Source organism: Dermacentor variabilis, chromosome 7 (genome assembly GCF_050947875.1).
Source record: "Dermacentor variabilis isolate Ectoservices chromosome 7, ASM5094787v1, whole genome shotgun sequence".
Lineage (NCBI taxonomy): Eukaryota > Metazoa > Arthropoda > Arachnida > Ixodida > Ixodidae > Dermacentor > Dermacentor variabilis.
The window spans coordinates 121,662,615-121,950,972 of NC_134574.1; the positions used below are offsets into that span (position 1 = coordinate 121,662,615).

The following is a 288,358-nucleotide window of genomic DNA, read 5'->3' on the forward strand; positions in this document are numbered from 1 at the left end:
AGGGGAAAATGTATTGTTCTTTTTGGCCTAGTGCGTCTTGGCAGTTGCAAGCGTTGTGCACTTGGTCTTGTACATAGCGTGACTACACTGAAGGCTTTCATAAAATCCATGTGTTACTGTGTATATTCAACCTTCTTTTTGTCTTCACCCTTGTCTTGCATCACTCTTTCTTGTTCCTTTACCCTCTTCCTCTCTGGGTAGTAGCGGGCGAGAGTATGCCTGATCGCTCCGACGTCGCTGCCTTTCTATTATCTGTCCCTTTCGTGAGAAAGGCTGAATAAAAAGATATTTTTGTAGCCTCCATATGTTAGTGAAACCTGATACAGGGCACGAAGACTACAATGTGTTCTGCAAATAAATATGAAGTTTTGCTCACAGCTGTGTGATTGTGTTGGCAATGCCCTAAGTTAGCGTTCGAAGTGAATTTCTTACAATCAACCTTGAGAGGCTCTTTTCTTAAAGAAGTATGGCATAGCTGGTTGTAAATGATCGTGCACATATTTGCTGATCTGCTGCCCAGTAAATCTCACCTGAGTCAGTGGAATGTTTCATTTAATTTAAATTTTTGTGAAAAGACTAAAAATAGTTATTTCGTTACAACAGATCAGCAAGCATAATCATTCCAATTCTGCTAAGGAAACACACTCTGAAACAGAGGAAAGCGCAGCCTACATGAGACCTAGAGATCTAAAACGTACATCGAAGAGGAAAATATTTGGTACGGTTATCATTCTTCGGGAACTATCCGCGATTTTGTGCTACTGCGTAACTGTTTTAATTGTTTTGTGGGGTGATTCCGATGATAGTGCCGCCTATTATTATTATTGTTTTTTGAGCACATATACAATTAACAGAAAAGGGAAAACCAGGAGCAGGCTTGAAACTGCCGCAGCAAGGGGCACAATACCTGCCTACTCTTCAGAAGGGAGATAACAGCAACACATAAATGGAAGATAGGGAAGAGGGAAGGAAAGAGGAAAAGAAGAGCGACAGGACAAATATAAAGACTAAACTAGAACACACAGTACAGATCACACACAGTATGGCCGGTCACTGAATGTCACGCTACTATAGAATGTTGAATAGAATAGTTTCGACTCTGGAAACGTGAACCTAAGTTAGGTAGCTCTAGAAAAGTAAGTAGAGCGCGATGAGCCTGATCACGTTTAGACGCACAACCACTGGGACACAAAATTCGGCGAGTGTCGTACGCCGCATGCCAAGGAAAGCCGGACACTCAAATATAAGGTACTGAAGTGTGTCATAGCAGCCACAAGACGTACACGATGGACTGGCTTCATGTCCCTGTCTCTATAAACGTTCGTGCACGTTCACGCAGCCTACCCTCAGCTTGAGTAGTTACGCTCTATCCCGAAGAGGCAAGCCTCGACCACGAACATGGGGCGGGCACATTCCGTTGGTGACGCGCTGGTCTGGATGCTGCTTGAGCAGATGGCGACGAGTCAGCAGACAGGCTTCATCAAGCTTGCACTACATTTCTGGGCAGCCATAGTTGTTATGGACGCAAGTGGAAGCAAGTCGGTCAGCCTCTTCATTTGCGGCGATTCCTACGTATGAAGGTATCCTTTGAACAATGAGAGATACACCACATGATGAAATTTTGCTTGCAGAGTCAGTAATGCTAACAAAGCGGTACAAACCACCCAGTGATACAATACCACCGTGTGATGAATCCGATAGTCACGGTGTTAAGGAGAGCTGTCTTGGAATCTCCTCTCGTCAGCGCAAGCGTATCGTGAAGGCGTCGTTTAGACGCGGCGTGTATTGAAGGCGATACCGTCGTGGTCGATTAAGTTGGCCAGCGTTTATAATTTATTTATTTTTATTTATTTTCAAATACTGTTGGCCGTCTTGGCCGTAACAGGGTGGGTACCGCAGGTTTGCACATAGCGTAAAAAATGTAAATACTTTACAAACGTAAATAGGACATGAAGCAATGAATGTTGTAAATACAATGCAAAACAAATAACAAAATACAAATACAATAGTTTGGCTAAGAAATACATGTTTGTAACATTGTTACGGTGATATTGGAAGCAGCATAAAAGAAAGACTATTGTATGTATTTCTATAATAGTGTGAGAATGTTTGCACGGCGCAACTAAGATTCAATTTCATAAAAGGTTTTTAATGCGTTCCTCAAAGATTTTAATGCTACTCGACTGCAAACTGTTCCATTCCTTAATCGTTCGCGGAAAAAATGAATAAGAGTACATGTCCAGATATGCTTTTGGAATTGAGAGCATGTAATGATTGCTTGATCTGACGTTTCTAGCCTGCCTGGGAGCAAGATAGGGCGTGGTTTCAATATTGAACCGGCCTTTTAATATCAAAAAAAGAAATTTAAGTGTAGCCAACTTCCGTCGTTGAGCCAGTGGAGGCAAATCAAGCAACCGAAGCATTTCGGAAACAGAGTCAGTACAATAATACCGGGAAAGAATGAACCTTGCAGATTTTCTCTGTATCTTCTCAATGCGGTTTATTAATGCTGATTGAAACGGATGCCAAATGACACTGGCATACTCTAACGTTGGCCTAATGTAAGTTAAATATGCAAATACTTTGACGGGTGTCATTGCTAGCTTTAATTTTCGGCGAAGGAACCATAACTTTTTTTCTCGAGCTCCACAAATTCTGTCCATGTGTGATTTCCAAGTTAAATCTTTCGAAATTGTTAAACCTAGGTATTTTATCGTTTCCGCTTCGGTTAGAATTGTTGAGTTCACTTCATAATTACACTCAATAACATGCTTTGTTTTGTTTGTACCTCTGAGCATGACCGATTTAGATTCGTTAATTTTCAATTTACTTTCTTCGGCCCAGACTTCTACAGCTTTAAGGGCTTGACTAAGTGACGCCTGATCGTTTTGGTTATTGATTTCGCGATATAATAAACAATCGTCAGCAATCGTCTGCAATAAACAATCGTCTGCAATCGTCTGCAAATTAGTCTCAAGCTATTCAGTCGCAGCCTCTGTGACTAAGGGCAATCGAAGGCGCTCTAAACGATTGCGAACTGGTGAGGAACTAGCGCAAAATGTATAGGTTCGCTTTCGCGAACGGGTAAGGCACGGTAAAAAATTGGGCGCCAGTTTCTTCATAGTGCGATGACTGTGATATCTGAATGGAGTGCAGACCACCAGCCAATCCACGCTCAGCAAACCGCTTCGTCAGCCGTCGCCTAGCATGATCGAGCGCGACGATTCGCGAGCCCGCTCGACCAGCAACAGGAGCCGTGCACTGCGTCGCAAAAATATGCAATTTAGCCCTAAATAAACCAAGACAGATGTATTGATGCGTAAGCACTGAATCCGTGATGGAGCGAGAAAGTCGGTGTCTGCAGCAGCGAAACGGCATCTAAATTTCCATTGGCTGCGAGACCACGTGACGCGCGCCTTGACGGAGTAAACCTGGCGAAAGGGGCAACCAGCTGCCGCGCTGGCGCGTCACGTGTTGCGTGATAGGAGAGGGCATCGCCGCGACATCACGTCACCTTTGCTCTCGGAAGCCAGTGTAATCCGCGCCTTTCTTGTCCGCGCAAACTGGCGCCTGCGTTCTACCTTTGACTCACCAAACGCTATAAAAATTAATGCGTACCAAAGAAAAAACAATAAAAGATGTAACATGTCGGCGGTAGTGAGTTTTGAATCTATGGCTCTACGAACCCGCCTTTAGAAGCCGAGTGTTTTACCCACTGGCCTAAACCAGCGGCCGCTAATTAGCAAGCCTAGGCACTTTGCGTTATGACATCGTAATACTTGGGCCAAAATTTTCCTTGCCAAGCCCGGCGCCACAGAAATGGTGACATCAAAATCACCGCGGCGTACTAGGTATCGTCTCCATTAGATTCTACGGCAGTCTGGCAAAGTAGCATAACGTCATGGATTGAAACGCGCTGACGTTGCGGCATATAGGAAGTGTTGTCGAAGCGTCTCAATGCGCTCGCTTATCCGCGAGTAGTTCCAACACGAAGGACAGCTCAGCGGCGTTCAATTGAACAGGAATGCTTCCGCTTTCACAACTCATAGGAAGTGCGTAGGTGTTCTCGGCATCTTATTTTGCATCCGCGTTGCAAGGCGGATCCAGAAGGAAATTCAGTAGCGCGAATTTCGCACCACTCACAGTCCGAAGCACAATAGGACGAGAAATAGGAATCTCTGTATCTGTCAAGCAATAAAAGTTTTGCAGGGGCAGCAACCATAGAAATCTAATAAACAATAAGTGGTAATCATAGTGGATACAAAACTATTCGCAAATACATTTATTTGTTGTACACTTACCGGCACCACAACTAGAATATATACCATTGTTATTCTGTGTGAAATTTTGTTATAAATATTTGCATCCTGACTTTTCGGACATACTCAAAATAAACTTCGCTGACTGACAATTCGTGCACGCCATATTTTCCATTTCACCGCAGGCATGGACCAGTTATACAGGGTGCCTCACATAACTTGAGCCAAGAATGTAAAAATGAAAGGCGCGTTGGAAACGAATTGAACCGAACAAATACTATTCGCAATAGCGTATAGTAACTCAGATAATATATTTTTTCTTTTCCCATAACTCACTAATTAATTAAGTTTAATTGCCCAACTTTTTATTATTGGCTGAGGAGACCAAGTATGATAGCAGATCTGTAGAGCACCTTCAGAAACCACCGATTGATTTGTTTCTATTACGATACGTCTGACGTAGTCCTCTTTCCCAGTTTGCAAAGAAAGCCTGCGAAATATGGAAAAAAAAAACCAAGGGACGAAGTGCTTGCGCAGCAGTATCGTTCTGCTCTCAAGCGTGCGTTCGGTGAACATGGTCGGCTCCCGTTGGATGACGTTGAAAATGCATTCTGCTGGCCGAGCGCTGCCGATGTGATAAACAACGCCCCGCCGCTTCTTGGTCGCCAGTCTCGATGCAACCAACCTTTTTCACCGTACGCACGCTTTAGAGCAGAAAAATACCACTGCGCTAACGCTCCATCATGTTGCTTCTTTTATATTTCGCGGACTTTCTTTGCAACCAGAGAAAGAAAGGACTACGTAAGATGTGTCGTAAAGGATACAACTCGATCGGTAGTTTATGAAGGTGCTCTAGAAATCTGCGTATCATACTTTGGGTCATCAGACAATAATGAAAAGAATTGTTCAATTAAACTTCATTAATGAGGGAGTTACGGGAAAAACGAAAGACTGTCTGAATTACTATAGGTTATTTCGAATAGTATGCGTTCGGTTCAATTCCCTTCTGACGCGCCTTTCAAATTTAAATTCTAAGCTGAAGTTATGTGGGGCACCCTGTATATTGTGCACAGCGACTTCGCTTGCCTACTCAACTGAAATACTTCCATTTATTTAGCAATGTAACGTATGCTTCATTGTCCTGTCACTGTCAGAAATGCACATTGCTTAGTTTTTTGGCAAAAGGGAAAATGCACATGTTAGCCATTTTCTGACTCCTCCTTTGTTCGCCACGTATACAATCGTCCAAAAAGCAACACCTTATTTCTGGCGCTAAGAAGGTCGTGATAAGACATTATAAACTCGTGCATGGCGATAGCATTACCTTTACAGCAATATCGCGGACATCATTATTGCGCTACTTGTCGTGCAGCCCCAGCAACCATTCTCTCCGAACCAAGTAAGCACTGATGGCCTCAACTGATTGAATAACCACTGCGATGTCAATGTGAAGAAAAAAGCAAGTTCAAACATTTGAGACTCTCTCCTGATAACTAGATGAAAATTAGACAACTTTCAATATTTTTCTACTATAATTAGCATTCCTCGCGCAACAATCTAAGCGTGCCACCGACGGCCTGATAGTGAAATGTATTTGAATTTTATTCACTCCAAACGTATGAATTAATGCTATGTCTGCAGTTTGTAACACGATGGCGAGCTGCTTGGATGCGTAAATGGTGGATTGTTACGCCAGAATGAGCACATTTGCTTTTCTTGCATAGATTCAGTTTGTAAATATAGAGTGCAGAACATTGCTTATATTATATGTACTGAGAAGAAAGGGACATAGATGTTGGATTTCTGCCTACAGATAAATTGTCTCCATTATTGTTTCCTGCTTTATACGCTTAGCGGAACCGCCTGAAGCGTGCATGCGTTTTATTTGTTGCGAAAAGGTGCATATTAAGGGCTTTTTCCAGGTACACATGGCGGCAAAATACCGTGTAATTTCTTTGCTCATGATTACAATTTTACTTCTGGCAAATTCCGGTAAGTAATTCACCACCCTATGTCAAGAATATTCATGTTAATTATTAGTGCCACCAAATAACCAACATGCAGTAAGCAGTAATGTATATATCATTACCACAACAGGTAGGTTTATTGCTTGTTAGTCTTGCAGTGGGCATATACTCTTGCCGAGTAGAAATGAGTGGTGCATCTAATTGTATGTGGTATGTGCAGCGAAGAGTTGTAATGAACTCGCCGATGAGGCACAAACCCTACGAGGCGCATCATAAATGATAAAAACTCGCACCTCTCAACGAAAACATGTTAGGAAGTAACATGAAGAAGCTAAGTTATTTGAAGTTGCTGAATAATTGAAAAAAAAAAGGTAAGCACAAAATGAAAACTCAGAATGTATGCGAGTGTCAACAGGAATTGCGATTGCAATTAAAATTGATGAGTGTGGCTTCCTCTCATATGGACCTTCCAGACCCACATCCCCGAAAGGCACCTGGTTCTCATACGACAGGTGTAATTTTCATTATGGAAAACTGCAGTCACTATGAGACATAGTTTAGCGTACCAATCAAAACAACAAATCGTTATAGGCTGAGTAGCATGCAAAGTCACATGTCTGCCATGTATCGGTAAATCTTTTCAAGCAGCTGTGTGCTATCTAAAGAACACGTAGCCGTACCTCATCCCTAAAGCGACCCCTTACATTGTACCGCCGTTTTGTGACAGTCTCATTTTGTTTCCTGCTGCGTTTGTAACACTGCACACCTATTCGGCCTATGCTAAAGAAAGCTTTCTAATGAAACAGTGCTCGTGTTCTAGCTGTGTTTTTTTTTCCTTTCGTGCCACCATCTTTTATAGCGTTCCGATTCTCGAGCTACTTCATGCGCTTTCCGTGGGCTAAGTATATATCTGATCATATATCTGTCATGTACATCTAACCGTTTTACCGTCTACCTGTGTCACTCGGAAGTACATGGTCGAAGGGGTGTGAGCGCATGGGGCTGATGTGCTGAGAGAACAGATTTCGAAACCAACCACCGCACCAACTTAGGTCACTGAGTATGTGGCCGGTGTACAAGTGTGCCAGTCTTCAACGAACACCTTTCACCTTTTGGAACACGGTAGTCGAGTGACTACGATGGTACACTCTTTGACGCAAACATAGGTAGATAGGTATCTGTCACTGTATTCTGCCGCTCGGCAACGATGCAAAGCATATCCTGCATTTCTTCGATGCCGAGCAAAATCAGAACTACGTCACAGGGGTTCCCGAAGGAGAGCAAGCCGACGCAATCAGCAGACGACGCTACAATTACACTGGGTGTCCTTTAGCGAACTTCGCTACGAATGCTGTGAGAATGCTCTTAGGATGTTCTTAGACACCGGTGCCCCATGCCTGTCGTCTCCGAGGCCACACTCAGACTGCTCAGCAAAGCCATGAGATGGCGCAGCGTGTCCATAAAAAAAATATCGCGAGAGGGGAGCCTTGTTAACACATGACGACTTCCTCGGCGTTTGCAAGCAGACGCGTGTCGTGCTTTTTTGAAAACTGCGCATGGGCTCCGCGGCGCCGGAGCTAAGTGGTGCCGAGTGTTCTTAAAAAAGTCTGAAAAAGAAGCGCTGCTGCAGTACTCACCCCTTACATAGATGATTTCGTTGGTGGCAATGCGTTTTGTCACTATATTGATTCTATGCTAAACGCATTGCTGTCGACCGTCATCATGAGTTGTGTATAAATCGAATCGGCTCTTTAAACCCGGCTCATTTTGGGGTGTAAAGGATATCAATGTAAAATTATCATACAAATCTGCAAGGCTATTTCAGTGGAGGCAAACGTCAACGAGGTATCGCCACCCACTTCTCAACAAATACGCTGAGGTACAACTAGTAAACGTTATGTAGCAGCTCAAGCTAATGTGTCCTAGCCCAAGCTAAATCAGTGTAATGGGATAACCACTGCGTAACTGGAGCTTTTCAGAGAATCAGGAACGCTTATCAGGACTCGGACAGTAGTGATCGGTGCCCTAAATGGCGATGTCCTTTTCCTTGTAATTTCAGTATTTCATGTTTATATTACTTCCAAAGTTCGTTCTTCATCCCCCATAGCCACTATGTTGCTGCCACAGTTGTACACATTAACCGAAAATATGACGGTAAGCCACAGCACCTTTAGAAATCTGTGTGAAGCTACGCTTTCGCGAAGCGGTTAAGGAAATGCTATAATTGACTGATATTGCAGCGGTGGCGTAGAGGTAGAACACCCGCCTCGCGTGCAAGAGGTCCGTGGTTCGAATCCCGGTGCCGGAAATTTTGCACCGGATTAAAAAAATCCACGTGTTGATAAAATTGCACAAACAGGCCTGGAGTGTGGCCTGATCCCGGTGACCAGAACCGGTAACGCACTCCCTCACCAGAGCAGGATTGGCCACCCTGGTGCAGTACTTGGCCACAACCTCCTATGAACACAACAATCAAACCCCGGCCCTCAGTCCCCAGCAGCTGCGAAGCAACTGACCACGGCGGCGGTCAGACCTGCGACGCAGCCGAGGGTGCTAAGAATCACTGGCTCTGGACAGGCCGCCATTGGAATATGAACCTGGCAACGTTTAACGCTAGAACGTTATCTAGTGAGGCGAGTCTAGCAGTGCTATTGGAGGAATTAGACGGCAGTAAATGGGATATAATAGGGCTCAGTGAAGTTAGGAGGCCAAAAGAAGCATATACAGTGCTAAATAGCGGGCACGTCCTGTGCTACCGGGGCTTAGCGGAGAGAAGAGAACTAGGAGTCGGATTCCTGGTTAATAAGAATATAGCTGGTAATATACAGGAATTCTATAGCATTAACGAGAGGGTGGCAGGTCTTGTTGTGAAACTTAATAAGAGGTACAAAATGAAGATAGTACAGGTCTACGCCCCTACATCCAGTCATGATGACCAGGAAGTCGAAAGCTTCTATGAAGACGTGGAATCGGCGATGGGCAGAGTGAAAACTAAATACACTATACTAATGGGCGACTTTAATGCCAAGGTAGGCAAGAAGCAGGCTGGAGACAAGGCAGTGGGTGAATATGGCATAGGCACTAGGAATAGCAGGGGGGAGTTATTAGTAGAGTTTGCGGAACAGAATAATATGAGGATAATGAATACCTTCTTCCGCAAGCGGGATAGTCGAAAGTGGACGTGGAGGAGCCCGAACGGCGAGACTAGAAATGAAATAGACTTCATACTCTGCGCTAACCCTGGCATCATACAAGATGTGGACGTGCTCGGCAAGGTGCGCTGCAGTGACCACAGGATGGTAAGAACTCGAATTAGCCTAGACCTGAGGAGGGAACGGATGAACCTGGTACATAAGAAGCCGATCAATGAGTTAGCGGTAAGAGGGAAAATAGAGGAATTCCAGATCAAGCTACAGAACAGGTATTCAGCTTTCACTCAGGAAGAGGACCTTAGTGTTGAAGCAATAAACGACAATCTTGTGGGCATCATTAAGGAGTGTGCAATGGAAGTCGGTGGTAACTCCGTTAGGCAGGATACCAGCAAACTATCGCAGGAGACGAAAGATCTGATCAAGAAACGCCAATGTATGAAAGCATCTAACCCTACAGCTAGAATAGAACTTGCAGAACTTTCGAAGTTAATCAACAAGCGTAAGACAGCTGACATAAGGAGGTATAATATGGATAGAATTGAACATGCTCTCAGGAACGGAGGAAGCCTAAAAACAGTGAAGAAGAAACTAGGAATTGGCAAGAATCAGATGTATGCGTTAAGAGACAAAGCCGGCAATATCATTACTAATATGGATGAGATAGTTCAAGTGGCTGAGGAGTTCTATAGAGATTTATACAGTACCAGTTGCACCCTCGACGATAATGGAAGAGAAAATAGTCTAGAGGAATTCGAAATCCCGAAGGTAACGCCGGAAGAAGTAAAGAAAGCCTTAGGAGATATGCAAAGGGGGAAGGCAGCTGGGGAGGATCAGGTAACAGCAGATTTGTTGAAGGATGGTGGACAGATTGTTCTACAGAAACTGGCCACCCTGTATACGCAATGCCTCATGACCTCGAGCGTACCGGAATCTTGGAAGAACGCTAACATAATCCTAATCCATAAGAAAAGGGACGCCAAAGACTTGAAAAATTATAGACCGATCAGCTTACTGTCCGTTGCCTACAAAGTATTTACTAAGGTAATTGCAAATAGAATCAGGAACACCTTAGACTTCTGTCAACCAAAGGACCAGGCAGGATTCCGTAAAGGCTACTCAACAATAGACCATATTCACACTATCAATCAAGTGATAGAGAAATGTGCAGAATATAACCAACCCTTATATATAGCTTTCATTGATTACGAGAAAGCGTTTGATTCAGTCGAAACCTCAGCAGTCATGGAGGCATTACGGAATCAGGGTGTAGATGAGCCATATGTAAAAATGCTGGAAGATATCTATAGCGGCTCCACAGCCACCGTAGTCCTCCATAAAGCAAGCAACAAAATCCCAATAAAGAAAGGCGTCAGGCAGGGAGATACGATATCTCCAATGCTATTCACAGCGTGTTTACAGGAGGTATTCAGAGAACTGGATTGGGAAGAATTGGGGATAAAAGTTAAAGGAGAATACCTTAGTAACTTGCGATTCGCTGATGATATTGCCTTGCTTAGTAACTCAGGGGACCAATTGCAATGCATGCTCACTGACCTGGAGAGGCAAAGCAGAAGAGTGGGTCTAAAAATTAGTCTGCAGAAAACTAAAGTAATGCTTAACAGTATCGGGAGAGAACAGCAATTTACAATAGGCAGCGAGGCACTGGAAGTCGTAAGGGAATACATCTACTTAGGGCAGGTAGTGACCACGGATCCGGATCATGAGACTGAAATAACCAGAAGAATAAGAATGGGCTGGGGTGCGTTTGGCAGGCATTCCCAAATCATGAACAGCAGGTTGCCATTATCCCTCAAGAGAAAAGTATATAATAGCTGTGTCTTACCAGTACTCACCTACGGGGCAGAAACCTGGAGGCTTACTAAAAGGGTTCTACTCAAATTGAGGACGACACAACGAGCTATGGAAAGAAGAATGATAGGTGTAACGTTAAGGGATAAGAAAAGAGCAGATTGGGTGAGGGAACAAACGCGAGTTAATGACATCTTAGTTGAAATCAAGAAAAAGAAATGGGCATGGGCAGGACATGTAATGAGGAGGGAAGATAACCGATGGTCATTAAGGGTTACGGACTGGATCCCAAGGGAAGGGAAGCGTAGCAGGGGGCGGCAGAAAGTTAGGTGGGCGGATGAGATTAAGAAGTTTGCAGGGACGACATGGCCACAATTAGTACATGACCGGGGTTGTTGGAGAAGTATGGGAGAGGCCTTTGCCCTGCAGTGGGCGTAACCAGGCTGATGATGATGATGATGATGATGATGACTGATAGAAAACTAGGGCGCCGCGCCTCTTCCCGAACGCACCTGCGCTACGCAGTGTGACAAGTCGTATATTGTGTTGTATGTATTGGTTTCTTCTAACTTATTTTTAAATTGACCTATTGCTTGCGGCTAAGTGCCATAGTAATGAAATTATAATTATCATGAGTGTTCAGCCATCATTTTAAAGTGCTAGTGGCGTTGGTCTGCGAGAAGCATAAGTTTGATTTTGGCATTTTTGGCAATAGCACTGTGTTTTGTCGTGTGAAAGTGATTGTGAAAAAAGTTATTTAGGCCTAATTGGAGCATGACGCGTCTCTACTGGGCGGCCGACGTTCGAATTGTAATGCGAGTAACGCCGACTAAACGACCTAGGCGAGCGCACGGTGCGGTAGGCACCGAACGCTCCACCTTAAAGAAAAAAAAAGTACTAACAAATAAAGCAGCGCAAGCAATAAACAATACTTACTGTTGTGGTCGGTGGTGTTTTAAAAAAATGTGTTTACATCTGAAAGCATTCCTGTTATTTCGTACACTCGAGATGCATTTTTGCAGGATGGGTAATTTTCCCTTTATTAATAAATAAAAAGTAACTTTTAATATTAAGCCGTACTGAGCCTGAGTAAATCTCGAAACTATATTTTGCCTGTTCATAACATTTGCTATATTAGTTCGAGAGACGCGGGGTCAGTTGACTGAAACATTTAATACTCTGAAAAGAACGAAACGCCTAATGTTGTCAGAAAGCAGTCCAAGTCAAATTACAGCGATCCATGCATCTGGACATTACACAATAGAATTAGTATCCCAGAGAAAGAACCTAAATTTGGCATTTTATTATTATTTTTTTTATTCATATGATATAAGGAGATGTTGGCGCGCAATTTAAGGCGCCGGCTACTCCTTATCTCTTGGGTGGTTCCGTCATACATCATTCAGGGTGCACGGTTACATATCAAATAGTCTTTTCACACAAGCACACCAATGGCTCCACACCTGAAGTATAGATAAATTGCAGCAATCACTCCACGGAGATGTTCCTGGATCGAGACGTCTTTTTTATGAGGTCTTGCGTTAGTGCTTGTCGTTATTTTACGATTTTCCTATAACAAATAATCGACAGAGGACTCAGGTCACAAGACGATGCCCTGCTAAACACGCCAGGGAAAGAGCTATACCTATCCTGTCATATGTGGTATAGATGGAACCTCTAAAATATATAAGTTTCAGCGAATATGAAGAATGAGCTCCACTTCGTTAGAGATTGCAGAAACTTAGACGCCATATAAGGCATAATGAGTATGCAGGACAAGCAATTAGTGCACTGTATCTGAGAATACACTGCCAAATCTTGAAGCGTACAACTCATATAAGCAACGTTTTGAACAAGGAATGAGCCATATAAAGAACTATATACAGTCATACATGGCAGATGATACGTCTTTGATAGGTAATGTCCCATCTCCAGTCACCTATATTCTTGTAGGTTACACTATGTCGAGTTTATGAGTCAGGTATGTACCTACTTGAACATTCGGCATTCGGCAAGACGCTGAAAAAAAATAGGATGTGTTAGTAGAGAACATTTCAAGGGAACAAGATCGGTGGTCTTGAGACCCAAAATTTCCAAGTATACATCTGCAGTCTTGCGATGGTCCTTTGGTGGGAATATAATGAAAAAACTAGCTAATCTATCGAAGTAACTTAAGATACAGATGACAAGTATCACATCGGATAGAATTAGCTCGCTAGTACCTTGTACGTGCATCATTATACACTTGCACATTGTCTTTGCCCAGCACTGGCTCCAATATAACATTGGTATACTGGCTCCTGACTGGAAATGCATTCGGGAAGTGTACTCGTCCCGCATACTAATCTCTGATGCCCTTCAGTGAGACTCGTGTCGGTTTGAATAAAATATTGGACACCTCCTGTGCGTTTCTGCTCCTTATTGCGTCCCATTTGTCCTCCTCATCCCGGTGGCACCGTAAAAAGCGTGACTCATTGCGCTTTTTGAATGAAAAGATGTGTAAGCCGTGGCCATGTATGCTGCTTGTGCAGAAAGCGACGGCGGTGTGGTTGCAGTATTTGAAGCCGACAGATTTCTGCTCCCTTATTCTTTCGCCGTGTGCAGGGTAGCAAACCGGATGAGCTCTTTGTTAACCTCTCTGGCTCAACTTGCCTCTCTCTCTCTCCCTATCTATACGTGCACAGCTGAGAAATATGAATTGTAACTGATGAATCCTGTCTCCCACCCAAATGAGCTGATTGCGTGCCTGCCTGTAAATTTGTTCAACTCACATGGCATTTCTTTGAATATGCCCTCGTATCACAGGTTCAATGTGGAAAATAAGTCCGACTGAAGAACGGTCTCGAAAAATACCAGATATGTATCCAGTAAAGGGTGAGTGTTCTAAGTAAAAATGACCCGGTCTCATTCGCAGTTCATTGCTGCACGCACCTCACAAGAACAAGTAGACTTGCTCTTTGAAAATGAAAACAGAGAAACGCCGACCAAAAATCAAATTATTTAAATAGGTGCACCCGATCTTCACAAGCTACTGAAGTTCTGCCTGGAAAACACACGCATGGTGTTTAGGGTTATGGTCCACAAACAAATGCATGGAACCGCGAGCGGTGCTTGATGGATTCAGCGGACATGACTTCTATGACTTCTTACTGTATGTGTATTATTTAGTTCATTATAATTTATGTCAAGTGTACACTTGCTTGTGTTCCCTATTTATTATAATACCTCTGTTTTGTTGTACTTATTTGGTACTTCATTAAACACTGTATCTGATTCAGTGAAAATGCTGTATGATGTGTACTCCCAAGGGGAAGGCCCTGTCAGGAAATACACGTGTTTCCTTTTGCCACACCTCGTGGACATACCTACAACATTGTATTTATGTCCGAAATAAAGAAAGATTGATTGATTGGAATATCACTTACGGCGGCGAACCTTGTCATGGAGTCAGAGGAGACAGGGCCTTTGACTTTTTTCTAGTGCCCCCCAATGACCTACACTATAATGATGAGCGCTTTTGCATAATCAAGAAGGAAGCTGTAGAGGCATTCTCGGCACATTTGAACAGCACATAAACATTCATTCAGTTAACAACTGAACTAGCTGGACTCTAGACCATTTTCCATAATGAAGATCCTTGGTACTTGGCCTTTCGCATCGATGGCCGAGAAGGCCACTAAAGCGCTCTTGAACTACCTCAAGTAGACAGATCTAGGGTATCGTGTGTAGCCTCGGTGTGGATCTTCCACTGTGCGCGACACTGTGCTCTCTCTCTCTCTCTCTCTTCAACCCCATACCTATTCCCCCAGTGCAGGGTAGCAAAGAGGACGTGCTTCTGGTCAACCTCCCTGCTTTTCTGTCTTCAAATTCTCTGTCTCTCTCTCTCTCTCACACACAACTGAAACGGAGGTCACTGGTCGCCTTCCTTTTCTTAAAGAGCTGGTAGAGAGAAAGAAATAAAAATGGCCACCTTTCTCCTGGTGTCTTCAGGAAGCAGAGGCACACCGATCGCTACTTGCATTACGAGCCTAGTCACCAGGCCTTCCACAAACGCTAAGTTCTCTCTCCTGTGGCAAAATTAGCGCATAGGATTTGCTACAGAGGAGACGATCATGCCTCTGGCCAGTTCAAGGTGTGCTGCAAACTTTTCGGTTGCGGGTACACTGCTGGTTTTACTCATTCCGTAGAACGGCGCCCACGCAACGACGCTTCGTCGCGCATGGTGCGACCCCGAGCCCACGCATCCCTCCCCAGGGATGCGTGGGCCAGGGGGCGGCGAGGCCTTGGCACCGGTTCTGCGGACATTTGATGCACACGCTGCGCATGTTCCTGCCCATAACCTGAAGCATAAATTGGTGCACGTGAAAGAGCGGCTCAAGAAAGAAAAATTTCCAGGCATCTATGCAAGTTGTCTCAGCTAACTTGAGTGAAAGTTTCAAAATATGTCGATGCACTCTAAGACGACGTGACCAAATGCATTTTGCTGACTATTGCATGGAGTAAGTTACACTAAATTTTGTACTCTGCTTCATTGGATAATTAGTTAACATTACTTAACCAACTTCTGAAGCAACAAACTTAGGGAAAATTCCAAATATAAAGTTGTAGACCGCTTTGCAGAACGCCAGATTAATCGGTTCTTAACATGTTATCCATTAGGCATTAATGTTTTTCCGCTTACTGCACAGGCCCGCGAAATGCAACAACATACCACGTGACATGTCCGCTTATGCGCCGTGATTTCAGCGCTCCCAAACGATTCGCATAGGAACAAACATGGTTCCTATGAACCTGGGTGTGCTGCGGCTGCGCCTGCTTATCGCTAACATGAACCGCCGCGAGAGAAGCGAATCGGTGGCGTAAACCGCACAGCGAACGTCTGTGTCACTGCCCTGTCGCCTTATAAGCGGCAGCAGATCCTGCTAGATGCTATGTTCGTTTATAATACAAATGTTTCCGGGCGCTGCAATCTCTACGGGCAAGCGGGCAAGTCACGTGATATTTTAACGCGAAATCGTTAAGGAGCCCGTGCGGCAGAAAATTCAGAGTGCCGCGTCAGACAACGCGTAGTCTAAATTTTCGAACCACGTATACCCAGGCATTCCACATAATGCAAGGAATTTACTGAACTAATTGAATTCCTCAAGCTAAATTACGTAGAAAATTCGTAAACTGCGACTTCCACACAGCCTGCAGACATGATAGCTCTCGGATTGTAACATGACTGTAGGAGAAAACATAATTCTGTTACACGAAAAGTCAAAGAAGCGGCTTCACACACACAAACCGGCCGCGGCGTCCGCCATTTTGCGCGTGCCGGCCCGATGGGTGTCTTGGGGGCCATGGACCGGCGCGCCTGGTTCCTTGCATTAATTCCAGCTGCCGCTCGCCTCCGCCGCATCGCGGCCCACGCAATAGGCCGTGGTTCTACCACAAAGCTCGCCTTCGTGCATTGAGTTCGTGGCAAGCGTTTCCAGGTGAACATCATGGTTACATACGCCCCAGTTGCCGGGAAGCGTGAGAAGCAGTCAGGGATCTTTGAATGCTATCGCGTTCCATTCTTAAAGGCGAAGCTTAATCGCTCTCCGAGCTTCTTTTCTTTTTATTTCGCGAGCTCTAGAAGTAAGCAAGAAAACACTAATAACTAATAGATAGAAAGTTAGGAACTGTTTAATCGGAGATCGCAAAGCGCTCTGCAATTTCCTAATTGATTTTTTTGCCTAACTTTGTGCTTCAGAAGTTGGTTAATTATTCTTGACTAATTATGCAATAACGCACAATACAAAAAATACAGTGTGGCTTATTCCATACAATAGTCCGCAAAATGCATTTGGCCACGACGTCTTACAATGCCTCGGCATCTTTTTAAACTCTGGCTAAAGTTAGCTGGGACACCTTGTCGAATCCCTTGTACAAACTTTGACTATGTTTATATTGGCACGAGCGGAAATTTTGAAGGACGGGTTAACGATCACGTGAATTACGTTAGAACAACGTTGTCTCCAACGTACTGGCATAACACGTGTCAAATTGTATTCATCAGCTTAACTTGGCCAAGGCGAACATAATCGCGGAAGGAAGCAACTGCTGTTTCCGTCAGTATCTCGAATCAGGACTAAATTAAATATTAAAAAGAGAAACACTTAACAAGAATGATGTCAATCTTGAAGCTGCGCGCGCTAGTGGCCTCGGTCACGTACCAAAACGGACATAAGCTGGCCTTATCGAGCCATTTTTCTGTGTACAAGGCTACCGTACTGAAGCCGAAATGTCTTGAAGTCTTTTAGACCGCTTCAGATTTGTTCGATGCTTCTCTGTTCTCTGCGCGGTCTTGTATTTTGTGTCAAGTAATGCACCATTTAACGTAGTGAAACAAGAAAAACACGCTTCAAGACTTCCGGCAGGTTGGAATCAAGGTTTGGACCCCAAATGTGGGATAAACGTGAAAGTTTGCTGTTTTTTGAAACAGGGAAGTACAGCTGCTTATATATTAAACGCATCTTGAAAGAACATTAACTCTTTAGATGTGTAGTAACAAACGAATCATCCGCGATTTGGCGGTTCGCCAAATCAAGTGACATCAATAAAACTTTTTACTCGGGACGGTTTTACACACTATGTTTTACAACACAATCACATAAACGAACATTCAACTTTCACGTGATTTTATTTCCAGTGGCATGACTAGAACCGCTGCCGAAGCTCCCTATGTTAAAAAACTTGCGTACCAGCCGCTCTCTTGAAAGCAAACTAAATCCGAAGCCTTCTTCGTTCCCGTCTTCGTCTAGATTTTAATAGGCTATAATATGGAGACTGGCTTACATTGACTGCTTTGCAGTTGTCTGCTTTCAGATAGGTAACACATTAATTTTCTGGAATACTGATTGCGCGCATATTACTGTTCTTCGACGCATCAACGATTCGCTCGCAACACAGTGCTCCCGTGAAACGTTTTCATCATGCAGATCGGGTTGAACTGGTATTTGACATTTTGAATAGTGATATATTATCCGGCACTACGTAATTTTATGTCCGTAGACTGTTGGGCAGTGCTCTGTTCTCGCATCCTAATTTTAATTTTTGATGTAACACAGCCTTAAACTATTTTTCGCATAGGAAATTGCAGGGACACTGCGGGGGCTGTAATATGATTTCCAGCGGTTTAAATACTATTTTACCTGACTTCTAAATGTTCGGAGTTCTTGTATAGTGTACTTATATTTTGAAGCTTACAACAACATGATGTGTATTCTTATTTAATGTCATGCATATTCCCGCAGTTATCAGTGTGTACCGACCTAGTCTTCGCTACTATAAAATATAACTGCCTCGATAATAAAACCAGAGCCTCGTAATGCGTCTTCTAGCGTTAGTTCTTAATGACGAGCAGTTAAATGTGCCTTCGCCATGTAGTGTCAGTGTTTCCATTTTGTAAACATAAGCGTGTGGTTACGCAAATTTCTGTGTTGAGGGCTCTTACAACAGATTGCGCGGTTGGCTTCTTTTTTCATTACCAGGAGCACCTTCTTGTTCGACGAAATGTAGCACTGGCTTAAAGTTTTCCTGCATGGCTAATTGCAGAACATGCGTTCCTTGCAGCCATTGCCGTCAATGCAACTGTACATGCGGTAAGTGCTTTTTATTCTAGGCACCTGTGATGTACTGTTTTGAAATTCTGTTTCGGTGTCATAATGGATATAACCGCAAGCGCAACTCCGCGACCAACGCTGTAAGCTCACCCTGCCGTGTTTCCTTTCCCCTAACTAGAATAAACTGATTCCTTGTCTGACCCCCGACTTCAGCAGTACAGTTCCAATTCTGTGGCGCCTCGTGCCCCAGCCATTAGGCCTCACGTCATAGGTTCCACGTCCAGCACCCCCCTCGAAATGTACTACAAACAGGAGACGAGGTAAACCTCTTATTCTGCTTGCTGCTTGCCTCTGCCATTCTACTACTGCTTCTACACGGCTTCCGACATGGAAGACGCTACGACTACTTCTACTTCTGCTCCGTCAGCCTCAACTTCCTCACCTTTGTTTTCGGTGCCCAGCATGGCCATGCCACCTCCCGTGCCGCCTTTCCTTGCATTACCCGGTACTCATGCGGTACCGTGGTCCACTTGGAAAAGTTCCTTTTGTACGTTTCTCCAGGCGACCAGATGCGAGCCTTAACAAGACCAGAGGAAGAAGAAATTTTACTCAGTAGTATGAGCGTTGAGGGGCAGCGTCTCGACTACGACCTGGCGTAGCAAATGGACCTGACAGCTGCAACATTCGAAGATGTTGGTCGCGTCTCCGATTAACATTATGAAGAAACCAGAAATCTCCTGGCACATCGTGTTATCTTCAGGGACAGAAAACAACGACCCGGGGAAACCTTACAGGGCTTCGTCACCGCATTACAAAGGCCTGCCTGCTTGTGCATTCGGCGCTTGGCCCGACGAGTCCCTTTGTGATCAAATCCTGTAGGGTGTCGCATCAGCAAGAACACGAGAAAGGGTTATCTACGAAGGATATCGGACGAAGCGTGGAGCAACTTCACAAGGAGCTCAATGTTTTCAACGGCTCACTTGTCCATCACGTCTCGACGCAACGCCAAGATGGCGTCAGTAACCACCACCTTGCTCGCCTAGGTGTGCAAGATAACGGTTCCCACCACCCGTGTTCCTCCACCCGGTGAGTTCAAGATGGCGTCCAACAGCATGGCCGAAAGTTGCGATCTGGGCAGGCCGGCCAACATGGCGGCCAGCCCGAACTCCGTGAAGACAGTCGAAACATCGCAGTCTATTTCTACCGATGTGGTCCACGTCACCACATAGCACCCGATACAGGTTGTCCGGCCCTGCATGTTACATGCCGTGCATGCGAGAAGTGGGACATTACGCTACACTTTGCCATTCGAGGAACCGAACGCATCGACAGTCCCCTGCTCGAGCTCAGCTTGTTTCCTCCACAGCTTAAACAGAATCAGCCACTAAAGTCTCATCTGTGCTTACAATTCAGGCATCGAATTCCCGTGCAGCAATAATTCACGCCGATGTCCTCATTGCGAATACTTCTCTCAAAATGTTCGTGAACACAGGAGCTACAGCGTGTCTGATGAACAGCTCCAGATACGAAGAACATCTCAAGATTTTTTTCCTTGTCTCTTTCGAGTCTCCGACTCAAGAATTATTCGCAGCAAGAAAGATTAAATTCAGGACATTTTCTGTGGTCGTCAAGCACCGCAACAAGGCTGTAGGAGTGACTTCTCACGTCACTGAAATGATGAAAGTCTGGTCCTAAGTACTCCGGTTCATTCAATATTTACCGTAGGACCAGTCGCAATACTTTCAAGCTTCAAAATGGTAAACGCTGGAATGCGTCCCAGCTTGTAAAATGACCTGCACGAGAAGGTTTTCTTGAAAGATTAACTAAAAAGAGCCATTCCAGTGACTACCCATCGTTTCATGATGGTTTCCCACCTTTTCTACCAGTTCCTGCTGGTATAAGGGATACCTCACATTTCTTGCAGCGTAAACATGCAGTAGGCACAAGGCAAAGTTGACTACAGTAAAGGCCGTGATACCAATTCGTTTCTTTATGCCAAAAGATTTTTTCATGTCTCTTAGGTCCTTTAGTATCCTCATACGACTATTTTGGACAGCGATGCAGAATCTCAGCTCAACACTTAGTGAAATAATTTGCGTTAATTAGTTTCCATAAGAACGTTAGTTACCCCTAAAACAACACCCCTTGAAAGGCTACCGGCATATGACCCAGTAATAATGAGGTAGTAGTCTGAGAAAGTCGTAATTACTGATGAATAGTAATTCTAAGCCGATAAAGTCCTAGGAGCAAAAAAGAAATGACTAGAGCGGAGCGCTGCTTTCGAAACCGTGATTTAGTACATGGATGACATTGCTTTTTCCACTCCAAACATTTAGAACCCCTTAACGCGCATCTCGGTAGGTATGTCCATCACCGCGAGCACAGGCGGTGATGAGAGGTGCGACTAGGTGAACGCTGTGTAGTGTATCCCTGTAGTAACATGCAATCTCTTTAGCCTGAGTACTCTTTTGCCTTGCTACTGTCAAGTGTTCGTTTGCTATCTTCTTCCTAAGCCTAATCATTCTCTTCTCTTTGATTTTGAAAGCGAGAGAAATGAATGGCTCTTTGAAGTGGCTCATACCCGAAAAACGCTGGCCATTGAAACAAAAATGATCACCATCAGCAGTGGCTCATACCCTCCTAACCAGAAAAAATGCAACGGCTGAACATGATTCAAGAAACAAAGAAAGAACGAAAGCACGAAAGGAAGAACATAATTTTTATTTATTTATTTATTTACATTACCCCTAAGGGCCCTCACATGAGGGTATTACATAGGGGGGGGGGGGTACAAACATGAAATATACACAAGAAATAAAACTACATAAAATAAACATACACACAAGGAACATAAAATATATAGATATGAACAAGGGGTAAATGCACTTAGTCATGAAAACACAAGAACATTTTACATATGTTAATATGTGCATATAGGCATAAGTAATATCTAATCTGCTACCACTAACCGTTTTCTTGCAACAAAGTTTGGAAAGATGGTAGGCTAACTTCAGTAGCTATGTGTGATGGTAGGTTATTCCATTCTATTATTGTGCGAGGAATAAAAGATTTTGCGTAGAGCGACGAGCGGCACATTATGCGTTTTACTTTGTTAGCGTGGTCACGGCGCGGGAAAACTGCAGGGGGTGGTGAAAAGAAGTCTTCGTGAAGCGTGGAATGGTGATAAAGCTTATGAAATAAGGTTAGGCGAGCAAACTGGCGTCGACGTGATAGTGATTCCAACTCGGCACGTTGTTTTAACGATGTGACGCTGGTGAAGCGTGAATAATCGGAAAAGATGAAGCGAACAGCACGGTTTTGCAAAGATTCAATGTTGTTGATTATGTATGCTTGATCGGGATCCCATATGGCAGAAGCATATTCAATTTTTGGGCGGATCAGCGTGATATAAGCAAGTTTTTTTTTAAGTGAGAAGGTGCGTGCTTGAGGTTACGTTTAAGAAGACCGAGTGCTCGGTTAGCTGATGCTAAGACGGTGTTAATATGGTAATGCCAAGTTAAGTCAGACTGAAGATGAAGGCCAAGATACTTGTAAGTTGGCGCAAGTTCTACTCTAGCATTATTGAGAAAGTAGGTGGTAGGAAGTCGAGTGGAATGGTTGGTAAATGACATTAGCTTGGTTTTAGATGTATTTAAAGACATTAACCACGAACAGCACCAAGCGGTCACAGCATCAAGATCAGTTTGTAAGGAAAGTCGGTCAGCGTCATTACTAATATTACGATATACAACACAATCATCTGCGAATAATCGAATTCGAGATGAGACACATTTGGGTAGATCATTAATGAAAATTAAGAAAAGTAGGGGACCGAGGACGCTGCCCTGGGGGACTCCAGATGTTAAAGGAGCAGAAGAAGAGTTACAGCCATTAGCACAGGTAAACTGTTGTCTGTCGGAGAGAAAATCTTTAATCCATGCAAGAACGTTTGGGTGAATGTTTAAGTGTGTTAATTTGATTAGAAGCCTGTGATGAGGAACGCGATCAAAAGCTTTAGAGAAGTCAAGAAACACTGCGTCAACTTGGAATCCTTCGTTAAATGCGGAAAATATATCGTTAGTAAATCCGGCGAGAAAGAAAGAACAAAAGAACGTTTAGTTAGTGCAAAAGCTGCTCGCATGCGTCGTTGGGGAGGTCGGCCTACAGTTCCACACGTGCACTTCACTCTGCAGCTCGTTATACCTTGCAAGAAATCTGAGCCCTCCGATCGCACAATTTAATGCCTTACCACGTCTTCAGCAGGCTTTCGCTTTTACGTGTTAGAAGAGGGAAACAGGCTGCCAAAATTTTTCCGATTATCCGTTTTCGCAACTGCATACTAAGGACCTGTGTCGCAAAAGTTAGCTGCCGTCTGTAGAGAATGTCCTTCTGTCGACCTAACTTGTTGGGAAAAACGCAAAGCCCTGGAAAAACTGAAGCTTTCCCCTAATGCAAACCGAATCAAAGTCAAACTATAGAGCGAAAGACCACGCACCGAACCCGAAAAACTCTGAGCGACCCGATGCTACGCATATGTCAATTTATTCCTTGTTTAGAATTGTATCTTTTGAACATAGAATTCGATGAAGACACATTTCGTTAAGTTATATAGCCTTTATTTTAGGTGATGCAGCCGTTCATTACACGCACCCACTCACTATTTCACGGAAGAGAGTAGACTTGCACATTATTCCCTTGTGATCGCTATGGAAGACGGTCAGAGGCTGTGCCATCATAACTTGACAACGCCTGCTTGAAAACATGAGATCAATGCGGGAGCGGTGTTGCGTCGTGGAACCCTGTAGTGTATTAAGTTTAAACGAGTAGCGATCTAGCATGAAACTCTCGATCTATTTGTCACGCTTTTATTGCCATATCGATGTTGAAGTCACTGCACCAGAATTTCGGCGTAGTATTTGGCTTTAAGGTCTTCATGATTTCCGCCAGGAAGGTTCCGCGTCACGACGAGACATGTTTGGTCTAATGTACAGGCTGGCAATCACAAGACCAGTAAGCATCTCGACTGCACTAGCGTATCGCACATGGCTTCTCCATGCCTTTGCCAATACATGCCAACGGCGTTACGCGCACCATGGCGCTCGCACTTATGTTCGCTTATGGCAGCCTCTTCGTCTGCCGTGCGCTGCACTCGCGGCATACCCATGGTGACCGCCGGGAATTCATGGCATGACGCGCGTAATGCAATGCACACACACACACACACACACACACACACACACACACACACACACACACACACACACACACACACACACACACACACACACACGCACGCACACACACACGTATATATATATATATATATATATATATATATATATATATATATATATATGTATATATATATATATATATATATATATATATATATATATATATATATATCTGCGTGTATGTCTGGGTGGTGTGGCGTTGTATCATATTAAGAAAGGGGCTTCGATTTCTTTTCCACACCCTAAGAAGGGTCTGTGTCCACGCGCACTTGCTATCTCTGATAACCAAAGACGCTCAGTTAATCACGACAATTGGGTAGCGTCATTCCTAGCAGACGCAACTTAGGCTTCCAGTCAACTTCGTGTGCATGCGCTAGTCTTGCTGAGCTCGTCATTTCGCCCCGTTATCAGGCACTGACTGGCCAGCCAGTATACGCTGGCGCGGTACTGCGAATGTAAACTGACGTGTTATACGTAGATGTGTATGTTGGCTTTCCTGCAATGCATTTTCAGGACTCACGGACGAAGCAGTATCACATAGAAAACTTCGGTTTAATAAATTTGAAGTTACCGCAATGTTGTTCTCCTCGCTCTACCTTTGCACCAGTGCGAAAGTATTCTATATATATATATATATATATATATATATATATATATATATATATATATATATATATATATATATATATATATATATATATATATAATATGCTTGTTTGTGTGTGTGTGTGTGTGTGTGTGTGTGTGTGTGTTGTTACAAGCGTGAGAATTTTGTATGATTTGCGTATGTTCCACGAGGAGCTGTAATGGGAGACGCGGTAATAGAGGGCAGAATAAGGAGGCCCTCGACGAAACGCCACTCTAAGCCCTCAGCCGGTGGAGGTCGTAGAAATTGGTACAGCCCATCAGTACGCTGAACCAGGCCCATCTCCTATTATTTACCACGGCTGCGTTCAAAGCTTTGCCCATATCACTGTTCTGACCAAACTTCTCCGGATCTGGCCACGTGGTCCCAGCCACATCGACGTCCGTTACACAAACAGACGGTGGAAAAGTAACGCAAGGTGCTGCGGGCGCTGAGTGATATACTGGTTACATAGCCGGCGGTTGAACTGTGTTGCACACTCATTCATTGTGTCTCGGCAGTTCTTCACGTACTACTTCCCGCATGGTCGAAGCAAGGTGGGTGGCCGGACTCATAACGACGCTAGAAACAGTTTTCATGTTTGCCAGTCTGGCTCGGTCTTCCTGAGGCATCCGCGGGTGTAAGAATTTGCACAGTTCAAGTACTTCCTCAATTCATCTTGGCTACTAGGCGCGAAAACACACACGACACAAGGCAGGAGACGGGACAGAGCGCCACTTACAACTGCTTTTATTCGGAGGCACACCACACACTTATATACCCGTCTTAGACGCAAGGACACATTCACATCAAGATTGATATGGAAGCGCACACGTCACTTTCTGCATCCATTTGTGAGAGAAAAATATTACACAATACTGGCGCCACACACAATACTGGCGCCACACAAATGCCTGCAGAAAGCCGGCATTTGTATAGGATCCTGTGTGGCGCCAGTATTGTGTAATATTTTTCTCTCACAAATGGATCAAGTTTTACATCAGGTTTTACCGGCTAGACACGTTTTAAAAGTTTTTAGATACGTGGATGATTTTTTGATATTTTTAGTAAGGACGGAAGTTTGAACTTCGAAGAGAATATGCATGATATTTTATCCATATTCCGACAACGTGGAAATGGCTTGCAATTCACCATTGAAGTGCCTGAGGGGAACCACCTACAGTTTCTAGACATAAATATTGAGTTTTGTGCGGATCGCGTTTGTTGGGCATATGCACCTCGTGCAAAGAAAGGGCTTCTCCCATACGACTCCGCCCATTCGAAATTAATAAAACGGGGGATAGCTTCACTTTGCCTGCAATCCGCCGTCGGAAAATCGTGCCCTCACAAGATGCAGCTTAGCTTCCAGTCCCAATTGACCAGGCTGTCTTCAGCTAGATTCCCTGACTCGATTGTGATGGCAGTCGCTGAAAGCCTGCTACAAAAAATGAAGAGTGCGGCTGTGAGAGCTGGGGAAGATCCCCATCGAGATGAGGTGGTGAGGCCTGTGGTGGTGCCCTATGTACACAAAATGACCCACAATTTAAAGAAGGTTGCTAGCAGGCATGGGGTGCCGCTTGTGTTTTCAGCCCCCCGAAAGATAAGAAGCCTTTGTTCTCGTATCGAAAAAATACGAGACGATAAAAATGGATGCGGCACCAAGCATGCGCGACCGTTCATGAAGTGCAACGAAGGCGTCGTGTACGAAATCTCCCTCTCATGCGGGCGCTCCTACATACGGCAAACGGGGCGCTGCATTAACGACCGAATTAGGGAACATGAGAGAAATGTAGAACAAGATAAAGAAGGGCCAAACATTCCGAAGCACATTAAGTCCTGCCCATCACGCTCTTGTGAGCCATGTTTTGCAGGGGCGCGAATTCTGGCAAAAAGTAAAGATCAAAAAGCTCGGGAAGTGATTGAAGCTTTCTTTATCGGAAAGAAAGGAAGCATGTGCGTCAGCGACCCGTCAATATCTTTATATATGGCTGAAAAGAAATATTTAACCAGTGCGCTTCCATATCAATCTTGATGTGAATGTGTCCTTGCGTCTAAGACGGGTATATAAGTGTGTGGTGTGCCTCCGAATAAAAGCAGTTGTAAGTGGCGCTCTGTCCCGTCTCCTGCCTTGTGTCGTGTGTGTTTTCGCGCCTAGTAGCCAAGATGAATTGTGACCAACTCGCCCAACAAGACGTCCTTTTATTCCTCAATATAGGTAGTGCATGTCACTCCCGGAGTTTGAGCTCTATGGGAAAGTGTTCGCTCTGCACATTTCTTTTTGGCCACCAGAGTCGCCAAAACATTTTCTTATTCTTCAACCAAATTTGCCCGCGTAGTTAAGGATGGTTCGTGATTCTCAAGCTACATCAGTACTGTTTCTCACTAAAATAAGACGACATTGTTAAGCTTCGTGGCCGAGTTCCAGTAATGTGTGCTCATTCGATTGTTGTGCGTAAGCCTCTCGTCCATGTCTCCTGCCGGTCTTACCGCGAACTAGCCTGGTTTCATGTACTGGTGAGGGGATGCAGCTGGCGTTGACCTTTGCGCGGTTGTAACTGACGCTGGGTCTGACCCGCCGTTCTGGGTCATTGGTTCTGGTTCTGGGAACGTTGTCGGCGAGAGACCGGAAAGTTCACGTGGTTCGTCGATGTTATGTACCCGGCGCTTTCACCATTCTGCTACGAACTACACTCTGTGAAAAGACGGTTTATTGGAACACGACGTAACCAACCTTGAGCGCCAGCCGAGGTTCCGCTATCTCTAGGCGAACGTCCTCTTCCTCTACCCTCTATTATCCAGTGTCCCACTATAGCTTGCAGCACGTACGTGTAACTAACTAACTAACTAACTAACTAACTAACTAACTAACTAACTAACTAACTAACTAACTAACTAACTAACTAACTAACTAACTAACTAACTAACTAACTTAAGTTTAAACTTACCAATTTAAATATATAAATAAGTAAATAAATGCATACACCTCTTTCAGTGTGTGCGCTTGTAATATGTTTTTGATATAGCAAGATACACTCACCCCGGGGTCAGCGAAGTTGAAGGAAGCCGGTAGTGCCACTGCCACAAGCGCACCTTTGTTGTGCATATTCAAACAATAAATCACATTTGTGCATATAATTTCGCCTCTTTCATATCTCCAATGTACACACACTTGCTTATAAAGAATGCATAATTTTTACCAGCTTTTAAATGTCCTATATTTCACCGGACCTCATTTTAAGGCAAATGCATATGCGTATTTTTCTGGCCAACAGCCTACAGCTGGTATGTGCCAATGTGGCACGCAAGGTATGAAATATTTTAACCTATACTTACATTTGGCTGCTCTAAGAGAAGGGAAATTTTACAAGCGTGTTTTTTTTTGCACAAATGGTGCTTTTGTCGTCGTGATATCGTCGACGTTTGACATTATTTGACCACCTAATGGTCGTTTGTATATCGACAATGCCGTCGCAATAGCGTAGGGCCATAAAGATAAACATTGAGTGACCTTGAACTTGCCATCTGTGCTAGGCAGAAAGAATTACTAACCGAACCGGCTGCATGAAAAACCGGCTGCAAAAAAAAATCTTTCCGCTCAACGCAATGGTCCTTGGGATATTTAATTATCTACCTCGGGATAACTACGCTTTACATAGGGTCGCACTTGTGCATAAGGTCTGCAGAAGCTCTTTCTTTTATGGTAACGCAAACTTGTTCACGAGGTCCCTGGTCGAGCGAGGGACCACAAGGTCACATGGCACAGCGCAAAATAGAAGGTACTTTGCTGTGCTTGTGTTCTCCTAATGTCAATTTTTTCTGTTTTCTTCTAGTTAAAAACGAGGAACCCTGCACTAACATGAGATCACATATTTGCGGAAATATGCTTAAACTGAAGTGCCAATCATATTCTAATGGATGTTTCTGCTATTGTGGTGAGGACACTGTCGCTACCCTTCATAGAAATGACGCCGTTTTCGCAAAAGTAACAACCAGTTGAGACTGCTGAAATCATCCTCAAGTTAGGATTTCTCGGTTAAACCCTTAGAGGAGCTACACAAGAGCATCTTATTCAAGTGCTGCAAGAACCTGTCATTTTATTGGCTGCATTATTGTAAGAACCATGTTGAATGCCCAAGTCATTGTTCAGCCTTACAAATTGTGAAAGCGTGAAAGTCCGGTTATACTTAACCGGATGGATTTGTTTAGCATGGATCCGTTTTTATAGAAAAGGGCGAGGGAGAGTACTATGACGGTTGGAGCAGAAAGGCCACTCAAACGTCTTAGACACCGCAACAGCTACGCAGTTGATGAAACTCGCCCCAGAAAATGCTTCCATACATGACCGCTTCGTCGTGTATGGAAGTGTGGCTGAACACAAATTGCCTTTTTCGACAGCAAAACCTGAGTAATCAGTGGTCCAGTAGGTACAACCCAAAGCCAAAGCAATAAGGCAGATGTGCCGATGTAAAATAAAATTTAGAGCGAGAATCCCTGAAGTTCTTGCTGCCACATTTATCAAGCACTGTTTCGCACAAAAAGTGTTTTTTCGCTGTCATATGAAATGGGAGGAATGGAGCAGAGCAATCGAGGTAGAAGGGCGACGGTGACCCATACCTATATAACTGCGACGTAGGATTTTGTCGTTGTTTTGATTACAAATGTGCTCTTAATGTTTGAATATTCCATTCCTATTCTATTCTATTCTATTTGAATATTTGGAAGTCCTCGTGGCGAATCGATCCATGGAAGAGAAACGACGTTGTTCATGATGCTTCATGCAGATGAGTATCTAGGCTTAGACCTTGACGATAGAGGAAACAGAGCTGCGTACTGAATCGCTGGGCCTGCGAGCAATAAAATTTCAAGGGGCGCCAGTAAATGCCAAAATATCGGGCATATGGTATCACGGACTCACCTACAAGGGATCCGTAAAGCGCACTGTATGTGCTGCATGGAACTAAATAGAGAAAATGGGGTTACACGTGGTGCCCGAATTTTATTAGTCATATCTGACACCGAGGACACTGACACCGAGGACAACATAACGGAAACTACTGGGTGCTTAATTGAAATAAAGAAATGATAAAGTAATGGAAATAAAAGTGAATGAAAAGAAAAACTAGCCACACGTGAGAAACGATGCCACAGCCTTCGCATTTCGCGGGCGATGCTCTACCAATTGAGCTACCGCTGCGCCGATTCCGCGTGCAGTTTCTTGGCTATTTATGTGTCCTAGTAGAACCTTGGGAGTGTTAGCCCGCACCACCACTCACAAACCTTGGCGACGGCGCCACCAGCTTTCATTTCCATGAAATTACCGTTTCTTTATTTCATTTATTAGGGACAAGTAATTTCCCCTCTGTTGTCCTTGATGTCAGTGTTTGTTGCCATCTTAAGTAATGACATTTGGTTACAGAGATGACACAACAAAATACACAAGTTCTATTCATTCAAGCTTTAGATAGCTGGTGTGCCTAACCCACTTTGCAGCTCGTGGATGTCTTACGGTCTAAGGCTCAAATCGTGGTCACTGCCAAATATTTACCGTTGGCCGTTTAGATTTGCCGGGGAGGTTTACGCTCTAGGGTAAAGAAATGACTCCTCCTTTTGTGAGGCCCGGGAATGCCCTGCACAACGTGAACTCGCCACACTCGTAAATAGTTAAGGAGCTCCCGCGCATCTATCAATACCATGGGCTTGAACGCCCTGTAAAGACGAACGCATTGCGCGCCTATGCTTGGGATATTTCTCTATCAGGCGTTGGATATGCCTTTGTCATGTTGGCAGTTTCTCGACACTGCATGTCGAACGCCGGAGAACCATAGCCGGGCAAACGTCAAAATTTTGCAACAAATTGCTTACTTTCAGGCATTTTAAGTGCTAATGAGCACCAGAATGAGCTTGATAAATTACACTACTAGATCTGGTGAACCGGGGAAAGTACGAAGGAGCGCGAGTGCGCGGTGAACGCCACCTATAGGAAAGTGTAACCCCAGTATTCAGCAATGCAACTTAAGTCAAAGCATATGCTTGACTTGATTTAGATGACACCTGGTGTTAACGTGTCCAAAGACGCTCACTGCGTTTCCTTCGGCGTATTCACAATAGGCGTCACTTAGATCAAGTCAATCATGGGCTTCAACTGAAGTTGCATTTCTGAATACGGGGGTAAGTAACGTTGTGCGGAGGCAGGAAAGATAAACGTAGCGAAGTGTCGCGGAGGACGAACGCAGGCAGAGGCGCGCCCAGTTCACCTCCTTTGGCACTTGCTGCAGGTATTGTTTGCGATACAGACGTACTGGGATAACATCGTCCTCGCGCGCCGTAGTCTATGTGTGCGACGGTGAGCCCACCGCACTCCGGCGCGCGCGTGACACCTTGGGAGGGAAGAGAGGCTGCGTTTTGTATTTAGGCCGCGCGCGGTCATACTTCCTTTATCTTTAAAGCGACCTGCTTTGGGGCGACAGTCTCGGTGGGCCGACGGCTCCTAGCTTTGAGTGTGCTGTGTTCTCGGCCGTCAGTTTGAAATGTCACTTCGCTCGCTTCTGCTGTCAAGATTTCTAAACCCGGAGTTTTGAGAGCGAGTGTCCGCGGTCATCGAATGTGGGGTGTTCATGTTCGCCTCGGCGCTCTGACACTATGTTAGGTAATTTAGTAAGCGAATATTTATAAGGGGGCGTTCTACTCCGACTGCTGCTGCGTATGGCACGGCTGCGCGATCTCTATGTTGAAGACGATCTGCGATGCGGACACTGTGTACTTACAAACACTGTATATGACTGTGACTCAGCAGGCTAGTGCACATGCTTCTTTACCAGAACCATCCGTTCAAGGTTAACGTCAGTTTTCACCCTTCAAAGCGGGAACTAACATTCAGGCTCGCGTTTAAAGAATCAGCATTAGTGTCATTGATATTCCTGAGGCAGGCTGACCATGCACATTTTTGATGTTTGTTAACTCGAAGTAAATAGCCGGATGAACTATAACATTGGCGGGTCTTTGTGTATCTGAAGACCAATTAAGCTTGCTTGTCTTTCGTATGTGTTTATTATTGCATGCGAAAAAGGGTAGCCTCTATTTTACATCTCTCTTTTGAGATACAAGGATTATAACAAGAAATTTTTTCTTTTTTTCAGCGATCGCACCACTGATGATGTTTACAAGTCTTTAAGTTCAGGTGTAGTAGACTCTTTCGGGAGCTCCTAACAGTAGTCTGTACGGGCGCTTCTAGATACCTGCCTATACACTCCTTCAAAAAAATTTACTGATATACGAGAAGTACTTGATCCTACGTACAAAATTTGAATGTCTCGTTAGGTAGAAACGAAGTTTGTTCGACGGTCGGAAAAATATCAGCCGCACCAGCATCAACGACGGCAGCGGCAGCCAAGCGACTCCAGCTCGAGAAAAAGCAAGTGATTCGGCCTGAATAGTCGACTAACCGTTAAGGCAACATGAGAGTGGACCCTACGAATGCACTGTAGGATAAGCACTTCCACGGCGGCCGCCTGCGCGGCGCCTGTATATGATGTAAAATTCAACTGCTGTGCTATTCATTCCATTTGTGGAACTCACTTGTCTCAGCAATAGTACGTTCTTTTATATAAAAAAGTATCTCATCTTAAGTACAAATTGCTTTCTTCAAGTTTCTTCAGCTGTTGTTCCTAAACCCAATTCCTCTCTAATATAAACAATCCTAAGTGTTTCTCTTGTAGACCGTACATGTGAAAGAGGAGCCTAGATTATTATGTCACAAAACAGAGTATGCGAGAATGAAATGTTTTCATGTTGTGATTACAGTGTGTGATAGTTCCTCTGTTTTAATTTATTTCGAACACGTCTGTTACAGAATGAGAAACTGACACAAATGGCGTCGTTGCGAATTAATTATCTGCCAAGACTGACATCATTTGCAAGATAAAGGGAATCGAAACTATTCAGATAGCAATGAAACTAGTTGCAGCAATATTTCAGTTACAAGCTTTACAGCGCATGAATTCGCTGGAATATTCGAAAGTTAAACACATTTAAGGTCTCGTTCTTCTCTAAGTAACGACTCCTCGCCTCACTGGAGTATCTCTCCGATCTGCTGGTATGCAAGGATGTTACAGCCCAATGCCAGAAAGTAATCCTCGCCTTTCAGCTGGTCAGGAAATGGCGAAAGGTAATACTGATGCGGGCCTGTGACCTAGCTTTAAAGGTTGTCCACCTTTTTATGATTATGGACCGAATCTCTGCGACAAGGTTGCTCGTGAACACAGAAGTAGAAGTAAGCGTGCTCCCGCCTACAAACGCGGATCACCATTCCAGGCCCACAGAACAAACGCTATGCGGCGCTAACTCTTCGTCGATAACCACGCATCAATTCAGTCAATTGACTGCTGAGTTGGACCTGCGTCGAAAGTTTAGGTGGGTTTTCATATCAGCCGAAGCTGTACATCCCATTATTCAATTGGACTTCCTGTCATACTGTGACTTGGGCGTTAGCATCCGACGTCATCACCTTATCGACAGGCTGACCAGCCTCTCCATTTCAGGCATGTTCTGCGACGATGCACCTACCAGCATACACACGCTGATCCCGAGTTCTCTGTTTGAGAACCTGCTGGCAGACTTTCTGAATCTAGCGAAGCCCTGCAACCTTCTCAGCCACCTCAGCGTGCTGTCACTTATTTATTTATTTATTTATTTATTTATTTATTTATTTATTTATTTATTTAATATACAAGTGGTCCACCTGTCGCTGCTTATGTGCATCGCCTATGTAACGAGTGATTGGAAATGGCCAAGCAAAACAGAGACCACATCTGCCGTGTCGGAATACTGTGCCCGTTATCCGGCTCTTAGGCCTTACCACTGCAAGTAGTGCCAAAAAAAAAGTCCCGGCAGACTCGCACCAGTGCAGGTTTTATCGCGCTGCACACTGTCCATGACAGCTGCCGGCTACCTCACATTCAGGATGTTACGTGTTATATGGTGAGTTCCACAAGCATTTCTAAAGCGCACCTTGGTATACATACCGTCAAAAACCGTTGAGACAGCAGGCATTCCTACGATCCGCACACAACTCCGGTTGACGGAGTTGAATAGTTTTGGATCCGATTTAGCTTCTGCAGTTAGCTCGATATCTCCAACGGTTCGTTGCAGAGGTGATGCGCGGCCTCTCAACTGTAATCATTTAGATCGGTCACATTCTTGTCGCGAGCGCTACTCCAGAACATCTCGAATGCCAAATCCGTGCATTATTCCAACGCCTGCAAAAATATGGTATCCTCATGAATGCACAGAAATTGGTGTTTGGGGCTTAAGAGCTAGAATTCATAGACCATCACATGTTTTCTTTGGGACCTGTCCTCTTTCGTCTCAAATTCCTGCAGTGATGATTTTCTGCAGCTGAGAACACTTTGCAGGTAGCGAGCGTTCTTGGCAGTTGTAAATTTCTCTAAGCATTTCACGCCTCACCGACCTGCTACACAAAACTAGCTGCCCGTCTCTGGCCACTTACTGGCCTTCGGATGCCGCGGCCTGCTTTATGACAGAGAGACAAGCCACCGTCGACGCGGTGCTTCTCACGCGTTGAAGATCTGATGCTTTGACTCGAATCACAGCGCATGCTTCAAGCGTGGCCATGGACGCTGTACTTCAGAAACTTACTGAGACTCACCCCCTTGGATATTTTTCTCGAATACTTCAACTTGCTGAGACATGCTACAACGTCTTCGGCAGCGACATTCTGCCATCTATGCTACCGTTGAACACTGCCGATATGTATTGGAAGGTCAGAAGTTTGATGTTCCAGCGGACCATGCACAAGTCAAGATTTTGTAATACTATTCATTGTGTAATCTTTAAAGCGAAGCTGTTGATGCCTATGGCTCCACGGAAGTTTCAACTCCGTAAGCAAAAATACTGGCCGATCTCGGTAAAAGTACACGAGGGCCCTAGGGCAATGGCACATACTCCTGTCGACTCCAGCTGAGGAGCTAAGGGACGTGTAACGCACCCTTGAGCTACTCTTGTCAAACCTGGGACCCAAAGAAGTCCAAGGCAGAGTATTCAGAACAGAAACGTCAATCAAATTTTAGCTCAGACGGCCGACCCGCGTCGGCCATGTATACGTCCGCACCACCCTCTATATGTCGGTGTTCCAAGCGCTGGCGTATCTAGTTTCCTTCCGCTCTCCCGTGGTGGCGTCACACGTGCCTAATTTACTCTATCTCCTCAGTGGGGCGGTTGCATTCTCGTCTTTGTTCCTGCCGTCGCTCTTCGTAGGAGCGCTGCTCTTTGGGAGTCGGGATTATACGCTCAATATGATGGAATTAACATAATAGTAATACAGATGATATGAGTGTGTGTATGCGTACGTACTGTCACGATGACAATCAATTAGGACAATACATGTGTTTCTACCTTCGTTCAAAATTCTCTGTCGCCTCTGTGTCATACGCTAAGCAGCTTCGCTGGTCATCGACCTTCACAGAGTGGAATGGTTCACGGTTTTTGTCATGGAAAAAGGCACGCGTTTTAATATGAGTCGTAGAAAGAACAGTGTAATAATAATAATAATAATAATAATAATAATAATAATAATAATAATAATAATAATAATAATAATAATAATAATAATAATAATAATAATAATAATAATAATAATAATAATAATAATAATAATAATAATAATGACAACGCCTTTATTTGTGTCACATGTAGGATACACGACGCTGGATGCGGTGCGCCCGTTAGAAACATAGATATTCCAGTTGCTTGGGGAGTGTCAAAGGGGGAAATAAGTCTACGTGTGGGCGCGTATGAAGCGAGTGTCGCGGTAGAAATGGAAATGATATAGGAGAGCTTACAAGAGCTTACGAATGGGATAGCTTAAGAGAGCGTGGGCGTTGTAGAAGCCAGTCAGACTTAGGAAGGAGTCATGAACAGCAGTGCAACACCGGTCCAAATGCTGTTATTTTATAGAGAACAGATGATTATCCTCAGTGTCCCCTATGAAGCTGGGTGCTGCTTTTTAAACGCCAAAGCAAGCACACCGAAAAAAAAATGTACGTTTCTTTTTCTGCACGTCCAAAAATCAGAGTAGGCAGTTTCTTTCTTAAATTCTATTGCTAAAGCAGTACACAATTGCCGATGCAACTACAAACTGAAGAGCAGTGGAGCCAAGCGGCTTTTTGAAATCGGAAAAAAGAAGATACTGCTAACGAGAATCCACCGATTACATATGTATGGCTTTACTGATGATACTTTAGGACTCTCGTACATATAGTAAAAACTCACTCCATTCGAGTGAATTCCTTCAGGACTGATTCTTTGTCTCTCCTCTTACAATGGCAGCAAGCTTCTATACAGCAAATCTAGCTGTGCGCACTTATACGAAATATATGGTCTTCCCTGGCAAAGTTTTGCCTTTAGGTGTCCTCACGCCTCTGTTCTTTCTTTGTACTTTTTCTTAACTTATATTAATTATACTGACGCTTGATGATGAAAAAAATTCTACTTGCATATTTCTTGTTGAACCCAATTGGCTTTACCAAGTCAAGATGGATGTGATAGTTCACATAAGCTTTTCAATAAACAGAGTCGCTGAAGGCACCACTTTCGCATTGTTGATCAGCTTCTGCTATATTTAATTGGCCTGCTGATATCGTGTAGTCTGGTATTTCGTATGATAATATGTGTGGAAGTTATACTCCGGTGTGAATGCATTAGAAAGAGCAGTATTTCCCTTTCGTCACTTTTGTTTGCGACAGATCTCCTAGCAGTGAATGTGACACAAAGACAATTCCTTCAGCTAAAGGTGCGCTAGGCAGTAACCAAGCGAATACTGAACCTGGTAGGGGGGGGGGAGGTATCCAGTAGGTTCTGTCACAATTGCTTACGACACTGATCAGAAGAGTTGGAAAGCGACGGAGAAAGGACATATTGAAGATTGAGAACTCAGGTTCAAAATACTTTAAAATAGCAGTTTAAGAGGCGGTGGTGTTCCGCAAACACTAGAGCGGCGAATTACCGCTCGGCACCCTGTACCACGCCGCCTATTCCACGTACTAGAACTACAACTGTACTTTGTAACAAGCACCTAATGCACTCTACGACATGATACTGGAGTGTGGAGGCCACCCGTCTTTACCACCAATCAACCGACAAACAATAAGCAGTGGCAGGCCTAATTGATAAGCTCCAGCCCTGCCGACCAGCAATGTTTGGTGACCTGAACCAAGCTATCCGCTCAGGGCAGCGGAATCATTGACTGGGCACGCCGCCCCCACATCGGATGATTCCACTGCCAACGCAATTCCATATTTAAAGTTTATTCCTCCTCGTCACCTTGAAAGGAGGCACTAAACCAAACAGCAATACAGCGAGACGGCGGCGGCAGCACCTACAGCTTCAGCTAACCTCTTCTGTCCGTGTATTGGCTATCTTAGAACGTAAAAAAAAACGTTCGTCAACAATATGAAAGGCACAAAATTTAGTTATTTACAGCTTTCTGGAGACTCCTTCTGGAACTCCTTTTTTAGGAACGGAAAGAGGCAATCCGCATCCAACACAAGAATGATCAAGCTTACGAATCTGGTTGTGGCCGACCAAATTCATAGTAGAAAGTACGAGCGTGGCTGGTCAGAACATGTGGCCAGTAAACTGATGTCTAGTTTTATGGACATCAAAGTCAGGCGTCAAAAATTGTCAGCGCCCGCGATGCAAACCGCACGGACGCAACGATTTACAGAACCATGAGGCTAAATGCTCGGTGCCTGGCAACAACAGCAGCCGCACTTGCAAGACACAAAACTTGTACAATATTTGATCTATGACAGTATGCGGCATTGGAGTGCCTTTCAGTAGAATAGGGGTAAACCAACCAATAACAGAGTTTGAGGTTGTCCATTATAGTATTAGAGTCTGTGGACTAGTGGTTCACTTGGGATACATGTGGTAGCATTGGCGCTGGTAGCAATATCTGGGTCCCTATAACGTAAATCTCTTCCAATCTCTTTTCATTCTAATCTCCAGACGTCAAACTTACGTGACCACTGAAACAAATATCGGGCGGCTACCCGCAGCGCTATTTGATCTGCCCTAGAAAAACCGTACTAATATTTGGGAGGTAATTTTTTTTGCTTTTAAAGGACTAGCATCGCCTACGCTGACAGGCTATTTTTTCTTAATTGGCTCCCAATAGGCGAGTAACAGCAGCAGTGGAGAGGAATTCTATGGGGCCGTGCTTGCATGTCAAAGTAGATGACCAGACCAGCAAGGTGGTGCCGGCGTCAGCGATTGGGCCACTTCAGCCCTTGCTTGGTTGCGGTAGCTGATCGAAAATGGACGGAATGCAAAATGGAAGGAAGGTTAAAAATACTGCTAAAACGGATCTTAAGCAAAAAATAGTTGGCTGAGCGATGCTCTATACGATGGCGAATAAGAAAGTATCCACCCCTAATTTTGATTAGCCAAAGTAGGATACGTACTGATAAGTACAAAAATGCGTACTATTCTAAATACCTTACACTATTTTTTCACGTTGTCCCCACATCGGTTCAGACATTTGTTCCATCCCAGAACCAAATATGAGATGCTCCTGCCGACAGTCAGCGACGCACGCGGTCTTCCCAAACGCTTTTTCTCATGCAAGTCTTCACGGCATTTTGCAAACTCACAATGCCACCTCGTCACACTAATCGAAGTGACACACCTATCCTCATTTGTGGGATGCATTTCCCTGTGAATTCGGATGGGAATTGTTCCCTTTCTCCATAGAAAACGAATCACACTTGGTTGCTCGCAGCCGTGGATGTGGAAAGCACAACCACCATCTTCGGATGGATGGATGGATGTTGTGAAAGTCCCCTTTGGAACGGGGCGGCGGGTTGCGCCATCAAGCTATTGCTAATATACTGCCTAATGTCTACCTAGGTTAAACAATAGAAAAGGAAAAAACGCGATGAACTCCCACAACCAACAACCAACAGCAGCACCGAGCGGCGGCCCTACCGGCAGATAAGCCCAGGCCAGCTCAGGAAGATCCATAGCTGGGAATGAATATGTTGACTCCGCTTCTTACAGCCCTAACTTGGGTAAAAAAATGAATGCAAAGATTTTCTTATTCATGCTCGTACGTGCCCAAAGGCCTCAACAACGTAGTACTGCCACGTGCACGTACTTATAATAGGTAATTAAACTCGTTCTCGCCTGCAGCTCCATGTAGAGAGAGCCTAAATGGTCGGTGGGCAGCTACCTTTTATTCCTTTCGGATTTATTCAGTCTTGGGCTATAGCGAAAGAAATAAAAGTTTTCTTTGGCGTGGTATCGCATCTCTTATGCGTACACGTCACGTTCCCGTAGCGATTTTCTTTTCGGTTTTGTAACGACGTGTGACAGATCGGTGAAGTTGGCGCAACCCGGAATCCTTGGACCTTAAGCGAAGCGCTAATGGAAAAAAAGACAACTCAATGCCCTTTCACTCAGTAACGACGCATAACCAGCATAGATATATATGAATGAATGAATCAATCAATCAGTCAACTTTATTTCTCGTCTGAGCGAGAGGAAACCGGGACTCAAGGCACGAAGGCCTGACAGGTCCCAGATCCGACACTTACAACAACGGCTATAATCAGTATAAATGAATACGTTCAAAAGGTACATACATCTCGCGCTAATGAACAGAATTTCAGTGACAAAAATGATTGAAACATTTGTAGTCATTCGCAGTATGTGGGCCTCTTAATGGCGAACTGCACCTCCGCCGTGGGTCGGCCCGGCAAGGCACTATATTCGAGTTCGACTCACGTATAAGGAGTGTTTATTGCCTGCTTCCCCTTTGGCAGAGATCCGCCCGGCATTTCACTATCTTAGGAATCGGCCGACGTGTGAGCAGAGATTAGTGCCTGGGTAACCTCTGCCGCCTGTCCAACCGGCATTACACTATCTTCGAGATTGGCTCACGTAAGGGAAGTGCTTAACGCATGCGTCATCCCCGCCACGGGTTGGCCTGGTATTGCACTATCTTAGAGATTTTTTTCTACACGTGGACGCGATAGTAGGCAAAATAGACCTTAACAGCGTCGCTGTAAAAAAAAGGCATCTAGGATCGAAAATTACTTTTTCCTTGTTTGGTCGAATCAAGCATCATCAGTGTGTGCACGTCATGGCAGATGGGAAGTTCTCGGAGTTTTCATGACACAGCCTAACCGATACGCGAAGAGAGGGTAGCCCGAAAATATTAAAATAATTTTGGAGGGGTCACTGCAGAAATGTAAAAGAAACCGTTTAAGATATATGGCCGATTGGTAGCTATGAGCGTCCCCATAGAAACGGGGGTTGCGTTGCGCCACCAAGCTCGTTTTATAATTTTGCGAATGCCCTACCTACCTTTATACTTAAACAGACAAACAGTTCCCAGCATGAAACTTTCGCATTTTCTTAGTCTTTGTTTTTGTGTGCCGCAAATGTTTAATGCCTCCATTTTATCTGCAACATTGAGCCTCCATTCTGTATCGCGGACATATTTACTTTCCTCCTACTATTACTGAAACCAAAAACTTCACAGTGGGCAGCGGAACCTAAAGAGACAACTAGTGTCGATATCTGCACATTCTAATCGGTTTAGATTACATTTCCCCTCGTGACACAGAATCTAACATGACAACACCATAATTTGGACACTACACTTACCATAATCATATTAACTGCTAGTGTGGGGGGTGAGTAGCGATATTATCATTTAACACTCAGTATTTTTATTAATTTTGATTGATAAGGGCAATAAAGCAATGCTAGAATTTTGCAACCGCAATGTAGTTGGGAAATAGCGTTAAAAGATGCCACGAGCTCTGTTCCACCGACTATGATTTTGGCAAACCGGTACACGCAAAACTGGCGAACGTAAACTGAAAGAAACCCACGGAGAAGATAAAGAGCTCTTGTCGCGGGCATATACACAAAGTTCGGCCCTTACCTGAAAAAGATCGCTTCTAGGAAGTGCTCTCCTCACTCAATGACAGCCGTTCCCGCCTCCGTAAAAGTAGAGATTTTCATTGCACATTTTCTCACTATGCTTTTTGAGTTGGAGTCCTTGGGGAGCTAATAACGCAAGTTGGCCACAAATCGGACGGTGCGAAAAGTAAAGTGAAGGAAGAGGGCCTCAGTCTTAAGTTTCGTTAATGGAACAATGAACCTCTAAATGGAGCTTCCAAGACAACTGTCACCGCGGTGGTGAAGCGGAATAGGGAGTAGCGGCACCCTTAGTGTCAAATATTGATGTAAAAAAAATTACGCAAACACCATCAGCATCATAGCCTCGAAATTGCTTTAGAAAGCAATTATCAAGGGCCACTGAGTGAATGCAAGGTTGCGTATTATCACTCAAATCGGCAACCTAATTACTGTGTCACCTTAGCCAATGATCGACGTCAAGTTTAACTATCCTCACTTCGAAGATCATCAAGATGTAGCCGAAATCGAGAAACATTCTGCGTGAATTATGTCTCACCGTTCTGAGCGGCCTCAATTTTTTCTTTCAGCATAGGAATAGAAGAGTCTCCTGGATTACCTTTGGAAGTACACAAGGAATATTCAGCTATGATAGATAGTGTCGGGCGCACGTAATATTGAAGGCTTTTAAATTTCACTCCCCCCACACCTGTGTGTGTGTTTTGTACTTTTCATTTATATTCATGTGAAGATGAATCCCATGGCCTCCAGCTCCACTGCTATTGATCCGCTGGGAGCGCATGTCACGCATCTTTGGCCTAGATCGCATTTGTGAAAACGATTCGGCCGCCGCTGAGCCCAGTTAATCACTAGCCCTAAATTTTGGGGGTCATTGCTGTGTTTTTCGCCCACGCTGTAAATGTGCAGCCAGACTACATCGCCGGTTTCGTCAATCCTTCTTTATGCTGGTGCCCTGCGACAGCGAAATTGTTTCATCTTCAGTGGCACCTACGACAAAGGGACCGAACATTTACTGTCATTGTACGAAGAAGCGAGCACCCACGAAAAATGTGACGACATCAGAAAGCTCAACCACCTGCAAGCGAGTTTTCGCGCTAATCGAGCGAGATGTATTCATTTTTACCGGTGTGCTTGTGGCACTGTGCTTATTAATTTAGTTAGTAAACGAATGCTTGCAAGTTTATACGGCCGATAAAACTAACAGGCTTGCTTCGTATAGCCGTCTCCTAATTCGCTCTTGCAATCGATGCTTCTCTTTTCGGGCGAAATGGCAAAACATCCCTGTTCACTGTTTTATGTTCTGCTTGTATCTGTCCTTGATATTTTTGGGACGGAATGGCTAGTTGTGTGCGAGCGCTTGTCGTGTAATCGCGCCGTCTCATTGTTGCCTTTGCGCCGTCTTCGAGACACGTCTTCACGCGTGTATTTGGACCTGAAAGGTGGCTCTCAAACTAATATAGCTGTCGAGAAGTTCTTCTTGTGAAAATTTACTTTATAATCTGACCATCTATATTCATATTATAATCGCAGTTGTCTTACAATCGAGGCAAAGTGACCACCGAAGGAATCGCTAAAACGTGCAGCAATGCTCCTTCGGCGACCGTTTAACACGTTAAGCTAGGTACCACTTAGATGTAGATACCAGGACCTGTGATGTAGTCGTAATATAGCCCAAAACACTACTGAGAAATTAAACATGGCAAGATAACGAACACACATCAGGCCTCCGCCACCGCTAGAGGCGCCTCTGCCAGCACCTAGTATAACGCGCAAAATGCCTTGTGCACTGTCACGAGCTTTAGCTCACAACGTATGAGCACCTGAGAGGATAAAATGACTCATTGTTTTGCAAGCGCTTGCACAGCTGTTCGAGCGTTCACCATGCCACTATATTGACGCCTACGGCGACACGCAGTAAATAATCATTCGCTTCCTTTCTTTCTGTTTATATTGTAAATTATTTTGCCTTCTGCATATTTATCATGGTTGACATGCGAAGAAAAGCGGACTGAAAGCGTTTCCGGCGTTTGTAAAATTTTCGCGCTCCGCACGCTCAGAGTTTCCGAACGCTGCTGACGTGGCGACTGCGCTGACATGACCCTCGTGGTAAATCACACCGACTGGAGTGCCAGGCTTTGCCTTTGCAGTAGTGACACTAGCCCCCAATACGAAGGACTAATTAGTTCAATTGTGTTTATTTTCGTGCTAGATAAAGTGTGACCTCGTACAGTTGTCAGGGTAGCACCGATACCAGGAAAGCTTTTGTTAACCAAATTTTTTACGAGGGTGGAACAAAACTTTTCTTTGTCAGCAGGGGCTTAGAAAAGCATGCCGTGCCACTTGTATTGATGCCAAATTTTACGTTTATTGAATAAATATTTTGAAGCGACATTTATTAGGCGAAAATTTCGACACAATAATGAACAGAACGTTTGGAAACATATTTTAATTACTTGCGGAGCGATCTCTCTTGTGTGGCTGTTTTCGGCGTACTAAAGACAAGTTTTTTTTTCGCTTTGCAGAATGGGTCGGAGCAATGCAGTAATTCAAAGCACACGTTTGTTCTATGATGGTCAACTGGCCGATGTAGCGACGCGGAATATCGTCGCAGAGGTGACGGGGGGTGCTAAAGGAACTGCGTCTCCTGGGCGACACGATACCCCACATTGTTTGTCGTCCCTGCGTCGGCGGCTTCCGCGTTGGCACAGGAGTCACAATTGCAACAAACTCTCGTGCAACAAACTCTTACCGTAGGGACGCCGTGGCACACAAGACATCATAGAAAAAAAATGGATGTCATACACTGATGTAGGAATTTCAAGAAAATTTCCGCCTACAAAATATCTAACTCCGTCTTTATGGAATAAAAAAAGACCATGTTAAAAATCGTTCAATGGCACCAAACAACACATCTAAAGCGGACAAAACAAATATAATATACAGTGCTTTCAAGCATACTACCAAGTTATGAGCAGATTACTTCGAAATCTTCCTTAGCACTTTAGCACCTTCACGTTAACTCATAATTAATTTATGCGCATTTCGACGTCCACGGGATCAGACTAGGAGGGCAAGGTGTAGCAATTTTCAGGGAATCTTTTCTTTCCGCTTGCCGTTTGCCGATTGCGCATTTCAAGCGCAAGTTGTCTTCAGTCTGAAGACCAAGGCACTGGATGTTCTTGCTCTGAGACAGGTTGCGTCAAGGGAAACTACGGTATGTGTAAATCTAGAAAGTGTGAATATGGGTTTGCATGAAAAAAAATATCTTTTTCTTTTATACGTGAACATATTTAAGGCCTTTGCAGCAGGGGCACGAACAATGAGTTTTAAGATCCAGCTTCTATATACAATGATAAGCGCATCATACTCTGTGGCTGCACGAATATATTCATCTAGCACAATAAGACATTTTAAATAATGAGAACTTGTTGCAGGGAGCCAAAGCGAAATTTTGTTCAATTTTTATAGCTTACCTGGTGCGCAGCACCGCGCACCTGTGATTGTAGGTAGTCGGGAATCTGTTTGGATGGATAAATAGTTCTGCTGGGAAAGTTCGTGCTACGTACCGCAAGTAAACAACGCAAAAAGACAGACGCAGCAGTGACACGTACGCATAAATCAGCGCTCCATCTTTATATACCTATGTCGTTTGTTGCTTTTGCCTTTCTACGCCGTTTATCTTGCAGTGGCTGCTGATTCTTGCAGGAAGCACCAGGTCGCAAATAAAGGGGCCTTACCTTGTATAACTTCACATCTTGGGGTGGTTCGCTTTCGAAGAAATTATTTTTGTCTTTTACCTGGTGATGATGCCGAGGATCATTTACCAATTAGGTCGAATATGAGCCTCAGTATGTCTTCCGAGCCAAAACGAAAAGTAGCATTCCGCTCGCTTCCTGTAAATCTTACTTCGTAGAGGTCAAACACATATGCTGCGCGCCAAATTTCATCTCTTTAAAGGCATTCCTTTGTTCCCACGCTTTATGTTCACATTGCGCAACGAATAATGAGTGTCTAAAAAACAATGCATACTACAATTCCTGAGTAATCGACGAATGCCGTGTAGAGGTGCAAGTAGTAAATAAAATATTCAGTCCGGAATTTTCGATAACATTTATTTAGGAATGGTAATGCTTATTTATGCTGCGAATATCTGGTACGAGAATGCTATGGTCCGATTTCAGTCCGAAGATAGTGCCCGCCTGTGGCGTTCTACATGGATGCAGGCGGTGTGGGTAATTTTCACGGGTGTAACAACGTGTTGTGAGCAGAGCCTGTCGGATAAAGTGACTCAATATTTATTAAACTAAGAATTTTATGCGTAAGCAGATCAATGATCAAAGCAGTCGACTGACCTCTTTTGAAAAATAGCTATCTTTACGGTTTAGTCATTTATTTTCGGTACTCATACGCAGTCACCTATATCTTCTGATGTACATGGTTCCTCTCGCTATTGCAAATTTGGTGCACCTACAAAATTTCGCATATATATGCATATGTGTACATGTATAGTAAAAATAAAAATTCAAAATTGGATTGAATTCCGTGGCCTCAAATGTACAGTGACCGAATTCATGGGAACCCGCGACCTAGATTATGTTTGCTATATCACCGCACAACAGACTTAGGAGAATAAATTATGCACAGTTAATTATACAGGATGAAACAACGCCGATCAAAAATTGCGAGTGCGGCTTGATAGCTTTTAATCGCGGAGTACCCCGGAAAAATATGTTAAACACTCAGCTATTCCAACGCAGATGTTATTTTTTGCGGTGCGAATTAAGTGAGGAGGTAGACATAGACACGCTGACGATACAAGTGTATTCTCGTTCAAGCTAATGCGTGAAAGAGCATACTACCTATTTCAAGAACACCAATATGCATGCAGAAGAGGGGCTCCGTTTTTATTGAATTGAGAATTATTATTGACATTCAAACAATATATCTTGTATTTCGATCATGAAACACATTTGTGTCCCCGTGTGCGAGCGTATTATTGAACTCGCACGAAGCTAAACTTCATGATATAATTTGCGAATGATCTTTTTCTCTCTAGTGTATTCTGGATAATTATATATTAATTATATATAATGTAATAACATATATTATATAATAATTATATATGTATTGAGTGGCCGGTGCACAGCGATCTTTTATTCCTTTCGAAATCAAGCTCTGTTTGGCTATAGCGAACGAAATTAAAGTTTTGTTTGGCGCATTATTGCATGTTTTATTCACACACATCACGTTCGCGTAGGGATTTTTCGGGGGGTTCGGCCACGACGTGTGGCAGGTAGGTGAAGTGGGCGCCGCTAGAAAACCTTGAACCAATTGCGATGAAAGAGAAAACTCGGTGTCCTTCTACTCCGCCAAGAAGTATGACCAGCGAAGCTATGTACGTGGACCCCTTCATGGCGAATTACACGTCCGCCGCACGTTCGCCCAGCCTGGCACAATCTTCCTGATCGGCGCAGGTATAGGGAGTGCTTTAAGCCTACTTCACCTCTGTCGCAGGTCGGTCACGTATTGCACTACCTTTGGGATCGGCCCACATGTGCGGAGTGCTAACGCCTGCTTCACCTCCGCCGCGGCTCGGTTCTGTATTGCACTAGCTTCGGGATCGGCCCACGTATGGGAAGTGCTTAACGCCTGCGTCCCCTCCGCCCTGGGTCAGCCCGGCATTGCACTGTCTTTGGTATCGGCAAACGCATGGGATGTGCTTAACGCCTGCGTCACCTCCACCGCTGGTCGGCGCGCAATTGCACCATCTTCGGTATCGGCCCACGTATGGGGTGTGCTAACGCCTTCTTCACCTTCGCCGCGGCTCAGCTCGGCATAGCTCTATCTCGCGATTGGTGCACGTATGGGAAGTGCTTAACGCCTACGTCGCCTCCGCCGCTGGCCTCTACCGGTGTTGCACTGTCTTCGGGATACGCCCAAGTGTAGGAAGTGTTTAACGCCTGCTTCACCTCCGCCGTGGGCCGGCCCAGCATTGCACAATCATCGGTATCAGCCACCGTATGGGGAGTTTCGTGTCGACACATGGACAGGATCCTTGAGAGCTCGTCCTTAACAGCTTTGTTGTGAAAATGTTTACGTCTTTTTGCTGCGTAAATGTTAATTAATTAATTAATGTCGACGACGAACGCGGCAGCAGTGACAGAAGTGCGTGTGCGCGGTAGCGTCGAAGGGAGCCAACGAGTCAGCTGTGGAAGAAGACGCCGACGCTGCAACAATTCCTGATTATTATGGTTATCTGTCTACACATGGACGCGGTCCTTGGGAACTAGCCCTTAATAGCTTCGGTGTAAAAGTATAGTGAGAATTATTGTTACATTTGGTTGCATGAGGCATCCGCATTCTACAAAAGTAAAATTGCTATCTCTATACTATCCTATTAACTACACAATGCTGTTTTCTTTTTTATTAAGAATGCCCGTTAAGCTTTTCAAACTATGGATTTAGTTTGTAGTGCATATACGGCTAGGCAGGTATGTGGTTGATATTACTTTATGTTTAAGGAATTCGCGGTAGTAGTGAGATGCCATATGCCAGCTTCCTGGCCACTTTCTAACGCAGTCCGAATGCAGCTACAGTTGCGTTTGTATGTTTATTTTCATTTACAATCTCATTAGAAGGATGCTAGTGCGAGTCGAACGTGGGTTATGGCGCTCTGCAATGAAATGCCAGAGTAATGAAATTACCACGGAACGTGCATAGAGAGACAAATACATAAGAGATAATGGAGAACACGAGTGGCCTTAAATATCTTGTACGAGTATTACCTTTTAGTGTTTTGGGTCTTGAGGCACTACGTGAATTGTATCCTTGTTACCTAGACGTACACCTGGGCTTATGCTTCACGAACTGCATTGTTCAAAATATTCAATCTATTCCTTCAAACGTTGCCTTCAAGATGAGCTGTTTCTGATATGACTAAATTTTCGGAATACCCTGGAATGTTTCCCCCGGATACATTCATTAATTTTGATGTGCTAATCCACAGGTGACCATGAAACTTAACCTGGCTGCCTTCAGGAACTTTGCAGTTGTTGCGATTATCTTTTCTCCAACATGCAAGTATATTTCATCTGACACTATTGCTTAAAGTTATATATAAGTATTTAGCATTCGACATGCACATACAAATAGGACGCAGAATGAGTAAATAAATAAAATCCCGTATAATACCACAACTTTGACTCGATGTTCACATGTATCTTGTAATTCCTACTTTTTTATAGACGGCATAGTTTAAGCGCAATTTTCGGTATTCGAAAATTCCATTTTTATCTTTTATTCGGCGGCTGAGTGGAAAACTAGTTTCGTTGTTGAAAGATGGTGGAGACTGCACCTCACCGACCAGTGGGCTTTTTCTTCGCACGGCTTTTTGCATTGCTTTACTTTGAGCTCAGGGTATTGGGATTGTACTTTCTTGGCTGGAATAATGCATTGCGTTGTTAACGCACGCGCACATTGCCCTGTTCAAAAGTATTACTGAATTTTTTTTAAGGAAGCTGTTCATTTGTGCATTTCGTTGGCCTAATTTTGTGATGCTTTCAACGTATGTTTGACGAAGAAACGTTATAGAGTTCAATGCTGAGGGCCGGGGGCCCATGCGAGCATAAATTCCTTTAGTCTTACAAGACTGTCCGAAACGCCTTTCTGGAGTTGTGGCATCTCAGTAAAATAAACCATTAGAAGAGTTTGGCTAGACAAATCTAATTTGTCTAGCCTAATCTGCCATATAAGCAATGCGTTTTGGTAAACGACGCTTCCTAAAGCGAAACAGAAGATGACGCAAGGCAAGCTTCCTCAAGAGGACCTCTGCCATATCGACAGAACCTACCCCTATTGATAGATCAAACCGCAGAAACTCTTACCGCTTTTATTGTAACTATATACATGCGCAATTACTGTACTTAATCTGCTTACATTGGGGTGCCGTAGTGCAATTTAACATACTCTAAATGGCCAAAAAACACCTAAACTGGTACTTGTTAGTACGTGGTGCCCACTTGCTGTCAGCACACTGGTCAGCTCATACAGAGGAATTCGGAGAGAAATCGCTCCCTGGCGCAGAGAGGGTTAAGATACGACAAAAGAAAGTAGGATTTGCACTGGTGCACGATCCCGTCGTACACACCCGGCGGAGAAGCCTTTCAGGTTGACAAGCATGACCATTAGGCACGCCGAGCCTCAGGCGCTTGGCATCCGTTCAATTCATTGCCGCACACAGTGAACTGTAACAGTGTCAAATCAGTTTTTAAGGTGAAATCCTTTCTAAGCTAATGCTGAAGTTTGCGTCAGCAGAGCCGCCTGCCGGAGTGTCCGCCGAAGCATCATCAGCATATGAAGACAGATTAATAACAGATTAAAGAACGAAAAATGATTGATAGTGAAAGTTAGGGAATGATAACGTTAAAATAGAGATTGGTGGAGGTTAATAATGACTAGTATTGACTAATAATGACTAGTTGACTTGACATGATTAGTTATCACTCCGAAATGACCAGTGATGTCTAACGACGGCTTGTAATAACCAAAATTGATTAGAAAGGACTGGAAATATCTATTAACGTGTAGTAATCACTGAAATGACTACCAATGATTTGTAATGACTACTAATGACTACGAAATGACCAACTTGACTAACGATGACTTGTAATGAGCGTAATTGATTACAAATGACTAAATATACTTATTAGTTAGTAAATTAAACAAGAAAAAGAGAAAATGCAAAGAGAAAGAACGGAATGATGAGAGGAAGAAGAATAGGCTTTCGGCTTTCACCATTAAGAGAGATCTTAAGAGACCCTGTAATATTTTGGTCCATGTTGGGCGCCTTAATAATGCTGGCCGCCCACAGTCGATGATCCCTTCAGCCATCGTTAGACATATTGGTCATGTCGTAGTTATTAATAGTCATTTTAGTCATTATAACTTAATAAATGGATATTTCTATTTAATTCTAATCAATTGGGGTCATTACAAGCCGTTGTTAGACATATTGGTCACTTCGGAGTCATTAGTAGTCATTACAAGTGATCAGTAGTCATCATTTGTCATTACTAGTACTATTAACCTCTACTAATCTCTATTATAACGTTATCCTTCCCTAACTGTTACTATGAATCATTTTTATTTCTTTAATCTGTCTTCATATGGTCTGATGAAGCTTTGGCGGACCCTACGGCGTTCAGGTCTGCTGACACATACTTCACCCTAAGACTAGAAAGGTATTCGTCATAAAAATGGGCAGTGGCACCAAGAACAAAGCCTGCATGCCACTAGTACATAAAGAAGCGATATACTACGGTCTTGTCAAGAGCATTTTTATGGCACTCAAAATTAGTTAGGGTTTACTTTTTAGGAAACAGGCGGCTGCCAAACAAGGATTTTACGATATCAATGCGGGTTCGGCTCAATTCAGTTGACTGAAACAATCGGCCTCACACGCACTGAGGGCAACCACGTTGGAACCCGGGGGACAAATGCCTGACGCTCACGCAGGTTGTTTTCTTTCGCAGCCGACGCTCGATTGTGTTCTGAGTACAGCGCCATTCTTCGAGACAGGGCCGCTGCGGATGACACGTTGCTCGTGCGGTGCCCAAGATATATGGGCACTTTACGTCCAAGCGCATGTAACCAGAAGTGCCGTGCCGCCTCGCCGCGAGCACTTATCTCAACGGCATATAGGCGCATACTTGTGGGCCAACGCATACCCAGGCACTGCCAGGTGTTGCGGCGTTCCTATTGCGGCGCGAGAGATACACAGTGTTTAGGCCGTTGAGTATACGTATGCAACGGGAGAACGGGCGGCCAAGTCGCGCGTATAGGTATGATGCAGCGGTATGTCCGGAATTAGTGGCTGGCGGAGCGATTGGTGTATTCGCGGGACATACATTTGCACCGGGCCGGTTGCACTGAGGGGTGTTCACGTCGAGCAAGAAGTGCATGGAGCGTTCGTTTAGGTGATGTTTGTCTGCGTGTTCCACAAACAGACTACAAAAGAGGGGGCGGGTCACATCTTGTTGTTGATAGTCCCGCCCACTTTAAAAGAACACTGATTGGTAGAATGTGATCGAGGGACCCAAAATAACAGTATCATCCAAATTCGCAGCAGTACATAAAAGAGTGTGCCGACGTGAAAACGGGAGGGGGGGGAAGCAAGCTAGCCGATGTATGCGACTTTTTCCTGAGAAATCTATGTATTTGTAAGTTCGCCTCCCTCGGTGCAAAGTGTCGCCGGATTATTGCGGTGAGGACTCCTTGAAGCGTCGTCTGCCTGGAAGAGATGGAGGAGAACAGCCATAACTTGTTTTTCGAAAAAAAATTACTGAGGGCTCTGAAATTAAGACACGCAAGCGCGCGCTTGCAGGAACCCATTTTCCTTGTTTAGCTGGCTTTCCTGAACGCCCGGGCAAAAAGCACTTCATACGAGATAACGTCCAGAAAACATCTTATATGTTGGTTTACAAGTCTGTTCTACAACTTTTCAAATACGACCCATGGCGTAAAACTGTTGTTTCTCATTTTGTAGAGTTAAAGGTAACTAATAAGTAAGCTGACCATACTTTACCAAATGGACTCGGTAATTTAAGACGTCTCGAAAACAAATCCTATTTCTGTCATTCAATTAAGATGCGCTCTCAAAGTTTGGTTCAGGTTACGTTCAACACCTTGTATCCTTTTATAAACACCATGTTTGCGTTACTTATACAAAATATGCACAGCTTTTGAATAGAATATTGTATTTTGAGCAGAGGTCCCATCGTTCCTAAATAATATATGCGGATAGAAACTTAGCTAGCTGCATGAGTAGTGACAGCACTGGCACTGACTGATATGTTTTAAATTGAGAGGTCTGTTTGACTTTCGTGAGGTATGTTTATTCACGAGGTACACATTCAATTTCAGGTCAACCTGCACCATACCATTCACCATGTACCTTTGGAACAGCCATGAGTAAGTCATTCAGTAAAGTTACCCTACTCGGTTATTTGACGATAAAGTCCTCAGTTTCAGTAAACCGTTGTTAAAGTGTCTAATGACACACAAAAAAACAGTGCTGTGACAAAGAAAATGAGGCTCTATCAGAAAAGTAGGAATCAATATTTGTCAATGTGTGAAAACTAAGAAGCCCACCGAAAACTATTAGGTTCACTACACTTTCTTTAAAAACAACTCAGATGGTATTACCCTGTATTACGGGGAATTTGCAGATACATCTGATAAAGAAAGACGCAATATCCGCCTTTTGTACATTCAAAAGAACTTAGCCATGTCCTATTTTTTGTCCCCGGGAAAACATTGAGAACCCAGAGATTTGCCTAAAGAGGGCAAGCAGTGCTGTTGAATGCAATTGTATTGATTCCTTAAAACGAGCAGTCTTGGAGCTACCTCTAATGATACTGTTCTTTTTACCCCAGGTTACCAAGATGAATCAACTAATGAAGAATTCCCGGGTGAGTCATACACGTCCCAAGGTGTCCTACAAGGGTTTTCGAGACAATGAATATGAAACACACAAGTGCACTTGGGAAACCTCTGGCATGGAGTTCAGCGCCTACTAGTACGATGCTGTATTTTTTGTCCACATTAGAGGTTCTCTTTAATCACACCAAACGTTACAGGTCAACCACACATCATCATGTTACCGAACATTGCTACGCATAAGTGATCGAGTGGAAAAAAGAAGCCATAGGTTAAGAGCCCTGTGACATCATGAGAACCAGGCGATCATGTGCACAGCGTACTGACCTGTGGGTTTAAATTATGGAACGTAGCCCGTGAAAAAATACCAAAGAAGCAAGAGCACGCGTCCTCTTTGTTCACCTTTTGCCCGTTATAATGCAGAAACAACTTACTCAAAGTGCCAGGTACTGAATTGGGACTAAGGTATTGAAGCTACTGTATACCATACTAGAGGGACGCCGTATTAGAGTTCTACAGAATTTATGAATACGTGGGTTGGTGTGGGGATCACTCAAAACAAGACACAAGCATTTTTTTTGTTTTTATGGTTCTGTAGGGGTTCAAATGTATTTAGTAAGTAGTTAGAAGATGAAGAAAACCATAATGGGGGCAGCAGGCAGAGCATAGAGGAAATGAGCGAAAACGTCAACAAAGTAATTGTACTGGCGAAATTGGAGAGAGAAGTATGTTCATTCAAGGTGGAGAGACATAATGTTGTTGCTAGGTATTCTTAGCGAACTTCAGGCGCTTCCAGTGTGTCTACTAGGTAGCTAGGCTCTTAAGTTGTAGTGTGGCCATAATCACTTCTTCCAGTAGGTATGTGTCAAAATATACAGGAGAGTGTGACCTCTGTGGATACTTAGCATAAATGACATCAATGACATGACATATTTGCCACGGCATGAGTGTCGTGACATAATTACCATGAGATACATGTTACCATGGTGCTCGTTTCTTTCGAATTGCGTATATGTGGGTATTAATGACGTGATTTGCGTGAATGCTTTGATTTGAATGCCTTGCCACAGATGCCATCACATGACTGGCATGCGTATTATGACACGAACACCATGAGTTGAATAAAACCTGACATACGTAATAACGTCAAAATAAAGAAAAGAAATGCATGAGTACCTCATGTCATGCAATTCTTCTCATTTGATACAAGCATGGCTTTTCACACATATACTGATACATATCCTGTGAAAGAAGCCACCAAGACACCTCCACCGCACGCCAGTTATCTAATTCGCGACATTCGCGTGATGACATTCATTTTCATCATTCATGTTATGCATGCCTTGCGATTTGAATCATGTCGTAGATATTCTGACACATATCCTCTCCAACAATGAACATGACATGACGCACAATCTGGCATAACATATATAACATGGCATGCATGTAAGGACATGAATGTCGTGCATAAGCTGACATAACTTTGTTGAATTCAATAAATAGGCACGCATTTCTTTACCTGAATATATTCGAAATTTGGGTATCATGAGAGGCATGCGTTGCAGGAATAGAATATCCGGACGTGCATGTCAGAACATGATCACCATGATTGCAATCAATCGATATCATGGCATGCCTTTATGTCAAGCCATGACATGCATAAGAAAAATTACACGAATATCTAACATGGGTGCATGCATTCACTGCACCTCATTATTACCCTGGTAGGAATTTATGCCGACCCAGCGGCTAAGTTGCCCAGTAACTTGGAGTGATTGTTCATATGGCTGTGCTGCTCATGTCATGATGGTCGCCGCATCGCCTTGACATCTTGACGCCTTGGTAGCGAAACCCCGGACGGTGGTTGCATCTGTTCAAACAGGGACTGAAAAGCAAGTTTCCCACGAGCGTTGGTTTCCGAAAACCGTACAGCAAGGCGCTGCCTACTCGTTCCTCCCGAAGTTTGTGTGAGGCTTTCACGGCGCTTCTCGTCATTGTCGGGCCACTTAATAAAACATTGAGGCCTGTTATTTCTCGGTGCACGCAGTGTCCAACTACCACAACACTGCTTCGACTTTCACTATATATAGAAGCGTCATCGCGGCCTGGCCGAAGCAAGCAGTGCACCACGCTACTTGTCCAAATTGCTATAAAAGAACACATCCTTAATGTTGTGCGATAGTTTTGCGGTTAGGTCACCCGCTTGATTCGTCAATCTAATACCACGTGCTGCCTTCAGCGAGCATTTATTTCACTCGTTTCTTGCCCACCTCGCACTTCCCTGCAGCTCGTTCACAGAAGTTTGATCGCTGGAACAAATCGTGCAACGTTTGCTGTTATTGTCGTCATCTTGCTGCCGTGGTCATACACATGCACTTATGCGTTAATTCTAGTTCACGCTACTGCCATCACACACACACAAATGCTTAATTCACAGAAACACTTTCGTGAACTTGGTAACGTATTGCGGTACCCCAAGGAGTGTTTTCATAACCAGCTGCCTGCAAAATCTTTCGCGTGACAAAGATTTCCACAGTACGTGGAATCTCCACAAGTTTTCTGTTAGCAACTAACTTCTAAACCACCCAAAAAAGCACGAAAACTGTGAAACAAAAACACCGGGTCAAGTGACCGTTACTGATAAAGTCATTCAGCAAACATAATATAACATATATCACATTTATTATAACTCAATATTGAATCAATAGAGAATGAAGACATCATGAAATCAGCCAGGAGACCAGGTATAGACATGACGATGTGGCGTACATTGTAACAATTTGCTTTTAAAAATACATCATATGACGCTACTTAGCTGTTCGATTGGAGTTTACATGAAAAGTGGAGAACGTATCTATGCAACACAGCGGCTCAATCGACTGCTCACAGTTGAAGCCTGCTCATTCAGTTATAATCATTAAAACCCGTAACAATACGTTGAATCCAGCAAGTTTATAAAATGTTCTGTAGGTGGCGCGTCATGTTTACGGTTTCCTAATGTGTTTCGCAAACTTATTAGCTTGTGAAATGTTTATGCACGTGGTAAACAAGTATAAACACTTGTCTTCTGATGAAAAAAAAAACAGCTAATTCAAAAGCAATGCTGGCGTCTGTAGAAGCGAAACGGTACCTAAATTTTAATTGGCTGCGACGCCACATCACGTACGCGCCTTGATGGAGCAGCGCTGACGTAAGGAAGCACATGCTGCCGTGCCAGCCCAGGTGCGGCGTACGGGCAGAGAACATCGACGCGACGTCACGTTCAGAAGCCTCTCTTATCCGCGCATTCCTTGTCCGCGCAAGCTCTCACCTGCGTTATAACCTCGCCTACGGAACCGCACTACAGAAATAATGTGTAAAAAAAGAATAAATTCCAAAGGAAGCAAGTTGGCGGTTGTGAGTTTCGAACCTACCACCACACGTTCAAACGCCGAGTGCATTAGCCAGTGCGATAAACCAGTGCAACTTTCCCAACGTGCTTGCTGGCCCCCGAGAGTTTCATAACTGGAGAGAGCGCTCAGCGGCGTTCAATATATGTAATTGTGGGCTTTTACGTGCAAGCACAACGATGTGATTATGACGCATGGTGTTGTGGGGCACTCCGAAAATTCGGGCCACCTGGGCTACTATAACGTGCACGTCAATCTAAGTACATGGGCGCTGTCGCATTTCGCCCCTATTGAAATGCGGCCGCCGTGGCCGGGATTCGTTGCCGCCACCTCGTGCTTAGAAGCCCAAGGCGTTTAATTTGACACTGCCACTTTTGCATCAACTACTCATAAGAAGTGCGTAGGTGTGCTCGAATATTTTTTTCTCTTCTTTTTTCATCGTTGTCCCTCGTTTTGTTAATTTACCTAATCAAGAATTCACGACCAACTACTCCACCGAAGAATTCCTGTAAACATGTACAGCCGCGAAGATAGGTAGCAGCGTCAGGCTCTAGACGCTCTGCTTTGGCGATCGACAGTTGACACTGTAATACGTCACTATAAACTGTAAAAAGTCAACTAGTGTTCTCACCGGGTACCTGGCAGCAGTGGGTTCCTGACAATCTACTTTCTTACTAAGGCTCTTAGGCACTGGCAAAAGGCCAACGCCGACTCATACCTGTACCTTAATTGCAGGGAATACATCTGGGAAGCGATCTAGTAATGCCCACTGTTGACTACAAAAATAAAAGTTGAACGTGCTATTTGTTCCACTTTTGCAACACACTATAGCACGTTTCGTATTTGGGTCTGACGTGCGCGCGAAATTTTCCTAAAAAGGTGAGCATTTCAGAAGTGTAAACAACTTTCATGCAAAACAATGAACAGAAAGCTTTTAGCTCTAAATAGATTAATGTTCATTTTCCCCCTCCTTTTAGGAATGATCCCGTGTCCGCAACTGAGTTGCGCCTGCGGAGAAAAAGCCACGTGTTTAAATAAGGGAAGTTCGTGTGCTTGCACATGCGGTAAGTGCTACAATAATTTACCATTCGCATTTCTTTCCTTCAAAAAGTATAGCTTCGCCTTAGCGAGCTAGTGATTTATTTATAGTTGTCTGCTTACTGCAAGTGAGTAGATTGAGCGCGGTGGCTGTGCTAGACTTTTTTTCCAAGCGAGACACTAACTACAAGAGACTGTCATGACGAATTTACGGGTTTTAAGGTTGCAATATTCTGTGTTTTCAAGGTGCATATATATTTTAACGACACTATCTAAGCTTGCTCTGGGCTTCCAAAAATCAAGAATTATAAACGGCGGCTTGTGTCATTAGCTTTATTGTGGACAAATAACATTATAATCATTATCCAATAATATGCATACACTGCTACAAATACAAGTACGCCTCCATTTAGTGCGCCATTCAAATACCCCTTCATTATACCGTCGTTGTAGGTGCATTCAAGAGCTGTCATTGAAGAGGTTTTGTACTAAGGAATTCCATCGCAGCAATGATCGAGGTAGTCGAACTTCAAGCGATCCGGTAGACTTATTTCGGCTAAATGCAACGAAATTTCAATTAGCCTCAGCAGGTAATGAGCGAGTCTTATATACAATGTAATTAATACTGGCAAAGCAGCGTGGCTGGTAATCGCCCAAGTTTTTCATTAGCGGCAATTGTGCAGCACCTAACCAGAGGACACGTTCACCTGGCAGTTGGTGTGAGTAGCATTCGTCGGCTCGGAGCTTTCTCAACGCTCCGTGGGCAGTCACCGCTGCTCCGTCCTTTAAGAGGTCATGCCGTCGAGCCATACTGAGTACCGCGCCACTTCCGGCGAAGGTTAATTGCGGCAATTTTTCGTTTTGTACTTTCGGCATAAAAAAAACAACTATTTTTTGTAGCTTCTTGTTAAACACCACCTCCCCTTTCAAACGTAAATTCGGAGGTGGTTGTTTATGCGCGGTCAACAATTTCGTTGCAATTGGCTGTTTAAGCAAATGCCACAATTGAATCTTTTCGTCCACATCGGCTTGCGACACAACATTGTATTCTTCAGCTATCGGTGGTCGTCGATACATAAATGCAGCAGCGAAAGGTGAAGTACGTAAAGTCTTTGTGGGACCGTTACAGGCCCGTTTTGGTTATTACCTCAGACTTAAGAGTACTGGCCGCAGAAAGTGTGTTACGCAGGCCCACGCCAAGGTATCCTAAAATTCCTTGTAGCTTCTACTCATTGTAGCATAAAGGAAAGTGCAGCATCACTTTAAGTAAGAGTTAAGTAATAACAGGAAGCTGCAGACCCTTGCAATTATTCATACGTTCTAGCTTGGTCGGGACAATGTGGTGTTGTTGATATGCGATTTCCAAAAGACAAGTTGCAGCGTTATTAAAAAAAAAACATTATATAACGGTTTTGCATACCAAATACACAGTTCGTTTAGAAGGACTTCGTATTGCAAGGCTCCGGATTACTTAAGAGCACTTGGAATTACTTGCCTTGCTCCTAAATGAATAGAAGAGGATTATTTTCGCATGTCGCCAGTATGCTAATGCACCCGCCAGGGCAAGAATCACACCCGTGACCTCGAACTCAGTAGCAGAACTATATATCTACTACGCTGCAGCATTCTGTAGTTGCTGCCTAGGTACACAGGGAAGATGAAATTGTAGTCGAGAATGAGGATTCTGTCGGTATGTCTGGGCTATTGTTTTTCTTCGCCGTGTACAAGAGCTAAGATCTCGTAGCTTTTGATTTAGGTTGTTGCAACAATACTAATGTATTTCATTCATTTAGTCGACAAAAAAGAGAAACTTGGAGGACGCCTAAACGTCGTCCTTAAGACTAGAGCGCGATAGCATTAAAATATCTCTGACAGCGTCTCACACTTTCCAGCAGCTGCAGCTGATGGATAACTTTGTCAGGAATGTAAGAAAATGCATGAACAATTTTAGGGATAGAATGGCGTGGTAATTGTAACGCGCATGTTCCGCATGTCATGTAGCAAGGCGTGGCATATACATAAACCTAAATTTATACGCAAATGGTCAGCCACGGACAACACCCCCGACGCCGACACCGGATTTTCCGCGACACGCTGCCCTTAGTGCTATCGCGTGAATATTGTGTTTACTTTAGATAAGCAGCACATAATGCTTAAGAGAGATCAAAGTGGACAGTGCGGCACGTCACTTTAGCATGTACTGCTTCGTCTATCGCACTGTAATGGTTTATTTATTACCTGCTGATATGAACGATACCTCAAGGGTATTGTTTCTTCAATACAAACCTGATATTTGCATTCAATTATATTTTGCGCACAGAAATGCTTGAAGCTGTGTCTACTCAGGCAAAAAATTTATGAAATGAACTTATGAAGCGTGCGTGGTTATGCGCCATAAGACTCATGCTGGTTCAGTTCGTGTAAATGCTCATATGAACTGTTCTGAAAAAATACCCACTCCAGTGCCACTGAAAAGCATGGCTCTCTGGTGACCTCCGATGTAGGTGATCTGTGCTATTATTTAATTCGCACCTCTACATCTTTAACACGCCCGCCTACAACGTTACTTGGTCTTAACTCGCTGTCGGTCTTCAGTGCCTCCAAATATTCCAGTCTCCTTATGGCTACACTTAATTTTTGCGGTGTGTTTCCACGAGCGAAGAACAATAGTGTCTGAAAAAAAATTAGGCCGCATAGTTAGAAAAACGACGTGGGCAATTCCTGTAATATTAGAATATTTCATGAAATGCGTTTTCTTTATGATAATGCCGCCATGAAAGCTGCATATGTCCTGCAAGCGGTGATTAAATTTTTGTTCCCATAGGCCTTTGCTTCCTCTCTTCTTACATATTTTGTGAGCCTTAACTGCGAAGCCGAATTCGTTCATAATCTACGGGCCATAACTGTGTCCCTCATTCTCATTGTCTCGTATTCTTTAAATGTGTATTGCATCCTGACGGGAAGCAATACAACCTATTCGATACGCGAAAGGCCAGTGCGAGATTCCTGCACTTTCAATGTTATTATCGTTTTGAAGCTGAAGAAATGTGCTCAGAAATGTTAAGATTGGGACAGTTAGCAGCATTTGGCCTTTAGGCTTGCTGTTTGCGAATACCTGTGCAGACACTAATTTTAAAAGAACAAATGCAATTAACTCGCAGATCCGCAATATTGATATGAGAATTCAAAACATTTGCGTTTGGCAGTTTTACGTTTACATTTTACGTAATAGTTTCAATATTGGTCTTTTTTGCTGGTGCTACTGTATTCGTTTACTGCAGTGAAACAATTTATTAAAGTTCTTTTATTATTTATAACGCAATATTATCTTAGAAATGATGCGTTTGGAAAGTGAAAAAGCCGCATAGTTCTCACTGTATATACTACGATCAAGGTCACGTTTCCGTACGCTATATCTCTTACAAACTTCCGATATCGTTCACACTACGATGTGCTGTGACTGTGACGCACATCCAGTTTTCGATTAAATATCTTTAAACTAGGTGAAGTCTGATTATGTCCTGAAAGGAAATGCCTTACCAATGGTGGGATTGAACCTCTGTCGTCAAGCACAGCTGCCCGTTTATATAACCATTCGACAACGATTGCACGCTTCCTTCAGCCGTGTCAAAGTGGATCTTTAAAAGGCATGGTGTGTGTGTGTCGCATGGTGCTTTCTGGCACAATTCCATTGTCACAGCTAGCGCTTTGAAATTATGTCTTAGACCGCACAGCCATCGTGACCGTCGCATATTCTCTGTTTCATAATTTCTGAGGGAATAAAGACGGCATGTAATGGCATCACACGAAAAAAAAAAACGGGCACAAAAATACACGGAAATATTTCCGCTGTCAGTCCCCATATACCCCCAGAGAACCGGCAACAGAAGCAATTACCACTCAGCCTAGATCTGACGGCGCCACTTCGCGATAGATTTCCGCCACCCGACCGCGTCCCTGCGTGCGCTCGGCGTGTTTCTTCATGGTAGGTTGGAAGAAGTTTCAAAGAAACGCGAGGGAAGCCAAGCTGGGAAACGCTAAGTTCCTGGGGCGATAACAGTACCGCATGCTGTGCAAGCTTACAATTATACACATGTGACTAAGGTCACACATGGCCACAGCTTATGAAACAGGAGGCGGCTATCCTGAACAAGATTGACGCTGATTTCCGAGTTTCGTAGGTTCCGTTACTGTTGCAGTTCAGAGCTCATTCAAGCTTTCGACTCGCTTTAGTTTTGTAAAGTGCGCGCTGCACATATTGAGCTACAGCGCTGCTGCTTTCGTACGCGATGCAATGTTGGCTTCTGTTCAGCGAGACTGAAAAAAATGTCTATGTGGGGGTTGTTTACTGGTGATGCTTCACATCTACGTGTACGGCGATCTGTACCAGTGATACTCTTGGAGCTACAGCAGAACAACTGAACCATGTCCAGCGCTTTCTTCGAGATCTGTAAGGTGCGTCTGACATACATCAGTGCTCTGAGAATCGTAGTTTGGTTAGCCGACCTGCTGTTCGAGGCTTCATACGCATAATTAGGCCGGTATCTTAATTTACTTACGAAGCAATCTTTGTATGCATACAACACAACGCGAGCAAAAAAATAAATGGTGCAATTATGAAAAGAGCGACAATTTTATTATATTTCTTCTATTTGTTACAGTTGTTATTCCTATAGAATAAATTCTGTTCATCTGCGAGGTTTTCTTCAGTGGTGAACTTGCTGGTAGCGCTGCATCCTCTGTATGCTAAATTTTTAATCGATTTAAAACAATGTATTCGCCAGCAGTTTACGTAATGTTATCGCAATATCAGTTCCCTTTAATTCATTTTCATGTGATCACATTAGCCATTAAATATGTCGTTATAATGTTTGGATGTATTCAGAACAAAGTTTACTTAATACCTTTTATTGTTCTTAGATAGTACATCCCTTTAATTAGATGTGAAATTTATATAGAAGCCTTATGATTTGGCTGTCACCAAAAGCATGTGCTTGCAAATATCTCAATGTACGCGCCTATAAGTCTCCTAACTTACTGGTTGCGGTATCCAGGAATACACAGCTTTTTTACAATAAATATTATGAATGAAAGCCAGAGCAGCGTGCAGGTGTCGAGATGGCGCTCACTTTTTAATGGCGGAACTGTCAAAAATGGCACTCTCTGTCTAGGTACTTCATGCATCTGCACACAATTACGCTTCGTCAATCCATTTCAATTCAAGTAGCATTCTCTGGGAACTTTAGGAACTTTCAGGTGTACCTATGTAAAATCTCGTTCACCCAGTGACCCAAGTTGTCTACAGCTTGAACTATTAGGTATGCGCTGTCTGCGGTCCTGCCGATCAGATAACATTGTATGTGGCCGAATAGGCAAGTGACGGCCGGCTTCTGTTGGGCCAGTAACCAACTTGGGTCATTTAATACATGTCATTGAGGATATGTAAAATTAAGAAATTGGATACGGCATGTGTGGACACGGTACGTGCGAATACTCGGTCCATAGTGCGGAATTGAGGCGTCAAGGAAACAGAAGCGGTCGCAAGTGACAACGGCTAATTTCACGTCGATTGCAAACGTTCGATGGAGAGCCATTGCAACGAAGTTGCCGAGAGGAGAGTAAGAATACTATGGAGTTTTAACCAGGGTGCAGTTATTAGACACTTATGGTGTCGTGGTTTCATTTGGCGTTGTTCTCGAAAGCCGGACGGCTGCTTCGTGTGCGCGGAGTTGCAATAATGTGCCACTGCATTGATCTAAAGCCAAACACGCTATTGTCCATATTCACGGTGGGATGGGTACTGTGGGATCTTTTATGTGAAAACTTAAGTCGCCCTCTCCCGTGTTCCTTCGCGCTCTCACCTGTTCTTCTACCTGATAAGAGGTCCGCATGTTCACAGCTCGCAGGCACCGTGGAAGGTGTCGCCAAGCGGGAGTTTAAGGTGTACTATAATGAACCGGTTCGCTCACCCATTTGCTGTAGCGACCCATCCCGCCAACCGTTATAATTTTGTTTCTGCGAACCGGAACTGAACTTGAACAAAACTATACCGTGTTGTACCCAAACCGAAACGAATTTCTATTTTGTTCCGGTTGGCACCCTTGCTGGATGTTCCCGCAAGTGCGTCCAATGCCCCTGGCGACAGTGAAAGATGATGACTCTGGAGCTTCAGGGCTATAGAATATTATTTTAGTTGGACGGTAAGATACGACCTCATGGCCACAATCTGTAAGCGCTCGTTTCCGAGAAAAAAAAAAGGCTGGTGAAGGCAACGTGCCCTCATATGGAGAAAATTAATTCTTGCCCTTTCACGGAGAAAATATCGCCGTGGTCTTCTCGTCGTCCAGCAATGATACATATAGGCAGATGCGGCTACAAATTCCAGATACTGATCCATAGGTACAGCAAGAAAGAACACGTTTAAGTATTAACTGGCATCAGCAGAGTAGAAACTGTAGTGGAGATATACAGGGACTTCAAATGTTATTGCCTGAGTGGAAAGCGGCAAATCAAGTGCCTAATTGGGAAATAACCCCTAAGATTTCATTGGTTCTAGAGAGCAAAGTGCATATTATTTACGAAGTTACGATGCGCCTACTGTGTACTGTTGCATCAAATAAGCTGCGCATGAACAATTGAAGCTTCCGCTGATCGAATTTGTTTGACATTACCATTCTGAAAAAGTCGTAAATTTGTTGCGCTTTTCAACATAGCTTAGGAAATGGCAGGCGAAGCCCAAGCAGGTTGACGCCAGCCCACTAAGCATAATAACTGCTTAGTCGCGACATATATCACCAATCGCGCGCCACAGAACAAGTATAATATTTGACGCCTGTAAATCAGGGCTAGCGCTGTCGTACACGTGTGTATCGTCGTTCTCCCAGCACGGCGTTTGCTAACTCGGTTGTCTACAATCACTTTGAAACAACCTTAATAAATCTTCATGCGTAATATTTTGGGTTACTGCAAGTCATGAAAGCAACATTTATTTTATTTAGTGTCGTTTGGTTCGCATTTAGGTTGGGCTCAAGTAAAACACAATGTAAAAATGAAATATACGTGGCGTTCAGATAAACAGCATCGCAAAAATAACGGTTGTCCTTGCAAGTTATATTACTTTAAGTGCACCTGAAAGGCATTCGCCAATTGAAATAAATAATTGAGTGACAGGGCACTATGTCTTCTTCGCAACAGTGAAAATGCACCAAGATTGCTCCTATCCTTGGCGAACGACTTGCCTTACCAGCTGCAGAAGTAGCCATAGGTGCCTATGCACATGCGGTAAGTGCGTTTTTGAATGTATAATTCATGAAAAAATTTTCCAGTGTAAGGTCGCCAAAAGATGCTACAGGTTTGACATCATCTGAACGAATCTTTTAGAATACAGCATTACACCGGAGACTAAAGACCGATACTTCTTATTGTTCGTAGGCGGCATGCATTTATCAGACCTTATCTTGAAGTGCGAATGATTAGCTTGATTTTGATGTTTTAAGCAGGATATTGAATATTTCTTGTAGGGGATATGTAGAGTACATGAAGCAATCCTAAAGCCTCAAGAGAAAAATAAAATACCGCAATAATATACGCGGTTTGAAAGCGCACGATATCTAACATGGATAGAAAAATCACTCGCAAGCCGCAAAGTGTGGATAAGAGCCAATTAAAGCTATCGTTTAAAAAATGCAGTGTCTGCTCTTGTCGCAAACATGTACCTTCATTTACACTTTTCTTTCTACAACAGCGGGCCCAATCCCCGAATACACCCCAAGCCAGCCCTGCTGTCCTGACAATATTACCAACGCCAAGCCGGCTCCAACTGAACCCTGCTGTCCCAACGGACAACAGGGTACGGTTGCCCTTCCAGCTCAAAGCCCACCGTGCTGCCAGCAATTTACGGGGAGACGTTGAAGTATTCACGATGGCATTAAACGGTTTGTCAGGACTGACAGATCAATGAAGACTCGAGCCCGGTACTTTTAAAATAGTCAACATATAGCGGCGTTTCACATTGCGTTCGCTCAGTTAATGATGGACGGTTTTCAGTGTTTAGTTTAATACACAGTGGCACTCCAACAATTCTCGGGAGCTTTACATTCTTTTCCGTTCCCGAAATTATTTGTGATCTGCGTTATGCGATATCAAGCGCCAAAAACGCTTGCCCTCTGAAACAATGCAGGTTATTTTCTCAGAGAAGCTGACAAACACCGAAAAATGCAACTTGCTCAAGAAGCTTAAGCTCTTCCGAGTAATGAACAATATCGACATTATTTCCCTTTTTAAAGATTCTTTTCATGTGTATAGTTGACATCCGTGAAATTTTTTTAAATTCTAGAAAGAGGTCCTCTCGCCTTCATCATAGTACCTTGGCTGCTGTCTACCTACAATGAGTGAATGAGTCATCAGGGAGATAGCGGCTGAATACTGCACCAGGGCGGCCAATTTCTGTTCTGGGGAGGGAGTGTCTCTTGTTGTAGCTTAATGGGCCTTCCTAATTTTGTTGTACCTGGATAAGTATAGCCCCACTGGCTCTCAGCAATCTTTTGCCGGTGTCAAGCGCCACTCCAAGCCGGCAGGTAGATGTATTGTACTGGAAGTGAGTTCGAGCTTACTACCTTCAGATAAAACAAAAACCCATTGATTTGACCTCCTGACAATGACAGCCGAGCAAACAAGATAGCTCAGTCAGATAGCCCTGTAGGCGACGAGGCCCCTTTATAGAATAGAAGCCTGCCATAGAGGATATTGCATGCCTAAAAACTATCTTTATTTATCCGCGATAGACGAGTTTGCTATGTTTGTTTTGCTCGCAAATTTTACATTATGTAAGCAAGCACGTTTCGGTAGCAAGAAAAGAAAGGCCTATACTTTACAAACACAGAATATGGAAGCAAATGTGTGTATATATTTGTTATGTAATATATGCAAGCTATGTCAATATAGTGTCAGTCCATGCCCATTTCGTAAGGTTTTCATACTTGGAAACTCCCTTGATTTATCCGCGACTGACGGGTTTTCCTGATGGCGATAGCTAGAAGAATATAGCAGTATTTATAAATGACTCTAGCATCGTGGTTCCGGAATCTCAGGTACGCAGACGACCGTGAACGTTGCTAGGTATATGATACGTATATGAACGGGCCGCCTGAAAATTTAGGCGCCGGTAAAACATGCGACCTTGTCAGCGGCTAGGTGCTTTCGTCCTTTCTGCAGGTTTGGACATCACTCATACGAGAGCTTATGAGGAAAAAAAAATATTGGCCGAACGGGCCGCTTACCTTACCTGAAAAGCCAAGAGTTATGCACGCACGGGATACCTTCGATTGCTTTCAGGCGTGCCTCGCTGCCGCAGGCCTCAAAGAATTATTTTGGGACCCAGACGCTAGCAAGTCACGAATTTTATAACGACAGAAAGCTGAGCTATTTGGTAAGGGTTCATTATTAAAAAAAAGGGGTAAGGCGCGCAGACACGGACACAAGAGGAGAGAAGTGGACACCGCGAACACCGACTATCAACTGAAGGAAGCACTGGTACACGTAACCGGCACGTGTACCGGATTCACACGCGGTGCTACTTTTCCAGAGCATCCGCAGGTGAATTTTTTGTCTTCTTTCTTTTTTTCGCATCAGTACTTCCTTCATTTGATAGTAGGCGTTCGTGGTGTCCACTTCTCTCCTATTGTGTCAGTGTCTGCACGCCTTACCCCTTTTTTGCTTTGTGAATCAGGAGTTTTGTGCCTCCTTGAAGGCACAGCAAGCGCGTCTGCAATCAATCAGACGTGGTTTGCACACTTCACGCGGGGGAGAAATGGACGACCCTGTTTCCGCCGTACCCGAAATACAGCAGTCGCGAATACACGCTCGAGACCCACGGGAACACAACAGGAAGTAAGCGAAAGCAAATGTTTGTGCAAATGTAAAAGAAAGGAGGGGACGGAAAGACGAGCGTTTTGACGACATGAAATTCTGTATGCGAACTTCACAACTTCTGTCCCTACGTCATTTTTCGTTATCCTTTGATTGAATACAACAGAATAAGCTGCGAATAATGAACCAGGAAGCGTAGAAACAGAGAGTGAACCTGGTAAAGCCCTGATGGTGATACAATAAATTAAACACTTTTCAGACTTTCTGCCAATCCCAGGGCAGTGGAGGATGTAGAAGTGTTAGTCTGGGTAAAATGTTGTGATCACAGGTTAGTGAGGTCAAGGATTCACCTCAGCATGACGAGAGAAAGAGTCAAATTGGTCAAGAAGAAACCGATCAACCTAGACGCAGTAAGGATAAAAGCAGACCAGTTTAAGCTGGTGCTTGCAAACAAATATCAGCCTTAGAATAGAGGGATGAAGATGACATAGCATTCAAAGTAGGAGGTAAGGCACCACGGCCACCAGTAGGTAAGCTCTGCCAAGTAACGAAAGCCCTAATAAATAATTGACAAAGATTGAAAGTGTCCAACTGAAGAGATCAGATAGAATTCGCGGAACTGTCAAAACTGATCAACAAGAAGAAAGTACGGGACATTCTAAATAATAACGTAAGAAAGCCTGAGGACACAGTAAAAAATGGACGCAGCATGAAATCAGTGAGAAAAAAAAATTGTTATTTGAAAAGCCAGGATGTATGCGCGGAAAGATAAGCAGAATAATATCGTCAGCAATAGCGGATGTATAAAAAGAGCAGTGGAAGAATTCTATACACACCTGTTCAGTACGCAGACTAGAGACGATACTTTCAATCGAAGTAGTTAAAGCGGCTCCTCCTATACCTTGGGGCGAAAATAAAAGGGAATAAGAATACATGAAACAAGGAAAGGTGGCAGGAAAAGATAGAATAAGAGTCGGTTTAATGAAATGTGGAAGAAGCATCAAGCTTAAAAAGCTTGCGACGCTTTATACGAACTGTCTATCGACGTCAAGTGTCCCATAGAACCGGAAGAATGCCAACATCATACGAATCCACAAAAAGGGAGATGTTAAAGAAGTGAACAATTATAGACCCATTAGCTTACTTCCGGTATTGTAAAAGATATTCACTAAGATAATTTCCAATAGAATAAGGGCGGCCCTCGATTTCAGTCAACCAAGTGAACAGGCTGGCTTCAGGAAGGAATATTCTAGAAGGGATCACATTCATATAATCAATCAGGTAATCGAGAAATCTGCAGAGTACAATCAGCCTCTCTATATGGCTTTTATACATTACGAAAATACGTTTGGTTCAATAGAGATAGAAGCAGTAAGGATGGCAATATGAAATCAAGGAATACAGGATGCTTACCTGAGTACCTTCGAAAATAGCTAAAAAGATTCCACAGCTAACATTGCTCTCAGCACGAAAAGTAGAAAGGTACCTATAATGAAAGGGGTCCGGCAAGGAGACACAGCCTCTCCAATGCTATTCACTACATGCTTTGAAGAAATATTCAAGCTGATAAATTGAGAATGCTTTGGAGCGAGCATCAACGGCAATATCCTAGCAACCTTAGATTTGCAGATGACATTGTCTTGTTCAGGCAACACTAGGGACAAGTTACAACAAATGATTGACGACCTGAACAGACAGATTATAACAGTGGGGTTGGAGATTATTATGCAGAAAACAAAGATAATGATCAATAGCCGAGCAAGGAACTATAGTCCAGAATCGCCAGTTAGCCTGTAGAATCTGGGAAGAAGGACGTATATCTTGGGCTACTACTCGCAAGGGACCGTGATCATGAGAAAAAAACCTACAGAAGAATAAGAATGGGCTGGAGTGCATGCGGCAGACATTGTCGGATCCTGGCTGGAAGCTTACCACTGTCATAGAAAAGAAAGGCGTACAATCGATGCCTTCTACGGGTGCTAACATATGGCGCAGAACTTGGTGTTCGAGAAGAAGCTCGAGAACAAGTTAATGACCACGCATAGAGTGATGGAACGAAGAATGATAGCCGCAACGGTGAGAGACAGTAAGAGGGCAGTGTGGATCAGAGAGCAGACGGGGTAGCCCTGCAGTGGATATTATTGGCTGAGGATCGTGATGATGATGATGATGATGATGATGATGGTGATGATGATGATGATGATGATGATGATGATGATGATGGTGATGATGGTGACCAAAGTGCTGCAGCAAACAATTGGCATTTCGCAGACTAGTGCGACGATAATTTCCTTACAAACGCAGATGGGACACATTTTTCGTGAATCCATGGATTCCTTTGAGCCTAGGAAAATCGCAATCGGTTCAGGGTTTAGTATAGTGTGCATGTAGTCGCATTTACGACCCAAATATTTACACATTATAATACGCCTAAGCCAGCAAAACTTGCAAGACGTGTTGCACAGAAACGAAGTCACCGAATACATCAAAACATCTGTTTTTTAACATAATAAATTCTCACCTAACACTTTACCAAAAATTTTATTTATTTGGTTTATTTACGTTTGGAATTTATCTAATAGAATAATATTCAACTGTCCCTGTCAGCCGCCCTCTCACCGCCGATTATACGGCCTACACGTAAGCTCTTTCTTTTGCCGTTCGTGCAAGGAAGATGTCAGCTTCCACCGAGTAAAATAATAAAAAAAAAGATCAGTGCGATGCCAAATACATCAATCTGTTCTGCTATTTCTACGTATGTTACCATTTTATGCAGGTATTTCTGTGCCACAGAAGCTTGATGTCACTTACGTTCTCGCATTTCTTTGCAGCTACTCGTTTTTTTTTCGAATTTCGCTTAGTGGGGGGGGGGGGGGAGTGAAGAATGCTTAAGTGAGAAAACTGCACTACATGAAGTAGACATGGTACTCCCGCATGCTTTCTCCAGCAAAGTATGGTGTGGTAAGGATGTGGTGTTGCGTGCTAAAACTGCATGAAACAAATTCTAATCCCAATGTGTACCACTGATACCGACTATACCTTTGCAACCTGCTACTCCACGCAAGCGCTTTACTGTGATATTGTTGTGTCTCGGAAAGAAGTTTATCAGGCATGTAGGGCGTTCGCAGTTTGCATGACGTAAATGAAGCTTAACTTAGCCTCCTACTCACCTTTCAGGAACTCGTAGCTCGGCAATACGTTGGGTAATATGGGCTAGAGGGTCGGGATCTTAGGGTTGTCAAACTCGGACATTACGAAGATTTAAAGAAGTGTCAGCCAATCATCATAAAACGCGAATAATTCCTATGCGAATAGGACTTAGGGGTTAGTTCCGAAGACTTAATTTGCCTTCACCCTTAATTAACAGTTCATCAGCACGTGGTTTGTAGCAAAATCGGCAAATCATAATCCTGAATATCACATTTCATGGACGAAGTTTTTAGGTTGTCGATGCAATCAGAATCACAGGAAACGATATTGTTCAATGAAATATGTGACGGCGAAATCAAACTTCAGACTAAAAAATGTACTTTTTTAGTAATTTTCCTGCTACTTTTTTTAACCTTGGATTACAGCAAACTAAATCTAGGGCACGCTGCTTTCTGCTTGAATGTTTCGAAATAAAGTTCTCAAAGTTGCAAGTTACAGTGCTCTTACGCAACGGTACTTCTGGATGAAATATGCAATTCGAATTAACACTATTCAGTCATTAAGAACTTCATCTGTTGATGTACATTGTTTCCATTTACTAATCATGTGCTTAAATAAAGCTCTTCATACGCTACCGTACATTTTCTCATCCACATATACCAGGTGGCTCAGCGAAGACTTACAATTATATTTTAAATTCTAGTCCATGAGCGGGTCTAGCTGAAAAGGCAGACATCACTTGTAAAAAAATTTAGATGCGAATCGACAAAAACATTCACTAATTAAGTTTTTGATTAATCACCTTATACCTTATGGCCCAAATTGCACTATACAAGTTCTAGCGGGAGAGTTCGCAAGGCGGATCCACTTACTAGATAATATATGTGCACACGCACAAGCTGTCTCTATCTGTAATAACATTGGCCTATATAACAAGAAAATGTAATTAACAGGCATCAGGCTCGGGCATGTCAGAACAAACACCGCCAGTCGATAAGAAACAATTGAACATTTATTTCTCTAACGAGGTCGAATGATTGCTACTTATCGGAATCGTATAGATAAGGCTTTGTAGAGAGCAGAGGGAAGGAAGAAATATCTGTCCTCTGTACGTGCTATGTCATATATATAAGTGTCTGTGTCGCCACTGACAAGAGCATTTTACGTGGCAGTAGCCGTCATCGAATTCCGCAGACCGGTGAGTACAACCACTTAAGTTTACGTCAAACTATCCACTGTCTGCTTTTGATGCTCGTTTCACGAATTCGTGTATTGTTGCTGTTTTTGTCGACTCCCGTTTAGTAACTTTTGTGGAGCAGACCAAAAGTACATTATAAACTTTATTCTAAACTAATAGCGTATATATTTCGAATGGACTGTACAATAATAAAATTTTGACGTTTTGCTCAAATCAAGGGAGAGCGTTCTGTAGGAAGAACGCGTGGAGGGCGGAAATACTTTATAATTCAGCAACTTGTGCGGTAACTGTGTCATTATCAGCTCCTTTACTTGAAGCATTGAATCAATGGCAACAAATTCACAATGAAAAGGAAGTGTACAAATATTTTTGTGCCTTTTCAGACAACCATGAAGGGGACACTGCTTGCTTACAGTTTCCTTCTGCTTGCGCTCCTTATCAGTACACCTTCAGGCAAGTGCTCGAAGTCGAGAGCAGGGTCAGATAGTAAATAGGCTTGTATGACTTTCCAGTCTGCGTACAGCTCCTCCCAAACAATCCTGATCCACTTCGTCATAAAAAAAATACCGCAAATATCCCAAGTATAGCCTAGGACATTCCACAACGCCGTATATTTCGCCTCGCTTGAACCACAAGGAACAGTAAATTTTTGTTCGCTTGGCTTCCTAAAAGCAGTCATATGCACAGCACCACACTATACACCACAATAACTTCGACATATAGTGAGAACATATTTCGTTCTTTTTTAGAGCATTAGTGCTAGTATTTTCGATTAGTTCGGTGATTTACATTTCGGTACCACTAAGACTGTAGGAATGAATATTGGGTAGCCGCCGATACACTTGCACCAGAGTGTCCTTACTACACTTATTATCACCAGACTGCATGTAATTGCATATGCTTCAATATCGAGCAACGTATGTTTATAGCTGCAGCTGTTTACACGATGACATAACACTAGCATGTCATCCTTTGACGTCTCAATTTCCTCAAATCATTATATTAAGTAGAAGTAGGACGCATAAATTGAATAGTATTTTCATGTGAACTACAGGACGCTGCTTATATTCTGACTGTTGATACAAGTAGAAAAAATTGAGAAATAGTGCACCAACACTACGAACGAAGGAAATTTACTAACGCTTCCTGGGACTCAGTTTTGATCAGAATTATATAAAAAAGGAACTCTCATGAGGTGCATTAGATGGTTTTAGATTAATAAAATCTCATTGAATTTTGTAGAGGTCGATAGACGCTTCCTACCTATGTATTGTGGCATAAGGTGTGCCAACAAATCTGGATGCAATATGCCCAGTCATAAATTCTTGCGACTGTAAGAAAAAAAATATTTTGAACATAAGCAAACTAAGTCGCGAAATAACAAATAAAGTTTCAGCCTTCATTAGCTGTATGTATTTTATTGTTTCTTGGTCGAGCATTTTTCAAAGTTTAGCGTAATCGTCCTTAAAAGCTTGTAGTGACTACTTTGGCTCCATGGATTGATGGACGGAAATATTTTATTGTGGTCGATCGGAACATAGCCGGCCACGCCCACGAGGGTCAGAAAGGCCTAGCCTCTCCGCGACGTCGCAGGCCCGTTGCACTGCCCGTAGTTCAGCTTCAAAATAGGGACTGCGTAAGGCAGCCTCAATGTCAAATGAAAATTGAATCTGTACGTTATACGGAAATAAAAAGGTTTATTCAAAATACAGGCAGTAGTGAAGCTCGTAGATAACAGCAGTTGAGATGTGACCGTATTTTTCTGGAAATAATACACAAATTTTACAGCTATCGTCATGACTAGGCTACTTGTTGCAACACCTTTGAAGTGAAACAGCTGCACAAACTAGAGCATCTACTTCAAGTCTATGGATTTTAAATAGGCTTACTTTGCACAGCAATTCGCACAAATGCAAAAATTTTTACCTCTGTGTTACTCCGAAAGAAATGCCAAACATCTAATACGTGCTCACTTTTTAATAAAACTGAGTGAAAATTGAGCAACCATGGCGCTTCAGCGTGCAGAATGCCGTTTTTCTGTCTTACTCAGTATTCTAGTGGTGCGCAAAGCATAAATATTATATATAAGCTTGTACAAATCATCCAAACTATGTAATATCCTTTAACAAGCAATGTGGGCTTAGTATATGTTAGCCGAAGCACCACAAAGTAAATACCCATTTGAAATGGTTCTAACACATAAAAAGGATAACTTTTCCATGTTCGTTGCATAGCTCTAGGAAAACTTATCGGCTGCGTGTGGTTTGCTCGCTTTCAGTAAATTTAATGAGGCAAACACGCTTGTTTCACTGAAGGGTACTATCACTAACGATTCCTATGTTTTCAACTGCAGGCGCTTCTGAGTGTTCCACAGAGTGCCCAAGCGGACAACAGTTTTCCTGCTTCAGCTTCCAAGGAACTTGCTCGTGTACTTGCTGTAAGACCTTTCATACAAAATGTATTTTTCTTCACGAAATTTGAATGCCATTCAAGACTTTGCATTTGCCACATTCGATCTATAATGTGGACCCATATGACTTGAAATACTGCTTTTATACCCATCAGAAATACTAGTGGTCTAGTATTTGAAAAATGTTTGTCATGCCTGTAAAAGATGCGTGCACAAAATTACATGTCACGCCTGTGACTCATGAGCTTTCACAAAGCCCGTTCGCTTGCACAATTGTGCGCCAGACATGTAATTATACTCATTTTTTTTTCTGTTGTGTCGTGTGTTTTCTCACGGTGTTTCTCATCTATGTGACCGTAATAACTAAAACAATTCCGCCGGCATTAATATTCATTAAATCCCTGTCACAATGTTACGATATGCTTGTTCTAGAACAGTTGAGTGGGAGTCCATTTGTCGCAGCAGGGCCATGGTAGTTTTAAAAAGCATGTTTGATATTTAGCTGACATAACTTTCTTGAAACCACAAAATAAAATTACATACTAGATAGACGCGTCGTAAAAATGCGGAAACTACTGCAACAAATTATCATATCAGACCCGAATTTGCATCACTAGAAATTTCGGGCTATGCAGAGGTTATGCCACACACAGAGAGAAGGGAAGGAAAGCTATTTATGAAGATAGCATAACGGTTAAAGAAAAAGGTCGTTCGCCATCAAGACAGCACGTTTATCAAATTGGCAGACTCTAGTAGATAGGATATCGGACACTGTATTCGCACGCACAGTAGACATCGCCATTGTGACAAAAGGGGAGCAGGGGTGATACGTTCGGGAGGCAGAAACAAGTAAAGATAACGCTCTATAGCATAGCAAGTGGTACTGCTTGTATACGTTAAAAAATGTGTAGTTTTTGCATTATATGTGAGACATTTTTACTGGCTAAGGGCTGATTTAGAGGCAATAGTCGCTTTTCTTCAAACACGTTATCAGATTCGTATTTTTACAGAATATGACAAATTAGGAAAAAATGCTCTGAAATTTTCCATGCTGTTGCGATGCTGAATTTACTTAATTTAGTTGCATTTGCGTTATCACTTGCTTTAATTGGAGCAGTCTTCAAGACAAAGCATTGCCAGCATGTCTCTATATGAGTCTGCAAGAAAACTAATATACTATTTCAGAGCTAATTGCGAATTCCATGTGTGTGCTAAAATTACGATGATAAATATTATTAGATTTGTGCTCTTGAGATTTTCGTTTTGATTTAAGAATTGAGGCGAGCCACACTGACTCACACTTTATATAAATTTCGTTGTGTGGCTATGAGTGTACTCTGAAAGACGAAAGTGGCATTCCTAACTAAGATTTAACACTGTCATCATCAATAATCATCGCCTTTACAAACTCTGTCCCTTAAAAGCGCAATAATTATTTATTATCTATGCTTGTAATTCGTTGCAGTGGAAACCTCCCACCCCTGCGAATATCTTCGGGGCAACTCTTGTCCCGAAGGCTATTTCCGCAGGTGCGTCAGTGACTCTCACGGATGTACTTGCAGATGCGGTAAGTTTTCGTTTGACACCCGTGATAAGAATTTCAGGTTCAGTCATGTGATCTAGGTGGCTTAAAATAGGTATAAATTGTCCCCCCCCCCATATGGGAATACCGTACTGGAATCTCTAAACAGAGTACAGTTGCTAATGCTGAAACAAGGTCTCTTTATTATTCTGCTGCGTATAGGTTGAGATACACCTAGCGTAACATCGAGAGCACTTGTTCATTAGTACTCATCAGTGTTCCTTGTCATTATTCAGTCGCTGTTGCTGACTTACCTTCGGATGTTACCACGGATATAGACGCGGTATATGCACACCCGCAAACAATTATTGTATGAAAGCCATGACAGATTTTGGCAACATTTTAGATCTACCCTTCTATATTCACAATATAAATGTGTTCACTACGTTATTTGTTTAATTCTTATGAGCATTTTCTTCTTGCTGTAATTACTTCATCAGCGACTTCTATACAATAAGTGTAGTCGTCTTGCTGACATTCTTTTTCAGATCATTTATAGGTTTAACAATTTCATGCTACATGCTTGGCTTAACTCACACAGATAGCGAGCAGGACTTAAGAGGACTCTTTAGCTCGGGCCCTACTAAGACGCAGCTTATTCAAATACATGCAAAACGCGAACACGTTTTTCTTAGATAACCGCTGGACTGATTTTGATAATATTTGCTGCATACAAATGAGAAAGTTAAATTATAGTGACTGTTGGAAGTGTAATTTTGATTTAGGTCCTGAATGTTATTGAAGGAATTCTAAAATTACAAAGTTCGCAAAAAATAGAAGAACGATGTTTACACGTTAATAGCTCTGCATCAAGAACAGTTATCGCGATTTTGGCATCCATTTATTCAAACAGATAACGGCAGCCATCATATCATTCAAAGCGGACAAATTCGATATGTGAATTTATATATTACGTGAACTTGTTACGTTGGATACAAGGGTTTTGCAAAATCTGTATTTACACACTACTAGATTTTTTTACATTCATCCGTAACATATCAATTGTGTCCGTTTTAGATGTACTATGAGATGCAACTCACAGAATTGTTTAATCGGTTTTATTGCTGAGTTACGGAGTTGTAATCTTGTTGGTTTCATTTTCAGAAAATGTGCAATTTTTGCCAATTTTCTGTAAAAAATTGACATGCTTAATCAAAATTCGAAACCAACAGTAACTAGATTTCATGTTTTCTTTTTAAATGCAACAAACTTCATTAAGTTTGGTACAGTGGTTGCCGAGAAAAACGAAGCCTCCTTTTAGATCTATTTAGATAGGAGCACCCGCTCTAAACCTTCCTCTTACTGGTGAGATCAAGGCCCAGATAAAAGATTAAACAGGAACAACAAAAAAATGCAGAGGTAAATTATTGTATAAATTCAAGAATATTATCGTCTTGGGCCACCTGGTGGTTTGCATACATGTTAAAAGAAAGTAGTTCGACCTGAAGGATAAGCATAGCAATGCAGAGCAAGGATTTAGCGACATACTCATCTGATGACACCCTGTTCTAATGATAGATGTATGTGACATGGAGCCGTGCAACGGGCGATAAAACCGCTACTGCGCAAATCGGGCACTGTACTGGCAGATAACGCAATTGTCTCAATGATTTCGTCGTTCGAAACGCCTGCAGCGGTTTACTTTATTCTTGCACGAGGTGAGACCAACGGAAAGCCGCTATTCTTTATCGGGGCTCAATGCAAGAAATCGTCAAACCTCGCTTGACATTTAATGCGTTCTCCGCTCTCGCGAGCGTTCGTCACCGTCCGGTTTAGGCACGTCTGCTCAGGAGCAACGTCAATGTTTGCATGCGCGTTATCGATGCCAGCCGTGGAAGACGGAAGGGTGACTTGACCGCGATAGAGCTCGTTGAGAGGAGCCTGACAGTCTGTACACTCTGCAGTGGAGTGTTTTCAGCCGAAATCACTGTGCGTCGATGAACACCTTCCATCTATCTACGCGGGGGCCGCACATCCACCGGTGACATCACGATGACGTCGATGCCGAGGGGGCAAACGCGCCCCCACTGTCCATATAAATCCACTGCGATAATAGCGCCCAAAGCAAAGGAAACTGCAGAATGGTGCACACGGGTGCCATGCTGCCCCCCGGTGGACCATGGGACAGGTATAAGGGCGCTGCAAATACTGCGAATCCCGTACAGGGTCACGTTCGTAACTCACTATAGGCGCAAATGTCAATGTAACGAAAATGAAGAAAAAGAAATTATTACAAAAGTCTAACATGTAAGATAAACAGATAGCACACAACTTGTACATCAATAATTACCACAGGGTCCTACCTGTGTTTCAAGCAAACGATTTAATATTTTTTTGGCGTGTGTATGTTTTTCAATAAAACAATCGGTAATCCATCGCATTCGTTCAAAGAGCCATTTAGGGCTTGTGTGTCCCGTTCATTTTATTTATTACTGTGTCCTTTCCGGCATTTAAACTTTTTGAAGTCTGCAGTGGTGACTTACTGGCTATGGGGTCACGCTGCTAAGCACGAGGTAATGCGTTTGAACTCGGGCCACATACTCATGGGCGCGAAATGCAAAAAAAAAACGCTTTTATACACAAATTTAGCTGCACGTTAAGAACCCTAGGAAGTTATTTATTTCGGAATCGCATCCCTCCCCCCCACACGTGTTTCGGTACTGCCACATAAAACCGCGGTGTAAGAAAAGTTTTTATAACGAGCGTTAGAATACGTTGCAGTAGGCTTGGCTGTTTCGTATCTTATGACTCTACAAATCCGTTCTTTATGGACTGAATCAATGAAAAGAACCATCACACAAAGAAACCACGAATAAAACTACAAATAGATAATTACACTGCAATTAGCAAATTGAAATTAGTGAGCCAACGTTAGCTACCTCGGACCAAAAGAAACACTGGTGCTTCGCAATAGCTATGGATCACGTGCATTGTCAAGTTTTCGTGAATCTGGACAATCGAGACACACCATGTGTTTTAATAATACGTGGTAAGTGACAAACGTTTTTTGTATATTTTTTTTTTCAGATCTTTAGTAAACACATTGGTCGAGATGTCCGTCGGTCATCTGCTGCATGGTGTCGCTGCTTGAAGAGACAAGACTCTTCGACAATCAAACTTAGGAGAGAAACAAAGAAAATAAATCACGCATCGTTGCTCATTCCATCGATGTCAATTTTGCTTCGTCAGTCTGTTCAAAATATATCTTCGCCATCCAGTCTTGATTATGACACCGTTGTCATGTCATCATTGTCAGATAGACACTACCGGCAACCATTGTAAGAGGTCGTGGTCGTGCCATCACCGCCAATCCGGTTCCGTGATTTTGCTTTGGCCATGTCGTTTCATACAGCTTTGATGACATAGTCATCATGATACCGTTGTCATACCATCATCGGCAATTCAACGTCGTCAAACAATTGTCCTTATGGATTCGTTGTGATACATGCGTGGTGTCATCAAGACCGTTGCATCAACGTTATCCTGACTTCGACGTCAGACTTCGACGTCAGTCTTCGTAACGTTATCCTTTTATCATCGCTGTCTTACTGTCATTATGGCATAACATAACAAAACAGAACGCCTGAGCAAGTAATTTGAAAGAAATTCTGTAACTGCCTTACAAGGAATAAACGTCTATCATACGTTACCCGTAACCTGTTTTAACGCTCTAAATTTAAACGATGGGCCCAGCAAAGTTCATGGCGGAGAGCAAAACAAGAAACAGGCCCCGTATAACAACAAAATGAAAAAAATATCCAGCATTAGGACTTTGTTTCCAAAGCAGATACGAAATTTAAACTCTACGTACATGTCACTAGAAGAAACTCTCCCATCTTCAATAAATATGACAGCGTTGCCGCTATTCGTCTTCCTGAAGCAGCGAAAAAACTATGAGCACTTCAAGTTACGCATCTAAACTGTCCGGAATAGATGTTGTGTAATATTCATTTACCACTCATATTCTTATACAACACTATTATGTTACCCCTCAGATCACACACATTTCCATTGAATATATATTTCATGATTGACATTGCTTCGCTTGTAAAACGTGGTAGCAGGTATTTAACATTTATAAACGCTTCTAGACGCGTTCTTAGTTTTGGCGTAAAATTCAGATATTTATGTGAGACATCATCACATTTATACTTAAGATTGAACGCATATAAGCGAACTGTTCAAGACGAATGCACTCATAGCATATGTAAGTATATTCTGTGGTGACGCTATTCAAAAACATGTTCTCATTAAGCAGTGTGGCTTAATGTGAGACTTTCAATTATCCGCAATTAAAGTCCCCACCATGAGCTCACCAGCGTAACGCGATATATACTGAGCAACAGCCGTAGGTACCACAGATGTTCAACAAAATGTATGCCTGTTTGGAAGCTGTACCAAACGTGTGTTCCTTTTTTTATTGCTTAAGTCACGCATCTGCATCAAGAGCCAATCTTTTAGGGGATAATATTTTTGGGGCGGTATGCATACATGTTCAGCCAGCTAAAACGAAATAAAGCTGCAAGTGCCGTACATAGTGTCTGTTTTTCTTGATAGCGAACACGTAGTCCTTTTTATATCTCTTCATGCTTGCGTCGGCAGCCTTGCCACGAGAGAAAACAATCGAGTGACAATATGAACTATGAGGACGTCCATGCTCGCAACCTTAGAACAAACACGGACAGCTGCGCGTGCATTATTCACAGCAGACGACGGCATTTCCTTTGTACGAAGAATAGAATTTTCTTCCGTTGCTCGTGTTTGCGCAGATTGTGCGCCTCCTGGGCACAAGCTGCGCACAATCAAGGAGGAACATTTGTGCATGTACGAGGGCAAAATACCAGGCACCGGAATTCTTTCGCTGACTCACTGACGACGTGGCCCACTGCCGTTATTGAATTCAGATAGTTCGGGCGGCCCATATCTTTAATTGTCGCCATGTTGCCGATTGCTGTGTAGATTCACTAAAGGATAGATTGTCGACTGTGAAGAAGCACGTTATTCATAAATTACTGAAGTTTATCGGTAATGTTAGAAAAATAGCGGCACGAAGTCGCAGGATCAAATCACGGTCGCGGCAGCCACGTTTCAATGGGGGTGAAATGGAGGAACTCCCGCGTACTGTGCATTGGAGTTACTTCAGAGATCCGCTGATGGTCAAAGTCAATCCGCACTCTCCCACTACGGCGTATCTCATAATCAAGCAGTGGTGTTGCCACGTAAAACCCCAGAATTTACTCCATTGAAATAGCGTAACCCTTCTAGAAAGGTATTCACTTTATCAAGAGAATAACGCGTGTAAAGGCGCATACTTGTTGAAGTTAGACAATTGAACTGCCGTTTGTTATGCCATTGCATATTTCCACAGAGTAATCAGTTGTTAATCAGCATCTCTGGGGCTACAATACAGGTGGTTGTATTCATACAAAAGTATTCGTCATATTTGTGCTGTCTTCAGCGGTGCCAAGTGCCTTCTTCATCTCCTGCCACCGGAACCATCCTTCAGAGCAGCTACAGAGAAAGAAAGTCGCGGGATGGGAGAAGCAGGGGCCTTCCCACTCAGTATGTAAACATTGGGACTCATCAAGAATATCGCGCTCCTAAATTAATGTTATATTTGCAGGCAATGCGGAGACGAACCCGCTCCGAAACTCCGCCGTGTGAGAACACCCCTCCGTTGCATCGCACCTTTGTATCGGCGTTGAAACTCGAATCATCAATGACCTCAATGTAGCCAAGGGAACATTTACGCTTGAATAGGTACCGAATAGTAGTAAATTAGAGGGGCCAACTGATGTCAGCTTTATCGTAAAACTGTGTCGGTGGCAGCTCATACTGCTAGGCCGTCGATTATACAAGCCACAACTGGAGAATGACACATTCAAGAGCCAAAGCTAGATATTTAAATTGTCACTGAAGATATTTCGTTAGCTAACGTTTGTGCTTTCTTGGCAAACTGACAATCACTCAGTACCATGTCTCGCTGGGCGAGCTGGTACATAATAAGAGGGTAGTAAACACCCTAATACAAAACAGCCAGCTTACTGTATAGACAGGCACTATTAATACAGCTATTGATATAAATGAAGGGTCTGTGTAAATGTTTAGATGCCCAGTTACGAAGATAGCAATAGTTAGAAAGCAGAATGGACTGTCGCACAGACATACTATATATATAACCTTAAAATTGGCCTTCTCAATTAAAAAGTAATCTGCAGGCATTGATGCATGTGTCACCACTCTATAGTAAATATACTTCTGTTAACACTGGTCCCATTGAATTTCGTTTTCTTCCGAAGATGTGAAAGCATAGTGTTCTTGTAACAAAACACCCCAGGCCATCAGGAAAGATCAGTGCCTGATAGTTCCTTAAGTATTCATTACAGGAAGCGCCAGCTGTGACACGTACAAGGCCTTCAGGAGAACGGCTTGTTTCTTAGGCAGGGGCGATGATGCACATAGCGATACTTGGCTTTAGTACGGTGAAACTCTAACCACCTGTAAATAATTCGTCTAAACTGCGATAGCCTCCCATAATACTGTACAAGAGGCCTAAAACAGAATTTCTGACCGTCAGACCTAACTGTAGCCTAGAAAGAAAACATTACTCTGGACACAAAGAGGACGGTATCTTAGCAGGGGTTCATAAATATTATTTAAACCGTGTAGCAAGCATTTCTTACGTACACACACACACATATATATATATATATATATATATATATATATATATATATATATATATATATATATATATATATATATGTCATTTGCTTACAATAAATCGTATGACTTCCTCAGCGACATGTAGAGCAAGCATGCCTGAATGCTACAAACAAAAATAATACCTAATGTAATCATTGCACCGCCACAGTTCTTAAAGTAAAGTAATGCATACGTGAATACACGCCTTCTTATCGTGCGTCCGCTTCTGCAGCACAGCGTACCTAACGGTACTGTCAAGCAAAATCTTCCAAATATGTATTAGAAAACAACCTTAATAAAGAATTGAAGCTTATTTAGTCACCAGACTGCAACGTTCATAACTTTCAGCTGATGCAATACCGCCGGAAGTTCCTTTCCTGGACATGCGATATGCGCCTATCCAAGGCCATGTCTACTTTTTTCTTCAAATCTGCACTTAATCCCATGTTTGATAAAGAGTACTTTTTTCTTAAAAGTGGACGCCATGGCGGCCAGACACTTTTTCCAACCACTCAGTTTCGAATCGTGCAGATTCCACGCACTTCAGAAGTCGCTTTGAGCAAAGCTGTCGCTTCCCGGCGATACGGAAGTGACGCATCTCTCGAAAAGAGACGTGTAGCGGAGTTCAGTGAAGAATGCGCCACGCAACTGTTAGCCCAGGCAGCGGCGACAGGCCATACCAAGCCAGCACTGGCCAGATCATTTAAGTCTTCAGAAGCCGCGGAGCTATCGCGTGGCAGCTCATGCGACCTAAGCAGCTCGTTGGCATTCGGTAATAAAAATTCCAGGAAGCTCAGTTTTGCGAAAGTAAGCGCCCTCCGTGATGAATGTCCACCGACCAGAGAAACGGCCGTAAGAGCCAATGAAAACCATTCACTTTTAAAATAAAGCTATGTGCGCACGACCACACGTCTTTGTTCTGTGTCAGTGCTCACGGGGCGCAATGTTCCCTTGTGCGCTCCTGATAAACAAATTCCACATGTGCATTGAAATACAATGGAACAAAAGAAACGAAGGAGATTTCGACGCCAGACTGTCGCATTCATCTATTTGAATCAAAACAATACTACCAGCGCCGTCTTTTCTTTTCAGGCGCTGCTTGAGCTTTTCCAACGACAAGGCTCACCTACATTTTATGGGGAAAAGTACAGGTGATTCGCGCTGCGTTGAATAGGGTAATGACAAAAAGAAGCTTTTCTCAGAGATTCGGTGCTTTGTTATTCATTAGTTTTTATTGTAATATAAAATGAAGTAAGAGAGAGCATAAGAAAAGTATACTAGATTGTGTGAAGGAATGCCCTCTGGTCAGGTCAGATTAACCTTAGGAACAGAACAGAACACATAAAAAACGGAGTTTCGACATCTGTACCGATCTCTTCTTCACAAAGGGTATCTAACTAGCTAGAAAGTTCATGGCGAAATACTTGAAAAGTGTGCTCGGAGGACGCTACTGTAGTTGTTCACAACCAAACGCAAAAATTACCCTTGAGACGCCATAAAATACCTGAACTTGCCTTTATTCAAGAAAAACAAGTGGAAAGGCTGTGGAGCAGTACGCGTAATAGATAATATCTTCATACGACTGAATACGGTCAGGGCATTATCCAAGGTATAAGCGAGGCATCTGATTCTAATGTGCCTAAGAATGTCCTCTGCTGTGCCCTGCGTGATCCAGAGCACATTGTCACCCTTACAAAATCTTGTTCAGTGTGGTGTGTCGTCATACGGAAGAATGTATGCTGCCAGGCAACGACACCTCAGCAGCATGATTCGCCGATTAGTGTTACTCGGAAATCGGTACCAGTGGGCAGCTTTCTGCACCTGCGCCCCACGTTTTTGACCCTGCGAGACGGGGTAATTGTAGGTGTTTCGTTATTATTTAAAATAAATACTAATATCACAACGCAAGCTATTACAACCTCAGATTTCTTGGCGTGGCTTTCGCCCTTAGATGAGAGATGGTCGTCGCAACGGTCCAGGGCTGGTAGTGAGACGAGTGACAGTGCTGCGTCGGACAGCAGGGCGAAGTGCATTACTTGACGCAGAATGGCGGGAAATGTGAATTGCCGAGAACATAGATATCAAGGAGTCGCAACAAAATGACAAAGAATTGCGTTGATTTTTCTTTGTGTAATGGGCACCATAACAAAGTACAGAAGACAAGGAGATGGACAATGCCGATAGGCAGGTATTTTCTTGGAAGAATTGAGTTACATATTTTTTTACTGTGGCGACTGTGGAAAGACCACAAGCCTGATTGACTAGTGGAAGACTCAAAGAAAAAATTCCCTACAGTGCCCTACCTTACCCAGGGTGCTCCTTGTAATTGCAGTCAGAGGCGAAAATTACGAAATAAATATGAGTGTGTGTGGTTACATTCTTCAAGAACAGAAGACGTGCTTAAAGTAGAGTCGTTGGACAAACTGAATGAAATGGTTTGTGCATCTGGCCACTTTAAATAATGTGCTTCTTTGCAGTGTGTTGCCTGGAGACATTGAATGCAAGTACAAAAATTAAACTTGAATGCAAGTACAAAAATGAAACTCATATGAAACTAAAACTTAGAGCAACGAACTATTTCCTGAGCAACATAGAAAATAATTTATAGATCATACGCTCCCAAATTATGTTTAGTGCGAAGCTTTAACTCTTACGTTACCGCGAGAAAATGGTCGTTTTTTATAGATCTACCATTACAAATAATAACCTAGCTCACATTATTGCCTAGCATGCTGTGCGTAATGAAATGCTCTTTTCGAAAACATACGTTGCGAAACAAAAACCTTAATAGGGAAAACATAAAAATTATAGAAAGCGCCCCTTTAGCGGTGAGTTGATAAAAATAACAATAAACAACATGATATCTACAAAAAACAACTAATATCAAAGGAAATTCCGAATGTGTATTTCATATGTAAATAACCAAGGAGTAGTGTCTGAAATAAAATGCTGAGTACACCGCCGCTCTTCGTTCTTCGGATACAAAAAGAAACTAAGACCAGTTTATCGCCCCTGCCATGCGGTGAAACAGCTCCTGGATTCTGTGAAACATAATTGCACGCCGCACTTTGCTCACAAAATGTATGTTTTTTGTTCAGCTTTGCGCTCCTCGTAACACATATTTCAGTTCCGCCTTTTCGGCAACTGCTGAGAATAGTCCAATGAGAAGTCTCAGGAACGTACTTTACCAGTTTGTCTAGTCACGCACCTGTTCCATGACCGATGGCTCTCAGCGTAGCTGGGCCACTATGAGATTATGCATCCAGTCATGTCTGTTTGCATTTTGGAAGATTGTCTTTAACACCGCTGAAGAGCAGAAGAGTTCGAAGAAATCCGGCGCTGCTTCGCAGTGCAGGGGCGAGATGTGATACCAGCGGCCTTCTTGGGGTGAAAGGAACTTTCTTTGCTGCCGATGGCAGTACATCATCACCAAGCGAAGTATGCACCCTGAATATAATCATTAGAGCTCTCAGGTGTGCAGAAAAATCGGCAGATAAGAGCGCACAAGGAACCATACCGCTCAAGTCCGTGAAGAAATCTCGCCGGTGAACAGCTGCGGATGTCCGATGCTGACTCAAAACGTACTCGCCGTCAGAGCTTGAGTCTGCGTTGCTGTAATCTTCGGAATGATAGCTTGAGTCCTCATCCCTATATTGAAGTGCGGGTGCGGCATTGTTCTGAGCAGGACGCTTTTCTCGCGGCGCAGCCGCGCGGGACGAGGAAATGGGAACGACTTTCGTTAACTGCAGAGTGACAGCGGCGGCGCCTTTTGCAGGGATTTTACGAGAGAAGCGAATCCTAAACTCCTGGAAACTGGTTGAAAATGCCAGGTCCACAGGTAGGACATGCGGCAGACCTTTATAATTACACTTTGGCGGCATAGAACGACTCGGACTCTAAATTGAAGCTCACTAGTTAACAGCTGGCATCATTTTCGGTTAATTATCGCCGCTCAGCACTGTCGGATGGCAAAGCCGGCGATACACTTTAATTCTTGGTTTGCTGAGAGTTATGTTATTGCAAAATTTCAGTGCTAGTGGGGCGTAATTGTGAGCGGCATACTTTCTTCTCGAGCGCGGCAGAAGCTTACAACCAAACTTTTCGCTACAACATATACACATTAGTTCGCAAGAAAGTGCGTGAAAAATCGCAACATTGCCGGACCGGAAAAATTTTAACTGATTATAAAAGTTCAGTGACTGTACTAACTACTGGAAGGCCATAAGCGGATAAGAAAAGGCTCCAACATGTGGAAATTGGCGATTTGACGCATCAGTCACCGGTGATAAATCTGAATAGGCGTGGGTAAGGAAAGAGTTAATTCAACGAGCTGCTGGCGTTCATTTTTTTTATTCGCTCCTTCCTAGAGGGAGTGGCATAGTGTGATGTAATTTATTGCTGATTTATTCTAAAATATATAAATTCAAACTTGGCAGAGTTCATAAATAATCCAAACCTACACGCTTGCTGGAAAATATTTTAACGTTGCTGTAGGGAATGTAGTAAATCATTCAGAATACGTTTTTATTTGAGTGAGAATATCGTGCGAGGTGCCCCAGTCGTGGCTACGAAAGTATTTGTACAGGAAGAATATTGACTCACAGTGGTGGAAAAGAACGAGGAAGCTTACCAGCAAGTGTTCGACTGGTATAGTAAGCAACGTGGCTAAAAGAACGTCAAACAATAAATCGAAGAGGCGGCGACCATGCCGTGGAAAACAAACCTGCTCTAAGTTCCTAAGAGGCAAGCACGAATCAAGAAACAATTTGTGATAACTCAAAGAGGAACTCTTTACTTTTCAAAGACAAATCTTGATGCCTGAAAACACGCAGTTATAAAGCGAGATACACAAAGGAAGAAGCACATGCTTCTTGCGGTAACGCTAAGGTAGCGATGATACAGGTTTTATTAGAATGTAAAGATATCTACCGAGCTGTCGCTTAAGGCTCCAGTGGCCTCCTTGAAGCGTTTGCCTTCAAAGAGGTGGAGTAAAAGTGAACAAGTCTACAATAGAGATTAGTAAAAAGTGATTGTAGGTTTGGTTGCAGAAAACTAGAGACTAGAAGTAATGGAGACGGACAAAAGTGGTGTTTTCTATAGTAGTTCAGAAACTTCAATGCTGCTAATTCAGTGTGTTTTTAAAAAACATAGGTAACACATTAAGCAAGCTAGGAAGCGAGCTTGGTGATGGAACCTACCGCCCCGTTTCACACGGGATCGCTCATAGTATCGATCCATCCATCCATCCATCCATCCATCCATCCATCCATCCATCCATCCATCCACCCGCCCACCCACCCAACCAATGAGTGCATCATTGCTTGCGAGGGCGAAGTTGAAAGACACGCGTCGAGGAGAATAAAACAGAAAGTCTGGCATTTTTCTCCCTTGCGCAGCGCGTTGTTCGCCCTCGTTATAACTATCGGTACCTTCCCATCAAATGTCTTAACAAAGTAGATCCACGCGTTATAATTGTAATTTTGCGTCTTTGTTTGTATGAACTGTACCCTCCATGCTGTAATGCCTCATGGCGAAGCAGGTGCTCAATAATAAAATAAAATAGCACACTCATCCAACCACAATGTGTGCCTTACGGATGACGCCTCGCGACCATAATGGTATATGCTAGACGGGGCGTCACTCAGATAAGCAGACACGTGCCTTTTCCGGAGGACAATGCTACAACCATTCACAGGTTGGCAGTACAGGCAGAGATACTGGCACAAGAAGGCTCTGGTGTTCCAAAGCCTTGCTTCACCTGTCCGATGATTACTTCGATGAATCTATTAATTTGCGGTTTCACTTGCGTGAACAACATTCTTTGCTCTTCGACGACGATTGCGTGGATTCTTTCTCGCAGGTCTTGGGTGCTAACGGGTCTTATGTCGAAGTAGTTTGGCATGGCAACCTGCAGAGTGTCTTCCCGATGGTCGCTTCTTTAACGAGAAACTCGGTCACTTTATTCGAAGAATCGTGGACGTGACCGGCAATATTTTATTCATCCACACCTCAGATAAATTGCGATAACTTTCATTTTCTTAGGTCCCACTCGCGCGTATATGGCAGGCCGTTTATCAATTTTTTTTTCATGAAACTAATAACAAGTATGGTAGAAAGTTGGCATGTTTACAGTAGGACACAAGACTGTATATTTTAGAGAATGCTGTTAAACGCTGCGGATGCCTACTCTTGGAGGTGCCGCATGACGGGCAAGTTATTGTCTGCTTTCTATAACAGGTTATCGGGCAGTCCCCCAAGGTAGTGAATACATTCCGCAGACTCTCGACAGTTATTTTGAGGTGTTCAAGCCGTGTATCGGCGCCCACGGATATGGTGTCCCAAAAGAGGCGGACGAACTGATGGCTGCTTGAGATTACTGAAGGTGTTGTAGCGATGCTGTTGATAGCTGTCAACACGCTGGTTTGGACGCTTCGGGTTCTATTAAGCACTGGTCCAAATCGGGTGGACAGTTTTCGTAGTCGTCACTATCGTGAATTCCAATGGCTTCTGCACTGTAGGTTGCTGTGGCGGCTTCTTCTGCATCGACGGCAGGAATGTTACTTCAGATGAGACCTTGATTCACTTGGGGCATTCTGAACTTTAGCCCCTACGCAAGGCGTGATGTGGCTATGACGGCACATATACAAGCAGGATGTGCCGGAATAAACTGTAATCTTTATTTTTGTTTGGCGAGCATGGACCCTTCAGATATGAGCGCTAGGTGGAGACACAACAATGTATGCCTAGATGTTACTTCCTGCAGAAGTCTGACATCACATTTTTTTGTTATGCATGCGCTAAGCTTACCATGCCGTTATTAAACAAGCGACACCTTTCTCGCATGACTAAGCTGCCCAGTCGATACTAGTAGCACATTATTCATGGAGAAAGTGAGTGTACACTTAAGGAAACGTAGTCGACGGGGTCTTATTTGCTACTAAATCTCGATTACAAGATAAGCAAAATTAGGCAGTAGTCGTGAAGGAGAGGGCTATGTTTATATCTGGAAGATACCTCAGTCTTCTACAACACACAAACATCGTCGACGACCAGCATCTTCCTTGGTAAGTAGGATAAGGATCTTCCTTGATAGTCATGTTTTAGACACTTCGAAAACGGGACCTTTAAATGCTGTTACGCATGAGTGACATCGCAATTTCCTCAATTTTGGTCTAAAAAATAATACGTTTGTTTGTTCATATAAAAATATCAACACTGTTGGGAAGAGCGAGAAACCAATAGTGCGCTGTTTACCATAACAGCCCTGAAATAGCGAAAGAGTTAATGTAGCACTGCGGCATGCTAATGAAAGCAGCCTTCACCATCGCATCATTCTTGATATCACTCGTTATTTGCCGTTACGCCGGAACTTACGATTACTAAGTAGTGGCTGAGCAGCGAATTTTCTGAAACAGTAAGCAAAAACATTGCGCGGTGCATCCAGCAATTAGGACGCGAACCTCAAATACAGGAGCTTGTTTACAAATTTGCAAGCGAAAGGCTCGTGCTGATAATATTTAGTCTGCCTCACACATGGTGTGCGTCTTTGATGATTCGCTGTTTGAGTTCTTCGTATCATCATCATCATCATCATCATCATCATCATCATCATCATCATCATCATCATCCTCCTAGTTATGCCCACTGCAGGGCAAAGGCTTCTCCCATACTTCTCCAACTACCCCGGTCATGTGCTAATTGTGGCCATGTTGTCCCTGCAAACTTCTTAATCTCATCCGCCCACCTAACTTTCTGCCGCCCTCTGCTACGCTTTCCTTCCCTTGGAATCCATTCCGTAACTCTTAATGACCATCGGTTATCTTCCCTCCTCATTACGTGTCCTGCCCACGTCCATTTCTTTTTCTTGATTTCAACTCAGATATCATTAACTCGCGTTTGTTCCCTCACCCAATCTGCTCATTTCTTATCGCTTAACGTTACACCTATCATTCTTCTTTCCGTAGCTCGTCGCGTCGTCCTCAATTTAAATAGAACCCTTTTCGTAAGCCTCCCGGTTTCTGCCCCATACGTGAGTACTGGTAAGACACAGCTGTTATAAACTTTTCTCTTCAGGGATAATGGCAACCTGCTGTTCATGATCTGAGAATGCCTGCCAAACGCACCCCAGCCCTTTCTTATTCTTCTGATTATTTCAGTCTCATGATCCGGATCCGCAGTCACTACCTGTCGTAAGTAGATGTATTCCCTTACCACTTCCAGTGCCTCACTACCTATTGTAAACTGCTGTTCCCTTCCGAGACTGTTAAACATTACTTGAGTTCTCTGCAGATTAATTTTTAGACCCACCCTTCGGCTTTGTCTCTCCGGGTCAGTGAGCATGCATTGCAGTTGCTCCCCTGAGTTCTTGGTATATAGATTTGCAAGCGTATTGCTGGTTTAATACATACTCTTCTGCTATCTTGACAGAACTACCGAGTATATAATAATAAGCTGGCATTTCGTACTTTTCTCATCATGTACTGTACGACCAACCGTAGCAGCACTTGATTAAGTTTCAAAACTGTATTTTTTCCATTTGCCGAAGAAAGAACAACAGTACTTAAATTTGTAGCTTTTCTCTGACTATTTGTACAATTTGTTGAAGACGGACTGAGTGGCGGACTGACGTCTCAGGGTCACTTGGCTGTTTGCTATGGACAAAAGCGACCTAAAAATAAGAGAAAATTTCCAAAGTATATAGAAGCAGGGCGACAGTCTAACGAATTGCAGTGAGCTATTGTGGAGCAGCGGCAAATAGCTGGTCCTACTGAATAAGTGAGTACTGCAGAAGGCAACAAACCGGCGTTGTTTTGCATAACCACAACATTTTCTAAATTGTTAATAAGATTTCTCTCTTAATATATTATACTTTTCTGATTGCCTAACAATTAGAACCCACTTTGAGAGCAAATATTGTCCTTCGGCGCATACAGAAAACGATCACCTTTTCTATTATTGCTTTTATGTCTGACTTTAGTTGACTAGTAATGTCTTCATGTTTTTTTCGCTATGATTTCTAGAAAAAGTTTCCAGAAAAATGCAGCAGTCATCTCTATCAAAAACTTATTGAGAAGTAGTCTACAAGCATCCAGAATTTGGATGTTCTCGAGAACAGAAGGACTAATATTGAGCCACAAATATGTTTTGCAATCAAGAACCGATAACCATTACTATGTGTCACCAACTCAGGTGCAGCGGCCACTACGACACTTGGAAATCTGGTGTGTCGAAAACAAGCACAAAGTGATGCCCGTCACAGTACATTAGGCACTCGTAGTACTTGTACTAAGCGCTCAGGAGTCTCTTGCGTTTGGAAAAAATTGTATTAAAATAATATTTCGTTACTAAAAGCATGTAAACTGTTTCTATTTTTGTGTATCCAGACGTGATATCAACAAAGTTAACGTGCAGAAGTAACATTGCCATAACGCTAAATAATTATTCAAAGTAACCGAGAGATTTCTACACAGTATGGATAACACACAATTTAAAACAGAATGCAAAAATGAGAAAGTGCTGAGTAAAGAAGATCTCTAATATCTTAAGCCATTGCACTTGTTTTGTCGCGCGTTTTGCCATGTTTGAATCCAAATCAACTCCCTGAACTTGTCGTCGCTTATTTGGTACACTGTTTATGTGATTCGGGACCGTTCTCATTCAATACCTATAATTTCACGAGGTACTTTTTTTACTAAAAATTGAAGTGCAATTAATCATTTTTTCTGAGACCTTGTTTAGCAACGCAGTGCCATTTTAGTGATAAAAATTTCTTTGAAATTTCGATTATCGTACACGCATAAGGAAACTAGGGAGTGGTTTAATGTCCACTCTTGAATGTCAGCCTCAGTGCTTGGAATGTTTGCTAAAGTGAATGGCAAGAATTGAGAAATGGAGCAGATTACGCCTATAAACGACGCACTTGGTGATAAGTTGATCCATATAGCTGAGCAAGAACCATTGGAACGCATTTGCTGTAGATCGACTTCTTTTTCATCTACGCAGAGAGTTATGTTGAGCAGCAACCATGCCTTGGCCTTTGTTCTGCTTATCTTGGTCGTCCACATGTCAAAAAGCAAGTATCTTCATGGCATTCTGATAGGAGAGAGTCATGTGGCATATTTTTTTCTACAACAAAATAAGCGATCTTTCTCAAGTTGTTCCCAATAGCAGTAGTACCATAAAAATAAAAGCACGTCGTGAGCCTTTCAGCTCAATTGCTGCCATTTTTTTCCTCCGTGATTACATACTAGACTACTAACTTCAAGGTTCCTTCAAGTTAACAAACTTCTTGTCAATACAAGAAAATTTATGCATCTAGTTTCACAAAACCACGCTAATCTTTAGCACGTGGATGATTTCTAGGTGAGATATTTTTTTCATACAAGCCAATTGCTACAGGAATTGCTCCCCATATAATGGTGAGCAGAATCGGCAGTTGACTTCGAATGGCGGGATAAAAGTACGATATAAGAATATCAATGTGTCATCACTACTGCTGTCACCAAATGTACTAAGAACTAGCTATTTAGGTGCGATGCACTAATATTGAAGTCGCAGCCAATAGACAGTTTTGTTACTGGAGTTGAAACTTGAAACAACCGAGTTGACATACCTTAAGAAAATATGATATGAAATAACTTGTATGCGAGTATCTGTTTTAGGTTTTCCATCTCTGTCTTTTTAGTTCGATTTCCTAAAGGCATCATGTGCTTGTTAATAATAGGGTGCTGCAGCGAGACCGTTAGTGCAACTTTTGTAGCATTTGAAAACGTCCGATATGGTATTTTTCGCACTAGAAGAAATATGATTACAGCACGAGTATTATTTGCAGGTATTTGTATGCGATGCGCTTACTCTCAGCCTCTTTTACTTCAATATTGCTTGTCGAGCGTCCGAAATACCCGCACTGACGACATCACTCAAAGTCTAGGTGAAACGAAAAAAAAATTTTACTACGCCCATAGCGTTTCGGTTAAAGGGACACTAAAGGCAAATAATAAGCCGACGTGGACTGTCTGAATATAATGCCAGAATCCTCGCAACGCTTGTTTCGTGCCAAGAAAGGACTTAGTTCACGAGAAAATTGCATCTGAGGGGTCCGAGTACCTTTTTCAAAATTCAAATCGCTCGCCACCCAACCGGGGGAGTGGTGACGTTTGATAGGCCATCACCACCCTTTGCTGCCGTCGGTGACTACAACGGCACCTGACAGACGGCGGCACTGAGCCAAGACAGAACGGTGGATTCGCCGCTGCCGCTGCTTTTTCGGTCAGCTGGCGTTGACCGTTCGGGCATCCCGCGGCGTAACATGGAAGTTCGATTCGCTGCTACTTGGACTTTGTGCGAGTTTTGCGAGACAGCAAAACCAGCGCATCGTTATTCGATAACGAAACTACTGGAACGCGAAAGGGCAAGGAGCGTGGAGTCGAGCTAAAAGAAAACCTTTGGATTGCCCGCGTCGTTCTCAAGAGTACTTTCATTGAGTTCTTCTTTCTGAAAATGAATTAGAACTGAATAAGTAGCACATTGTTTCGTCTTTTAATACAATACAATGATGTTTTTTGCAACTAGTGGTTGCGTTCTAGGGACAGAATTTCACTGAGGAGTGCTTTCGTCATCAGGCAAGTGCTTGAATGTCCCGGGGGAGTCTCTTATCATGTCCTGCATTTACCTCAGTTTCTCCATTATTGAGGCTCTGTTCGCTATAATATTGTCACCTTAGAGATCCTATAGCACTAATCTATCATTTTAGCTTGACCTAATAGTTGCCTTTAGTGTCCCTTTAAGTGATAGCGTGGCAGTAAAAGTGCGGCCTCCTTTTGAATGCACTTGTTTCCAGTAACATCAGTTTGAATCTTAGTGGTGATGGTGGCGGATAATTTTTCTTCGCCCTGTGGTAATGGTGTTGGCACAGTTTACGCAGCGGCCTGATGATGTCAAAAATTGTTAGGAGTCATCGATAACATCAGGAGTCACGTCTGCATACCGCAATAAACAGAGGGTTGAGATGAACAAGGCAAGCAGGATTTTAACAGCGTAATTGCTGTCGCACTAAAACGAGCCAATTTAGGCGTCACACCCCACGGGTAGAGTCCTCCTCGCGCTGTAGGTGGCAAAATATGAACTGGTAGCGAATAACATTATGAACAAGTGACTTTTTATAAACTGCGCGTTTTCTAGCTCGAATGGTGTCGTCTGCAATACTGTCGCAAAGCATGAACGTTAAAACCAGTATACAAAACTTCAGCGAAAATTCTAGCTCCGTGCCTAATAAGATGCCACGGTTCAAATACAACCTAAAATATAAATGCTCGAATGAAGCGAACCCTACACCCATTGAAATGAAACTTGCTGCATATCATGGAAAAAAGCAGTGACATTCTTGTGACCATTGGGAGCAAACTTTTCTTTTGGGAGAAGGCTGTAACCTTTTATTTAGAAAGTTCTGTTTTGGTTTTAAAGTATTGATAAAAAAATTTATAGGAATCAGGTCAATCTGCCAGAACCAGACATGCAGTCCAATGCTTTACACGTGCGCTTTCTAAACCATATAAAACGTGTATCTGTTCTAGAAAATATGGCTACAACCTTGCAGAGAGAAGAGGGGCCGCGGTTAATGCACAAGTACGGCCGATGTGCGACCAAATGTGGGCGAGCTTTTTAAGCATCTTCCAGTTGTTTCACGCATATTCTTGCGGTGTCTCGGAGGAACAGAATGTATTACCGAATTTAAATTTGATAGAAAGATGATCAATATCTTCGATGAGGTGTCGCCGGTGCTTGCAATGGTGTTGGTGTGGTTTAATCGAAGTTATTCTCTACACTTGGGAACGGGCTGTGCGTTGGCAAGCTAGCAATACTTGGCTGGGTTTTGTAGCACGGACTCATTTTACTTTCTCTGCAGACACCACTCCGGTTGATGGCACAGATTTCCGTCCCGACTTCATTATTAAGATCCCGATCATGAGCCTGCATTATGTCCACTGCAGGCTGAAGGCGACGCCCAGTATTCACCAAATGGCTCTAACTGCATCACCAACTCAACAAACATGCTGCTAATCACGCGATATCATCGTGTCCTCCACGACCTTCATTGTCTTTTTCTTTCTTTGGTGCCAAATTGTCTTTGTTCTAATTTAGCCGCTATCAACGTTACTTATCGTATAGCGTGTCTCACCCCATTGCTTGACCTGCTTCACATAGTTGTGCAGAACACATAATGCTTCTTGGGTTTTTCGAGATCGGTAATGCCGACACAACCCGTTAACCACTGAAATTATATTGTGTGTCTATTTTTCGACAGAACGATGGTGTGATTCTCTGATTTCGCTTGCCAGTTATTTATGGTGTCATTCAAGGAAGTTTGATGGTGGAGTTTTGGTAGCCGCCTTAGAATGACAAAATATGGCCTACAGGTTAGAATGGCGGTTGATGTATATAAACAACGACGGTTCTAAGAACTGCAAGTTACGAACCATTGATATCCGCTGCAGCGTTGCGTTGTCACAGCCAAATGTTATGTAGGACCAGGTCCGATGGACCTTACTTGCGGTAAAACAATACAGTGAAGTTATCAAATTGATGTAGTTATTTGCAATGAGTAATTTATTGTTGTTTGCAGGTAGGATTGTCCAAAAAAACGGCGTTTTATACAGTAAGTATACATTGTTGTCCGTCCAAAACTTTTCGTGTAGTTATCCTTTAGAAAGATCATGTTACCAGAAAGATCTGCTTCTTACATAATCATTAAACAAATTTCATGCGAGAGGTAATGGCGACAGCCAAATGCATTTATCTCTAATAATTACGATCATGTTATCAATAATTTCATACAGAACAACCACAGAAGCAGTAAAACAAACGACGAAGGCATCAGGCCTGCCTCAATATAGGTGCATGGTCTCATACCTCTATCAATGCTTTGAGCCTCTATATCACAAACAAATGTATTATCTGTTAGTCGTCTAGCTTTATTGATCTAGTAACCACGTTTTTCCAAGGTGCTTTATTTGCGGGTAAGCACGAGTGACAAAAACTGGAACTGTGCTGATGGCTGCAATGGAATCAAATTCTCCATATGACTACTTTACTGTTTCTTTAGTTTTAATAATTAAGATTTACCATCATAAAAAATACAGCGCCGGGAAGTGAAAATTTCGACAAAAATAAAGCGGCAGCAGTTACTTATAGGTAAAATATTCACAAATAAAAACAAAGCACATGCAGTAAAAAAACCTTTCCGCAACGTCATAATCACCTATAGAAAACATGTGCAAGAATATAAGAACGTAGGAAGTATTACCTATATGTTTATGAGCCAAGATAAGCACAGGACCTTCAATGTGAAGAATCAGAAATCTTATTAGTTTTTATCATGGTTTGTGCGACCGATTGGATTTATGGGTGAGTTCTTATATTCATCGCAAGAAGAGCAAGTGTCACTTTGCAGTTTCAGGCAGTTAGCAAAATTTATTAGTGCTACAACAGACTAGCTAAACTAATTGAACTTGAGCGTCAGTTCAAAGAATGAAGTGTGAATAAATAAAGAGTTTCAGCTACTCCACGGGAAAGCTCCATTAGCTAATAAAAAAGAAAGAGTTGAGTGCGCTTAACTGTCGAGACGTTCTGGTAAGTGAAATGTAATGAAAAGTGGGCAGTTTCTCTTGCTCGAGTAGCTCTGGAAAATGAACTGCACTTGAAACGTGGGCAGATTTAATCTTTTATTCTTTGAGAATGGATCGTAATGCTATGAATGTGTGAAGCTATAATATCCCCGATAGAAGCAGCTGTCATAACTAGCACCTATTTTTATTGTCCTACATATCATCTTTATGGTGAAGTGGCACCTTCCTTATGGGAGAAAAGTAGGCAACTAACAAAGCTTTGCCTATTAACGCGATAGCGTTAAGGAGCTCGTGTCGCAGAAAAGCCGGTGTCGTCGGCGTCGGTGTCGGTGTCGGCGTCCGCGGCGTTGGCCGTGAGCGATAAATCACGGCAGGCACTTCATAAATAAAAAGCAACTTCCAAGATGGGCTGGGTGGGAATCGAACCAGGGTCTCCGGAGTGTGAGACGGAGGCGTTACCACTGAGCCACGAGTTCGATGCTTCAAAGCGGTACAAAAGCGCCTCTAGTGAACGCGGTGTTGCCTTAGAAACTAGCTGTTTCTAAGGCTCAGGCGTGCGTCGCTTGCTCAGGCGCACATTTCGTTGTCGCGCCGAACACTGCGTTGCTCGACGCTCACCGCGTCCGATGCGGGGCGCGTAGTCGCTGCGCCGTAGCCCATTGTCTTACACCCCTTGGCGGGTCGACGGGAACGCTGTCGCGTTCAACTCTTGAAGGCGAAGCTTAAGCGCCCTCCAATTTTTGTTTCGCGTTTAAAAGTCGGCTCTTCCCAAGTGTAAATCTTGAGTAACAGGCTGCTTGCGTTTCACGTGTTGCAGTTGCGAGTCTCTAAAGCAGTATAGTCAAGCGCACAGTTGACTTGAAATGTAGCGACGACTCGTTACAAAACAATTGTTGCGAAAAAAGAATAGAAATTTCTTATCTTTGTTTCTGTTCAATAAGTTAATGTTACCCTGAACACGGGCCTGCTGTCAGTAGTTCTTTCAGCAGAGGAAATAGCTGCTCTGCCGATGTAAGTTGCAAAGTATATAGACACATGGTGTTCCCGACAAGAAAATCATACGTTTCGGCTCAATTAGCATATAAGCGTGCGGACTACAAAATTATATTATTTGTTTTCTACCATCAAGGATGGGAAATGTAACTAAAGAAATTTTATCTTCTTGTGCCACTGTTGCTGACATCAATCAAGAAAAAAGTTGACAGCCGTAATTTACCGTCACGTATTTATTGCGAATTTTAGAGCTTGTGCAAGCGTATCGAGTAGTAGCCACGCTGAAAGTTGAGTACAATATGGTGAGTTACCTGTCACATGTGACATTTGCGTGGTATATAACTTGGAACGCTCGTGATAGCTTTTGTTAGATTCTGCTGCCTAAAACACTTGGCACGTCATGTAACAAAAATGTATTTTATTTGCTTTCTTGTTGCAGCGGATCAGGACTGTCCGAGACCCAGATGCCCAAGACCACAACGACTAGTCTGTCCGAATCCTAGAGACACGTGTAGTTGCTACTGTCGTGAGAACTTTACATCTCGTTCATGCATTTGCACGTTTAAGCCTACACGCACTTTCAGTTTTGGTCGAGTTATCCCCTACAAGAGCTTTTCACTAGATGGGCGCAAATCATGTGGTTTACAGGCTTCATTCGGAGCTTTTATATACTTGTACAGGGAACACAATTATGTGTTAATTTTTCAAAAAAAATTTTCTTTCTCCTTTGTCGAGGAAGGTATAATATCTAGCAAGGGACTATAAGCAAATTGCTTTCCGCTCCACAGCAGACATCACAGCCGGTTTAATTATTTTATAAGACCTACTAAAATGAACGACCACGTCATAGATGTGTACATAGGATATTTAATTTTTTGGTAAATAATACCTGCAGCAGTGATGCCCTGCATTTATGTACCCATTTTCTCTCTGCATCACAGCAAACCATGTCTTAACATGGCAAATGGCAGAGTTTGAGCCTACAGAGCTAAAGCGGTATGGATCGATGGATGCAAAAATTTAATAAACGTCCTGAGGTACGCGACTCAGCGCGCTGCAGGCCGCTCCCACGTTGGACAGTCAGGCCGTGCCCGACCGCCGCATCGTGGGCCCTCTGGACAGCCCATAGTTGCGCTCCGGCATCGGGGCTGTTGATAGCGGGGAGCCACTTGTCTTCATTGATTTGTTCTGTGCTCCGTAACGAGGGGCAACGCCAGAGCATGTGATCTAGGCTAGCGATGCCATTGCAGTGCGGGCAAGAACTAGTGGCATAGGTGTCGGGATAAAGCTTGTGGAATGCAGCCGGGCTGGGATACGAGCCTGTTTGCAATAATCTGAGGGTCAATGCCTGCGCTCTATTTAACTTCTTGTGTGGAAGGGGAAAGTCTCTCCTGCCGAGATAGAAGCGCTGCGCAATTTCGTTGTGTGTGGTCGGTTGATCTCCGCTCTCCACCACTGCGGGCCGATGTTGGAGTTCTCCATCGTCGCAGAAAGCGAGACCTCGCGCCCTGGAGTGGGCCAGCTCGTTGAGGTTTGTGGGGCCTCCCATGATGGATCCCATGTGAGCGGGGAACCACGTGAGAGTGTGGGTGGCGATGGTTTTGCCGTCGAGGATGCGACAGGCTTCCTTACACACAGCGCCAACACTGAAGGCGCGGATGGCTGCTCTGGAGTCGCTGAAGATATTGGCATGTTTGTCGTCTATAGCATAAAAAAATGGAAAATTCAGAAAATGTAGTCGCACTGCAATTCAGTATCCCGCGAGAACGTCTCGTGTACACTTTATTGCAAGCATCACAAGGGGCAATGTTGTCCCCACAAACGAAACTTAGAGTGATAAAATGGACGACTTTGTTCACTTGAAGATTAGTTGCAAATCCTTAGCTATGTCAATGTACCTGCATGAAATAGGCAAAAATAATGCTAAAAAGCGTTGAAGCCGACTGTCGCGGCAAAAATAGAAGTGCGAACAATCAATTTAGCTTTGATTGCCTCGAATATATATATATATATATATATATATATATATATATATACGGCAGTTAAGTCACATCAAATGTTTCACTACGACTGGCAGAGGAATTCCTTTAGTATCGGGTTCATGAAAGTACAGATTTGACCAGACGTTTCTAGTAGAACAATACACGTTTTGCGGACTTTCATTTTTTGTTATTTCAGAGGATGTCCCTTGTTACATGCCGAGATGCGGCAGCGACTGCCAGGTCAGCTGCTTGAGAAGGACTGGCTGGTGTGAGTGCAAATGCGGTAAGTATGAAGTCGTACGCCTAAATTGCATCGTCAATATAGAGGGAATACTTTGGTCTTTCTACGTCATCTTCAACTAGGAAATAAGACCGCCAGCTATGACAATCACGAGACGGAGAACGACACAGGACAAGCGTCGTTGTCCCGCTCGTGATTGTCTTAGTTGATGTTGTTGATTTCTAATTCAAGTCCCAAATGAATGTTGTTCTGTTCCATGTCATCGTTCAAAAGAAATGGAATGTTGGTGTGTTTCCATGGCCATTTCAGAGCACCCCGCAGCACTACAAAGCAAGTCGGCAGCTTTAAACATTACAGAGACAAACAAGAAGTAAATAAATTATCAGCACGGAGTTACGTATCCGAAAGAACTAGTTATTGTAGAAACATCATCTTTTGAAGCGCACTTCCTTGTGCATTTTTCTTCCTGTTTTGTTTTCAAATGTCTTGGGCTTTCCCGTAAAATGCCTCAGTAGGAATTTTACACCGACGTATTCTTTCTACATACATCAGTACTTCCACGCACCGAGTGTATAGTCATTTACAATCGCCCAGTTGAATATAGACAGTTAGTCTGTTCATAATTTTGTGTACTTGTAGACAAAGAAACGAAAGTCCGTCTCTACCTCATGACGCCTTCCGATCTATTGCATCATAATTCAAGTTAGATGATGTTAGCTTTTCTAATCCATACCCCACCCTTCCGCCAACACTTCACAGCATCGAAACCTTAAAGGAGGTATGCCATGGTCACCCAATATTTTGCGGTTTTCCGTGAGACATTCTAGTAGGTGTCTATATAGCTATGCACGTTTAACAAATGAGCGACAACGCCCATTTCTGTCCAAAATATGAGCTAGAACTCGCCGGCTCTAAGTACCGCCCTCAGCTGCCCACTGCCATATTGCCAAGTCATGTGTGACGTCATGTGGTGCATGCAACGGACCCTTCGTCTGCTATAAAATCAGCCACCGCACCACGTGCGGTCGGAGCATAGCTGTCGTTTGTTGCCGTATTCGCTCCAGATATCACGTGCCATGTCTTCCACAACGTCGAATTCGCCTGATGAAGCAAGCGATCAGTCTTTGAGCAACTTTGACTTCGACAACACCGCCACGAGCTCAGTGACGAAATATGGCCTCGGAGATATGCGCACGCCAGCCATGGGCAAAGCTTGGCGCACATAACTTGGAGGCCATAGATTAAAACAGCGTAGTAAACGCGATAAACATAAGATGGTGACAGTGGTGTTGCGCGAAATGCTACGGATGCATTTACGCACTGCTGTTATTTCATGCGTACAGCGCTGCTTAGCCAGCCGTTCACGGAAGACGAAGTCTGATGCTTCTTCGCACAATGCAAATTGTTAGGCCCTTAGATTGTTTCCTGGCATCCATTCCATACATGCACTCCTCTCGGATGAGCATTCAACAATAACACAATTTTCTTAAGCTTCTGTCCGTTCCCCCCTGTTCTTGTTTTTTCCCTATGTAGTTGCGCGCGGCATATGGAAATAAATGCCTGCGCACATATATCCTAGACGCAAGGATTTAGCGTGATGTACGCTTTGGCTGAACCTTCACTTGAACTTATTTTATTACACCCAGTATCGGTAAACGAAATAGCAAGGCAAGCGTTTGGCCAAGGCACTGCCTGCCGCATGGGTCGGTGTTCGAACACGCTCGGCGTCGCGCCTGTCCTAGGCCTCGGCTTTTTCGCGAGCGTCGCAAACTCGGCGAGCAGGCGCAAATCGTCGCTGTAGCTGTCTAGCGTGAAGTGTTCAGAAAACAAAGGAAAAGCGTCAGATGAGCGCCGGTTCTTGCTGCCGGCGTTCGTCTCCCAAGCGTTACGCTTGGCGGGCACCTTGGGTAACCTGAAGGGCGATGCGGAGGAATCCTGGCTCCGTTCGCGCTCGCACCACATGGCGCTAGAATAGGCGCTGCGGTGGCATTGTTTGAGCTGCTGCAAGTTGAACAATTCCAATGGCAAGCTGAGCAACACAGAAGTTTGCCGCGTGCGCGAACATCTGAAACACCGATTCTTCATCTGAATACTCATGTTCGCTCGGCAATCATGCAGCGTGGGACGTCAAAGCTCGCGAGCGTGCCAGTGTTGCTAGACTGTTTTGCCGTTCGAGTGTAAAATAAAAAAAAATTAATTACAAATCACGTGGTGGCTCAGATGCGCTAAATCTTCGCCAATGTATTCATAAAGGCACAAGGATTACCTCAAAGAATGCTGATTATGAGCAAAAATTGAGCGCCATGCCCCCTTTAGAGTTTGTGCACACATTTTTAACTGGTAACGCTGAGCCCGCTTACATAAGTAAATTGTATTCACTAGAACACTCAGGGCTCGTAGCTCTCACAGCCGAAACCTCTCAATGTTTTCTTCAGAAAGTGATGTGCAATAACATGCTCACTCTCGCAATAACGGCAACGGAGTTCCAGAACATATTTGGATAAAAAGATTACGTGCTAACACTTCGGCATTTCTAGTTGAATCAACAACCACGTGAGCTTGTTTGCACAAATGAACATAGAGGATAATGACGTCATCATCATCATCATCATAAGCCTCGTTACGCCCACTGCAGGGCAAGGGCGTTTCCCATACTTCTCCAACTATCCCGGCCATGTGCTAATTGTGGTCCTGTCGTCCCTGCAAACTTCTTAATCTCATCCGCCCACCTAACCTTCTGCCGCGCCTTGCTGCGCTTCCCGTCCATTGGAATCCAATCCTTAACCCTTAATGACCATCGGTTATCTTCCCTCCTCATTACACGTCCTACCCATGCACCCTATTTCTTTTTCTTGATTTCAACTAAGATGTCATCAGCTTGAGTTCGTTCCCTCACCCAAACTGCTCTTTTCTTATCCCTCAACGTTACAGCTATCATTCTTTCCACAGCTCGTTGCGTCGTCCTCAACATAAGTAGAACCCTTTTTGTAAGAATCCAGGTTTCTGCCCCATACGCGAGTAGTGGTAAGGCACAGCTGTTATGCACTTTTCTTTTGAGGGATGATGGCAACATGCTTTTCAATATCTGAGAATGCCTACCAAATGCACCAAAGCCGATTCTTATTCTTTTGATTATTTCAGGCTCACTATCCGGATTCGCGGTCACTACCTACCCTAAATAGATGTATTCCCTTATCATTTCCAGTGCCTCGCTACCAATCGTAAACTGCTGTTCTCTTCCGAGACTGTTAAACATTACTTTAGTTTTCTGCAGATTAATTTTTAAACCCACTCTTCTGCTTTGCCTCTCCAGGTCAGTGAGCATGCATTGCAATTGGTCTCCTGAGTTACTAAGCGAGACAATATCAGCAGTGAATCGCAAGTTGCTAAGGTATTCTCCATCAACTTTTATCCCCAATTCTTCCCACTCCAGGCCTCTGAATACCTCCTGTAAACATGCTGTGAATAGCATTGGAGATATCGTATCTCCCTGTCTGACGCCTTTCTTTCAAGGGATTTTGTTGCTTTCTTTGTGGAGGACTAGGGTGGCTGTGGAGCCGCTATAGTTATCGTTCAGTATTTTTACATACGGCTCGTCTACATCTTCATTCCGTAATGCCTCCATGACTGCTGAGGTTTCGACAGAGTCAAACGATTTCTCGTAATCAATGAAAGCTATATATAGGTGTTGGTTATATTCCGCACGTTTCTCGATCACCAGATAGATCGTGTGAATATGGTCTATTGTTGAGTAGCCTTTACTAATCCTGCGTGGTCCTTTGCTTGACAGAAGTCTAAGGTGTTCCTGATTCTATTTGAGATTGCCTTAGTAAATAGTTTGTAGGCAATGGACAGTAAGCTGATCGGTCTATAATTTTTCAAGTCCTTGGCGTCCCCTTTCTTATGGATTAGAATAACGTTAGCGTTCTTCCAAAATTTCGGTACGCTAGAGGTGATGAAAGATTGCGTGTACAGGGTGGCCAGTTTTTCTAGACCAATCTGCCCACCATCCTTCAGCAAACCTGGTGTTACCTGATTCTTCCCAGCTGCGTTCCCACATTGCATAGCTCCCAAGGCTTTCCTTACTTCCTCCCGCGTTACTTGTGGGATTTCAAATTCCTCTAGACTATTCTCTCTTCCACTATCCTCGTGGGTACCACTGGTACTGTATAAATCTCTATAGGCAGCCACTTGAACTGTCTCATCCATGTTAGTCATGATATTGCCGGATTTGTCTCTTAACGCATACATCTGATTCTTGCCAATTCCTAATTTCTTCACTGCTTTTAGGCTTCCTCCGTTCCCGAGAGCATGTTCAATTCTATCCATAATATACTTCCCTATGTAAGCTGTCTTACGCTTGTTGATTACCTTGGAAAGTTCTGCCAGTTCTAGTCTAGCTGTAGGGTTAGAGTCTTTCATACATTGGCATTTCTTGATCAGATCTTTCGTCTCCTGCGATAGCTTACTGGTATCTTGTCTAACAGAGTTACCACCGACTTCTATTGCACACTCCTTAATGACGCCCATAATAATGTCGTTCATTGCTTCAACATTAAGGTCCTCTTCCTGAGTCAAAGCCGAATACCAGTTTTGTAGCTAGATCCGGAATTCCACTTTTTTCCCTGTTACCGCTAACTCGTTGAACGGCTTCTGTTGCACCAGTTTCTTCCGTTCCCTCCTCAAGTCAAGGCTAATTCGAGTTCTTACCATGCTATGGTCACTGCAGCGCACCTTACCGAGCACGTCTACATCTTGTATGATGCCGAGGTTCGCGCAGAGTATGAAGTCGATTTCATCTCTAGTCTCCCCATTCGGGCTGATCCACGTCCACTTTCGCCTATCCCGCTTGCGGAAGAAGGTATACAGGATAATTACGCGCGATGCAGTAATTGTTCATCATTCTCAGTTACAGCTACTTAGCGGTTGTAGCTAAGCATTGCATAATAAGGATCTGTGCATGTGCCCAAAACATTTTAAAAAAGTTCTCGTATTGATTTTCGTGCGCATAGGGACAATACAGAAAGTTTTTTATACATTCTTTCATTCTTGACCTTGAATAAATATATTCTACTGCAGGTCATAATAGAGTGCCAGTCATGGATGTATCTATGTTTCTCATAAAAGAAAGGTGTACGCTGCTGCACAATTTCTTAAATTTTATGCATTTTTAAACAAAACTGCATATTGCAGTGGAAAATCTTTGAAAGGCGTTGCGCAATTTTTATGCAGTGGTCGTGACTGGCAGGATCTAGCCATTCACTATTGTCTTAATTTGTTTAGGATCATTAGCAACATCAATGCTCGCCCCTGGTTTGTCATATATATATATATATATATATATATATATATATATATATATATATATATATATATATATATATATATATATATATATATATATATGCATGTGTATGGGGTAACGGGTAACAAGAATAATTCGTAAATGAGGTTTTCAAATTACGATAAACAAAACTGGCGAACAGCCAAATCTCAGATGCGTATTTTTACAGTTGAAAGATCAAGTGCAGAGAGCACGCTAACATAGGAGGAAAACCACACACACACTTAACGCTCAAAGTAGGGCAACGTACATCTGGCAAGCCAAAATTGCTCCACTACTCGACTTGAAACATGCTGTAGCACCATGCGCATTAAAGAGAGTAAGAAAATAATATTTCAGGAATGTCATAAGGTAGCAGCCGCCACATAAAAATTTATCGCACAAGGATTGCTCGTCTCTTCCGTAAACCCACATTTAAAAAGCCTGAACGGCTGGCTACGTCATAGCCGATTTCTAAGAAAAAGAAGTTGTAATATGAAAGAGACCGTTGTACACACGTTACTATTGCGGTGAGTTTATTTCCACGAATTGAGCTAAGAAACAACTGATGGTTGAAGCCAGATAGATATAACTCCGGCAAACAGTTAAGTGAATGCTTCCCCCTTCCCATCATTTGATCTATACATCCACTAGTCCTCAAATTGCTTTTATACTCCATTTTCCTATCAAATTTTACAAACTAAAGAGCGGAGAATTGAATAGTAGAAAACAACGAAATCTTAAATAAATATATGAAGCCAACAGGTCTAAAGAATCTGAATATGCACCTTTCCTTCTATGTTTTTACAATCCAATCAATTACATTGAGGTGCAAACGTAACAATAATTTTGATGTTCTTTGAGAATTGTACGCTGGAACGCAATTCCTAACCCGAATGAACGTAATTTCAGGTGTTATCGAAATTTTCAATAAGTTCTAGCAAAAATTCTTGAAGCGCAATGTGTTCACCTATGTTGACGTAAACGGCTCTCCCGTGCCGTGGTGAATGGCTGTTTCGGAGGCGCCACGAAATCTCGTTCAGAGCAGTCTTGTCGCTTACAAAAGCGGCTAATTTTTGAGCTTGTAATGCGGGAAACTGATGAACATGCGGAGACCTGGCAAAACTGAAATAGCGTTTGAGGTGGTTCCTTGAGAGGGCTCACAACGTACGTGAAAAGAAGAGCATGAAGCTGATGCAATCAGAATAGCTCTCAGAAATACTGAGTGGCCATTTTCCAGAAAGAAATTGCTTAACTTTTGCATCTGGACTAAGCACGATGCACTCATTATGTGACATTCGCATTGATGCTGTGCTTATTGATTGTTAAATATTATACGAATGCAGTATATTACTAATCATTTAATGCGTCTGAACAAATTCACATCATCGATGTTGTATAGCAAATCTGTGATCCATAAAGGTAACTGAATCTTTGAGGCAAGAACTTACCTCACAACTTCCTTTAAACACACGTGAGGTTGTGCCAATTCGATTATAATGTGGAGTGTAGACTAAAGTGATCACAGGCTTCAAACGCTGCATGTTGGTCCCTGCGCCGTTGGGATGGACTTTCTGGAAACCTGCAATATTAAAATACATTTAAATACTCGAAAATGAATAAACTTTTTTTTATAGGTGTGGGGCCAGACCCATCATGCGGATCTATTTAAGAAATCACAGTTTTTAAAGGGGATCCCAAGAAAGCCAGACATACCTTAGGAGCAATTTCTAATTATATTTATTTGAGACGAAGTAGGTAGTTTCAAGGCTTTCCTTTGGACTATATCTTCTTTCCTGCAGTACCAAGAAGTCAGCGGTGTGCGGATACCTGGTCTAGTACATGCCTCGCTGTGTGTACTGGGTGTAATCCTTGCAAGTGCAATTGTGGTAAGCATGTTCCTGCCTATTAGATGCAGCGCAAATATTAAGCCTAACGTATGGATAGATGATATCGCAATGCCAAAATGACCATATCTGTAGTGACAATTAATAGAGAAGCTTGCTGTACTTAAGATTGCGCTATCAAAGTAAATACCTTAGGCGCTGTGTGAGCGCCATTTTGAATGAATAAGTTCCTTCTGGTGGTTAGTAAAAACATGTTGACGAAAAAAAATCCCCCTCTATTCCACAGTGTAAAAGTGGAAATGCAGTGAAACTGTTGCCGACATTACAAAAGCACAACCACCGCAAGCGACGCGAGTCATGTGCGCACGCGCGCGTGTGGAAGTGCAGCACAGATCCTTATTCTTGGAGGCCCTCCTTCTAGCAAAGGAAACTTGTTGAACTTAATGAATGTTTCATGGCACATTCCGTCGGAAATTGTGTAAAGTACGAATTACACACAAACTGAAGACATGATAGCTTCAGATTGTTGTCCGATTATAGGAGAAAACTTAAGTTTGTTACGAAGAAACTGAACGACAAAGCCCAATTCCAGGTGCCATTTCAGGTCTCCCTAAATGGCGGCGCCATTAGCGCAACACATACTCTCCGTCTTGTCGGCCCTCCGCCTAGCGCAAATGTGTTGCTGGACAAATTGAATTTCTTAAAGTAACCTGCATCAAAAACGCGAAATATTTCGACTGCTGAACTGAAATATGATAGAAATATGAGAGGCAGGGAAGAACTATGCAATCTGTTTCGGCAAGACAATTCAATGACGAACCTTGCGATTGCACGAATATTGCTTGATTCTCGAATAAGTTTCTGTACAGAATCCACTCAGAAAGTTGTAATTCAGGGTTTTTAAACGAAGCATTGAGGACGCGTTAAGAAGGCTGGTGTATCACGGGATAGCACTGCCGGCGAAGGTTAAAGGAGCTTTTTCGACGGCGCGACTAGACCTATAATTCGTTTATTTTTTACATCAACCGGCCACAGTTAAGCAGCATTGTATTTGAAGAAGGATTTCGAGAGAGCTTGCATGTCCATTTGAGCCAAAGGCCACTAACGTTATACAAACCCTTTAAGGAAGAACCTTTTTTTTATGCGAAATGTGCATATATATGCACATTTTTATGAAATGCGCATATATGTGCAAATAAGCATATTCAACGGGAAGAAAAATATGTCACGGAAACTTTTTAAGCAATATAGCTTGCTGCTTATCAGCAACACCACGCAGAATAGTGCAACCTAGCTTACCGCCAGGCCCACCAACGGCCTCGTCTTGAACTTCTACCACCAGTTCCCATCGCGTATGAAACTGAGGTGTAAATTTATTTCTCACCTCATCACATATCTCATAGCACTGCGACGGGGGGGCTTTTCATCAACCTTCCTTGTTTGTAGATGTAGATTAGGATGTAGAGCTTAGATTGCTTTGACCGTGTTTTCAAAAGAAAGGGACTTGCGTGCCTAATTTCTTTCTCATCCGCTGCTCTTTTGTCCACGTGTCACAGTGTTGACCAAAAGCAATTAGACAACCACTCCTTACGCAAAACAAAATTTAAAGAAGAAAACAAAGTTATACGACCTTGAACACGAACTGCCCAACATATGTGCACAATTATATGGATGTCGTCGTGGTGTGGAAGCTGTTACGCGTGGTAATGATATGTGTGGTTGTGTTGTGCTCATGAAGTATGCGTTATTTGTTTATAGGCTCTTGATCAGAACAAGCAGAAAGACGGGCATATTTTAATTGCCGAACAGATACATTCTTGGCCACGTTGACCGCCATATAATGCTACGCATATCCTCAACAGTTCTGGTTCACGGTGCTTCCGCGTCATTTGCTGGCGTGATGATCGGTACAGCATAATCCATGGGTTAATGCTGTCATAGGCCGCGGAAGGGTGATGGCTGCGCGTGTGTGCGTTATTACTGCACGAGTGGAGTATCCGCTCGCTTTGCTCCCCTTTGGTCCATTTCCCTCCTCAAAGGTCGTGTTTTTACAATTACATCCCATGCTGCTTAGCATTCTCCTTTTAGTTAAGGCTTAGACATTTCTAGCCTAGGTTTAGAGCCTCCGTTCTACGCATGGTCTATGGGGAATGGCGAAAGCGGACGCACTCGCAGAACGTTTTGTGACGGCGCGCCTATTGCTATCGCAAACAATGGGTCGTTTGTCACTCTGCTCCAGATGGCAGCTACCAACCACGCACACAGTAGACTTAAACTTCACAATCTCGCACTGCGTTAGGAAAGTGGTTTTCTGGCCCAACAAGAAATTTTTAACCGACACGCCATATAATACCACAAATTAAAAAATATATATATGTCTTGTGCGTTGCCTGTAGACATTTGCTTGCAAATGACTCAAGCAATATATCAGCTTTAGCACTGCAGCTGACATATGCTTGAAAATTAGTGCCCGTATCTTATCAGCTTTGCTTCCTTTGGCCAATGTACCTTGATAAACAGACATGAATACTTGAATTATTAGTTTTTATTAGTCTAGATTTGTTACGTTTATTAGTTTCTGGCGAATTCTGCCAGAATTTTTTAATACCCAGCCGTTTTTACATCTAGATGGGAGCGATTGCCGCGCTATCGGCAAGCGTTTGAGTGTTCTTTAGATTACAAGCTTGGAGTTGACGAGAAGTGATCTATAGATTTTCAGCGCAAGCTTAGGTAAAAGATGCTTTGTTTGGTTTTGACAGTAGTGAATGGCTTTCGCTATATTTTGCATTTCACCTTTTTCCAGTTGGCGAATACCAACAGCACCAACGCAACGAATACAAATCCATTGGATGATCCTCTTTTGTCAACTTCCCAGTGTCCTATGGAACACGCACCATGGTGGCTTCTCTGGAATAACGAGCAATAAAGATATTCTGCGTGGTTTGTGCGATGCATATCCAGGGATTGATGGGAGGTACACATTTATCTTGTGTATTGTGAACAGCTGCGCCTCATGATAACTGCAGAGAAAGTTTTATATTGTGGAAATTAAGTTTTTGAATTTGTTCCTCATGCAAGGAATTCAATGATAACAGGGATGTTTAGAATCTTGATTACAGTAAAAAATAAACGTATATTTGTTTTCTCTTTCTTGCACGGCGGGAGAAAGAAGTAAGGTCCTTGTTAGACTTTGATTGCAGGCATTTTAGAAATTGCAGGAAAGACTCCCTCGCAACAGCAAGTGTCACATGTAAGGCTGTCGGCTATTTTCATTCTAAAAGAGTATGACTTCATAAACGCTTCACCAAGCCACATTCGGTACAACACAGTTCCCTGATCTTATGGTAGCCGAGATGATTGGAATGTGTTCAAGTTAGGAGGCAGTGAACCTCTGCAATTGCTTGTGGAAGTCGACGAGTTCCATAAGTACAATCGAGTATCATCGAAGGAACGGTAGCTGCTGCGCAAATTCCTGCCAAATAAATATGAGCTGATCTACCACTGCCCAGCGTACAATTAGCGGATTCATCTGCACGATGATTTGTATTCATACCGCAATGTGGCGGCAGCCACTTATAAAATATATTGGGTCACTGTTCGGTTGCTCGATCGTGTAGCTTCCTATTCTATGAAACAAGTTGTTTATGAGGTGCGTGGTTCATTGAACTTTAAATGCTTTGGAAGGCTGCCTTCAAATAACAAAATGGTCCAGCGATGAAGCAATCACAAATCAGTGTATTTACCCCAGCTAGACATGGAGAGTAGGAAAAGGCAGGGTAGGTTAATACCGAAAAATCGGGGAGAGTTATTCAGGTAGAAGAATAAAGAGAAAGGGACAAGAAAGGGCCTATGTTACAATGCACGTATGCAGGTTTTGCGTACTGCATCAGAGAAACTGGGCACCTGAGCACTTTCAGAGCAAAGGGTATTTAAGCAGTGGTCTCAATGGACATGCGCACTAAGCTTGTGGCTGTGATAGTGTCGTGTGCTACCTCAGATTACTTTGCGCCAATTTATGTTTCGCGACACATATATTATATTTAAATAGTGTTATCCTTCCGTCTTTGCGCAAGGAAACAAGCCGGACCTATTTTTGATCGTTAACTTCCCTATGGACATTTAATTTGTTTCACTATTTATCTCGAGGAGGAACATCGCTTTGACCCACTGATGAACACATATTTGTACTGCAGATGAGTGCTATGGAAGGCTGCAAGGGGAAGGCAAGCTTAGAGCAGAAAAAAATTAAAATCGTTCTTCTGTATTACAAAACTACAACCAAAATTCATGATTTTTATCTGGAGAAAGCGTCGCAGTTAATGAAAGATTCGTTCTTATCCGTGGGCAGGACCTCGAAATCGCCAAGGGAATATTTTCGCTTCAACAGGTACCCAATAGTTGTAACTTAGATGAACCAAATGATGTCAGCTTTATTGTAAAAACGCATCGGTAGCATGTAATACTGCTACGCCGTCGATTACAAGTGCGACAACTGGAGAAGGACACGTTAATTATTACGCCAAAGCTAGATTTGTGAATGTCCACTGAAAAATTGTTTCTTTATCGAAAGCTCGTGTTTTCGTGTCAAACTGATAATTAGTCCACATCATGTGTTGCTGGGAAAGCTGGCACATAATAAGGGGATAGGGAACAGCGAAAAATTTCACAGATATATCCTCGCATTCCAACCAGAGCGGCAGCTCAGTGTTTATAGAGGCTCTATTTGTACACCTATTTCTCTAAATCAACGCTTTGTATGAATGTTTAGATGCACAGTTACGAACATAGCAAAACAAATTAGCTGACCGAAGTGACTGCCGCACAGATATACTACATATAGAACCTTAAACTCGGCCTTCTCAATTAAAAAGTAATATGCAGACAATGATGTACGTATCACCGTTCTTGTTAAAGTATTTATCTTAGCTCTGATCTTATAGAGTCTCCTTTTCTTCCGAACATGTGAAAACATGGTGTTCCTGTAACGAAACACCATAGGCCACCAGCAAAAATGAGTGGCTAATAGTCGCTTAAGTTTTAATTGCAGGAAGCTCCAACTATGTCACCTACAAGGAGCTAAGAAGAGCTAAGAAGAATGTGAAATACAAAGTGCATCGTTTGATTCGACGGTGTTATCGGTGAACTAAGCAAGGCGCCTTGATTATATTTGAGTTTCTAAACGGCTTGCCACGGAAAATACGTAGAGAAAGTTTAATTGTATAAAAGTATATTCGCTTCTGATAACAATTTCGTATGCAAACGCTCTTAAGTGGTATATGCGTTCTTGACGAACGGCGAACAATTGAGCGCTATTCTGAGAGAACTGTAGAAAAAACCAGTATCAACACTGTGAAAACGAGGGCATCAGTATGGCTGATGTGCATCCTAAGTTAAATGTGTGTGTATAAAAAAAGCCCTTCTCCAAGAAAGAATTTTTAATACTTTCCCAAAAGCGTTAAGCGACCGCTATTTCCTGTAACCTTGTGCCCGGTAGGAAATATGCTCTAGGAAAGATAGCTGGGCCAGTTAGTATTACAATATTGGGAGAAAGAACAATTTACAGCTCATGACGACGAGACGTGAAAAAGATTGCACAAGCAAGCTCCAGCAAACCAGCGCATCTCTCTGCCTTCTTGAATGTGTAAGGTTCTTCTTGCGCACCAGTTTTTCTTTCTTTTCCTTTCGTCTCTTTTCTTTTAAAAATGACTATTTGTCTACATCACACCGACCTCAAAATTCGAGAACATTTGAGGCACTTTATGCGTCATGTGTGGAAAATTTTGTTGTTTTGTAGAGAATTTCTTTGTAGGAATTCCTGAGCAGTCGTTTTCTGCTAGTTTTTATAACTGCGTGAGGCATCCACTTTTTCATTGATGACGTAAATGAGGAACTCCGTTTATACTTAGCAAAAATTCCAGACAGATAATGAGAGATTTGTAGATGAAATCTAAAATGTGTTTGCTAGCAACCATTTGGTAAGTTATGTAAGCAAGTGCTTCGAGCCGTATACGTATGCTTTTCGAAAGCCGCGGAATTCAGCCCGTTGTTTTTACGAGAACTATAGAAACAACCCAGATAAAATTGGGTGCAAATGAGGGCAAGGCTATGGCCGACACGAATACAAAGATTAACGATCGTGAAACAATAGCATTTCTAAAATATTCCCTAAGCGATTGCTTTTAAGGGTGTGAAATCACTATTTCCATGTTTTTCCATTGGCCCTTGAAATGAATATATCACACCTAGTTCAAGATTGGTTCAAATGCGCGGCATGTTAAATCCTTAGTTTGTTCAATAAAAACAGAAACTCATTCTATAAACTGTTTGTTTTTTGAAAATCATGGTTGGGCAGTTATTTTAAGTTTTAAAAAAGAATCTAATATTACATAATGTGGGTGTTTGGATTCAGTACTCGTTTTATAAAATAGACACAGCCATAGTAAGCAAACCGACAATAGTAGGGAACAGGGTACAAGCCTCTAGATTCTCATTCGTAACCATCTTCTTGCATGTTCTTCACTACATTCACTTCCCCTCTGGGAAAGAGCCCTCCTGGCAACCTAGGAATAGTACATGAAAGCGGCGTCATAGTAGGGCTTTAACCAGTCTATATACACGATCTCACACCTTCGACGTCGTTGATCGGAAGCCGGCTCAAACAACTCGATGACAAAATTTAATGGCGAAATTTGCTTGACAACACGGTAGAGGTCGTGGTACTTCAGACCAAGTTTCTTTGACTGACCTTGTTGATGGGATTTAGAGCCATACAAGTGAGTCGGGGGTATAAGACGTGAGATTCTTCGAGGCATCGTGATGGTATTTCGGACGTTGCTGATCAGCCATGGTGATAGAGCGAGATATCTGGCGACAGCATACAGGGTTGTTAGTCGCTCAAGAGACTGTCGTCGACTCATTCACGTGAGGGTGGTACGGCAGGATGGTGTCTAGCGTGCACGATGGCTCGCGCCCGTAAAGTAAGAAGTATGCAGAATATCCAGTGGCGGTCTGCGTTGCGGTATTATGGGCGTACGTCACAAAAGGAGGAACATGGTCCCAATTTGAGTGGTTGGAAGCGAGGTACATTGCAAGCATGTCACCTACTGTTCGATTAAATATTCCTGTCAAACTCTTCGTTTCAGGATGGCAGGCAGTGGCAGTTCAGTGAACAATGTGGCACTACTTTAGAACCGCTTCGACATCGTCCTCGGTGGTTAAGCAGCTCATGTAAGACCAAGCCAGCGAATGATGTGTCCTAAAATGAAGGAGGCAACGTTACTTGCCGATGCAGATGGCAAAGGCGAAGTCTCTGCGTATTGCGTGAGATGATCAATGGAAACTATTATTCAGTGGTTGCCAACGAAAGTGATAGGAAGAGGTCCGTACAAGTCAAAGCCAACGCGGTCAAAAGGGTGTACAGGACAAGAAAACGGCTATAGTGGAGCGGTTGAATGGTAAGGAGGCTTCTTAAGGCGCTGTAAGCGACATGAACAAATGTAGCGGTGAACGAAGCGGTACATTCCACGCCAATAGAGGCGGTGGCGAAGGCGGGCGTATGTTTTCAACACTCCGGTATATGTGCACTGTGGGTCAGCGTGGAGGAGCATTAAAGAAAGCGCGTCGATCAAGAAATCTACGCAAAGCAATGACTGAATTAGTTTTCATGTAATGCACGGAGAAAAGACAAACCTAACTTACCTGAACTTGAAATTTTGTTCAGTTTACCTTTGCACCATTGAGCCGAATTGTATATATTTCATTAAAGCTACATTTAATTAGGCAATCAAACAATGTAATGGGATGGTACACTAGAAAATTAACAGATCAATAATAGTCATCGTTCACATTTTCTTGATGACAGCTTGCTCCGATAGCTGCATATAGGGAAGCATCTGCTTTCTGGACAACTGTCCAGGGTAAGGGGGTGACCAAATGTTTTAGAGCAGCTCATGGCGTTAGCATTAATTCACACAAATCGCAGATTAGAAAGTCAGAGACGTCTGAATGATTCGATGATCATCTGGTGTCTTGGTCCTGCTTCAGAGAAATTTTCGTAAATATAGAGCAGCCTGAAGTGAAGTTGTGAAGCCTCAACTCTGCGCCTAATTTGGGAACACTGACCTTGTCCAACTTCGCTCCTGTATTCCAGCGCTCACATTACTTTCTTTTTGTTTTCTTGGAGGTGTGTGGTGGGAACCGGACTGGTGTCGCTAGGGACAGCATGGAGTGAACAGACGTGTTTTCTTCTCTGTGGCTTACCTTGCCACTATTAGGCTGTATTTCTCTCAGTAAATCTACATTACGAAAGTTTTCCTGTGACTATCGATAAGGGGTCAAAGAGCAACAGCATAAACATTTGTTCGGAGCAAAGTTGGCGAAGTAGTGCAAGGGAACTGAAGACAACTCCAGTGAAGCACCTACAAGCAAAAACCTCGGAACCCACGCCGCGCTTCACATCGTAGTGAGAAGTTCATGGCGTTCCAGACATTCGGTGCCATTACCCTACAACAGCCGGACCATATCGTGGAAATCGAAGACGCGTTGGAGCTCTGATCAAAGCCTTCAAGCTTCATGTCTTGATTATTAAACCGCCCGTTCGTGACGAGGTAATTAGCGAGGAGTACACCACCAGTTCGTCAATAAACAAAAATTTCCCACTTTCAGCGAATGATACCACCACAAGCAATAGCTGGTATTGAGGAAACTGAAATTTCTACTGCGGACACGCGAAACCTGCACGTGACAGATCAGTTGAAAGTACCGTAATTAGAACTTCAGAAATTCAGCGCAAGCAAGCTGGAATGGCAAACATTTTGGGAACTGTTCCGGCAGGTTGTCCATAAATACAAAGCTCTTGTACATTCGCAAAGCATCGACTGGCAAAACCACAGCCGCACTACGCTGCACTAATATAAGCTACGAAGGCAACCTGCGCCTATGCCGCAGACATTCTCAAAAAGCACTTCGATCGAGATGTGCTCCTGCACGAACGCTTGACGGAACTGATCAACTTGCCCCGGGTAAGAGTGATTATATGTATTAACTTGCTCCCACGACTTTATGACCATGTTCTAACGACCTTTGCCTGTCTGAAGGCACTGAATGTCGGACCGGAAAGACACAGATTTATGTAGCCTGCTACGCTGTTTTGTATGCTACCCGCAGAATAGTCAGTTGACTTTCGCAAAGACCACAACATAATCAAGGACACCTTCAACGCCTCCGCCCTTGAAGTTATCTTGCGTCTCTTCACATCGAGCGCAAAAGCTGAGAAAAGGTCTATGGCGTAGGCTGAAAAATCATGCAGCAGCCACTAGAGCACCAGTCATCAACCCGCATGGATCTCAGAGTGTAGAGTTACAGTTCCAAGCGCAGGAAGCCCGGAACACCACCATCTGTATATTGAGTGCACGTGTTCACCGCAGTCCGAGTGCATTTGTATGTCATTATGGGGAGTTTTAGTAGACGCGACTTCGACCTCGCAAGGGTGTGCTAAATGGAGCGGGGTTAGAGATGCTACGGAGAATGGAGAACGAGTACGTGTTTTTCCTATGTGGCCTACCTCGCCACGGCTACGTTGTGTTTCTCCTAATAAAAGCAGTTACCACAAGTTCCCCAGCGATTGTCAACAATTGATCAGTGAGCTAAATGTGAATTTATTGTGATTGTAAGGGCTGAGAGGAGAGGCCAAGTTCATTCAGAGAGCCGGCCTGGTCTTGAATGCGGGTCCATTGAACACGGCATAGCAATTCAAGATCGCGACCGTCAACCCTGGTGACCAGCGCGTTTTTCCACGCGTACCGAAACAACTTCCTCTGCGTGTCCACCCCATAAGTTATAGTGCTACTTGCTACTGTTTTCACAGATTTTGCTCTTATTTGTCGAGATGCCTTGTCGTCAGTATTTGCCGAATGCCGAAAATTTAGGGAAATACGACGCATTTAAGTCTTCAACGACCAGCCCTAGGTAAAGTATAGAAAAAAAACCAGTGAGAAACATTTTAAAGTAATAGCTTTCTTTAGCAACTTTGGCCACTTTGGATAAACATCGACCAATCTCGCCCAATAAAGATCGCGGCAAGAGAGAACTTGGGCGCTAGTTATGTAATCGGTGCTGTCTAGTTGACCAGGCAACACGAGCCACTGCGTCTGTGGTATTCGCGCGTGCGATTCCTGGCTGATCCTTCTAGAGAGAAGAGCAGCTCAATAGTGGACACATGCTCAGGTGACGTCACGCACGTGTGGAAGACCGGTGTACAGAACCCACGCCAGCTGCGAGCTCTCCATCTTCCGCAACAGACGATTATGTGTTTTTTGCCGCTGCTTGATGGTTAGCGATTCCAAGGAAGAAGCTGCCGCGATCGTAAAGCTACTGGCGATTGCTACTGAATTTGAAGTAGGGTGTGATTTTAGCAAGATTAACTGTATTGTGTTAACATTGTGTCCAGTAGCGGGTTTTCAACTTCTCGTGTCTGCTAATATGCTGAGACGCTTTAGAGATTCACGAATATCCAGTGAATACGTGGCAAGATACAGAAGAAAGCTATAGTTGACTTGGTCAATTATCGTTTATGGCTTCTTCCAAACGTTTTCATGAGTGTTCATTCTTTATTCTCCCTGCTCGAATAGTGTGACCTGTTTTTTTAGGATCATTTGCTACAATGCCACAAGAGCTGTATAAAGTATTTTCTAGCAGCAATTTTACGACCACTAGCTCTTGGTTGTAATCTGGAGTGACGTTTTAGCTTCTTTTTCCGTTTCGATGGACGGGATGGAATAGATTATTTTGTAAACCAGAGTATTTGCTCCCAATGAAGCGTTACAGCTTCGGAAGTAGCTCCAACTCATTTGCGAAAATTCCAATAATACGATGCATGCCCACAAGGAAGCCCCCGGAAGGCTGACTAGTAAAAAGTGTATTGCAGCCTCCTATATTTTATAGATGCATTTACAGCCCTTGCAAAATGCAGTCCCATTGTGGACAGTAAGTCAATTAAATGACATTCATTACGCGCATGGAATGGTAATAGGCGGGGAGCCTAAATGCCCGAAGTATATTTTTTATTCTGGTACGTCGGCTATAAAACAGTGTGGCTTTGCATGTGTTGTAGACTTTTGTCTCTCACACCACTTCAAACACCACTTGTAAACAAGTAGCGGTCAGCTAGCATGGTAATTGATAACAATAGTAACGGCACAGCTCTCTAGATTGTCACAGTTATGAAATCTATCACCACCACATATTTCTATAGAGTAACTTAACAGAATGCGTTGGTTGGGCAAGTTGGTTCATTGTATTTGGAAAGATTGGATGCGCTTTGTAGACAATCACAAGGAACAAGACGGGACAGGCGCAACTGAATAAACTTCAGTTGTTAGTTTGCACCTGTCCCGTCTTCTTCCTTGTGATCGTCTACAAAGTGCATTCATTCTTTCCAAAAAGAGCAACTGTTGCTTGGACAGTTTACGGTTGATTTCTATCATTATAAATCAGTTAATTTCTATCACTTAATTTCTGTGAGAGTTCCAGTTTGGAAATACTAATTCAAGAATGTTCAGCCACAAAACAACTTAGTGCAACATTGGGCTGGGTGTTTGTGCCTACAAATTTACACCGAATACCTACGAATGTATACAGTCAAATAGAGAAAAATTATTTGCCATCTTTTTTTTTGTGATCCAGCTTCCAGCGTTATTTGCATGGTAGGCAACGCCCATATTAGAAGGATATGTGCGATGCTTGGTAACGTATTTATTTACTGCTCAAACAAGCAAATTTTTTACACCCATGCGTAGATTAGTTGACGGCTAACCGGTGATGGGCTGGCATGGCTTCGATGGTGGTGCCTTGAAAGGTGGGTCAGCCACTGCAACAGCAAGGGATACACATATATGATCGGAAAGGAGGTGAAGGAAAATAAAGGCTGTTGTAGAAGCTGTTCTCTGCGGTCAGGTACCGAATAAAATGACTGAGTGTATGCAGCAGTGCATGCAAGATGCAGCACTTTCAAGGCCTCCAGGCTCACTATGCTTAGATGATGGACATTCTACAATTTTCGCTAAGCTGCACTCCGCGTATTTAGTTTGTTAAAAGCCGTCCGTACTCATTTCAGTGTATTGCTCACTGTGGGTAATCTAATAACAAATTTTATTTTGTCATATATATAGACACCGCTATTTCTCTTTTGAAAGAAAGCTAATTAAAAATCATGGTGATTCATTAGAAAGCCGTTTTGGTTGGTTAGTGCACTGTGGGGAATTCAATGACCGAGCGTACACCAACTCGTTCTGCCGGAAAATATAGGCCCCCCACGGAAAGAAGATAACACTGCATCCTGCTTTTGAACCCCTTACGTCATAAGTAGCGTACGAGAGCCGTGTATTTCCATGCAATTCGTTGCGTTTCTTGCTTCGATATACCGTTCTATACACTCAGGGCTACATATCTGTTGGATACGTAGTGTGACAATAAAATTACATTGTTTGAGTGAAATCTGCAGTGGATGCAACAGACCAAGCTACAGTTTTTATTGAAATGAGGTCTGTTTACTCCCTCAAATGCTTAACTGTGAACTGCTCTCTGGAATCCCTCGCTCCCCTCTCCCTGTTCTGGTGCAGTCCATAAAGTACCTATTCACAGCATGTCGAACTCATAAGATATATATTCTATGTTTATGTAGGATTTGGCAAAAAACGTTACTGTGACATTTCATTTTGTAAACGCTGGTGAAGCGCAAGCATAAAGCATATGAGTGCTATAGCGGACACGATGCTGCCGGTCCTCGGCGCGCCTAAATGCCTAGACGGTCCACATCGCAGATCACATTGTAGACATGGCAGCCGCCGCAATATAACACCCCTTCGTAAAGATTCCCTTACTAACTAAATTCACCAGTATGGTGTCAGCGTGCACAGGCAAACATGAACACTTCGCACTCGATGACCGTGGACACTCGCTGTAAAAACGCTGCCGTTAGGAATCGCGGCAGCAGCAGCGAGCGAATTGACTTTCGTGCTGTTTATCATTTCAATGAAAGCTAAGCGATGAGGACACAGCGCACGCAAAACTAAGAGCTGTCTGGCCCACCTAGACTGTGCTCCCAAAGCGCATCACTTTCAAGATAAAGGCCACACGAACGCGCGCTACCGAAATACATCGCCGCCATCCTTCTCCGCCCTCGGTGCCATGCGCGCGACAGAATACGGCACGCTTCTACCCTTACGTACGTAAGATTGAGGTGCCATCATTGGCTTATCGCGGCATGCTTTCACTCGCACGCAGAGCGCATGGCGTGTGAGGAGGACATTATCAGTAGACGGACCCGATACGTCCGTACCGCATACAAAACCTGTAGCAACTGCCATAGGAGGTTCACCCGGCGTGCCTGTACCTACCTCCGTCCACCACCACGCATCGTTTCTCCTACCCCCCTTGGCTCAATATTACGTACATTTTTCTCTAGTTGTCGCTACTTTGCCGTGCGCCGGCGCTTTTTTCGTAGTTTCCCCAGAGCGCGATTTTTTTTCACCTTCAGATGCCTTACTTGTTCGCTTATTTTGCTGTTTCAAAGAGCCACCGTTGATGGCGCTGGCTTGCGAGTTACGCTTGTGCGTAATTAGTTCTACGGAATTGCAAAAGGTGGATGAGGTATAATGAAACAGAAAAATAGTCATCCACCCGAATGCAGCATGAAGCTAGAAAGGAAAACTATACGGCGTTTTCAGAAGTAACTGTTCACAGTCGTGGGGGAACTCGTCCTGTCCCAGGATTCGAACCCGTAACCCACGCCTTTCCGAGGTGGTCACTCACAGAATATGGCAAATTATTTCTGCGGAATCACGGAACCGCCGACGCAAAAATTGGGTGGAAACCTGATTCAATGTTTGAATAGCCCAGTCAATCACTTTTCTTTTTAGAAAAAGTTAAGTTTGCTTAATTTGAAACCAAATAGCATTGCGATATTGACTGATTTTTCTTGTACGATTAGCCGACAAAAGGCGAGGAGCGTACAGAAGTGAACAGAGTTCCGTTGGGTCGAAGCTAGTACAGTGAAAGTAGATAACTGGAGGAAGAGGCCGGTTCAAGCGTCTGCAATGGATCTGCTTCCATTAGCATACTTTAGGGTGGCCGTTCTAAAGTCGCGACAACGTACAACAGAAGCTTCAAATTGCCGCTCAAAGTTATCATCAGGGAAGAAGAGTCCGCTGAGTGATGTGATAAGCGTGCCCATAGGGCTTGACAACGTCATACCTCAACGTAAAAAACCATTTTGTACACAGAGAAATCCCGCCTCGCCAGCTTCGAGTAGACAGTACTAGAGCGAGTGGAGGGCCGTCATTTTTTTTATTTCTTTCAGAACGGGGCAGTCTTTGGCAATTCGAAAAGAGATTTCGTTTTGTTCAGCCTATTTATTAAGCCTTCTGTGTGGTAATTCTTTCAAGTGCCACATTTTCTTGTTGCTGCTGCCATGTAAGATAGTTCATTGGCCTTTGTGAAGCTGCTGAATGCCGCTTTTAGCCCAGGCATTCATCCAGGCGTTTCTCTTAAATCAAAGCGGATTCGAGGAGATTTGATATTTTAGCATCTTATAGCCTCACTTTGACGAGGTCAGTTCTCTCTGTTTGTGAGGTCGCTTAATATATACGTGGGCAGGACGCAGCATGAACGTTTGTTACCTACAGCAAGGGCTGAAGAGAAAAGAGTGCAGCATTGGGAAGAAATATGTTTTTCATGTTCATCCTGATCATGCATAATTAGTGTGTATACGTCATACCAGCGTATAAGTTTCAGAGGTTATCGTAATATCGTGTGACATAGACACAAAGTGGGTGTGGGTAAAAAAAAGACAAATTATAGAGGTCTAGGGGCAGAAACAGAATACAAACAAATTGATATAGCTTTGCCTTTTAGCGCGCCTGATTACGTAAAAACAAACACTATCCGCTGGAGGCGCTCATCGTGACAACTCTAACACAGCATCCTGCTGTTGCGGACTTTCCTAAACAATTTGTTTCGAACTGCTCCCAAGAAACAAGGAACTAGCTCAGTGTATTATTTAGAATTATGGGTGCACCCGTCTAGAGTTGTGCTACCAAGTGTGGCTAAGTCAGTGGAATGACACATCGACCTCAGATTTCACGCCGACAACGACTGCCTGCTCGACGTTCCAGACTTAGTGCTGTTACAAAAATGTTGAACGGCTCACTACAGCAACCGTGTTCGACATGAACGTATGCATTATTTTCTGCCGTCTTACAAAAGCTCAAAGATAAGGCCTTAGTACGAAGTAAGTCTTCGAATAACACGTTCGCACAATTGAGGAACTCCTTGAAGGCACAGTTTTTCGAAGAATGTAAAATCTAACATGCCGTTTCATGTACGCAGGCTTTACTTGCTTTTGTTTCGCACACACACACACACACACCTCTCTCTCTCTCTCTCTCTCTCTCTCTCTCTATATATATATATATATATATATATATATATATATATATATATATATATATATATATATATATATATATATATATATATCATCAGCCTGGTTACGCCCGTTGTAGGGCAAAGGCCTCTCTCATACTTCTCCAACTACCACGGTCATGTACCAGCTGTGGCCGTGTTGTCCCTGCAAACTTCTTAATCTCATCCGCCCACCTGACTTTCTGCCGCCCCCGGCTACGCTTCCCTTCCCTTGCAATTCAGTCCGTAACCCTTAATGTCAATCGGTTATCTTCCATCCTCATTACATGTCCTGCCCATGCCCATTTCTTTTTCTTGATTTCAACTACGATGTCATTAACTCGCGTTTGTTCCTTGACCCAATCTGCTCTTTTCTTATCCCTTAGCGTTACACCCATCATTCTTCTTTCCATACCTCATTGCGTCGTCCTCAATTTAAGTAGAACCCTTTTCGTAAACCTCCAGATTTCTGCCTCGTACGTGAGTGCAGGTAAGACACAGCTGTTATACAATTTTTTCTTGAGGGATAATGGCAACCTGCTGTACATGATCTGAGAGCGCCTGCCAAACGCAACCCAGCTCATTCATATTCTTCTGAATATTTCAGTCTCATGATCCGGATCCGCGGACACTACCTGTCCTAAGTACATGTATTCTCTTACTACATCCAGTGCCTCACTACCTATCGTAAATTTCTGTCCTCTTCCGAGACTGTTAAACATTACTTTAGTTTCCTGCAGATTAATTTTTAGACCCACACTTCTAGATTGCCTCTCCTGGTCAGTGTGCATGTATTGCAATTGGTCCTCTGAGTTACTAAGCAAGGCAATATCATCGGCGAATCGCAAGTTCGTAAGATATTCTCTATAAACTCTTATACCGAATTATTCCCAATCCAGATCTTTCAATAACTCCTGTAAACACGCTGTGAATAGCATTGGAGAGATTGTATCTCCCTGCCTGACACCTTTGTTTATTGGGAATTTACTGCTTTCTTTATGCAGGACTACGGTGGCTGTGGAGCCGCTGTAGATATCTTTCAGTACTTTTACATACGGCTTCTCTACACCCTGATTCCATAATGCCTCCATCAGTGCTGAGGTTTAGACTGAATCAAACGCTTTCTAATGATCAATGAAAGCTATTCTAATATGAATACGGTCCAAGAGAGCAGCAGGCAGCGCGTCCTAAGTATAGCAGCTCAGGCAATCTCGAGCTCGCGCCCCCCGGACGAGTGGCTATGTGTCTGCAGCGCCAGGCATTCCTCTTCCCTACACAATATATACGTGTTTATTATATTCCGCACATTTCTCTATCACCTGATTGATAGTGTGAATATGGTCTATTGTTGAGTGGCCTTTACGCAATCCTGCCTGGTCCTTTGGTTGACGGAAGTCTACGGTGTTCCTTATTCTATTTGCGATTACCTTACTAAATAGTTTGGAGGCAACGGACAGTAAGCTGATCGGTCTACAGTTTTTCAAGTCTTTGGCGTCCCCTTTCTTATGGATTAGGACTAGGTTAGCGTTCTTCCAAGATTCCGGTACGCACGAAGTCATGAGGCATTGCGTATACAGCGTGGCCAGTTTTTCTAGAACAATCTGCCCATCATCCTTCAACAAATCTGCTGTGAACTGATCCTCCCCAGCTGCCTTCCCCCTTTGCATAGCTTCCAAGGCTTTCTTTAATTCTTCCGGCTTTACTTGTGGGATTTCCAATTCCTTAGAGTATTCTCTCTTCAATCTTCAATTAACGTCGGGGGTGCCACTGGTACTGTATAAATATCTATAGAACTCCTCAGCAACTTGAACTGTCTCCTCTATATTAGTAATGATATTACTGGCTTTGGTCTCATAACACATATAGCAGATTCTTGCCTATTCCTAGTTTATTCTTCACTGCTTTTAGGCTTCCTCCGTTCCCGAGACCATCTTCAATTCTATTCATATTACACTTCCTTATGTCAGCTGTCTTACGCTTGTTAAGTTGGAAAGTTTTGCCAGTTCTATTCTAGGTGTACAGTTAGAGGCTTACATACATTGGCATTTCTTCATCAGATCTCTAGCCTTCTGCGATAGCTTACTGGCATCATGTCCAGCAGAGTTACCAGCGACTTCTATTGCACGCTCCTTAATGAAGCCCATAAGATTGTCGTTCATATCTTCAACACAAAGGTCCTCTTCCAGAGTTAAGGCCGAGTGCCTGTTCTGCAGCGCGATCCGGAATTCCTCTAGTTTCCCTCGTACGGCTAAGTCATTGTTCGGATTCTTATGTAACAGCTTCTCCCGTTTTCCCCTCAAGTCTAGGCTAATTCGAGTTCATATCATCCTGTGGCTACTGCAGCGCACCTTGCCGAGCCCGTCCACATCTTGCAATATGTCAGGGTTAGCACAGAGTATAAAGTCTATTTCATTTCTAGTCTCGCCATTCGGGCTCTTCCACGTACACTTTCACCTATCCCGCTTGCGGAAGAAGGTATTCATTATCGGCATATTATTCTGTTCGGCAAACTCTACTAATAACTCTCCCCTTCTATTCGTAGAGCCTTTGCCATATTCCCCTACTGACTTGTCTCCAGCCGGCTTCTTGCCTACCATGGCAATGAATTCGGCCATCAGTACAGTGTATTTTGTTTCGACTTTACCCATCGCCGATTCCAAGTCTTCATAGAAGCTTTCGACTTCCTGGTCATCATGACTGGATGTAGGGGCGTAGACCTGTACGACCTTCAATTTGTGCCTCTTATTCAGCTTCACAAGACCTGCCACCCTCTCGTTAATGCTATAGAATTCCCGTATGTTACCAGCTATGTCCTTATTAATCAGGAACCTGACTCCTAGTTCTCCTCTCTCCGTTAAGCCCCGGTAGCACAGGATGTGCCCACTTTTCAGCACTGTACATAGTGCTCTTGTCCTCCTAACTTCACTGAGCCCTATTATATGCCATGTACTGCCCCCTAATTCCCCCAATAGCACTGCTAGACGCGCCTCACTAGATGGCGTTCTAGCGTTCAACGTTGCCAGGTTCAGATTCCTCTGTCGGCCTATGCATGTATATATATATATATATATATATATATATATATATATATATATATATATATATATATATATATATATATATATATACATATATATATATATATATATATATGTATATGTATATATATATATATAAGTTAGCTGGGCGTCCCAGCTAACTTTGGCCAGGGTAGAAAAATATGCGAATGCCGCTAGCAGGACCTAATTACATAATCTGATTTAATTATTAGTTCAGCTTCTCAAGCTTTATATTTGCATGAAAAATGTGACTGAGAATATTGTAGAGCGACATGAAAAACTCCCTGTAAAGCTCACTGTTGCTCAATACGTGCTACGTAAAGGTGTTTTCCCGAGTGTGACAGAAGCCCGAAAATGCATGCAAGACTAGCGCGCGACTGGTCGTTCGAGGCATTTTGCCTGTGTTTGCGGCCTTCATTAACGGACACACGCTATATATATATATATATATATATATATATATATATATATATATATATATATATATATATACATATATACACATATATATGTAAACGAGAAGAAAGGGGTTAACCGAGGGGCCCAATTTTTATGTCCGATCAGAAGAAGCCAACAAACACTGACACCAAGGACAACATATGGGAAATTACTTGTGCTTAATAAAAATTACTTGGCTTGATTTATAAAAATTGGGCCCCTCGGTTAACCCCCTTTCTTCTCGTTTATCACGTAACGAGGGTCTCGAATCCGGGAACATTGATGCCTTCAGGTCGCATATGTGGGTTTATTGACCAGTCGCCTTCACCCTAAAAGATCACGTTCTCGTGACGCCTGCGGCAAAAAAGACGTTCCACGTCCGCCACCAAGGTCTGTGAGTGGTGACGCTGGCTAACGCTCCCAGGGTTCTACTAGGACACATAAACACTCAAGAAAGTGCATGGGAAAACGACGCCGCGGTAGCTCAATTGGTAGAGCATCGCACGCGAAATGCGAAGGTTGTGGGTTCGGTTCCCACTTGCGGCAACTTGTTTTTTCATCCCCTTTAATTTCCATTAATTCATTGTTTCATAACTTCATTTCTTAAGCACAAGTAATTTCCCCTATGTTGTCCTTGGTGTCAGTGTTTGGTGGCTTCTTATGATATATATATATATATATATATATATATATATATATATAGATATATATATATATATATATGCTACCCCATTGCTTGTCAGAAGTAATGCGCAGAAATAAAACAAATGCATGGGACAATGATTGAAGCCCTTGCGTTGTATGGCATTTATTTCATCGCTTCACAAAAGGCTCACAGGGAATAAATTTCAACGTGTGTTTTGTGTACATATTTTTATGACGATCAAAAATGCGTTCTGATATACCGGACGGGTAAAACAGGCCAAGACACTAACTCAGTAAAACAAATAAAAAATATCTCAGAAGAACTTCTGCCCATATTGCCCAAAAGACGCTTCAGACACTCAGCATGTCGGATGCATGGACCACTGTCAGGTAACTAGCGTCCGTGTTCTGTTACACTGCGAGTGTCTCTCATGTTTGTTTTATGATAACATCGAAAGCATGTGCATAATCTTTCGTGTGCGTAGCGTATAAATCACGAATATAGTCGAGGAGCACAAAACAGTAAAGCATAGTTGTTACCACATATCAAACATAATTTTTATGAACATAGTGGCATACTTCATATATATTGCGGAGAATGAAAAGTACACACCCTAAAAGTATTGACTGCAATGGGATACGCTTAATAATCTGTAATCCGAATGCAGAATAATATAGACACATAAACACACGGGATGATCAAATTACCAAGTAATTCTCTAACAAGTAAAGTGGCCGTCGTATAAGGACAAGAATTGAATTTTGCTATGTTAGGTTCATTAAGAAAATGAGGAGCGGTTCGATCTGAGAACGCAAACAGACAAACAAATTGGCTTCGTCCAAGATTAGGCACGCTAATAATGTTTGTTTCACTGTCGTTAAAGCGACAGTCGTGTTAAAATAAAATGGGATGTTCACAAACGGCTTCATTTGGTTTTTTAGGCTATTTTTTATTTCCAAAAATAAATACTTGGTCACCTAGTGATCTAGGGGTCTCACCCGACTGCTCATATCCGCAAGTATATGTGTTCACTTGTTCTAGGTTGCTCTCAAAGAACTTCAAAGAACTATAGTGTACGCCTTCGCAAGAACAAAACAGCAATCTTGCAAGTAAGCCAGACTGTTATAGTCAATAATGCCTTGAAGAGCTTTATTCTCCGGGTTTACTAGCTGCCTTCAGAAGTTAACTGGTCAAGGCCAGTGTAGCCGATAACCACGAAAACAGTAGGAAATGGCACTTGGCGACCTTAACAGGAAAACTAATTGAACGTGATAGATAGAATTTTTGTGCCTAATATTTCAAGCTTATTGTATTTGAGGCATATATAATGGCTTACTACTACAATGAAAGTTTATTATGTTGCCAATGTTCTCGAATTATCTGTGTTTGTCCGTCATCACTCCTTAAAATAAAATTACCCTAGTTTCAGTGTGAGCCATCTTTCTGGAATTGCAAATACAAAAATACAAATATTTAAAAATGTTGTGAAGAGTAAGTGTTGCCTAGAAGTGTTCCATGTCTTTTATTTATTGATACCGGCAGCCCATGACGAGGCAATACAGCAGTGGATGTAACATACATAAACAGATAAGTGCATTAGTGCGATTGAACAATGCACTAAAAAGAAGAAAAAAAATAAAATAAAGTAGCACTGCTGATATGAAACACATTACCTATATAATAACACAGCACATTTTGACTTATTATATCACAATATAAGTACGGAACATCGGGGTGCATCAGGGTACATAAGGCAATGTATTGCTTCCAAGAATGCATTACCTGATTTTCTTTGACAATTTATTTAGACAGTAAGAACATTCGTTTAGACATTTTAAAGTCATACAAGAGGCAGCCTTTAAGCTTTGCTGCAATTTCCATGGCAAGAAGATTAAGCTAGCACTGCCGTCATTAGGAAAAAAGAAATCCGTACTTACCACACTTGCATATGCACGCTGTGCCTTCCATGGCGCACGTGTGCATGCAAACATAAACTCCGAAAGGACTATTATTGCCACAACTCATCCAGCTTGTTGCTGTAACGAAATGTACGTCTATCAAAAAGCTGAACTCTTGGTTATCTGAATTCTTTACGGCTCACTTTTCTTCTTTTCATGGGGCTTTATTTGCCAAAACCACTTTCTCATTTTGAGGCATGCAGTAGTGGATGACTCCGGAAAATTGGACCACTTGATGTTCTTTAACGTGCACCTAAATCTGAGTGCACGGGTGTTCTCGCATTTCGCCCCCATCGAAATGTGGCCGCTGTGGCCGAGATTCAATCCCGTGACCTCGTGCTCAGCAGTCCAACACCATAGCCACTGAGCAAACACGGCAGGTATTTATGGCTCACGAAAGCCTGCGGCACTCAGGGATAATAATTTAGTCTTGCGCAGGGTCCAGCAGCAAACCTTACCAATGTTTTCGAATATTCTAAACTACTAAAAACTACTAACGGAAAACATGAACAAATGCATCTTTGTTTGTTACTGTATGAAGCATTCATGCTAATGTTTAGTATTTCGCTTTATTTGATAAATAGAAAAAATAAAATCCCGACGTCGCAAGGTCGTTTTTAAAAAGAATTTTCTAAAAGGGGAAGTTCTTAAATCTTCTAGGAAACATATCATGCAGAAGGTTCGCACTTCCTACTTTTTACGTAGCAAACTTTAGGGCATACTATAGGATGTCCGCGAAGTATGAATGAAAAGCGAATGTCATACCCACTTGCGCATTGCGAATGTCGTGGACTCAAATGGGTGGCGTATGAAACAACCAGGTATTTAGCATAGTGTGCAGGCCCACTTGCTTATCATTGTCTTGAATAACGGTAAAAAGTGCGCACTAAATACGAAGGATAAAGGCACACACGCATGCACACGCGCTCTACTGCAATGTATTATTGCGATCATGTTGATACTTTAAACACAACTGAAAACGTATTCTGCGCGAATCAGCGAACGAAACAAAAAGAATACAAACCGTTTTGACAACCCATCCCCCTATCCTGTGTGTGCGTGCGTGTGTGGGAGGGGGATCACTGCTGGAGTAAATTGCGCGTTGAACGATTGCATGGCTACATCCCGTGTTATGCATTTAAGGCTGTATTCTTCAGTGTTTATGAAGCAACATGAGTAAAGTAATTACATGCCACAAACAGTCTGCATTTTCTAAATGGCGACTGCAGAATAAAAGCTGAAGGATGTAGTGCTTCTGCTTATGCTCCCACACGTCATCTTTCTCTAACTCGGCAACAGAACCGCTCGCAGCAGAACATTGTTCTCGGGCCACCTTCACTGCTCTCTGGGCTACACCTAGTAGTTTCTATTCAAATATTTGGAATATTTGGAAGCCCTACGTTTCTACGTGGCTCCACATACAGCAGCTGTCTTGACTTTGCTTTTGTCTCACGACGCCTTGTCAGACGTGTTGGGTGGTTTGCGGACATAGAGACGCACGGGCGTGACCATGTCTCCACGTACGTCAAGATCAGAGGATTGTCCCCTTCCAAAATACGAGATACGATCGAAAGTGAGGACTGGTCTCAATTTAAGTCTCTGGTGGAAGGTTACTGCGACGGCAATCCATCTTTCGACTTGGAAGAGGCAATCAAGAGCGCAGAAGAAGACACTATGCGCACTCTGACATGCACTTCGAAACTCACGCAATTTGATGTGGAACTAGAACAACTTCAAGTAATCTGATGACGTGCTGAGCAAAGATACCTACGTACGAAGACAATGGACGATCTACGGACTGCCAGACGCACACAAAAGAAGATCCAGCGCCGCTTAGACAAGCTCGACTCGCAACGTTGGACTGCCTTCCACGCAAGCCTTGATCGCAACTACGCAGAACGGTGCGGGGTATCCGGACACTCCCCGTACACCCGTTCGCATTCAAGGCTCTTGCCCTCTCTCAAAAGAGAGCGGAGATTGACGTGGCAGAGGATTTTTGCGCCAGATTATCCGGCCAACTCACAGCTCCCAACATTCCAACGCCTTCGAGTCCGCCACCAGGTTATCACCGTATGAGTCTACCATTCTCAATTCATGATCTCAAGGCAGCATTCGCTTTGTGTGGCGGGGCATCAGCGCCAGGACCTGAGGAAATTTCCTACCGAGCTCTGTGTCATCTGGATGAGCGAGCGAGAGGTGCTCTGCTTGAGCTGTACAATAAATCTTGGAGAGATGGTGCACTACTAACAAGCTGGAAGACAAGTCGCCTTGTTCCATTGCTGAAGCCTGGCAAGTCGCCGTTGGAACTCTCGTCATATCGCCCGATCGCTTTGGCAAGATGCGTGGGCAAAGTAATGGAGAGGATAGCCCTAGGACGCCTGGATTGGTACTTGGAGTTCCACAACACCTACCCGGATGCCATGACGGGCTTTCGACGTGGTCGATCATCGATTGATTACTTCGCCGACCTGGTCACCTACATTCAGCATGAGGAATGCCGTAAGCGTCTCTGCGCTTCTTTGTTCATCGACGTCAAAGGAACATATGACATTGTTACGCATGAAGCCATCCTCTCTGCTCTCGCAGACGTAGGATTGGGTGGTCGGATGTTTCGATGGATACGCAGCTATCTCTGCATGCGATCCTATTTTGCAAGCATCGAAGAAGGCCATACTTCTCTACATAATAGCTGCCGCGGCGTCCCCCAAGGCGGTGTACTTAGCCCTGTGTTATTTATTCTAACTCTAATTGCTCTCCATGAGAACGTGCCGAGTACAGTCACGTTATCAATGTACGCAGATGACATCTTTATATATATGTCTGCAGTAACACGCGTACAGGTACGAGCGAGAATTAAGAGCCGCCACCCAAACTGCTATCTACCTCCGTAATCGAGGCCTGGAAATTTCCTCCGAGAAATGCGCACTAGTGCCATTTACGCGCAAACCCATGACTAACTACGGCGCAATGATAAATGGCCAAATAATACCACATGTCCGATCGCACAAGTTTCTAGGCGTCATAATCCACAGGGACTTATCATGGAGCCCTCATGCATAATACGTGAAAAACGGTTGACAGGCATCTGCCAGCCGTTGAAGTTTTTCACGGGCAAGACTTGGGGAATGTCGACAAGTGCCATCTTACAACTGTACAGGGTGTTTTTTCTAGGATTTCTGCGATAGAGCATGCCATCAATAACCAACACAGGTAAAACGAATCTACGTAGAATACAAAGTGTTCAAGCTCAAGCGCTCCGGATCTGTCTAGGCCTGCCTCAGAGTGCATTAACAGCGGCTGCGATAGCAATGGCTAGAGACAACTTTGTGAAGATTCACATTGAAATTGAAGTGCTCAGGACCCATATAAGGCATCTAACCAGGTCTCCTCGTCACTACTTTGCCTCTCTACCCGCGGACAGACCTCGCACATCTTTCAGCCAAACAATTACCTTACATGATGAATCATTGCCAACTTCTTTCACTCCGGCTGCGAGACCTTCAGTTCCTCCATGGTGCCTCGCTCAGCCAAAAATCAATCTCACAGCACTGGCAATCACGAAAAAACTGATCTATCATCCCCAGCCCTTAAACAGCTCACGCTACTATTTCTGCACGAGAACTACCATGATTCTACACATGTCTACACTGATGGATCTGTCTTGCCAAACAGCTCCATGTGGCAATCGTGATACCAGCGACAGTCACAACAATCAAATTTAAGGCGACTCACGCGACAACGCCCACGGCAGCAGAGCTCGCAGCGATCTTTAGTGCCCTTCACTACATTGGCAATGAACAGCCACACAAGTGGACGATATTCTGTGATTCTAAGGCGGCACTACAGTCTCTACTGTCACCTTTACCACGCGGACCGCACGAACAGCAAATATTTCACATTACGGAGACGTTACACCATATAAGTGATGCGGGCCACAAAATAACTTTCCAATGGCTTCCAAGTCACTGCGAGATTATCGGCAATGAACGGGCCAATAAAGCTGCCCGTTAAGCCCATACTGAGGAGCACCACGTACCAATTCCACTTTCCAAAACTGACGCAGCACGGAAGCTCCGCCTGCTTGCTCGGCAGTACACCATGTCACAATGGAACGACCCCCTCTTAAGAAATACGCGACTGTACTCACTTGATCAAACATTAAGTCTTCGAGCGCAATCACAGCTTCGCCGTGGAGACGCCGCGCTTTTGCATCTACTGTGGTTGGGCGTTGTCTTTACGAAAGCCTATGCGTTCGGCATAGGGATCACCGACACCCCAACCAGTGACCCCTGCGGCCATGGAGAATCAATTGGCCATATTTTGTGCGCCTGCCCGCAGTACGGTCCACAGTGGGAGTGCCTTCGACACGAACTTCACCAACTGGATAACCAACCGCTATACGAAAAAAAAATTCTACAACATCGAAGGGAGCTAACGTCACAGAAGAAGGCCGTGCAAGCACTATTACGCTTTTTGCGATCTACCGGCCTTTGCGAACGCCTTTAACTGGAACGCCTTTTTGTGTGTGTGTGTGTCTCCATGTGTGCATGTTTTTTTTTCTTTTTTTAGCGTTTTCCTCTCTGCCATCTTTCTAACCCCTATCCCCCTTCCCAGTGTAAGGCAGCAAACCTACATAAAGTTTAGTAAATCGTGGTGGTATTTGGCCTCTGTATATTCAAGTGTCCTGAAAATCTATGCACTAATATAGTTGGGAGAAAACATAGATATTGTGCAGCAGTACTTTATGGCTAGAATCACAAGTAAAGTATTACCGCATTTGCAGTCGCACCCTTTTCCAAATCGGTCGTATCTTAAACAAACAGCTGGGAATCCAGAGGAGCATAATGGAATTTGGCAAATGCTTGAATCTAGAAAGAAAAGAACAATAATATGTGCGTTAGGAAAGTGTGTTGTACAAGTAAAGACTATATAAAATAACTGAACATAACATATACTTTTCTTTGCATTAGCGCACCAGCTAAGAAATACGCAGCGCCAAATGTCTCACTCAATAACGCGGCATTTAGTTACAACGACCAGGACGTAAAGGGAAACATCAACGGCAATGAAGACAAAGGCTCGTATTTTGTAGACGTGGATGTAATGGAGCGCTTACGTCTCCCGTTAAGCGCAGGTTCTAAAAACGCAAAATCAACCAGAAGAAATTCGCACCTAGCCCTTTTTGATCCTCGTCTTTCAGTTGGGCAGGTGCGCATAAGCTAAATGATCAGACATTTTCATAACGTATTTGCGGCCACTGTCACTAATACCGACCACATTCCGGCATTCTCAGAATGAGTTACGTGGTGCAAAAGCCCAGCACAAGCTACAAGTCGTAAATTGACAGCTTAGAGATTTTCTACTTGCGAACCTCCAAAAAGTGATAGCCAAACTGACCCTGTACAATGTGTCCTTCTGCAAATATTTTACAGGTCATACAGTGTAGTGTGAGATTGACCTTACACGGAAGAATGAAAGAAGAGAGGAAGAAGGAGATCGCGGGATGCTGGTTGCTGCATGTTGTTGGGGGTCAGCCTTCTTAATTACTCTGACTCATATTGCGTATACATATAACGTCAATACAATCTTATATACTCCCAACATCCCCGTAACATATTGGTGGAGCTGCGGGGTACCACGGCTGGAAACGGAGCTCTACAGTGGACGTCGCATCACCATCCGCACCATGCATCACGGTGAACACTCGGCATCGACTTCGTTGCCACCTGCTACGTCACCATCGCATGCTACGTCTTTGTCACATTCGGTAGTCGTTGCGCAAATCAAGGATCTTGAAACTTTCTGCGGGACCGATGGCGCCGCCGTTGTAGAGCGGATGGTCATGTACGAATGTGTGAGTGGAATCAACAGATGGGACCCTAGACTTATGCTAGCTAACCTGTTGTTCTACCTAAGAAGCACAGCGAAGGTGTGGTACGAAAACCACGAAGAGGACCTAGCCAGCTGGGACCAATGCAAAGAAAAATTGAAAGAGTTGTGTGGCAAACAAGGCGGCCGTAAAACTGCCGCAAAGCAGGAACTGGCCTCCCGTTAGCAATCCCCCACAGAGTCCTATGTCTCGTGCATCCTGGACGTGCTGGCACTTTGTCGTAAAGCCGATCACGACATGACAAAAGGTGAAAAGGTCAGGTACTTGGTTAAGGGCATTACTGACGATGCTTTTAATCTGCTCATGTGCAAGAGCAGCTCTACAGTTGATGCAATCATTAAAGAGTGCCGACAATTGGAGTAGGCCAAAAGCCGATGCGTCTTGCATCCATTCGCCAGACTCCCCAATACTGCTGCACCGTAGACGTGTGAAGATCAACCCGCACAGCAGCATGCGTCGCCATCTGAGGACTTGGTGTGAATCGTTAGACGTGAACTGGATGCGATGGCGCCTGCAGCATTCTGTTCGCGTAGCCCTGATGCTACCACATTTTCAGTTTCGCTCGCACAAGCCATCGTTCGCCAGGAACTTGAAAACATTGTATTACAGTCTGTGCGTGCAGATGCCAATCCCAGAGCTAACGAACGCCCATCTACTATTTTCGCTTCACCCCGATGCTTCTCTCAGCGTCTATCTGATTTCTAGTCTCGTCATTCGGGTATTCTCCACCTGCACTTTCGTTTACCCCGCTTGCGGAAGAAAATATTCATTATCGGCATAACATGAATAATGAATATGGATATGGATATATGGATATGAATATGGATGAACATGGATAATGCATTTCAAAAGAATGGTACAATATACAAGAAATTTAAGGCTCAAAATTAGCAAGAAGCACGAGTGCCTGAACAAAGCCCTTAAAACACAAGGGCGTAGAGGTACGTGCTATCACAGCGACATCCTCAGGAGAGAGATGCGCTGAGTATTTCTTGTGTTTATAACAAGTAGAACAACATCATTCATGAATGCGAGCACTGCTTTCATGTTAAAAATGCTGGTATGTTTCTTTACCACGAAACATACCAGGATTAAGAAAGACACAATAGCGGTGTGCGTGAGAAAAATGTTTGTTCCGTTCTCTTTAGGTTTTGGAAACGTTTTTGTACGTTAGCGGCCGCCCCTTCTCGCTACATCTACCACAGGTTGGAGGCTCGTTACCAGTAAACAGAACGTTGTGAGTGCCATAGGTGTGTGCTTTTCTGAGACGACAAAGTAGGAGGTTTCTTCATTGTGTTTTCGTAGTTGACGGCTAGAAACCTAAATTCGGCTTTACGTGAAGCCTATTGCTCGTTTCAGCATCCCACAAGCGTCGCCAGTGGTTTCGCAGTCGGTTTCGTAGCAAAGGCTTCATGTCTTCATGTCAACGAATACCTTGCGATGCTTTTGATTTGGCTATTTCGTCGGCAAGTACATTAGGCTCTATTCCTCTATAGCCAGGAACCCAGAATATTACTACATGTCTGTGAGAGAAATGAATGCTGCACAACAGTGGGTAAAGGGCCATAAAAACACGATTTTTATGCTTTTGTGATGACATTGACGCTCTTGCGAGACTTAGCGAGTCTGTGAATATTGCTACATTTTCAAGCTTCAATTTTATTTTATCTTTTATCACAGGCAGTTTAGCATAGGCTTCTGCAGTGAACATGCTTGTTAAGGGGGATAAATAAGTCAGATTTGCAAAAAGAGAGACCAGAAACCGCGTAAGATAGAGCAGCATGTTACTTTGACATGTTGGTGGAGAATGTAGAGCAAAAGTACTTCGATTGAAGTTCACGGAAATGAATTGCGATTTCGACTTCTGGAGAATGCTTTGTGACATCTACAAATGATACGTCACGTTCTATGGCATGCCACTACCAGGGCGGTAACAGATTAGCTGGAAACGTTAGGCCATGTTGGAGAAGTGAGAAATCCATTTCTTCGCTAAGTTATCTCCCACGCAGTAAGAAAGGTAGTCTCATAGAGGCTTGATTACGAAAAAGTGCTGCCCACATCAAGTCGTTAAGGGTTACATAGCATGGTAGTTCCTAATTAGAGGCAACTGATAAAATATGTGAAGATGATAATGTTCTCTGCAAATGGAGTGTCCACTCATGTGATTCTACCTATAAACTTTCGATAAGGTTTGTTCTGAATGTGCCAGTGGCCAGGTGGATACCTAGGCGGTTGACGGGTTCTGGCATCGTTAGCGCGCATGGGCAGCAAAGTGGTATACCACCGCACCATAGCCCAATCGTGATCAAATCCGGCTTTTCTGAAGATTCACAAACACTTCCTATCGCTGCCCCAGGATGCGTGGGATAAAATTTGGAGTAAGTTCATTATTTTTCGGCCTTTCACTTGGAAATTTCTTGTTTGTGAAATGACAGTAAGTTGAGAATCAAGTATGGTGCCTACAAACTTATCTTCTTTGTTCACAGATATTTGTTGCCCACACATTTCGATAGTAGGATCTGGAAAAAGCACGTTCTTCCTCGTGAAAAAAAGAAGATATTTTTTGGAGTCAGTATGAACCCGTTTTCGTCTGGCCGCTTAAACACTTTGTTCAAGCACTGTTGCGCTTCTCTCTCACACACTGTAAGGTTACAGAATTCGAAACTTGTTTGTACGTAGCTAACGTAGATAGAATGAAAAATTGTTGGTGGCAATGATGCACGAAGCGTGTTCATCATAACGACAAAGAGCGTGCAACTGAGCACGCCTCCCTGAAGTGCCCTAACTTCTTGTAATAACTGACGCGACAGTGAATTACATATTTTCAACCGGAATGTACGGTAGTGTAGGTAGCTTTTTAGAATCTTTAACGTATTGCCGCGGATACCCAGTGCGGACAGGGCGTGCAGGATTCCGTAGCGCTAAATTGTATCGTACGCCTTTTACGTATCAAGAAACAAGAATAAGAAGGATACTTTATGTAAGGAGGCGTCATGAATATTTGCTTCGATGCACAGGAGATGGTCAGTTGTAGAGTGTCCTTCCTTAAAAACGCACTGATATGGAACAAGAAGTTTGTTTGTCTGAAGGAAATGTAAAGTAAAAAGGTGACCATTTATCATTTTTTTCCAAACATTTTGCAGATATACGTTTTGAGGGCAATGCTACTGGTGTGTTACTAATGTGACTAATGTGGGGTCTTCGATTGTTGCAGAATCGAAAGAAGACATTCTTTCCATGTAGTAGGAAAATACCCGGTAGCCCATATAGCAATGAAACGTTAGAGTAGAGTTATTGGAATATAGCTGTGGAGTTGTTTATTCATGTCTTACATGATCCTGTCAGGTCCATGTGCAGAAATCCGACATGCATTCATGGAGGCACTTGGCTTTTCAATGTTAAACGGCAGGTTATAGTATTCGTTTTGTCTGGATTTGCAGTCGATGGCCTTGCGTTTTGCTGTTTGTATGTGCTTTAGGAATGCCTAGGAATATTGATTATAACTGGAAACGCGCTCAACACGTTGGCCAAGAGCACCAGCTTCGTCTTCCAAGCTGTTCGCTTCATGGTTCACTATGGGCAACGGGTGAATTTCTTGTCCATTTAGCCTCCTTAGCACGTCCCATGCTTTATCCCCTTCAATTTGTCAATTTGTACCTGAGAGAAACCCCTGGCATTTCGCACTGTTTGCCTGTCGTCACGTTCTTCCTCCCTGGAATTTATTATATCTAAGTTCAATTAGAGTTTCAGCCATAGGACATTCACGTAGTTCGTCCCAAGCTTTAGTTTGTCTCATTCGTACCTGTCGGCAATCATCAGTTTAACATTACGATAAATAAAGGGCTGGGCGTGGTGGATCACTCAGTCTAGCAAGCCCAGTTACGCCATTTTATTCTGAGAAAGCCGTTAAGCACTCGATCATCAGAGAGGAGCGTAGCAATTTAACAACAACAATAAAAAAGACATCAATGTATTGTACAAGGCAGGGCCATAGTACTCGCAAGCGATTCGACTAGCTCAATTTAAGAGTTAATACCCATAGCCCGGACCGCATCTCACGATTAGACATTCGCCTTGCACATTCGCTTGTTTCTTGTGTGTTCTTCACCTCTTTCTCCAACATGGAGCTCTACGACAGCTGCTGTTTGATAGGTGCTTTCTCAAGCTGACAGCTTCTTTCTAAAGTTGTCCGGAATATTAGGCCAAACGTCGCATATTACACGACGACAAATCGTCTTGCGATACCCCTTAATGAAACGATTGATGCGATGCTGTCGATGTACGCTTCAGGATATAACTGTTATTGGGAAATCAGCTTATGACATTCGCCAACAGCTAACCCGCCGTGGCATTGCCGTCTTTACTTCCTCTTATCTACTGTTTGTTCGCTACGCTTCGTTGCGGTTTGAGACAATAATTCTAATGGCTCTGGACGTTCTTACATAAGATACCAGCGACACAGCGGCTTCGGCTTAAACGGCTCGCCACATGGCACAGGACCATTTCCTTGCGTCGCAGCTGATTTATAGGGTCCCTAACAACAGCCAGCACTAAGTGTTTACTTATCTCCAAGTTTTTATCATTTCTTGGGTGCCATTGCAGGTCGTCGCAATTTCTTCAAAACTTTCGCGGTATGCAGAACCTTAAAATGTTTAAGGCCAGGTTATCGAGGTCACATACGAGACTGTCCAGTTGGATGGCACCTTCTTTTTTCCCAAGTGAATATATTAAAATATTTTAAGCCCTCATACTACCATTACGTAGCTGCTACTTCACTGGCATAGACATGCCGACTGCTGGCGCGCCCGGGCTCACCGTCCCTTAAGATTCTCCCCATGAACATATGCACAAAGAAGGTCCCAATACCAAAAGATTATGCTGCAGTTGACGGAGAATATGAACACCTAAGAGCCATCCGACGCCGATCCGAACGAGCTTACCGACGGAGCGGAAGTTTGGAAGCATACAGAAACGCTCAGAAAATACACAATGTAATGCGCAGACGAATGGAAAGCTTAGGCAAACGGCGCTGGCGCGATTTCTGCGGCACGCTGTCTCCTCACACGTCTGTCCCACGAATTTTTCTTGTAATTCGTTCTTTAAGCGGACCTGTAACACAAAGCTTCCCATTTCGTGCTCTCGCTGTAGCCCGGGACACGTGTGAAATAATAGTTGCAGATGAATTTTGTGAGCTTATTTCGAGATCTGCTTTTTCATCCCAATGTGCAGAATTTGATATTTCAGTAGAGTTGGCTAAGCGAAAAATTACTGCTTGCTACTGGGCCCAACATCCTCAATTAGATCACACTTTCACATTAAGCGAGCTCCAATGTGCAATTGCATCATGTCGCCAAAGGTCCGCTGCTGGGCCGGATGGCATTACGTACAATATGCTAAGAAACCTCGGACCGACAGGTACAAATGCGCTCTTAGACATCTATAATAACTTACGGATAGAGGAAACTGTACCTGACTCTTGGAAAGTCGCTCGGATCATACCAATTTTAAAACCTGGTAAGACGCCCTTGTGCCTTGAATCCTTCCGCGCCATTAGTTTGACAAGTTGTTTATGCAAAGTAATGGAGAAAATGATTGACGCGCGACTTCAATGGTGGTGTAATGAGACGAATGTGTTGTCCAACTACTTAGTAGGTTTTAGAAAACATAGATGCACAATGGATGCAATATTAGATATAGTAACCTGTGTGGAGCACGAGCGTGCATGTGGAAACATGACTATAGCAGTATTCCTAGACATCAAGAGGGCATTTGACACTGTTAGTCACGTTCATGTTTTGCTAAGCATGTTGGAACTTGGTCTGTCTGGCAGGTCCTTGCGATGGATTTCTGAATTTCTATCAAGTCGCAAAATATTTGTTCAGACGGGTGAAGGAAAGAGTGCTGAACATCTCGTCAAACAGGGAGTACCACAGGGAAGCGTACTCAGCCCCTTCCTTTTTAACTGCGTCATGGCTGATTTAACACGAAAACTGCCATCACAGTTAAAGTTTTCTCTGTATGCAGATGATGTGTGTATTTGGACATCTGGATCTAATGCTCAACTACTCCAGATGGCATTGCAAGACGGCATAAATATCATCAACCAATTTTTGAGGGAAAGAGGAATGGTACTATCACACGCAAAGACTGCTGTATTGCCCTTCACTCGGAGGCAGTTAAAAAATTTCACTCTTAATCTGGAAGGACACCCTCTAATGATTGTCACACAGCATCGATTTCTTGGCGTAATTCTTGATAGGCAGCTATCCTGGGCACCCCACTTAAAAAAACTCGAAAACGAGGTCAATGCCACAGTGACTGTACTTCGCAGACTTGCAGGCACATCATGGGGCGGATCAGTATCGTCCATGCTGACTGTTTACAATGCATTAATACGAAAAAAAATTGCATATTCCGCGCCCATCCTACACGGACTTTCCCACACGTCAGAAGAGAGACTTCAAAGACTTTTAGCTAGAGGACTACGCCTATGTCTAGGAGTTCCACGAGCGACTTCGAGTTCTCTTGTAATAGCTGAGGCTCGCCAATCACCATTTCCAGTTATGCGAACTACAGAAACCTGCCGGCATTATTTCCGTCTTCAAACCCAGCATAAAAACCACCCATTGGCTCTAGACATAATGAAACGAGATAGAAGTTATGTTCATATAGAAATTCAAAGAAATCTTCACATATTGCCAGGAAATGAATTTTGGAACTCCGACATCGAATATCCTCCATGGCTGCTTACAGTTCCAAAAATCGAATTGTCAGTAGAAGGAATATTCAGCAAAAGAGACATGTTCATTCAAGCTGCTCAACAACTCGCACTATACCAGATATATATGCGGTATTCAGGATACACACACGTCTATACAGACGGCTCCAGTACAGCAACCTCTTCCACTTCATCATTCATTATACCGCACCTCAACAAACAAGAATCATTTAAGTTATCTCGTGCGACTTCGTCCACAACGGCTGAACTGTTCGCAATCCTATGTGCGGTAAAATTTATATTGTCAGTAACAGAAGCGCAAAAATGGGTAATTTTCAGCGATTCACAGGCGGCTCTAACATCACTCTGCAGCACAAAGGGGAAAGCATTCAGCGACAGTATAATTTATGAAACACTTAAAAACCTCACAAAGGCAAGCGAAGCGAAACATGCAATAGCACTCCAGTGGATACCAGGGCATTGCAACATTCCTGGCAACACAGCAGCCGATGAAGCAGCACGACAAGCGCACCTGAAAGATGATACGGCTCCGCTCCCAATATCAAAAAATGAATTACGCTGCATTATAAGGACAACGTCTGTCAACATGTCTAGAAACACTTGGTTTGACCAGAATTCTAAGAGCTCTGACTTATATCATATTGATCCATTTATTGAATTCAAATTTTCATTGTCATTAGATAGAACTATGGAAACGCTTATTCATCGATTACGGCTAGGCACTGCCTACACAAAGCATTTCTTACACAGAATTGGCCGAGCGGAAACCCCCGAATGTGATTGTGGATTTGTAGATGAAGATATATATCACCTCCTTCTAGATTGCCCACATCACGACACACCAAGACGCCGACTTAAATCAGCGCTAAGTAAATTAGACCGCAGACCTTTCAGTTTAAGGAAACTTTTGGGCCCTTGGCCAACAACGGCCTTGCAGAAGAGCGCTTTAAAAGCACTAAAGACTTTTTTTAAAGACAGTGGCATCGTTGGACGTTATTAGTGCTTTCATTGTTCTGTTCATTTGAATGTCACTCTATATATCCATCTGTTTGGGAATTATGTTATGTTGACTGCTTTGTTGTGACTGTATGTGCTAATATTTTAACACGATGTATATACCACCCGCTCACTACACAACGTGTTATTAGGAGACAGTATCGTTTGTACTTTTGAGACTTTCGGCTACATAAGTGTGAAGACATTTGCCATGTATATTGTATGTACCCGCTGACCCGCTGACTAGAAAATGTGCTATTAGGCGACAGTATCGTTTGTACTATTGAGACTTTCGACTACATAGGTGTGGAGACATAGTGTGCTAAGTGTTATTAGGCGACAGTGTTATTAGGCGACAGTATCGTTTGTACTTTTGAGACTTTCGACTACGTAGATGTGGAGCCATAGGTGTGCTTGTGTGAAAAGACTACTTGATATGTAACCGTGCACCCTGAATGATGTATGACAGAACCACCCAAGAGATAAGGAGTAGCCGGCGCCTTAAATTGCGCGCCAACATCTCCTTATATCATATGAATAAAAAAAAAAGATTCTCCCCGTATTTGCAACCACATTGTCTGTATAAGTAGCTGAAAGTCTAAAACAAGTGTTTAAAAATAACGTTTTTATTATTTTCAAGAATCTGTACTGCTTTCCTCGCTACTAAGCAGACGGTACGTGCATTCTTTATTCATGGCTGTTGTGATCAAAGCCATAATATGGTTTAACATGCTTTGTCGAAATACTTACCTGTGTGTGTAAGAGCACCGCTAATTGTTGGACCTTGACCGGGAGCATAAGCTGTAATGCAAACATCAGACGTGTTAAAGTACGCTACCTTGCAGAAATCCATGTTTTTTAGACTTCGCAGGAATGTCGGAATATAATTTTCTGAATTTTATACAAATGACTACAAATCTCTGTTCAGCGTAAGGACCTCTAGGCTTTGTGAAGAGCTAGCTTAAAAACCTGAAAACGATATTTCTCCTTTGTATACTTTTTACGGTTGCAAATGTGTGGTAGCGCCTTCAATCATTCTTGCAATTATTTATGATACATATGCGGCTTCATCGACATAAAAGTTGAAGACGAGGATGTCGGCAAGCCTGCTATCATATCATGGTGGTCGCACACTCAGCGCCTGCATATTTCAATTCGCCAAAATAAATAAATTAAACGAAGCTATTATGTTATTTTTATTCATATTTGACAAAGATTCTTTGCACTATAATCGGCATGCTTCAGCTAATGCGGAAAGAAAACTCTTCAAGTCGCCTTTCAAATAACCAAACAGAAAGCAACCTATAGTTTCTCACTATATAACTTAAATCAGTTGAACGGGTTCCCAAACAAGTATTCCTTAATATCAATAAAATCAAAATTCTCATCTGAGCATTTCTGAAATCATTATTTTTTTCTAGGCAGAGATCCGTTCATAATGCTTCGCTGAGTGGCTCTCCCGCTCACAGGGTTCTACTAAGAAACATAAATACCCAAGAAAGTGGATGGGCAAATGGCGCCGTGGTAGCTCAATTGGTAGAACATCGCACGCGCAGTGTGAAGACGTGGGATCGTTCCCCACCTGCGGCAAGTTTTTTTCATCCTCTTTAATTTCCATTAGTTTATCGTTTATTTATTTCATTTATCAGGCACAAATAATTTCCCCTATGTTGTCCTTGGTGTCAGTGTTTGTTGGCTTCTCATGATATGCCTAAACAGAAAGAGGGGCACTATGCTTGGACGCGTCAAGCCGCGCATTTATTCTCAATTCAGCGTGTCATCTTTTACCGATATCAAGCATTTTAGTGCAGTATTTATACAAGCTGCCTAAACGATATTCAGGTTTGTTCTTTCTAGCTTAGCATATATACTTCAAACGTCTGAAGGCGGCAAGAAAAGAACAGATACGGCGCTGTTGTCTGTATCTCTTTCCTTGTGTGGCTGTTTAGTGATATTTACTGCTCGTAATCATGAACCAACGAGCCCAAATGCGTACTATACTGCAGGTTAGGTTATGTTTAAATTAACATATCGCTGTATTACGTATTTTAGCCACGCAGAGATAAATATAATTGTGTTTTGTTTTGCTATGCTTGACGCTGTTCTAAGTAAAGATGTTAAACTTCAAATTCTTATCGCTATCGATTGGCAATGAAACAGGTACAAATTAAGTTTTCTATTACGTACGATACATGGTTGCAATGGCTGTGGAATATGACTGTACTAAAGACTTTACATATACGCTGCGCGAATTCCGTATCCCATTGACATGTACATCATTCGCAGCATCAATGTGCTTGTGAAGGCAACGTTCTGATCTGACATATACTTCGCCAGCTGTATTAATGCAGCAGTGAAATACAAAACAGCTCCTACCTAGTGCTTTTCTTGCATCTAAAGATAGCCCAACCGTTCTGTCCTATTACAGAATCCTCCACGTCTCATTAGTGTTTTGTATCTTTGCGTCGTATTGCAAGTTTCGTATTTAAACTAAATAATATTACATTACTCAAAAGAGGAGCTCTTCCTCTGCCGGTTCTTAAACACTTTAGGGATGACAAAAAAGAGAGCTTGCTAAAAAGACGAGTATTTTTTTGTGCGCGGACGGTTCCTATGAGAATTAAAGGTAAGACCAGGTAAATATGTTTGTCTGGAAGGTGAAGTTTACGACAAACAAGATCGTTCACGCTGTAGCTAGGCGTACTTCACTGCACGCAATCAGTCTATGCCCCCAATATCACGTCACTTTCAACAGCTCCCTGAACCATCTCTTGCTACTTACACCAAGCTAAAGATGAACGCGTGCTATATGGAAGAAGTAATGATAAACAAAAGAGCCGAAATCGCTTTCAGGCCTGCGTGAAAAAAAGATGCCGGATTAACACGTGCTGTGGTTCGTATAATTTTTAATACATGCTTGAAGAGCAAAGTTCTTCTACCGCTCCTCAAGGGTTAACAACAAGATGAGTGATTATCCATCCACATCACCTTTAACTTTTAGTCAGCGTATTTAGTGGCAGCGTCAAGTTTTCATATAACCGTGTGACGGTTTTTCGCTCAGTCAAGCATACCTAGCGCCATTGTAATCAGGAAGACAGCGCGGTAAGATTTCAATAAACAATGTCTCTAACAGTTACGCAGAAGCACTTGCGTTAGTGCTAAGGACATTGTTTATTCAAGTAGGCGTTAGTAGGGTGAACGCACGGCCATGGGCGACTGCACAAATGATAATTCGACAGCCTTCGGTTATTAGAATCATGGTAACCATGTAATTAACCAGAATAAATGACACTGTCATATCCCTGTATGCTTGATGGTGTAAGATATATATATTGGACACAGGTGTATATGCACACCTACATATGCTGTAGTGTGCTTGCAGCTTGCGTCATCTATTCATAGGCATGTATAACAAATACAGTTAAGGGTGTGCGCACACTCACTCACATACAGAATGCTGTATAAATGAAAGGCTGTTAAATACATGACTCTTCAAGTTAAAACGCTGTATCATTCGTGCTCAAACTTTACACGTGGATTCCATTGCACGTTCAATGCACTTCGATGCTAGGCTTTCCCGAATTATTTGCGTATTCCATGAAATAAACATAAATAAAATGTGCAGTCTGCAGAAAGCGTAGAGCTTGCGGGAGCGGAATGGTGGTGCCCAGTGATATCGTCGCAGCTAAGCCATGCTATGTTCAATTTAGGGTGTGCGGCTCGTTACGGAGAGGGCATTCGTTCAAACATTCCCTTGAAGGAAGAAAGAACTGTTTGCCTATAACCATATTATCGTTGTTAAGAAAAAAACTCACTTAGCAACCACATCGTGTTCTTGCTGTTCTTGCGATTTTGCATTTTTTATTATTTTTACTCAAGTGCGTACGGGTCACTTTTCCCATTTGAATAATTATTCTTAAACATGCTGGTTGTTAGCTTATTTATATCAAATATTTGGTTACCACAATGCTCTATTTGTTGACGCATTCAAAGTTTACATTAGGTCAGGGTGTGTATTCTATACTTTAGAACACCATGGAGCGACTGAAGCGTGCTCTTCGAATTCGAGCAGCAGCTTTAGCCATGCTGAAAACGCAATTTTTATATAGGTTGAATTCTGACGAAAGCATTAATATATATCCCTGGTTATGGGCTATTCTATCGCAACCGTCCACCTGCGGGTAAGACATGCCTGAATCCTAAACAGTTCTATTCAGTTTGTCCATTTCTTGGGAAAACTGAAATAACACCTTGCAAGATTCCTTTTGCTCCATCGGAATAGCAGTCGCTCTAGTTAAAACCATTCTTGCTTGATCGTGATATAGTGAACACGCATTGATAGCGTATTGACAGTGAAAGCGCAACAACAGGTACGAAATTTTCTTTCCACGCGGAACACCAATGAGCATTTAATTATTGCGTCATTGCGGAAATATTGTTTTTAATCAATTTAAGTTGCACATGGGGGTCGCAAGTTGTTGGACACTATCAGCTTTGTCTACATATAGAGACCATTGTTCCTATTTTGAGGCTTCGCCTGTTTAGAAATGAACTACAAAACAATGACAATTCCTACTTGTTCCTTTAGAGGGTAAAAATGCAGTCACCGTGTAGAGCACCAAGCATACGCAATGAACGGACGGCGACACAATCAGCGCTTCTTGAAATTATTGTATTTGTCTTTTCCGATGAGCTGCCACTTCGTTTAGTTAGGCCGTGCACTAAATTGGCACAAATTCCATAGATAAAATTTTGTATCATAGATGAAGTTAATTAGTTGTTGGTGTTGAACTTTGAGCTTTATTTTTGTATCCATACTGTGTACAGATGACACGGGCGCAGACAAAAAGCCCCAACATCGACTTGACTAGGTTTGTTTCCCTTAATTGGGTTTTGGCTACAGGTAACAATGCGTGCATACATACAATACATGAACACATATAATAATAAAACAATATAAATATAGACAGTGGGTGAAAAAAAATAGTACAATTTACACAAAGTTACATTTGCACAGCAACAAAAGCGGCAATGTGAATGTAGAAATTCTATATGTCATACAGGTTAGAAAAAAAAAACTGAACAAAAGCCAAATGCGTGCAATACAATAAACATCAATTTCAATTTATGGGGGACAGTCACACAAATACAAAATTGGGTAAATCAATGTGCCGTTCCAGCTTAAAATGCATGTTTGTTTGAAAAAAAGTACACGCAAACAAAAGCAATAACTCAGGCACGTGAATAACAGTATAGATGGCAAGGTGTTTAGCATTTAATTGAAATTGTAGTAAGTCTGCCGATTAATGAAGTGAGGTAAGGTAATACGGCAGTGCACGGCGCAGCATTTAATTGCCGTATTTAGTTCTTGAATGCGGTATATGTTAAGTTTCTCTAATACGTGTATTGCAACAACTTGTGTTTAATGTTAGTCTTGGCATGGTACTCCAGAAAATAAGTGCCGCTTTTTCTTTCCGTTAAAAACACTTTAGTCAAGTTGCATTATAGAATAATTTTACCTGCATTACATTTCATTTACAAAAAAAAGAGGATCAGTATGTGCGTCGAATGAATAGTGAAATTGCACCGAATGGCTTTCTCCTGTAATAAATATAGAAGGTTGATGTTATTTCTGGTTTTTTTTCCTATACGAAGTAACAACGTTTAGTGGGAGATAAAGATATAATGTTGCAGCCTCGCTCTTAATGCTCAAAGGAAGCGTAATTTTATTATTATTCCAAAAACTTGTGGAAGTTTGTTAGCAATTATGTTACCATGGTAATTTCATCAGCATATTCTCATGGAAAATAACATCTAAGCTTTAGCTGATGGAAATATGTCTATGAAGGTCATTTTTTGATGACCTCCATAGCTGATCTTCATTTTTAGATGACGTTCTGCTTTTTCTACTTTAAAGGAAAAGCACGCGTTTCGTTTTGGCAGCATTATTACGTAATGAGTTTGATAAGGTCCAATTGTTTATCTGTTGTAGTGTAGCATTAGCAACACTTGTCAATTATTTCACGTCTTTATAAGTTTTAAACAAACTAGTGTCGTCGGCATATATAGCCAACTGAGCCGTGGTATTGATATTAGTTATGTTGTTTATATACAGGGTGAACAATACTTGTTGTAGTGTGCTTCCTTGAAGAACGCCAGCGAATACAGGCAAACATTTGGACAGTGGTTACCTAGAACAACCATCTGATACCTATGCTGCAAATACCCTCTAAATAAGTTCAGAAATGTTCCCAGAAAGCCATAACTATCAAGTTTTGTTAGTAGGGTATTGTGAATAATAGTGTCAGAAGCTTTTGAAAAATCTATAAACAGGCCGAGAGTAATTAAATTGGCTTCAAAGCCTAGTAAACTTATCTCTTTTTGCATCACTAAAGCTGTTCCCGTTGAAGGCCTTTTCTAAACCCAATGTGGCAATATGTAACAACATTGTGTTTTGTACAGAATGAGTTTATTTGAGTATTAATCAATATCTTGACACATTTAGAAAAAAAATGGGCAGGATCGACATTGGCCTGTAATTTGAGAGCTCGTTTCTGTTACTAGGTTTGATAAGTGCTCTTACCTTCGCGATTTGCATGCGCCGAGGAAATATAGTATTCGCCAACGAAAGATTATACACGTGCTCTACGACAGGACAGATTAGGCCAAGTATATGCTATGCTGGGAGAATCTGCAAATTATAGACATGGCAACTTTGGCTATTTCGAAGGCTAAGAAACGTGCTGTACATTTCATAACTGTTATTCTTGCTTAGGAATGCACTTTCGCCGATTGTTGGTTTTACATAATCTGTGCAACTAGGATCATAGAAACTGTTCATTAGGGACGCGAAATAAATGGTAAAAGCCTGAGCCAATGCCATGTATCTTGTCGGTAGATTATTTATTTCTATCTCTTTTACAATCTCTTGCTGATTCTTTATACGAAGCAACTTGTTCAGCCTTTTTCCAAGTGATATAGGTTCGAATTATCATTTCGACATTAAATAATTTTTCCAAATATTGCTCGTTTGCTACCCTTAGATGACCATTAATATTATTCCGGAATTTTATTAACTAAGCTAGGTGTGTTGGATCTCCTGTGCGTCAAAAGCGTTTGGAAAGAGAATATTTTTGTTTTCTCAATTTCAACGTAGCGTCCATTATCCACGGCTTCCTTCTTTTTTGGCCTTTTTGTTTTACATTTAAATGACTTTGCGTAATCACTCTTAAAAATAAATAGAAACAACTCCTACGCTTTGTCAGTCTTTTTCGTGATACATGTCTTGCCAGTTTATGCGCAATGTGTCATTGCGACATTCCTCAAGTGTGAATGGGTTAATATCCTGAAATGTGAAGTGTTGATCTCTAGAAAGAGGTGAGGGCAAACAGATGAATTAACACTTCGAAATATATGTAAGTGGACGCTGACTTGAGCAGTGATGACACCTGATACAAAGTTTCGTGTGTCAAAATTCGTAATGAGAACATCGAGTAAACTTTCGCAGAAACCATGAATACTAGCCGGAGTAGTAATTGTATTGATGGAAGCATTTTATTCAAGCGCCCACATTGTGTATCTGCGAAGTGGGCTATCGTTCAGCATGTTAATATCTATATCACCGCCCAAAACTGAACAGCAGTCATTATCGTTAACCCAAGAAAGCAGACTGCCAACGTAATTTTAATAATTATGGTGTTATACCTGCCAAAACCACTTTCTGATTATGAGGAAAGCCGTACTGGAAGACTCCGGAAATTTCGATAACCTGAGGTTTTTTAACGTGACCTAAATCTAAGTACACGGGTGTTTTCATATTTGGCCTCCCTCGAAATGCGGCCTTCGTGGCCGGGATTCGATCCCACGACCTCATGCTCAGCCGCCCAACAGCATAGCCACTGAGCAACCACAGCGGGTTATTGTCGATGTATATAAGAAAATTAACCACAACCACTTAATGGGGTGATATATCAAAGAAAAAATCCTACGATTATGAAGAACAGTCCAAATTTCAAAGTCAGCAGTAATTTGGGTGAGTCTTACAAACATGCTTTTGTAATAAACATAATCTGATACTAGAAGAGTTTTGTCCGCGTTTTTCCTAATTACACAATTATTTTCCAAGTATATGGAACAAGATTACCACTGTGTGCGGAATTATTGCTACATTCCTACTTCAATGTTTTCTTGTTTTCTTACCTGCGCCCCCACCACAAGGTCCCGGCTGTGATGATGTATATCCTGCAAGATATAGGCAGTAATTGAAATCGGCTGGCACAAGTATGCAGTTGAAAAACTTACGCGAGAATTATAGAGCAGTGTCAAAGTAAGAAAAGTGGTTGGGCTTACGAGGCATAAACCACAACACGTCAGTAGACGTCGACAGGAGATATTTCTTATTACGTCGTTTCTTACACTCCCCCATAGCCTAGTTTCAGTTTCCTCCCGAATGAGTCAAAAAATTTCTTGTGCTAAACACAACTAAGCTTAAGAAAATGAGAACACATAACCAGTTTTTCGACGTTTACTGTTTCAAATAACGCGACTTCTAAAGAAATCTGTTTTCTTTTAGGCACTCTATTTCAAGAATTTTTTGGCAGCCATCAAGAAAGCGTATATTTAATGCCTTGTAAATAAAAATATTAGGTTGGCGTCAGTGCTTCGATCCTCTTCTGGAGTCCTCCAGCTAGTGCGCTGTTGTTTATCATGGGTTGCCAACTAGCCCCGGAATTCGTCTTTTCCCCGAAAAAAAAACAAACTAAAGAAAAGTGGGGAGACCCGTACCTACTGAAAGCAATAACGGGTTTAAAGCCAATTAAATATAAAAAATGAGGGGTGGTAACCCAAAGGACGATTTGAAGGTAAAAGCCAATTGAAAAAAGAAAGAGAGGGCACGGTAACAGCAGGTGTCCCAATGTTCCTTCGGCGAGGACAGAAAACCGCGCATAAAGCGTTTATTCAAGTAAAGGAGAAGGTGACTCGATGATGAGATGACAGAGACCAGGTGCCCGAAGGGGATGTGGCCTGGATCAGCCTGGGTGTTCCGAAAGCTGGAAAGACTGGATGCCTGTGCTGAAGAACACTGTAAAACTTGAAAATGAAATCAGTGTTAACTCGACGGGTCCAATATGGATGGACCAGTAGAATGTACGTTGGCGATCAAAGGATAATTAATGGGACAACTCAGAATAGGATGAAATTGTAGTTGGATAGAAATGTTTGTTCGCAAGAGAAGAACAATGTGGCGTGCTGAATGGGCCACTGAGATATGACGGTCCTGCATTGTGGGTAACTGTCCCCTCCCATCCACGCACGGACCAGCTGGGAAGCAGGCGCACTTGGATGTACAGAGTGGTCGCCATGGATTGTAGTGTTTTTTTTTTTTTTTTTTTTGAAGAGACTGGTAATACTGATTAGCCGAGCCGATATATACGTCGAACTAGCCCGTTACTGTAAACTACAGCTATGGTGGCGGTCTGTCTAGAAACAGCAGCTGCCCCTCCCATCCACATTCTGAAAAGCGAGAAGTGAGGACGCCGTGGCGGCCGAAAGTTATTTTACTATAGAAGGAGGGAAGAAAACTAAAGAGTATAGGAAAGAAGTAAGGGATAAGCCAGGCAACACACCTATAAGGGTCCGAAGCAGTTCCTGAGCCTTGTGCTAAGTGTGGGCTGAGGTATGGTCTAGGACGAGCAGACCGTATGCAATACATTTGAACAGGTACCCGACCGACACAGCACCGCGAAGCCACCCCAGAGCGCCGCGGCACCGCGACACGTGCGAAACCCCGGTCCCCCGGATGCGCACAGATTAATCAAGCAGGCAATGGTCGGCTGCTGAAGGTAATGACTTAAGCCAGCCCACGCAGGTGTGGAATAATGACCTCGTTTTGTAGGCATGCGTGCGCCTGTTTGCTCTCGTCATCGGTTGCCTTCTAATGCCCGACGGGGAGGCGCGCAGCGCAGACGCGACGGCAGGCCCGCCGCCCGCGCACACGAATGAATGGCGCTCGACACCCTGTCAAGAGTGTAACAGCAAAGGTCAGCATGGGCCTATAAATGAATTGTAAAATGCGTGTTCCGGCGCAGTCTACTAAATGCCAACTAGCCCAGTCAAACACTTTGCTTCTTGAGATGGTTGTGACATATAAAATTACGGCAGCAAGACAGTGCATGGTTAGCTTCTGCATGTGTCTCTTGCGGCAGGCTTGACATCTAGGCTCCGTCTGTAGTACGCCCTTGCAGAATAATCGCAGTCTGTATAGTGCGGAAAACAGAAGGTACAACTTGCTTCATCGGTAATTTTCTTGAGACTGTATCCACCTCGTGTGTAGGCGAAAACTCTGCGGTGGCCCGCAGTTTAGTAGACGCTTGAAGTCCAGAAGAATCCCATGCGCAAAGCAGCGTTAAAATCTTACCTGCCATTTTAATCAAGTGTTTGCGTGGGTGCGCAACTTAATGCAACCACTTAATCTGGATATGAAAGCTACTTTCCAATGTGGGTGTCAATACCTCTTGAGCTCGTTTTTCAATATGCCGGTTGCCATATCTCGCTTCATTATCTAGCAATACGCTGACGAAAAGGGCCAAAGTTTGTTTGATTGCGAGGCGTGGTTCCGACAGGCACAAGTTCACCCTGGAAAACCCTCGGGAACAGTAATCGCAACTCCATGTTCACCTTAGCATTATCGTAGGAGTTATTTTATGGACTATATAGGGAAAACTTGCAATAATTTGGTTATGCATTTAAATTTTCTGGGGAAGCAGTTTCCACCTCTTATTTCAAGGGACAATATTATAGAACGTCACGGGCAAGTTGTGTAAATTCATTTAAGTACAGAAAACTACACATCGAGGACACGGAACCATAAGCAACATCGGCCTTCAAAGCATGCGATTTCTCTAAAATGTGTACCAAGTTCTAGTGTGTCGACTCGCGGCTGTCAGTGTTGTGGCATGTTTTATTTTGACTGCGGGAGATGTTGAGACCAGCGCGCTCGTAAAAAACAGCAAATTTTCACATCTTAAAGCGTGAAGACACGTGGATTTACTGAGCTTGATTATTTCAGTACAAATGACTGTTTTATTGCTGGCTCATACGTTTGTTCACGATATGTCATGGAATATCTTGTTTGTTCCACAGTGCCAACTTTATAGTTGAACGGCTTTCCGAGCCCACTTTTTGTTGATAGAGAGCACTCATCACATTCTCTGTCTCAAGGGCCCTCGTCCAATTGCGTGATGCTTTAAATATATAGCTTGGTCTTGCCATAACAACCTGGTGTATGACAGCTTCCTGGTCAGTCTAGTTACGTCTCTTATGCTTTTTCTAGAGCTAGTCCCATCCTTTGCCGTGCATATCCAAATTAAAAGCCACTCCTTGCTACTCAACTACATGCCTCTAGCGCAGAGTTCAATACCTTCATTACGTCACATTTATATCCTCTTTGTTTAGGCGATGTGAACAAGCGACCAATATCTGTCTCGTAGTGAATATTTGCTTGATAGGACTGAGTTTGACAACAAATGGAACATTTCGCAGAGAAGGATTGGAACTACATGGTGGGTCGTCCTCCCCAGCGCTTTCTGGTGGATCGTTGTCTTCAGCATATTTGCTAGTGAGTGACGCTCGTGCTGGGAGTCTATGCCCTGCGCTAACGGTCGGTCCGAAACCCTGGTGACTAATCAACTTCTTTACAAGAGGTGGAGGCTGCTTCCTGCTACAACGTCCATCCTGGAACTTCGATACCATACCCTACGCTCAGCCATACCTGAAGACGCATCCCAGCTAACCCCTCCTATTCTCTCCCAGCACGTGCTTCTTCCGTCCATTATGTGCTCTGGTGCGCTTTTCCACATAGACCCTGTCATATCCAGCGGAACGGACGACACCGACGTAGAGGACTTACTGACGACATATAAGAAAGCCCACTATAAATGAGACGACCCCGCGAAACTGAGCAACGTGCTCTTCTACCTATTCAGTGGGGGTGTTTGGTCACGAGGCTGTGCGCAAGCTGCGTGCGGAATCGCGTTTGCGAGAACGTGCGCAGCAACCGGATGAATCAATTACTAGCTACATGGATAATGTTCTGGAGTTCTGTAAGGGAGTCAATGCGACAATGTCGCATTCGACAAAATCCGACATGCGAAAAGGTATAGCTGACGATACTTTCAACATGCTTCTCGCAAAGAATCCTCAGTCCGTGACCCACATGGTCACTCTATGCCAAAGCTACGAGGAGCTACGCAAGAAGCGCTCTTTGACACGCCGCCGTTCACCATGTGATGAGCAGACTGCTGGTTTGGCTACCATCTTCAACCAGTCAGCGTTCCTTGCAGAATAAAAGCTTTCGTCCGGGAGGAGGTTGCACGCCAGCTGTCCTTAACTACCTTCGCTCAGCCGCCGCGCATACAACAGCCTGCCTCAAATTTTATGCCTACGATCCGCCACGCGATGGAGCAGGAAATTGCCGGGGTCTTTCCATAGCAGCACTATAATTTTACTGTGCCTGCTCCACTAAGCTGCGCTGAAGTCGTTGCGCCACCCCAACAGGTTCCGGTGGCTGCCCCACTCAGCTACGCTAAAGTCGTCACGCGGACCCAACCCTCTCCCCAAATATGCTTCTCCATTATGCCGACGTCATGGCTGGACCCAAACTGCAGCCTGCCATACATTAATATCATCAGCCACCCTGTACTACGCGTCCTGTGAAATAAATGGGACCTTCCCTAGCGACCCGTTAGCTTACTCCAGACAGTCGGAACATGCTTTGCGTGCGGCTATACCGGTCACGTAGCACGTTTTTTTTGTTATGTTGTGCAGTTACCTATTGCCGTACCAGCCAGGACCACCCACGTAAGCCGTCCATATAACGACCACTCGTCAGCTATGTCTTCGACTTTGCGCCCGACGCCAACTACCTGCTCTTAGCCGTCTCCTCGACGTCGCTCTGTGACGCCGATGCGACCTCGCCTCGTCATTTGAGACGAGGAAAACTAATGGTCGCTGTCCAAGAGGCAAGGGCTGCGACACTATCGAAATGTGAAAGTCCTCAAAGCATTCCCTCGAACGTAATCGAAGTGTTTGTATACGGTGTTCGCGCATCTGCACTCGAGCACATAGGAGCCGCCGTATGTGTATGAATGGGAAGTTTTGCCGTATACATCGGGAAGTCATGAGAGCCCTTTCTGTTATACCTCTGCGCATAGCCTGTGCTCAGAGTATTCACGCTTTAGCTGCTAGCACTGCTCGTCTCGTCCCTGACCACGTTCGAAACGCCGTCGAATTCATCATCATTTCCTCATGCTCACATGAACTCATCTTAGGCTGGGACTTTCTCCTCCGCCACAATGCCGTCATTTATTGCACACGGACCGAAATACAACTCTCGCCGTTGTCAGACTTGACGCTGGCCGACAGTCCTTCGACTTCGAACAAGCTCATCGTCAATGACAACACCAAAGTCCCCCCCAACTTGTCAAGAGTTGTGTGCGTCTATTGCAGCAGCTTCTCCGACGCCACTGCACTATTTTCTCCATTCCACTGCTTTTGCACCCGAAGAGGACTGTTGCTACCATGTACGAGCGTGGAAGTTAGTGAGGGATCCAACGCTATCTTTCTTAGCAACCCGTCAACAGGCACTGTCATGCAACTGCGAGGGGAATGTCCTGGTAGCGGGGAAGTCATGGAAGCCGGGCAAGTTATGTAGATACCCTATGACATGCGCCGTGCCACTTACAGTACCCTCAGTGCTATTTCTATGCCTGCTCTGTCACCCTGTGATGTATTGGTTTCTCCGTTGCTGATAACCATGCCGCGGCCCAACGTTCCCACCTTCTGTGACTATTAGAAGAACTTTGTTCGTTCGACGTCGGGCAACCTTCCCTGGGCCGGACGTCCAATATTACGCGTCGCATTTTACTGGCTCCCAACCGCTACGGCGGTAACGCCAGTATGGCGTGTCTCCCGCAGAACGTCGTGCAATTAGCGAGCAAGTCGACGACATGCTTGGACACGAAGTGATTCGACTTTCCAACAGTTTATAGCCATTACCTGGCATCCTTGTTGCGAAAAAAGAGGATTCTGTACGCTTCTGTATGGTAGTTCGGCACCTCAACACGATTACTCGGAAGGACGTTTCCCGCTACCGCAAATTGACGACGTCATTGACAGTCTACAACAAGCAGAATTCTTTTCTTGTCTCGATCTGCACTCAGGGAATTGGAAGGTACCCATTGCAGACGAAGATCAACTGAAGACAGCTTTTGTCAGGCCCTACGGCTTGTAGGAATTTAACGTCATGTCATTTTGACTTTGTAATGCACCCAAAACATTTGAGCGTATGATAGGTACCGTTCTGCGCAACCTTAAATGGCATACATGCTTGTGGTACCTTGACGACGTCGTTCTTTTCGGTCCGGACTTCCGCCCGAACCTTCAACGCTCCGGCGTCTTTTGATTTGCTTGAGAAACGCCGGCCTTCAACTAATATTAAAGAAGTGCCGATTTGCTGCTGACCATACAAGGTTGCGTCATATTCAAGGATGGAATTCTTCCCAATCCAGCCAAACTTCGGGCCGCTGCCAAAATCCCTAAACCCACATCAGTCAAAGACCTGCCAGTTTTATAGGTCTGTGTTCGTACTTTAGATGCTTCACCCGAAACTTCACCAACATTATATCACCTCAGTGATAGCTCCTAGAAAGCAGCGGGTCCCCAGCTTCGAGGTCGCCGGAATGCGACAAGGTATTCGGAATCCTGCGCTGTTTGCTGACGTCGCCTTTGATTTTGCGTCACTACGAACCAACGGCCTCTATAGAGGTGCGCACTGATAGCAGCGGTGTTTTCCTCGGCGTAGCCCTTGTGCAGCGCAAAGACGGTTTTTCTGAATACGTTGTGGCTTATGCAAGTAGCGTGCTTACCAAATCTGAAATTATCTGCACCGTGACGGAAAAAGAATATTGGCGATCATATGGGCTCTTAAAAGGTTCCGGCCATATTTGCGTGGCCCCTAAGGCCGCCTCGTCCGTTGGGCACTTCACCTTCAGGACTACGTTATTCGCGTGCTATACCGCAGTGGTCGCCAGCACTCTAACGATGGCGCCCTCTCGCCCCCTCCCTTGCCCGAAGACAATGACCGCTGCTCCATGTTCCCACTTGCCGTTTCTTCAATCGACCTTCGAACCATCGTCTCCGAACAGCGCAAGGTGCACTGGATCGCCTCGCTCATAGACTGCTCTCTGTTCCATCAGCCCAACTGAACACTCGCGCGTTACGTCGTCAAACCCACCATTTCGCCCTTCACGACGCCCTAGTACACCGACACAATTACACTGCCGAAGGCCGCCAGTGGTTTATAGTAGTATCCTGCAGTCGGTGTTCTGAAATATGCGTGTCATTCCACTCTGACCCACAGTGTACACACTCAAGAGTACTCTGGAGTAACTGTTTCCTCTGAGCGAATCTGTTCATAATTATTTTAGTGTACAGTAAAAATTTTAAAACAGGGCACCCATGTGCCCTGTTGTAATTTTTTGTACTGTTATTAGTTTATGCTTCACGTGTCGGTGCACAGGTTTTTGAAAATCAATATTCACTCCGTTTTTATGAAACAGTTCTCCAAGACGTACGGTTTCAACATTACGTTAATTAATCATGTTTGCGGCTAGTTCATCAAAAAAATTATTGTCCGCGGGAGCGTGAAAATACGTACCACCACCAGAGCTCCCTGGTTGTACCGGACTCCCCGAGTTATCTGTAAATAAAAAAAGTTTCCGTCATACCACATACCGGCTGATTCAATAATTATGGTCTTATTGTCAAATAGGCACACAGTCCACTGCAACGGGTGAAGAAAAATATACGGTGATCAAAGGGCAAATTGGATTAAAAGCTAGGTACTGTTACTAAAGGGAACGGAGTAATGCGACGGAATATGGAATAAAAGTTTTGGTGGCGCAGTGCCGGTGCTCGTCTAACAGTCGTGAGGGGAAAAAGGCGAGCTGAAAAGTTGGAAGTCTGCAGTGCATGATGAGACGACAATAAAGAACGTGCCAAATGGGTGGATAACTGGCGTAACATTGCAACACGTATGTAGGGAATCATGACTCATTCCGCTGAGCACTGTAATGCGGTTACATCGGAACCGTCGCTAAGCCTTATATGAAATGGCTGCCACAGTGGACAGCTCCTCATTTTCGTGCACAATTTGATTTTAGCGTTGCGCAGCGCCTTGATTTCTTCTTCCGTAATAATCCAGGTTCTTGCTCGCAAAATTAAGACAGACGCCGCGAGTTTCACAATATGTGCTTAAAACACGCTCACAGCTTTGAGCGCACAAGTTGCGTAACAGTTGAATGGTGCGTCCATCTGGCATCTGAATGCAATCAGATGCAGGCTCACATGCTTATTCCGCGATGACTATGGGCTTTGTCTTTGTCTTTATTTGCTATATGAAGAGGGTGAGACTTAATTTGGACGAGCAGGCGACGAGTTGGCCTGATGACGGCAATTCCATAGCCATACGATACGAATGTACGCACCAGGCACGTGCCTAGGATTCTTTCTTTTTTTTGGGGGGGGGGGGGCAACCATTAAGGTAACTTTTTTGTGGAAGTGAGGGGCAGGTGTTTCTTTACAAATACAAACGTTAACAATTCCCGCCGTTTGCAATAAAGGCGAGCAATCCCGCTGAAGAGAAATCAAAAGAGGTTTATCTCACAAGTATGCGTGTGATATACACCTATACTTTACTTGGCAAACCAAGCACCATATAAAATTTACTCGCCCAAGAAAGAAACGCAGAATCGACACACCAAAACAAACAAGTCTAAACAATAAGGAAACAATAAGTAATCAAGCATAAAGTAGAGATCCCAAGTATTGTTTTTCTATTTAGCTCTGGAAGAATTATAGAGAAAGAAATATTTGCGGAACACTCAATGGCTCTTTTGGATCTTTCGTTTACCGCTCTACCATAGTAAGTGCCAAAACCAACTCGTTTTGCTAATCGGGGAGGTTGCGTAATGATGCGTGCGCGGCCAGTCCAGTACAACCACGTAGAGCTCATGACGCTGTGGTTCTAGACGTGCTGCGCCCACCACGGTAGGCGAGAAAAACACCCACGTAAGCACAGCAGAGAAGTGCCTCGTCGGGAGGCTCGACTGACATCTGTAGCAGCGTCATTCAAAACACAAGGAACGGTTCTCCACTTCCGGTAGCGTTTTCTTTATTTCTGATTTGAATAAAATGATTTCGATCCTAAACTATTATCGTGAACAATAGTTAAATTTGTTAATTTTTCGCCTCTTCTTCTTGTTTGGCTTTTGCCTCGGCTCTCTCCATTAGCAGATCCCTTAATTTTTCAACTTCTTGTGACTTTTGTTTTCCCTTGCCAATTTTGCACAAATCGCGCAGTATAATTAGGGGAAAAACCAGCCGAGGTAACGGGTGACAGTCATATTGCTAATGGATTCAACAGTTATTGCAGACTTTGATAGAAATTTTCAATTTTGGGGGGGAGTGCTGTGAAACCTTCTTCGCTGATAAGACATCAGTGGGGCCTTTTCAGCGGCAGCACCTTCATATTTCGAAACAAGTACCGAAATAATGAGAAAGGCGATAACACTCCGCCATTTCCTTAGCTGGGAGAGCATCAATGTGTTTCACGCCCTTAGTTCAGTGTGCTCTACCCTGATCCGATCAGTGATCGCTTCCACAGCTCGGCTATAATAATACTGTAACACTGGCCCAGCGTTGACCGCCGAATAGCTTTCAAGCCTCAATATTGATTTGGCAGCAATTTATGAGTGTGGGTGAGGAGTGGTGGCGTGGGTGGGCGGGAAGGTATGGCGCCTAATTTGGGGGAGAAGGGGGAGGCACACACGTGCTCCACCCTGGGTACGTGCATGGTATGCACACAATCTTTGACACCCTCCAAATGCTCTTGTAGAATAATTATAACCTTCTCGCTACTTCAGCTTATTTAAATGCCCCATCCTATACTTGGAAATGAGCCCTCAAGAAATCCCATTATATGCTGGCAAAGTTTACGGGTGTTTTCTTTTGTTGTTAACATCATTCCTAATATCACCTGCGGCTTATAGCACATCTCTACGTATTGAGCTATAATTAGATTACTCGTGAAATCAGACATTACTTCAACTAGGAATCAAAATACTTACTTCACTATTTGACACAACTAATCGACGTTTTAAGGAATTACGTTCGCTCGCACATTGCAATACAACAATTGAAGCCAGCAATTTCACAGGGCACGTTCACTTCAGAGAATTTTGTAAACGAGCCCCAAATTAGAGATAAGCATAGGCAAACTTAACATTAAAATGCACTGGTGTAGCAACTACACTTTTATCTAAACATATTTTCTGCATTGTAGCTTAAAAATTATCAGAAATCCAGTGCATATCGCCGGACACTTTAGGAACGCACATCTGGTAACTAGTACATCCCCGCAATATAGTATAGGTGGATATTCATTGAAATTTAACCGGCTAAAATTCGTAAATTGCGGTATGCGCGACAAAGCAATTAGTTTAGAAGTTAATTAGTGAAACGTCGTGAATTATTCAAATATACATTTTCGTGTGTAACGCTATTAATGTCCACCTGTGAGTTTGATCCAGCTGAAGCAGTATAATTGCGCTAGATGCCACGCGTAATTTTTAACATTGTATTAATTGTGAGACATTGTGAAATAAAACACCAGGTATATCGAACTGAGAGAAAGCAGGGGCTTGGACGAAGACAGATAGCATAAACTTATAAATCCTTTGTTTTGAACACATCTGAAAACATGAACACATCTCACTCGATAACCGTGGAAGCTTTGACAATCATCTTTGCTGGCTCCTGCACATTTTTTTACTGGATTTTAGGAAACATACAACACTTGAACGCCGGTTGTCGATAATTCGGGACATACGAAATAACGGAAGGCTATGCCTCAGTATTTTTTCTGGCTCAAATTCCAGTTGTACCACATTCGCGATGAACAATGTTTAAATGCGCTGACATGCGGTGGCGTGTAGGAGCAATAGAGGGGATCGGGCAATTACTGCTTAGAATCGCCATAAGCAAGGTGCAAAAAATGTGCAACAACTATATTCTTCACTTGTTGTGGACGTGAAGAGTGTCAGTTCGTGCTTACGAAATTTGCTGCGCATTGTTTACACCCACGAGTCTGCCACGGGGATGCAGTGAGCTTGGGACTTGAGGTAATTCTTGCATTCCTGCTTTGGCTATGCTTTGGACTGTGACGAACTTGCGACATTTGGCATTTGCGACACTCTATTGCTTTAGCAACATGTCTTACTAATACCAGAATGAAGCCTTCTTTTTCGGCTGTGAATTAAACGTTAGGTCATTTCACGGTAAAAAGGGGCTTCGCGCACGCCTTCCACGGCGAAATATGGGCCATGACAGCTATACTTAAGGAACAGATAAGTTGCGCTATGCCAGCGCCTATATAGCGCCAGCGCCTATACCCAGAAATTTCTTTTTTTTTCTGTGTGTGTGTGTTCAATCGGCGCACTGCACCAGGATAGGAGCTCGGGCTGGCGGGTTTTCTCACGTGTTGTATAATGCCAGTTATTCCTGCTGCACCGAAAATTCAGGGGTGGCACGCCTCCTTTGTGCTGCCTACGTCAATACTGATAGTACCAGACACTGAACAGCAGTCAACAGCACGCGACAACCATGCGCGCAACTAGGGTGGAAAGTGCAATGTGCACTGCTCTCTGAACTTAAGAGCCAAATGTTTTCAGTATTGTCAATTGGCATAGGTTAGCAGAAATGGTCGTTTCGCCCAATAAATAAATATGTGGTCATCTTTAGCAAAAAATAAATATCTTTGCGCATGTAAAGGCAGGAACAGCCTCAGACTGATTGCTTTTCTTGCAATGTGTTAATTAAAACTAAATTATGGGGTTTTACGTGCCAAAACCACTTTCTGATTATGAGGCACGCCGTAGTGGAGGACTCCGGAAATTTCGACCACCTGGGGTTCTTTAACGTGCACCTACATCTAAGTACAAGGGTGTTTCTCGCATTTCGCCCCCATCTAAACGCGGCCGCCGTGGCCGGAATTCGATCCCGCGACCTCCATGCTTAGCAGCCCAACACCATAGCCACTAAGCAACCACAGCGGGTTTTGCAATATGTGTGCAAATTTTTCGGCTTTAGTGCAATGTGCCGGGTATTCGTGAAATCTTGCGGAGTTTAGAGAAAATTCACTCCTCACGTAATATGTTGATGGCATTAGATTACGAGGGGTAAATAAACCTAAAATCATGCGGAAATTTTCCCCCCTATACCTTTATTGTGCCTGGTGTTAAATGATTAATAAGCATGAATGTCGCACCTTCACTCTTAAGGCGATTGCTACAGAAGCGGTGGATGAAGTTCATAATGGGCCAGTTTTGAATTACGTCATTTTCTTAAAGTATACAAAGGAAAATACTAATTCTGTGTATTGACTGCATCAATAAACATTGAACTTTTCGAAGCAGCACGGCAACATTGCGCGTTTACATTTTCGGAATGATTAGGTTTAATTGGGATCTGCGTATGTATAGACAAATACATATATTATACGGACTGGATTCCAAGTGAAGGGAAGCGTAGCAGGGGGCGGCAGAAAGTTAGGTGGGCGGTTGAGATTAAGACGTTTGCAGGGACAACATGGCCACAATTAGTACATGACCGGGGTAGTTGGAGAAGTATGGGAGAGGCCTTTGCCCTGCAGTGGGTGAACCAGGATGATGATGACGATGACATATATTATGTCTATATTTATGTTCACTGCAAGATAAGGGCTTCTCCCTGGGCTTGCTCATTCGAATGTGGGCCTTAAATTTTCTAATTTCATTATCGCACCTAGATTTCTGCCTTGCGCGACTGCGCTTCCCTTCCCTGCGTTCCTATTCTGTAAATATAATGCCCATCTGTTGTGTACACTACGCATCATTTAAAGTGCTAAGCTCCATTTTTGGCTCACAATGTCAGCAAAAATATCGGCTATCCCGGTTTGCTCTCTGACCCACACCGTTCTATTCCTGTTACGTTACCCTAGATCATTTTTGTCCCAGTGCTCTTTGTGCGGTCCTTAACTTCTTCTCAAGCTTCTTTTTTAATGTCCAAGTTTCTTCCCCTTTTGTTAGCACCCGAATAATGCAATAATTGGGCACTTTTCTTTTTAACGACAGTAGTAAGCTCCCAGTCAGGATTAGATAATGTCATCCGTAGGCAAGCTAACCGAATTCTCTTCTGTAAATTCCCTTGCAATGATCAGGGTCTCCTATAAATAATTTACATAGGTAAACGCGCTCTTGTTGAGACTAAATGCTGCTGAGTAGACTATAAATACGATCGCTTTGGCGCAAACAAGAAAGGACGGAAGGGAATAAAGAGAGCGCCATCGCCTTCTTTCCTTTCGTTCTTCCTTGTTTGCGGCAAAGCGATCATATTATGGTCTACTCAGCAATATGAACTGGCTAGACCAACAAGGTGTACTTCTAGACTAGATGCTTACTGGTGATCCTGAACTCTTGTTTTCCTGCCAGGCTGTTAAACATTATCTTTGCCTTCTGCACACTAATCTTTACTACCATTCTTTCCCTTGTTCAATTAAGGCCCGTAATAATTTGTTGTAATTCGTCCCCGGTGTTGTTGAACACGACAATCCAATCACATCATGATTAAAAAAAAGTGGGCCCTTCAGTTCCCTTGCTTCTGTAACAGGGCAATGCCATGTGGAAACCGAAGGTTCTTGACGTATTTGCTTTTCCTCCTCACACATAAACATACCCAGTCTTATAGCTTGAATGCTTCTTCGAAGCATGCAGTGAATAACATGTCAGAGATTATGCCGCTTTGCCTCACCTCCTTCTTGATAGGCAACTTCATATTTCTGAAGATATTCACGTAGCCTTCTGTACTCTTATTACGCATCGCCTCTGTGACTGCTGGAATGTATACTGAGTCAAACGGCTTTAAATATTCTGTGTAAGCCACACAAATGAGATTTCTTGATTACCTGTATGATGACATGGATGTCGATCATTCTAGAATGTCCCTTTCTTAAGCCAGCCTGTAGTTTTGGTTGAACGAAATCAAATTTAGCCCTCAATCTGTTGCAATCTATATTTGTTAATATTTTATCTAGTACTTGGAGCAAGGCAATAGGCCTATTATTTTTAAATTGTTTAACATCTCCCTTCTCGTGGATTACCATAATGGTGGCATTCTTCCAGTTTGCTGGTATACATGGCGTCGTATTTGCGTATAAAGGGATCGAAGCTTTTCAAGCATAATAGTTCCTACATCTTTTAATAAGTGAACTCTTATTTCATTTTCCCCCGACGTCTTCCCCGGATCACGTCTTACAAGGCACTTCTAACTTCATCGCTAGATATAGAAGGATCCTCGGTATCGTGTTCATCATTACGTGGAATGAAGGTAGCGTGGCTGTTCAACGTAATGTAGTGGACAGTAAGGAATTCTGCTGCTTTTACTATATCATCAAAAGTGCTGATGACATCACCCTACTTATCTCCCAGCGCATATATCTTGCCTTGTTCATTGCCAAGTTTTCTTGCCACTGCATTTCACGCTGCGGCCATTTTTTGCAATTTCCTCGATCTTTCCCACTGTATAATTTTCAGTATACCTTACTTTCTTTTTGTTAATCAGTTTTGATAGGCCAGCGAATTCTATCTAACCTCTTGAGTTGAAGACATGCGTGCTTTTTTGTCTCTTTATTAGGTCCTTTATTACTTGAGAGAGCTTATCTATTGGTTGCCTCGGTTCCTTAGCTCCCACTTTAATTGTTGGTTGTGAAATAAGTCTACTTACGTTTCAGTCATAATAAATGAATCAATGATTTTATTCAGGCGTTTATATATTTCATTCATGCGTTTATATATTTCATATAGATATATTCCTACATGGAGGGGTGAAAAGAAAAAGCTGCCGATAAGAAATCTTGTCCGGTTCTCACCCCCGTACAGCAGCAACCGTTTACAAGCAAAAGTTAGTAACGAAGAATAATGCATGAACAAGCATCTCGCTCAATGCCGTACGAATTTTTACGAAGAGCTAGGCTTCTTCAAACTTTTCTTGCCTGACTTGGTGCGCTTACTTTGGTAGGTAAATGTTGCAAAGGCGCGCGTATCAGGTGCGAGAATCGAAGTGGGCGGAATACGAGAGCTAAGTATAAACTAAACATATTCGGAGCAGACAGCCTACATATATAGAGTGAAGGTAGGCCAGCACACTGCACCAGTCATAAGAGCCCTGGAGTTCGTACTCATCTTAAAATGTACGCGAACAAACAATTCTTTCTAAAAATTTCCGAACTGCTGAGGAACAGCACAGACGCGGCACTGGTACACGCACCCTAGTTCTTGCCCGATATAAAAAGCTTCCATTAACTTGTGCGCTTCCAAGCGCACCTGTCTTGCATCTATAGCACTTCCCTTATCTCATCTAAGGTGGAGCCTTGTTAAAGCTACAAATATCAACCAACTCGCCCAGGAAAGCAGATTATTAAGCTATGCATGAATACGTCGCAGTTTGGAGCTTATTGAATTTGAAGTTTTGCAATTTGTGACAGCACAGGTATATATATATATATATATATATATATATATATATATATATATATATATATATATATATATATATATATATATATATATATATATATATTATTTTGTATTTGCAGGTACTGTTGGCCGATTGGGCCGTTGCAGGGGTGGGGTACAAATATGGCACAAAACGCATCACGGCTTACATAAAGCAGAACTGTATAGCTAATACTTAATCACCCCCCCCCCAGCGTGCCATTATACATAAATATATTACAAAATCTGACTTAACAGCCGTTATGTGAAACAAACCAGCAATGTGTAGCCGAAAAATGCATCACGTACTACATACTATAACTTACATGATACATATTACATCACATACATCGCAACATTATACATATAACAATACTAGATTCTACAACTTACCCGAGAAATGTCAGATCATGAGGATCGATTTAGAAAATATTTTGTAACTTCGGTTTCAAAATGTTCTACAGTTTGAGAATCACATATGACGTTCGGTAAATCAATCCAGTCTCTTATGGTTCTAGGGAAAAAAGAGTATGTGTATGTATCCACACGAGATTGACATACTAGAAAGTTGCTGTGGTGGTCACCTCGTAGGCTCCGGACTTGTCGCGGAATTAGGTACTGCGCTGCATCAAAGTTAACTAAATTTTGACAAATCAAAAACAAGAATTTAAGTCTGGCTATGCGACGGCGTTCCAAGAGAGGGGGTAAATTTAGTTTTCGCAACATCTCTCTCACAAAATCAGTACTGGAGTACCTTGAAAGAATAAATCTAGCCGCCGTTCTTTGCACTCGCTCAATTTTATGAATTAATCCTTTTTGGTAGGGGTCCCATACGATGCTTGCATATTCCAGTGTAGGCCTTACTATTGTTAAATACGCTGTTAGCTTTACGCGGGCTGGAGCGAGTTTTAATTTGCGACGTAAGAACGATAACATTTTTTCAGCGGTAGAGCAAGTATTAGTGATATGTTGAGTCCAGTTGAGGTCTTTAGATATTGTTACTCCTAAGCATTTAAAGTTGTTAGCGCTAGTTAGCACAGTGGAACTTAGTTGATAATCAAAACTTAGGACGTGCTTAACATTGTTTGTAACACGTAAACCAACAGTTTTTTTCTTTATTTGCTTGCTTCCATGTTTCACACCATTATATATATATATATATATATGAGCAACCGCCGGCGCCGTTCTCCCATGTACTTTCCGGGGTATATCTGTTTTACTACTAGCACCAAGCCTGGGAGTGTTAGCCAGTGCCATCGCTCACAAACTCATTTGGTGGACGATTGAATGGGTAACGCAATGACACAAGATCGTTCCCCACCCGCGGCAAGTTGTTTTTTCATCCAGTTTCATTTTCATTAGTTTATCATTTCTTTATTTCAATTAGTAAGTACGAGTAATTTACCCTATCTTGTCCTTGGTGTCATTCTCTTCTTACTTCTTATGATATAATGAATAAAAACCTGGCCCCTCTGTTTACTTCCTCTCTTATCGGTTGTATCTATATAAACGTTATTAGTTGGCGTTTGTGATGTTCCGCCTTGTCTTCCTTGTCACATCTTTCTGAACTTTTCCCATGTATTTCTGTAAATACTGTAACTCTTTCACTGGACATGCTGCATTGGTACGCGAATAAAAATGGCCGAGCCCTGGATTCTTTATTTATAGCTACTGTGTAGTAGCCATGCTACAGCAATAATAATCAATATAGTCCACAAGTTTCCAACAACTATTGATAACAGTGGCTGTTGTAATGTCTACATAACATATATTGTTTTCCCTGCCGTTTTAGACTTTCGTACAAGATCAAAGTTCGACAAAGATTCTGTCCGTGGGAATTGCGGGCTCCTCATTTCAAATAACCAAACCAGTTACAGTGCAAATCACTGGCAAGTGTATACACGTCTACAGCAGCAATAAAGGGGCGAAATCATTTTGTCATTATGCTTAGATGGCCTTAAAAATACAATTGTCTTATGTCTTACTACATCTGCAGCCGCACGAGTTCCCTGGGCTTGGGCAGACAGGTTGTCGTGGTTGTTGGCAAGCTGGGAGAGGACAAGGACCCGCCACTATAAATGAAAAAAGACAAAAATAATACGTTTAGGCCAAACTACTTATGCAATATTGTTCTTATAGTCTCAATACACCATAAACATTTTTCCTAAAAGTACTTAACAACATCACTGCCTCAGGAATGCTCGTTCTGAAGCCGTATTTACGTTCACAAAACTATTATGAAAATAATTAGGCGCAGTTATTGTTTCAAAATTGTGTTATTCGGTTTTGAACAGCTCTTTATTAATGCTCTGGTCAAAATTATTCCCTTTCATCTTAAAAGCATAAAATAATTGATGTACTTACTAACGTCAAAAGGCGACTGCATTCTAACCATCTAAAAGAGGAGCTAGTCTACAAACCCATTAACCCAACACACCAGTTGTGTACTTGACATGTAGAATTATAAGAGATGATGAAGGTTAAGTGGTGCGCAATTTTATTAAAAAATCCCCTGCGTCTGACTGCATTGTTCTAGTCCTTGAAGTGGCTTATTCAAAGAGCCGGATATTTCTTGCCCAAGAAAGGGAAAAACATAAAGTAGTTCTAAAAATTCTCGAATTGCCTTAGCTACTTTACTGTAACTTGTGAAATGTAGGAAGTGTAGCTGGCCATTTGCCAATCATAACTGTTTCAAATTAATTTTGAGGAAAAGCATGAGTTTCTGGATATGCGCCACCAAACTAGCGGTATAGATGCACTTTTATTTCACTTACGTTTTTTTTAAAAAAAACACTCTTTTATATATTGCAACGCAATAGTATCTTGAACGCCCGAGTAATTTGTCGCAAAGTTTGCGAATGAATCTTTCGAAACTGCTGCCAACCTGAAAATTGTTTGCAAGTGAATATGACTTGCCAACACACAGGATACAATTGATGACTAGCAATATGTGTCGTAAAGCAAATTTAATGGAATGAAATTCTATAATTTTTGTAATAAATCTTCTGCAGCCAATACTTCCGCAGCCGGCGCGGCTACAAAGAGCGTCCAGGCGACATACGAAGCGAGAAAATGACAGAGTCATAGATGTTCCAGAAATGGCGCCATCGCCGAAGTGAGTGTCGTCCACTTCCTATCTATCATGTTATCGTGCACTTTAAGGGCGGTTGTTTCCTAACTAACCAAATAAATGTGTGTCGTAATGTTACGACAGCAAAGCATCCGTTACCATTGAGCGCTGTTTCCTGCATCTTTCCTCAATTTATAGCGCTTTACGCCTAACAAGCGAAGCTTTCCTCACAGTACATGGCCTTAGAGATTTCGCTGAGCACCCGGCAAGCTACTGACGTTGCCAGATCTTGGAGGCTACAGAATGCGAATATTTACTTCTTATTCCATTCCATATATGTCGTCAAAGCGAAGAATTTGCGCAAGTGAAACTTTCTTTTAGTCGCAACGGCTATTGCATTTGACTTCCAAAGTTTTGGAAAGGATCTACGTCGCCAAACAAACAGTACTTCTTGTTATACATAGCAAGTATTCCAGTGTTTTACTTTTTAAAGCGAAGCTGTATACCTCTTGCCTTCAAGGAAATTATAGTGTCGTAAGCAAAAAAATTCCCCATACGTGGGCCGACCCCAAAGATAGTGCAATACCGTCCCGTCCCGTGGCGAAGGTGCACCAGGCCTTTAGCGCTTTTCACACGTGGGCTGATCCCGAAGATAACGCAATGACAGTCCGACCCGCGGTGAAGGTGAAGCACGCGTTAATCACTGCCCACACGTGGGCGGATCCCGAAAGTAGTGCAATACCGGCTCGACCCGCGGCCGCGGTTAAGCAGGCGTTAAGCACTCCCCAAACGTGGGCTGATCCCCAGGATAGTGCAATGCCGGGCCGACCTGCGGCGGAGGTGAAGCAGGCGTCAAGCACTCCGCATACATTAGTCGATCCCGAAGATAATGCAATGCCGGGCCGACCTGCGGCGGAGGTGAAGCAGGCGTTAAGCACTTCCCATACGTGGGCCGACCCACAAGATAATGCAATGCTGTGCCGACCCCCGGCGGTGTTGAAGCAGGCGTAAGCGTTCCCCATACGTGGGTAGATACCGAAAATAGTGCAATACTGGGCCGACCAACGGCGCAGGTGAAGCAGACGTTAAGCACTCCCCGTACGTGGGCCGATGTCGAAGACAGCTTAACGCTATGCCGCCCCACGGCGGAGGTGAAGGAGGCGTTAAGCACTCCCCACATGCGGGCAGATCCCGAAATAGTGAAATGGCAGGCCGAACCGCGGCGGACGTTCAGTTCGTCATTAAAGAGCGCACATACACAGCTTCGCTGGTATATCCTTTTTCATAGAGTGGAGGGGCACTGATTTTTTTTTTCGAGGGCCAGAAACTAGATTTGAGAAATACGTCGGCCTTTTCCGTCCATGTGCGCCTATGACAAAACGTGCGAACAGCATTGTATGACATAAAGGCACGCGATATCAATTTGCCCTGTCATTAGGGTACACAACTAATTGTAACCGTAGGAAGTCCCACGTGAGTCGTTCTTCTGTGTTGGCTTTGACTTTAAGTCTTTTCCTACATCCGCTTCAGGAAACACGTGGATTGTCATCACTACAGGGCGCACTATGCATTGACGCAAGCTCTCAACACCAGCTGTGCTGCTAATGTCTAGGACTTTCTCATTTGCGCCGCCATTGAAGTGCTCGATGCCCCACGCGAATTACTCATCGGACGAGGCCATACCTTACTTTCTAAAGTTATCGACAACCTCCTGCGCTGGTGCTCCGCACAACATGAGTTAATCATGCTGTCCCATCCATAGACCAACGTGTTGACTGGGCGCTTGTCCTGACCCGACGCGTCGGCTTTTGTGAAATGTTTCTTTCTCGATACACGTGCCCACATTAGGCCCTTAGACAAGTCACTGATGTGACCCACGAGATTCTGCCAGCCAGTAACGGTACGGGTTCTTTCTCATTGTCCCTTGACATCATCCACGTTTCAAGACTCCAGCTCTACCACCCTTCCTATGTGGCGGCTCCTTAAGGTCACCGGGATGGCACTTCAGGCACCGGGATCGTGCTACGTGACACTCGAAGAAGAAACAGCCACTGCATGAAGTGAACATGATAATGTCCCTTACTTAATGTGGGCTTGCTTTTATTTTGCCAGAGCCTTGATTTACTTTAGGTTTCCTGTATAAATAGTTTCGTTCTACCTCTACTTGCTCGCAACAATATTTATGTAAAAAATTACGATCCAGTTTTGATTCGCACCCAGAACCTTTGCGCCAGGCAAAATTTACTGGAAAAAAGCGACTGTGACGACTGCAGTTCTAACGACCGTTAGGACATTCTTCAGCATAAAAAGAAACCTTCACACGAACTTCACATTGTCATAGCAAAGTGTCCACTAGTGTTAGTGGCCCCAGATATCCATGACCAATAAGCCGATTTGCACGTCTTTCGCTAATACTTGCGGTTGCTAACGAGATACGAATTTATTTAAATGAGGAGTCTTTTGATACGGAGCCAACATCGCTTCACGGAAATTTTAGTATGAGGTGCTCTGTGAAAGCAATATTCTGATCAACTCGTCATTCGGAAATTGGTGCCGTTGTGACGGCTGTTGTGCAGATGTTGAGCGTTACAGGCAATGTGATGACAGTTGTAAAAAAATTATTTTAATCAACGTTTAACCATTGCTTACCGTTTTATAATGAATAAAGTAAGACCTCAGCAATACACTTAGGAGGACACCATACATTTTGCTAAGGATAAAACTACAATATAATTCAGGTGTTACTAATAACTCATGCATATAATGCTGCTTTTCTTTGAAGACATTTTAAATATACGAAATATACTTGCCTGTTGGCGAAACGGCAAGCAAGGTAAGGAGGGCGCTGCACAAGGCAACCACGTAACACCTCATGGCGGCCTGCGCATTAGTATAACAAAGTGTTGAGTCCGAGAAATGTCTTAGGTGAAAATAAAAGCTTTGCTTCATACGCAAGTACTGCCATGCGCAACATGCGCAAGTACTGCCAGTTAAATAAACCGTGGCAATGAAGTAAACAGTGATAGAGATCTGCTGGCAAATTCAGTCTCCTATCCCTTAACACTGCTTAATTTCACTTTAGCATTCAAGATATCCCTACACACAACACTAACTAAGGTGTTACCGAGATTGACTGGATAGTTCACGTGCTGCTTGCAATACTTGTGAAGGGATTGTGTGACTTTTTTTCGTATGACGGCTGGCAAGAAGTATTTGATTAAATTTACCTAAGGAAGCGATTCAGATTTTTGTGCATTTATTACTTCTTTCGCAATACTTCAAGAGTCAGTTATCTAGCGTTACGTCAATTTATTATATAATGTGCAATTTCTCCTAAGTCTACGTCGCTACTGCATAATAACATCTCGTTTCAGTCATTTCCCAACGATTTATAATACATATATAGGGACTCATAGAAATAAACGGTCATCAATAACTGTCGTATGTTCAAGAAACTGGATGTGCATGCGCTAGCATTACAAAAAATATGACAAGGATAAACAAGCGCATAGCCAAGCAGGAAATTCAACAATTCAATGCATCATGCTTGTATGTTTAGCCTCATTTTATTGCAATGCTTAGTTTACAACTCACAGAACATACCAAACAATTTAAACAGTGGTTTATTTCAACTCACTAAAACCTCATCGGCATGCCACAAAACTTCGTACCCAGCTATGTTCAGAGAAATTAGAGCCGCACATTAATTGAGTTTGACTGTCTCTCACCCCGATGCGACTTCAAAGCTTGCAAGGTCCAACATTCTTCTACCAGCAAATTAAAGTGTCGCAATATTTGAATAATTCAAATCAAAGTACTCAAAAACAATCTTTGGTAGCTTTTCGTTGGCAGCCCACTCTTGCTATAGTGTGTCAACGATTAAGGCTACAACTTCATTTTCGCACGACAGTTAAAAAATTCGCGCGATCGTTTCAGGAAACGCAGAAGCTGCAATTGCTAAAAGCCTTCTATGCTGAATTTGCAAAATGCTAAAACATACACTAAAAAAGGGAGGTGAACATACATTGCAGCAAGAGTAGCTAGTAGCGGAAAACTGTTACTCCTCCGTCTGTTTTTCCGTAACTGTGTCATCCTTATGTTGTTCTAGTGTTCAGTCCACCTCACCATACCCTGACCAACCCTTCCGATATGGCCAATAAAATACAAGTTCCCTGAATGCAACCTTTGCAGCTACAACACACGCATTGACGATAAAGTATACGGGAGATGTTGAAATACCAACTGCAATTCTATGGGCGTCGTGCACTACAACATTAAAAGAAGTAGGTGGAGCCACGGACGGCGCGGACCGATACTTATCATTCTCGTAGCAAGTTCGCGCACTGCGCAAACCTTCACACTTTGCACTACGTTCAAGAGCGATGAGAAATGAGTAGTGCCGCAATTTTGGCGTTGATGTTTCCAGAAAAACTTGTACAAAAAGTCATGAGGTATGGTCACCGATCATACATCATGAAAGTTCCTGGCAAAAATCGCGAAATGAGCACCAGATGTAAGACGTAAGACGCCCGATCGTATAGGTCAAACGATTATCGTACTATTGTTTTGCTTTTTAGCAGGTATAAAAGTGGTTAACCAGGCTTTTGAATTTCTATGTAAAACTTTTAGAGTGTGGTATTCTACATACCAAAAGCATGTATCCGTACAATTACTTTCACGGACAAAATGATACGCGTAGGTGTAATCCCGTGAAATACTGTGCTGTGGTGTATGACCGCCATTTAGCTATAGCAAAGCTCAATTTCTCAAGTGGTAGCTCACTTGCTTAGGAGCGAATACACAATCTAGTTGAGGCTTGTATAAATGTACAATCCTGCCAATTCTGATCTCCGCTTCACCCAAATAATACCGCGAATGGTTGCCATAAAACTTTTTTTTACAAAGCGTAATGTGCCTTTCCGTGCGCAAACACGTATTTGTTTTGAGCATCTAAACACCGGTTTTATACTCCGTACGTTGCAGTGAACATCGAAAATTGCGAAAACATTACTTTGAAAAAGAAATATGATTATGAATTAGCTGTTACTAACAAAAAATATCCTCTCAGGAACAACGGTGGTCTCAAAGCGGGCACTCGAAAAACGTGTTGCTGCACAAGTCATACAAATGCGCCGTTTCTTCCCACTAGCGATATTACACCACGCGTCACGATGACCTTTCCACTTTCATTCACCGAGAAGACATGTAAATGCCCGAGGTACATGAAAGGACGCGGTACTCGCCGTTGGTGGCAACCGAATGTAGACAATGATGAAACAGCACCCAATTTTTCAGAATTAACTGGCTCAAAACGGCGTTCGTACAAATCTTGCAAATCTACACCACTCACTAGAAGCCGAACACTGCTCCCTTCCAAGCAGTGTGAAATGAAGAAGAAAATAAGTAAGCGGCGCACAAGAATAACCGGCATCAGTGCCTCGAATACCGCAATAAATATCGTTTTTATTCCGACAGCAGTTATATGGACACTCTAGGAGTATTTTAACGTCGCCGTTGCCGAGATGTTCCTTATAAAGTCCGAGATCGTTAACACCGTCACTGCGCATTGTATGCTGCAGATGCAAGAGAAAGCACGCGATGGAGGCCAACGAGCATGGCTCAATCTGCCGGCGCAAAGGAGGAAAGCGCGGAGCAAACGCCCCGTCTTCCGCAGCCCGAAAGGCCGTGGGGGAAGGAGAACTAGGGAGCGCGGGGGGAGGCGGTTGGCCTTGTGCTCCGGCAGCAATTGTGCACTTCGTGCAGGGGCGCAAGAACTTACCATCGCGGCGCAATCTCTCGCGTTATAGGGATGAAAAGTGGGCAAACAGCACTGGAGGGAGAATGGTCGACTTCGACTCCGCCACAAGCGCGCACTTTTTACGGCCGCGCCGGATCGCGCGCGACGTATATTGAAAGGGATCTGTCGATGGCTCATACCTTTGTGCGAGCTGTATTCTCGCTGCTCTTGCGTTGAAGCCATAGACAGCACGAAGGTCACTTTGCTCGCAGCCGCTGTCGCGCTTGCTCACACCAGCGTTTTGCCAGCGAGTGTCCCCGCTCATCGAGTGGGATGTGTTGATATTTGCTTGTGCGTGCTGACACAATGCTTATGAATTCAGTTAGTAAGCAGATGTTTCCAAGTTTATACTGTCCGTTAAACCACTATCCTTGCTTCGCATACCTGTATACTAATTTTCTATTGCAATGGATGCTTCGCCTATCGGACGAAACTGCAACTTTCTTTTTGCGCGTTTTCAGTATTGCTTGCCGGCGGACAGTTTCTTCACGCAGTATAGTTGAAGGTAGAAATATATTTGCTTTCCATTATTCTAACGTTCGCCACTGTACATACGCGTTTATGTGGCTGCTTGAATCAAGCCCTGACTAGGCTGTTCAATGGGTGCGTCAGCTTAGACGCGATTAAAATATGAGTGCCACCATCCTCCTAGAGATGGCGCTCGGTGTTCGAGCAGCAGTCGAGCCATGCCGGCTCAGAATTCCCTTACCACAGTTTCAATGTCGAGAAATTTTTGAGAGGTTTTGTGCAATGCTGCTTATGAAATTACCGACGTGCAGGCACGTATCTTGGTGGCTACAACGGGGTAAACTGTGGCACAGAAAAATCCCTGTATGCATCTCAAATAAAAAAAAAATTATTTCTGAAAACATCGCGCTCTCCCCTGTGATAGTGAAGCGCAGTCGAACTGAAATGGGTTGGAGATGCAGGAGTCTGTAATGTCTACTGCGCCTCTCTTTTATTGTTTGCAGGGACGCTAGATGCAATTTTTAGCAATCGAATTTTTTCGTTCTTACTTCGACGGGATAATGCACCCAGTACATTTAGGTCTGGTAGACAACGAACACAATGCATAAATTGCCACTGTGCACACTTCATATAGGTACGGTAAATGCATATTTTAGTTTTCTCGCTTTATTAACCGCAATTATTTACGTTATAGAAATTCCATCAAAGGTTATTAACAAGTGGTGGCTCTTGTGGAATACACTGTTCCTCAGAAAAGAATGACATGTACACTGCATGCAACAACGGGACATAAAACTTCATGTGGCGCTTGTAAATTGGTAAATGCGCGCATCGTGTAGGGCATGTGTGCCGCATTTGCCAGTACTTACGTGCCCAGATGCAAGGAGCTGTATAGAATTCGCTGTTGCCTGATTCGCCTTATGATAGCAAGCTTTCTTTGCTGTCCCTCTCATTGTACAGCGGCTACCTCTGCTACACCAGCAGCATTTCTGAAATATGACAATTGCTTTTTACTTCTTTTTGTCTCTCCTATAGCGAAAGGTGAAATGAAATGAATTTGGACTGCAACATGTGCGCAGAGGTGCGAAACGGCATTTCGAGGAGAATTGTACTGCTTGTCTTTTTTTAACTTGCCGTCCTCTATATATTGCCAGCTGCCCGCTTCACAATGTACCGCTAAAAAAAAAGTTTTATTTAGGACTCGTAAAAAGTTCGAACAGGCAAAAACGTTCAGTTCAATATTTCTGTGTTTTAATTTTATTCACGACAATGTGCCAAGTATTGTGTTGCATTTCTGACCTCCCTATTATAAAAATATGCTCTGCCGCAGCTGTTTGTGACGTCCTGCGAGTGGCTCCTATACGCAATACTAAACTACTAAACTACTAAACTAAACTATACGCAGCACATAAAAAATATCTTGCACTATATTCAACTTCTGGAAGGTGGTATGGTAGACGTTACTTTCAGTAAAAAAAGTGAGGAACAAGTATTTAAATAAAGTCGAGCAGAGTGTCAGTCGAAGGTACCATTTTCAGCTGGCATATTTCGTTTTCTCTACGTCGACAAAATTATCGTACTCTCTTCGACTCAGACCAATAGGTAGAAAGCTGCGGTTTCCTTCCGACCAAGCGAATGTCAGACGAGGGCACAAAAATGCAAATATGAACGTCCCTTGTGCTGCATAACAAGTGATGTGTCATTGTTCGCTGATCTAGATGTATAAGAGCTCCGCGTTAAAGTATTATTATCACGTAAAAGTGCAACATAAAATTATTTGTGTCGTTTAAACTTTTAAAACCGAAGGAGCCTAGGAATGGTTAACTGAAGATAACAGCGTTCCTTGTACAATAAGACTATGAAAGAGGCGTTTACGCACCAGAATTGCGGTGTTATCTCTCATTTTAAGTGGCCAGACGTGTTGTCAGTCTATTAACACTCGCCTGATTTTTTTCACACTAGTGCTAGAGGTTGCCATGTCTTTTGTTTTCCTTTTAATTGATCCGCTTGGATATGTTGAGCTTCAAAGAACTAAGCGACACTGAGTTAACTTACCAATATTTTTGAGCCCACGTGGAGGGTATATGTGACTGAAGTATTTTGCGCAAAACGACACGAGGACCAGACGTAGACGCGACACACACGAGCGCTTATCGTGAGCAGCTTACTTTGAAGCACGGGACCAAATATACAGGCAAAACCGTGTTCCACATCACACACGTGCAGGCTGCAGATATGTTTTTCTTTGCGCAAGCACGACAGCTCCTTGAGAGGTAGAGTGCTAGGAGGTTTTGCCACACAGGTATCATGCCACCGGTCTATCACTTCCGCCTCGATAATTTCGCGGGTCAACTGACTGCTACTTCTACTGACAATTTTACAGGCACAATAAACTGTATAGCCCGGGGGCTCTTGCTTTCGTCAGTATGTGTTCTTGATCTCCACTGCTTTCGTTATGCTTTAATTTTCTGCAGTATCCGTAGTGGTTGCTTAATCTCTATGACGTTGGGCTGCTCAGCACGAGGCTGCGGGATTGAATCGCGGCCACGGGGGACGCATTTCTATGAGTGCAAAATGCGAACATACGTGCACTTAGATATACGTGAACATTAAAGAACCCTAAGTGATCTAAATTATACCGAAATCCCCCATGGTAGCATACTTCAAAATCTAATCCTGGTTTTGGCATATAAAAGCGTATAAATAATTTTTAAGACGTTGTACAGTGTTCACCAGGAAATACACCGCACTTTCCTGAAACATTGTTGCGATGCTTTTGGGGGCGATTATCAACACCTTCCGCGTTGAGCGACGTCAGTTTTCCAGCAAGTCAATGGTATGTTCTAGACGATTATTTTGGAACTTTCAACGAACTCGGTCTGGTGTTTCTTTGTTCGGGCGACCTTCTCAGGGGCGGCAGGCATGGTCAGTTTCCACAAAGCTTGCAACTTACCTGGCGGGAAAAAAACTACTTTAACATTCGCGTGAAGTCACATCTTTCTTAGTCCGCGCTATATGCAGTGAATGCACGAAAAAAAGCGCCACTCGTTTTATTTTTTCAGATTGGAGTGAAGCACTAGTTCGTTGTTATGACTTGAGCTTCAGAAGGCCTTCAGCAAAAGTAACTAGGTCTTGCGTAGCGTATCCCTCAGATCTAAGGCGGGTATATTGAAGGTATTCTTCTTTTGAAGGTATATGTTATCAATTCCGGACAAAAATTGCGTGAGGCGTTAGACACGCATAACTTAGCTATTCTCCTTCTAACTAGTAATGCGCCGGCTCATAAGAGAGTAGTAGTTTATTGACGCGCGGCTCGCAGTTCCAGTGGATATGTTCGTCTTGCAATAAAAACTGAATGTCCAGAAAGTAGAGGCTCTCACCAGACGGCATCTCATTTGAAAAGGCTAGAGGTAATAAGCTTTCGCGTATGAATGATGGTGTGCTTGGGCATAGTGATTCAAGATATCCAGGGCTGTAGTCAACGAAAATTTAAAAAGATCATCAGCACAAAAAAAAAGGGATTTTGTAACCTCGATATTTGGAAGGCGACCGCTTAGGCCTCTTTATTCAGCTAAAATATAAATAACTGAGAATGGGGACGGTACCAAGAGCCTTTACAAATTCTCTCCTTCTGTATAAATGGCGCCCCGCACCACTTCACTCGTGTGTTTCGTGCATATTTCTCGTTGTCGTATTGATACGCACCAAAACCTCCAGTAATAATATACCAACATATCCAAACACACACGTTAGTGTATTTTTCAGTTATCTTGCCCTCGCTTTTCCTGCGCCACATATATTAGAAATACTAGACTAAGTAGCCTATACTTTCTCGCAAAGCAGCACGTGCAGGTAGGCAGGCGTCACTTAACGTGAACGTAACTCCGTTGGGTAGTGGTACCTCAATTTTCCTCATATCTTCTAATCAGTAGGCCCAATCGAGTGTGAAAAAAATATTATGCTTTTAAAAGGACGTTTGAAAGTTGAGGCGGCATTACATAGGTGCGCAGGTGTAATTGAGAAAAACATGTTTCTTTTTCAACGACTGTGGCAAGCATGCTGCACCGCAGCATTCCTTTGTTCGTAAAGGAAAAGGTGCACTTGAAAGTGCTACAATATATAACGGCTGTCCAATGCAGAAGCTGTATCGAGTAATTTTATAACCTTGACTCATCGTTGTATGTTTTGTGGATGAACAAGTCATCAGCAACGTTCAACCTCAAAGACAGAAATAGTCGCAGCTAGCGGTAGGAAAGAATAAATCAAGGAAACGAAGAATATAACTGAACATCCTGTTAGAGCTAGAATTCGCTGGTGTGAATCTCCTGAAACTTTGGCGAATATACTAGGGCGCTAAAAGTGGCACGGCCTGTATTATTTCCTTCATTTGTACTCACACAAGTGCAGGGCGGTGAATCCGAGCTCGGTCTAGTTAACTGGAGTGCCATTGCTCTTGTCTCATTCTCTTGCCTAAGAAGTTTGTTGCTAAATTAAGCAGTTAAATGTGTCACAAAATTTCAGTGCCCGCCACGTCTCAATGGGCTGAATTATTTCAGTCTATTTTAAGTCTGAATTATTTCAGTCTATGTTTTCTGTGTTTGCACTCAGTTGCCGCCATTCCATCGTCATCATAATATCGTTGTCACACCGTTAGGATGATATAGTCATGGTCTTGTCGTCCCACCATCGTTTCCACTTTCTCATTGACTTTTCATCGTCATCATTCTGGTTTCATACAGTCGGCAACACACATTCGTGTTCATAAGGTTATCACGACGCAGTGGTGGGCGCTCCATCGTCTTCACACCTATGTCATTTCGCCATAAGCCTATTTCCGTGGTCATACCACCACTATCATTCCATTGTCACCCTTTCTTCTTCGTCATTCTAATATCATCATGATGTCCTTTTTGCGTCACTGACTTTACATTCATCGTTTTTTGTCGTAGCTTTGTCATAGCAACGCTAGTGTTGTCATACTGTTGCCATCATGTTACTGTCGTTATTCTGTCACCGTCATTCAACAGCAGTCATTGCAACCTCGACAGCCGTCACTTTGGAATCGTCATCTTAAAGCAGTGATCCCACCGTCATTACTCCTTCGTCGTTTTTGAATCTTCGTTATTGAGTATTTAGTCGTCGTTTATCGTCGTCACGACTTCATGCTCCTTTCATGGACTTCAGCTGTGGTCGCCATACCACCTTCGTCATTGCGTCGTTGTCATAAAGTCGCTGACATGCGTTCATTGCGTTACCAACGCGGCTCTTCCCTGATCGGCATTTGTTTTGCACATCCGAGCTTTGTCATTTCAATGTCGTCATACTGTCGACATCATACAGTCGTCATTATAGCGTGTGCATTGTAGTTTATTTTTTCATTGTCGTTATACATTTGTCATTATTTGATTGTCTTGCTTACATTCTCGTCATGCTGTCATCGTCAGACCACTGTCGTCACACCGCATTGTCATTCAAACATCGTTATTCCTTTTTCGGCAGGTTGTATTTGTCCTTGCGTTATTGTCTTCGTAATCTTGCCGTAATAATTCTGCTTTAGCCAACCCATTGTTGTCATGCCATTGTAGTCTAAAATGTGTCATCATATCGTCATCATCGTTCAATACTCATCCTTCCCCTGAATGCATGCTATTGACGTGTTCGGGTGCTGTGTGTCTATGCGAAAACAAAAATTAAACGTTGACGTGTGCTCTCTAATCGAATATGATCGCTACACAAGGAGGCCGTTGTTCGCGAGCATGAACGAAACCTTTATTTAATGGATCTATACTGAGTGTGAGGCCCACATATTTTTATGACTGGTGACCAAAAAAGAAAAAGAAAGCCTTATCCTCCTGTTGCTTTAAGACGGTTTTTGCATTTGGCCTCCATCGAAATGCGGCTGCCGTGGCCACGACTCAATCCCACTACATCGTGTTCAGCAGCCCAACACCATAGCCACTAAGCAACGTCGGCGGGTGCCCTGAAGGCACCAAAGTTACGCGAAAACAAAATGCAAATAGCCAATCTAGCTTGCTGTTGGCATTCAACATTAGCATACATCGCAGGTGCAGCGCTTGCACGTAACACCGAGCTTCGCACTACGTAGGGAATATAGCGATTTCAAAACCAATTCCTTCGCATGACGACATATATATCCCCAGGGCACAGTATAAAGCATGATGTGTCGAAACACGGCATTGTGCATTATACTACTAGCCAATGGGAAACACAGTGCCTAGAATAACAAATCTATCAAGCACTTATTTTTAGGGCCGCTGCAGTGCGCTATGGACAATGAGACGTTAAAGTGGGGAACTATAAGCAAAAAAAAAAACAATAAAGATCCTCATGCTTGCAGGTTACGGTATATGCCCATAAGCCTAGCCTGCACAATAAGTAATGCAAATATGACACGCCGGCGGGAAGGAGACAGGAAGTTTTTGTAGAACAGGGCAGATCATTTTCACACAGCACTTGTGGGCGTCCTAAAGTAAGTACATGCTAATGGGTAGCTATTTATTTCTTAACGCTGAACGAAGTGCTCATTAACTGCTTTTATTTTCTGTAATTTGACGTCAAGACATTGCTTCTACCAGGTGAATCTGTTTTTTTATTGTTACTGCTCATATTGTAGATGCTACTGCTGATGATGTTAACAAGAATACGTTAGCAGTGAACAACAATACGCAACGTATATGAAACATACACTGGTATCATTTTTATATTTTTCCCTGAGTGCGCAATAAGTCTTTGTGCAAAGTACAGTTTCATTTCTAGTGTTATCATACAGATTGCACATTTCATTTTGAACTTGCACATATACTGGGACTTTGTGAACTAGATAACATCAATGTCAAAAGATTCTAGCCATCGCCATTTTAACTGGCAGTTAAAAAAATATAAGAATTTTTTTCGGAACGTTCCAATATGCGCATGCGTACAGTTAAGGAAAATTCCAAACATTCTTGCAACCGTTGTAGAACGCGGTAATTTTTAACTTTCAATTATAACCGTTGACTTCCTAGCGAAAACGAAGTGGCGCCAATGTGTTCGTCGGTGTCTCTGTAGAAAGAGGGCCCATTGTCGCTCAGCATGAATAAACTACTCGCATGGGCCTTGATTCCAGAAGATGCAGGCCTCTTGTCCGGGCACTATGGCTTCCGCACGTACACCGCTGGACAGCAGTGGATACTTTCGTGGCGCTTCTCTTTTCTCATCGCCTTGCTAGGACTTCTCTCTGGTACACGTTCAACGTCATGAAAAAATAATGCAGATCCAATGCACATGTTGGAAAGTACGTCAAGCGGGTATTGAAAGATATATAATTGGCCCATTTTATTCCTTTGTCCTTGACCCAAAGCAAACTAGCCCGCGCCTCTTATATCGCGCACCCGTCTCCCAGCAATATGACAAATGTTATAGTGGCTTGTGTTTATTCCTTCCGTTGTAGTATTTCAGTTGCACTAACCACTTCATGGCTGTTCCTCAGCTCTGGGTACGTGGCATAGTATGACAGTTACAATCATTATCAGCAGGGGGCAACCATGTTAAAGAGCTACTTGGCTTTGACAGGATATGTACCACGGCCTTCTTGGCAAATCCATCATTGAATAGGTGCGATTGTGTGGAAGCTATCATCATGATAATCTACATACTGACACGCTTCTTAGTCAATTCCTCACTCTCGGTATCTGTCATAATGTCAAAATTTCAATAATCATCAGCATGCTGCCATCTCGAAGACTTTGCTGAAGTTGGCACGATGTGTGCTGCCTACTCCTTTACCCACTCCCCATTTTGGGCACGTTCCATAGCATGGTAATCATAATGCGAATGAACCCGCGGCCATCATGTGAAAGAGCGTCTTGATGTTGGCACCAGATAAAGAAATGCGCGATTGAAGCCTAAGGCCCCATACCCTAAAGCTATTCTAATATGGTTTTACTCCGATCTCCTGACGTCAAATTTCAGTAACCGCCGACGCAAGCGTAGGGCGGTCCCCCGCAGGGTTGTCTCAACAGACCAATCAAACACTCTCCTAGTTTACAGGAGGTCACTTTTGTTTGCTTGAAAAACAAATAACATTTCGTACGTTGAGTGGTTGTCCTATCTAATTGGCTGACAAGAGGCGAGGAACAGGCTCAAGTGGAGCGGGATTTGATAGAGCCGAGCCAATGCACTGGTAATCGATAACCAGATGAAGAGGCTGTTGCCGGCGTCTGCGATTGGTCCATTTTCCATTACTTATCTTGCGGTGGGTGGTCGAAAATCGCGGCGGCATGTAACGGAAGCTGAAGAAAGAGGCTAAAATGGATCCTCAGCAAAGAAGAGTTGACAGAATGAGGTCTTAAACGTGCCGAAAGTGCTCGAAAACGTTACAGGGCAACGCAAGAAGTTTTATTATACGCAAATACACCCATGCTCTCCGGTAGGTGCTAGTAGGCAGTGCCTGAGCGATCGGCGGCAGCCATCTTTTACTACTTTCGGAAAGGGGCATCCTGCGGCTATTCAGAAGAAAATTAAGTTTTGTTCGGCATAATAATGCATCTTTAACACGTAAGCGTAACTTTGGCGCGGTAAGCTTTTGCGGTTTTGTGACATCTCGTGAGAGGCAGGTGAAGTAGGTGCAGGTCTAAAACTTTTGACCAATAGCCGACGGCTGATGGCAAAAAGGCGTCGAATGAGAAATAACTATTTTTGTTTTGTTCGGTCAAATCATGCATAATCAGTGTGCACACGTCATATCCGATGAGGATTCATCGCGGGTTTCGTGACGTCGCGTGACAGACAGGTCAAGTGGGGGTGGTCCAAAAAAGTTTTTGACTGATCGCGGAGGGCTGATTGCAGAATTCGAGTAGGAAAGTTTGGGATAGTTTACGTTATAGCGCCCTTAATCTATGCATCATCGGGCTCTCCGCTGGAGGGCATGGATGATACAGTTAATCTTTATTTTTTTGAGTGGCGGAAATCTACTCGGCTTCAAACAGACGGACCAACTGGCCTTGACAAAGTCATGTGAAGGTAGACAAAAAAGCTTTGCTTTGAAATGGGGCATGCACTTCAGAACTAAAAAAAAAAGAACGATGAACCCAACACGACTCGCTTCGGGGACAGCCCAAGTCGCTATTCACCAAGGCGGCGAGGATACGTTTCTTCGGTCAGCCTATAAAGATTTTACAGCACCATAACCACGGACGTTATTTTACTTGCTCACGCTACAGTGCCAGCCATTTATCGCCTTTTGATTGGCGCTTCCTCGCTTACTGACAATCGCCGCGGTGGCCGCTGATGCAGCTCAAACAGCCACTATTTCAGCCAGCGCAGTGACCAGTGAGTGGTTAGAAAAAACGAAACTATAGCCAAAGTTGCGGAGATAGCGTGAGGGTGCCTTTTATTTATCCATTACTAGCTGAGGGCGACGAATGTGGGATCGTGATGTTTGATTTCACCCTTCATAATCGATCCTCTGTAGGATGCTAAAGCGCTCATAGGGAATTGCGAAAAAAACACAGCCCGCAGCCGCAACGCCATGAAGATCTCAGCCAAATTTTCCAGTCGTGTCGGGTACGTGGATTTCGCAAGTGGAGAACTAATATACTTTTTTTTCAAACAATCTCTTTAAAAGAAGAAGCCTTCTCTTGACTCTTTCTGGCATGCCATATACCGTAATATAGCAGAGTGCTATAGGCGGCTGCCATTGTCCAATAGTTGGCATCAATCAAGGAAGGTGTTTGGATCAGTACGTTTCTTGCAACTGTTACTGCGTCTATTTACTGACGTACTTTAATATATAGGGGGATGTTAGCGAAAACGCGCGCTTCAAATTTGGATAGGAATTACGTACTTCCGGAACTACGACTAACTGTGACTATCGCCTGCTAACGCTCAGCCGCGCCTACACGGGTAGCAATAAAACTTTCGCCACACCGACTATCAGTGTCGTAGCCATGTTGCATCGGTGACTTCTGTTAGTTCTAAACCCTCAGCTACCCTCAAACCACGCAAAACTTAAGGCCAGACAAAACCCATGCTTGTCAGCGGGAACTCACTCCTGCCTGCGCCTGTTTAAATGCCTTCGTAGACTTTGCTTCGTCTTCAGCTATTGTGCAAAATGCGCCATTTGAACGTGGCTGTTACCCGTTGGTCAAGCTGGCGGAGGTCGAAGCCGGTCCGCACCAGATAACATTGCCATACTAGAACACAAGAGCGCGATTCCACACTCGAGCCTTCTCGTGCACATAGTTAGCCTATAAAGCGGGATTTTCGCAGAAAGAAGTGAAAATAGAAATGTAATACCGATTTCCCTCGGCGCGAAACTGGCTGTACGTAGCTGTCTAGCATACTGTAGTGCATGTAAAGGATGAGGCGCCGTAAACTCCACTGTAAGCTTAGGTAATGTCTCCCAGTTTGGCGCAACGTAGGCGCCAAAATTAGAAGCACTGGTGTCTATGTGAACATCCGAAATCATTGTGCAATTACGCGAGGCTATTCCAAACCTTTCTATTCCATTTCTGCAGTCAGCTCTTAAAGATTGGTCGAACGTGTTTTGAGCCACCACCACTTCGCTTGTATGTCACACGATGTAAGAAAAATGACAAAAACCAGAAATATATTTTGGCGTGTACAGAATAAATTAAGTATCATTATAACCATGAAAAAGGAAAATTGTTCTTTTCGATTCTAAGCCTTTTTCACCATGAGCTCTCCGTTATTGGTCAAAGGCTTGCGGGCTGTGCCCACTTCGTCTACCTGTCCCACAACGTCACAAACTTGCGGAAAGCTCATCACGTAAGCATGACGTGTGCGCTCTTAAGACGTATTAATACGCCCAACAAAACATTTTTTTCGGGATAGCCGGAGACTGCTCCATTCTGAATTGAATAAGTCTATTGCTCTGGCACTGGCTACACGGAGCTGATGGGCAGAAGGGATTGATTTGCATGTAATAAAATTATTCCGTGGCAGCATTACGTTGTCAAGCCCTATCGGCACATACACAGCATCGATTGGCCAAGTTTTCTTCGTTCAGGATCCGTTTTATCGCCATATTTATCCTTCCGTTGCACGCCGCCGCGATTTTTCAACCAGTCATGAAAGCTAAGCAAGGAGCAAGGAGTAAGTAAGCTCGGCACCGCGGCGAGTGCTAGGGCTATGGCGACTTCTTCGGCCGCGTCCGTGTGTCCTGTGGTCACCGTGCCGCTCGCAAGGCATTTGCCGGTGCGGTCTACAACCGCGATCGCGTGTGTGCTTCCCCCTCCTCCTCTATGAAGCATTCTTTATTTAAGTGATGGCAAAACAAGGCAGCCGTGCTAAGTTTTCGGCACCTTCAAGTAGCAAGTGCATAGTCTATCAGATTTAGCCTCTCCCTCTGATACGCTGCCGTCGCAGGTCTGTGGGATGTCACCGCTTATTCCAGCCGGAAGGTGCACGACGTGCAACGTGAGTAGCCAATAATAGCCAGAGCAAGTACAAGCGAGTACGGCACTTCAATAAGGGCAAGTCCGCCGAAAATATTTATGATAAAAAGGTGTCTTTTGCTCGGTGTATTGGCTGTGCTCCCGATTTCCACTCCAATAATCAGAGAGAAATCCTGCGGCCATTACGCAAGTATATACGGTAGTCGGCATTCAACTGTTTTCCCTGCTCCGCTTGATAATCCCTCAATCAATACACCTTGCATTATGCAATAGGGGCGCTAAACCCGGGTCCGACTAGCTAAGGAGTGAGCCACCTTGTTGCTGCGAATCAACTGACTTCTCGGTCTGTAATTCAAGACAAATTGTAGCGTGACATGAAGCTTTTTGTGTGATTAAAGTGTTCTTTGAATGGAAGGAGGCGGAACCGTACGTGCGAAATCGCGAAGGGACTCGTGCCTGACCCAGAGAATAGTGATCGCGAATGTCTTGTGCAATACAGTGTGAACGCTTCCGCTATGAGTAGGATATCCTCATCGGTAAGTGCGCAGAATGTTTAGGTGCTCCGTAAGCGCTTTCTTGGAGATCTATGACCGTCGTCGTGGTTAGCGTGAGAGCGTGAAAGGAGTACATGTCGTGCCGTACAGTTGCTTTGTGAGTTGCATGGGCTCGCATTTAGGTTGCTTCTCGTCGCGCTTCCATATGGTAGGACATGGGTCGGATTTTGATTCAGACAATGGCGGTAAGCACGGCTGAGTGCTGCGTACTTGAAAGCCCGTGCTTAGAAAAAAGCTATTGTATTCACTGTGACGTAGTACTCCTGCTATAGGTGTTTAGAACTGCTCCCCACTGATCTATGGCGGGGCTTATCTCGTTACTAAAGCGCCTACGTGCGGGCTCTATACAGCGAGCCATGGCATGCGTTTGTCTACTAAACCTTGTTCCTGCCCCTCCGTAGGCGGCTCAGCCTAATAATAGCGACACACTCTTGCATTATTTTGGTAATGCTTGCGACCTGTAAGTTTACGGTATGCTGGCTGCTGCCGTGTTAGCTCAGTAGCCTGGCACTGCATTGCCACGGCGTCCGGTGCCTCCATCACACCTCCCTACATAATAATTCCCTGAAGCAAGCAGGAAGCTGTCACCAATACATGCGTTATGAAATTCTCAGCTGCACCGTTAGGGGTTATTGCTTCTCCCGTACTTCTTGCGCTAGAACTAGGCGCAGATAAATCTGTGGCAGTGTATTCAGCAAAGGTATATTGTGTTCAGGCCTCTTCGATGAATGTCACAAATTCTTATATTTTACCAAAGAGCTGTTTCTCGTAATCTGCATGGTCCTGGCAAGAACGTCAGCCAACCAGGCGCACAAGGAGAGCTGCAGGCAATCGCACTTCCATTGAGCAACTTCTAATCGTGGCGGCTTACACGGATCCTGTGGAATCAGTTCAGCAGTCTGTCGTAATCTAAAAAAGGGATCAAAATTCTCAATTTTGTCTTGACAAACGCATAAATGCTAACTTTATGATTGTAACACCGTAACGACGGTGAAAAAGGAGGCACTGCCAAAGACCTAAGGTAAGAAGGTAACTTTAATTTTCGCCGAACTTATGCCTTCAAAAAGAAGTAAGACTCAAAGCAATGTGATAGGGGCGACAATGATTTTTAGTCGTGGAAATATAATCTGTCTTTTGCAGGTCCGTGATTTACACATTAGTGATCGTGCATTCCAACATAATTCTTTGTTCTCACGTAACTTCTAGAGTGTACATGGAATCTGTTGGCAGACAATATTGTGTCTGTATAACAGATGGGAACGTTCGGCAAACTTCCGATACATGAAGGCGTGTTTTCGCAGCCCGATAGCATAGAAATAGTGGCTAGTGGATGTGAAATATGCTCGCTAGAAAAAGAGATACTGTCTACGCATGTGAATACAAAGTCTTTCTGAATTTAACGGGTACACACCGTGGGCTAATCTTGCTTTTGCTAATTAAATTTTGTTGGAAATTGGTGTTTGATATTTTTAATCACTTTCAGAGACACTTACGCGACAAGAAGCGCTCAAAATGTTATACGCTCGTTTTCGCGGGTTCCTCCGAAAAGTGCATTTCTCACAAATTTTAAATTTTACGAGAAGTTAGTAATTTAATTCGCAACATAGAAGCGAAATTAAAATTGTTGTCAGTTATGGGTCACATGAAAGTGTTTATACCTTACTTTTGCGCCATTTTGAAGCGGCAAAAACAAAGCAATTAAAAGGATCGACTGCTCCCATAGGAGGACCAAAAATGGCAAGAGTTTCAAATTTACAGGAACAATGGCCTGCAGAAATACTAACGGATGATATGGAGAAACGTTCATGCGCATAAGCTAAATATGCGCTCTCTGAAACAATGATAGAGTGCTCGTTTTCCCAGATTTTTTTTCTTAAATCACACGAGTATTCCAGTTTTTATGTTTCTGTAATCATGGTGCATTGTGCAGGCCCCATTGCTTTTATTTCGTTGATATAACAAGTATTCTCAGATTTAACAATCTAACAACATCCTTTAAAGATAGTTACTTATTCAAGCATTGTAGTGTACCATACTACCTTTATTCACTATGATTCACACAGTTATAAAATAACGGTTCAACTCACCAACTCCAAATTCGGCGAAAACAGGGGGAGCACTGGTATCTATAATTTATGGAGAAACTATAAACACTTGAGTTTACTAAGAAGTCTGCAAAAGATATATCGTATCCTCACCTGTATCCCTATTTTCCTGCGTCATACAATATTTGTCGATGGTTTCTACCTTATCTTTGGTGAACTGAGCATGGCACCTTATTCTTGATTAGAAAGAACAAGCACGTTTAAGGTAATATGTATGGAATTTCAAAACGCCTAGATTATTTTGGCGTTTGCAAAATAAATTGCACGCTAAAGCGCTCCGGTGCGTTCTCAACTGTGCTTGAATGTGCTAAACTTTGTCAGCGGCCCTAGCAAAAGTACGAAAGCCACCTAGACAATATTCAGCGAACAAGAACCGCTATGGCCAGTTTGTGCTCGACGCAAATTGAATGTGGATCGAACATTGCATCTGTAAAATACTCCTTTATGAAGCGTTTGCAATTGTTATGCGCGCATTTTGTCATATAAATTCCAGTGTGCCGAGAAAATTACCTTACGCAAGGCCTATATAGTATGATATTAAATAACCGTTATGAGCTATGTGGTTCCAAAACTAAATATATTTAGTTTATTCCTGTATGTGCAAAACAAGGCGCATTCAAGTGCTCCGTGGCGTCTATAATTTTGCTTTACAAATGCCATAAATTCATCACGGAGCCTTGGCATGTGTGATTTAGCCACCAATATGCACTTCAAATGAAGGGCAGACTATTGACAATCCCGGTGCCAAAGATAAATGTGTGTTGATTGGCTACAGCATTAAGCAAAAACAATATTGAGCAATTGTTTGATGGTATCACGCGGTCATTGTCAGGTATGTTTCCATATGTCCGCAGAAAGCTCTGCGTTATATAATATAAACCAGGCGCCTTCTTTATGTTTAATGATAAAGTAAATGCGAGTTCATTAACTGCATCTTTAGCCGAAAAAATTGTGACACAAGTGCTCCATGGCTTTTCCTTGCAAGATGTGTTTGCAGTGTTTCCCAGCTTCCCGAGAAAATTATAGGTTACGCAATTTTTAGATTTCTTGACAGCAAGGGGAACGTTATTGGTTCTGTTTTAGGCATGAAGTTGCACACGGATATTGACACGAAGTTTCTAAACAAATTGGTCACATGGAGCAACATTTACAAGTATGCTATTCGTTTAGACGCGACTGAGATTCGATTTAGACTGATCAGGCAAAATAGCTTTAGCAAAAATTGAGGTATGGTTCTGCAAGTCTGCTTTGTCACTTATTTGGCTACTTCTATCCAAAGAAATTTTGTTCTCTTTATTTTATAATTGATTCCATGGCAATTTTTTTATTATTTGGCGGTTAATCTTGTGGGAAATGTTTCCACTTTGGACGCCGTATAACTATCATACGACATGCGCTTTCCACCCTAAATTTGAGGCTCAGGTGACAGAGGCAGTGCTTATTTTCAAAATATACTCACATTAGAGAGGTTTTAATGAAAATAAGACGCACATTCATCATCAGTTTTTATCGAATGTCGCAACGCTACACCTGCCGATATACCTCGCTATACTGCAGCTTGGGCTTACGAATTGAAATTTACAGTGAAGCTGGTGTTTACCTTCCAGCAAATGAGGCGTGGAAAGAAACTTACCTAATTTCACTGAATTCCCCATAATCACTAAAAAAATTTCCAGCTCCATACAATGCCTCAGCGTTGTTTTTTTGTTTTTTATTTGCAGCTGGTCAGGAAGATGACCCCACTTGTCTTCTGTAGCCTTCCCGTGATGCTGTTCATTCTTTCCACTACATGCAAGTATATTACGAAGAAATATCACCTAAAACAGATAACGTGTCCTTTGCCCAACACAAAGAAAACCATCGAGTGTATTTTGTTGCCCTGGTCCTGCAACCTAACAGTTTTTTTCCAGAAGTAGAGGCCTAATACGTCTCTCACGGTAGCGCGATACCAATTTCATAATTTTTAGACAATATTGAACCTCAAGCCACCGCGAATGCTTCTCCTTTATGCATGGTTTTTGCCTCTTCACACGAGTTATCGTGTGTTGGCAGTTGGCTGCGGTACTATGGTACAACTTGGCGTGACACTATGGGCCACCGGCTTTGTGCTCGAACAGACAACCTTTGCCAATCGCTAACTGCTAGTGGCCCTGTGGCACTGCAGCACTGAACATCCTTCACCAATCACCCAGAATGGACATGTGGCGCTGTGTAGGTGCCTCGACAGGCACGCGGAATATGCACAAGAAATCGGAAACCAAAAATTGGGAAGTTGGCAGCGAAGACGTGAAGTCCACAGTTTAAACAACTGAGTGTAGTAAATGAAGTTAACAAGGTCATAAACATCCTCATGGATACTAGTCTGCATGAGATTATTTGTACATTGCTGTCCTTAGGCACTGCAAGTCACCTACCCTTTTTTTCTTTACTTGAACCTAAACGAATCGTTTTGTCAATGATTTCACAGCTTTTTTTGACAATGATTAATATGCAAAAAACATGTTTCAAGTCTCTCTTTTCCGGTAACTTTATTAGGTCTTTTACTTGTAGTCACGAGAGAGTGCGGGCGTCGGCCATCATTGTTTTCATCTTCCTCTGCTGAATCGTTTTCGGTGTTTCCCGTGCACTACGAGACATTCGCTTTTCCAGAATTCCAAAAAAGTAACTGGAGAATCAAGATCTGCAAAATCTAGGCAATAAAAATTTCTGAAACTGCCACACAATGTCTCAATTTAAAGAAAGATTAGGCAAGAGGACTTTCAAGTCGTCTGTGAGATATATATATATATATATATATATATATATATATATATATATATATATATAGAGAGAGAGAGAGAGAGAGAGAGAGCATGAATCATCTGCTACGATTGTAAGTTTCCTATGAATCAACGGCAGGCAGGCCGGCTGGTGGAAGGGGTGCAAGCGTGTGTTGGGGAAGGGGTTCAGGCAGGCATGTAGTCAGGTGGGAGAGCGAGCGGGTGAGCGGAAGCACGTGCATTCAGACCTCAATCCAGGAAGGCTTTAACATTTGGGAGCAGCCCCTACTCACCTCGAGCATTCGCGGAATAGGTTCACTTATGAGATCTCTAGCCTAGATTACGCATTTGCGGTGCTGAGCTTAAAACAAACCAGCGGTAGAGGAGCCTGCCGACGTCAGCTCTGCACAATTAGTAATCTAACTTTGGAGAAGGCTTGTGGTAACTTCCCGCGAACACTTCTGAACTACTTCGGAAGGTGGCAATGCAAGTGAAATTGCATCTGGAGACGTTCGACGAACTAGTTCTTTAACCGATGCATCGAGATCAGTACGGATTATGGTTTTCGACGAAAGAAGTAGGCCTTGTTTTCAAAGCTCTGAAGCTACAGCAACAAAGAATTGTTAAGCAGGAACAGCAGCTGACATAACTCCTCAGCTCACTAAGAAGTGAGAAGTCAGTCACAAAACTTTTAAAGCTTCAAATAATTGACGGCAGGTCTTCAAATAGAGGATGTCGGCTTTAGTTTAAGGATTTACGCAAGGTATGGATAAGTGCCACTAAAAAAGGGAAATAATACTAGCACCCCTTTTTTTAGTTGTGCTGGTCGCGTGGAATACTGCAATACACATAACTGACAATGCCAGTAACTCTCGAGACTAATGAAAAAAAAATAATTGACGGCAGTTTGGAAGAACCTAATGCAAAGAAAGGTTAATCGCGTGAAGTTTAAAGTTAGTTTAGTCATGACGTACGTGTAAAAACGCCTCCTTTTATAGCTGGCCGTTTCATTTCTTCCAACAGCTGCCATGTTAACCTTAATAGCTGACCGACTACATGTTTGTACCCTTAGGAAATTGAAAATATGATCGCATAAAACAACGTACAGACTATCAGAGCGCCTTCCATCATGCCATTTACTTCAGAGAAAACTCTCTACCACCTAGAACCCTCGCTTCAGACCGACCAACACAGATTGGCTCTGCCCTAATCACCCAGAGCCAAGCCACTCTGCCAGCTACACAAAGCAGTTTCAGTCGCGCACTCCCAAAGTTCCGATGAATAACATTGACGACGACGCTTCAGATGTTTTGTCGCCAAAAAACCAACAGAGAAAGGAGATCTGTTTTACTTGATGACCCCAGTTGAGGATGTTTATGTAACTTGCTCTAGCCTGCATCACTTTCCTGTCAAATGGGTAAGGGAAAGAGATACAAGCTTTATTGATGTGCTGGAGATATTATGTTGTGTTAGATTGATATGCTGTAGATATGCTGGAGAAATTATTACGGTCATTCGTGCTACACTTGTCAAGGGAACACTGTGAAATATAAACAGTATTCGTACATTACAATACTACTTTACCACTCCGAGGCATATAATAAATACACTATCGGCACAACTCATCTGACATTGTCACAATCAACTGTCTGCCAAATAAAATAACAGTTTTTAAGCAAAGCTAGGGCATAAAACACGAGTGTGCTGACTTTCTGAGGGCTTGTGGTGTGTTCTTACAAACCCCAGGGGCCTGCTGCCAGGAGACGCCGATTTCTGTGGTGTGGTGTATTGCAAGCCACCCTGAGACCTTTAGTGTAGCGAAAGACGTTGGCCTTGTCACAGGACTCATATTATATATATAGCATGTCGGCTGAAGCATGTCATGACATCGGCTGAAACAAGTTGCAATTGAATTTATGAACATTGTACGAAAGTACGCTCAAGTGTGCGTAGCAATATAGAAGATCTTATCGCTATTCCTAATGTATCCGCATGTGAGACAGTTTACAGAGTTCCATTTCAATTTATCACGCAATATATATGTATCTTCAATAAAAACATAGTGACACACCAAAGCGGGGTGTTTATCCCCCTACCACGGCACTGACACTTAGTACAGTAAATTTTTTGTGCCCCTAACGCAAAGGCATTACGAGCAAGCTTCTGCAAGCGACAAGGCCGTATTTGCTAGGGCGTGCGGACATACAGAGTGCAGCGGGCAACAGCAGAAACACGCGCATAGTTGTGTTACAAACGAATGATATTCAACAAACTGAAAGCCACCTTGCCTCGGTACAAGCCAAGTCGCGCATAGACTGCTCCAGGTGCCACAACTCTTGGTGTTAGTAACAAGTTTCTTCATCATTTATGAATTAAGCAGCTAGCTCGACAGTGCAGCAGTTTGATAACCTTATCTCATGTTCATCCTACCCCGCGGGTGTGGCGAAGGTATAACGTCACTAGAAAAGAGAAGCGGCATGGCGATGATGGAATGACGACAATAGAATAACGTTTCTCATATAACGACCGCAGTACAACTGTGTGACGATGTCATGGCACTCTGAAAGTGAGAAGACTAGGTTCGCGAAGGCTATAGTATGCTGAAAGAATACAGCGAGAAACTTGCAAGACAGGCTCAAGCTCAAGACTGCAACAAATGTGTCAGGTTATATGCGCCTCGCAGTGAAGAGCTTCTAGCAGATGTTATAGGAGATGAGATACAGTTACCTCTGGTGTGTTGTGACATCTATGTTGGATGGAAATCCTGGTTTGAAGTACCTAAAAAGCATAAGCATTTTTTCTATGTCAATATCTTGGCATGCGCTCCTCTGTTCGGTACTTTGCCAGAAGTCTCTATCGGGCCTTTAGAAAACCTCAAGCTTTGGGAGTAAAACAAACGAGACCCAGAAGAAGAGAAGTACAGTAAGCAGATGAAAATCAATATCTACTATAGGCACCGCTCGGACATTTCACAGATTCAAGTAACACACATTAATTTGGTAACTACCAAGAAGGGACGGCGTTCGTATTCATTGTAGCTATATTTATTTTTACCACCAGCACCCCCTCTATCTACGAAAAGAGTAACCGGTTTAAGTGCAACATATTAATGTTTCTGATTTTGGACGAAGACTGAATATTGAAGTCATTTTCTCGTATCAGTGAATGCGACTCGGTTTAATTTCCTTTATTTAAAACGTTTTTCAATGTTGCCAAACCGGGGTTAGCAAAATCATATCTCTAAGCGGGAACATATGGGTTCATTGGTTTTAAATAGCATTATGAAACATCGTTCCATCATTGTCCCTCTCGGCTCGTTCGTGCTTGTTTGCGCGCTTTAGCTATGGTTCATAATGCTTAGAAAAAGAAACCTGGACGGGTGATGTGGTATATATGAGCCATTTATGGAAGGTTAAGATGCGCAACAGCCACGTAACTGGACAAAGTAAAACAGAGTTAGAATAAAGCGGAAATACATCATGATGAAGTTGTGCAAGAAGTTATTACCACTATGAATGATGACGTAAGGGCCACAGCAAAGCTTTGTATAATGTGCTAAATCTGGGAACGCTACATATCTTATACAGGATGTGTTCAGAATAACACAAACAAATAGAGTTGTTTAATTGAGCGTTATGCCGTGAAAGTGTTTCGACAAGTCACGACCGAGCTTTGCTTACGCAATAAACATGAAAGAATATCATATAAAGACGCAGTATAGATTTTCGGTGGCTATCTACATCCACTCAAAATATTTTTAAACAGCAAATATGCGCTAGAGCTGCTGTAATTAGCCACATCAAAAAATTAGAATAGGTTATCTGTTCGTTTGTTAACCTCGCTTTCTTTGTCTGCGAATGGTGATTTGTAGCGCACTTTTATTGCTGCAAGTAAACTGCGCTGAAATATTATAGATTACGTAGAAATGATAGGTTCCATTGTCTGCAAATTACTGGGCCACTTCAGTCACATCTTTTCGTGATCACACGTTGGCGGAAAAGACAAGCCAATTTGGCTTTTGTTTTGATGCGGTAGAAATAAGGGATATATCATAGCAATCATGAAATAATAGCACTAACGTCAACAATTCCTCTAAGATTCCTTAAGGTTTGCATTAAAGGAACTTTCCTGTGTGTCTCTGTTCTTATGTTTTTTAGCGGCAAGTCCCTGTTCGAGGGGACTGGTGTGTGGCTTCAAGGAGGAACCCATTTGTCCGAACCCTCAAAGGCCATGCAACTGTTCCTGTGGTAAGAATATTGATGAGAAAAACCTAGTACTACAGGAATGTATTATCTACGTGTCCTTTTAAAAATAGCATATTTTTTTTCTTTCGGACGCTAGCTTCAACAAATATATTTGTCAGATATATCCTACATTACCGTGGTGTTCACAGCAAGTCATCGTTTAAATTAAGGGGCTATTAAACGATAAACTTCCTGCCTGCTTTTGTTTATGCACCATCTTACATTTTTGCCTTTTTCTACCACCTCGCAAAAGCCTCTGCTAAACTATGACATACACACGTCTTTCTTGTTTAATATTGAGTATTTTCCGGCTGATGCCGATGGCGGCAGGTAGGTACGGTGGTCCCTGGCTTTGTCTGGCAAATCGAAAAATTACGATGCCTAACCGTTCAATCATACTACGGCACTGTTGTGTGTTGGACGCGTTCTGATCAATTATAAAGCGAAACTTTCTTTTCCTCTTCATTCAACTTTCCCACTACTGCCTCTGTTGCTGCTGCTGTCAGACCTACCACGTCGGGCAGGGGGGGTTCTGCTTCCATTTATCGTCCTGATTTCAAAAGTTGCGAGGCGGCCTATCGGCATCGCTCTCACTCATCAGCGTTGCTGGAGGAAGGATCGCTACTTTTTAGACGCTGCTCAGATCGGAAAATTCTGCTTACTAAATATCTACCTGCTCTAGGAAGTAACCACTGCAGGTGTAAACACCACCGAGGGTGCGCTGTGCGTTGGGCCATAAAAAACTAGGTCCTTAAAAATTGGTTGTCAGTGCCTTTAATGCTTCATTTAGGCGGAAGAACGCCAAAGGGATTTTTTGGCCAAATGTGGAAGTAGTCTTCCGGAAAAAGTGTCGGATTTAATTAAACCAACAATTTATTTGCATTAACATTAGCAATGGGGAAAATGGAAGAAATGTGACTATTACCTTAACAATGCTGATGCAAAAAGTTCTGCAAGCGCACAATTTTATGCTGGTTGCCTAAGCAAATAAACGTAGGAAATTATAACATTAACCTGTGACGTCATTTGAAAAAAACCGAGCAAGTAGAATATTCTAAAATAGGATTTGACACAAAATCCTGTTTGACACTAGACTAAAAATATTACTTTGGAACAACATTTGCATGTGTTAAAAAATTCTTATTTTTCAGAACCCTTTAGAAGAAAAATTTTGCTTGTACCTTGTTCTCACAATCTTCAACGTGCCCTATTCCTTTCGAGAGAATAAGCCATGACCACTTTTGGGGCATGGGGAGTTTCATGGGGAATTACTCTTATGCTATGGGCATGCACGTAGCCAGGAATTTTTGCCGGGGCAGGGGGGGGCACTTGCTGAAGGCCTTGAGTATTTGAGGAAAGCACCTAGTTTTGGTAATTATTTCCGGTAAAGATCGCAGTATGTAAAATATGTGCCTTTTTAAATACTATTTGATTATTACTTTTACATATTTATTTTTTAATGAACCTACCTAATGATATATTTTTATTCAGACGACTCGTGTCAATATATTTTATTATTAAAATAAAACACACTTACTCACCAAAAAATAAAAAGTCGACGAGTGGGAATATTTGTTTTAATAAGGCACACTGAAGAAGAACATCATCTGGCGTCTGGCGTGGTACGGTGAGCACTAATCTTGTCAGGTCCCAGAAGTCCGTGGCGTGGTGCGCCTATTTACTTCAAAGTCGACTCTTTAAGTTCGGAAGCCCAAAACACAAGTTTCCGTGCCTTCTTCGTAAACGTAGCGCTTGCGTGGCTCACGTCAACGGACTCTCTGTTGGGAGACATCAGGGCTAACCCATCCAATCGTTCCTCAACAGAGCTGTTGCAAAGGTTCATATTGAGACGCTTCAACGTCGAAAAGCTTCTCTAAGCTGCCGCTGTGGTGACAGGAAATGTGACGAGCATCTTGAGCAGAGTGCTGATGATAAAGGGCCTCGGTTGCATACTTCGGCAGCTTTTCTGCGGGCGTTGCTTGTCACTTCTACTTCTATAACTTCCCCTCTCCTTTGATCACTTCGAGGTTTTTGGGTTCCATGTCCGCCATGTAGGATTCGACTGTCGGTAGTAGCGACTCCAAGCTGCTCGGCAGCACGAGTCGAATTCATCAGCACGAGTTGAAGACTGTACAACATCGCCCTGTGAGCCGTGAAGCTCTCGGTCAATGCAGACCACAAGTCGTCCAAATACGCGACGAAGCAGGCACGTCTGTAATATTCTTCCGGAGGAGAGGAAGCATTGTTTTCCAGGTGCTTCTTAAACCGATTTTCCTCGATCTCTCTGGCTGAACGCCGAATCCTTTCGCCGTTGCTTCACATCATCCAAATACCTCCTTGAACTGATCATGAGCATCTTCTCTGATGTCGCTAAGCTGTTTCAGCACCAAGTCTATATGCTCGAGGGTGACGCTCACGTCCATAACATTGCCTTGCAGGTATTCAGACAAACGACGCGTTACACTGAGAAAATTTTCGCTCACTGGGAGAGAGACAACAAAATTGAAGCTGCACATACGACTGTGAAGTCCGGAGCAGTAAAATTTTTCCCAGTTGCGCTCTTCATAAATACTTCCAGTGACTCGACGATGTCAGTCAACGCTTCAATGAAGAGAATTATGGCTTCGTGCCACTCAACCTACCTGGTCAAGCAGTACTTATCACGGCGTGAAAATGTGCCTGACTAAGACTCGAGGTGCTTCTTAAGAACATGGGTCCTTTTTTGAGGAGCCTCTGAAATGCAAACATATTTCGCTAATCGTTGCGAAAGCGTTTCCAGTGTCACTTACCTTAGAGGCATCGTTCAAGCAAATGATTATTGAATGTGAAGAGCAGTACGTATACACTGCTGAAGAATACGCCTCACAAATTAGGGCCTGCACTCCACAAAATGAAACACTCATGTAAGCGGCTTCACCATAGCAGTGACCTCTCATACCCTTATGATGTAAACTGAGGCGAAGCAGCTAAATTTTTAACGTTTCCGCCCGACGTCGTCCGCTGACATCAGAAACTGGCACAAAAGCAAGAAAATCTTCTTCGATGTTCGTCGTTTCATGCTCCACATACCGTATACAGAGGCAGAAGTCCCTAGTTTATGTGCCGTCAGTTGTGCCATTGGTGAGAACGGAAAAAAATCCCGACTTGTTCACAGCTTGAGCGATCTGTCTCGGGCTTCCTTGCCAATACTCGCGGTCAACTGATCGCGCCCCCCCTCGCCCGGTAGCGCAGCAGTGCTATAAAATTTCCGCCATTTTTTGCAGGCTCTTCCACTGTAAGTCTGCCGGAATCTCTGTCTCCCCCTGAGCAGGATTTCTTGCCGACCACAAAGAAGTACTATTTCAATGACTGTCTACAGCAGTGCCTTCTTTTTTTCTGATTCAATTTTTGTGCACATGTTCAGCTCAAGACGAATGTTGTCCATTTTTCCATGAGTCACTTGACTGTGCCACGATCGTTGGGTTTTCCGTGTACTGTGTTTTCGCGTGGTTTTCCAATACTTAAATTGCATTTTTCCACTTTGTAAAGGGTGAATTGATCAGACTTCATGAAGTTTCATGAGCACATTTTTCCTGTTCCGGATTTCGTACAAAAGAGGATGCAGACCTTGCCGAAAACGCCTTTTGGTACGTCTGAATAGGCAAGCCACTGGAAACGTTGCAGCCAGTTCAGCTGTAATTTTTGCCTTTTCTTGTGCTTTGATAGAGAAACTTCTAAGTCGTGCCTAGAACAAGGTGTCCACGTGCTCGTGAAGGTGCATTCTGTCGTGTCTTCGGCAAGGTTCGGGCAGCCTACGTAGATTCCAATATAATTTTGATTAGGCGGTTCCTTCAGCTTGAGAGGCAGTCTTTCTGAAGAAGATGGTCCAGCGATTTTCTCGTCGTGGGCGACCGCAGCTGTCAAATTAGTACCGGTCTCATCCTCTTCGTAGGACCGCCCAGGTACTACGTGCTAAACAAATATTGCCGCTTGGAAAGAACAACGTCGCAGCTCGAACCCTCCTGAAATTATACGTCTAAAACAAACTTTTTGTTAATTCTGGAAGCAAACTCGACATGAGTAATGTTGATGCAGTTGTATATGTTGGCACCACGCGTTCTATTATACTCTCACGCTCATCGAAAATTGCACTAATCTGCGAAGCTATCTTCGGAAGCTTGTTGAAGTAGCTCATTAGGGTTGTACCTTGCCGCTTTTTTTTTCTTGCTCAGAATGATGAAACCCAGAGCACACCACACATAAGAGTGCGAACACGCGTAATATTCTCGGCTAAACACGAGATGAACTGCAGTGCGTCTTCTCTGCTTCCACTGCGACAGGCTCTGAATTTGAATCAGTGGCTCCCCCTGTGGTGCCGCGTCGCACCTTTTGCTTGATCCGTGCAACGCCGGCAAGGTCGCTTACGCGGCGGCCAGTCGGCCGATGTACTCAGCGCCCTAGGACATGGGCACGGAAAGATCTGCTATGTCTTGCACATGGTGAACAGCTGCTGACAAGTTTCTTTGCGCAGCGGGGTGGCGCAAGCCTTGCTGGAGAAGCCCGCCATATAACTTCCTGGGCTATATATATATATATATATATATATATATATATATATATATATATATATATATATATATATATGCTGCAATTTGCTCGAGGCCATGAGGCTAAATGCTAAAAGCTCGTGTACTTAGATTGAGGGCAAGGTAAAGGGCCCCAGGTGAGCAAGGAAATTCTGAAACCCTCTAATGGTGTGCGCGTCATTGAATTATGAATAATTTAATATTAGATGTGATTCTTTGAGTGCCTGAGAGACATTTAAGGTAAACACCTCAGTCAAGCATGTGTGCGATCTCAGGAAGCAATGTCAAGAAATAAATATTCCTTCCTTATCATGGCCAATATTTTTCAAAGCTCAAGCAACGAACACGGAACCAAAGGAAGGTCATTCACAGAACAGGCGTTACTTTCAACGGTTTATTCGACAACGTCGGCATGAAATATGCATGCCATGCTCTTTGTTTGTGATCTGAAAAATATTTGTCAATTATGCACCAGCTAGGCCCACAGGAAGTTTTTCCACTCCTAACATGGTTTATTCGGCCGAAAAATCGTCTAGGCAGTTCACGTTTTTTATTTCTTTATCAGAAGTGAGGCTAAAGCTTCTGAAAAGAAATATCACCGTATCCATTTATTTGACACCCGAAAAAAATTCTGAATTTCGGGTGTGGCCGCGTGCGGTCGCAGTCATCGAAAGTATAGTGCTTGTCTGTCTCCCTTCCTGTGTCTGTGGGAAAAAGCTTCCGCGCTAAAACACTAAATAAAAGTATTACTGTGATTTATAACTGCGTTAGGTCGCCTGTTTCTCACTGTATAAATGTTCGCTATTACTCCTGCAACAGCATAAGAAAAAGTAATTTTTGTGTTATAAACAAAATTTTTAACCATGCGTTGGCGTGCCAGAGTGTACACACTTTTAAATGTATGTGCCTGATGTGACCCAATAAGGTAAACAAGGAAAAACATTTTTACAGCTCATATACTGTGTTTCAGTGTATTAAGAAAGAAAATATAATAGAATACTCTAATCAGCATCAAAACATTTCTACCAAAGAATGCCCTGCATAATTTCAGAAACCCTTGATTTTTCCAGCTACCTTTCATTATGACTGTATTTCCAAATTACAGGCCAACCTGCATCTCAACCTTCGCCATGCAGTGGGGTAATAAGCATTGGTAAGTAAATGAAGATCTAGCCGTAGTCGACCTACAGCAACATTTCAACGCGTTCCATCAATAATGAGGACTTCACTTGAATGAGGAAGCGCTGTAAAATAAGGGACAGACGCCATACGCTAATATATGACGTCAACTGGCTTGCCCTATTCGGAAGCATTCACAACAATTCTAACCGTTTTAATATTCTACAGAACGGTGAGCTATTCGCAGAAAACATCATTTACTTTCCAGTTGTAACGGTATCTTTAATATAACAAGTTATTCAAAGCTGTAGTACATAAACGATCAAAATTAATCGGCATTATGTATGTTACGATTTCTAAACCGGTCGAATTTTCTGCAATGTATTGCTGAATTTTGATTATGTGTTATGTTCAGGTGAAACATCTCGTTGCTTGCTGAATTCATATATTTCGTTTATCTTCATCATTGTGTCTGTCAAATTGCAAATGCCTAGCAAATGGAAACACTGCCTGCAGAAACCCCAGATTTCGGTTTCCACATTGAAAAATAAATAACATTTAATGAGAGTGATCATAGTCAAAACCTTCGCGCAGATAAAGCATGATTTATGCATCAGTTTTGCTGTTACAGCAGAACTTCGGCCAGCAACATTTTATAGCATTCAGGTTTATTTTTTCATTTTTACCTTAGGAGTTGCATCTGAAACCTATATAGAAGACTCCCTCGGTAAGTTTTTTATACATTTTCTTGCAACTTTTGTAAAATTACTAAAAAAAGATATCAAATTGTGCTCTCAAAGTATAGAAGTATGTTACTGAAAAAAAAGCATCAGATCAATTATGGGTAAATCGCAAATTCTTGCTTGATGAAGCTGGAGTTGTCGCTACAAGTTTCTGCGTGCGATTTCTTTAATCTCAAAAGAAACTAACGAGTAGTTGAAAGAACTTTTGATTTGAAGGAAATCCAGCAAGCCACCGAGTGGAATTTCCCTAAGGTGAACAGTAAGTTTAGACGAAGGCGGTTGTGAATTCGTCTGGAGCTTTTTCACAGTGTCTAGTGTGCCTGCACATGGACAAAAAGAGAACAAAATCAAAGTTATACATTGCACAAAATTGAAATGCCAGCACCTCCTCCTTAGCAGCATAGCTTCACTGCCATCAAAAAGATAACGATAGCTTGATTATAAACAGGCCCTAATGGTGGGAATGTCACACAAGTAAGGTGCACTGAGAACTGATTTCGGTGTTTTGTTAGACAGAAGCTTGCGCGTCTGGATGGTGCCAGCAACTTTTTTTTTCAAAAGGAACGTTACACAAAACGCGGTAAATGGTATAGGTTGCACGCACACATGATACGTAGTGTAGTGAACGATGTTTATTGTTTATAATGCCATTATTTATTTTATGAGATGTAGCGCACTGTTTCTTAATAAATCATACGCACAAAATACCAATCTGTCAGAATCTGATACAGTAAAACTATTTAAGAAAACCCCACCATTCCTGTACGATGACGACGGTAGATAAAATGCACCATAAATAGGATCTACAAGGACTTCAAATAAATTATTACGCATGCTGTACATGGTAAGATTAGGTAGTTATAACACATTAACATAAAAGGCGTAGTTGTGAAAAAGAATCTAATTCATCAGCAACCTACTCATGAAGTTTATAGCCTAACGTTAGGGTTAAAGGGACTAATATTTGAAATTTACGGCACAGAACAACCGTGACATATAATTTATGCTCCTAAAACATTGAAGTAGCCGCCAAAAAAGAAAATTAAAATAAAGTATGCAGCAGATCCGTCCAGTTGGAATCTACATAAACGGAATCTCAATGTAAGGGTCCTAACACGAATACAAGCACGCACCCACGTAGACGCACACACAAGCGCAGGCGCACACGAATTATACCGAGCCATTGTTAAGCGCAGATGTTGGCTGCTAGAGAGTATTACGGACGCCTGGAACACATCATGGTTTCAGGGGGGCATGCGCATACTTACGTAGCGCAATTGGAATCCATTCTATCCGCAAATAGCCTTTTCTTCATCATTGCCTTGCAGCCGCGGATGCGCGATCACGATATTGTGCGTTTTCCTTTTCCCTCGGGCGGCCAACCCCACCGCTGCCACCGATGCGCAGAGGGAGCGCGATCTGGTGCTAGAGCAACGAAGCCAGCTGCCCGCACTTCGGGCGTTCTGCGCTGTGATTGGTTGGCTTGTATGACAAGGAAACAGCCAGGTCGCCGCCACGGTCACGAAACCCGTCGAGGTTGGCGAAGAAAAACTTCGCTTTTAAAAGAACCGGTTGCGCGAAATAGGCAAGAAGGATTTAAATGAGTTAATGACGAACCTGTTTTACGCTATTAACTGTGTTAGTTGTTTTTAACGTTAGTATAAAATTGCACGTGTTCTTTTGCACGAAGTTATCTATTTCCTTTGTTTTTCGCAGCCTTATTAATATTTTTTTTAGTTTCTCATTTCGTACTTCTTCATACGCGTCATTATGCTGCAAAAGTTACAAACCGGCACATATCCTTTTTTTGATTATAGATTAAGCTTTTGGGGCAACGTTATTGGCTTTTCATTAGGAAAAGTCTTGGATATGTAAAGTAGGGTGCTCGTAGCAGTATCATTCTGCATTAATATCAACCATGTAATATGGTTACTAAAAGCATTAGTGCACGTCGTAAAAATGTAAACTGCGTAACCAAGATTTCATTTAGTAATTGTCATGTTAGGTATGTTAGTATTCTCTACAACTTTACCACGCCTGGCTTTCCGTGAGAAGTGTCAAATTTCATAATTGACTTGCTCAGTAAATATATATTTGTGATTCATGACACTAAAGCTTCAGTTAAATATTTCGTAGGGAAAAATAAAGCCTTCAGCCTTGCGGACACTTCAGCGATTAGTGATCAATGGTCTTACCTTATGGACGTGTACTTCACGCTTCCCCTCAATTATAAGTAATATGCTTTGGCTGTCCTTCTTTTTTTTTTTGCGCGGCGGGGGGTTGATGACATTTCCTGTACATCCGTTTCATGACAAAGGTTATTACTGAAGCGGTTTAAATCAATAGATCACTCCTAATACACCACTCGCGTAAAACCGGAGATGCATATTTCGTCACGCGCACAGTACAATTTCGAGCCTGAAGCAAAGAGCATTTAATGTTCGTACAAGCCAGAATATTATTTAATTAAACGTACCTTTTATTTCTGTTTGAAAAATACACTGCAAAGCAATGACGTTGCGGCCAAGGCGGTTTGCTATACGCGAAGAAAGCACAGCATTTTGTTTGTAGGTAAAGTGCCCGAGGTTGTAGCCTAGCATTTGCAAAGTGAGTTGCGTGAATTACACATTATTTTAACAAAAGAGGTTATTTAGAATTTCAACATGTTGTTACTTTCCGAATGATTTAGAAATGTGGATGAAATACAAAAACAAACCTTTATTAAAGAACAACGGATCATAACGATGTACACTATTGTACAATACACATGCGCACTGGAACAATGATGTAAGTAAAATAGTCATGTACACTAGCAATGCATTCGCTACCTTTGAGATTGTTGACCGGGAAGACACAAAGGCAACAGCCCTGATATATCATCTCCCTTACCACCGTATATTTGAATGCTTAGAAGGAAAAGCAGCGTTGTAACCTTCCCCAACTACAAAATTTCTGCCCTGATCAGTGTTCAAAGAACATGTTTTTTTTATTTACAAGAAGGAAATGTTATTTTTGTACGCAAGAGGAAGCGAACACTAGAGCTTGCCACAAGCGTTTGTTCCGTCGGAAGGAGGAAAGAGGCCCCCAGGAACATGTCTCCCTCTAGCACGCAAGGAGAGTGAAAATATTCCACAAAACAGTTCAATATCTGTAATAAGTATAAGTATCGGTCTGCAGCCATTTTATGATGACATGCCACCAGAAATGGCAATTTGCCTACTAATGTTTATTGGATAATGCACTTTAGAAAAAGTGCAGGTGAACAGAATTCTTCAAACTGAAAATATTATATATTTTTAGCAAGCTATAATAAAAAGCTTATGTAATGCAACGGGCGATAAGCGATTTTCAAATAATTTGCGCATGGAACGGCACCATGCATTAAGCAAGATGTTGCTTAATATGGACATGCAAGAAACCTATTTAATGCCCCAAAACAGCCGGAATTATAAAAACGATTATCATAATAATTACTAGCGTGCCACGGTATTTACTTATAGGTGCAATAACTTAGGCGGCATCAGTAAAAGAGTAATCTGCGGTATCAAAGTAGTTTCTCTTACCCTGACGAGGCTTGTCTAGCCATATATATATATATATATATATATATATATATATATACATACATATATATATATATATATATATATATATATATATATATATATATATATATATATATATATATATATATACATACATATATATATATATATATATATATATATATATATATATATATATATATATATATACGTACCTTCTGTGGTGAAAGCCTCCCTCGGGCTCCACGGTGGATTGCAGCTCAGGATCTCAGGTGGAGGCTGTGTTCAGCAAAAATAACGTGTTGAGTGAGAACCCATGATGTGCTTGACTTCGTGGAAGCGCGCCATAGTGGCAATTTCAATATTAGATGCGTAGCCAGTTTTTAGTGTACACACTTTCCGTAATTTGATATTTTCGTCTTTAGTTATAAGATATGCGCGAAAATTTTTATTAGTAAATTGTGAATATGCACGAAAGCAGTAAGCTTTGAGGGCAATTCGTAAAAGCGTTTTATTCCGCGTTCTCTATGCATGCATCCAAGGTTTACTGGTTATAGCAGTTAGGTGCACGGCGACCGTGCGGCCAACCAGTCGTCAAATATATTGCTACGGAACGATATTTGCGATGAGGAGGAGGCGAGCAGTGTGAAGACGACGACGACGACTAGAGGCTAGCGCGGGCTGTTGCCTGTTGGCCAAGTGTGGCGTATTTTCTTGTAAATGTACTTGTATATAGCTTTTCGTCTGCGTCTTCCTGCGCAACATGTCTGGTGGAGGTGGACGTTCTCTGTACCTCGTCACGGCGCTTCGCAGTGTACGGTACGTCGAGCCTTTCTTCATGAATCCCGGCGACGGCAACATGACTCAGCCGCCTCCGACACCTGCTGCCACTTCGACACCCTACATCGCTCTCCCCGCCCCCCGTGATGCTGGCGTATTCCCGGGCAAAGTTGGGGAAGACGTCGACGACCGGATCAGCCTGTACGAACACGTCAATCGGAATAACCGATGGGTCCCTACTATCATGCTCGCCATCGTAGTCTTTTACCTGGGTGGCACCGAGGTAAAGTTAACACACACATGACTGAATCAGACAAGGTTTCCCACACCCTAAAAGGCATTGGCGATGACGCCTTCAACTTGCCCGTTTTCAACAACGTGGCGACGGTGGATGCAGTTATAAAAGAGTGCCGCCGCCTGGAACTCGCTAAAAGCCGACGTGTCGACCAGCAGTTTGCCCGTCTGCCCAACACCCAAGCGACATCTTCCGGTGCCGACGCTCCTCGTCCCAACAACACTGGCGATGTTACCAGCATCGTCCGGCGTGAGATCGAGGCCGCCTATCCGGCTGCCTTCGACTCCAGTTCCTCCAGCGCACCTGCAATCACGGTTTCCCTAATCCAGGCAGTTGTCCGCCAGGAGTTCGCAAACATGGGTCTTCACACCATCTGCTCGGCTCATCGCCCTGATACCCGCCCGGCTCATTGGATTCCGCCCCGCCCCGCATCTTCTTACCCATCACGTTTCCGCAACCCATCTGAATGGCGCACTGCTGACGACAAGCCAAATTTGTTTTCACTGCCATCGAATCGGGAACATTCCTCGGCACTGCCGCAGTCGCTGGAGATCCCAGACCCAGTCTACTTATACTGCCTACACTCGCCCCCCCCCCCCCAGGTGGCCCTTCTCGTCCCTATGCGGATACAGATTCTCCTGCGCCGAACAGCCCCTATTCTCGTTCGCCTTCGCCCCAACGACGACAATCTCGCTCTCCCCTGCTCCATCGCTCCTATTCGCCGACTCCCTTCGGACGCCGCTCCCAGCCGGAAAACTAGACGATTCAGCGCCTCGAGGTGAAGCTGCATTGCTCCCTGCACCGCCAAATCCTCTACTGACATTGCCCGCTCATTTGAACCTTCTTGACGTGCAAGTCAACGGTGTTTCTGTATCTGCTCTTATAGACACTGGGGCGCAGTTGTCGGTAATGAGCGCTGACCTTCGTAAGCGGCGGAAGAAAATAATCATGCCCGCCATGACGCCTGTTGTCCGTGTAGCCGATGGCGGAACATCCCCGTAATTGGTTTGTGTGCCGCCCGCGTCTCCTTCGCCGATCGCTCCACTATCGTGCTATTCAGAGTCATCGCCCACTGTACGCACGACATCATCCTCGGCTTAGACTTCCTCTCTCTCTCTCTCTCTCTCTCTCTCTCTCTATATATATATATATATATATATATATATATATATATATATATATATATGTATATATATATGTGTGTGTGTGTGTGTGTGTGTGTGTGTGTGCATATATGGCAGGACATGCCACCAAACAATGCCACCAAATAAAACATAGTGGAAATTACTTGTACTTACTAATTGAGTTGAACAAATTATAAATTAGCGGCAATGAAAGTGGGTGAAAGAAAGAGCATTGCACGCGTAATGCGAAGACGTGGGATTGTTCCCCGCCTGCGGCAAGTTGTTTTTCCATCCACCTTCATTGAAATTATTTATCATTTCCTTAATTAAATCAGTAATTACACGTAACATCTCCTATGTTTTACTTGGTGTCTTTATTGGCTTCTCATGATATGATTAATAAAAATCGGGCCGCATGCTTAACCCTCTTTCTTCTCGTTCTTGTATATTTTTATATACTGGGGGTTCTTGGAGGAGTTACATAATTTCAAAATCTTGCCTCGAAAAGACAGTCTAATTATAGTATTTAAAAATGCACTTGAAATACATAGTCAACAACTTACAAAAAAATTTATCGATCAACTTACTTATCCTATGCACACTTCGAAATGAACGATTTGTAGTTAGTGAGTTTACAAGAATTGCGCTTGAAAGAATTGATAAGGGCTACACCGGCTTGGACATAGGCGCCATGAAGCTTGCAAAAAAATTAACATAAGAAGGCGAATCAGAAAGTTTTTTCCCCTACTGTTTTATGCAAAATACGGCTATAAATGAGAAGTCAACATATCCATTCCCAGCGGTAGACCTTCCTTTGAGCGGCCCGATTTTATCTGCTGGTAGCTCCGCGGCAAGGCGCAGTTGTCAGTTGGAGATGGCGGTTCTGCTCCAGACGTCCACGGCGTACGAGCAACGAAGTGCGATTCCTTATCCATGGAGCAAGAGACGAACGCCCAATGAAATCCACAGGGAAATGAAACCACGTACTTGGAAAGGCGTCTCGCTTTGAGAAACTTGGGATGGCGGTGTACGAGTTCACGCCCGCATACGCAACGTGGCAAAGGCCCCATGAAGTTGAATGCGTTTCGCATGCGGGTGGTTATGTGGGCTTCCTTTTTGAGCACTTCTTCTGTAGATTTTCCGGCTCGACTACAAAATTTTATTAGAGCACCTACAAGGAAGCTTCCGGTAAGTTATTATACAAATGCGCATGAAAGTAAAGGCAAGTGCTTGGCGATGTTTTGCGACTTTTACGCCAGGAAATTGGCAGTGCCGTTAAAACGACAACACTGGTAACAAGCGTGTGGTCGAACCATTTCTAATTAAAGGGAGGACATTCACATAGAACATTGTTTTTAACTTACAGGGCACCATACATGGAATTTTAATTTTCTCGCCAAATCTCTTAAGACACATGAACACATACCTTGCAATGCCTAAATCACTTCACTTTGTCTTACATGTAGGTATGCCCCGTTGTCCGAGACACAGTTGCGGCTGCGAACAAAAAGTGACTTGTTTGCATAGTGGAAGCTCGTGCATATGCAAGTGTGGTAAGTGTTGAAGTGTTCTTCAATGTACTCTTCCCTCCTCAAACAATACAGTTGTGTCGCCTCCGCATAGCCACCAAACAGTTGGTATAGTATATATTTGCGCATGCCTTCTAAGCACTGCGATTCAGTCGCAAAATGTAAGAGCCAGCAATTAAAATATTATTATTCCATAGCCGAAAACGCCTTAAGCAGAGATAACTTCGTCTCAAGCGTTACTGTGTTGCTCTTTCCATAGCCTTTAGTTGGAAATACCTTAGCAGCAAAAAGTGGCAGTTGAAAACACTTATGTATAGCCTCTTTCCAACCTGTTTCGAATGTCTAACGCGTGCGTTGCAATTTTTGCATTCTCCGATTTGTATAAAGTGAGCATTGAAATGAAAAAAATTTACGCAATAAATCAAAATTAGTTTCCCTTGATGTAACAGTGATCCTTGATAACTCATTGTAGTGGTGGTTATCGCCAATGTACTGTTCTTTGTGGCCCGATTTCGCACAGCTGTTGTAGCACAAGGTTCTTGGTGAAGGAGAAGAAATAGTTGAACACTTTATTACTACCCTCTTAGTGAAGAAAGAACGAAGTTGCGAGGAGCTCCCTTTTTGTTGTTAGTCACCGGCATTCATTTTGTTTGATTTTTCATCCTCCCCTTCTTCTGTATCATGGCAGGGGTGCTGCCTTGCAAGATTTTACAGTAATTATCTAAAAACAATAGTTACATCCAACGCATCTGTTTGAACCTGTGTCAAGCTAAGCTTTCGTTAAGCGCTTATCTAAATACTATAACATTGACGATTTGATTCCTGCGCCCTTGTCGGAAAGCAAACTTATGCGCACCCGCTCTCACATGCTTGTGCCACGGAATGTGGCAAATCTTATGTGTGACTGTTTTTCTTCATTTCTTTCTATTTATTTCAAATTTATCGACAGCTTCCCGGCCTGTCCCCCATTATGAGTTTGGCGTATAGTGCGCAAAATTACAACCGTAAACAAGTGGCGATGATTTAATAAGAGCTAATGGGCGTTCGCTCGGTAAAAGCGTGCGTGCAGTTGTCGCCTAAAGATTGAAATGCTTGGCTGGTGCGCTGGGCGAGCGAGTTTCGAATCCCGCCGCTATACCTTATATTTTCAAGGGTATCTAAACCGACTAGGCTAGAGGCGGACCAGTGACTGACCGAGTAGACTGACCGCGTAGAGTAGAACCCGAAAGCTCAGCTTTAATGGCTGCTCTCTCCCTCTCTAAAGAATGGCAAATGAAAGACTTTCCCTATACAATGAGCTCCTTTCAGGACTGGCAAAAACTTTTTATATATCACGTTGTGCGCAGGAGAAATATCGATAGGGAACTTTGCATGATGACCTATAATTTCTACGTCTGCAATGTTACTCTAAATATTTTACGTAGGAAGTTAAATAAATAATAATAATTTATTGCCTAGCTAAGCGAAATACAAAAAAATTTCGACATTTTCCGATAGTCGGCAAACAACGTTAACTTGGGTCTGTCCAGCAATTTGGCACTCACATAATTTTTATTTGGCGCAAGCATGGAAAAAAACCTTCATATACAGTAAAACGCCTTTACATTGAAATGCTCAGGGCTTCCGAAGTTCTTCGTTATACAGGTCACTTAGTTCTAAAGGTCACGCGCCGCACCACTCACAAAAGAGCTGACTAAGCACGTTCAATTAAAGAAAACCTTCATTTAACATAATTTCTAATATCACAGAATGTGTGACGGCCGCCAACACTATATTACACCGAGGTCCAGAGCATGATCCGCGACGAAATGGCGGAAAAATACCCGATCACCTCTCGCGCCTTGAAAACCATGTGTTCATTTACAGGGTATTCACCACTGCCGCATACGGTTACATGAGCGTCTTTTCGCATTATCTGGCTTTGAAGAGGTCGTACGTCGTCACCTTCAGTCGCACCGTCAAAATCTCATCGTCAAATAAAGCCGTCACATCCTTCGATGCACTGAAACGAGCAGCGTACTAGTTTACCCATTCCTGGTGTAATGCAGCAGTACTGGTTCTGACATCAGCAGGCTCCTCAACTACATCACAAGCGCTGCCGTGAGCGCTAGCCAGAGCGCACTCACCTTGGTTAAGACTTCTAAAAGCAGTGTTGGCAGTGGTACGTGGAATTCTTTGTATAACAACAAATCAGCCGTCGGGGACGCCTAAACATCGCTGTAAAGGAGATATCGTTGTATTGGTCTTTCTTATATAGATATGCATATTGCATATGAAAGCTAGTTATCAGGCAGGGAAATAATGAGTCCTTCCTGATACAGGTAAATTCACCGTAATGGCATTCCTTGCAGAGGTGTTTGATTGTACGCATGCACCTTATCGATCTATATGAGCTCAACTAGTTTGCTATTTGACTTCTTCATGCCATTCCACGCCACTGACGTGGATGTACATGGATGTGAACTATCAGAAGCAGGTAAGAGGCGTATAGATATGTATTCTTAATCTGCAGAGGGAAGTGAGCATGTGCGGGCCTCGTTATGCCGAGTGCTTGAAATGGGCGGAGAGGCTTAACGTACCAACAGAAAGCACGCCTAGATTGCTTATTTCAACAACCCTAGTCAACACTGCATGATCGACAAAATACGGTAAGACCATAATATGAGTTTTAAGTGAATGTGAGGAAACAAATTCTTGTTTTAAGTAAACTTAGAGTCAGCCCGTTTTGGTCGGACTAAGTCCTCGTTCAGTAATCTCCTATTACTCCTGTGTTGCGCAAGCTGATTGCAACTTGCGCGTGCAAATTTTCCAATTTCATCACTACATCTTCTTTTCTGCCGTCCTCCACTGCGCTTTCCTTCCCTTTCCAACCATTCGGTAAATTTAATAGTCCAACGGTTATCTGCCCTACGTATCACGTGGCCTACCACCTCAATTTTTTATGTCAACTAGAGTGTCGATAATTCACGTTTTCTCGTTGATTTACGCCGAGTTCATTCCTGTTTATTAACGTTACGCCTAACATTCCCCATTGCATCGCTCTCTGTGCGATATATAGCCTCTAAGATCAAAATATGTTAAATCATATCTTTTCGTCAGATAAGAGGTGGCCCATGGCAATATACACTGCTCAAAGCTTCTTGAGCTTGAAAGTGGACGGAAGCCAGCCTATCTTGAGAGCAGGGCTTGCTGCTTTACTCGAGGCGTCAACTGGCGTCTCAGTACGAGTTAAAACAAAGTCGCACCGATACGGCTGCCGTTTTTTGATAGGAAGGGCACATCACCGACACGCAGATTAGCACGCAGACAGGCGGCATGGTGGCAGCACGCACTGATCTCATCAACTGACAGCATCGAGCTCGCCCAATGCCAAACGGCCGCATACGTCAGGATATTCGGATGCAACATCCGGCCTCTCTTAAGCCAAAACTAACGTTACAGAAACACCAATGTTTTCCTTTCTTTTAGAACGCTGGTACAGCCCACGTACAAGAACGAAATATGCAATTGCTCATTGCCTTCATAGAGTATCAATCGTTGTTCAGCCGGTCCGGCGGCCGTCGAACAAGGGTGTTGCGTCGAGGCGAGACTTGGGGGGCCGCATGATCACTGGCTCTTTCTGTACGTGTATCCCTAGTGTTATTGCTTTCACAGAAAGCTGCTTAATCATGTTGCATATCGTGTTTGGTGGTACATTCAGGGGCGGCGTTTGCTACCCTCAATAGATCTGCAAGCACAGACCGTAGGCGCTCTTGCACGCGAACGTAAAACGGGACAAGTTTGATAAATTTACGACGAAACTATTTCATGGTTTCTCCTCTGACCACACATCTTCTCCTCTCTCCCACAGAAAAAAAAAAAGACTAGCTGCATTGCAGTGTTTGTTAGCAATGATCTCAGCACTCTTCATTTAAGCTTCCAGTGCTTGCGTCATAAATGGGTCCAATAAAGACTATCGAGTTTGCAGTTTTCTACCACGAAACAGTACACTAGATGTCTGTGCACCGGTGAAAGAGTGCGGGGTCATTCTGTTCAAAGAAAAGAAAATTATCTACTTTGTGCGTCATGCTTATGCTGCAGTCGATCTTTTGATCACCAAGCAGTGATTGGAAAATAGCCTTTTTCATTGTCTTACCTGCACGTTCTGTTGCAGCGTTTGCCATAGGTTGATAGGGCGGAGAGTGTGCTTTATCCCATTTTTGCGAACAAATTCCTGAAATTCGTAGCACGCAAACTGGGGACCGCGGTACCATTGTCTGTCACCATTGAAACTGGAAGACCATAGAAAGCGAATACACAGAGGACAACTGCGTGTTTTCCGCGCAGTTGTGCTGGACAGTCTAAATTTACTAGTAGTATGAGTAGTAGAAGTAGTAGCAGTACTAGCAGTAGTGGTAGTATATATACATATATATATATATATATAAATATACGCAGGAAAGAGACGACGAACTTTTTGGAAGACTTCCTTATTTAACGTTTTCGGCTGGTCCACCAGCCGAAAACGTTTAGTAAGGAAGTCTTGCAAACATTTCGGCGTATGTTACGTCGGGTCTGCGTGCTGAACTTTGCAGAAAACCCATATATATATATATATATATATATATATATATATATATATATATACGGAAGTTCACCAGAACGATTCATAAATTGTGCTTTGTGATACAAGTGGCTCTTTTGGTAGACACAGGCCTAGTGTCACTCACCCTAATCGACCACGGTGAGCCGAATCAAATTTAGAACTACGTGGCATTGTCACAGCTGACTAAGAGCGCAACGAAAATTGCGACGTTGGAACCTACGCAGCCACGGTAGTATTGCGCAACAAGAAACAGTTTCGTTTTCAAATAGCTGCCGCAGAATTAGACTTATTGCACGAGATTAGTGACTGCCGATACGCACTGCAACAATTTAGAACAATATATAAAAGTGCATGTGTGTAAAAAATGACACTACCTTAAATAAATTTTTGTAGACTGCTTGCCACGTCGAGAAAAGTATTGAAGTCTTCCTTTTTTTGTAGACTTTCGATCAACCATGGGCCTATATTACTTTCTGCGGTTCACACTTTCGCTCTTGCCCTTTAGGGAATTCAAAAGTGCGACACGGGCAGTCTTTTCCCTTCAGGATTGACTTGCTTTCTGCACCATTTTGTATTTTAATAAACGCGCGTGAAGAAGGGCTCAGCGCCAAACTGATTATACATGATGCGTAACAGAAAACATCGCCACTCACTAAATTAGCATATATTCAGTGTTGTGGTGGGCGTACTCCCTACACTTAGACATTTTGCTCATAATTTATGTGCTCTTTCATGCAGCGACAAAATACGAACACTGCTCGCGTCCTTGGAGATCCACTTGCCCTGTCGTCTATTGCCGTGGCGAACATACAAAAAGGTGTTTGTGCACCTGCGGTAAGTTCGCGAGTGTCATGCTCAATCCAAGAAAAGTGTTGCGGCTAAGGTTAAAAAGAATACATATTTGTGTTGACTTGCCACCCGTATAGCGTTCAGTGCATATTGTTAGGCTACCAGTAATGATGCAACAGTCAAATCTCACATTAGTTGATAATGATGCAACAGTCAAATCTCACATTAGTTGATAATGTGCTGAAACAAGGCCGCGGGCTATTTGAAGCATTTTTTATGCGTCCCGGAACTCCATTACAATTTCGTGAGTAGTGGAAACTACTCGCTTTTTTTTCACAACCCATGTACTCTTTTTCCAGCAATACCTTATTTCTGGGTATAAACGTACCTCGTTTTGAGCATTTCTCTATCCTGTCTTATTAAATTTTTTGCGAGAAACCCGTTTGGGTTTCCTACGAAGCTTTGTGCTATATTCTGGTGGGTGACAATTTTCCGTTTATTAAAGCTTGCTTCTACTTCCGTTAAGAAAATATTTGCCGTTTTTCGATGCTTTGCACATTTGGTACAATGCAAACCAAATCTATGTCTAATTCTTTATTACTCATCAGCAGGAACCCATAAGGAACTCGGATGTAATGTTTATAAATTCTGGTAGTATTTTCATTAGGTGGCATAGAATACCTAGATTAACCGGCAAAAGTACGTGAAGCTTTTTCTATTGTGTCGCTCTCGAGGACGTCGTCATGCTTACAACTCGGTTGTTGCTACTCAAGTTCCGCGTATGGCAATAATAATTCGGTTTGCGCACAGTGATAACATTCAAGTCACGAAGTGTTAGGTTTAAGGCTAACGCACTGACGCTATTTTCTTCTGCCACAAGGTTTTATCTGCGGCATTTCTCTTTGCGAGTTGCGCTAGCACACTATTCCAACGCTGGTCGGGTTGCACACACACACTCACCAACACACACACACACTCACAAATATATATATATGTATATATATTGTGGGGGTTCAACTCTGCGTGCGGCTAGGGCTGAAAGGGAGCTCCGGATCTTGTCCCACACAGTCGCTCCGCGGTACTCCCCAACACGTAGCGCGTGAATCGCGGCTCCGTCGGGTTCGAACGAATAAGGCAACCAGCAGCGTCAACTGTAGCAACATTTATTGCTACCAACACTAAAGAAGACTGGCAGAGGGGCGTCCTCTCTGTAATAAGTAACAATAGGCTAGACTCGTGGCCCGGGATAGTCAGGCAAACGAAGTCCCTCACGGCTTTCGGCAGGTACTCCAGTCCGGCAGGTTAGGGGTCTGGCGTCAGAGAGAGAGGGTCTGCCCCGGTGGCGCTGTTTTGTACCTTTTTACTTTGGCGACGGGAATGTCTGCCTTGCCCGTCAGTTACCTGTGCGCGAGTCGCGGAGGAAGCCTGCGCGCGCGTCGCGAGAGCGAGGGAGGAGCGGGAGAGGGTGTAGTGCGCCTCTCCCGTGTCTATGCCGGCTGTCGACGTGTCCCCGACGACGAGGCGGAAGATGGCCGCGCGTGCTCCCCACGATATATGTATATATATATATATATATATATATATATATATATATATATACTGTAATGAAGAAGAAGAGCACAAGGACAAGGCCAGCCAGATCGTCTGTGCCGTGCCTGCAGTCGAACCAGCGGGCCAGCCGGATCGCCAGTGCTTAGCGCGAGCGTGAGCCGTTCGGGCAACCAGCTGTTCCTGCTCTGCGTGACCTTCCTTCTCGATAACGAACAGGCGCTACCAACTGAACTGTTCGAACACTCCGTTACAATACACACACACACACACACACACACACACACACACACACACATATATATATATATATATATATATATATATATATATATATATATATATATATATATATATATATATATATATATATATATATACATATATATATGCATGTGTGTGTGTGTGTGTGTGTGTGTGTGTATGTGGTTTATTTCTTTGTTTCCCACACCTTTCTAAAACATGTCCTTGTGGCTAGACCAACACCTTTTTTATTGAAAATTTTTCTCCCCGACATCATAAATATTCGACATACGCAGACATAATTTACCTGCACAGTTGGTTTTGTCCGGAAGTAGTTATGTGCATTTCGTGGTATCTTAGTTTTTTGTTCTCTTTCCTGTAAATTCATTCCCTATCAAACTTTCATACAATATTTTATCATTCGCTAGAATTCAACTTTTAATATATAAGTTGTTTTATCCCATTTTCTTGTTACATAATGAACCATAATATGTAACTACACTCTAAAAAGGGTTGCACCTTTTGGGGTGTATATTTGCCGCGCAACGACAATCGTCATCTGTCTTGCCCGCATTTCCTCTCTTTAACGCTGCGAGCCCGGTACTTCCAAGTCACGAACAGCATGCGTGTTATCAGCATGACATAGCATTCTCGACATAATAGCAACGACAGCAGCGTGATCGTGAAAGGAAATGCGGGAAGGACAGACAACAATTATTGTTGTGTGACAAATATACACCATGAAGGGTGCAAACTTTTTTAGAGTGTAGAAAAAAAGCTATCTTAGGTTTTGCTACTGTGTTTCTTCGGCCCTCGTTCATGCGTTATTAAGGTGCATCAAATACCTACTATAAGACGATGAGCAAAACGAGAAGAAGGTGAAAGCCGGAGCCAACCTTTCGACAAGTGGACTTGTCTACTTCAAGATGGGTATGGGGCCTTGAAGAAGACAAGTCCACTTGTCGAAACGTTGGCTCCTGCTTTCACCGTGTTCTCGTTTGGCTCATCATCTTGAATTTCCATCTCGCGCCTTCCCCGTGTTATACCCAACATAACAAACTAGTAGTTTTTTTCATGATCGCTTGCTGTAATATTTGCTGGAGCAAATATTTAGATCAATGGAGCATGAATTCTGAACTTGAATATCTAGGTGGAGCTCATGTCCATACCTTGAAAACTTCAGCAAGGTTGTGAAAAGGCGAACAATGGACTGTCTGTCGTTGAAGTAGCTCAAGGTTAAATGCAGGTGTGTTTGTTGCAAGAAATCGTTATTGTTGAAACCAAAAGCACCCCCCCCCACCCCGTCTTCCCCGCCCTTATGAGTAAACTGCAACTAATTAGGCCTCGGAAGAGTTAGACGCTTTATCTAACCAATGTTTGTCAATGACATTAAGTTATTACCACTTCAGGCACGTCACTAAACTTTTAGCAATATCTCCACAATTTTCGACAGCCAAAGTACGCAAAGAGAAAGATAGAGAGTGTGCGCAGTGCTAGACAATGTAGGCGCAAAATGTATATAGGTTCAAGGAGCAAATATAGGAACATAATTTTTTATCTAACAACAAGGTAGGGTATGCGGTTGTCTTTTAACAGCTTACCCGATCTGAACGTCGTAAACAAGAACGAGGTTCACAAAGTGATGGAAGCTTCCAGTGAATAACAATTGTAGACCGATCAACGTTGCTAAAGTCAATTTTTTGACAGAGGGACTTACCTTTGCGAACAAAGACCAAGGTCGGTCATATGGTGAAAAGAATGGCTTCTGTCGCATGCCTCCTCCTACCAGCGCCATTTAATAGTGGAAATATATGCCGGACCTAACGCAGAAGAGGCAGGCTGGGGGGGGGGGCGAAGCTGTAGGCCCGTGGCCCTGGGCAAAGGCTGGTGACGTTAACCGAGACCAGAAAGTTTAGAAACCCCTGATCTAGGGCATCACCTGTAGAGAGACTCAAGTGCCGCGAAAATGTACTCGAGAGTTCATCAGACATTTCAAAGAATGTATCGCACTTCACTAGCGAGTTTTCATCTCAGATGCAATTGAGCATCAGTGAGTTCCTTTGTTTTGAGCACACTTCAATGATGTATGCCCTGCTAGAAAATTGAACTACTCAGTAATGTGCGCAGCCAAATATTCAGAAACAGAAGGACCTTTCCTCATTTTTCAGATGATGGCGTTTCTATGAATGCCGGTGTGCGCACAATGCTATGCCAAGACAAATATTCACTGGAATTGACTATTGCAGTGAATATTCAATGTTGTATTCACTGCAAGGGAAGTACGTTCCTGTATTTAGGTTAGACATATCATAATTTCTGCATATCTCATAAAACTCTAACTCATGTGCATTTGTTCATGTTTAACAGTTAATCCACCACCTAGCCATTCCCCGAGCCGACCCTGCTGTAACCAAGCAAACCAAGTATACAGACCATATCCAAGTTCACCTTGTTGCCAGAACGGGGCCACAACTGCCGCAACTCCAGCTCAACACCAGCCCTGCTGTCAGCCAATTGTTCGGGGCCGTTGATTTATCGAAGAAAATGCAACAAGAAATTTCAATAAATCTAGACGAAAGGAAATTGTTTCGTGCGGTTGTCTCTTTTCGTACATATCGGTATGTCTGAAAATAACCTTATTTAAAGCCGAATCTTATATTACCACAAGTAAAACAGTCGGCTTTTTGATAGATCTTTTTTTTCTTCTTTCAATAATCTTGATGTCACTTTTTGGCAGCAACAGGATTACGCCAGTGCCGAAAATTTACACCAGCAGCCAAGTAGCATACACTTGGTTAAGGCAATTTTAGCTGTTTTTGTCTGTTTGAGCTCTGCATCGCCAGGTGGCTGCACCATGCAGGCCACTCCCGCCTACGCCTCGGCCCCAACGCTCCAACGCCCCGTCCTCCTGCGTTTACCCGAATACAGGACAAGCTAAACCTCTCTAAGATCTGCGTTCGCAAAGTGCACATGTGTGAGCCACGGTTTTCGACATTTTTGAACGCAGATAATAGCGTGGCTTCACCCGCCTGATGTCTCACCGATGGCATTCGGTCGACGCTTGCGCGCCCGGGGCGTCCTTATAGTACCTATCCATTAATGCGAATGCCACGAAGGAAGCTCGTAACGGAAGCAGCATGTCGGTATTGAGAAAATTGTCTGGCCAACTCATTGGCATAGCGGAAAAGGTAAAATACTTTCCACTTTGTTTTATGAATTAATAGCATATAATATATAAAAATAGGTGCCAAAATTCAATGAACTTCTTTAGATCAGACAAACAATTTCATTTTCCTCAACCACTCGCCTTGCACTCTTTCCAGGTGAAAGTTGTTCTTCATCCTGCTTTTGTTGCAAGCATAAACTTGCTGCTGGTAGGGCAACGCAACAGTGTTGGTGATTTTATATTATAGATAAACCAGCAAAAAAGCGTAATCGCAATACACAACAACGCGATAACTTATGGGTTAAAAAAAGAAATACTATTGTGTAACATTGCAGGGACAAGGGACGGTTATGTAGCCGCAGTTTCGGCAAACGTACTTTTCATCAGGACAGCAACTATTTTTCTTGGCAGTGTTTTTGTGTATGCATAGCTCACTCACCCCTTCCCTTACTAGGGGAGCAGAAACTAACGCGTGTCGTAGGACGAGAGAAGCCGGAGTATTAAAAAATGTAGGATGGGTATGTTTACCTGTGATTGTGATGGGCTCTGCGGTCAGTCCTTAAAAGAGTAGAGGTGACCAAAACAGTTAGGATCTACACATGTCAGCAAGCATTAATCCAGCAGACCTAGTCTTCCCTGAAATCTAATTTGGAATTAAGATAAACTGTTTCGACATCATGAATACAAGCAATGATGCATGAATTCCAAATAAATTTTTATCAAGTTATCTTTGGTTATGATCGGCACAAATGGGAAATGAACACAGGTTATGAATACACATTTTGTTGGAAGCCGATAAGAAAACATCCATCAAATAATAAATAAACAAGGGCATCAAAATTGCACTGTGTACGGACACAAAATAGCAACGAGCAGCCTTTGACGAAAGAAAAATAAGAGCGGGACGGCAAATGTGACAAGCTGGCGCAAGATAACGAAAAGTTGCGCGCATTTTATGTTCATGCCAGTATTGACGACTTCACCTTTCTGTTTTGCTGTTGAACCTCTGTTTTACTTGAACAAGAATATGGGTCATTTTTCAAACAAGTCTAAGTTTACCTGCTGTAGAATGCTTCATATTTGATTTTAGTGGGGGAAAAACCTTAGGGGGAGTTCTACTGGGTAGTATCCATTCAACAGTACCATCAATAGGTGTAAAATAAAGTTTAACGGTCTCAATGGACCTTAGCACTTGCTGACCATTCGCTGCTTTTTGCTCAAAAGAGATGCCTTCGCATTACATTCTTGTACGATCATTCTTGTAACGATCGGAACTGAAGTTTAGTAACAGTGAATGAAAGATACAAGCAGCATTCTACAATACTGATTCAAGTCATCCGAAAAAGCTGCTAAAGTAAAGTACTCTCCCCCCATACACACAATAATTACACACCACAATGAGGCTCATAGTGTCAATCAAGCTATTAGAACACTGAGCATCAAGTAATGAGAATAAGGGGACCGGAGGGTTGGATTATATTTGTGAGAACAGCAAATGTTCTTAGCATTACCGTTGAATCGCACCTTCAAGACGAGCACTTTGTGAGCCAGTGACCTATACATACGAAATCTCTTGACATCCGATGCAGCAGAACGTTGCAGAGGAAATGTCATGCCCACAAATGCACTCTTTAACCTAAAAATACATCCTTCAGTCAAACCTCCTGTAGACATGCCAACCTTAGAACCACAGTGGAAGGCAAACCGTGTTAAGTTAGTTGGAAAATAGCAAACATTATTTTGTTATTCAACATGTTTACTGTTCATTAAAGAGTCAGGTACTTTTTCTCTATACGGGTGCTGCCAACAGGCACCTTGGTTTGCCAATCGTAGCAACAATGACACGTGGCGCCGACAAGGAGAAATCCTTCTCTAGTTTACTCAGTAGAGTACGCCACATTGGCAGCCTGCTTCATATTCCAATCCGGTTGATGATGCATATTCCAGGGTAGACGAAACTAGAGTACCCTAACGATTGCTGCTACCGACGACTGCGCACAAGCAGGAATGTATAGCATGGCAGTCGTAATTATATTTCCCTAAGCAGCAGTTACTGTAAGATGTTGCCAGCATGCAGGTAAACAGCCGTAATACATTTAGGGCATGTTGAAACTCTCTACTAAATTTATCTCACACGAGCCACATTTGCCGCCAAAAATTTTTAGCAAGGGATCCTGCGGTTGGGAAGCAAACTTATCTCTGCAGCGAAATTTAGTATTAAATAGTCTGACTACAGCACTTTCACTGCTGTTTACGTCAGGTCTTTTATTTAGAAAATGTGAAATAAGTGCAGGATGCACAATTCAGTAGTTTGAATTGTCAACGATTCTAAAGATTTACATGAGAAGACACATTTACTTCCACTGGAAGACAGCATGATCCCAATTCACAAATAACCTTGTAGGTGATAGCAGGAACTTGCTCAGCAAAAGCCATGTCTACCATTCGCAAGATTGAGCGCTCTTAAGCGCATATCTAAGAAAGCCTGGGCTGTTTGCCGCCCTCTTATCTCATGATCAAGTTTCCTGAAATCATCTACAAGGTTTGTTGTGGTCAATGTAAAGTTGCTTGTACGGGAGAAATATGGAATTCAAACAGGTGAAGTGTACAGTATCAGTATGAATGTCAGCAATAAGCAGAATCTAAGAAGTTCTCCCGCTCGGCACTCGTAGACCATCGAACACAAAAATTACTACGGTGATTTACAATGCAGGCAGTTATATAAAATCTGTTTTCCAATCAATAAGTAAATTTTTTCATTATTCCGTCTACTACGACTACCTTCACCAAATACATTGATAATCATTACTATATCTATGCCAAATCATGCCTACCACTATCAAAGCCTTCATAATCTGTTTTTTTCTCTACCAATTCTCTCTAGAGAAGAGGTGTCCATATCAAGACCATACCATGTACTTATTTCCTATTTTTGCTAAAGGATAACTGAAAAATTGCATACTCGAACTCTATTGAGCTTAAGGAAGTTGTGTGCTTGAGCTTGCTGATTCCGCTTCCCTTTGCCATCTTGGACCCACCAGGTTATCCAAGCACGTAGAAAAACGGCAGGTGAAAGATGGCGGCGTCAAGTAGGAGTCGTGCCTCACAGAACCTTTGTCATTGCAGAAACAACTGCTTGTTGCATGCAGTGCATCAATTGTTATGAGTTCACTTTGGCAAACGCAGCTGTTTAAGGCTGGCCTATCTTTACGAGAACAGGAATGAACATTTCAAAATCTGAGGTCCTGGCTTCTTTCTTGAATGCCATATCCATGTTTAAGAAACATTGACTCCCCAGGCTGCGTAAAAAGGGATAATATTCTGAGCTACGTCTTTTCCAAAAAAGAACCAATTTAAATTTAATTCGTACGTTTGCGACACTTTCCTGGTGATGTCAACTTTATTGCACAAAGCCATACTCATGTCTGCGTTGTGCCTGTTCTGATACAGCTTTTCAGAAATTAGAGGACCATGCAATGTAACTATAAGATTACCATCAGTTCTATATCTGTCACTATTCGAATGAGCCCCATGTAGCGCTCTGCCCATCTGAGTAAAATCATTTTCACTTATTTGACTTTTTATGGGAAACTTGCCGCGAGCTAATCTGAGAAAAAAGCAGCACGAACATTTCTGTATGTTATTTGAATTGTCGTATCGTGGTTGGATATCAGAAACCCGTTTACTTCGTAGGCAGAGCTCCATGTTTTTAAAAACATTGAAGATCAAAGTACAATACTAAAGTTTTTATAATCATGTCATGCTAGCGCTATTAGCGGCAATGCCTGCTTCAAACGATTTTTTTCTGTTAAGGTGGAAGTAGTGTTCAAATCTTTTGTGGCAAGACTGTGCAACCCAGAAAATCAGGCAAAATGATGAAGTTGTGTTCACTATTTAGATGCCTAGTTTGGTTAGGATATGTGGCTAATTTTAGTGCACCCTGATGCTCGCGCCGTACTATTACCTGCCTCGATCGCCATTCTATGCCCACCTGCTGCTAAAAACTAGCAGTACGATAGGAGTATTGCCTAAAGTATAGATTTCCTCACATATAACTGTATATTGGATTATTGGTCGCTTCTCCATAGCTTCGCTTCTCATATATTTAAGTGCATATAATCTGAATAACTCTTTCCTAATATATACATTTCTACTCCAGCCATATAAGGAAAGAGAGGAAACAATACATAGTCCTTGGACAGCGGACGAACGAACATCACTGTCCTTCTTAGAATAAATATGACAGGCTGCGTATATTTTTAAAATTTATAGCAGTGGTATACTTCATCATTGTTTTCGTATAAAGAGTATTGTTCTTTGTGCTACTAGTTGGGTTTTTGCTGGCGTTGCATGCAGTGCACGAGAATAATTAAAGCACCTCCCATTCTGTAGTATCTACAATTCTCGTATACGCTCTCTGCGAGTGTCTAAGCCGTCACGACAATTTACAATAGGAGGCTTGATGAAAGAAAATAGCAAATTAATTAGCACAGATTGATTTTGACGATAATGTTCAATGTTGGTAGACAGATAGGCCCATTTATGTGCTATTTGTCTTATTATAAAAATGATCAGTTGGAGCTGGAACTGTTGTATAGCTGACGTCAGTTGTTGTTATATCGTTGCAAAGACATATTTGAGCACCACCATTTAACCTATGTTCGAAACGTTAAAGTATTAGTGTCGAGAAGCTTTTATCCTGTCGATCTTGTAGAGTTAGAGAAATATTCATGTCTATTTATGCTGTGTCGGAAAGAGTAGAATACAGGAAAAAACTTCTCTTCAGCTTATTGTTTTATTGCTGTTACAAAAGCGGTAAACTGTGTATGAACGACGGAGAGAAGAAAATGATAACGAATGAAGTACTTAATGGGGCTGACTGGTGGAGATTTAGTTGTTCCATCAATACACCATTTACACATTTATTTGAATGAGCTGCAAACGCTCCAGTGTGAACTACAATGCCTACTCTTTTTCCAAGAGAAGCAAGATTTTCTTTTCAGTGGGCGTAATGGCTGAGCGATCGACATAGTTGAAGAAAAATGGGAAAAAAGTTGGAATTGACATGATAGACTTAACAGGGCGTCGCATTGACGTGTAAGTTCTGCAGAAATGAGTTGTCATATTATATGTCATTTTGCATCAAAGTTCCTTCCGATTTGCTTTGGCTCTGCGATTCGCTATGCTATTGGATAGCGCAGTGGTTAGAATGAATGGCCCGGAGAAACGTTAGTCATGGTTTCGGTCCCAAGACGGAGACAAATTTATCTCAATGCACAAAGGTTGTTTCTTAGAATTCTTTCATAGCTTCGTGTTACAGTCCGGCAGATATTTTTTTTCTTTCAAAAGAACCACCCTTTCATACAGAATTAAGGTAGAGACGACCAACTACGGTGACACGGCTGAATGACGCCATAGTAAACCCTAGAATCGACGTTTTCGTGGACAATGCGCCACATAGATACAAGAAAGCCACGCTGTTGCTGGCGTAAGCGGGCGTAAGAACCTGTGTACAGATTGTGCTGACAGGCATTGTGTGAGCGAAAGGAAGCTGGGTGCAATCGAAAATAAAGCTGAATGCTAAAGAAATCAAACAAATTTGCTGTTATGCATCGGCGAGAGCTCGGCTGCAACAGAATGAAAACAGCCGCACGTTGCACGATTAGGAGTGACTATGTTTTTGTCACTCAGTTTAAAAGAGCAGGTCCTTCGAATGTTCCTTGAAGAAGCCAAGGGGCCACGAATGTCGACAGGTTGGTCATGCCTGCAAAATTTTCCAGAAAGTACGTAAACTGATCAACAACGTGAGCAGTCTCGAGACGAGCATCATTTCAGCACTATATTCAATGGTAAGGATGCAAACGGGAGCTGTATGGTGTAGGAACGATTACATCCGCTGTAGTTAGTGGCAGTGTTCAATCTTTTCCGTCTGGAGGAGAGAGGATCCTAAGTGTTAATATTACAGCAGATATGCCAATGTCGGCAGCAACAAAAAGCTTGTGATTGCCCGGCTGAGTTTCTATTAAAATACATCTGCACAGCAGAGAAAGTGCTACTTCCGGCCGAGCGAATCTATGGTGCCGCCATGCACATAGAGGATGCTCTGTTCGAGGATAAGCGTTGTGGGAACATGAGGGTCACCAAATAAATGCAGTTAGCATTGACGAAACGTATGGACGCACTGTTTGCTAACCGGTGAAGTGCGGTATGTAGGAGGAGCGTATGCAGCGTGGCTGGTTTCTCGCGCTATCCTCTGGACGCGGTGCGCCATCTAGCGCCGCCGACGCAAAGTACATGAGCGGTTTGTGTGTGAATATATATGCAAACAAGAGTGTCGCAGTATAGATGACACGAGTTCGACTCCCGCGAGCACCGAAGAAGTATATATTATTTTTTAGCCAATGAAGAGCCGCACATACCTAGTGACATAAATTGGCGTCAAAGAGGGTAATTGAAGTACGTAGCAATCTGTTCGGTGCATACCCATTTACTCATAGCTAGTGACCCAAGAAGTCGTAGGAGACGTTTATTGAAGGGCGGTGCATATCTTGTAGCGCACATCATGTGTCACATCAATAGTGCCGCACTCCCAGTGACGCAAGTTGTTGGTAAAAAGGTTAATTAAAGAGCGACTTACCAGTGACGCAAATGGATATAAAAGATGTTTACTGAGGCAAGGCACATGACTAGTTACACACATATAATTTTTTAGGTTGAGTTTAAGCAAGTTCTTTGAAGAGCGGCACATAAAAAAGGTAAGTTGTGACTGACGCAATCCTAGTGTTACATACCCGTGACCTAACTAGGCTCCATGACAGATTGCGAGCATGGTTGCCTCACCACAGCAGCCCGATGTTTTAACCATTATACAATTGACAACCCAGTGCCCTAAGTCGGTGGAAGAACGGTTAAAGAAGTTCATAAATAAACAGCCAGCCAGGCAGACAGACAGACTGCACCTGGAAAGTGAGTGAAGTACCCTAAAAATGCAAAATGAGATAAAATTTGATGACACAAACCTAATTCTGGACTAAAATGCCTGGGGACTCCTTGGTGGCGGCGCATAAAACTGCAAGGCGGTAGTGCAGAACAGTATTAGTCGTTTTTCACAATATACGGTAACAGAATTCCCTCGATAGCAAGGGCTAGCGCCACGGTTATTTCATCACTGACTGCTTTACTTTTGTGCGAAAAAAGTTGACGGTCTTGCAAAGTTTGAGTCGCATGCAGTTCCAGCGTTTGGAACTCCAGCTATCAAGGTCCCTCTTATGAAAAAGCGTGGTGATGCATGGGTGACATAAAGCACCGTTGCGTAGATGGTGATCGAGAGGTGGTTTTTGAAGAGGAAGAGGCCTTGATTCAGCGTACGTGTCGTGGCTGTAAAAAACGCATGCAAACTGTGTCAAAACAATGGGAAAGCTCCGGTAACAACCGTGGACAAATCCGTTCGGGGATACATCGGTTCGTGGAAATCGTTATGGTGTTACGGTTATGGCATGCCTTTTGGCAGTGACAAAACTGCGGCCGGAGAACTAGTGACGGGAAGTGGTCCCACAGTCGTCGGTAAAAACAAGGAACGGAAAGGTGTACTGGTCGAGCATATTGCGGTGACTGTGGCGCCGGTTAACCTGTAATTGTCACCCATGAAGCAGCACGGTGATGAGAGCCTTTTGGCGAACAGACGGAAATGCTTGCTTGCTAGGGGTAGGAAGGTCTTCCAGAGCTATACGCTGCATGGTTCTGCTTGCACTGCAATAAATCTTCATGGTTTTCTATCAGAGCTTCTTTAATGGCCCATTCGCTTAGCGAAAAATGTTCATTGTGAACCAGAATCTTCTTGACGAGTAGGCCCCACTCAATTGTCCCAAAACATGCACTCTCTATAAGTCATTTGAAGCGACATCCCTGTGGAATTCAGTGACACACCTACATTATCTATGTAATCTTCAGCAAATACAATGTTTTGTAGGCCCATAAAGCGACAACCCTAAAGCGAACGAAGACTGGCTACAAGGTAAAAACATGTAGGTACAACTACGCGGACCACAAGATGACTATCTGTCGACGACGAAAATGATAGCTGCAGCATGGCATCTACTTCCACGGAAGGTGATGACTCTCATCATTGCCTTGACGGTTATTGCACGACGACAAGAAGCTCAGGAGTTTCGGGACGGGGGATGAATTTGCGGAATACGGTGCGTGGGGCGTCGAGTGGTGCTTAAAGGCTTAGTGGACTTGTGAACTTACCAACGCTCCATTTACCACGGCTACGTGCGCGGCACTACTTTGCACACACAATCCGGGTATCAAATCTGCATGTACATTTTTACTTTTATGTTCATGTAACTTTAAGCTGCAACACACACCGGGATAAGGACCGCAACTAATCAAGGCAATCACTGTTTTGTCGCTTGACTTCGTTCTTTGCTGTTCTTGACACGGCGTGCGTTGAAGTTCACATTAACGTGAAACACGAGCTAGGCTTGTCTCGAATCTTGTTAAAATTCAGTCACATTATCGTCTACCTGGTATTCGCGCACAATATATGCCCGCAGTTAGGCCTACGCTTCAGATTGCTGCCCATCTTTTATTAACTATGAAATGTTGTTGCATTTTTCTGTTTATTAAGAAGCCACAACTGCTTTCCACTCGCTAAAAATAGTCATGACTCATGTCCGTTTTTGTTCATGCAAAAACTAACAAGGTATTGAAGTCAGCGCCCTGCTTATAGGAAACAAATAGGCCTCATCGTTCCTTGAGAGAAGGCATGACATCTCATGGCTAAGCCGTGCACACATGAGTGATTTGCGCAAATACAATGGACAATGCAAATTAAAACAGTTAGGATGGGAGGAAGAACTGTGGTATATTAGGGCGTATCACAGCCTGCACTCAGTTCGGTGTTTAGGCATCTACAAGTAAGTTCTTCTGTGAGTGGCTTAGGTAAAATGATTTGTTAAACATTAAGCCACAGCCATATTAAGCCGAAGAGAAATCCATTGCAATGGCTGTTAGCATCGATGTCCTTCAGCTTAGAGTAATAATTTCTCGCAGCATAAAGCGGTGAATTCAAGGATATCAACTTTTTTCGCATCCAGTATGGTCGTATTTGGTCTGAGACGTTAGGATAATGATTATTAGTGCCGACATTTTAGAACCTGGGAGCCGACTGTAGAAATTCATAACGCGAACTATTCCTGTTGTCTGCAGGCTGCAAACAATGCTCCTCGGTGGTTTGGATCTAGGCAATAATTGCGGATGCAGTTGCTGTGTCCGGAGCTAAGCAAATATTTAATTATCATGTTCGCATTAGTACGATAAAACGTAGTACTTCAACAATTCAAATACATATTTCTCACGCATGTCTGAGAGATGTTGCGCCTTCCCCATTTTCGCTACATAAAGGAAATGGCCACCAGTAGTAACACGTGTTCAATTTTAGCGTTGCTATACTAAAAGCAAAACGAATATGCCAGGGGATGTGCTTGCAAGGAGCGCGCGGTGGGCAACATCGACACTATCCATAGTAACTGTGCTGTTGCGTTATATAACTCGTATGCAAGCGCGATGAAACGACAAAAGTTACATAGTTATTTTTCAAGAAATATTGTACTGAACAAGCGGCTCTTAGCTCCGGAATAGCAAACCTAAATTGGATTGTTTTATGCCATGTCAGTGCAGTTTATTTAACAGCGGACAATGTCGTAATGTGAAATACTGCTCCAGTAATGTATAATATTTTCTGAAAAACACTAGCATGTTCTTCTATGTGCTACCTTGCTGGTGAGAACAAAGTTGAGGGCTAAATTGCCGCAAACTGCTCATCAGTCCTCATTACATTGCGCGCAAAATCCCAAGAATCCTTAATTTAGGGCATAAATCCGAAATTCAACTCGTTAAGTATAATTAATGAGCCAGCCTTACCGCATTGCACTGAACATTTGACAAATGGCACGTGCATATTTATTGTCGTTACTCGGTTCTTTAAAATGCACAAAAACATTCAAAAAATTGCGCGAGCAATAGACATTTCGTAACGAAAGTTGTGGATGTAACTCATATTTGTTTAAATATTTGCGCTATTTCAGTCAGCCAGATATGACGCCGTGCTACATTGTCTTTGGATTTCTCCTACATGTGACCCTTATATGTACAACAACGGGTAAGTGCATTCTGATTTTAATATGAAATAAAGAAATGCAGTATATTAACCAGCATAGCCTTTAACGTTATGTCCAACTGTAGAAGTGATTTGAGGAAATCAAAAGCCCACACATTTGCTAATATTTCCTCCTTCGTTATCCATCTACTGCCATTTATACCTTTGTTGTCCTCTGCTTCGAAGATTATCGCAAGAGAGAGACAGAAATAATATTTACTAGTTCCAAAGGAACTAAGGCTCCGGTCCGCACCTCCTGGTAGGATCATGCCTCCTGGCCTAGCAGGTTCTTGACGCAGTGCGCTAGTAGCGGCAACCAGTTTTTTTTTTTCCAAACGACGAGATATTATTTTAAATCTGTTAGTGGATACCTAAGGTACTGTCAATTTTCTCAGCTTAAGTACCCTTTTAGTTATTATCAGTGCTCGGCTAATTCAGCCCGATGGTAATTACAGCACTGGTGAAATCGAATGTTTCATTTGTGTGACGCCCTACGCTGTTTAATGACTTATTCTCAGAACGTATCGAATCATATACCACATACTTTATTGCTGAATGTCCCGTCTAAAGAAAGTGCGTTTTGTTCTACAATTGAGCGAAACAATGTAATCTGAAAAAAAGACACTTGTAATATATCTTGATACGAAATGACATTAACATCTTGCAACAGCTGATATCACTGCTTCAATCAAAGTGGTACGTAAATGCTTTCTTTTTCTTGGCCTTGTCTGCGATTCGGCTTGATATAAATAGCCTAATCAGTCTCAACATTCTATGTCTTTTTCTTGTGTATTATCGAAAATTCATGGCTTTGAATCACAGCAAACTCCTAACACACTGACCTGCCCCTGCCCACACGCCTTGAAAAAGGCGTCTACTTGTCAGAATGTTGGCTCCTGTTTTCACCTTGTTCTCCCATTTTTCTCCTCCTCCCCAATTGCCATCTTCCGCATTCCGCGCGTTTTCTCTGTAGTCCTGTCTGTAGCATTTGGAAGTTTATTAATTGTGGCTGTTTTCTCACGTTTACAGGTAGAATTGTCAGAAAAGGCAACGAACTGTGGTGTAAGCATGTTTTCTTAACAAATATGTGAGCTGTTTAATTAACACTGTTTTTTGGATGAAATGGTTACAGATGAAACCGTAGTTCACCTATAGAATTTTCAGTTTTGCGATATTTAGTGTACTTTTATTCCTCCAAAACTAAACGAGAGCATTTGTTACTGGTGATTGAAAGAAGTGTTAATTATATTGTGAGGAATTCACCTGAGAGTTATAAGGTATAGTTTTCTTTATCTAAGGAGGCTCTTTGTCTGCAATAATTTTTTCATGTTGTGAAACTTGACAGATCACTTTCTGGAAGAATATTCCTTTGCACTAGAAGCACAATTGAATACGCCATGTTGGCCTACATAGAAAAGCACTCATGACAATAACGACGCGTAAAGTCCATCACAGGCATATTGAAACGTCTGTGATTCGACGGTTGCTGTAGATGTGAACATTATGTGCACAGTGTTTCAGTGATACAAGTTGCATAGCTTTTCCGAATGTTCTCGGTACCATTATCTCATGATGTATGAGAATAACTTATTCCATCGTCGCTGACAATGTTTTACATCAGGCAAATTTTTATAGTTGCCGGTTAGGGGCTTTCAAGTATTATGGACGTATTAGATTTGACTTTGTTTCATGGTTGACATTCCGCTTTAGACGTCAAACAAATACAATGGCAGGATACGTGTAATGCTTCTTACGATGCAAAAATGAAAAACTAAATTCTCCCGTTCTAAGCTACAAAGAAAACATGCTATGATTAAGAGAACTTCGGAAATACTTTTGGAAGCTGGGGTTAACGTGCAACCAAAGCACGGTACACTGGCGTTATTGCACTTCGCTGCCATCAAAATGTAGCCGCCGTTCATCGAATTTTGTTCAACATCCGGGTGTTTAAAAGGGCTATGGCATAGCTACTAGGCCGCTACACTGCGCATGCCCAAAATGTAGTCAAAATAAGCTTTTAATGGCCACAATTACCTGATAAGTACTAGCGTTAAGCCAAGTTAAAAAACCGCACATGTCATTGGGCTAGTTGAATTCTGTAGAAATTGTAGCGTGTAAATCACAGTGAAATGAAATTTTATAAAGTGAGAGCACAATCGCGGTCGTGTTTTGTTTGAATATTGAACACAGGTCAATTTTGTGCTGCCTGTTTCCATGTAACAAAAACTTCGTTTCTTCTGCTCATGAAAAAGGCCAATGTTTATTACTCTGCCAGGCGGAAAAATGTGTACTAGCTTCTGCGTCGCCTGGTGTATTCAGGCAATACAGGACATGAGCTTTCCGGTATGTCCAATGTCGCATATGAATATGTTGATACGTGCGCTTTTGATAGCTGATGCAATGTAATGAGACAGCAGGAGTGACGGTTGGGCTATAGCAAATAATACTTTCACATAAAACGCTACATATATGAAACGTGTGGTTAGTGCTTTGGGTACTTATTTAGGCCGTGCAAGCTTAGGAATGCTCATTTGAGTTTACACAGCATTTTCGTCATCCGTCTAAAAAATACAGTTTTCTCTTCAAGCGAAAATACATTTGTTCTCTGCTTATTCGCTACAATAACAGACGAGCGCTCCGCACTTCCGAAATAAAGTGTTTTCTCTTAGTTATCGCTCATACAGAGAGAGCGCCGAACGGCCTCCACTCTCATTTGGCAAACATTTATATAAATAGATAGGAAAGAGCTTCACAAGTTCAAATACAGCAAATTCAGCGGCACCATAGAACCAAAATTGAGGACAACAAGGGGAACGCAGACGGGGAATTTTCTATTAGAACATTGCCTAGCAAACAGTCAAAGACCCACGGAATGCATATAGCATAAAAGCTTTTTTCAGACAGTTTGTTTGAGTTTATTGTCTGTTTTCTTCATAGAGTTCCCACTAACACAAAACTGAGCCATTTTGTTCACCTTATTATTGTCTGTTATGGCTAGAGGATGCTCCGACATTTGCACATTTGATGCCACGACGTACATAAGAGGATTTAGTTTTGGTTTAAGTTGGCAGACAATCTTGCAGTGAGAATATTATAGCGCTTCCAGCGCCATGGCTGCTAAGTGGCACTGGTTGACGCTCCCAAGGCTAATATTGGGCAAACACAAACACATCAGATACATTTGATGGCAGAATGGTCATCACAGTAATAGTTTAGGTAAAGGACCGCACGTCTAACATGAAAGAATAGGGCACGGCTTTCCCCTGGACCGAGCAGTACTTTCTCTGATTTATCTTGTTGTCTCATTTGCCGAGCGCATTTCCCGCAATTCCTGTATATATATATATATATATATATATATATATATATATATATATATATATATATATTTGTTACACAGAACCATAAAAATACAGCCCCTTTATGGAGCATTACGCAGCTTCTGCTAACGCCATACAGACTGGACGCACGACTTCTTTTCTGGGTGCTGCCTTTCACCTATGTATCAAGGGGTTTCGAAATATGCGACACCCTGCGATTGCTGTCGCAACATGCCCACAACACTGACCAACTAGATTTGTAAGGTGGCAGAAAACTGTCCAATTTTTCTTGACCATATTTAGCAGAAATCTGGTAATGGCTGCTCACATGACATCGCTGTGTGAGCCGCTAAAAAGCTATTTTTTATTTACAGACGATCAAGATTGCAAGATGCCCAAATGTGTCGGCGGACAGAGACTGGTGTGTCCAACGAAGGATACGTGCTCTTGCTTCTGCAGTAAGGCAATCTTTCCTGTTTTCTGACTAAGATAGTCATTTGTTAGGTCTGCAATACATTTCTCATTTAATGTACAACTGGACAAGGTTAAAGGTTCCGTCCTGCGTATATGGCGGAGAGCCTGATTGTATTAGTCGTCTCTTCAACCGCATGAATGAATGAAGTATGTTTCATAGCAACACAATGTGTTGAGAAAAACTTTGCTATAGTAATCAAGAATATGAAATGAGATACGTGTTTCTTGAGCTATCGCTACGCGTATGAAATAGAACAGGAATATGTTGTATTGAAAGTAATTGTAAGGTGAAACTTTGTGTCTTTAGACGTGCGAACTATACATCAAGGTCTGAGCAACGTAAAGGAGGCATTTCATTGAGTGGTGGTAACAGGAAAAATATTTAGAAAAGCTTAATAATCGCGGTTGATAGCCTACGGGGACATCTAGACATAAATGGAACCGAATCTCGGATAGTCTGGAATAGGACCTAGTCTGAATGGTCCGCCTTAAAATATTATGAAACAGTCGACTAATATTCAGCAAACACCGACATCCGACTACCGCAGAGCTTCTTCGAACTCTATGCCCGTAGTTTTTTTATACGTTCCTGATAAATGACGTGGATGTTCGGAAGTGGAATGTGTACTAAAAGATGCACTAAACTGTGCTCTATATACAAACGAAATTGTTCGGAGACAACCTACTAGGGTTTACCGCGCGGCAAGCAGAACGCGTTGACGGAAACCATACTCTGCCAATTCTCCCGACGGCTAGATTTTAAAGTTTTAGCATACAACATACGCAAATGAAACGAGGAATAAAGCGCCATTCCTGAAGAGTCTCAAAACATAGTAAAAATTCTTCAGACCTAACTCATATATTGGAATTTACAATGGTGCGTTCCAAAGTAGGAAATCAGACTACTTGTAAAGCTTCTGCCACAACCAGGGCTAAAATGCACTACATGCTCTCCCATGATTTAAAATGTTATATAATATGAAAATTTGCTCGTAATAAGTTTTGCAAGCGCTTTCAAAACGCTGATGGATAAAAGCAATGTGCCGGTGGAAATACTGGTGGAAATATTGCCGGTGGAAATACATTCACCGACGTTAGAGACATCATTGAAAGAACGTATGCGTCGGATCATAAAATTATACAACCCCACAGAAACTCCTGCTTTTTCACTACTGCTGTTAAACGCAACGTATGCTTCAGATAAAACCAAAGCGAAAATGTTGGGTTGTTGATCTGGCAACACATCATACTAGTACGGGCGATACCTCATGTGGAAGTTTCATTTTGGCAAGTTTTCAAATGTACCAAAAAGTGTAAAACTTTACACTTTTGTCGGGATTTTATATGATGCATTGAGCTACCCGTGGAAGTGCTCTAGCGGAAATGTTTTGCAGCATGTAGAGAAACTGGGTTAAATTACGAAAACAGTTAGAAGGGATTAATAATTATTAGCATTGATAGAACGCTAAGCTTGTTGCAATGTTGCGTCTGCTAGTTGAATAATGACCGAGTAAACTAATTTTAGCTGCTGTTGGTAAGGTAACGATAATGCTTGGACGTTGTAACGTTTCCTAAGATGTGCTATTGAAACACAAGGATAAAATTCTCAAAAGTTAGTTTTCAGCATTTGGACCAGGTTAGATGAACCTACATAAGAGTGACTTTTGCCAATACCAGTGGGCATTCTCGTTTGGGCGTTTATTCACGTTTTCATTTGTAGTTGCAACTGTATTATGTAGAGAACTGCGTCCAACATTTTAAACACGTTAGTACAAAGTGGCCTTTCGAACGTTGAAGTTTAGTCGCTCTACTCTTCATTGCTCACAAGAATAGGAACACCAGATCTCCAGGTTTGATAACATATTATCCTTTTTTTCTGTGATGCATATCTATATATATATATATATATATATATATATATAGGGGTTTTCTTCAAAGTTCAGCACGCAGGACCCAACGTAAAATACGCAGGAAAGAGACGACGAACTTTTTGGGAGACTTCTTTTTCTTACTTAACGTTTTCGGCTGGTGGACTGGTGACTGTACTCTAACGAAGGCTGGTCCACCAGCCGAAAACGTTAAGTAAGAAAAAGAAGTCTCCCAAAAAGTTCGTCGTCTCTTTCCTGCGTATATATATATATATATATATATATATATATATATATATACGCAAATCATATTTAACTACGTATTCTCGTGTTCTTGTTTGAATATTTTCCATAATACCAAGAAAGTAGGTCCTCACGGTACTGCCAACGTGCATAAGCGAAGGACACTTCACCGGCTACACTATAGAATAATTCTCGAGGCTGCTCTTTGCAGACTTGTAACATGGTAAAGTAGTCTTATCACATTGCATGCAAATGCAATGAATATCCAATTTCTCGGCACAATGTTTTGAAGTAAGTTTCAAGGGCTGTTTACGAAAATATTCCTAATTCATTTGCTTTTCTTTCTAGAGGATGTCCCTTGCGTAGTGCCACGGTGCTGTTCTGGACAGAAAAGCACATGTTTAACGAAAGCTGGATGGTGCGAGTGCAAATGCAGTAAGAAATTTGTTCTGCCTCAAATTTAATGTGGTGTTGTAGACAGTACACTTCTATCGATATATTTTTCGGTGGGCAAGCTGGCAGATTTCTTTCCCTACATGCGATATATCCAGTGCTCCTAACCTCCGCAAGACAATTTTCTCCTAACAGGGATAAAATATTTTTCTAGATTTTACTAGGTTTTCTAGATTTCTCTTGTCTTTTACAAAATATGGTTGTTAATTAGGCTGTCAACATGAGTTCTGTATATTTATAATCTGAAATATTTAAAATGAACTACAACATTTAATTATTAGGTTTATTGCTAAGCTCGTTTTAAAATTCTAAAATTATGAAGTCACTCTACTGCGCCTTAAATGATTTGACAGTACAAGTTATGGAAACAAGACAGTCACCTGTTAAAGCCATATTTTAAGTAAAATACATCAGCACGTGCACGATTTGAGGTTGCAGAAAACGCTTTGCAAGAAGAGCAAAATTCGAAGATTACACGTAGCGTTATCTAAACGTTAAGAAAGTCGGGCGTCTCAGCTTTCCTATAGAGTTCAGAAAAGTCAAAGTGGTATGCCCCTTCACCACACCAATATTAAATACCTGGCCACTTTTTGGGGTATGCTGGCTGACTGAGAAAGCACCATCTCATTTACACACTCGCACAGCTTTTGCAGCAAAGCACAAATTACACGACAAATTTTTCTCTTTCCTCAAAAGCGAAACTCGCTCAAACGCACGAAAAACATAAACACTGCAACGCTTCCCAAAGTTCTGCCTATGAGGGGCTCCCACTAAATTTCAATATGAGTCTGAATAGCCTGCTGTTTTGCGCCACGTTCAATGGATTCCAATGCCAGAGTGAGTCCACACAGTACAATGAACTTGCGAGCAGCACCGACAACAACCCATTACCCCTGAAAAACATCTTCGCAGCATGAAAGTAACTCGCACAGCGTTTAGGGAAGTTATCACCCGTTACACAGTTAGGGTGCTCATGACTTTATCTTAACGTTCATTTTAACAGAAAACATTTTCTGCGCACTCAAGGGTTTACAACAAAGATGCAATCACACCAGGAGTGTTTCCACCCCCTTGCCCCCATACAGTCTTTTGTTTCAATTGCAGCTCCCTAATATTTGTTAGAGTCCAGGTTATAAACCCGGCATGGCACAGCAGCACAGCTGCTATAGGTGTCAGTAGATGAGGAAGTGCTCATGATCATTCCTTGTACTGAATTCCTTTTGAAAAATAGACAACATATACTCACAGTCATAACCAGTCAGTATGTTGCCTCATAATATTACGTGCGAGCTTCCCACGTTCCAAGTCATACTATTATTCTATAATATAGTGATAATCTACGAGCAAACAATAAGACACCATCAGCTATCTAGATAGCTTGAAAATTTACGACCTATATAGCAAGCAGGTGTACACATCGAAGAGAAACTAGTGCTAAAGGCAATATGGTTCTTTAAAAATCTTAAACGACAGATTATTTGCGGACTTGTGGCCTTGCTTTCCAACGCATAGAAATAAGCATAAGTACAGCAAGACAGGAAGAACCTCTTGTTGTATACATATCTATTGCATATATTTTAAGAAACGTCTCTGTAAATATGTGTTTAAACATGATGCAATACTATGTAATGCTGGCCAGAAATGAAGAATAGGTCTCATACCCATTAGCCACAATAGATGAAGAAAGATGGAGAAGGCGCTGGGGAATGTTGAGAAGTAGCTTTACTCACTAGGGCAATCCCGATTCATTTTAACTTTTGTTATTGCGGAAGGAGTGGTTGTCTTGGTGATGACGCCATCAAGACACCAACACAAAAAATGTGTTAAGTGTAAATGGCTGATGTATTGCGAATAGTTACAATTAAATTTTGGATACGAATATTTTGAGACCAAATAGATCACGAATTAAAGAGCGCCAGAAGTGCATCGAATTGAATACGTAATACATTTCAAATAAAAAATGGTTCTATTTTTTATTTTCACAGTACACCGTTCATATTCTCAGCTTCGCTATATTAGAGTGCTTCTGTGATAATGATGCAAGCTATGAAGCGCTTTTTCGCAAGTTGTATGTTCGAAGAAAATAACCACTTTGTTTGCACACCTACCTTTCTTTCGAGATTGCTACGATTGCAACTTGGAAGGAAATATTTCTCACCCCGTGTAATAAAAACGTTCTCTACGGTATAACTTCTGGCCTTTTGCCTATGATAGGGCAGTCGGGATGAAGTTAATTGCGCAATTGTTTTGATTTTATTTTAGACTTGGGGACTAGAGCACACTATCAAAAAATGTATATGCAGAGTAATTGCAAACTATTGCAATTTACGAATAGCTACAATTTCGATTAGAAGAACATTGAATATCGCACCAATTCATTTTTTACTCAGAATTTTCTAACATTTGTACGGCCCTGTTTAATATATTGTGTGGGATTTCGTCTGCCAAATTCGAGGAAATAGGTAAACATGCCGTGTCAAGAGTGCAACCAAATACAATTCGGCGTCCACGAGATCCACTAAAAAGGTTCCCTCCACGTCTTCGGACTAATAAGAACGCGAGTCATCAGAAGTCTCGTAGAACACGCCTGACCCCAAACAACTGTGATGATTCCGAAAAAAAGAGAGCACCCAAACTTGATGCGAGCCGAGAAAGCATGCTGTTAGCGGGTACACGTGGGGTACTGCGTGCACGTGTTACTTAGCGCATACTCCGAAGATAGCGCTAGCAGGAAACTTACACTTACTCTTGCTTCTTTTCATTTTTCTTTTTTTTTTATTGCAGTGCTGGGCAAGCAGCATGAAGAACGCGGCATTTCGGCAGCAGTATATTTCGGGTCGCTATATACGCTCAATACTTCCTTACCAATGTTTCATTGAGCAATGATAGGGAATGTCCGACTTGGTGTGTTATATTATTTACTGACTCAAAGGCAGCATCAGCTCAATTTTATCTGATTCAGACACGATGCCTTATTTACGAGAACGTGCTCAACACTGACAGACTTCATTCATTTCGATTACTTTTGCAGTTCCTGATAAACAACATTGCTCAGATCCTTGGGGCTCATATTGCCCAGTATATAACGGCTTCAAGTTGGCTGTTTGTGTTGGCAACCGACCCTGCAAATGCAACTGCGGTGAGTCCTTATTCCTCAATTTATAGTGGAAGCTTTGGTGGAATGTTTTCAGAAATCATCCTGCAGAGTTTAATTTGCTGACATTTCCGACATTTTGTCTACCACACCATTCTGGTAAATTATTGCTGTTCAGCGTTGCTCAGTATTGTCCTGACGCACTTGTTTTACATTATATATATATCGAAGGTGTTGCACCGAAGATACGCGGGGATAATTATATAGACTGGCGTCAAGGCTTTTCTCATCGTCTCTAAAAGTTGGCTACGGATATCTTGATCAGCCAAATAAGAGTAAGTTTAGTTGAATCGAGAAGAAGAAGAAGTGTATCTGTTCGGTCGCTGTTTTTATGTGGTGCTCTGAGTTTTCTGGTTTTTTGGATAGTTACGGTTACCTTTGACGACGATTGATTAACAAGACATCGGGTGAAGATTCAACGTGCCAGGCGCCTTACAGGTACGACATTTCTTTTTTGAAGACCTCAATATTACCCTGCCGCTACGGTGGTCGGAAGACGAGAACATCGTCACGAGCCTTATGCTCGTCCAAACGTAACAAGCCATATGAATGACGCTACGGGCCGTAATGAAAAGCCTGGAGCCTTGCAAGCGTCACAAAGCTTCATAAAGCCGGCACGTTTAGTTCTCCCCAACTCAGCATCAACTTCAGCGAATTCAGGAATGATGGCTGATGGTGAAGACGAGACCAAGAAACCTCGCCTAGAAGACGGCAAGTACGATGATAGAACATCGACTTATGAGCTAAGTGATGAAGAAGAGATGGGTGAAGATGCACCATTTACTGTGGTCACGTATAAGAAAAAGCGAGCCGAAGGCATTCCGGTTGTCTTTCGCCCCACAAGTGAAGGTACTACTTTTTGCAAGTAAATCCAAACCGAGTGTCTGCCGAAATAGTTTCTGCTGCCAAAGAAAAAGTACAGTCTTTCAGGACGACCGGAGATGGAAGTTTCAGTGTCAGCGTTGCTTCCTTAGCATCGGCGAAACGCCTTTTGATGCTCTCAAGTGTAGGCGGCCTGGAAGTCAAGCCATTCATCCCAGAGTCGTACACTCGAAACATTGGGAAAGTAAAACATGTGCCTCTGCAATACACAGACGATCAACTCCTAGACTTCTTGAAACACGCAGGAGTTATATCGGCACGCAGAAAGATAAGGTATTCCCGCCAAGAAGATGGAGCAGTGAAGTCATATCCACTTCACACGGTACTCCTGACTTTCAGAGACGACCGCCCTATTCCTGGAAGAACTTACTTGGGTTACACCAGTCACCCTGTCGAGGAATACCTAGGACCCGCACTTCGCTGCTATAATTGCCAGAGAATTGGGCACATGGCGAAAACCTGCCGTAGCACACGTCGATGCAAAATTTCCTCAGAAGACCATGACCACAAGGAGTGCAAGTCACTTCTTCAACCTAAATGTGCAAACTGTGCGGGGAACCACGCCGTCTCCTTCTCAGGCTGCCCACAGAAAAAAGCAGCGGCACAATGCGTCGACATGAACTAATTCATGGAAGACAACCGCGACGCAATGAACCTGCACCAAACCTTGAGATCGTTCATCCAGTGCCAGATCACCCACCTCAGCGGGCACCGGAACCACCACAGCCAAGAGCACCAACAAGATATTCCTCCTCTAGAGAACAACCAACAGTTCAATCAAGAGACCAATCAAGAGGATCAGAGTCAAGCGCCCAGTCTTATGCATCAGTGCTACGGAAACCCAGAGGACAACAGGCAGAAAGTAATACACAAGAAAGCTCCTGTACTCGCACACATTTCTCTCAGCGACCTTACGCATCTACAGCAGAAGTAACACCAGCTAATAGCGAACATACCACAGCATCGGTGACACAACTGATCTTGCCAATGCTTTTCGCAGCTCTTAAGGCAATCCTATCTGCTTTGCCAGAAGCAAACAACCTACCAGAAGTAAAAGCCTTGTTGCCACTAGAAGCACTGTTGTGTCAACAATCCGGGCCGAAACTCCGAAAATCCGAAAATCCGGGCAGGCACTACATGAATAACCGCTACAAAAATGTCTCCATATTTCAGTGGAATGCCAACAGTCTACGAAGAAAGTGCGCTGACTATCGTAAACTGCTTGTACAATACAACTTCCCAATACTTTGCATTCAAGAGGCGGGATTCACTGACGACTTTCGCCTCTCGAATTATGTGATATATAAGACTTCTCGTCAAGGTGCTGTTAGCAGAGTGCTCCTGTGCGTCAGAAAGGACCTACCATCTTATCAAATTCAGTCCGGTGATTGAGACTTCCCGGAATGCATCGCATGTAAAGTATCCTTTGGCATGCTCTGTATAACAGTGATTAATCTATATGTACAACCTTCAAACCGGATTTCAGTAGAAGCGCTAGTGGATATCTTCAATATAGCTCATTCTAATGTATTTATATGTGGCGACTTCAACGCACACAACATCATCTGGGGCAGTGATCATTGTGATGCACGGGGTAATGTTATTGAGTGCGCCATAGATAAATGCAACTTGACTGTTTTAAACGATGGGTCGCCAAAATTCCTTCGGGGATATAATTACTCAAGCTGCATAGATGTTACCCTGTGTTCACATGATCTAGTGAATGGTATGGGATAGACAACAGATATGGAAACGCGCGGAAGTGATCATTTTCCCATCCTTGTTAACCACCCTAGCATGCACTATGATATCAGGCGTTACAGCAGACTAACCAACTGGCAAGCTTTTCGGTACCGCCTAACGGATCAAATTAACCAACATGCAACAGTGGAAAAATTTACAGAATTTTTGCAGGATAATATGAACATATACACAAAGAAGGTCCCAATACCAAAAGATTATGCTGCAGTTGACGGAGAATATGAACACCTAAGAGCCATCCGACGCCGATCCGAAAGAGCTTACCGACAGAGCGGAAGTTTAGAAGCATACAGAAACGCTCAGAAAATACACATTGTAATGCGGAGACGAATGGCAAGCTTAGGCAAACGGCGCTGGCGCGAATTTTGTGAGCTTATTTCCAGATCTGCTTTTTCGTCACAATGTGCGGAATTTGATATTTCAGTAGAGTTGGCTAAGCGAAAAATTACTGCTTGCTACTGGGCCCAACATCCTCAATTAGATCACACTTTCACATTAAGCGAGCTCCAATGTGCAATTGCATCATGTCGCCAAAAGTCCGCTTTTGGGCCGGACGGCATTCCGTACAATATGCTAAGAAACCTCGGACCGACAGGTACAAATGCGCTCTTAGACATTTATAATAACTTATGGATAGAGGAAACTGTACCTGACTCTTGGAAAGTAGCTCGAATCATACTAATTTTAAAATCTGGTAAGACGCCCTTGTGCCTTCAATTCTTCCGCGCCGTTAGTTTGACAAGTTGTTTATGCAAAGTAATGGAGAAAATGATTGACGCGCGACTTCAATGGTGGTGTAATGAAACGAAGGTGTTGTCCAACTACTTAGTAGGTTTTAGAAAACATATATGCACAATGGATGCAATATTAGATATAGTAACCTGTGTGGAGCACGAGCGTGCACGTGGAAACATGACTATAGCAGTATTCCTAGACATCGAGAGGGCATTTGACACCGTTAGTCACGTTCATGTTCTGCTAAGCATGTTGGAACTTGGTCTGTCTGGCAGGTCTTTGCGATGGATTTCTGAATTTTTATCAGGTCGCAAAATATTTGTTCAGACGGGTGAAGGAAAGAGAGCTGAACATATTGTCAAACAGGGAGTGCCACAGGGAAGCGTACTCAGCCCCTTCCTTTTTAACTGCGTCATGGCTGATTTAACGCGAAGACTGCCATCACAGTTAAAGTTTTCTCTGTATGCAGATGATGTGTGTATTTGGACATCTGGATCTAATGCTCAACTACTCCAGATGTCATTGCAAGACGGCATAAATATCATCAACCCATTTTTGAGAGAAAGAGGAATGGTACTATCACACGCAAAGACTGCTGTATTTCCCTTCACTCGGAGGCAGTTAAAAAATTTCACTCTTAATCTGGAAGGACACCCTCTAATGATTGTCACACAGCATCGATTTCTTGGCATAATACTTGATAAGCAGCTATCCTGGGCACCCCACTTAAAAAAACTCGAAAACGAGGTCAATGCCACATGACTGTACTTTGCAGACTTGCAGGCCCATCATGGGGCGGATCAGTATCGTCCATGCTGACTGTTTACAATGCATTAATACGACAAAAAATTGCATATTCCGCGCCCACCTTACACGGACTGTCCCACACGTCAGAAGAGAGACTTCAAAGACTTTTAGCTAGAGGACTACGCCTATGTCTAGGAGTTCCACGAGCAACTTCGAGTTCTCTTGTAATAGCTGAGGCTCGCCAATCACCATTTCCAGTTATGCGAACTACAGAAACATGCCGGCATTATTTCCGTCTTCAAACCCAGCATAAAAACCACCCATTGGCTCTAGACATAATGAAACGAGATAGAAGTTATATTCATATAGAAATTCAAAAAAATCTTCACATATTGCCAGGAAATGAATTTTGGAACTCAGACATCGGATATCCTCCATGGCTGCTTACAGTTCCAAAAATCGAATTGTCAGTAGAAGGAATATTCAGCAAAAGAGACATGTTCATTCAAGCTGCTGAACAACTAGCAGTATACCAGATATATATGCGGTATTCAGGATACACACACGTCTATACAGACGGCTCCAGTACAGCAACCTCTTCAACTTCATCATTCATTATACCGCACCTCAACAAACAAGAATCATTTAAGTTATCTCGTGCGACTTCGTCCACAACGGCTGAACTGTTCGCAATCCTATGTGCGGTAAAATTTATATTGTCAGTAACAGAAGCGCAAAAATGGGTAATTTTCAGCGATTCACAGGCGGCTCTAACATCACTCTGCAGCACAAAGGGGAAAACATTCCGCGACAGTATAATATATGAAACACTTAAAAACCTCACAAAGGCAAGCGAAGCGAAACATGCAATAGCATTCCAGTGGATACCAGGGCATTGCAACATTCCTGGCAACACAGCAGCCGATGAAGCAGCACGACAAGCGCACCTGAAAGATGATACGGCTCCGCTCCCAATATCAAAAAATGAATTACGCTGCATTATAAGGACAACGTCTTTCAACATGTCTAGAAACACTTTGTTCGACCAGAATTCTAAGAGCTCTGACTTATATCATATTGATCCATTTATTGAATTCAAATTTTCATTGTCATTAGATAGAACTATGGAAACGCTTATTCATCGATTAAGGCTAGACACTGCCTACACAAAGCATTTCTTACAAAGAATTGGCCGAGCGGAAACCCCGAATGTGATTGTGGATTTGTAGATGAAGATATATATCACCTCCTTCTAGATTGCCCACATCACGACACACCAAGATGCCGACTTAAATCAGCGCTAAGTAAATTAGACCGCAGACCTTTCAGTTTAAGGAAACTTTTGGGCCCTTGGCCAACAACGCCCTTACAGAAGAGCGCTTTAAAAGCACTAAGGACTTTTTTTGAAGACAGCGGCATCGTTGGAAGTTATTAGTGCTTTCATTGTTCTGTTCATTTGAATGTCACTCTATAAGATATATATATATATATATATATATATATATATATATATATATATATATATATCGCAAAAATATAGCTCACTGAGGTTCACCGCAGATATATATTTCAGAAATTACCGGTGTAAGTCAACGCTGGCCAGTTCACTTTGGTAGCTTTACCCACCGCGAGAGGTGCAATAATACAAAAGGCACCTACGAAGACGAAGGAACACAAAAGTAAATGGAGCTCGTTACTTATTGCAGAGCACAGCTTCAGATATGCATGCAAAATTTCATCGCAATTTCGTCCGCCAATGCTCATATAGCGGTGCGTAAGCCTATGTGCAAATCTGGCAACTTCCTCCCTGCTTTCCACAACCTGTCACGAGGTACATTACGTCAGTTCTTTGGTGCAACGTGATAGCCCGAAATCTGTGGATAAAAAAAATTGTTCGCTTTTCGCTTTGTGCGTGTCGTGAAGTATGCGACGTATATATATATACATATATATATATATATATATATATATATATATATATATATATTCGTAACGCGGCATTTACCATATGCCTTCCATTTTTCTCTTTTTCAGCTGGCTATTACAACCAGCATGAGAAGCGGGACTACAAATACTTGTAACGACTTCACCTTGCTAACGTCACTGTTCCTTGACGACCATCCGTTGCAGCAGGTTTCGGAATTTCTAGAGCAATAAATTACTTATAAAAATGCTTAGTAATAACCAGTGATGACTAATAATGACTGAAATGACAGGTTCTGACTACTGATGACTATGATATGACCAGCATGTCTAACGACGACTTGTAATGACCACAATTGATTTCAAATGACTAAAAATGCTCAGTAGTGAGCAATAATGACAAAAATGACTGAAACAACTAGTAATGACTACTGTTGCCTATTTTATGACCGACATGTCTAATGACCACTTGTAATGACCACACTTGATAACAAATGTCCAAAATGGTTACCAGTGAGCAGTAATGACAAATAATCACTCAAATTTCTGGTAATGACTAGACTGGCGAATGACCAATATGTATAACGACAACTTGTAACGACTACAATTCATTAGAAACGACTAAAATACTGAGTATAGACCTAAATGACTTGTAATGAATACTACTGACGGTATTATGACCAACATGTCGAACAACGGCTTGTAAGGACCACAGTTGATTACAAATGACTAAAAATGCTTAGTAGTTAGCACTAATGACTAAAAGAATGAAGAAAAGGAGAAGAGGTAAATATAAAGAGGCGAATGATAAGAGGACCATGAGTAGGCTTTCGCCGTTCACCCCTTAATAGAAATACTAAGAGACCGTGTAAATTTTTACAGTACCTGTAACGGCAGGTGAACATACTTTGTCACTATTAATGTAAGTTTCAAAATAATTAATACATGTTTCGTATTTCATCTCGTCTGTGACATATACTGTGTGTTATTTTTATGGAAGTTGAGATGCAGCCACCATTTTACGCATCCGAATGAAAAAAATTTAAACACCCACCTATTTTAAATACGTACATTGCTATTCAATGATGTATATCTCAAACGAGGTGCTACTTTGCAGGCGAAATAAAATTAGGGTACCAATATAAGCTCACCTTTTCCAAGTTCGATATATAAAGAATGCCCCCGAAGTTTCGATAAAAGGTAATATTAGCTTGATTTGGTTAAACTTGTTTGTTTTGGTTAAACCCCCACAACAATCTAAATAATTCACTCGCCATCCCGGCACCGCAAAAGTTGTTGCCGAGATAATTATTACTACAGCAGGAAGGAGCACTAAAGAAAAATGAAATTTATTAAATGCTGGAACTTTACGTGCCAAAATGACAATCTGATCTGGAGGCACGCCATAGTGGTGAACTCTGGATTAATTTTGACCTCCTCAAGCTGCATGGTACCTGTCCCGACGTGAGAGGGGCCCGCATCTGTCCCAGATTGGTCCCTCAAAACCTAAATAAATTTCTGCATACCATATCATATGGGCAGTTTTGCATTTTAACTCCATGAAAATGTGGTTGTTTGATCCTGCGACCTTGTGCTTAGGAGCGCTGCGCCTACAATTCAGGAGATTCACTCGTACCATGACAAGAGGTTGAGCAAACTAAAAGGCGCAACAGGAAAGATTGGTGGCCCTGCTGCCTTGAAGTCGCCACACCAGCTTGTTGTCACATCATGGATTCGAATAGTTTCTGCTCAGATGTAGCAATTTTTTTTACAAATTAAGGTGTTTTTCATTGTATTCCCATGAAAGCCAAAAACCAAAATTAATAACCATGAGGAACTTTTACTGAAACAAATCGACTCAAGTTTGTGAAAAGACTTGAAATCCACGATGGGACAATGAGATGTCAGCATGACGATTTTCGGGCGACACCAATAAAACTGAACTTTGAGCTTTATTTTCTCTAACAACTATTGAAATACCAAAGAATTAACATAAGAAGATATTGAAAGCGAGGCATTTTTATTTTATATTGATTGAGGGTGTCATTAGTGTCCCTTTAACACAAAACAAGGAGTGCACTTGGCAGCCATAATAGGATAACATGCATCACTTGTTCTTATTCCGGTAGAATCGTCAGTATAGCATAGGACATGCACTGGCTTCTCTAGAGGGGAACCCAAGCCACCTTCCCTCAACCACTCCATTTCCAATTGTTTTATGAGCGGTAATGCAATTTCTGCATCTCAAAGAGACACAATGCCAAGAATATTCATGGCTACAGCACGTAATGACCGGCACTGCCCACCGTCCAGGTAGGCATCAAATTTTTTTCGAATTTGGCCGTTGAAATGCAGAAAGCCCCAGTTACTGCTCGTTCTTCAACCAACTTGCTCAATCGGTACTGCTGTTTTCGTTTGATACCCCTAGCAGGGTACTGCTTTATGACATAAGTCATATTACCTTTGTTCTAGTAAAACTTGAAAGACGTGTACTCATGCAGACCACTAATGTACACATTAAGTTTCTGAACGCCCCTCTTCTATCAGGAATACACACTGAAAAAGGCACATTCTACGTATATGTTCACAAGTGACACTGCAATTCAATCCCAGTCCCAGTGCAGTTGCAAAGTCCTTTAGCTGAGTGTTTAAAGGCATCATGTCTGCTACTGAAGGCACTGTGCACCTATTGATCACTGGAGGAAATTGTTACAGTTGCATCGGCAATGTTTCTTTTTCTGCTCCCTGCAATGCATTTTCACGGCATCACTGCATTTGGTCTTGGTGACGCTACAGAATCAATGGCCAAATAATTCACCATTCATGTTCCAGCTGGAGTGTCTCCGAGCTGATTTTGATTCTGTAAAAAGATGTCAGTATAAAACGCGAAGCCACAATGCACCAAAAGCAACAATGAAAAGAACGACATGGACCATTAGACTGACATAAATGGACAGATATAAATAACTGATTGAAAACAGTAAAGTGTGGCTTCTCTTGACAATGGCAGTGTGAGATGGTCAATAGGCCAAAAAGCGTGTTCGTGCGTGAGTCAGCCTTCGATTACTTTACATAAGGAAGAGATTAAGTGCCACAACAGTAATCTCTCCCGTGGACCGGCACATGTACCCGACTGACAAGTGGTCATACCATTCCTGATCTTGCGCAGATGAGTTTTGTGTCTTCTTTCTTTTTTCGCCTCATTGCTCCCTTCAGTTGATAGTCGGTATTCATGCTGTCCAATTCTCTACTCTTATGTCCTGTCTTCACGCCTCTATTTTACTTAATGAATCCATACCAAGTAAATCAGCTTTTTGTCGTTGTGAGCTGGTCAGATAATTTACTTTTCATTCTTCTCCTTAGTTTAAAAAATATTTCTGCTCATCTACATAAATGTTATGGCCACATCTTAAAGGCAGCTCCTTCACATAAAATTACGTGTTGCATTATCTTGCTCCCCGTCTACGTAATGCTACTGAAGTTGTGCTTACTCGCAAAGAAAGTATTTCACAGAACGGCTCCACTGAAAAAGCATTATTTCGAGCTTGTGGAAAAGCGTAATTCAGTTCACAACGATGCGCTCCCCTTTCAATCTGGTCTCTTTATAGTGCTAGATTTCAAAGCAAAAATAGCTTTTGGCATAACTAGCTACTTCTATGGTCACACGAAGCTTTGCTTTTTATTGACGTTTATGTTGCCGGTAACGTATACATGCCGCCTGGAAACACAGTGGCACGACACGGCAGATGTGCCCAGGAATCCCGTTACTTTACTGTTCTTAAACCTTCGCTAAATCAATCAGTTACTGAAGTGCGAAGAGCAGAAATATCGAACTATTACATTATTTTGAACGTTCTAGCCTAGTAAAGTAGGACCTAGAGTGCCCTGGAATCTGCCTTTTCCGTGAATGCAAAAAGCACGTACACGAAGCCGTTTCCGCGAAGCACTCGATGGCGTCGAACGGAGAAGAAGAAAAAAGAAAGCTGTATGTGCGCGAACTGGTGGAAACCCCAACACACGCGGTTGGCAAGCGCGTAACTCGATGATATCACAGCATTCGGTGGCACCACCAATATTTTATCTCACCCATCACATAGAATCGCATGTACACCCTTCAAATTCTTTATTATTAGCGCACCACAGCCTGGCATGTGTTTTCTGAGCATTACGAACTTCAGCCGCACGATGTGTCAGCGGCCTTGCAGCAACGCGAGGACACTCGATCCTGAAGCAAACAGCGAAGCAGAATATATTTTGCCGGTTCCACCGCCCCTCGGTGCTACAAGCACGCTCACGTGCCATGTACTAGAATGCATGTCACCAGTGAAATATCTTCGATAACAGTACAGTTCGGATGGTCTAACGACGCATTGTTTTAAGCTCATTAATAAGGCTAACTCAATCAGTGCTCGAACACCGTACGAGAAATCGTGGCGTACAGCATGCCCTGTTTTTGCTGGCACCACATAGCTTCTTTACGTCCCGACAAGCGGAGTGTCAAGTTAAACCACGTTAAAACTCCATGTTCGATACCACAAATCTAATGCAGTATAACCAATTCGCGGAAAGCAAGGATAGTACTAAGAATGAAAGCTAGAAAAGAGGAAGGCGGCAGGCACGCACAGGCGCTGTACGTATGTTCACGCTTTTGTTCACGGCGTGGCAATGGACTAAAACGGGAATTCGAAACACTCGCTCACCTTTGATGTCGCTGAGTCTGAGGCGATCATGGCAACCTTCGAGGGAACAAGCCCGTGAAAAGTGAGCAACACGCAGGAATATTCCAAAGAAGTCACAGCGAAGCGCACAAAGAACGCAGAAAACGCAGGAAGCTCTCAAGCAAGCGGCATGCAAACCCGCCTGCGGCAAGTTGTTTCTTCCTCCACTTTAATTTACGTTATCTTAATTTCATTTATTAGGCACAAGTAATTTCCCCTATGTTGTCCTTGTTGTCAGTGTTCGTTGGCTTCTTATGATATGACTAATAAAAATCGGGCCCCTCGGTTAACCCCCTTTCTTCTCGTTTATCACAAGTGTTGTTATATGCGCTATAGGCATGCTCTGTAGACTATATCGCGCAGATCTGTGGGTATTTAAGCAGGTGGTTCTTCGAAAATACAACCAGTTGTTAGAATGTGCTCGTCCCTGTATTGCTCCTTTTCTTCGGCAGGGTCTTTGAACTAAGTTTACATAGTGTTTATTGTTATGCTGACATGTACTCTAAGACGACGCGACCGAATGCATGTTGCTCAATTGTGTATGCAGTCTGTCGTGCTATTTTCGTATTTTGCTTAAAAACATAATTAGTTAAGATTAATTAACCAACGTCGGAAGCAACGAATCCAATTAAAATCCAATTAGAAAGTTGCAGAGTGGTTTGCAAAACGTCCGAATAAACAGATTGTCTTTTTGTTTATTAACTTACGGCGGATGCCCGTGAAATGTACAAGAACGCCGCGAGACTTGCCCGCTTGCGAGTCGTAATTGCACTCCTCCCAAGCCTTCCACGCACGAACGAATATAGCATTTAGCCGGTGTGAATACCCGTCTGCTTATTGCTATCATAACCGCCACGAGGGAAGCACATCGATGGAGTAAATAGCGCAGTCAACGCCTTCGTGACTGCCCTCTCGCCTTCTAAGCTGCAGCACGCCCTGCTAGGTGCTCTGTTCGTTTGTGCGCCGACAGTTTAAGAGCGCTGCAATCACGGCGCGCAAGCGGATATGTGACGTGGTATTTTTTTCATGGGAATCCGCAGTGATCTGCAAAACACTAATACTTAACTGATAGAAAGTAGGAAATTCCTAATCGGACGTGTTGCAAAGCGCTCTACGACTTTCGAATCGGAATTTTTGCCCAACTTTGTCGCTTCATAAGGTTATTATTATTCTTGCGCAATTATCTAATTACGAGAAATACGAAAATAGGGTGACACACTACATACAGAAGTGAGCATCATGCATTTGGTCGCGTCGTTTTAGAGTGCATCGGCATAATTTTAAGCTCTGACTAAAGTTAGCTGAAACACCATGTATAAGAAAGAATGCCCGTGAAAAAGAGAAAGTCGTTTTCCAAGAAGTGCGTCAACGTTTCACATAAAACCTTGCGGCAACCATACATGCCTCTATACGGAAGTCTCATATATATACATATGTGCGTATGTGTGTCCGCGCAGACTGTTTTACGTAACTTAACATGTCAATGATAAAAGTGTAGAGCGACATTAAAAACTCCTGACACAGCTTTCTGTTGCTCAATACGTGCCACATGAAAGTATTCTTCAAGCGTGAAAGAAGCCCGAGAATAGACGCAAAGTCCCTCGAGCAGCCAGTCACGCGGCAATTTTGCGTGCATTTGCGGGCAACTTTCACTCTCAGCCAAATACTTTTATGTAGCACGTGTTGGGCAACAGAAAGCTGTATCGGTAGATTTTAATGTCGCTCAACAATTTTCTTATTGACACTTTTCATCTAACATACTATAATATTTGAGAAGCCCAATAATTAAGAATTATTCCCCAATGAGGCAGGACGCAAAAAAAAGTTGAGTATCACCATGCGAACAAGATTACCTTGGTTCTATTCAGCTACGTGGAATCCCCATATTTTTAAACTCTGGCTAAACTTAGCTGGGACACCCGGCATATATATGTATCTATCTATATATATATATATATATATATATATATATATATATATATATATATATATATATATATATATATATATATATACACATGACGGGCGTTTCACGTAACTTGAACCACGGACGTATGTACTGGGTAGACAGGGCACACCCATCCAGCAACGTGAAGGGGGCACATCCCCTCCCCCACTCAGCAGTGAGGGAGGGACGAAATTATGTGTTTTGAACTATCGGAGTATCTACATGGTGGGCAGGGGGCACTGTCCCCCTGCCTTTTCGGTAGATACGTCTAAAGTTCAAGTAACGTGAAACGACACCTTGTATATATGCAGTGGCGATAAAGGGATCAACAAAACAATATATATGTGCAAAATACGCACACAAAAACATGTGCGTGTTTTTGACATATACTTCGAAACTCAATATTGCTCAATAAGACTCAGTGTTATTCAACAATAAGTTAACAGCATTTATTCAACGACTGTGTTGTTGTGAACATTAAATAATGGCTCAATAATACTCAACACTACTCAACTATATGGCAACAGCTTTTAGCCAACTTTTTGTTGTGAACTAACCAACAACTTTATAGTTGAATTATTGGTCTCTGCGTTCAATAATTGTTGAAGTTGAAAGGCAATTGAGTCGACAATTTGTCAATAATATGCCAACAAAATTTCAATTGTCATATTTATAAGGCGTCTTTCATCCCAAGTGTTATGCCGCGTTGCAAGCCAAGCGAACGAAAATATACAGCCCTCAAGCACTGATAACATGGGGTAGGCGGGACATGTGCCGTCCAAATGCACATGTCGCCTTGAAAGAGACACGTCCATTTGTCGAAACAATGGCTCTCGCTTTTAGCTTGTTCTCGTTTTGCTCATCGCCTCAAGGACTGACAGGCCTTTATAATTCGAAGAAAGTGCTCGCATTTAACAAGTTTGTAACAACAATTATGATAACTCTGCAATAATATAAGTATATTGATTTGGGAAGGCAGCTGGGGCAGCTGCGGATATATATATTGGGAAGGCAGCTGGGGAGGATCAGGTAACCGCAGATTTATTGAAGAAAGCTGGACAGATTGTTCTAGAGAAACTGGCCACCCTGTATACGCAATGCCTCATGACCTCGAGCGTACCGGAATCTTGGAAGAACGCTAACGTAATCCTAATCCATAAGAAAGAGGGCGCCAAAGACTTGAAAAATTATAGACCGATCAGCTTACTGTCAGTTGCCTACAAACTATTTACTAAGTTAATCGCAAATAGAATCAGGAACACCTTAGACTTCTGTCAACCAAAGTACCAGGCAGGATTCCGTAAAGGCAACTCAACAATAGACCATATGCACACTATCAATCAGGTGATAGAGAAATGTGCGGAAAATAACCAACCCTTCTATATAGCTTTCATTGATTACGAGAAAGCGTTTGATTCTGTCGAAACCTCAGCAGTTATGGAGGCATTACGGAACCAGGGTGTAGATGAGCCGAATGTAAATATACTGAAAGATATCTATAGCGGCTCCACAGCCACCGTAGTCCTCCATAAAGAAAGCAACAAAATCAAAATAAAGAATGGCGTCAGGTAGAGAAATACGATCTCTCCAATGCTATTCACAGCGTGTTTACAGCAGGTATTCAGAGACGTGGATTGGGAAGAATTGGGGATAGAAGTTAATGGAGAATACCTTAGTAACTTGCGATTCGCTGACGATATTGCCTTGCTTAGTAACTCAGGGGACCAATTGCAATGCATGCTCACTGACCTGGAGAGGCAAAGCAGAAGAGTTGGTCTAAAAAGTAATCTGCAGAAAACTAAAGTAATGTTTAACAGTCTCGGAAGAGAACAGCAATTTACAATAGGTAGCGAGGCATTGGAAGCGGTATGGGAATACATCTACTTAGGGCAGGTAGTGACGGCGGATCCGGATCATGAGACGGAAATAGCCAGAAGAATAAGAATGGGCTCGGGTGCGTTTGGCAGGCATTCTCAGATCATGAACAGCAGGTTGCCATTATCCCTCAAGAGAAAAGTGTATAATTGCCGTGTCTTACCAGTACTCACCTACGGGGTAGAAACCTGGAGGCTTACGAAAAGGGTTCTACTCAAATTTAGGACGACGCAACGAGGTATGGAAAGAAGAATGATAGGTGTAACATTAAGGGATAAGAAAAGAGCAGATTGGGTGAGGGAGCAAACGCGAGGTAATGACATCTTAGTTGAAATCAAGAAAAAGAAATGGGGGGGGGGGCATGGGCAGGACATGTAATGAGGAGGGAAGATAACCGATGGTCATTAAGGGTTATGGACTAGATTCCAAGGGAAGGGAAGCGTAGCAAGGGGCGGCAGAAGGTTAGGTGTGCGGATGAGATTAAGTAGTTTGCAGGGACGACATGGCCACAGTTGGTACATGACCGGGGTTGTTGGAGAAGTATGGGAGAGGCCTTTGCCCTGCAGTGGGCGTAACCAGGCTGATGATGATTGATTTGCCAAGGTAATACTGCTTAGTTACATTTTAATAAAAATGATGTTCTTGTATGTCCATTCCAAAGGAAAATAGAAGAGAAAAACTGCTATCACTATGAAGAACATAAATTGACGTAGTAAAATAAGGTTGCTTTTGTTGTATCGACACCAATTATTGCCACACCAGTGTACACACGCATGCATATATATATATATATATATATATATATATATATATATATCACTGTTCTTGAACTAGGAGAATGAGCAACGAGGTGAAGAACAATGAGGGAGTGACATTTCTTTTTAGATACATACTGTGCACCGAAAGCAACTTTCTTAGTATTCTCCTTTGATTGTAGCGAGGCTTGTAAACCTGGCTCAAAATTTTTCTGTCACAATACCTTCTGTTCGTTCATGTTGTTCCAAAAAGCTGACTGAGCGGAACAACAATGAGCGATGAGCATTTCCATTTTCGTTTCATAGGCAACCTATTTAAGGTTTTCCTAAGGGCATAACTTATTTCTAACACAACAGACACTATGTAGAAGAGCGCAGGTTTTGGCTTAGTGGAGGCCTACAGCCAGTTCTGCATAGCACTGACTTTTCAAGTAGGTTGACGTTTATCAAAGAAGACGGCATCTGGAATAGTTGGGTTGTGTATAGCAGGAATATCGTAAGTAGAATGACTTCCGCACAACAAGATATACAGGTGAGACTATTACGATCATCTTGGAGTTCAGGATGAACCTGCTGTAGCCTGTGTATAACTGAAACTTTCTTTTATTTTTTAATTATGTACTTTTGCTAAAGATCTTGGGAAGTATGAACAACTACAAAAGTGCGAGAAAATATAATGACAAACGTGGCGCTACATTTTAACAGTACAAGTTTAGCGTGGCTAGCGGCACCTATATCCGGGCTTATGCGTTTCCGGGTTAAAAAAAGAAGATTTGTAATTATACCGTTTTTTCCATGATTTAGGTTTCAAGTGAGAATTGTCATTCAAACTAAATTGACTAATGTGCTAAGGCTACTATCGCCGGGCTGTGAGCCCATGTGTGTTCCAATTAAAGGAGCCTTGCGATTATCGTAGGGCTTTCACCTGCCGTAGGAAGACCCTTTATTTTCTAATGCGATATCATTAGGGGCCCCATGTCACTGAATATCAGGTGCCGGCGTCGGCAGAGTTGTCCGTGAGCGAGAACTTCAGTACATATTCAGGTGTATGTACACGCCGAGCATTGCTATGTGAGATGTGGTACATGAGGGTTACATTGCCACATCATTCAATCACTAAAGTTGGTTATACCTTGCTTTACATTTTCGACAAGAATATTCCTCGGAGTTATGCGATTTACATCCCAGAAACAAGTGTCAAGAAACAAAACAAAGACAGCGCATGCCCTTGATGTTTAATGTTCTGAGATGTACATATTAAAAGTGCGAAACCATAACAGAAACCTTAAATGATGTTTTTAATTCGTGCGGCTATGCATGACATCCGGGATCAGCTCACTCGAGAGACTCCATATCTAACAGAAAGCTTGCCTTCGTGCATAGCCTTGGCCGTCAGCGCTTCCCGGTATACATTACTGTTACATAAAGGGCAGCTCCTGGCAAGCGTGAGCACCACTCAGGGATATTTGAACGCAATCGCGGTCCACTCTTAAAGGTGAATCTATCTATCTATCTATCTATCTATCTATCTATCTATCTATCTATCTATCTATCTATCTATCTATCTATCTATCTATCTATCTATCTATCTATCTATCTATCTATCTATCTATCTATCTATCTATCTATCTATCTATCTATCTATCTATCTATCTATCTATCTATCTATCTATCTATCTATCTATCTATCTATCTATCTATCTATCTATCTATCTATCTATCTATCTATCTATCTTACTCCAACCCAGTTGTCCAACGTGTCTAACAGCTTTGGACACTAGTGTGTACTCATGATGGTGATGTCCATGTTCGCTCCATCATACTCAGCCCAGTCCCTCGATATTACTGTAGTCATATCCTCGTTTTCGAGCCTTGGTACCGTGACCCCATAGTCGCTCCATCCGCACTACTCCGAGCTTCGTCATCCGACACTTATCACGCCATCGTCATAACGCATCGTCGTAATACAGACTTCCTGATACAGTCCTCTTTGCACCATAAACTTCATACATATGATACATTCGTCTTCATTTCATTGCCCTCGTACTAGTGTCATACCTTCATCACCATTACGTCGTTATAATGCCGCCGACTTCATGCATTCGTTGCGTCGACGTCATTGCGAAGTCGTTGCAGTCCTTCTACGGTCGTGATTATTAGTTCGTCATCCAATTTTGTCATGCCGCTGCCGTGACACCATCATTGTCACACATTCAATGGGATAACATCGTCGTCATGTCGTCATATTGCCGTTGTCGTTATACGATTGAGAGTACTTGAGCAACGTCATTCCTATTTCATCAAGCCGTCGGCATACCAGATTCTTCGATCTATCAACGTTAGTTCTTCCTCATTCTGTTGTAACCACGTGGCATAACTTTAAGTTCAAATTAAACGACATACAAAGATGACACGGCTAGCGGACTGGGCGAAGTGTCTGGATTGATTACGCATTGTCCAATCGCACAGTGCATCTGATTGCGTCATCTTGAGAGGAAGGTATAGTTGATGCTGTTGATGAGCTACACCATACACCATTTCCTCAATCACAAAGTGATTCAAGCTTGCAGACAACTTTGGTCTCTCGGTCAGTCAGACGACTGGTATATAACTAGATCGCCCGGCAGATCGGTAGATAAACAGACTGACATGTGCAGACATATATGTATATGTATATATATATATATATATATATATATATATATATATATATATATATATATATATATATATATATATATATATATATTTAAATTATATTTTCCTTCCTCCGAATTTAAAAAATAGACAAATAGAAACCTAGCATGCGGTATGTGGTACAATTTGTTGTTCAACCTGTACCAAATTTAGCAAATGCTCAAACAAAAAGTTCACCATGTCAACATAACACATTCGAAGGTTTCTTTAAACAACTGTCTCCAAAAACGCTGAACTTGCCATCTATGTGGCGGTGGTGTTGGGTTGCAGCCACTCAAGCGCTTAGCCTTTCGATCCAGCATGACATATGCTCTGCCCATTGCCATCTCTGCTACTCCTCCATAGTGCTTAGTTTCAAGCGCTGAAACAAACGTTCGGCCATGGTATTTAGAAAAAAAAAATGGGTGAAGGCAGGCTTTTGATGCGTGAAAGTACATTTAGATTTTTTTTTTGCAACCACGTTTTTCTAATTCTTTCTAATGCACTAACAAAAAACTCACCGACGGTTGCATTACGGAGTAATGCAAAGTTCAGCGCAACTGAATACGTGTTTTCATTTCGCGATGTTTCATTTCGCACCGATCATCGCAACGACAGCCACGACCCGTGGCGTTAAATACAGGCCGGCCATACAATTGCTGCTTCCCGGAAACTCCAAGATGATGTCGCCATAATCTTTACCGAGAAACGCTTGCGGCAAACGCTATGCGCGAAGGCGAGTATTCTGTTTTTATTTATTTTCCCGCGCGTCCGCTGCCGCCGCTGCCACGGTTGCATGGATGGATGTTATGAGCGTCCCCTTTGGAACGGGACGGTGGGTTGCGCCTCCAAGCTCTTGCTATTATAGTGCCTAATGTCCTACCTAGGTTTGACAATAAAAAAAAAACACTCTGAACTCCCACAACCAAATTTTCTGATCCCCTATTGCAAACTGTGCTTTTGTACGTTGCCATTTTTTATCGTTTCCCTACTTTTATTCCACCAATCCTCCAATTACCTCTTACAGTCCAATCGCCTCTTACAGTTCACGACAGCGGATGCGTAGTCGTGAACGCCATCTGGCGGTGCTTCCAGGTGGCTTCCTCCACTTACTTCCTCATGGTTCCAGTGCACCCTGCTCTTCGCGCTCTCTTCGCTCTCCCCGTATTTCATCCCCCGCTGCGCTCCGCGTTCGCTCTTGAATCTTTCGCTGCGCTCGTTCGCTCAGTTACGCCATCGAAGCACTCCTGCACTCAACGCTGGAAAGGGCGCATAAGAGCTGCGCTCTAATTATTTCAGGAGATGAGCACCACGCTAGATACGCATGTAGAGCGTGCTTGCTACCATAGCTTTATTTATCAAAGAATGCTACTAAGACACCACACGTGTTGTCGACATGACTTATCAGTTCTTATATTACGATTTTTATGGTCGCTTTTTGATGAGTGTACGTAGAATGCCTGAACTTCATGAACCGTGTATTAGATGCTTGTTAAAGAACTTGATGTAGTAGAAATTTTTTCGGAGTCCCCGACTACCGCAGACCTGATACTCAAATGGCGACGTTGACTCGTAAAATATAGGAATGGTTCTTTAGTAGGCTATTTGGCACTTATTTTGCAAGAAAGAAGTTTTTATTAAAATGTCATCCTAGTCGAGTTGCATTTTGACTTACAACTTTCATCTTATTACTACCTTCTTGCAGACTCAACAAGGAACTTTCAGCTCACCTGCAACCTATATTATAAAGACGTGCATTCTTCTGAGTACAGTATTTCTCATGGTGCAGCTCCTCCAGACAGCATGTAAGTATGTTCCACATTTTTAAGAAGAAAACAAATCCTTGCTCCTTCAACTCAGCAGTATAGGTGCTATCTCAGTAGGCAGTCTGCGGACATCCAAGTGCTTACTAGGACATGGTAAAGATTTTAGAAGCACATCTGTTCCCTCCGAAAGCACGAAATTATCACAATATGATCGTACCAAATCTAGATGTCAGTCGGCAATTTTTCTCTTCAATGAGTAGCCTCACTTTTCGGCCAGATTTCGTAGCAATCGGTGTGCCATTATAAATTAGAGTTACCGTTGCTATCAACCTGCCTAGTGCAAATCTTAGTCACTAGCTAGTGTGCGCAAAATCGTTTATCAGACCATATACATTTCAATATGTGACTTATGGGAGAATATAGAGGAATGCTTTCACTGTTAATACTGCTGTCTTCTGAGCGAGGCTGCCTAAAGGTGTACTAAGTTATTTCAATGAAACGGAAATAACTGTGACATAATAGCGCTACAACGCATATTCATAGTAGCAAGTCAATGAACATTTCCATTCTAAAGCGAGTTTTTGGAGTGCCTATAACTATATAACTAGATCACTCATCTATGCTCCACTAATGAGCTAACATGTACGAAGCCTCTCTATAAGCAAAGGTATGCACGTGAATACAACAAAACGCCTATTATAGAGCTCAACGCCAAGGTTCCAAACAAATTTTTGATATTGTCTTTACTGCTCTACCTGAAGGTGGAATGCATAATCAGTTGGAATAAACGGAAAAAAAAATATGAAGCAGCATAGATCAAACTGCACGATAATGGCGAAGAACAAAATCAATTCTCGCTGTGTAATTTAACACAAACAAACGATTGAAGACAGAAGAAATAAATTTGCCTAAGGAATTTATGATTGTGTCGAATAAACTTAAATATTTCAGCGTGAGCTCATTTGACCGCGGATTCGGCCTCTCTACAGTCTGGTATTCTAAATAATGCAAATAAATACCTGCAACAAGGGATGTCCAACTATTTCTACGGGAAAACGCGATCGGGATAGACGCACCTCTTTAATTCGTATTCGGTTCGATAACTTACTATTTCAGTCAAAATTGGTTTCTTTCGCGGATGTATACAGCAATGTAGATATGGGAGTCTCGGGGGAGAGAAGACAATTGGTGTGAATACAGCTGCGGATGATTTTGCTCAAGGATAGTCGTAATTGTTCCGGTGATGTATCAGTTATTGAGTGAACACCCTGAAAGTCAATTATTTGCAGCCATTGAATAAGTGGCCCACTTTATTCAGGCTTATATGTGAATTCGTTCCAGTTGATATTTTGTTAGTATCAATATCTTTGCGTTCTTTTAAAACGACGTGCCGTGCCACCGTGTTATACTTGTCTCCTTCAGTGAACACAGCAACGTCAGCGCTTATTTTCAAGCGCCGAACTTGAATTAAGAATGCAAGTCTTATTGTGCACTAAAATACGAAAAGCTGCTGTTGATTCCATGAATACTTTCTTTAGCGCAAAACGACAGCCACGAGAAAGACGACCCCCCCCCCCCCCCAGGACAAGGCGCTACTCTCAACTGATATCATTTTATTGCATCACTCCTTTATAGAACGCTGAAACCAGAGGAACATGCGCAGTGAGCACCATGCGGTAGAGCCACCAACATCCGATCCCAAGAGCGCACTCATGCGACAGAATCGAAATAATGTCAGTTGAGAGTAGCGCCTTGTCCTTGTGCCTGTCGTTTTGCGCTAAACAACGTATTCATGGATTCGCACCAACTCGTCCGCCAACGCATTGTGCTGCTGTTGATTGTATACAAGCTTCCCAGTTGTCCGGAAGACTAATAATGAGTGGTGCTACATGCACTGGACAATGTACACCAAGCCTAATCTCTTTTTTACTAAACGTACTCAGTCTCAACCTAATATTTCGTGTTTCTGAGGAAACGAAAAAAAAAGTAATTCTTCCCTTCAATCTAGTCTATAATATTAGTACACCCCTAGCCCGCCAATTCAAGAAGCGCACCATTTAAATTGTTTTACTCAGACCTGCTTCGGAAAATATACCCTGATGATTACCAAAGCGATGAGCAGCCATTGTATTTAAACGCTTATCAGCAAGCTTTCTTCGCACGCTCTCAATTTATTAAGGCTCACAGCAGTCAATTTGCAGCACGCAATCTTTGCGAATTCCAAAATGTTATTTGTAAATGCTACATTCGCTCATTTGATATAATTTGAATGTATCGACTGCTATTAAACAATTCCATTGTCCTACCCACCAGCTGGCCGACCCAAGCTTCCTCAATATTTACAACTATATCTGATTATAGGGCTATTTTCAAAGCAAGACATATAATTAGAAATTGTGCACTTCAGAACAAGCGAAATTCATGACATGTAAACATACAAATTATAGTCAATAAGAAGTTCCCTGCCCAACGCGGTAGCATACCGGCTAAGGCGTCGGTTTTTACTAGCAGATGGGCAAACATAGATACCTTGAAGTTCTCTTAGCACGGCTGAAAGTAAGAGCTTCATTTGTTGTGGTGCTCTAATTGCACAGCTCCTTTTAACCACCTCATACCCGACCACGCCTAAGAGTAAAAAGCGCAAGAGTATATGTAGAATGCTTTGGGTTCGGCACTGCAAAGAGGAAAATGTTCATATTCCGGATCACATCAGCTATACCTGGTATTAGGGCTGGACCCACCACCTGTAGGTGTACCCAGATAGCCCGCAACCATGCTCTGGATTTCCGGCGCACAAGCTTACCATACCATCGGCGCCAAAAATACCACCATGAATGACCCAGTCGCCTTCGCCTGGCATCAAAACGGATTTTCCGCGTCCTCGGTACCAAGGACCGTACGCACCCCATATAACTCGGCTGGCATTTCGGGCTGCTTGAGTCTCGACACTGCAAAGCGCAAGTTGTTCACATAACTGCTTGCACTTCAGGCACTGATATCAAGACTACTTGCAGACGCCTTCACCTCTCTGGCCCAACCACCTGAAACCGAACCCAGCCTTCCATCCGCAACCACACTCTGCATCCCCGGCCCACAAGCGTACCATATCACTTTTCATCGCAAATTTGGCCTTGGCTGATCCAGGCACCTTCACCTGGCAACAACGCCTATCATATACATCATGGACTACGCGGACCAAACGCATCTCACATAACCCGGCTGACATCAATGGCAGCATGGGGCTGGACACTTCGAATCACACGATGTTCTGCAGTTACTCACATTCCAGGTCAATTTCCTAGATTGTACGAACGAATATCGTATCGCTGCACATTTGCTCACAGTGGTGACCCCAGCATATTGCTTTGGTTCGCCGTAATTCGTATGTTTTGGTATATTAGTGCATGCCTCTTGCTCTCTAGTCTGCTGTTATTAATGCGACAACGTTCTTAGAGCCCTCACAGACATTTTGAAGGCTATCTATCTATCTATCAATTTATCTATCTATCTATCTATCTATCTATCTATCTATCTATCTATCTATCTATCTATCTATCTATCTATCTATCTATCTATCTATCTATCTATCTGTCTGTCTGTCTATCTGTCTATCGGTCTGTCTGTCTGTCTGTCTGTCTGTCTGTCTGTCTGTCTGTCTGTCTGTCTGTCTGTCTGTCTGTCTGTCTGTCTGTCTGTCTGTCTGTCTGTCTGTCTGTCTAATCATTTTTACACCCAACTGGGTCATTGTCGATTCTATGATGGAATGGTTAGAGCACCGTGCTGCTGTGTTGAGGAAAACTGACCGCCGGACACGCTTTAGTGACTGAATAAGTGGCAATGTGTACATATATGCCACTCTTCGATGGACCTCTTGCTTGCCGACATGGACGACAGTGAATGCCGGACTTGGTATGTACCGCTCTTGAAAGGAGATCTTTGAGACCGATTTGGAGCACTGACTGTGTGCAAATCCGCCTACACTGGTCCTCAATGGACCTTTTTGATGCCAACTTGTTTCGCTGGGCATGACCCAGTAGGTATCTGCCTATGTGCAGCGTCAAAAAAAGAAAAGGCAGGAGTCATCTGCGAACGCGGAGAATTGTTCTCTAGCTTGCTGCCCACCCAGGGGCACATACGCAGTGTCACAAAATGGCGAAATGTTTTGTTCAATTCACTGATTTATCTTTCTGTCAAAGGAGCAGTCACAGAAAGTTACTACAGCAAGTATCTTGACTAAGTGACTGCCCCCTGCAAATGGCGCTGTTCATTGGAAGTTAATTGAAAAGAAGCATGTGTCCAGTGCATTAATGGCGCAGCTCGCTAAATAGCTGGCGTACAATACGTCTGCGTGCAAGACGTCATTGGCGTGCTAGGTCTACAGCAACAGCTGTTATGACCCTCTAGCAAGCTATAAACAGCGCACTTAACAAGAGCACGATAGCACTAGCAGTGTTGCTAGATATAAAGAAGGCATTTGACACAGTTTCTCACAATATATTGTTTCATAACCTCGAAAGTTATGGCTTCAGGGACAGTTCAGTTTTTCTGGAGCTACTTGTCCTCGCGGAAACAAAAAGTGGGGATTACCAATAACGAATCCGCATACAGCACCATAGCGTGTCGGCTACCTGAAGGGTCCCTTTAATTTTTTCACTGTACATAAATGATCTCCCCAAAACTCTTTTATGCTCTAAAACAGCATAGCTTACGGACGATACGGCCATAACACTAACAGGAGATAGTCTGTGACCACTGCAAGTCAGCATAATGTCTGAGTTTACAAAGGTAAGCAACTGATTTATTTAAATGAAATCAGCATTACAATCTGGAAAAAAACGAAATACGCTGTTTTTAGTTCTAGAAGAAATCACATTGATACTGCATCAATCAAGCTCTCTCTGCACAACATGCCAAATGGAGCAAGGTATTTATTTTAAATACCGGGGCACTTTTTTTCAGTAGCACCTTCACTGATACGAACAAATCCACAGCCATTGCATAAAAGGGGCGTGTGGGTGTAATACTATAATTAAAGCACATCAACGCGTTCCCTTTCTGTGCTTGGGACACGGTACTTTTTGTGACTCTCATGCGAGCTGCTGTATAGAATCATGCGGTGTAAGATACATATAATGTCTAGTACAACTACTATGACAGATTTTGGACAGCCTCGGAATCTTTCATACCGATGCCATGATGTTCACCCAGCGCACTCAGGAGATCTGCCAACTCGCGTTGTATCTCATTCGTTGTCGCCAAACTACAGACGGCCCGCTGTTACAATATTTGGCACCGAGCGCACATGTTCGATCCTGGCTATGAAATGTGGGCCTAGACATCCATCCGACTAGGCGGCCGTTCGAAAAAAAATTTTACATCCCTACTTCGGTCCTCACATGGCTGTAAGACGCGTCACCAAAGTTACCTACAAGGTCCTTCCAGAATTTACGTTAAGGCGGTTGTGTCATGGTCCCCATTCTGCAGTTCTTGATGTTAGACTGAAACCATATCTCTCGTGCTATGAACCCCACCATTCGGTCACTTTCCTTTCGTTCTGTAACTCAATTGCGCCTCCTTTTTTTGTTTTCTTCTTTGTTCTTTCTGGTAGCGACTGACATATTCTGCTTGACACCAAAGTTATTTCGGTTGGTAACACCCATCGTTCCACCGTTGTTTATTTTGATTTGTATTTTTAAACTTCTACCCTTCTTACACAGCATCGAGACGATGCTATATTTTTTTGAAAGCATCTAATCCGACATGGGGGTCATCTGGCTTGATTGTTCCATGACGCTATGGACGCGCTTTGGTGGAAGAGGGCATTTCTGGGCGGTTCCCACCCCGTGGTCCAAATTTCCGGAGTCCCCAAAAACGGTGTGCGTCATAATAATATCGAGGTTTTGGCCCTTAAAACCCCAATATTATTTCTTGGGCACTTCCCAGTAAATACATCGACTCCAAGCGGTGTCTTTACACTTCGCCGCAGGTAAAAGCAACGAATTTGAAGGAAGACATGATAATAAAGGTGTCGCGTTCATCGTCTTGTCGGTACGTGTGGTCATGTTTTCTTTAAAACCATGAAATTATATTATATTGCTTACGCGCAGTATAATTGTACTGTTGGGGCAAACGTTATTCCTATTCTTCAGTGGGACACAGCATGAGTTACTGATGTTAATTTGATGTCGTTATTTCTGTTGTAATTGGGAATTTTTATGTTCTTGAACTGCGCTGGGAATGATTCTTTTACGTCCAAAGGCAGCGGTGGATGCCCAGTAGCTACGGGGTCGCACTACTGATCTTGAGATGCTAGGTTTGATCCAGACCGCGGCGGCAGTATTTTGATGTTGGCACAATCCAAAACAATCTCGTACTTTGATTCAGGCGTACATGAAAGATCGCCTGCTGCAATTTCAGCAGGGAAATGAGAAAGCCGTTTTGGGCTTATTGTTGTGTAAAGAGAAAGGTTATGGGATGGTGCTGTTGTGGCGACGATGAAGATCACGAGGGTTGCAATGTGGGCTTGTTGGTAATGCATGTTCAAGGGGAGTACGGTAGCGCGATTAAATGTAAGACATCAATTATATATCGTATACCCTTATCGTGTGGGAAGTATTACGTCGGACAGTCGGGAAGATGCATTAATGATAGACTGCGCGAACACAAAAATAAACTCGACAAACTTGTATCAGATGAGTTTCTCTCCCTTCATTGTAAGGAACATAAGTGCTCCCCTCTCTTCGAATCAACAATCATTACCGGTAGAAATAAATGCGAACTCACTAGACTTATAATAGAAGCCGAGCAGATTGATGCCCTAGGGAATTTATGTAACAGCAAACCATCACTGGCTCTCCCGGAAAAAGAACTGAAATTTTTGCGCATGGCTTAACATATCACAAAATGTATCGCTCAGATTGTTAATTTGTTCACGTGGATGTGACTCATGTTGGCTGAGTGTATAAGTACGACCTGATTTTCGACAATAAACATTGTTGGGAGTTAGCGCTGTGTGTGTTCCTATGTGTCTTCTTTTGTCCCGTCTTTTAATCGCGCTACCGAACCCCCCTTGAAATCGATGAAGAGAATGGTGCGTGGGCATAGCTAGTAAATCCGCTCTTACATAACGCCTTGTGAGCAGCGACATCTTCTCTACAATGATGACCGCATTGTTCACCACGCGCTCCGAGCCTCAACGTCCCAAACGGTAACTCGCAGAGCTTACACTGCGCACTTGCTTCTTTTCTATATACAAAACGCTCACCTCTGATGCATACTGGCTGAAGGGTCCTTCATCGTTCGCAAAATTGCGCCTCAGCGCAACAGTTCAGCCATTTACGCTCATAGGTACCCTCCGAGTTACTACAGAAGTTCGAGACACGCCCGTTGACTACTTTACTGCTGTGTATTTGGTACGAAGGGGGAACCTCCATTACCACGATATACTACAACCGCCAAGCTATAACTATAATGGTGACCGAGAATGAAGGCTAGACGCAGCCACTTAGGGCTAGTCTCATGCGGTGCTCTTCAATTCAGACCATGTCCAGCTGCACGCGATTGCCACGCGACAACACTACCAACCAATACGACGCCTTGAAGTGCGTGATTGTACAGTGCACATTGGCTTCCGAGACCCAGTGAGTGCGGCTGCTCCTTATCAATGACGAGTTGGGCGACTGTCGCCCAACACAAGTGCAACGCCATATGTATGCTGATTGGCGAATGGGCAGCCGCTTTCAACGAGCCCCTCTTGAAGCAGTTTTTTTCCGTGACGGCTAGAGGCATCGGTGGAAATGTTTTTGCGCCATCAGCTGCAGCTTGCTGTTATCGACTTAGATACAGCACGGTGACACGAAATTAATAACAGAAATGCGGCCCAAGTCGCTCCCATCAGAACACTCGTATAGCTCACGCGCGTCGTGCCAAGAACCCACGTATTTAACAAATAAAACTGGAGCATGCCACTACAGACGGTAGTCTTTAAATTTGCTGATGTCACCTCTCTCTCGGTTTCTTGCATTTCATTTCGCCCTTTCAGTGTTTGACTATTGGACGTTTTTCATGCTACCACCATGTACTTGTACTTTCAACATGCACCCCCTGCTCCAAACTTTGTTCTCCCTGTTGAGACATCATTCTCTGACGTTTCATCTTGATACGCATAGCGATTAGCATGCGGATATATACTCTGACCTGATTGTGTCTTAGATAAAGTAAGAGAAAGGTTACGAATCGTTAGTGCGCCTGAATACTCCACTAAGTTGTAGAAATATATATTTCTCCACTCATCATCATAAATCTTTCCACTAATGTGTAATATTGTTCTTGTTACTGCTAAAGCGGTTGTAGCTGTTAATTTTTGTCAACGGGCCTTATTGAGCTTTGTTTTCATCGATGAAGCATCAATTCGAGCTGGCCTAGTTTGAACTGATTCATTCTGAAGCCTTGCACAAGCAGACGGGGACGAAGAAAGAAGCACAAGGACAACGAAGCGCTCACGACTGCGTTTCTCTTTCTTTTTTGTCGCTGGTTCACTATAATGGTTCATTAGAAATGTTACAAGGCATGAGATGTTTAGTTAGAATGTTCATAGCTAAATCGCTGGAAGGCGCGAGGCAACCAAGAGAAAAACAAACTCCTCGTCTTCTTTGTCTTTCATCGCTCCTTCACTTCGTCCTCGTGTGTACAAACGTGCCGCTACATTATCAAAGCAAATTGACGAGAAATAAATGTTCGATGACTTTAGTAGGACGTTCTTGAGGGCTAGTTGGTTCATACTTGAAGTTCATACTTGAAGTTCCTTCCGCTTGTCCTCGTTTTTTTCGCTCTGTTTTAACCTTCATTTAACCTTCATTTAACCTTCAAGCGAAAAAAAAGGACATGCCTGTTGAGCGCGTATATTCTCCAGGTGCTTACATTACGATATTTTTGCGACCTATAGCAGACAATGATGACGTTTAGCACCTACATTTGTCAATAAACATTCATCATCATCATCATCATCATCATAATCATCATCATCATCATCATCAGCCTGGTTACGCCCACTGCAGGGCAAAGGCCTCTCCCATACTTCTCCAACAACCCCGGTCATGTACTAGTTGTGGCCATGCCGTCCCTGCAAACTTCTTAATCTCATCCGCCCGCCTAACTTTCTGCCGTCCCCTGCTACGCTTCCCTTCCCTTGGCATCCAGTCCGTAACCCTTAATGACCATCGGTTATCTTCCCTCCTCATTACATGTCCTGCCCATGCCCATTTCTTTTTCTTGATTTCAACTAAGATGTCATTAACTCGCGTTTGTTCCCTCACCCAATCTGCTCTTTTCTTATCCCTTAACGTTACACCTATCATTCTTCTTTCCATAGCTCGTTGTGTCGTCCTCAATTTGAGTAGAACCTTTTTCGTAAGCCTCCAGGTTTCTGCCCCGTAGGTGAGTACTGATAAGACACAGCTATTATACACTTTTCTCTTGAGGGATAATGGCAACCTGCTGTTCATGATTTGGGAATGCCTGCCAAACGCACTCCAGCCCATTCTTATTCTTCTGATTATTTCCGTCTCATGACCCGGATCCGCCGTCACTACCTGCCCTAAGTAGACGTATTCCCTTACGACTTCCAGTGCCTCGCTGCCTATTGTAAATTGCTGTTCTCTCCCGAGACTGTTAAGCATTACTTTAGTTTTCTGCATATTAATTTTTAGACCCACTCTTCTGCTTTGCCTCTCCAGGTCAGTGAGCATGCATTGCAATTGGTCCCCTGAGTTACTAAGCAAGGCAATATCATCAGCGAATCGCAAGTTGCTAAGGTATTCTCCATCAACTTTTATCCCCAATTCTTCCCACTCCAGGCCTCTGAATACCTCCTGTAAACATGCTGTGAATAGCATCGGAGGGATCGTATCTCCCTGTCTGACGCCTTTCTTTATAGGGATTTTGTTGCTTTCTTTGTGGAGGACTACGGTGGCTCTGGAGCCGCTATAGATATCTTCCAGTATGTTTACATATGGCTCATCTACACCCTGATTCCGTAATGACTAATGCAATAATGCAATAAACATTCGAACAATGTTAAATGAACTTCCACATTACGGAATGAGAAAATATGTTGATGTAAATAGGAATTCCACAAAATTTCTAATTGAAAAACTGCAGACACCATGATAAATTCACAACACTTCTCAAGTTCGTCGATGGCCAGCAATCGCCCGGGAGAGCAGGACTGAAAAGGCAATATTGCCATGCTTCATTATCTAGCCAAAATAAAAATGGGCCACAATTTTCTCTGAGGTCGCAAATGTCAACGAACCAAAGTTATCTGAATTTTCTTGCTTTTTTTCTCCCTGTAATCGTTAATGCGATAACGTGTACACTCATTCGTATTTGTTAGCTACAAAGCAAAGCAATAATTGCTTTGCTTTGGAGCTAACTTTGGAAGATACAGCACCTAGCCACATTGCTATAACTGGAAACCGCTGCATTGTTGTTTTTTCCTGTTTCAGCTGCTGCTGATTGTCCAGTGAAGTTGACGAATTGCAATAGCACACAGAGGGTGACATGTTTGAAGCGTGAAGGAAACTGCCAGTGCGCTTGCAGTAAGTACTTCGTCTATGTTATGTTGAAAGTACGTGAAAAATTCATTTTGCTTTTCGTGAGAGCGGCGGTACCATATTGGAGAGAACGGTGCTCTTTTCATATGTGACACAAATTTATGCTTCACGTTCTTCCATGTGAGATTTTCGGCGAAACTGGTCCTTTATTTCGCATTTTGTTTCTCGCTAAACTTTACTGAAGTAGGAAGCAACGCTTAGGAACCGGTGTAATCCATACATGAGACATATACTATAACCGTGCCTTGGGGTACAACCAGCGCGTGACTGTCCGACTGTGCGGAGATTTTTCGCAACCAACCTAAATCTAGATGCCACCGTCACCATTCAAGCCGCCTAAAATGATCATGCCGTATGTAGAGGATAAAACAAATAAATATGTTTGCATTGCGTAAAAACCTGAAAACGTTGTTTTCTCTCGGCGCTTGATATAACCACGCACAAAAGACACTTGCTGCTTATTGAAAGACACAATGCCGCCAGTGCAATTTCTTTAAGTGATGCCTGAGTCACTGACATGAAATTCGATCAGGAAGAAAAAGAATTTTGTGGGGGACAGTGGTGACGCTTCCGTCATAGAGATGATAACTCTAACGAAATTTTATGCTGATAATTACTTACTTATAGCAACGAAAATGTTTATTTTTTATTCTCGGCTCCCTTTTCATTATTTCAATCACCTCTACAATATCTATGCCGCAAAGCATGTCAGAAGACATATGCACTACAGCAAAATACTTTGCCTTGGAGTAGAAAAATTTTCCCCTGATCACGGAAGGCACATTCTATGAGAGATATACAGTTTTTTTTTTCGTGCGAGAGTGTACTTTTGCATTAATACGTTGGTTTCATCTTGTCAGCTTTTATAAAAGCGCGCTAAAGTGCCAGTCCCGTCGTCTGTGTTCCTTTCGTCTTCGTCTTTGGTGCGTTTTTATCAATACTGTATCACTGCAAGCTCACCAGAGTAAACGACTAATGGCTGCTTTATTTTGCGTAAATTGACTCACGCTGCTTCCTTCGGCTTTGCGATAGATGAGATAGGCGTACATATTAAGGGGGCACATCGCCGAATTTCGATTTTTGTATGTAAGCATGGGCATTAAGTTCCTAACCGGAAGTAAGTGTTGATTGCGTAAAGGTATATTGTATGCAGGATCATGCCAGAAGAATACATATCTTGTTATTATTTTTCTCATCTCAAGTACCTTCTATTGTGGCCTGATGGAAAGCATCGTACGTAATATCTAGGAAGAGCAGATTTGCCAGCCGTACACCTCTCTGCGCTTCTAAACGCGACTTTTCATGACAAAAATGCAACAACAAAGCGCATTTTCTAGCCAGCCTTAGGAAACGCGTCCTTATTGAAGCCGAGGAAGATGTGTATGCAACAGTCGATTTGCAGGAGCTTTCATACTTCATCAATTCTTCCTTTCGATATAGAATATAGGAATTCACGTGCCAGTGTATGGTGGCCTCAGCTTGCGAGGCTACGGGTGAATTAGTCACTCGGCTGCTGATATCCTGAATAGAAGCACAGGCCACTTTCGATTTGTTATCATTAGCCGAAGTTTCGTTGCCGCTAAGAAAATATGCATATTTGCGGCGTTCATTTTAATTAGCTTCGTTCATTAGTGATGTAATAAAATTTTTATAACAATGGGAAATGCAAGAAAAAGAAATTGTGGAATATATTGTTACGTAGCGGCAGACAGAAAAAGAAAACGTACATACAATATGTTTAAAAGGCAATCTAGCGCTTAACCATATGGTGGACATGGTGCGCGAGGTACAACCGTCTTCTTCATTAACGTTCCTTTAGATGAATATTGCCGTGACATGGTCCCTGGCTGCTCATGCAGAGTCGCTGTGCTTGTTATGTTGCGGCCGAGCGGTAAAGTTTAAGGCGGGTTATACATGAATGCCTGTAGGCGGTCAAACGGTGGGACAAGAACACTCGAGCTGTTCAATCTGGTAAGGGAGGTCTGTTACACTTTTTAGGACACGGTAAGGTCCGGGGTAAAGTGACTTTACCTTTTCAGTGAGTCCGAGACGTCGAGTCGGTGTCCATAGAACAACAGGGATACCCGGGGTATAGGTAATGTCCCGAGGATGAGAGTGATAGCGGTGCCCCTGAAATGCCTCGTCAGCTCTGGAAATGGCATTGCGGTCATACTCAGTGGGCAAATGGACTTCAGCGAGAATGATAATCTCAAACGGTAACGTTGCGTCGCCGCCAAGCAGAAGATAAGAGCGTGAAAACTCAGCGGTGGTGTGATGAGAGGAATTGTAAGCAAATGTAACGGGACTGTTCCTCTAGAGGAGAGTCGACAAATTAGGTTGCAGGCCAGCTTTGCAAAAGATAGAGAGCCTGCAATTCTTTCGTTCGAAGCGTCCACTTTGGGATTCAGCCACACGGATGCATGCTTCGCTGTCCGAACATTCCTTACGTTATCTAAACGAATACCCTGCTAAATTCCTTTATTTTTGTTTTTACTTTTAACCTAATTATTACCCATTCAATATTACCTTCCTGATTTTATTTAACAGGTAATTATGCGCTATTCAATGCTATTTCAATAGTTATTAGGAAATTTATGCTCCATAATAATTTCGAATAATCCACCCATTTCTTGGCCAATCCCTCATCGTGGGTAGGAGCCACACGCATCGCAGGCTACAGCAACAACAACAAGAATGCCGCAAAGAGAAACTACGTAAACAGGAAATGAACTTTAAACACTCCCTTAGCCACGATACGAGAATAATTTAACTTGCGATAGGTTGCTAATGTCGCAAGGTAGAAAAAAATTGCTTAGAAGCGATGAATATTTAGCGGCGCTCAAAGATTACACGGCTCATAAGCACGTGACACATGCGCATCATTCGGTAGATACAGAAGGTAGCAGGAATCAGCATCAACTCGTCCAGTTTTCCATTCTCTTTAGAAGGTAGCCATGTCGTTTTTGGTATTATAAATCCATGCAGCTACTATACTAAAACCAGCGACGTTTCTCACGGTGGCTGTCACTGCATGCGGGAAATCGTGCTTTATCCAGGACATAAATTGCCAAAATAAGGGTGTTATGTTACAAGTTGCATTCAGAAGTGCAGTTATGTACACTACCTTCTTGTTTTTTGGTGGCCTTTAATTTTGACCTCGAAGCTATTGTTTGTTATTTACTGCGAAGGCTCACATTGGATAACATTTTTTCCCAGTAGTACTGTATCCAATTTATTCTTTCGGCAGTATCCGAACACACCTGCGTTCTCTAAACCATGGCAGGCCATGACTGAGAGTGACAAAGATTATTTGTTGCACTGGTTATACACAAAAAAAACTATTTGATATTATTTTCCTCAAGCGATACGAAGATCTTTCTTGTTCATCAACTGGAAGACGGTAAGATCCGATAATTGAATCTTGTTTGCTTACTTCTGGTGACTGACTTAATGTACTTGTGCAACAATTTCTGTCTCAGTCTACAGTTAAGTGAGTAGGTTCACTTATCGCTCACAGCTGAAAAAAATTCGTTTCCTTTCTCGCACACATTTGGCCCAGTTATTCTTGTCTGAAAAAAAATACTTTAAAAAAAGGGGAGAGCGCTTTTGTTATTTTGTTAACGGTATCATGGTACACTGTCTTTATAATACTATGCGGGGCATTGGCGAAATGACGCAACGGCGACGAAGAAGACAAGCAGGCAATGATGCTGGCATATCTGGCGAACGGAAGTAAATTAGAAGACGACCATAAATGACGAAATAATACATTTGGCCAACAGCTAAATAACAAGCGAAGAATGAAGAAGATGAAGAGAATGCCACAAGAAGGATATCCTATCCTACCCTATACTAGTCAGAGGAAGCTCATGAAGGAGCACGGTAGCCGGCAGCACCATGCCGCAAGAACTCATGGGGTTTTGATCCCGAACACCAACTCCTGCCTGGCTACGCTACCTGCATTTCGATTTCTCTACAGGCCATGGTCTGCTGCATTCGGACCGCGAACGGTTGCAGCCATGTGCATCCTGTTGGTCATCCGAGGCCAGACTATGCCAGGCGTACCATGCTGTCCTAGCCTCGTCTGACCATGACCCGTCCGTACATGCCACCCTCGTCCCCACCGTTCACGTGAGGGCATCTATCGACTCCCCGCCAGTAAATCAAGGTCCACATGGTGAACGCTCACAAACATTATATTTCGCAGTGTGGGGCTCTATACTTCTGTCTTTCACCACGATGCGCCTCACAACCAACCAACAACGTTATTTTAGCACCAAGCCGATGTGGGACACAAAGATGTGATGTCACCAAAGGATTTCTACCATTCATGAGTTGTCAAATCAGGTGGTATTTGTGTACCTGGTCGTTATGCGCACTATGATAAATATAATTGCTGTAAATTTAACACTGAGAGTAGCTGCGGCCAAATTACAGACACTATTTTTAAAAATGCGAAATTGTATTAACTCAATCTGACAACGTCCCATCGCACAAGCCGCATGCTCTATTAGCCTTCTTAGTGTTGAGCAATTATAAAAACGGTTACCACTAGATGATTATTTTGGTAACGTGTTGGTAAAACTTTCCCACACAATAACTTAGAGGGGTTACTCACATCTATTTGTGATATTCCAAGTTATTTCCAAGTGCAACGGATCATGACCTGCACAGAAGTCGTCACGCAGGCGGTGCAGCCAGGCTGAAGTTTCCTAAACATTGGTAACAGTGATACAACTTTGTTATATATCTGATTTTATGAGCACGAAATAGCAGCTACGAGCGCTTCTACTCAAATCCATTTCTCTGTTTTCTCTGTGTACGTTCGCATAAAAGAACTGCAGAGAAATTGGGCTCCTTATCACAATGAATGCGCGAAGGTGCAAGACTGCGCCTCAAAGATACGCGCTGTATAAGCTGTGGGTACTGGTAGCCCATTTGGTCAGGGTGAAACTTGAACATATTTGGTCGATATTTGTTTTCTGATGCTTATCTTGAACCGTGGCTTTGTTTCATTTAGTAAGGAAAAGCGACGGCTGCTCGACGCCCTGGAAGTGGGGTTTCTGTTCATGGTGGCAGAGGATCTCGTGTGACATTAAAGACGGCGTTTGCATATGCCGATGTGGTGAGTATGTTTTGTATGAACTGTAGGAATCGATACGTTTTAGAGTACATAATGAAGTAATAAAATGATCACTACGCATATGGTACGATGCTCTGACTCATATAAGCGGAATATTGTAGCGAATTCCGGCCAAAATCGAGAAACGTTACTCGCCAAATTTGGCAACATCTTCTTAATAAAGCGAGAAGCTCACAATAAATATGTTAGACAGATAGATTTACAAAAATTGCCAAAAACTGCAAGGTCTTAAAAGCATTACAGTTGCAGGTGCATGTGAAGTACATCTCACAAGACATTATTTAAAGCAAGATAAAACGGAGTGCTCAATAGCATCAACTGTCCACAAAATTTCTATTCATCAGTAATCTTCGTACTGGTACTTCACTTGCTAACCTGCTCATGCATTGCGCGCAGGATTGCGAATACAAAAGTTTTACGAATGGCATGTTCGATGTGCTTCGGCATACGTGTACACAACGACGATGACGCTGTTAACTTCACGTCATTTTTAACTATAACTTGGTGTTCCCAAGTTCTGCCACGCTATGCCCTGCAAGGTTGTACAATACAGGCTTATGGCATAGGGATAACCGTGACGGTGCTGCTTCAGCTTTTTTCGTATTTTTTTCTTCACGTTGTTTTTACAAGAGGAACAACGTTTTTATTACCTAATTATGTTTGACATGGTTGTTAGTTATAGCTTTTACGTTTTTTTACAACAATGATCAGCTTGATTGGACCGTAAATTTTTTTAAGGCTATCGTAGTATTAAGAAAGAAAGGATTGGTCATGAGCTGCAACTACTTATCGGAGGAGGGTATGCCAGTTTGATGACAGGGGGAGTTGTATTAGGAACATTCCAAATGGAACAAAACATGGCATCTATGCAGAGAAAGGAATAAAAAGAAAGAAATGACAAAATACAAAACAGAATTAGGGACCCGTCCCGGCCCTAAATATCTATTTGTAAAGAGCTGGTTTGACGGCATCAATTTTGTGTATACATCGCAGAGAACTATGAACACTAGACGTTTTCCCTGCTTCCTGGCAGTTTTCGTCTTCACTAGAAGCATCTCTTAAGGTCCACATGAATTCAAGCTTAGAAACAACATAAAAGTTATTGTCCTGATTTATTTGAAGCTCACATTGATGGGTTTACCCATGTAACTGTTCTCAAATCTTTGAAAGAAGGCATTACACTTGCATCGACTGCGACTGTGGAAACATAAATCCACTTTCTTGATTTCTCAGTGAACTCCACGTGATGTTAATAATGGTTTCAGTGCTTAGTAACGCGGTCTTCCTGCTTAAGCAGTTTGTAGTTTGTAATCCTCATCACACATTCTATGGAAACCGCCTATCTTTGCTTTGACCGATTCCGCATGACAGGTAAGGGCATACGAACAAAGGAAAATTCAGAAAATTTTGTTGGTTGTAGGTTATTTTAGTACACTGGGACATTTGCCACAGACACGATTTCCTGTAAATAAATGGAACAAAGAAATTGCACTATTCGCACCTAATGAGAACTATCGCAGGAATAGCTAGATAAGTGTTAGATGCAGCAAGACTTGCAGTGATTCGTTTGGTTTAAGTTGACGTAAATATCTCCGCATGCAGGCGAGAAATCTTTCGTCAAAAAAGTTTCTTTATTGTTGCTCAGACGCTTACTTCGGGCAAACCTTTTCTTGGAATTGTGTGAATAAACGGGTAATTGTCTACCCTTGTCAAAAGCTCATACTTTTTCTGCACTGCGCAAAGGTATTTCTGCCATCTGCTTGCTTTCTCAGAAACGTGACACTTTTGGAATCCCAATGTTCCTTAGTCTGCTTCTTGGAATAATTGTTAAATCACAAAGTATACGTATCACATGCCCCTGAGCACGGCGGCCTTACAGTCTTCAGATACAACGTTTTCCTAGCGTCTGCAGTGGATTGTCATCATGTTGTTTGGCCGTGCCCATCAAAGACGAGAACTAGTGCTTGCAGATGCTGGTATGTTGGCACTCCAGCCAATGAATGAGGAAATGTTCGTCATGAACAGCATGTTTTTATTCTCAGGTACTTGTCAAATTTCTGCGCTAACTTCGTTTTTATGAAATTTTTGGGCATATGAATTTATAAGGAGTGCATATAGAGTGTTCCCACATGTACGGCAACAAGGAAACCCTCAGATACCATGTTATCTCCACAGAAGGACCGTGGTGCTACTACTAATCACCACTGTTGACGTAACTGCAAGTTAGTGGAACGTCTTACGTTCATTATATATATATATATATATATATATATATATATATATATATATATAGCACTAGCACTTGTAGTGAGCATTTTGCTAGTGTCTCTGATATGACATGTGTTACCATTATCAATCACTTTGCAGGAGCATAGTTGGGACTGCCAGCAGTAAGGAACATCTTTGTGCGTTTGGCCTTGTTGGCGTTTATACATGGAATGCAAGACTAGAGGCATTATTTTAGGAAAATAAAGTAAAAGTTTTTTTTGTGAAATGCCTCCAGCGTGTATGTTTGTTGGTTTATTAACAATCTAACTATGAAGTGTAATTGTTCTAGTTTAATGCATCTTTTGTCAATCTATGCTGACAGAAAACCCAAATAATCACAGTTCAGGTAGGCAGTGTCATACGACATCGCAAAAAACTTGTTAGCTTTTGTCACACATTCCATCATCTGTGTCAAAGAGGGAGGGTGAACGATAGCCATCATCCTTACTGATGGCAAAATCAAGAACGCCATTATTTAGCACTTAGATAATTTCTTTTCGACATTTGCTTAGAAAATTGCATAGGCATATGGCACTGTAGAAACATTACCGTACCATGCACATAAGAACCTGCATTAGAATCTGGCAAACAAGGCCCGTACCAAAATAAAGTTCTTACGTTGGCTGGCTTAGCTTGTCCGCGTAGTATCGCTAGTATGTACTTATTCCATAGGTTATTTTACAGTTCACTTCATAATCCACCCTACATCAGTCCTACTGCACGCGATTCACTACGCATTGATTTGCATTTGCATCTTCATTGCATTGCATTTGAATTTTCATTTATTGCATCGCATTGATCCGCATTCGCATCGTAAAGTTTCACGGCCACAAGCGCACACTACCACTTTTGCTCCATCATTGTTTCCAAGCTCTGCCTCGCACCGAAACGGCCTTCCACAGGACTTCGCCGAAATCACCTGCCAATCCACGTTTTGAAACTGTATAATTAACATATTTACCAGTGGGCAAACATGTAATTAAAGGTCTTTTCCTTGTGTATTTAATTTATTTTACCTGCTACCCACCCCTTATGCAATACCCCCAATCCTGGGGGCCATTAAAGTAAGAAAATGAAGTGAAATAGTTCATTGTAGAAAATTTCAGCCAATCATGAAGCTGGACACTTGATTAGCGAAGGAGCATGGAAATGGCGAAACGCTACAAAGGATGAATGTTCTGAATTTGGTCCCAGGTTTATGCAAGTATACGGGATCTCTAACTCACACAACCAAAAACTTTCGCATATTTTGCATCTTCTCATTCAAAAGTAGCACCGCGCCACAAAAACAAGAATCAAGTACAGGAGATATAATTATGCTGCAGTGGCTTTTCAAACTAAATTGTTTGGGCATCAGCAATTTTGGCGCAATGTAAGAACATGTTTTACTTCTTTTACAGCATATATTACGCGCTGCCTCGCAACAATACTATGGTGGACATGATAACATGGTGGCGGATGTGGCACCGTAGATCAATACTCCAATCGTAGAGCAACCGAGCAGAAGGTTGTCGAATTGGCCTTTACTGAGCGTGACGTAAAGATTGACTGCAATTACTCGAAGTGATTCTACCATTCTTAAATAAAGCATCAATGCACTGGCTGCATACCGGCCATGCAGGAAAGAACACCAGATGGCCAAAAGCACCCGACGGGGTGCCACTTCCAGGAATGACGCTGTCGGGTTCTGGACCCTGTAATGCCTTTGGCCTTACTGCAACGGTGGTGAAATGCTTGAGCATGCGTTAGGTACTCTGATCGAAACCCAGTGTCGCAGGGGTACCCGTCGGTTGTTATCATGGGTAGAGGCGATCCCCGGTCCTGCACTAGTACCCCACCTCATCACCGACAGTGTAGAGGCGTTTATGCAAGAAGATATTCTTTCATAAAAACTTGTGTCCATCGTGAAGCAGTCACACAATACAGAGTAGGTGAGAGAACAAGAATCTAAAATAAAAAGTAATATGCTCGTGCAAACCATAAACGTGCGAGGTGTAATCTAGTCACTATTGTATTTCAAGCATATATAGGTAATTCTCCAGTGTTCTTACTGATATGGTATGGGGTGCAAATAACACGACATTGCACAGTCTATAAAGAATCAAATCACGCAGAAAAATGCAAACAGAAAACAACGTGTGGCAGCAAATTCGCAAATTCGCAAATTCTTGCGCTAATGTAATTTTGGTTAGGTACTTACACCAGAGGTTTTAGGTATATCCACCAGCCGCTCCATTTACGTACTCTTTCGCCAGCCCGCGATAGCCGGAAGAAACCAGTGGTGGTCCTGCAAAGAATCCAAGAATAAAGCTCTCTTCAGGTTCGTGGCGCTTGCATTGGTGCTTTCATTTATGAAATAAACAAGTGGCGAGAATTTTATTAGCTTCAAATTTCATGGACAGGGTTTTTGTTTGTAGTACCCTACTGATGGAGCTCTACTGAAGAAGCGGGTGCAAGCTAGATCTGTGGAGAATAACTTTGCTTTATGGGGAGCGTTCTTGAAAAATTTTCTAAGCAAGTTAGGCATGCAAACTTCCTTGACGCTTATCAATTTTCCATATTTACTCTAAGTTACATATATTAAAACTATCACAGCTAGGCTTTTGAAATGTTTTGTAGCGATGCTATGAATGTTGAACTTGTATCTAGTGTAGATGTCAGGCTTTCCTTTTGCCAATGAAAATAGTGCTTCACATTAAATCAATCAGTTTGATCCACTGTATTGCGATATCTACCTTTTCCTAAATGGGGACATAGAACTTAACCCTGGCCCTACTAAAGAAAATCTTTCTCCCACTGGATCCTTAGACTTTCTTTCTGCCGCGGGAGCTACTACTACTCGCTACAGAAACAGTTCTGACTCCACCACTACATCCCATGTAGCCAGCAATCAATGTGACGGAGACAAGGAAAATAGCATTAATTTCGCTGTTATATTAGTATTATATATTGTATAATATTTATATTTATTATTATATATTCTGTATTAATAATACATATTGCTATATATTATTAATATATAATGTTATATATTATTCCTACATATTGTTATTAATCGCTGGTTATAATTGCAGCGGTGGCGTAGTGGTAGAACACCCGCCTCGCGTGCAAGAGTTCCGTGGTTCGAATCCCGGTGCCGCGCAATTTTCCACCGGATTAAAAAAATATCCGCGTGTTGATAAAATTGCAGAAACAGGCATGGAGTGTGGCCTGATCCCGGTGACCAGAACCGGTAACGCACACCCTCACCAGAGCAGGATTGGCTACCCTGGTGCAGTACTTGGCCGCAACCTACTATATGAATAAACAATCAAACCCTGGCCCTCAGTCCCCAGCAGCAGCGAAGCAACTGACCATGGCGGCGGTCAGACCTGCGACGCAGCAGAGGGTGCTAAGAATCCCTGGTTCCGGACAGCCCGCCACTGGAATATGAACCTAGCAACGTTTAACGCAAGAACGTTATCTAGTGAGGCGAGTCTAGCAGTGCTAGTGGAGGAATTAGAGGGCAGCAAATGGGATATAATAGGGCTCAGTGAAATTAGGAAGCCAAAAGAAGCATATAGAGTACTTAAAAGCGGGCACGTCCTGTGCTACCAGGTCTTAGCGTCGAGACGAGAACTAGGTGTCGGATTCCTGATTAATAAGAATATAGGTGGTAACAAGCAGGAATTCTATAGCATTAACGAGATGGTGGCGGGTCTTGTGAAACTTAATAAGAGGTACAAAATGAAGGTTGTACAGGTCTACGCCCCTACATCCAGTCATGCTGACCAGAAAGTCGAAAGCTTCTATGTAGACGTGGAATCGGCATTGGGTAAAGCCAAACAGAATTCACTATACTGATGGGCGACTTCAATGCGAAGGTAGGCAAGAAGCAGTCTGGAGACAAGGCAGTGGGCGAATATGGCATAGGCACTAGGAATAGCAGGGGAGAGTTATTAGTAGAGTTTGCGGAACAGAATAATATGCGGATAATGAATACCTTCTTCCGCAAGCGGGATAGCCGAAAGTCGACGTGGAGGAGCCCGAACGGCGAGACTAGAAATGAAATAGACGTCATACTCTGCGCTAACCCTGGCATTATACAAGATGTGGACGTGCTCAGTAAGGTGCGCTGCAGAGACCATAGGATGGTAAGAACTCGAATGATCCCAGACCTGAGGAGGGAACGGAAGATACTCGAACAAAAGAAGCCGATCAATGAGTTAGCGGTAAGAGGGAAACTAGAGGAATTCCAGATCAAGCTACAGAACAGGTATTCGGCTTTAACTCAGGAAGAGGACTTTAGTGTTGAAGCAATGAACGACAATCTTGTGGGCATCATTAAGGAGTGTGCAATAGAAGTCGGTGGCAACTCCGTTAGACAGGATACCAGTAAGCTATCGCAGGAGACGAAAGATCTCATCAAGAGACGCCAATGTATGAAAGGCTCTAACCCTACAGCTAGAATAGAACTGGCAGAACTTTCAAAGTTAATCAAGAAGCGTTAGACAGCTGACATAGTAAAGTATAAGATGGATAGAATTGAACGTGCTCCCAGGAACGGAGGAAGCCTAAAAGCAGTGAAGAAGAAACTAGGAATTGGTAAGAATCAGATGTATGCGGTAAGAGACAAAGCCGGCAATATCATTACTAGTATGGATGACATAGTGCAAGTGGCTGACGAGTACTATAGAGATTTATACAGCACCAGTGGCACCCACGAAGATAAAGGATAAGATAATAGTCTAGAATAATTCGAAATCCCACAGGTAACACCGGAAGAAGTAAAGAAAGCCTTGGGAGCTATGCAAAGGGGGAAGGCAGCTGGGGAGGATCAGGTAACAGCAGATTTGTTGAAGGATGGTGGGCAGATTGTTCTAGAGAAACTGGCCACCCTGTATACGCTATGCCTCATGACTTCAAGCATACCAGAATCTTGGAAAAACGCTAAAATAATCCTAATCCATAAGAAAGGGGACGCCAAAGACTTGAAAAATTATAGACCGATCAGCTTGCTGTCCATTGCCTACAAAGTATTTACTACGGTAATTGCAAATAAAATCAGGAACACCTTACACTTCCGTCAAACAAAGGACCAGGCAGGATTCCTTGAAGGCTACTCAACAATAACCCATATCCACACTATCAATAAGGTGATAGAAAAATGTGCGAAATATAACCAACCTTTACATATAGCTTTCATTGATTACGACAAAGCGTTTGATTCAGTCAAAACCTCAGCAGTCATGGAAGCATTGCGGAATCATGGTGTAGACGAGCCGTATGTAAAAATACTGAAAGATATCTATAGTGGATCCACAGCCACCGTAGTCCTCCCTAAAGAAAGCAACAAAATCACAATACAGAAAGGCGCCAGGCAAGGAGATACGATATCTCCAATGCTATCCACAGCATGTTTACAGGAGGTATTCAGAGACCTGGATTGGGAAGAATTGGGGATAAGAGTTAATGGAGAATACCTTAGTAACTTGCGATTCGCTGATGAAATTTCGTTGCTTAATAACTCAGGTGACCAACTGCAATGCATGCTCAGTGACTTGGAGAAGCAAAGCCGAAGGATGGGTCTAAAAATTAATCTGCAGAAAACTAAAGTAATGTTTAACAGTCTCGGAAGAGAACAGCAGTTTCCGATAGGTAGTGAGGCACTGGAAGTGGTAAGGGAATACGTCTACTTAGGACAGGTAGTGACTGCAGATCCGTATCATGAGACTGGAATAATCAGAAGAATAAGAATGGGCTGGGGGTGCGTTTGGCAGGCATTCTCAGATCATGAACGGGAGGTTGCCATTATCCCTCAAGAGAAAAGTTTATAACAGCTGTGTCTTCCCAGTACTCACGTACGGGGCAGAAAGCTGGAGGCTTACGAAAATGGTTCTACTTAAATTGAGGATGACGCACCGAGCTATGGAAAGAAGAATGGTAGGTGTAACGTTAAGGAATAAGAAAAGAGCAGATTGGGTGACGGAACAAACGCGAGTTAATGATATCTTAGTTGACATCAAGAAAAAGAAATGGGCATGGGCAGGACACGTAATGAGGAGGGAAGATAACCGACGGTTATTAAGATTTGCGGAATGGATTCCAAGGGAAGGGAAACGTAGCAGAGTGCGGCGGAAAGTTACGTGGGTGGATGAGATTAAGAAGTTTGCAGGGACAACATGGCCACAATTAGTACATGACAGGGGTAGTTGGAGAAGTATGGGAGAGGCTTTGCCCTGCAGTGGGCGTAACAAGGCTGATGATGATGATCATGATAATTTTCCAAGAGTCATTGAGTTCACGGTTCATTATTTTTGAATGCGGTGTCTCTGTGCTTGAAACATTTTTATGTTCTGAAACTGCTGATTGGCATGCGTTACCGGAAGACCGTCGTGCTCAATTAGAATCGCTGTGTAGAGGTGCAATTCAACTCATTTAAAAGAACGACGACCTTCATAATCGTGCCCAGTGCAACAATATTTTCCATTTCATAGATAAACGGCGTACTGACACCACTGACACATTGTTTGGTTGTATCTAGAAACTCATTAAGGCAAAATAAAAAAATATTCTATCGCAAATTAGATCCTTGCCACAAAATAGGTAGGACCAGTAAAGGCCGAAGATGTTTATTTATCATAAAAGGTACAGATTGTCACTCCAAACATTTCGATGCTCATAACTGCTTTCAATGTAAAGGGCTTTGCACTTCGGTTCACAGAAGAGTTTCCCCTAGTGTTCGAGTGGTTAGAAGGAAGTTGTGGGATTCTGCCGCCTCCTTCCACAACGACGGTTAATTAGTTAAGCTGCGGTACGAGCCCGTTTTCATGGATAATGTGTGGTATAATTAGAGTGATGGGTCTAATGCTCTTGTAAGTGAATCCGCTAGCAGCACTGTCCTCTCGTTGGCTTACTGACAAAACAGCTTTATTAACACTGCATTGCAAAGAAACTTCCGCGCTTTCTCTCTTTCATTTCAGCGTATTCCCATCACGTTGTTGGCATTACAGAAATCTGCTTGACTTCAATATTCCACTTCGAATTCACTGCACCTAGCTGCACCACTGTTCGCACTAAGCGCGCAGGGGCCAACGGCGGCGGTGTTGGCTTCCATTCCCCAGTGAGCACGCAGTCGTGTCTATCCTCTTGTATTGCAAGTGTACGCAAATGGCGAACGAAAGCTTTCGCCACGTCAGGCTAGCTGCCGCTGTCAAAATAAAGAAACGAAATATTTTACCGTAAAGCCAACGAAACAGCCGACTTGCGTTTGCACTTGTTCAGGTTTCTAGGTACGGCCATTGTCGATTTAGGTGTTTATGCAAGAGAATTCTTGAATGCTTTACACACATTCTAGTGTAACCTTTTATCTATAACTCAAATAACAAAATGTGCATGTTTGGTGAGAAAATCAAGCTCTCAGCTAGCGTTTCATGGCATTGGATCTGATTAATGTGTTTATAGCGATTTCCATCGAAATGAGCGAACGCACGCACATTCGCCCACACTTTTGCTCAAAGCCCGTTCAATAGAGCATTCACTCCGTTTGGTAGACCAAACAGCATCAAAGTAGAAGGCTACAAATACGGGCCCGGCAGAAAATACTTTTAAATGTATCATCATCATCATCATCCTGGTTACGCCCACTTCAGGGCAAAGGCCTCTCCCATGCTTCTCCATCTACTCCGGTCAAGCAGCAGTGGCGTAGAGGTAGAACATCCGCCTTGCGTGCAATAGGACCGTGGTTCGAATCCCGGTGCCGCGCAATTTTCCACCGGATTAAAAACAATTGCGCGTGTTCATAAAATTGCATAAACCGGCCTGGAGTGTAGCCTGATCCCGGTGACCAGAACCGGGTAACGCACTCCCTGACCAGAGCAGGATTGGCTACCCTAGTGCAGTACTTGGCCCCAACCTCCTTTATGGACACAAAAACGTATACAGAAACTACATCATCTCATACGGCGCCATAGCTTGCCCTAACAACTTTAATGTTGTTTTTCATGATCTGTACTGCACTATGATTAAACTAGTTTAATGAAAAAGCATAAACAATAGAACTGCTTTGCACCAGAAACCAAACGGTACAGCCATTTACTCCTATTCGAGAACGAAACCTGGAAATAACTTCAACAGTTGTCAGTGATTCAAAAACTTTTCGGGAGAAGAGTGGCGCTTCTGTACGTCAGTTAGTTAACCTCCCTGTTTTTTTTTTGTGCATCGTAGTTTTGTTTTCAACATCTTATTGGAGAAATGCATCAACACAGACACTATTTCACCAATGTCTAAGATGAATTGGTATCGAGGCATAATTGTATCGTTGATGCATATTTGCAAGAACCACACGCTGTGATATCATCGCGTTGAGGGACACCGGACGACATGCGTTCTTCCTGCTGCCATGTGAATGCGCATCAATCTATGGCGACATATTCGGCAGTTTTTGCAGCAGTAACGATCCCGGTGATATGCGTGGGCTGATATGATTCGGGTACGCGGTAGCGCAACAAACAAACAATTGGCGTTGACATGAAATAAACATACCTTTAGCTTCTCAGCATACCTATGCTTTACCTATGTTAACGTCAGTCATGGAAATACAGATCAAACACATCCCACAAACATTCATAAAAACAAACATCAGTCCAATGTAGCTGTGAAGAAGGTTTAATGGAGACGTCGGTCGCGCCTTTAGCCACAACTAATAAAAATATCGCATTCCAGACAGAATTGTGACCATCGTCATTTGTTGTCCCTAAAGAACCCTTTAAGCGTATTACATAAGGGCGCGAGGGAGAGGCTAAATAAACACTATGGTCATAACACAATAGTAAACTTACTTCTGCATTCGTAAACAAAGCTTTGTATGCACGCTAGAAAGCAATTGGTGAAACAAAAAATTGAACTGTACAACTGACAGCAGAACCAGCAATGTAAAAGCACAGCACAACAACTAGACGTTAGGATAAGGGCGCAGTGATGGTAGGTTAAGGGCTTAAAAAACATGACAACGGGTGCGTAAATTTATGTGAATCACTTTCATTTGCGATTTCTTGACGATTCTTACAATAATATTATTATAAGCAAGTTAAAACAAAATTCTAATGAATCAAGGATAGCCAATTGCATAGGATCCATCAATGATATGTCTATTCATAAAAGGCACACCTCGCGTGTCAGTATAGGACGTGTCCAGTCAAAACGAGCTTTTAAAAAAGAGCCCTTTACAAAACATAAGATGCCCTATGCCACTCACGGTCAAGAAAGCGTCCCGCCCAAGTTCCTGCTGTGTGTACTGTGTACACAGTACTTGTATATCCACTCCTTGCGAGGTGCGCAGTTTCTTGTTCGATTTTTTTCGTTACCATGTAGCCATACTAACCTTCCGCACTCGGGTGCGCGAAGGTGTGCGATTGCGTAGATGGCCCATTCCGCTGCTTGCGAGGCGCGGCATGTGCGTGCTATAGAACTGGCGCATGCCTGCTGGCATGCGTGGTGTCCAGGAGGGCATGCTGTATTGAAAGATGCTGTAACTAATGCTTTCTTGTGTAAGTATTACCCACTGCGACAGAGCTAAATACAGGTAAAAAACGAGACCACAAAATCACTCCCCACTACGTTGTTCCGAAAAATCAAATCGCTAGAACCGGTATAAAGTCAAATGACCGTGGTGCTTCCGCAAGAGAAAACTGAAAATGTTTTGGCTGCTAAAGCAACAAAGTTCATCCAGTGCTATCATTTACTGTGTCGTTACACCCAGGCTGGTATGGCAATGTTGCCAAAACGAAATATTCTTAGCAGCTGGCAAGGGCTTCGTAATTGCTTGCCACCTGAATGAACAGCACAAAGAGTTTCTCGGCTAGCGGCATTTTCCAAGACAAGTGCAGGTAGAGCTCGTGTTGAGCAATAGGAGTATTCTTAATATGCGTTGCTCCAGAGTGCACATTGCCACAGTGATAATAGTTTAGAGGCACACAGACGAGAAATATATTTTAGCTGCGTTACTAAATTGCCATACTATACAGTGCTCAAAGAACCACTGTTGCCTAATAAGAGGCTATCTAACAGAGGAAAGGCTCATAAATAAATAAAAAGACAGGTAGCAAAATTGCCTTGTAGTTCAAGCCCCATGTCGCCGTGACACTATCGTTTTTAACGCCGTGCACTCGGATCTAGTTGTAAGCTCGTAAGTAAAGGTAATCTACATTGCAATGCACAATACCGAAAAACTGAAATTCGCAAGCTTTATAAACGTTTACCGAACCTGAACTACGCCGAGTACGCAAAAGATTTATTGAATTGTTCACATCACGCGGACTTGTAGGCAATGCCGTTTCTGCGTGAAATTCAAAAAGTTGAGTTCAAAAAATTCAGTGCTTCATTTAGTCTCCCATTTAGTACGGTCACTCATGGAATATGTATTTCTGTTTTAAGCGAGTACTTGCTTCTCTGGATACCGTCCGGGCGTTATGCCTTTGTTGTACAAACAGGAAATGTGCTACCAACTAATACTGATCTAACTTCTCTTACGTGACTTTTTGATATCATATGCTATTATTTTTATTAGGTCCCGACTTTATCATTATTGGAAGAATATTGCACGCATGTCACATCGAGCACTCGCAACCCGCAATCCAATGGACTGGCAAAGAAGAGAGTGCAGGTTTTGAAGTATATTAAGAAAAAAGGCGAATATTCACAAGATTTCGTGATATGTCTTCCAACCTACCGCTGTACTCCACTGGAAGGGGGATGATCACCAAGGGAACTTCTTCAAGGCGGCTTCCTCAGAGTTAACATTGCAGATTTCGGCCCTGTTCCAACGACTGTGGTCAAGAAGTACCACCGGGAAAGCTTCAGAAAGCCTCTGCCACCTTTGACTAAAGGATCAGTCATGAGGCTCTGGAACCACACATGGCCAAGAAAAGGAACTGTCGTCGACATTGCTGATCCTAGGTCCTACGAACTGATAGCAGAAGGTCATCGAATGTTTAGGCGCAACAGACGAAATCTTCGGCACACTCTTGAGCAGTGCGCAGCACATAACAGCGACCGCGACTGCTGTTCTCCCAAGCCTGAGCTTAGTGAAACTGGTGCTGGTCCTTCACCCCCAGCATGATCTACGGCCCCCGCCCGACCGTCTAGTCACTTGTCTGTGCAACAGCCTTCCACCGACAGCGAGGCACCTTCATGTACAGTGTGCCACATTCCCAAGGCCGACACCGGTCCCAAGCAAG

At 42.9% G+C, this 288,358-nt stretch overlaps 7 protein-coding genes across 15 annotated transcripts; 6 read left to right on the forward strand and 1 right to left on the reverse strand.

Moving 5' to 3' along the window:
* The first annotated feature begins 5,469 nt into the window (after positions 1-5,469).
* On the forward strand, positions 5,470-43,970 carry LOC142587849 (uncharacterized). 6 transcript variants are annotated; one of them, XM_075699147.1, is made up of 7 exons: positions 5,470-5,658; positions 6,182-6,251; positions 13,993-14,061; positions 18,705-18,815; positions 28,466-28,567; positions 31,772-31,812; positions 43,121-43,970. In XM_075699147.1, the coding sequence occupies exons 2-6, from the start codon at positions 6,188-6,190 to the stop codon at positions 31,804-31,806; spliced, it is 381 nt and encodes a 126-aa protein (XP_075555262.1). In that variant the 5' UTR covers positions 5,470-5,658; positions 6,182-6,187; the 3' UTR covers positions 31,807-31,812; positions 43,121-43,970. The 6 variants fall into 6 exon arrangements, with proteins under 6 accessions (XP_075555262.1, XP_075555263.1, XP_075555261.1 ...); XM_075699148.1 differs by lacking the exon at positions 31,772-31,812; XM_075699146.1 differs by lacking the exon at positions 43,121-43,970 and having other exon boundaries at positions 5,473-5,658; positions 31,772-32,422.
* Positions 42,388-64,424, forward strand: LOC142587848 (uncharacterized). Of its 3 annotated transcripts, none has more exons than XM_075699143.1 (7): positions 42,388-42,512; positions 47,605-47,674; positions 51,519-51,566; positions 52,031-52,066; positions 56,401-56,487; positions 63,656-63,742; positions 64,206-64,424. In XM_075699143.1, exons 2-7 carry the CDS (start codon positions 47,611-47,613, stop codon positions 64,370-64,372), a joined length of 489 nt encoding a protein of 162 aa, XP_075555258.1. In that variant the 5' UTR covers positions 42,388-42,512; positions 47,605-47,610; the 3' UTR covers positions 64,373-64,424. The 3 variants fall into 3 exon arrangements, with proteins under 3 accessions (XP_075555258.1, XP_075555257.1, XP_075555260.1); XM_075699142.1 differs by lacking the exon at positions 42,388-42,512 and adding an exon at positions 44,072-44,205; XM_075699145.1 differs by lacking the exon at positions 42,388-42,512 and adding an exon at positions 44,367-44,555.
* A 30,494-nt stretch (positions 64,425-94,918) lies between these two features.
* Positions 94,919-109,326, forward strand: LOC142587093 (uncharacterized). Its single transcript, XM_075697979.1, has 5 exons — positions 94,919-95,027; positions 97,430-97,516; positions 99,169-99,255; positions 106,339-106,425; positions 109,187-109,326. The coding sequence occupies exons 1-5, from the start codon at positions 94,970-94,972 to the stop codon at positions 109,234-109,236; spliced, it is 369 nt and encodes a 122-aa protein (XP_075554094.1). The 5' UTR covers positions 94,919-94,969; the 3' UTR covers positions 109,237-109,326.
* An 8,793-nt stretch (positions 109,327-118,119) lies between these two features.
* LOC142587094 (uncharacterized) lies at positions 118,120-175,531 on the reverse strand. Its single transcript, XM_075697980.1, has 9 exons — positions 175,418-175,531; positions 171,094-171,163; positions 167,199-167,285; positions 157,284-157,325; positions 149,768-149,809; positions 142,319-142,369; positions 132,716-132,811; positions 127,923-128,021; positions 118,120-118,249 (listed from the first exon to the last, which is right to left on the reverse strand). The coding sequence occupies exons 1-9, from the start codon at positions 175,499-175,501 to the stop codon at positions 118,191-118,193; spliced, it is 630 nt and encodes a 209-aa protein (XP_075554095.1). The 5' UTR covers positions 175,502-175,531; the 3' UTR covers positions 118,120-118,190.
* Positions 175,532-180,929: 5,398 nt separating this feature from the next.
* On the forward strand, positions 180,930-219,082 carry LOC142587095 (uncharacterized). 2 transcript variants are annotated; one of them, XM_075697982.1, is made up of 9 exons: positions 180,939-181,038; positions 181,129-181,144; positions 190,346-190,415; positions 195,541-195,630; positions 201,298-201,345; positions 202,003-202,038; positions 209,265-209,351; positions 214,651-214,746; positions 218,860-219,082. In XM_075697982.1, the coding sequence occupies exons 3-9, from the start codon at positions 190,358-190,360 to the stop codon at positions 219,021-219,023; spliced, it is 579 nt and encodes a 192-aa protein (XP_075554097.1). In that variant the 5' UTR covers positions 180,939-181,038; positions 181,129-181,144; positions 190,346-190,357; the 3' UTR covers positions 219,024-219,082. The 2 variants fall into 2 exon arrangements, with proteins under 2 accessions (XP_075554096.1, XP_075554097.1); XM_075697981.1 differs by lacking the exon at positions 181,129-181,144 and having other exon boundaries at positions 180,930-181,038.
* Positions 219,083-228,571: 9,489 nt separating this feature from the next.
* On the forward strand, positions 228,572-245,641 carry LOC142587850 (uncharacterized). The gene is made up of 7 exons (XM_075699152.1): positions 228,572-228,604; positions 229,750-229,823; positions 230,850-230,882; positions 233,515-233,598; positions 236,074-236,160; positions 239,210-239,317; positions 245,492-245,641. Exons 2-7 carry the CDS (start codon positions 229,760-229,762, stop codon positions 245,536-245,538), a joined length of 423 nt encoding a protein of 140 aa, XP_075555267.1. The 5' UTR covers positions 228,572-228,604; positions 229,750-229,759; the 3' UTR covers positions 245,539-245,641.
* A 9,369-nt stretch (positions 245,642-255,010) lies between these two features.
* Positions 255,011-277,372, forward strand: LOC142587851 (uncharacterized). The gene is made up of 5 exons (XM_075699154.1): positions 255,011-255,208; positions 259,058-259,157; positions 269,624-269,716; positions 274,752-274,856; positions 277,242-277,372. The coding sequence occupies exons 1-5, from the start codon at positions 255,182-255,184 to the stop codon at positions 277,247-277,249; spliced, it is 333 nt and encodes a 110-aa protein (XP_075555269.1). The 5' UTR covers positions 255,011-255,181; the 3' UTR covers positions 277,250-277,372.
* The last annotated feature ends 10,986 nt before the right edge of the window (positions 277,373-288,358 follow it).

Bases quoted from the DNA above. Each gene is read 5' to 3' on its own strand.
- LOC142587094 (XM_075697980.1), bottom strand. From the start codon at position 175,501: ATGAGAGGGACAGCAAAGAAAGCTTGCTATCATAAGGCGAATCAGGCA. The intron at 157,326-167,198 runs GTAAGACATAAG...TTTTATTTACAG, and splicing joins CTCGTGCGGCTGCAGATGTA to ATAACTCGGGGAGTCCGGTA. The intron at 142,370-149,767 runs GTAAGAAAACAA...TTTGCATTACAG, and splicing joins ACCTTGTGGTGGGGGCGCAG to CTTATGCTCCCGGTCAAGGT.
- LOC142587850 (XM_075699152.1), top strand. From the start codon at position 229,760: ATGACGCCGTGCTACATTGTCTTTGGATTTCTCCTACATGTGACCCTT. The intron at 230,883-233,514 runs GTAAGCATGTTT...TTTTATTTACAG, and splicing joins AAAAGGCAACGAACTGTGGT to ACGATCAAGATTGCAAGATG. The intron at 233,599-236,073 runs GTAAGGCAATCT...TTTTCTTTCTAG, and splicing joins TACGTGCTCTTGCTTCTGCA to AGGATGTCCCTTGCGTAGTG.
- LOC142587093 (XM_075697979.1), top strand. From the start codon at position 94,970: ATGAGTAATTTATTGTTGTTTGCAGGTAGGATTGTCCAAAAAAACGGC. The intron at 97,517-99,168 runs GTGAGAACTTTA...TTGTTATTTCAG, and splicing joins CACGTGTAGTTGCTACTGTC to AGGATGTCCCTTGTTACATG. The intron at 99,256-106,338 runs GTAAGTATGAAG...TCTTTCCTGCAG, and splicing joins CTGGTGTGAGTGCAAATGCG to TACCAAGAAGTCAGCGGTGT.
- LOC142587848 (XM_075699143.1), top strand. From the start codon at position 47,611: ATGAAACTTAACCTGGCTGCCTTCAGGAACTTTGCAGTTGTTGCGATT. The intron at 52,067-56,400 runs GTGAGTCATACA...CCCTCCTTTTAG, and splicing joins AACTAATGAAGAATTCCCGG to GAATGATCCCGTGTCCGCAA. The intron at 63,743-64,205 runs GTAAGTGCGTTT...TTTCTACAACAG, and splicing joins TAGGTGCCTATGCACATGCG to CGGGCCCAATCCCCGAATAC.
- LOC142587849 (XM_075699147.1), top strand. From the start codon at position 6,188: ATGGCGGCAAAATACCGTGTAATTTCTTTGCTCATGATTACAATTTTA. The intron at 6,252-13,992 runs GTAAGTAATTCA...CTCGTATCACAG, and splicing joins TTTACTTCTGGCAAATTCCG to GTTCAATGTGGAAAATAAGT. The intron at 14,062-18,704 runs GTGAGTGTTCTA...TTTCATTACCAG, and splicing joins AGATATGTATCCAGTAAAGG to GAGCACCTTCTTGTTCGACG.
- LOC142587851 (XM_075699154.1), top strand. From the start codon at position 255,182: ATGACTTCCGCACAACAAGATATACAG. The intron at 255,209-259,057 runs GTGAGACTATTA...ACCTTCTTGCAG, and splicing joins CCGCACAACAAGATATACAG to ACTCAACAAGGAACTTTCAG. The intron at 259,158-269,623 runs GTAAGTATGTTC...TTCCTGTTTCAG, and splicing joins GCAGCTCCTCCAGACAGCAT to CTGCTGCTGATTGTCCAGTG.
- LOC142587095 (XM_075697981.1), top strand. From the start codon at position 190,358: ATGACCCCACTTGTCTTCTGTAGCCTTCCCGTGATGCTGTTCATTCTT. The intron at 190,416-195,540 runs GCAAGTATATTA...TATGTTTTTTAG, and splicing joins GTTCATTCTTTCCACTACAT to CGGCAAGTCCCTGTTCGAGG. The intron at 195,631-201,297 runs GTAAGAATATTG...TCCAAATTACAG, and splicing joins GCCATGCAACTGTTCCTGTG to GCCAACCTGCATCTCAACCT.